Here is a 263,375-nt window from a genome sequence, read left to right as displayed (position 1 = left end):
TATAATGCAATGTAATTGTGCCAGTCAGAGGATAATGAGAATCTTCAAAAAAGATAAATAATACAAATGAACTTATTTACAAAACAGAAACAGACTCACAGACTTAGAGAACAAACTTATGGTTACCAGAGGGGAAGCGTTGTGGGGAGGGATAGTTAGGGAGTATGGGATTGACATGTACACACCTCTATATTTAAAACAGATAACCAAAAAGGACCTCCTGTATAGCACAGGGCACTCTGCTCAATATTCTGTAACAACTAATTGTGAAAAGAATTTGAAAAAAGAATAGATACATGTATATGTATAATTGAATCACTTCCTGGTACACCTAAAGCTAACACAACATTGTTAATCAACTGTATTCCAATATAAAATAAAGAGTTAGGGCTTCCCTGGTGGCGCAGCGGTTGAGAGTCCGCCTGCCGACGCAGGGTACACGGGTTCGTGCCCCGGTCCGGGAAGATCCCACATGCCGCGGAGCAGCTGGGCCCGTGAGCCATGGCCGCTGAGCCTGCGCGTCCGGAGCCTGTGCTCTGCAACGGGAGAGGCCACAGCAGTGAGAGGCCCACGTACCGGAAAAAAAATAAAATTAAATTAAAAAAGAGTTAAAAATGAAACAAAAAGAAGTTAATGAAAGGGTTTATGGAATATAATCATTCAGGCTGCCCTTCCAGCCCATCTCTCCGGGTCTGCCAGGGCTAAGGGGTTTCCCGGGAAGCAGGACTGTCAGTGGTACAATCAGGAAAGGCCTGGGCAAAGCAGGACACGCTGGTCACCGTAAGTATAAAACAGCGGTTGACAGGCGTATGATGGCCTTCTTCCTTCAGAACCGTCAGTGTATCTCTGTGGCTGTCTGCCTGATGTTAGCTTAAAGGCCACGTTGGAGGCCGTGGAGACTGGGAAGCCGAACCTCTCCGGCCCGGTGCTCCCTGCTGCTTGCCCTTCCTGCCGCTACCAACCGACGAGTTCCTGCTCATCCTTCTGGGCTCAGCTCGCCCCAGTGCTGGCCTGATGACTGCTCCCTCCCACGTTCCCTCAGCATCCCCAACACGCCTCCTAGCAGGCGGCACGCTGTGTTGTGGTTTTCTGTGAGCGTGTCAGTTTCCACCTTTAGGCGGTGAGCAAGTTCAGGGCTGGGCTGACCCACAGAAGACCCTCGGTGGGCGATGAACAAACAAGACTGTGCATGGCCCACCGAGCAATCCCATCTGACATGTCTGCTGGGCCCGGACAACTCACAGGTTTCCTGGGCACCTCCTGTGTGCCAGGCTCGAGCGCAGCCTCAGCCTCAAGGAGCTTAGAACCCCGTGTTCTAAAGGCACCCAGGAGAGCAGACAAAGGAAGCTAGCAGTGCTTGTTTCATGCCTGCATGATGATAAAACACCACCTAATTCCTATGGTAAGGTTGAAGTGCCCAGGAAGGGCTGCCTGGAATGTGTGTAGGTGGCAAAGAAGACACCTGTACCAGACATGAGTAGCAAGAAGGCAGATGCCTTGTTGTCTAAAAAAAAAATAAAAATGTAAAAGAAACAGAAATGCCAAGTTACAGGAGAGGTTGCTCCCAGCAGCAAGACATGGAAGCAAGTTCCGATGGCCCCTTCTCCAGAAGGAGGGCTGAGCAACGTGACCTCCACAGCTCCTTCCAGATTCTATTATTTAACCTTGGCATTGCCAGCAGGGAGCAAGCCACAGATGCAGGAATTGAGCAGGGGTATTCTGGGTACAGTGCTAGTACCGACCAAGTGGGTCAGAGCACATGGGAGAGGAGTCTGGACGCGTGGACGGAGCTTGAATTGGGACCCCAGACTCCCCTGGACGTGTTTGGTGAAAGAGTGAGGAGTTTGGGAGCCAGGGAGCAGCAACTATCTCAGGGGCAGGAACTACTGCAGGACGTGAATGTTTGCCTGTGTGCCACCTCTGCTTCCTTCTCTCCTCCTCACACATTTCTCACGATGGAATTTCAGGGCTTATCACTAACCACAAAGATGGAAATCAATCCAGCCCTTTCCCCCATGGGTCCCCAGCAGTATGACAAAGGAGGCTTCAGAGAGCCAGATCGATAGCTGGGAAAGCTCCCCTGGAAAAGCATCTTGACTCGGCAGCCACAGTCTGTTTTCCCAATACTTTCCTCTGAATTGGGCTTACCCACTTCAAACTACGGGCACATCCCAACCAGGGCAGAGCCCGCCATGCTCAGCAGCATGGAGGGGTGGACCAGGGGGGAAACAGGTGCTCGTGTGCAGGAGGGTCAAAGGGGAGGACGCTTGGGAGGGGCTGGCGGGCGTAATCTCAGGCTCTTTCTCCAATCTCATCAGGTGTATCAGACTCTCCCCTTTGCCCCAGGGAGGAAGAGTAAGAGACAGGCTGGGAAAGCCTTCAGGGAGCAAGGAGATCACAGCTCCCTGTCTCTGGAGGTAGCAGGTGCTGGGTCCCATGTGAGGTCCCCACAGACATCTTTATGGCTACTGGGGCTCCAGACTCCAGTCTGGTTCTGCCTGTTGGTCTTACCCTCCTACGTATGTGCAGGGTACAGGAGGGAGGCTTTGTTCCATCTGCACAGGCTCTACAGGAACCCAACAGCTGAGTAGGTACCAGTTATGGATCTAAACAGAACGTTACATTTAACTCCCACCTTCCCAGTGGCAGTGGTAATCAAAGGCTGTGACCCATTTCTCTCCAGAAAGCATAGAGGATGTCAGAGTCCAACTTGTGACAGGGGCCTTGCTGAGAAAGGCATGGGGATCATAGTAAACAGAGCTGGGTTTGAATCTTCGACAACTACCCACTTCGAGATGCTGCATAAGATGTCACTCTCCAAGGTACTGTTCCATCATCAGTACGACGATGATAGGATCACAAGATGCTGTGGGAATTACTGATAATGTGTGAGCCTGTCACGTAGAGGTGATCACTAAACAGCAGGCTCTTCCTCACCTGTGTAACAGCCTGTCACTCCAGGCAAACATCACCACCCCTAGCCCTGGACAGGACTTGACCCAAGTTCTCTGGCCAGATCTCTGCAGCTCCAGCATGGGTTCCAGCATCCAGGCTGCGCTGCCAGATGATGGGCTGCAAAGTTCCTGTGGCCTCGTACGTCTGCAGGATGGAGGCTGCTGCACTCCTTCTGTCTCCTTCCAAATTGGCTCTGGAATGGGGATGGGGTAAGATGTACAGATGGGATCCTCAGAGCCTCAGAGCCACATGAGGGCCTCAGGGGAGACAGAAGCAGATGCAAGCAAGCAGGACACTGTATAGCATCACCCTTTAAGCCTGTAACAAGGTAACGAAGCCTATGCCGTAGTGATGATCAGTTCATGCACATCCGGGGATTCCAGCTCCGGCTCTGCCGCCAACCACTGAGAAGGTCCCTGCACCTCCTAGAGCCTTAGTCTCCTCATCCACAAAATGGGATGACATGACCTTCCTTGAAGGCGGGTTTCTGTCACCCTGGGTGTGAGCACTTCTTTGTAAGGTGCCAAGATGTATGCAGTTGGAAGGGGTGGCGATTATGGAAGTGTCATCGGAGGCACATTTGTTGCTGTGGGAAATGCAGGCGCTGGACCATTTTCTCATCTTTCCACAGGTTGCTAGAATCACAACTTATAATTAACGCACAGTGATATGGCTTGACCCAGTTTCCCAAATTAGAATGTTTCAACTACAACTGATGAAAGATGTGAAATTCTTGTCTACCTAGCAGAACTAGCCGGATAAACCTCCTTTCCCTGGACTTCAAGTTTTCTTCAGAGCTAATGAATAAATACACACGTTAAGCAAATGTATAAATTCGCTTATTCAATAAATATCAATTGATCACCTACTCTGCACCATTTATTAAGCTTAACGCTTTACCTGACTTGTCCATTTAATCCCCACATGAATTCTGTGAGGTGGGCACCCTGATGTGAAAATTAGGAAACTAAGCCTCAGAGGGGTTAGGTTACTGGATCAAGGCCATGCACCTAGAAAGCGACAAAGCACAATTAAACCCAAGTTTTCTTGACCTCTCATGCACCTGCTCTTTCATGACACCACGTGGCTTCTCCAGGCCCCTAGGAAGGGGAGTTAAGGTTATGTCTGGTAGAAGGAAGGAGTAGGGATGGACCACAAATTACAGCTGTTGTGTGCCCCAGTGTCACCACATTAAACATCCCAACCTTTCCTGGGACCCAGCCATTCATCCTGCTTCCCAACTCCAGGCAGGTGGCCCCTGGAACGCACTTACTGCCCCTGTTCTCCTGGCCGAACTCATCAGCTCTGTACCACTGTGCAGCTGCCTTGTCCTCAACCTCGGTTCTGACTTGTTTCACTTTCTACCACCCCAGGTCCATCTAGGAATAGGCTGGCACTGAACTAGGCACCCCATCTCCCTTGGACCCCTTGGGCTGGTGGGCAGCGACTGGGCAGTACAGGGCATGGAGTCAGACAGAGTGAGGCGCTTCTGATTGCTCTCCATTTGAGAAAGTAACTGGTTTCTCTGTGCCTCAGTTTCCTTATCTGAAAGCTGAGGGTAATCCCTGTCTCACAGGGTTGCTGAGAGTCCTAATGGGATAAGGTAATACATGTGTGGCACACAGTAGGCACTCAGCAAGTGCTATTTCCTTCACCTCCCCGCCCCATACTTGCAAAGTACAGCAAATGGTACATTCTGATCATGCTACGTTTTCCTCTGTGATTTCTTAGTTTTAAATATTTGACTCTCATGTTGGTGAGTAGGGTAAGGTACAAATCTAATTCCTTTTTCAAACTCAATCTTCAGTCTTCCAACATGATTTATTAAGTGAGCTTTCCCTTCCATATTGCTTACTCATCATATAGGACAGTCTCTCATATAATTTGGTCTAATTCTTGGCCCTCTTCTGCATAACTTAGATATAGTTTTGTCTTTGTAGCTGCACTCCAGCTGTTTTTATTACTATTTGCTCTAAAATAGGTTCTTATAACCAGGCAGATAAATCTCCCCACCCCTGCTCTCCCACCCCCACCCGAATTATTTATTTTTCTTGGCCACTTATTCTTCCAGCCATACTCTTTTGTCAGGTTCCATGAGAAGTTCTGGAGCTTTAAACGAGGATTTGCTGGGTACACAGAGGATGTGAGGGCTAGCACTTTGGGGAATTCCACAAGCCTTGAAATCTCAAGTGGTCACACACATACACACACACATGCACATATGCACACACACATATATACACACACATATATGCACGTACACAGTACACATACATGCGCACACACATATACACACATACATGCACACACACACATACATGGACATGCACACGTACACATGTATACACAGCCAACCCTGTTCCCTGCTTGCCCCTCCAACCCTTCCCCACCGATAGGAAGAAGACAGTAAATGACAACCATCTGGTACCCAATTATGACCCCTTGCCAGGCCTGCCTCGCGTTAAAAGGCATAGGGATGAGGCTGGAAATTAGTCCAGTGATGGGCAAGTTCAAGGGAAATCCTAAGAACCTCGGAGTCTAGACCTGCTTTACTAGTTTCCCATTACATTGACCTCTAAGGCATTTGACTAACCCAGTGGATTTCCAGGTGCAAGGCTCCCTACCAGCAGCCCCTGGGAACTTGATAGAAATGTAAATTCTTGGGCCTCACCCCAAGAATTGAATCTGGGTGTGGAGCCCAGCAATCTGTTTTTTTAACAAGCCTCCCCATGACTGAATGCTTGAAATTGAGAGCCACTGGATTAAACAAGCATAGATTTACTCAAAGTCTACCTCAGCTTATTTCTGAGATCTCAGGCATGCTGGCAGCCTGGTCAGCTGCGCAGAAGAAACTTTGAAGGATGCCTGCAAATGTAGAAGAGCTGCAACAAAGCCAGATTCGTTGTATCAATAATTGGACCACACGTGACCTATACACGAGGAGGGTCGATATCTTCACAATATTACTCCTGCTTGCCAGGAAAATGCAATTCTCCTTCTGCTCTCCTGCAGGAATCACAAGTATTATGGTTTTCTCTACCCGGTCACAAACATCCTGCATTGAGTTTATTCCAAAGTACTTACTATATTTTGTCACTGTGAATGGGTTCTCCTTAGCTGTGGATTTTCTAACTGACGATGCCTGGTATTCATATAGCATCCTGTGCATTCATCGGTAATCACTCATTTTTCTGACCTCTTTACTTCTAGTCCTTTTTGACAGCTGGTTTGTTTGTCTTTCTCAAGGTGTCTTTTGAATAATAATACTGCCGACTTTGGGCCTAATGTTTATTATTTGCATTTCTGCTTCAGGGGCCCACCTGGATGAGTGGACAGATTTGACAAAAGACGGTGGAAGGAAGGGCATTTGGGGGGCCAGACTTGTCCTGGAACACACTTCCCACCTGGCCACCTACCTGAGCTTAACGTAGCCTTTGGGACTCACCTGGTAAATTCACCTTTGGGTTTTTGGAGTTTTTTTACCTTTGTTTTAATCCAAGTTTTAAAATTTGTTTGCATAGAGTTATACAGACAATTCTGTAATCATTCTCTTACTTTAGCTTTTATAGATCCATTTTTGTATATAACTCTTGGATCCATATGGAATTTCTTTGCATGTGAAGAATAAGGTGATGTTACAGGGGAGAACAAAATCTGGCTACATGTTAGATCTGTTTCTTTTACTCCCGTTGCTTTTGTTCACTAAAAGGATACTGTTTATACGTAATGGCCTGCCTTGGGGAGCCCTGCCCTTCTGCCTGAATGTTAAACCAAAGTGCCTTTGTTCAGGGGAACATCCGGACCCTGTCCACCTATGGATGGCTGCAAGAAAGAAGAAATTAACACATCCTCTCCCGGAGGCTGGCCATTCCAGGGGATACTTGTAAGACTTATGGTCTTTTTACTTTACTTCCTCACCTTCTCCCCGTCTCTGTTTTATAAGAGAAACTGACATCCAGGCCCTGATAAGATGGGTATTTAGAGACATTAGTCGGCCGTCTTCTCGGTCTTCCAGTTTTCCGAATAAAGTCGTATTCCTTTACCTCAACACCTTGTCTCCGATTCATTGGCCTGTCACACGGTGAGCAGAGCGAGCTTGGACTTGGTAACAGTAATAAATCATTTTTTTCCTTCAGGTAACTAACCAGTTTTCCCAATGCAGTTTATTGAATGCCCCATCCGCGCTGATAAATTTAATGATGCCATTTTAATCAAATATTCATTTCCCATACGTGCTTGAATTTATTTTTTGACGCTCTTACATTGATTTCTTGGTCTATTCCTACTCTGAAATGTCTGTGGCCTTAAACAATGGTTTAATATACCTGATAGTATCACAGTCATACTTGTTATTCTTTTTCAGATCTTTCTCTGCTTCCAATCATGTGTTTATTTTACGAGATGAAATTTAGCTTTAATAGCTCAAATTCCAAACAAAAATCTATTGGTAATTGGGCTGGGAACACACTTAATTTAGAGATTAAATTCAGGAATTAAAACTACCCTACTGAATAGTCTTCCAAAGAAAAACAAGGGAGGTTTTTCACTTACTAGAATAATTTGTGCAGCTTTTAATAGGAATTTTAAGTTTTTAGCATAGGGTTAGGTCTACACTGTACTGGACTATATAAGGTTAGGACTGTACTAACATTGATTAATACATTTGTTCTTAAGTATTTTTATGTTTCTATTGTAAATGGCATCTTTTCTTCCCTTAGATTTTCTAACTGGTTATTATTTGTAATATAGTAAAGGTTTGATTTTTGGCATAAACTTTACAACCAGGTGCCTCTTCCTTTCTAAGTTTTGTATATCTTATGTCTTTCTCATGTATGATAGTGGGAGTTCTTGTTTCTGACCTTAACGGGAATGTGTCTGGCTTTTCACATTAAGCTGTGCTAGCTTTTTGGATGGAAGATTATAATATTTTATAATGTTAAGGAAATATCCATTAGTATTTATTTTGTTAATTTAAAAAAAACTGAGGGACTTCCATGGTGGTCCAGTGTCTACGACTCCATGCTCCCAATGCAGGGGACCCAGGTTCGAACCCTGGTTGGGGAACTAGATCCCACATGCCACAACTAAGCGTTCACATGTCGCAACGAAAGATCCCACATGCTGCGACTAAGACCTGGCACAGTCAAATAAACAAAGTTTTTTAAAGTGGTCCTAATAACTTCTGCATAAAAATCAAAAAAGGTTAAGATTTTAAATAAGTAAATAAATAAATAAAATACAAACTGAAATGAAGGTTGCACGATAGCAAATGCATTCTTTAGCATAAAATTTTCTAATATTAAACCATCCTTACATTCTTCAGATTGATCTCTCTTCATGTATCTTTCTTTTAGTGTCTTCTGCTTCTCTTTGCTGATATTATATTAAGGATTTTTGCGTTGGTTGTCATAACTGAGTTTGATCTGTAGATGTCTTTCTTTTCTCTTTCGCCTTTTTCTTTCAGGCTTTGGTAAAGTTTTGGTGAGATTCTCCCGTCTCTGGGAACATTTAAGTAGCACTGTGGTTATCTGTTTCTCAAAGGTTTGGAAGAAGTTACCTGTGAAATCTAGGGACTTAGTACTTTTAAAGAGAGTAGCTTTATTATGATTTTATCAATTGAGTTCTGTACCTTAGAACCTTTATTATTTTTTTAACGTCTTTATTGGAGTATAATTGCTTTACAATGGTGTGTTAGTTTCTGCTGTATAACAAAGTGAATCAGCTATACATATACATACATCCCCACCTTCGAACCTTTAAACAGTCATCATAACTCCTTATATTTTCCGTACAGATGGAATTCACCTACGAAACCAGCCTCATCCTTGTGGAGGTGGGATGGTTGAAAGGGGTAGGTCTTAGGTCCCTTTCCCAATTTCTTCCATGGTCTGACTCCTCTTTATTAAATTTTGATGACATAATTTTTTTTAGAAAATTATGCATTTTATCTAGATTTTCTAATGTTTAACCACAGAGGTTGTGCAAATCACTCTATAATCATTTTTTTTAATTTAATTTCTGTTTTTTCTTAATTCAAAATTTGTTTGAGTTTTCTCCACTTAAAAAAATAGGTAAGGCAGTGGTTATTATATTTTATAATTTTTTCAGCAAATCTTCAATTTATGTTCTTGAATCTCTGTATCATTTTTGTTCTGTCTTCTAAATTGCTTGCTACTTTTCTCTTCATTAGTGTCTTCCCTCTACTTTCCTTAGGTTAGTTTAATTATGTTTTCTAAATTCTTATATTAATTGCTTAATTTTATTTCATTTCATTCTTTCTTACTTAGTAGCATAGATACGTAAGCTAGTAATTTTTTCCAAACACTGCTCTAGCCACATTCTATAGTGTTTAATATGTAGTGTTTATTGTGTCATCACATTTTATTTTTGTGGATATTCTAGAGCAGAACTACCAATAGAAATATAATGTGACATCATCTGTCATTTTACAGTGTACAGTATCCACATTTAAAAAGTAGAAAGAAGAAACAGGTGAAATTATTTTAATAATATTTATTATTTAACCCAGTATACCCCAAATGTTATCATCTAAACATGTAATCAATAAAAATATCAATACATTAATGAGATATTTTATATTCTTTTTTCATGTTAAGTCTTGGAAATCCAGTGTGTTCACGCCCACAGCGATTCAGACTAGCCACGTGTCAGGCGCCACGTTTCAATAGCTACGTGGGGCTAGTAGCTACCATATGGAGCTGCACTGCTTCAGAATTTCAGCTTTGGTCTCCTCTACGACAGAGGTGTTTAAGGAAGAGATTAAGACGTAAGCAGAGTTAGGCTTTTTGTTTATGTTTTGTCTTTATAGTTTGATTACACTGGGATCAGGGAATATGATCTATTTGATTGTTGATGGGAAAATATGATATTTTCCATTTTTTGAAACTGGCTGATGTATGTCATATTAATATTAATCATATTTTTAAATAAATGTTCCCTGGGTCCTTGCAAAAGAGATGAATTGTCTGTTTTTTGGGTGTAGTGTTCGTTTCATTGTTTATGTCTATTATGTGGGGGGGAGGTCTACCATGAACCAAGTGATATACATCTATCTACCATAAAACCACCATAAACTAATGTAACATCTCCTATTATTATTATTATTATTATTTGGCTGTGTTGGGTCTTCGTTTCTGCACATGGGCTTTCTCTAGTTGTGGCGAGAGGGCTTCTCATTGCAGTGGCTTCTCTTGTTGCGGAGCACGGGCTCTAGGTGCATGGGCTTCAGTAGTTGTGGCTCGCGGGCTCTAGAGCGCAGGCTCAGTAGTTGTGACATACGGGCTTAGTTGCTCCGCAGCATGTGGGATCTTCCCAGACCAGGGATTGAACCCATGTCGCCTGCATTGGCAGGCAGATTCTTATCCACTCTGCCACCAGGGAAGCCCTCTTATTATTTTGTATCTATTCATTTCCCTCTTTTTTTTGTAACTTCTAAAAAGTTTACATTGATGTTATTTTACTTAGTATTTAAGGATTTCATTGGAAACCGTCAATTTTATCTGTATGAAATTCCCCCATTTGTGTTTCTCCTTTTATCTTACATTTTTATTGATGTTAATATACTTCTGCTTTTGTTTGCCTTTTCCTGATACGCATTTGTATGCATTTTCCTTTTGTTTGCATTTTACTGATCCGAATTGCTCTTTTAGATGAGTTTTTTTGTAGACAGCATACAGCTGGGTTTTCACTGAGCTGATACATACCGTCCAAGTAACCAGTAAACACAGAGAATATGGTCAGAGAAAAACAAAATATTTCCTCCACTCCCAGTGAATACAATTTATCCCTAGACGGAAGATAAGAGCTCTTCCATCTATAGCAGGATCTCAACCTCGGCACTATTGACTTTTGGGGCTGGAATATTCCTTGCGGTGGGGCTGTCCTGTGGACTGTAGGATACTTCACAGCATCCCTGGCTTCTACCCACTAGGTACCAGTAGCACTCCCCCATCCCCACCCCTGGTTGTGACAACCAAGAATGTCTCCAAACATTGCCAAGCGTTTGTTGGAGGACAAAAATCTCCCCTGTTTAGGAAGGGCCCTTCCACACCTAGAAGGGCCGTTCCACACCTTTCTGTCAGGCTTCTCACCCACCTATCCGCACCTGTTCCCTCCAAATACAGGTTTCAGAGTGAGATGTATGGCAGACACGCTGCTTCTCAGCTGTGGAGAAAGCCACTGCTCGGAGTTCTAGAAACTTCCATCTCTGACGACACCTTTCACGTCTGTGGTCAGAGGTTTCAGTCCTTGCCTTACTTGAACATGACCCCTTGATCCTCTGCCGGTGTGCCTCCTGTCTGTTTCTTATTAAGTGTACGGAGAAGGAGGTTACATGTTCGTCTGTACTCCACCATCAATCCACAGCCATCTCCCCTCTAGTCCCCAATCTGAGCTCTTTTCCCTGCATGTCTGACAGAGAGATGTCAGGTTTCAGTAAAACAATAATTAAATCTATAGTCAACTCTGATCTGATGGCATTAAACAGAGGAACACGGAACAAGGAACAATGTTCTCTGAAGGGAGAAATATTTTTACATGAATATTTTGGTATTTGTTAATGTACTGGAATTAATAGAGAGGTGTAGGAGGCGCTGAATAACAATCCAATTTGTACTGATTATTCCCAAATTAAGATTAGCACAGAAACCTGTCTGGAGTGGGAGGCGAAGTCTGCTGTTCCAAAGAAGAGGTTTTAAAGGTGTAGGTGGGGTGAGTGAGAGAAACTGAACGTAAACGTTCTTGCAAAAAGAATGAGGAACGAGCCTGCGGATCTCCTGACAGCCAGGGGCGTCCCTTTGAGAAGGCCCAGCCCTCAGCCCAGAGAAGACCAGCAGGGGCTATTCCCTAATCCTGACCCTTCCAGCATCCCTTAAATTCAGTGGGTAGCTTATGGCTTACAAAGAACTTTTGTATATTTAGCATTTCAAATAAAATGGATAAATACACGTGATAGCCTAATAAAGGGATTTATTATGGGATTCCTAAATAGATGGAGAGATTTGAATAAGCTATATTAGTTGCATAGAACTATTACTTCATCCCATAGATGTTTGTAGAGTGCCTGTTGGGTTTCACATACCAGCTATGGTGTGGAGATGATTCTTCCACACCCTGCCATCAAAAGGTTGACAGTCTACTGTGGAGACAGAAGTGAAGTACCAATTACAAAGCAGCGTCATCAGCCCCATGATAGAGACCTGATGTCTGTCCAAAGGAAGGGCGCTTAATACCGTTTGGGAGGGAGAGAAGGGAGAGAGGTCAGGGAAGGCTTCCGGGAGGAATTAAGACAGAGCTGAGTGTGACTGGATGAGCAGAAGTTAGCCTAGTGAAGGTGGCAAAGGCATTCCTGGTAGAGCAGTCCACATGAGCAAAGGCACTGAGATCAGAAACAGCATAGCGTGTGCTGGAGGCAAAGCAGGTTCATATTATGGGCGCATCAAGTCCAGGGCAGGCAGTGGCCATGAAGCACCTTGGGTCCTCTCTTCCAAGTCTTGGTATTTCATCAGGTTAGTGATGGGGACCCGCTGACCAACCCGTCTTTGCTGAATCACTTTCTGCCCTTGGCTTCTGCACTGGACACTCCTGATTCTCCTCCTCAGTAGCTTCTCTGAGTGGTCTCCTTGTCGTGATCCTCCCCCTTTTCCACCCTCTAAGCACGAGCATGCCCCAAGGCTCAGTTTTTGGCCTGTTTCTCTTCTCCATACATACACACTCCCGTAGCTTTCAGTACCATCTCTCTGCTGATGAATCCCAAATTTACATCACTAGCTTCAATCCTTACCTCCCAGATCCAGATGCATATATTCAATCGCCTACACCCCATCTCTACTTGGGTCTCAATTAATGTTCAGTTGCATGTAGCAAAGACCCAAAATGTCGGTGAATTTAAAAGGATAAAAGCTCAGCTATAGGCCATTTGTGGCCAGCATGGTGGCTCCACAGACATCTAGGACCCAAACGTTACTAGATTTCTACTCCAACACACTTAGGGTGTGGCCTTCAACCTCGTGGCACAAGATGGAGCCCCATCCATCGTAACAGAGTTCCAAGCAGCATGATGAAGGAAGGGGTGATGAAGGAGCTGTTGCAGGTCAAATTCCGCGGGCGGCACACTCGGAGACGGTTGCTTGCATACAAGAATTTCATTGGGATGTACACCTAAGGTCAACCCCTGGGGGTGAGTAACAGAAGTTGGACTGGGCAGAAGGAGAAGTTGGGCTATAAGACCTCAGCCAATCCTACAGGAAATTCTGCAGATGGTCCTCAAGAGTTTTCCCAAATGGGGCAAGGGGACCAGATCATTTTATCCCCACTTCACCCAGTCACCAGATGCAGGTTGCACTAGGAAGGGGCATCACTTGGGGAGGGGTGGCTCTCATAGCTAAGGACAATCACTGGAGAAAGGGACTCAGCTGAAAACTGTCAGCACTTATCATTCTTTGTAGCTGGGAGAACAAGTGCTGCAGTACTGAACATGGGAGAAATCTGGGTGGGAAATGACAGAATCCACTACAGTCCATCCCTTGAGCTACTCAGATCCACTTGCTTTGTATACGTTTTGAGAGGAGCACTTTCAGGATTCCGGTGGGCCTCTTTTCCTGGGGGAAACTTACAAAGAGAAGGCTTTGCCGGTGCAGCTTGTCTCAGGGTCATAACTGGTACTCATCAGCTCCTTCCTCTACTACCCCTGTGAGATCCCCCCACTCTGAGGAAGCACCTCTTCTGATCTAGGTGGTTTCCTTTTGTGGGTTACCCTGTGGTCTGAGCTCCTGGTCATTACGCCCTTCTCAGGCTGTGGCTACAACACTTGACCATTTACCATCAAATTTGGACGGGGGAGACCTAAGAGACGCCCTTGTGGATCACTTTGGTGCCAGATGTATTCTTCTTTGCCCCCTTTGCATGACAGGAGCCCTATTTTCACCTGGTGATGAATCAGTTACCACTGCCAAGATGGTGACTCCCTTTTTGTCCCTGTCAGCACAAAGAGCCCAAAGGGAGCAGGCAGTAGCCATAATTTGAAATTTAGTGGAACTCATGTTATCTCCTTTGATGGAATCATTCCCCACCCCGCCTCGAGGGTCAAGACCTCCAAACCCACTGAGTCCAAAGTTGTGGAAACAGGATGCAGACATTCTGAAAGTGGGTCCTGGGAGCAGGCCCACCCTTCCTTCATCTCTTAGTTCCTAGACCTATATCTTAAGGAATCATTGAAGTGTTTTGAGTAGAGAAATAGCAATTCCAAATCAGCAGTGCTGAGGATAGACCATAAAGGAAAGTATTTAAAGCAGGAAGACCAGCGATGAGGCTGTTAGAATAGTCCAGGCAGGAAATTATGTGGGCCTAATAATGGAATATTATTAGAACCTGACATTTCCCTCAGCAGGAAAGCAAGCACTTAGTATCCAATTAGTGTCTCTGGGTACATCAGGAGGCATACTGTAGGTTAGGAGAGACATTTGTTAAGCTTGCCCTGCACTCATAGAAGCAAAACGATTACAGAATCATTCCAAAAATAACCCAGCCAAACTGGTGAACCGTAGCTTGGCTATATGTCAGCTCGATCAGCAGAGACACAGAAATAAGACAGCCAGGCAGGTAGACTGTTTCTCTCAGCCCCACCCAGAGTGGGGCCGGGGATTCTTCCCCTAGACCTTGATCTCTGCTTATTTCTCTGTTCCAGAACATTTACCATCATCTACCTGGAAGTCAAGATGTTTACCTATCTGCTTGCCCTGCTCTAGACTGTGATCTCATAGAACAGGAAGTTTTTCCTGCCCTCTTTTGTGCCTATCACAGTCACAAAGAGACAAAACTCAGTCACTTTGGAATGGAATTGAAGAAGAAAACAAGCTCAGAACGAGCTCAGTCACTTTTGAACGGAATTGAAAAAAAACCTTTGCAAGTGAGATCGCTGAACTGCTATCAGGGATCAACAATATTAACAATAATAACAATGACAGGTGGAGGCCCCTCCTATGGGCCAGGCACACTTCGAAAGGATTTACTTGCATTATCTTATTTAATCCTTCCCAGAATACGATCAAGTAGGTATTATTATCATCCCATTTTCCATAGAAAGAAACTTTGTCAAGAGAGGTGGCAAAGAGAACTCCAGAGAGTCTTGCACCGGCAACTTCCAGCTCCTGCCCGAAAATGGCACATGGCCCTCATTCATGATTCGTTGGCCAAAACAGATCACATGGTCCCACTGATTCGCAAGGGAACCCGGAAGTGCAGTCTCACAAACGGGGGTCCCAGAAACATCTGAAGACCAGCACTAGTGACAACGACACTATGGAAATGAGATTTCCAGGGACCCTAAGGGAAAGTTCTGTGAGGTAGGAGAGCAGTAGTTATTGATGCGATTCCCCGATACAAGTTAATCTGATTCCAGAGCCCGTGCACCTAACCGAAATCTAGAAGGCTACACCAAAATGTCCACAACAGTTATGCCTGGGATAGAACAAATAGGTTATTTTTATTTTCTTCTTTACACTGTCCTGTCTCTTCCAATATTTCTACAATGAATCTGTATTTACTTTGATAGATAATATGTATCATAGGGAAAATAATATCTGCATAATAATTATCTTCCCCGGACAAGGTATTCCACTCCCCATCAGCCCTCTTTATTTTTTATTTTTTTAAATAAATTTATTTATTTAATTTATTTACTTTTGGCTGCGTTGGGTCTTCGTTGCTGTTGCTGTGCGCGGGCTTTCTCTAGTTGTGGCGAGTGAGGGCTACTCTTCATTGCGGTGCACGGGCTTCTCATTGCGGTGGCTTCCCTTGTTGCGGAGCACAGGCTGTAGTGCGCAGGCTCAGTAGTTGTGGCTCGCGGGCTCTAGAGCACAGGCTCAGTAGTTGTGGCGCACGGGCTCAGTTGCTCTGAGGCATGTGGGATCTTCCCGGACCAGGGACTGAACCCGTGTCCCCTGCATTGGCAGTCGGATTCTTAACCACTGCACCACCAGGGAAACCCCCCATCAGCCCTCTTTAGATGCTGTCTCTTCCTTGCTCCGTTTCCTAAAACCCATCCTCAGAAAACATTCTGATTAAGTCCATGACACAAAAGAGGTCCTTATTGGTATTCAGGTTTTACCCATTCTGAGATGTTAGCCTTATGCCAAAAGACTTCCTAGATGGTAGCATTTCAGGTGCACAGTACCACCAGCCTGGATGGAGAGCTGCCTTTTCTAGTATGGAGAATGGAACCATCACAGCATCCCTGAAAACACCCTGCACCAACGGCCATGGATACCAGTTCCAGCCTCATGCCCCCAACCCTGCTACCCAACCTCCAGTCATATGCTCCTCTGAGAATTTCACAAGTCCCTCTTATGCAGGCATTTATTTTCAAGGAATCGAAGGTGTCATCCGTTTCTCTGTCATCCCTCCTCCACAGCTGCTGCCCTCTTCCCGCAAAGCTTCCAGCGTCTCAGCACGGGGTGAATGCACCTGCCCCTAGAAATACAAAACCCACTGCCTGAGCACAGGCACAGCGATTTCAACGGGAACCCAGGACCAGAACAGCGTCACCCCACCTGCTTCACCTTGTGACCACCCTCTGTGTTTCTCAGCTTGCCCACTACACAGATGGGTTGCTCACGCTGTCCTGGACTTTGATAAGAAGGAGCTAGGGCCCCGCCCCTTGCTGCTGGTCATGTGACACAGCCATCACCTCCTTCTCTCACTTCCTTCAGAGGCTGAAAGGATGCTTCAGGGAAGCAGCAGTAAAGTACAAGCATAAACGTAAGAAACTCCTACAACTCAACAGCAAAATAAATAAATAAATACACAACTAAAAAATGGGCAATGACTCAGATCGATAAGCATCTGGTGTTCAAGGCCAGCCCACTCAAGTCAACCAGCATCAATAGAGCACCTGCTGTATGCAGAGTCATGAAATGGAGCCAAGAGTAGCTGCTAGGAGAACTGAAGTGTTCCAGATTTCCCTCCCTCAAAGGAAAAAAATCCAGGCCCTCTGTCTAGACAGCTATCCTCAGAGGCTCTGAAGATACTTTTCCATTTGGAATCTCACCCAGAGAGGCTCTGTGATATTATAGGGCTCGCCTGAAGGTGCAGCTGGCAGACTCCAGCTCAAGTGGTTTCCAAGAGGAGCTTAACGAAGACACCACTTTACAGATTAAAATCATCTCTCATTGCCATGGCAATCCTGCGGGTCATTAAAGAGAAGCACTTAGGGCTGGCGGGGCTCCTGCAGGTCCTGGGACTGGCAGGAACCACAGGCCATGGAGGATGGTAAAGGGGGGCAGACAGAAGACCAGTCAGAAAGGCAGAGGCCGCCCAAATGCCTGTCCTTCTACCAGGAAACAGACTGGAAGTGACTGACATGCAGGACACTCACTGGAATCAATGAACTCTCCAGGATCGAGAATGTTGCAGGAGTCAAGAAAATACTCCTTATGAGGGGCTGACTCAAGGGCTCCTGTAGCTGACCCCTACATCTGGACACAGCAGAGCATCTGGAACTGCAACCGCAGAACAGGCAACGGGAAACCAGGAGGTGCGCCCTCTCGGGTAAGTGTATCATCCCAGAGGGGACTGAGGGCGGGGGGCTGGGGAGCGGTGTGGAGAAGAGGAGTGATAGAGACGAGGAAGGGGTGAGGGAGGACAGCCATCTCTGCCACGTAAATGCAGGGAATTCAGAGGCCGTCTGGCTCCCAGATCCATAAGACCTTCTCTACCTCCAATAGTCCCCAGCAACATGAGTAGAGACAGAGTGAGATTTTGAACTTAGCTCAGAGGCGGAGCTTTGCAGAGGTCTTTCTTTCAGCCTCACTCACCACCCCTTCCCAACTGAGGGCCTTTCCCATCACCATAACAGCTCACATCCCATAATAATCAGTGGAACACCTGATCGAGAAGGATAAGCAAAGTGATCTGCCCCAGTTCAGAAATCTTTGTCTTCTGGGATCTCCTAGATGATCAGGAGAGTTGCTGAGACTCCTAGTCCTGGGTAATCAGAACTAACAGCTCCTGAACTTGACACAAGGGCCTCTGCTAGGGTATAGATGCTCATCCAGCAGACATACCAATAGGTAAGGTGAACCCCAACATTCTGTCTCCCCTACATAGCACCAAATGCATAGGCTGCAGAATTCCAAGTGTCACTGTGGCTAATCCTGAAAAGGGTCTACAGAACATTCTGTGATAAGGGGCGCTGCACAGGAGGTCATGGAGAATGTGAGCTCAGACAGAATGGTGAGAGTACAATCCCGTGACATAGAAGGGCAGAGGGATACAGGCCGAGCTGGTAGACAGGTTCCAAATAGCGTTGAGTGGAAAACCCAAGAGAGCTCAGTCCAACTCTGTGCACGCCCCTGCCCCTAGGACGAGCTTCTGAAGCAACATAGACCTGCTACAGGGCTGGAGGCTGGGACCGCGGATGGTGGCCTGGAGGTTGGAAGGACAGGATTCTCCAGAGGACACCAGCTCTTGCTGTCACAATGAGTCAGGCTTGGACACAGAGCATATGGAGTCCTGTAAGCTTGGTCCCAGAGGACATCTGAGTAGCCCTAGCAGGGCTAAGGTATACTAGGGTATAGGCAGGAGGGAAGCCTGGCCACAGACACAGCTGGTTCTGTAGGTGAATGGCAGACCCCAGGGGAGGGCTCCCGGGGAGGCCACCAAGTTCTTAGGAATCCTCCACCTCCACAAAGTGCTCTCTAGATGGGAGAGGGGCCCCGAGCCCACCCTGAGATCCCCTCCCAGCACTCAAACAGCTTAAAAGGCCAAGATTTCAGATGGACAGGAGCCTTCAGAAGGTACATGCAGTCCTTGTGCTGGTTGGGATGGGGTACCTTGCCATCTTGTAGGGAGCAGTAGAATTGTACCCCAGCCCCTTCAAAGCCCTGGTAGTGTCCTGTAGCAATAGATGGCGCGCTCCGAGGACAGGGGTCCTTAGCTGCAAGGCTGTATTTTGCTCGTGGGGCATATACAGGTTTGAAGCCAGGGGAAAAAAGAGAGATGAGGCTGCACCCCCTGCCCATCCTCCTTCTCTGCCCCTCCCCCATTTGAACGCAGCCTCTCCCCAAATTACTTTTGAACCAGTTGTCTTAAGACCCGTGTTTTGTTTTTGTTTTTTGGGGTTTTTTTGTGGTACGCGGGCCTCTCACTGTTGTGGCCTCTCCCGTCACGGAGCACAGGCTCCGGACGCGCAGGCTCAGCGGCCATGGCTCACGGGCCCAGCCGCTCCGCGGAATGTGGGATTTTCCCGGACCGGGGCACGAACCCGTGTGCCCTGCATCGGCAGACGGACTCCCAACCACTGTGCCACCAGGGAAGCCCGAGACCCGTGTTTTAAAGGGGCCAAATTACTAGCATGCGGTGACACCCGCATGCACAGTCCACCCTGTTCACCCACCCTGTTCCAGCTGCCCTTGCGCCACTGCGGTGGGTGAGCTGCGGAGCTGAGGCCCAGAGAGATGGGGGGGGGGGGGATGGAGACACAGCAGCACGTCTGGACTCAGAAGGCCGGGATGGCTTCCCCACTCCTTTATAAATGGCCCCTGAGGACCCAGGCCAGTGTCCCAATGGTATACAGTGCCTAACCAGGATTTTCTTATTGCTCTGAAAGGGCCACTAAAGCCCACAGCCGAGAACAAGAGGTGGCAACTACCGCACATGTGAAGTCCAGGAACTCTCAGCGCTGGGTCGGTCACCTGGCAGCAGAGCCAACTTGGAGGTACCAGTTTGGCGACCCAGACTATTACCACCCCCAGTCCCTGGGACAGACGGGAGGACAGGAAACAAGGAAAGCAGCTGTTGAGGACATGCTGCATTTGTGAGGAGAAAGCATTCTGTCTCCCTCTTTCCTGTGAGAGTGGGAAACGGGGTGTGTTTCCTCCCCAAGGAAAAGGAGGGCAGTCCCAAGAAAACATGTAAATTGGGGAGCTGTTTTCAGAGTGAAAAGACTAGATTTGGGTCCCTGGTTAGATACCTGCTTGGTCCCCAGACTTCCTCCTCCCCGTGTGACCAGGGCCGGGAGGGACTCTCCGGAGGGACAGGGTGTAACGGGGCCACAGGCAGGAAGACAGGCCAGGGTCATCCCTTCTGACCGCCAAGAGGATGGAGAATGGATCCTGCCTAGTTGTTGCTGGTGGCCTGGCGGTGCTAGCCAGGCAAAGGGACAGCTGCTGTGGGTATGTGAAGCAAACCTCTGTCCTTCCCCATCCAGTCTGAGGGGATGTGCCAGGATGGTGGGGGCAGGGGCCCGAGGGAGCAGATCTCAGCCCGCCCCTCCCCCAAGCCAGCCTCCAGCCCTGATCCTAAACCTTTAGCGCTCTCAGTCTCACCAGCTCTGGGGGAAAAGAGAAAGAGCTTTAAATAGATGTGAGATCCACATTTTCAAGGGAACAGAGCTGAGTTCTTCCTAATTGCAAGTGACTGAACTTTCTGGAAGAAGGCTGAGCCTTCCCTGGTGGAGCCGCTACCCAGAGGGAAAGACCTTCACCATGACACAGCCAGGGCAGCTCCCAGAAAAAAATAGAGCAATGCATGTCACGTTCATACCCTGAGGAGTCGCAACTGCTCAATAAACCAGTTATGCTAATACAAACCGGTTGGCTCAGAAGCTCTCTAACACCTGGAGGCGGGAGAGTGAGGCACCAGGGACCACAAATGTGACCGGGCAGCCAAGCCAGGAGAGGTCTTGCTACCAAGGCCAGCTGGAGTCACTGACAAGGGACAGGAACGCCAGGCTGGGGCTGGATTGGAGTCGGTTCCCACTGAGGAGGGAGGCATAGGGGCCAGTGCGCACAGATTGGCGTGACGTTCTCCTGGTGGAAGTCATATTCCAGGAAGGCTATTGACCACTCTTATGCGCCCCGGTGACCAGTCCTCGCTGTGTAGAAGCCATGGGGAAAGGCCTGGAAGTAGGGGGACATCACACATCATGGTGCCTTTGGTCCAACCACAGTCATGGCCTGTGCCCTCCTCTGAGGTCACACAGTCCCAAGGCTGTAGGGTCATTGGCTGCTTGTGACACTCTCTGTCTCCCCGGACTGAGAAAGTCTTGGGCAGGCAGGGCTCTGATTCATTTCTCTCTCCCCAGCACCCAGCGAAGACCCAGCCCATAGTAGGAACTCAGTCAGTGCTTCTTGAGTGAATGGCTGGATGAGTAATAGAATGACTGACTGGATGGATGGATGGATGGATGGATGGACGGACAGAAGGATGGATGGATGGATGGACAGATGAATGCATGAATGAACCCATTGGAAAACCCAATGTTTTCCCCTATCATGTTCCCACTATTGGAAAACCCATTGTTTTCCCCTATCTGGGGCACCCAGGCCCCAGACTGAGGCCTCAGATAACAGGAGATGTCTCTGTTATGAAATGTCTGTGACCTTCAGTATGACAAACCTAATAACAGGGCTGACTAAAGCAAACTGTGCCCTCTACAATCATCACAAAAAGAGCTTCAAGTGTTCACCCTCTAGTGGCCGATTGCTAGACTGCTCTGCTGCTTAGTTTCTTTTACTGTGTTCAAGAACAGATTGGGGAGGGCTTTGTCAATTAGGGACATGAGGGGATCCATTTGGAGGCATTCCACGTTTTTGCTCCTGGAGGGAAAGATCTGGACTTTGCGCATCCTATGTCCCCATCAGGGAGCTTCTTGCCAGAACTCAAATTCACTTCCAGCAAGTGTGTATTGAGTAGCTGCTGGGGGTATAATTTATGCATTGGGTGGGGCCTTTGCGGCCTGAAATGTATTGGAAAGGCAGGGCTCAGGGGCTGGAGTCCCAGAGCAGTCTCCCCAGGCTGCAAGCCCTGAGTACTGCGGACAGGTGCCCTCCTACCTGGGCATCTACTGTGGTGCTGAGCCTGGCCTGCCTTTCACAGACCTGGTATGGTAGCTGTATGGTGGGAGCGGGGAGCAGGAAGCTCAAGGCAACCATCCTGAGTCTCTGCTCATCTGTGACATCTCCGGTATTTGTAGGTGACGACTCTATGTGTACACTTTTGCAAAATAGAGCTTCATTGATTTTTCAAAAATTTGATATAGAAAAGTTTGACTCAAAATCCCTTCATGTTAACCCCCCCAAAATTTCAGCAGCACAGGTGTCAAAGAAATAAAAGAAAGGACTGTTAGGTTATTTAAACATAATTTCAAATTGTGACAATCGCTCTTGATTTCGTCGTTGTTGTTGTTGTTCTTAATTGTTTATTATTTACCTGGGTGGGAAAATTGCTAATCAGTGTTTTGAGTTTAAACATCTTGATCAGAAGTTTCATATTGCCGTTTCAGAACCTGAATATTAAAAAAGAGATGCAAGCGCAAGTTTCTCATTAAGAAACTTGAGGGAATTCCCTGGTGGTCCAGTGGTTAGGACTCTGCCCTTCCACTGCGGGGAGCACGGGTTCTATCCCTGGTTGGGGAATTAAGATCCCACATGCCACGCGATGTGGGCAAAAAAGAAAAAGAAGAAAGGAAAATAAAGAAACTTGAAAATATTTTATTTATACAAATCCAATATTTAGTATTTTCTCTAATATTTTATCTTAACTATGTACTCTAAGGAAAATACAACGCTTTTTCACGTAGCCCTGCAGATGTCCTCAAATCCCCTCAGTTAACCCCCATGTGCGAGGCAAATGTTACTACGTGTGCCATGCCATGAAAGAATGTTGGAAACCACTGGGATAAAAGGCTGCCTATTCCACCTCAGAAGTACTAACATTCTTCAAATCCCTGTTAAAATTATGAAATTCTGGCATAGGCTTGGGTTTTAACAACTCAAAGCTCTTTTCACTGGAAAAATCATATCAGAGGTCAGCTGCCTGTTCCACCTCAAAGTGCTAACATTCTTCAAATCCCTGTTAAAAGTATGAAATTCTGGCATAGGCTTGGGTTTTAACAACTCAAAGCTCTTTTCGCTGGAAAATTCGTATCCGAGGTCAGGCTCTAGAAAAGTTGTAAAACTTGGCTGCCAGGATTAACATGTGGCAGATTATATTTTCCAAGGATGACTGCAACAATATCTTCCCTCCCACGTGATCCTACTCTATGACTTTGACGTTCCTCCTATAATGAAATGGGGTCTGTGTTTCCTCCTCTTAAATCTGGATTTGTGACTACAGTAGAAGCCATGTTGTATGACTTCCAAAGCTAGTTATAGAAAGTGATACACATTCTTCCTGGCAATTTCAATACACTGGTTCTTGGAACTCAGCCACCATGCTGTGAAGAAGCCCAAGCAGCCCCCATGAGGAGGTCACGTGTAAGTGTTCCAGGTCAGTTCACAGCTGATCACCAGCACCAACTTGCCAACCACGTGAGTGAGACATCTTGAAAGGGGATCCTTTGGTCCCGGGTGGAGTCACCCCAGCTGACACTGCATGGAGTAGAGAGAAGTTATATCCACCCAGCCCTGCCTCAATGGCAGCTGTGCACAAAATAAATGATTGCTGTCATTTAAGCCACCAAATTTTACAATCAGTTATACAGAAATAGATAGCTGGCACAATGGAGAAACAAAATAATCAGCTCAAATAGGTCAGAAGAGGATAAATTAGCAATACTTATAAAAAGCTTTCAAAAATACATGTACCCTTAAATCCAACCATTCCAATTTAGGGAATTTCATCCGAAGGAACAAATTTAAAATGTGTTCTAAGATTTAGCTCTAAAAATATTCTTCCTGAATAGAATCCTAAAACAGTAAAAGGACATAGATAAAATCTAAGAAAACCTCAATAACAATGGACTTCAATTAAAGGTAATATATTGATATTGGTTCATTACTTATAACAATGTGTCGTATAATGTAAGACATTAATAATAGGAGAAATTTTGTTTGGGGGGTATGGGAACTCTGTAAAATCCTTGAAATTTTTCTGTTAGTCTAAAACTGTTCTAAAATTAAAAGTTTATTAAAAAAAAAAAAAACAGTGAAAAGCTGGAAACAACCTAAATGTTCCTTAGAGAATTGGGTACCTCAGTTATGGTACATGTAATTCTGTTGGTCCAAACCTGATCAGTCAGAATCACCTGGAGATTTTAAAGAAAAAAAAAATGAGTAGTCCCTCCCCCCAGTTCCCTTGTTGGTGAATACTAAGATTGTTTCCAGTTTAGGGCTATACAAAGAGTGATGTAATATATTTCTTTAGTCATCAATTCTTAGGTATTATTGCTTTTGATCTCATAAGATCATTCCTAGAAGTAGGTTGTCCATATCAAAGGTATGCACAGTTTCAACTGCAATAATTGAATAATCATTGTGGATAATTTTCCACAAAACTTGTAGCAATTTACACACACCAGTAATGTATGACTTCCCATTTCTCCACACCCTTGGCAGCCCTGGGTGTTACTAATTTCTTAAGCTTTGTCAATGTGATGTGCAAACACTGATACCTCATTGTATCTCAATTTAACATTTCTCTGATGATTAGCGAACTTGAGCAAACGCCTATGTTCCGTTTACATTTCCTCTTTTAGGAATGTCTTCTCTATGTCCTTAATTTTTTCCCCTTCTGAATTATTTATCTTTTTCTTATTATTTGATAGGAGTTTGTTTTTTAGGGGTTTGTCTGTCATAAAAAGCTTTAGGCATTTTTTTCTCAGGCCTTCACTGGTCATCATGGCAGTCACCAACCACCTGTGGCTATATATATTTAAACCTTTTTTTTTTTTTTTTCCTTTGGCCGCTGCACACGGCATGTCGGATCTCAGTTCCCGCATCCCCTGCAGTGGAAGCATGGAGTCTCAACCACTGGACCGTCAGGGAAGTCCCTTAAAGCAATTTAAATTTAATTTCATTTAAAATTCATTTCCTGAGTCACACTAGCTTCATCGCAAGGGCCCGCTTGCTGTGTATGGCTAGTGAGTACGGTATTGGACAGGGCAGGATAGAACACTTCTGCCACCAGAGAACATTCGACCAGACAGCGGTGGCTCGGACTGCCATTTCTCTTTCATCTTTTCTAGGTGTCTTTGTCTTGGCCATCCCTAATTTGAAATATTTATAGAGTTAAATCTGACAACGTTTTCTTCATGGCTATTAGGTATATATTTCTTGCTTATGAGAACCAACCCTTTCCCAAGGTTATTTTTTTTTAATTTCCATTTTTTACTTCTCATAGTTTTATACTTTTTCTCATTTAGATCTTTAACACACAAAGAACTTATTTTCACATAGGGTGAGGTTGTACGTCTGGCTTTATTTTCTTCCAGATATGTAGCAGTATGATTTGTGAAGTAAGTATCAATGCAAGAGTTTGTTTTTAATGCTCAGTTGTAGAATGTCTGTGTCATCAGACTGTGATTGTTTTTATTTATTTATGGCCCCAGCGCGCAGCACGTGGGATCTTAGCTCCCCGACCAGGAATCGAACCTGTGCCCCCTGCATTGTAAACAAGGAGTCTTGACCACTGGACCACCAGAGAAGTCCCTCGTTTTTGTTTATGAATTGGGCTTTGCTCTCGTCCCTAGACAGCTCTGTCCCACTGTTGGATAGTGAACACCCAGCTGCCTTTTCATCTAGGTCTATATGGCCAATTAAAGATGGGGAAACTGAGTCCTAGGAATGGCAAGTAAGCAGCTTCAGGTGACAAGAGGAAAGATAAAGGGACAAGGATGTGGCGGTGAGATGCATTTTGAGTGCAGCCGTCTTGCAGGCTGGAGGATGTCACCGTTCCATCTCCATTTCCTGCACATCTGCCACGTGGCTCTTCCACCGCCGGTTCCCAGGCTCGGCTGCAGGGAGACAGAGATGACTTAGACCTGAAGCCCCAGTTCCCTCACCACGTTCCAGTCTCACGGGCTCCGAGACCTCCTCCCCGGCTGATACACAGGGCACTGTCAGCGACCACCCTCTGGGTGCCTGGCTGCAAAAACATGCTTGGTACCAGGAAACCGTGCATCAGATTCAAATAAAAGCGCCAGTAGGAGGCTCCCCTCGGAGGAAGAACTGGCTATGTAATTTGCAGGGCCCAGTGGAAAATGAAAGTGCAGTGTTCCTTGTTAAAAATTAAGAATTTCGGGCTTCCCTGGTGGCGCAGTGGTTGAGAGTCTGCCTGCCGATGCAGGGGACACGGGTTCGTGCCCCGGTCCGGGAAGATCCCACATTCCGCGGAGAGGCTGGGCCCGTGAGCCATGGCCACTGGGCCTGCGCGTCCGGAGCCTGTGCTCCGCAACGGGAGAGGCCACAACAGTGAGAGGCCCGCGTACCGCAAAAAAAAAAAAAAAAAAAATTAAGAATTTCAAGTTGGTGACAGCGGAGGGTCTAACCAAGCCTGAGGCCTTTTTCAGCTTGACACTGTGGAGCCAGCCCTGCTCCTAGGGCTTACAGGCCCAGGGAACTGGGCCCCCCACTCAAATGAGGCGCTCTCATCCGCCTGGCACCAGAGCCCTGACTGCAGAGGTTGGTGGCGCCCCACTCCAGCCACTCCCAAAGCCCCAGACTGTACCCCCCAATTAGGGGCTCTGCTTTAATCCTACTAATTTAGAAACTTCGGCCTCACAGTGAACCCCAGTCCCCGACCCCATCTTCACGACAGCACATCCGAGTCAAAGCCAAGGGTGTGACCCGTGGTTGTGGACACAGCCCCTTGGACCACAGCAAAATGATTGAGAAGCCAGCTCCAGCCCACAGGAAGCACAGACCCCGGGCTCTGGAATCAGGTAGACCCGGTCCAAATGCATCTGTATCACTTACCGTCTACGTAACTCTGAGACTCTGCTAGGGATGCCTAGATCTGCTCCAGGAGCTGCCACAAAGATTAAATGACGTGAGACCCAGTGCCTGGCACAGAGCAGAGGCTTATGAAGAGTCACTTTGAAGGAGAGGCCATGTAGCCAAGTGGTGAGAACTCGGCCCCTTACCAGCTGTATGACATTAAGTCACGTTCCTAAACATCTCTCTGCCTCAGTTTCCTCAGAAGTAAAATGGAGATGATTTTAATAGTACATTCCTCTTTGTGTTATTTTTAAGGATTAAACAAGGTAATTTTAGACGTAGAGAACAAATGTATGGACACCAAGGAGGAAGCGGGGGTGGGACGAATTGGGAGATTGGGACTGACACATATACACTATTGATACTATATATAAAATAGACAACTAATGAGGACCCGCTGTGTGGCACATGGAATTCTACTCAGTGCTCTGTGGTGACCTAAATGGGAAGGAACTCTAAAAAAGAAGGGATATATATATATATATATATATATATATATATATAACTGATTCACTTTGCTGTACAACAGAAACTAACACAACATTGTAAAGCAACTATACTCCAATAAAAATAAATCATTTTTTAAATTATATAAATAAATAGGTTAATGTTTGCCACTCAGGCTAGAACACTGCCTGGCACATAGCAAGAGGTATATGAGTATTTGTATTTATTAGTATTTAGTATTTATTGATGAGATAAAATAAAGAATTGTCTGCGGTCATGTAGGGTTTGGAATTGGCAGAGTTGAGGGGCAGGTCTGCTCCAGCTTTTTCACCGAGGAGCCTAAGCGGGCCCTGTGGGTTCCCTGATCCTGTGCTTGGGTCTTCTGGCCACTTAATGGACATAATTTATTTATTTATTTATTTGCGGTACGCGGGCCTCTTACCGCTGTGGCCTCTCCCGTTGCGGAGCACAGGCTCCGGACGCGCAGGCTCAGAGGCCATGGCTCACGGGCCCAGCCGCTCCGCGGCATGTGGGATCTCCCATACCTGGGCACGAACCCGCGTCCGTTGCATCGGCAGGTGGACTCTCAACCACTGCGCCACCAGGGAAGGCCTTAATGGACCTAATGATTGGGGCCTTTGGGCTGTTGCAAGAATCAGACTTGCCTCTGGCACCAAAATGCTGATAAGCAAAATGCAAATGTTGGCTGCTGTCATGGCGATTCTATTTCTGGTTGTCAGAATCCCTGACCTCGCGAGGCCACGTAAGGGGCACAGGATCCATTCAGTAACACGAACTGTTAGCCTGCCCTGTGGCTGGCATTGCGCTAAAAGCTAAATATATGGAGGTGGGCTGGAGGCCCTGCCCTCCAGAAGCTCACTTTCTCCTTTTTATGGCAGACAAACACCGGACTTATACTGGACGGAGGGGAGTGTTGCAGGAGATATAGTGGGCTGGGGGGTGGGCATGGGCCCGGCGGCAGGAAAGGCTTCCTAGCAGGGGCATATTTAACTGGAGGCCTGGCTGTGCCTCTCACTAGCTGTGTGATCTGAGCCAGAGACCTCTGTGAGCTTTAGTTTCGTCATCTGTAAAGGAGGTAAAGAGTGAATTAAGCAAGATACTGTGCACGCAATGCATGAGTGGTAAGTAATAGATGTTGCTTCCTGCTCTCTGCTCTCCCAGCCATGAATATCAGTGAAGACAGAAATGGGAGGGGCTCCTTCCCCCAGATTCAGACCGAGCAAGTTCACCTAGAGGTTGCCATGGGGTGAGGGCTGGAGGCCGGAGGGGCCTGGGATCCGAGCTGTTTAGATCTCCAACCGGGATGAAGGGAATTTCCTGAAGCTGGCTTTGCTGTCCCTCGTTCCTTTTATGAAACACTGGCCTCTTCCTGCATCCATAAAGATGAGGACATTCTTTTGCAGGGATTTAATTTCGGGACTGCATGCCTGGCCCCTGAGAAAGCCCAGGCTTCCTCCTCCTTTTAAATCTAACCCGGGCAGCTTTGTGCGCTCCAGACAAGACCGCATTCCCCTTAATGCTCCTGGAATCGCTTACTCACACCGAAATCCGCTGCCTCAGGGCTTTTTCCAGCCAGAAATAAGCCTCCTTTTCATGGGCAATCAGGCAGCAGCCTGGAGCAGAGAGGGGGAGGGGGGCCTGCATGCCCCGTTGGGTCTCTGTAGACAGTGCTGGGCACGGGGCCCTCCCCTCTCCCTGACCCCAGGCGATGAGCCCTGGGGAGGCTCCCAAGCCTGGGGAGAAGACGTGCAGTGACAGAAAAGTTATCTACATCTGCAAAGGGGAAGCTGAGGCTGGGCGTGACCCCGGCTATGCTTGGGTCAATACCTGGGTTTAAACCGGACAGATTTCCTGAATCACCACCTAGAGTCCCCACTCTCTTATGGCTGAGGTCGCCTTCGGCACTTGCCGGGAGCTGTGTATCGTGCTGTCCCTGACTCAGTATCTGGGTGCAGGAGGTGAATACACTCAGAAGAGTGGGTCCAAAGGTGGGACACGTCCACCAAAGGCCCTCTGTTCCTCTTCTTGGGGAGGTGACACCCACGCTTGAATCTCTAAAGTTTGCGTTTGGTGGAGGACGGGGGCGGGGGTGCGGGGATTCACGTTGCCTCTGTGCCCAGCAGGTCTGGGAGGCTTTTCGTCAGCAAATCTTTATTGTGAGCCCACCGTGTGCCACATATCATGCATGCCAGATGCCGGGATTCTGGGGGGAATAGGGTCGACAAAGCCCTCCAATCTCTGTAGCACGAGGGGTGGAAGGAGCATGGGCCGCGGATCTGGAAGAGGTGAACTCGGTCCCCACCCTTCTGCTTTCTGGCACTGTGTCCTCAGGCAGGTGATCTATTTGGATGGCAGTGTCCTCATCTGCAAAATGTGTGTGACCCAGAAACCTGCCTCTCAGGACTCTCTAGAGGGATCAACTGACGTTCTGTAAGTGAAAATGTCCATCCGCTCTCTCGCCTGTCGCCCCATCTGTGAACTGAGGTCTGACTTCTGCCGTACGTCCAGGGTCACTCCGGGTAGTACGTGCAGTGGTTACACACCCTGCCCTCATGATCTGACGGTCCTGGGTTCACATTCTGACTCTGCCACCTACTGTGTGACCTGCTCCATGGTACTTAGCCTCTTCGGACCCTTGTATTCCCAACTGTAAACTGGAGATGATAACAGTAGTACCTAGCTCAGACTGTGGGTATGATAATTAAAGGACGTAATTCAAAAGTAAATTTAAAAATTATTAAAATTTAAAAGTAAGGGGCTTTGCACAGAGATGTTCCCCATCAGCCCTAAAGAAATGTGAGCTATACTTTTCATCATTAATATTCTTATAATCCAAAGTCTATTCCAAGGTATTTTTCTATGTTCCCATATGTATGTCTTTGGACCGGTGCAAAAAAAAAAAAAAATTGGAAACACGCTGCACAGAGTTATGAGGAACTGTGGAAACAACCCAACACCTTTGGAGAATTGACTGCAAAGCTAGATGCTCTGTTTGTATTGTTCTGCACTCAACAGTGTCTTGCCAGGTGCCCATTAGGTGCTTCCAGCATCCCATGCCATGCAGGAGGATGGGAAGTTCTCAGCCCCCTTTCTACACAGCCCCTTCACTGTCTGGCCATCCCCTAGCTGGCCTCTTTCTGTCCAAATGAGGTACTGAGTCTCTGGGCTGTGCTGTCTGCTCCTTCCAGCAGCCTCTGCCCGTCCACCCCACGGCCTCTGGAGCCGTTCTCCATACTCCTGGACCCAGAGTGGAGACCTCCAGGTGCTGAGTCCCCTCTGGTAAAAGAAGAGGGGGCCTCAGCCACCCCTTAGAGCAGGAAGGGCCTGGAGGGGACATTCACTCCGACATTGGCCCCCAGTTTCTACTGAGCTTAAAAGGAAACTGAGACATGATAAAGGTTAAAGATTTCTCTCGAGTCATAACAGGAGTCAAGGTCTCAGCCAGGGCTAGAAGACGGGCCTTCGGACGACCAGATTATAGCTATAGATTGGGTCACCTGGGCACAGCTACAGTGCCGTGCCTGGACTGGTTAAATCAGAATCTCTGCAAGTGGGACCCAGGCATCGATGTCTAGCACCCAAGGCTGTACAGCACTGCGTTAGAGCAAAGAGACCCCCATGTGAACACTAAAGGCCTTGGTTCACATTCTACTCACGCCCAAACCATATGCCGGAGATTCTGATGTAATTGACAACGCATCAGGATCATTAAAGACTCCCAGATGATCCCAACGTGCAGCTACATTTGGGAACCACTGTTTTAATGTAGCATCTTAATGTAACTTTAAGACTCTACTCTTTAAGGAAGATCATAATACTTCATTGTAGCCAAAAAAACAAACAAACAAGCAAACAAAAAAACGTACCTGTTCAGTCGAGATGCGATCCACTGCCTGTTAATCTGTATTCACCTCCCAGGAAATAGAAGCACTTGTAGTTAAGGGAATATTAATCCCGATTTTGTCTTTCCAAGTAGGTGCAGTTAGACTCGCTTGCGTGTCACTCGATTAAATCATTCGCCAACTCAACAGAGATTTATTGTTTGTTTTAGTATAAGCAAAGTTTAAAGGATAATTCTGAATCAACAACATAATAAATAACCATCTTTAATATAACAGAAAGAAGATAAATTTAGTTAGTACCATGAAATGTCCTGTGTTAACATATGGTCCTTATAAGTTGAGTTTAGTGAGTGTTTGTCATTTGTTGAGGGAAATGTCTGGGATGGGACTTTCTCACGAATCAGATGGAAATTCCTGCTCTTTTTTTTTTTTTTTTCTAAAGTAAGATTGCCTAAAATTCCAAAGCCTTTTAGCCTCTTTATTACCTCCCAACTATGATGAGGAAGCCTCAGGAGTAAGCACCCCAAACACTCCACCACTCTTCTCACGGGGGAGACCCTAAATGCAGTCACAGAGAGCACGTTTTGAATAAGGCAAGTGAAGACCTCCCCGAGAACAAAACCCCAAGGCTGCTCCAGCATCCTCCGGCAGGGAGCACAGCCCAGGGCCCCCGATGCCGCATGGTCCTCCTTCCTCCTCCTAGGATCCCCTGCTGCCCTTGGGCATCCAAGCAGGAGCAGCAGGTCTCCCCAACACGCAGGTGACCCTCGGGGCTTCTGGAAGCTGTGAGTGTCAATCACCTACTCTTATCAGTTCTCCGTCCAACATTTAGAGTTACAAAGCTGGCTGGAAAAGTGATAAGGGGATGTGACTGGCTGGCAACGACATTCTGATGAAGTTTTGAGGGACGGGAAGAAAACTGACTTGATCTCCGTGCCCTGCTGCTTGGCTCCGGCCTCTCCCCAAGTCTCTCCTTTTGACATTTGGCAAGGCTTTTCTGTTTCTGCACACTCAAATGGAGACATGCAGCCCTGGATCTCTATAGAAAGTCATGGATTCTTTGCATTTTTCAAAAAAAAAAATTAAATGTTTAAAAGTTAAATTTTAAAATGAATAAATAAACCAAAGTTAGCAAAGTCTTTACCCAACAGCTCTTGCAGGTCTGAGGCAGGGCACCCGGCATGTTCTCCTCCTCCTGGTCTCTGGGTCTAAGCTCACACCCACATGCCATTCATAAAGTCCCTACTCTGAGTCTCCTCCTCCTGCCAGGATTGGTCCTCCAGAGGTGCTGGCCCCAGGCCAGGACCCATCAGCTGCAAATCTGCTCGAGCTGGATGTGTCCACTGTGCTGTGTGGCCTTGATGGGATGAGGCTAGGGTGGGGTTCGGGTCTAACGGTGAGCTCTGCTGCACCCACGCTCACTGGCCCATCGTGTCAGATTCTTCCCTCTTGACGGTTGACCATCCCCACTGATCCGTACACAGACTCTTTGGAAACCAAACACTACTGACATGGCTTCGATTGTGGAGAGGTTAACATGTTTCTCTATGTCAGGATGAAACCAAGAATAAGAGCCAGCTTTCAGGAATGGGTTTCTACAGAGCAGTGCATTGTGGGAAGTATTGCATTGTATAAAGATCGTCAACTTGGATCCCAACTGCCTGCCACCCACTTCCTGGTTGTGTGACCTTCAGCAAATGACTGAATCTCTGAGCCTTGGTACCTGATCTCTGAAACAGCTAGTACCACCTAACTCCCAGGATTGCTGTGAGAGTTCAATGAGAAGAGGGATGGAAAGTGTGTATGCTTAAATTTAGGTTCAAATCCCATGTCAGGCGCTTCCTGGTGACAGAGCCTTCAGCAGGTCTCTTAAACTCTCTAAATTTTAGCTTCTTCTTTTGCAAAGTGGGGATTCTAATAGCTCCCTCAAAGGGTTGTTCTGAGGATTAAAATAGATATATGGTACAAGGGTAAGAGCATGGCCCTTGTAGTTCATTGGCCTGGATTTCAATCCTGACTTTGTCAGTTACTGGCTCTGTGTAAGTCACCCAGCCTCTCAGAGCCTCACTTTGCACATCTGCAGAATGGCTGTGACTCTCCTGACAGTCCTACCTCAGGGCTGTAGTAAAGGTTAAAAAAACCCTAAGCACAGAGAATTCAACAGAAGTGCAGCTGATATCATTCACGAGATAACACAATCACCGACAGTGACCTTGACGCAGGAGATGCCCACCAGGCGGCAGCTATACCTTTCCATGGGATTCACTTGCATGGGGCTTTTTCATTACCATTCGATTCATCCCACAGGCATTGATGAGACCCTTTATTGCCAGGGATGGCTCGAGCCATTGGATGGAGGAGGAGATTCAGTCTCTGAGCTCAAGGAAATGAGAACCCAGGGCTGATACTGACCCACATGCTGAAGAGGGCCATTCGCTCTGTCTGGGGGAGACTGAGAAAAGTGACTTTTGACCTCTGCCTAGGAGCAGAGAAGCGGGAATGGATTGAAAGGTGAAGGGAGCAGCTTGTGAAGGTAGGAAGGTGTGAAGCAAGGACTTGGTTGGGGACCAGCAAAAAGCCCACTGTGAGGTGATGGTGTAAAATGAGGCTGGAGGTATAAGATTGGGGTCAATCACAACACCTTGAACATCCGGTTAATTAGTTTGAGTCCTACCTGGCAGGCAACAGGAAGCTCTGGAGTTCTGAGGAAAGTCACATCTGATTCAAGGAAATAAGGGCCAAAGGTTTGGAAAGAGAAGGGCTGCAGAGGGTGGGAAGAGTTGGAATTAACACAGTGGCAGTCGCAATGGTGTCCTTTAATTTTAAACTTAGCACGTTCTTTAAATAACTATATCGTGAAAGTAATGGTACTTAAATTTGGATAACGCCTACAGTAGGTAGGTGCTGCTGGATTCAGCTCATCTTCATATAGTATTTCATTTCATCCTCTCAACAACCCTGAGCAGTGTGTATCTGGGGTGGGCTCCGCCCTTCCTGGGGGCAGCAAGGGTCATGGGAAGCTATCAAGGCAACAGAATGTCAAACTCAGAAAACTCTCCCAGGAGAACGAACTCCATTCCAAGGACCCTTCCAGCTGGCAAAGCCACCAAGTGGAAAAGGGGTGACAGTCACAGGGCAACCCTTGTATTATTTACACAGGTCACGGCTATGCCAGAAGGAGAGACCCCAGGCATACGCCATGTGCAGGACAGGACACCCATGGGCTGCAGGCTCAGGACAGACCTTTGATTGTCCACCCAAGCTTTGCTCCATTGATCTTATCCCCTCAGCTCCCCAACTCACTCGAGTCGATCTTCCCTGGCTAAGTCATAAGACCGTGTACTGCCCTGTCTCAGTTAGGACTTTATCAGCACATGGTTTTTATTACTAAAATGCATCAACACGAGGAAGGGACCCCTAGCCAGAGAGTCTGGAGGGGGTGCCTGTACAACACAGGTTGCCCCCGGGCTCACTCACTCTGTGACCCCAGAACTGAAACACTCTCCAGCCTCCCTCTCCTCCTTTTGTTGTGTTTTTGTGACTTTTTACCAAAAGACATTCTAAAACCACTTATGGACATATCATGGGTGCTGTAAATATATACCCTCTAAAATATACTTTTATGGACGTATTTGACCTGAGTTTTCCCACTTCCAATACAATAAATTTTCTTAGGGACTAGTTCTACTCCAAGCATCACCATTTTCTTTTTATAGAATAAAAAACAGCTTCAGAGAGTTTAAGCGACTTGCCTAAGGCTTCACAGCTTGTCAGAATTGAAGCCAAGGTATTTCTGTCTCCAGAGGTTTCTCCCACATCACCCTCCCTTTCTAAGTGCACAAACAAGTGAATAGACATCACCTTCAACACTTCTCACAAACATTCCAAGTCACGCATGCCTTTTTTTTTTGAATTTTAGAATTTTATTTATTTTTTATACAGCAGGTTCTTATTAGTTATCCATTTTATACATATTAGTGTGTCTATGTCAATCCCAATCTCCCAATTCATCCCACCACCATCACACCCCCCCCCCACTACCACCACCACCACTTTCCCCCCTTGACACATGCCTTTTAAAACAGTTTACTGTTCATTAGCCCAGAAACCAAAGGACGGTCATGGTCAAGGAGGCAGGCTTGAGGATGGAGCGAAATAATTGCTGAGCTGCTGAACCACACCGTGCTCGTCTTTCATGGGCACCCCGTCCAAGAAGTTCCCCTGCGGATCCCACCTGGTGCTTTCTGTAGCTCCTTTGGCCTTGGTTGCCTCTCGTGGGTTATGAAATCCCCACCTCCCAGGTCTCCGGCTGGGCGGTCTGTCACAGTCACTTTGCATCTCACATAATCCTTTCCTGCCGTCTGACTGGCTCCACCACAGCCTGTCTGCCCGCCAGGGTTAGTAATTTCCTTATGGGTGGTGCTGATGGCGACCTGCAACCGGCCAACTCCTTCCCCCCAAAGCTGGAGGGATGTACTTGCCCCACGGTTGGGGGTATAACAGGCCGTGGAAGGAGCGGGCAGCATCAGGACAGGTGGAGGGAAGGAGAATGCTGAGTGCTGGGCCCCTTCCAGAGCAGGCTGCCCTGCCCGGCTGCATTCAGGGGCCACGACCTGTCTCCTCCCCGGTCTCCATCCGGTTGTGCTCACTTCACCCAGTTTAATGCGCTCAGGAATGTGCTCTGTTGAGACACCCAGTGTTTGCTTTGGCCCCTTTGAGCTGAAACGTGCCCCGGGCTCTGCTCATCCACCTGCAGGCTTGCTAGATTCAGTCCTCAGAGAACATCCAGGGGCAACAGGTGACCTACGCCCAGAACAGGGCTCAGCACCTGCATTTAATATATTGTGAAGCATGATAAACATCTACCAGGCCTGGCCTGCAGAGATGGCACGGACCCCGTCCTGGGAGCCAAGGAAGCCACATGGCTTTGAAGTTGGTTCCAGCTCGGTTCCTCCTGCCTCAGAGCTGGAGGTGGCAGGTCAAGAACCAGCTACTTCCTTCCCTGAATACTGCTCGGTTCTGAGGGACACGGGCAGCATCTGCTCCCTCTGAAGCCCACGTGGCCATCTGAACGCTGGTCTAGGAAGCGCTGTGTGCTGGCTCTGAGCTGGGGTCCTGGGACGCAGCCCAGAGCTCCTGGGCTGGGGAGCAGGGAATGTGGGCAGGCAAAGCAGCACGCTCGATGTGATAGAAGAGAGAAATAGGGGTGTGGAAAGCGGGCCAAATTCCCACATCAAACTTGGGATCTGGTTACAATTGCATCCTAACTCGGGGCCTCAGTATATAAGAAAAGACAAGAAAAAAATTGATTTTGGAATGGTTCCAGAAAACCTGGGTCGTCAGCTTGAAAGGGGAACAAAACTCAGAGCCAGACAAGGAAACTGTCCAAGCGCAGGCAACTGGACGGAGACTTTGAGCTGGATCTCAGAGGGAGGGTGGGCGGAAGTGGCTGGAGAAGTGGCCCGGCACAGACCGGGAAGTGTCTAGAAGGCCAAGCAGAGGAGAGTGCCCTCTGTCCTGGAAGGTGTGAGGAGCTGTGAAAGGATGTGAACTAGCATCTCACACACCTGTTTGTCCTTTGCTTAGTCTCTGTCTCCCCCACTTGAACGTAAACACCGGGAAGACAGGAACGTTTTCTGTTTTGTTCCTTTGCTGCTTCCAACGTGCCTAGAACAGAGACTGGCAGATAGTAGATACTCAATAAATATTGGGTGAATGAATGAATGAGCAGGGAAAGGATTTCTTGAGAGAGGGGCTATTGAGGAATTTAAGCTTTTGTTAATACTGGTTCTGGTGCCAACACCCTTCTAAAAAAAAAAAAGACTCAGATGTGTTGGAGGGAGGCAATTGCTGGGGGGTTAGAAGACCAGGGTTCAAGTCCCAGATCTGTCCCTTGCTCTCCAGGAGAAAGAAAGAAAGCCAAATGTACCAAATGTCTTGAGCCACATGCTCAAGACGCCATGTCACTGCCAGCCTACCAGCCACCCTTCGGCAAGCTTCTGCACACTTCTTTCTCAACGGGTTGCTTCTGAGTCATGGGGAACACTCATAAACGTGTTCTATAAAGACCTCACAGACACACCCCACCTTGTTCTGGGAGCCTCAGGGCTGCCATTGCCCTCACAACCCACTCCTGCCTCCTCTGCCCGCGTTCAGAGCTCTGTACACACGGGTCCCCACCCTGATATTTGTCCAAGATGTTCTTGCATAAAGCCTACGTCTCAGCCACATCAGAACAGCCAGTGAAACACAAACATGTTCTCAACGTGCCCTTTCCCATACCTCTGTCCAGCATGGTTTTCTTCATGCGCATTGCCTGTTCTATCCAAATTCAAAGCCGAGCTCAGATGCCTCTGAGATGCCTGTGTGATCCTGACGGTGGGAAGGAAAGCCCTCTGCTCTGTTCTGGCCCAGCCCTGCATTCACTCCTTCTCTCTTCTGGTCCTTATTTCCCTATGTCTCACTCCCCGTGGAGTTATTGTTCACTACGTCTTCTCTTGAGTTGCCCTGAATGTCGAGTGTTCTGTCTGCCATGGTGGATGCTTGCAAAAACTTATCAAAGTGGGTGGTGTTGCACCTTCTAAGATTTCCTTCCCTACAATGATGGTACAGACAGAATGAGGAAGAAAAGGTGAATTTATGAACCTTCAGCTAATTGGCATTGGCTGGGAGCATGTCCATGAGAAAACCATCAGGCCGTCCTCATTTACACGATACTCTTGGGCATCTAAGTTCCACACGTGTCCTTATTTCCACCCTTGAACTTCTCCCTCATGGGGTCTCAGTTATTGTTCTGTCCACAAACTCCTCCTACATTCCATAAGTTCCTCCAACATCATGTGATCTCAACATAGTCACACCCGCATGTGTCAAGCCCAGGTCTCCAGCCTCTTGCCGAAAGAGACATCTCCTGATTCAATACAATCTCTGTCTACCAAACACAGTGGAACATCAAAAGACTCCCAAACTTGCGTAAGTACATGTGGAATCTCTCTCAAGATATATTTCTTATGCACTCGAATACAACGAGCGGCCAAGTAGATCAGAAAAAATTCCATGCCGCCTCCGTAAGAGCAGATGTTGTCAACGCCCCACCCATATCCTCTTGGCGTCACCATTCCTGTACATGCCCCCTGGCTTGGAATTTATGGGCTGCAAACATCTGCAATGCTCTATCCGAGGGATTTTTCTTGGCTTGCGCCAGGGACCAGCTGGACACGCTGGGGAATTAACACCTCTGGGGGGAAAGTACCCCAGAGACCTCACCCTCTGGTGGGCAACTCTGAGATACGTTCTCCCAGAGGTCTCCAGCAAGACTGAGCCCCAGTTGCCCATGGTAGTAACTTGCTCATACCCTCTGTATTGGTCTCCTTCTCTTCCCTGTCTCACTTCCCCAGTCAGCCTCCTAACTAAACCAATTATACTCAAGTCTTTGTCTAAGAGTGTGCTTTGGAAGATTCCAGCCTAAGACAATCTCCCTGCCGTTTTAAACCCCTTTTGCCAAGAATATAATATGTGCTTCTCCTCCATGCCCAAGCCCTCATTTCTATCTGGAAGCAGGAGGAGAAAGATGGAAGAAATTCTAAAACAAAGTAAGACCCTCAGGGGTAGCAGTCACACATCATCAAATTTTAGAACTATGATGTCTACAGGGATTGGCCAAGTTCAGCTCTGTACTTCTCAAGTGGGGCATCTGAAGACATCCATGGAGAAGCAAATTGCCCAAAGTCACCCACCAGGTTAATGACAGAGCTGGAACTAAGACCTGAGTCTCTCCACTCTCAACTTCAGGGCTGGATCCTCTATGCCATGTTGCTGTGAAAGGGTTTAACCAAGTGGCAAGTCCCTCCCAAGGTCACTGGTTAAGTTCACAGCCAAAGAAAAACAAGCTCTAACATTCCAACTCTCCCCTATGAACCTTGCAAACACTTAAAAGAGAACGAACCTAGCCCTTTCCAAGCCCATGTGTCTAGATGGCAAAGAGAAGTCAATTCTAGGGGCAATGATCTACACAGTTTAGGCCCAGGGAGGGTTTGCTGTCATGGCAGTCATTCAAGTAATAGCCACCTCTCCACACTCTTCTTGGTCTTGTTCAAGGAGACCCAGGGCTTACTAGCAGAGAACAGAGCTTCTCACTTTCTAGTTGAACGGTCCAATCCGTAAGAAGGGAAAGATGGAGCTCAAAAAAAATTGTATTCAAATGCTTACATATTTTCCATAATACACGGCACAAAATAGGGCAGCTGCTGGGACAGCAGAGCCAGAGATCGCATAAGAAAGACTGGCATGGGGACATGGGCTTATGTTTCTAAAAGGCAGCGAAATGCTACTTAGATTGAGTGTGGGTCTGTGATTCCGGCGATCCTCTGCTCAGCTGGGTCCCCTCGTGTCCTGTCTGCTTTGTCCTGGCCCCACTGGCGAGGACACATTAGACTTTCACAAAGGGGCAGCTTTCTCCTGCAGCACATGAGAGCTGCTTTTAGAGCTGTGAACCTATATGCATCTCAGCAAAAGTATCTTGATTATGTATCATGAAGGTGGAGTGTAAGTGGGCCCAAAATACCCCCTGGCCCACGTACACAACAACCCAGGTGTGGAAAGTGGGAATCTTCTCATGTCTTCAAATAGCTTTAAAAACAACATATTCTATTAAAAACAACATACTTTGGTTTTCCTTGCTTCTCAGGATGTCTCCAAATACATTGAAGACAATCTATTGTCATTTTTATTACATTATTTCTACAAACAAGACATTTTAAAGTGAAACCTGAAAAGTGGATTAAAATGTCCCTACTCTTTGATCCTTCAAGCTCCCTTCTGGGCACCCCCCTCCCAGGCAAGCAACAGAAGATAGAGGACTCTACGCCCAGAGATGCTTTATTCGGCGTTGCAGATCACAGCCAAAAAAACCCCCAGAATAACCCAAGTGGCCACTAGGAAAAGTTCAGTGAAAGAAACTGAGGTGCGTCCGTTCTATGTGAAGTGGTACGGATAGTGTCATGGTCCTAAAACATGTCCTCAAGTTCTTTGACCCGCACTCCATCAAGAGGTGGAGTCCACAGCCTGCCCCTCCAGTCGGGGGATGGTGATCGTGGCTGCCTCGAGGAGGAACATGAGGAGGAAGGGGTGCTGCGTGGCTCCCGGGCTGGGTTAGCAAAGGCCACACAGGGACTTCCCTGGCGGTCCAGTGGTTAAGATTCCACGCTTCCACTGCAGGGGGCGTGCGTTCAGTCCCTGGTCAGGGAACTAAGATATTGCATGTGGCACAGCGTGGGCAAAAACCCCCAAAAAACAAAAACAAAATAAATAAATTAATTAAAGTCTTATTAAAAAAAAAAGAAAAAGAAAAGGCCACACAGCTTCTGCCTGTCTCACTTGGGACACTTGCTCTAGGACCCTTGAACCACTATGGACGGAGTCAGCTGCCCTGAGGCGGCCGTGGGGAGAACAGGATGCCCCAGAAACCCAGCTGTGTGAGTCTTCCCAGCCCAGGCGCCAGATGTGAGAGCAAAGAAGACTTCGTTCAAGGGAACCCTCCCCCCAACTGCCTGATTGACCGCACATGGGAAGACTGGCTGAGAAAAATCAACATGGTTATTGGTTGAAGACACTGGGGGATGGGTTGTTACATCACAACGAATAACGGAAACAGAGGTTCCAAGAAGTGTTGGATCTTACGCAAGGTCATCACATAACTAATAAGGAGGGAAGCCAGAGCTGGAATCTGAACGCTGGGTCTTCAGTGTGGGGACATTGACAAGCCTACAGTCTTTTCTGCTACAGCACGAAAGAGTTCATGTTGCTTGGTAAACAGAAGGAAGATGTCGATCTATGACAGAACCCTCCTTGGTTCCTACGTGACTTTTCCCAGTGCATCAGTATTTAGGGCCAGCAATTATGCAAAGTACAGAAGCACCGCTGAAGGTTGCAGGCTGCCAGGAAAACAGTGCTGGGATGGGATGCCCCTCGTGCCTCTCTTTGCCTCGGGGCTCAGTCCACCACGTGGGTTCCTTGGGCGATGTTTCCTGCCCAGGTCTCCCTGGTATTTGTGGATTTTGCTCTTGTCTCCTGACCTCAGAAGCCTCTACCCCTCCGTACATTAGGTCAGAAATGCCCGCTCTCCCACAACTGGCTCTATAAGCCAGTCTAAGCTCTATAGACAGAGTTTACATTTCCCGGAGTCCGGCAGTCCCCCGCCTGGTCCAAGACACTCATTTCCCTTACCTGCCTGGCCGTGCAGACGTTCGAGTTGGCAACCCTTGACTTAAGAGCCAAGATGTTCTTCAGTATGGAGACGTGTCTGTCTCTACCTAACCCAGGGCATCCTCTACTGGTTCAACCACAGAACTAACTCTCAACCCACCTCCTACGTACTGCCGACTGCAGTGTTCCTACGGAGGCACAAAACAGGAAAAGCTGCAGGTCTTCTTTTTTATTATTATTATTAATTTTTATTGGAATGTAGTTGCTTTACAATGCTGTGTTAGTTTCTGCTGTACAGCAAAGTGAATCAGCTCTATGTATACATATATCTGCTCTTTTTTGGATTTCTTTCCCATTTAGGTCACCACAGAGCACTGAGTAGAGTTCCCTGTGCTATACAGCAGGTTCTCATTAGTTATCTATTCATACATAGTAGTGTACGTATGTCAGTCCCAATCTCCCAGTTCATCCCACCCCCCTTCCCCCTTGATATCCATAAGTTTGTTCTCTACGTCTGTGTCTCTATTTCTGCTTTGCGAGTAAGGTCTTCTAATTCTACTTATCAGCACCCGGTTATTAACAGACTCCAGCCTTGGTGAGCTTACTTCCTTCTGTAGGTGCCTCAAGACATTTACAGACCATCTGGCCTTTCTCCTCCAGGTCCACCAGCTGCGTTTACAATGTTGAGATGAACAACCTCTGTCAGGGCCTCTGTGTCTCTTCCATGAGCTTCAGTTTACGACCTGTGCTACCTTCCTAACAGTCAGAGTACCACTCTCCACTCAGTTCATTCTGCAAGTAGCTCTGAGTTGCCCTTTTTGTTACTTTATTTTTAAAATTTAATTCTTTATTTCCTATTAGAGTAGAGTTGATTTACAATGTTGTGTTAGTTTCAGGTGTACAGCAAAGAGACTCAGTTATACATGTATGTATATCCATTCTTTTTTGGTTTCTTTTCCCATATAGGTTATTACAGAATTCTGAGTAGAGTTCCCTGTGCCGCACAGTAGGTCCTTGTTGGTTATCTATTTTATACATAGTAGTGTGTATATGGCAATCCCAACAAGTTGCCCTTTGAAAGTAACTATACGACAAGGATGGATATTCGACTTGTGTGCTCCATGTGGTCTATCTGTGGGGATCGAAGAGCAAGACCACACTTGCAGAAGGTCTAGAATTAATGGCCTTTCATCCTGGAAAGTGCCCATCCTGAAATGGGAAGTAAAGACTCCATAGTGGGTTAGGAACTGTGGCCTTAAAGAAAGATCTAACTCCTCACTCTTGGTACCTGTGAGTGCGACCTTATTTGGAAACAAGGTCTTTGCAGATGTGAATTTTTTAAAATTAATTAATTAATTTATTTTTGGCTGCGTTGGGTCTTCATTGCTGCGCACAGGCTTTCTCTAGTTGCGGCGAGTGGGGGCTACTCTTCATTGCGGTGCACGGGTTTCTCGTTGCGGTGGCTTCTCTTGTTGCGGAGCATGGGCTCTAGGCGCGTGGACTTCAGTAGTTGTGACTTGTGGGCTCTAGAGTGCAGGCTCAGTAGTTGTGGTGCATGGGCTCAGTTGCTCCGCGGCATGTGGGATCTTCCCAGACCAGGGCTCAAACCCGTGTCCCCTACGTTGGCAGGCAGATTCTTAACCGCTGCGCCACCAGGGAAGCCCCGCAGATGTGTTTAAGTTAAGGATCTTGAGATGAGGTCATTCTAGGTTAAGGGAAGGGGGCCCTAAGTCCAAGGAATGGAGGAATGAGAGGAAGGAGAGGGAGATTTGAGATGCAGAGATGCACGGGGTGGGGGGGCAGGGGAGCCTACATGAAGACAGAGGCAGAGCTTAGAGTGATGCATCTGCAAACCTGAGGCATGTCAAGGATTTCCAGCAGCCACCAGAAGCTAAGAGAGAAGCAAGGGACAGATTTTCTCTCAGAGCCTGCAGAAGGAACTAACCCTGCTGACCCCTTGAAGTTGAACCCCAGACCCGTGAGAGAATAAATGACTATGTTTCCTGCCACCCAGTTTGTGGTCCTTTGTTACAGCAGCCACAGGAGACTGATACAGACTCCAAAGGCAGGTGAGGGAGGAGGTACAATTGCCTCATCTCAGGGGCCACATGGCCACAGGGAATGGGGTAGGGTGGTGAGGGGACCCCGCAGAAAGCCTGCAGGATCGGAGCCAGGCTGCGAGGTCCCTCAAGAAGGGGGGATCCTAAAGAGAGGCATCTTTGCAAGCTCCCACCTGTCCGGGCTTCTCATTCACTCTCTCTCGACTCTCAATAAACCTTCATTAAAGATTAGAGCTCGGGCTTCCCTGGTGGCACAGTGGTTGAGAGTCCGCCTGCCGATGCAGGGGACATGGGTTCGTGCCCTGGTCCGGGAAGATCCCACATGCCGCTGAGGGGCTGGGCCCGTGAGCCATGGCCACTGAGCCTGTGCGTCTGGAGCCTGTTGCTCCGCAACGGGAGAGGCCACAACAGTGAGAGGCCCGCGTACCGCAAAACAAACAAACAAACAAACAAAGATTAGAGCTCAAGGTCCACTGGGTAGTAGAAAATTGAGGGAAGGGCCTGAGGAGTAAAGGGGAAACAGAGTCCCTCTCCCCTGAGAGCAGGGTGATGGGAGCAGGAGAATCACTGGAATGGCTGAGCCCTGAAAGATGGAGCCCATCACGGTCTTGGGCATCAGAGGCAGCAAAGGGCAGAGGAAAGAGGAGACCAGCGTGCCAGGCCTTGACCAATACCACCCTCTGCACAACCAGGAGACCGCGCCCTGAGAACCCTCAGAAACAGAGCCCTGGGACTCCTTCAGGGGTTTTTGTCCTAACACCAAAGGCAGTGGGTCTTTATCCTATTTTAATTTGAGTCGTTAAGAGACACGTGACCTTGCTCTGCAGTCACAGGCTGGTGAGGCCCGAGACATTCGAGACAGGTGAATATGCCTGCAAAGTTTCCCCAAAAAGCCAAGAAATTAGCACCCCCGACATAGCTGTGTGAGAGCGAGAGGGCGCAGCCTTGTCCTGGGCCGGCCACTGCTGCTTTACCTCCCCCTCTACTCCTCTCTCCATCCCTCCCTTCCTCCCCACTCTGCCACCTTCCTCCTTTTCTCTCCTTCCTCCATTCCTCCCTTTCGCCCTTTCTGTTCTCCTCCGTCCCTTCCGCCTGCCTTCCACACCCTCCATCTCCCCTTTGGCAGGAACCAAGCCCACGGTTTGCATTTACCAGTGACCCTAAGGCAGCCGGCTGTCTGCAGACGTCCCTGCCAGGGTCCGGTCCCCACCCCTCTGAGGGCATGTGGCTACTGGTGACCAAGCAGCATGGCCAGTGCCCATCAGAGAAGCCTCAGAGGGCGTACGCTCTGAGAAGGGAGATGCTCTTGAAAAATACCTCCTCTTATTTAAAAAAAAAAAAAATGAGGTCATGACATTCACTCATTCATTCATTCAGCCAACGTGGCTAATGTATCGAGCACCTAGGGGTGTCCGCCCAGAGCTGCTGGGGGAGCATACAGTGTAATAAATACCATAGTGAAACTCTGCACAGGAAGTATGGGAGCGCAGAAGGGAGAAATTCAAGTCTTTGGGGGGAGGGGGGTGGGATCAGGGACAATTTATCGAAGGAGAAGGTGACCGTAGAATTCATTGTCCAACCCAAGACACATTTGGACATGTGTCCAACCAGAACTGTCCCAAGCCAACTGGGACCCCTGCTCACCTTAGCCCTGAAGATTGTTTGGGGGTGTCGCCATTTGGAAGATAAGGGTACTGTGCAACAGACAAAGTGAACAACATGAGGGTTACAAACAGTGTGTGGGATTGGGGAAATGCTCATCATCAGGTGACCTGAAGTGAGGTGGGAGTGATGATGGAATGTGCCGATAAGACCGGAGAAGTCCATTGAGAGTCAGTCTTTGAAAGGTCGCAGATGCAAAGTCAAGGAGTTCTGCTGTTACTCCTCAGGGATTAAGTATAATGCTCGAAAAATATTATTATTATCACATCAACAGGACACACAAAGAGATAAAAAATCATATCATCATATTAATAGATGGTTAAAAAAAGGTATTTTATAAAGTCCACTATCTACTACTAACAAAAAAAAATACTCTGTGAACTGAGATTAGAATACTTTCATATAATAAAATATCTATCCCCAAATACCAGTCGATATTAACCTTATCAGAGAAATACTGCAGTTAGAAAATATGATGGGAAAAGTATCCTCTACACACTTTTAATATAAATATGTAACATGCACACATACATGCATGTACATGTATGGATATTTGAAAATACACTTAACAAGGAATACGTTAAGATGTAGGAGAAAAAATGCTGACATTCATTGGGAAACATTTAGAAGACTAACGATAGGGCATTTTCCTGAGACAGAGATAACAGTATCAAGACATCCATTCCCCCCAAAAATTATAACCAAATTTATAAGTTTTTTATTTAAAAATTTTCTGAAACAATAAATGCATGGGGGAAAAAATGAGATAACTCTGAAAAAGAAAAGCAGGGAGAGGGAATGGTTCCTACCAAATGTCAATATCCCCTGCAAAGCTGCAATACTTAATACAGTGCACTACACCTGCAAGAAACGACAAATCCATGGCAAGTCCCGAAAGGGCTGACTGTACATTAAGTGACCAGGGTGAAAATAGGATTTTCTGTTCAACTTTGGTGGGACTTGTGAAAGCTAGAAGATTCCTCAAATGGCATGCAGCTCTCTGCCTCCAAAGGATGGAGACTTGAACCTGACCACTATTTTAGGGCTGCCTGTTTGTTTCCTTCTGGTAAAACTTCCTGAATGATCCTTCAGTAAAGCAAGAACCAAGTCAGTGTTGGGAGATTGACTGTGAGAAAAAAACACCAACAAACTGCTCATCGAATACCCCCCAGCCCTGTGGCCCCTCCCCCAAGTTGCTCGCTGCTGGGTGGGATCATGTGACCAGCTCTGGCCAATGGGCTTCTAGAGAAAACGACATGTGCTATTTCCAGCCCCAGACAGAGAAGAGGCTGGCCTGACCTTCCAGCTGTCTTCTCCTGCCATAGCAACCAAGGAAACCAACTGTTTAAGATGGTGTCCTCACAAATAAGGATGCCTCCGTCAGAACGCTGCCTGCAGGGAGCAGAGTCTCCCACTAACCCTTACTGGACATGCAGTGTGATTGAAAAACCAAACTTTGTCATGAGAAGCCACTAAAATACTGGGATTCATTAGTTACTGTGGGATACCCCAGCCTCTCCTGACGAATAAGACCAGTCACCTCCATGTCAGCATTTCAAAGCAGTGGTTCTTAACTCAGGCTACACATTAGAATCATCTGGGAACTCTGGGGACAATGCCAGCTCCCAGACCCCCCTGAGAGCTTCTGACTTTATCGCTCCAGAGTGTGGCTCAGGCAGCAGTAGTTTTCAGAGTTTCCCAGACAAGTGTACTGTGCAGCTCCAGTGAAAAACCACTGCTTTCAGTTAAGATGCTAAGAATTCTGTAAGATAAGATCACATGTAGTTCACGGTCAGGTCAGCATCTGCTCTACAGACTCGGTTCTTCCCACGAGCCTGTTTTTCACTATGGATTTCTGCCGCCCTGAGCTTGCATACCGTTGCTGAATTTTTTTTTTTTTTTTTTTTTTTTTTTTGGCTGCGTTGGGTCTTCGTTGCTGCGTGCGGGCTTTCTCTAGTTGCGGCGAGCAGGGGCTACTCTTTGTTGTGGTGCGCGGGCTTCTCATTGCGGTGGCTTCTCTTGTTGCAGAGCACGGGCTCTAGGCGCGCAGGCTTCAGTAGCTGTGGTGTGCAGGGCTCGGTAGTTGTGGCGCATCGTCCTAGTTGTTCCGCAGCATGTGGGATCTTCCCAGACCAGGGCTCGAACCCATGTCCCCTGCATTGGCAGGCGGATTCCTAACCACTGAGCCACCAGGGAAGTCCCCCATTACTGATTCTTGAGAAGCGCATGTGTGCTTCTGTGAAGATTTGGTATCAGGCATTCTGAGGCTGAGATCCAGGGGGAAAACACCACCTTTGCCCCATGTTAGAGGCACCTCTATAAATAGGAAAGTAGGGCCTGATATGGGAAAATTCAACCTGGAGTGTCCAGTCACGTGTTCTGCACAGAAAGCTATTCAGAACTAAGACCCTCACGGCATTTGGAAGCGTGCAGATCCTGCACTGCTGTGTTCTGATGTCATCTGCCTGTTGGGGTCATGAGGGAAGCTGAGACTGGGTGGGGTTTCTGATGCAGGGAGTGAACATTTCTGCTGTCATCAGCCTGGGACCAGGTTTCTGGTAGCACAGGCAGGCTCACAACCCTCTCAGAGAGGTGTAAGTGGGCCCCACTGCATGAGGCAGGCTGAGAGATGGGCAGGGAGACTGTTCTATCAAATCATGACTCTCACAAATGTTTAGTAAAGTCTCATCAGAAGGCACAGACTGGTTTCTGCACCACTTGGGAAATTAGGGGTCCTGGTCCTAATAAACATGTCTCCTCTCCTGTTTCCCCACATTCCACAGCCTCGAAGCCTGTGTTCTTTGTAATCCCCCTCACTCTCCCCAACATGGGGCTGCCCCGCAGATCTGCAAATACCTAGCCTGCACCTGCTACCCTCCCTTCCTGGACAAGCGGCAGATACCACGACACAATCCCAGCATCCTTTGCCACCAAGCCTGCCCGAGGCCTTGACCTTCTGATCACAGGAACCCAGGCAGCATCCGCCTGCTGGTCACGGTTGGGAACGGCCACCCGACACGTGCTTTGATTTCAGGAACGTGGTGATGCCAGCTAGACGCAGCAGGCTCACCTGTGTAAACATCGTCTAGGGCCGCTTTCGTGTTGCAAAGGCAGAGTTCACAGTTGCAGTGGAGATTCTATGGCCCACAAAGCCTAAGATAGCTACCATCCAGCTCTTTGCAGAAAGAGTATGGCGACCCCAAGTAGGTAGAGGCAAGGCGTGTTCAAATTTTTTTCTCCCAGAATAATAAAGTTGTCAATAAACTTATAGAGTATATGTTTCTATTCACAAAAAAGAAGTGTAAATAGAGTCATCTGAAATTTAAAAATAAGGGACTAGAGATATCTAGTGATTGTGAGAGTCAAACAGGACTAACCTCAAGGGTTACTATACCTAGTTAACTCAACCTTGGTTGGAAAACTTACTTTAACTCTCTTCCTAGAGCCTCCTTGGGCTGTGTTTCTCTGGTGTCCGGTCTTCAAGGCTATAGGGAGTCCGTGCTGGGGATGCTAGCCCTCCGCAGGAGGATGCCAGCACAGGGTGTTGCTAACAGCCCTTCCAGATGGGCGCTGTGACATCACACCTCATCTTTCCCTCCCTGGGCTCAGGGTGGGAAAGATGGAGAAAGATCCAGCAGCTTTGCCTTCTCCATCTGCCCCCTGACTCCCACCTTCCCATTAGGATGTGGTTACCAGGGACGCTCAGTCCTCTCAGCTCCCAGCCCCTCTAGGTCGGGCCCCTGTCCTAATGAAGAGCTAAGTAACATCAAAAGCATTGGCTCAGCCCACCACTGCTTTTCATAATCACTGCCTGTCCCCAGCAGCAGCTTCAAAGCTGCCTCACCCTTCAGAACACATTACTCACATGAAGCTACACCCTCCCCGTGTTTTTCAACGGTGATCTGCAATGCAGATCGCCTACCTTGTCTGTCACCCACACAGGCACCCCCTCTCACTGCCTGCAAGGGGGAACTCTGATGCAGCTGGTAACTATTAGCCCTCACCTGTGTGATCAGGAGACTGGGTTAGGAATCAGGAACCCCATCCCGCTTCACAAACAAGTTGCAAGAACTGTTAGGAGACCAAGGCTGGTCCTCTTCTTATCAGACAAGTAGCTCAAAGTCTCGCCGTGGGAAGGGGAGGTCCCACCTTGAAGGTAGAGGCCTCCACCCCCAGCCCCACGGCCTGGCGAGCCTGGAGAACCTGCACAGATTTGAGTTCCTCATCCCAACTGATGACCATTCCTTCCGCTGATCGCCACGTGGGGTCAGACCCCAGACGACTCGAAAGCAAGACCGGCAGATTTGGGCTGTGTCTCGGCAGGGTCCTGGGGTGGAGGGGTGTTGCAGACTCTTCGTTTCTGCAAATTGATCTTTAACATCTGCAAAATGGCCACGAGCTGTCCCCAAGTAAATCCTGGCTCACCCCAAAACACCTGCAGACTTTAGATAGTCCCACACCCCGTGCTCTGATAGTCACAGCGAACATGAACTTCACGGGGTCGCCACTTTCAACCAGAGCCAATCGCAAGCTTGCTCACCCTGCCTGGCCTCTCACTCCTTCCCAAGGAAACCACCATAAAGGCACTTGCCCACAGCTCCGGTCTCTCCCTCTGCCTCATAACCAGCCCCGTGCTTCCTTTGGGCGGCCCTATGTGGCATGCAGTGTTCTCCCCAGGGAACTGGGTATAAAATTATAAAGCTGTACACCCCTTTCTGGTTTCTTTTGCTCTGCATCAGGCCTCACCATACCCCACCCAAATTCACATGGTTTGAGCAAGTGCAGACCAAGATTCTCAACCTGTGACAGCCAAGGGGTCATTAACAGAGGGACAGGAGTGGAGGAAGTGAATTGGAAGTCAGGAGAAAATTCCAAGAAAGAAAAGGATCTTACTGAAAAGAGATGATCACAGACTCAATTCCTTCCCTTGATTTAATAGATTAGTTGGGAATTGGCTGGAGATGCTTTTCATCCAGATTTCAGGGAGGCACATAATGTGACAAACTTATGAAGACGTTGGGGTGATGCACATCCTTCCAGGTGAACTGGAAACCAACTGACACTCTAATAACCAAAGACTATTGATGACAGGCAGTTGTCACCTGGAAGGCGGTCAGAGACACTCACCAGACTGCAGCCGCAACTTGGGGGAAGGGGTGGAAGGTAAGCTGACCTAATTTGCAAACGCCATGAAGTTGAGTACAGAACTCAACAAGCTGGACGACGAAGTCGGGATCCGTGAGCCTCTGACCTGGACAACAGCACAGCCTCGTGATGGAGCACAGATTCCCCGAACTGAGTCTCCCTGGGCTCAAATCCCAGCTCCGTCACTTACCAGCTAGCTATCTTTGGCAAATCGCTTGGGCGCCAACCATCACTAAGTGAGTATCTCCCTCATTAAATCAATGGGTGGGAGGGGAAGTGGGGGGCGCAGGGACGGGTAGTCTCTGTTGAAGTGGTGGAAAGCCGACACGGAGGCCCTGTTCTAGACAGGAAAGCAAGGCACCCACGTGACTCTGAGTCCCTCAGGCTTTGTCTATAAAGAGAAGCGTGACGTCTGAAAGTCTGATGGTTTTCCATGTTGGCCAGGAAGCCCCCAGGTGCAGAAGCCTGGCTTGGGGAGTGAGCCAGGTGAGGGGTGGCAGCTGTCACCGCTCGTGGGGCTGGGAGCACAGAGAGAGCCGGTGTCAGGCAGGTGTGGCCTGTTGCAGGGAGGGGCAGTCTGAAAGCCCCAGAGGGAGCGAAGAGGAGGTGTGGGCTTCTGCATGGGTGGACTCCCAAACCCAGCAATGGAGCAGAGCAGGGTGTGGTCTGGGGAATGTCTGGGTCAGATCCTCCGTCACCATCACAATCCCAGGAAATGAGACATCCCAGCAGAGTCAGTGGGCAATTCTAGGCTGACGGGTTGGCAGTTGGTCCTGGGAGCTGGGCCAGTGCTTAATCTCACTGCCGGGCAGCCCCACCAGCACCCTAGCTCTAAGTGAGGCATGAGTCACCTTCGGGAATGCCACTCCCCTTCAGTCCTAAAAGCCCAGCGTGTGCCAACCACAAGACGTGATTAAGACCCCAGCCCATCTACTAGTTGTATGATTTGGGACAAGTCACTTAATACCGGGCTGGCCAAAAAGTTTGTTCGGTTTTTTCCGTAACATCTTACGGAAAAACCTGAACGATCTCTTTGGCCAAGCTCAAAGTGTGCGACTGTGTAACGGGAATATCCTACTTCCCAGGGCCACTGTGAGGATCAGATGAACTCATTATAGTAAAATGCTTAGCACAGTGCCGGCCACAGAGCACACTCAACAGCAAATGCCTTCCACCTCCTACTTCATATTTTGCAGAAGGAGCCAGAGTGGGACACGTAGCAGAGAGTTATTGCTTGTACACAATTCATTCTTCACAGCTAATTAAGCTGAAGAAGCCTGGGAATAAAGTTTGAAACAAAGGTGAATAAAGTTCTTTGCCCAGTCATAAAAGGGGGCTTTGGGGGTGAAGGGAGTTGAGTGAAACCTGAGACAAGAAGCCCATCACCATGGCCTAGAAAGAGCTGGACCGTTAGGACTACAGTCCTCCAGTTGTACCAGTTGTCAATCCCTACCTTTGAAGTTGCCCAGGGACCACGGAGGTCCCATCAGGGGTGGGAAAGCCCAGACAGTGCCCCTAGCTAGCAGAGGTTTGCAGAGCTCCAAAGCTCAGCTCCCAACCTCAGGCCACTGGGGCCAGAGCTGCCTATCCTTGGTTGCTGGGACTTACCTAGGGGGCTTTTGCTTTCCATTTATCTTTGGCTTCCTTAGTATTTCTCCACATAAACTGGTAAACGGGATGCGTCTGCCGAATGTCAGCCATCTAAGTTGTTTGAACGTGTGTACCTTCCAAAGGGGGAGATCCCGGAATTCCTGAACCCTGGGTGCCCTTGGAGTTCATCTAGACCTAAGAGACTCCTTCAGAAAGCAGTTAAAGAACTAGACCCTCACTCACACATAACTGCCTATTCATACGAAATTTTCTTTACATTTTCACAAAATCCCCCACCACAGATCCATAGATCCCACATTAAGAACTTCATTCGAGCCCTTCGGGTTGCAGATTGGGCAGCCAAGGTCACACAGGGTATAGTGGCAGAACCAGGGAGCAGATTTCTCGCCGTGCCTCTTAATACTTGTATCCAGAGAGGTGCCATCCTGGCCAAAAGGTGGGGTCATCTGCATACAACCTCACCTATGCCTCCTACACCTGGGAAAATAGCTGGGCATCTCGCCAGCTGCCAGAGCCCTTCCTCACCACTAGGTGGCGCCTGTGCCATGTGTTAGACTGGAGTTACAAACACCCTGGAAAATCAGAGGTGCTCCACCTACCTACCCCTCCTGATTACAGATGGGTAAACTGAGGCCAAGAGAAAGCAAAGGACTCCTCGAGTTATTCTGAGACATTATCTTCCTCCTTTATGATATACAGTCTTTCCCTTCCAGTCCCAAAAGGCATTTCGACTAGAATCAGTTTCCACGATGGAACCTTGGGTTTCATGCGGAACAGGATTGGGGGAACAAGGCTGTCCCCAGACCTCCAGACTAAGCGAGCAGGGCACAGGCCTCTGAGCCCCTCGCCTTGTGCTGCCACCAGACCAGCCCCATTGTACCTGTTTCATATACTGAGCTACTACATAAAATTTCATGTGAACAAAGGGTTCTGTGGCTAAAACAGTTTGCAAAGCCCTGGTTTCGGTGGACGCTGAGGACGGCTACGGCCCAGGAATTCCACAACTTCACTCCAAGAATCTATGTGGCTTCAGACCTTTAATAGTTTCCAAACTGGCAAAGGCATGCGGCCCTCTGATAATCTGGAAAAATTCTGGGGAGGCACCCAGCCAGCCGGGGCAGAGCTGGGACTCAGAGCAGGCAGGTGTCCTGACCTGAGGCCAGTGCTGGGTCAACAGCATCCGCAATGCAGGTTACATGAGCACCTGCTACGCCCCAGGGCTTGTCACTGTGCTTACTCAGCGTCGTCCTGTCTCTTCTTTAATCCGCTTCTCCCAAGGTTCAGCACTGTAAGAATTACCTCCCCGTGTTACAGATGAGGAAACTGAGGCTCAAATGATCTGTTTAAGAGAGAAAAAATAAGTCACATATACTCAGGGATGGAATTGTTTTGGACTCCCAGTTTCTCCAGAGGAACTCGAGAAATGGAAGGCTTATACCTGTGGTCCAGTAACTGCCCTGCCCCGTGAGGATGTCTCTCCACCCCTCCGCACGTGCTCAGTTCTTCCTTCCCTCCCTCCCACCTGGCCATCCCCAGCCATACTCTTTTGTTTGTTTGTTTGTTTTTTGTTTTTTGGGCCATGCTGCACAGCATGCAGGATTTTAGTTCCCGGACCAGGGATTGAACCCGTGTCCCCTGCAATGGAAGCACAGAGTCCTAACCACTGGACCGCCAGGGAAGTCCCAGCCGTGCTCTTCTTGACATCAGTCAACCACTAACAGACATGGACTCCCGGAAGCTTGAGGCCTGAATCGGGCAGAAAGCTACCCAAGCCCCACACGCCTCCCCAACTCACCATGCCTGCAAGTCCACCACTAAGAGTGTCAGTACTTGGGGCTAAAGTCTCTGGAAAGGCACACGTTTTAATCTAAAGTCAGACATCAGTCAGATATTTGAATCCCAGAGTGAACGAGTATCCAATCTTTTCCAGAGAGCAAGGAGAGAAGAGAAAAACTATATGAAAGTTCCTGGAAAACCAGAGGGGGTCCCTCCTGAAGGAGGAAGTGTGCAGGGTGCAGATGCTCTGAGCACCAAGAACTATCCCCATTGACTCAGAGGGGCGCCCTCACCCCCCCCCCAACGCTTACATTTTTAAGTGTCTGTTCAGGGCCAGGCCCTGTGCTGGGTGCAGCTAGAAACACCTATAAGATGCAGCTCTTGCTCTTGGGGAAGGGAGAAGCACATAAATACTAAACTAGGTGAGGGGCAATAATAGAGGGTCCTCCGTGGTCCTGTGGAAACCCAGAGCAGAGGGCATTTCCTCTCCTGGGGACTCAGGGAAGGCCTAGAGACTGGCGTGGAATCAGGAAGGATAAGTTTAGGCACTTCCAGTTTTCATGGGACCTGAAGATCATACAGGTGTGTGTGTGTGTGTGTGTTTCTGGCAGGGGGAAGTGGGAAGCCTCTTAAGTAGAAGAATACAAAACCAAATTTGAGTAAAAAATCTAACATTGATTTAGAACGAGAAAAGTAATCACAACAAATTATGATTTTTTGAAGCTGGAATATATTACCAACTTCACAAAAATCAGAACATAGTATTTTTATTAACAGAATGTCTGACATCTTTAAAATACTTCTGCCTGCATAATCTTTGACAGCCTCTGCATAGGACAATAAGTTGATAAGATCAATTTTTTTGGTAGGGAGAATATAGAGATAAATCAGTCTTTCCTCCAGCATGGTGGATAAGAACAAAAGTTTTTTGTCGTTTGATAATGTCACAACTTATTATTTGCAAAGTCAAATAAAATTTTAGGATTGTTACCTATTTGGGAAAACTATCAAGGATAGCAGGGAAGTCCCTTAAATTCTCTTTATTATTTTATTTTATTTTTTTAACATCTTTATTGGAGTATAATTGCTTTACAGTGTTGTGTTAGTTTCTGTGAATCAAGTGAATCAGCTATATGCATACATATATCCCCATATCCCCTCCCTCTTGTGTCTCCCACCCCTCTAGGTGGTCACAAAGCACCGAGCTGATCTCCCTGTGCTATGCGGCTGCTTCCCACTAGCTATCAGTTTTACATTTGGTAGTGTATATATGTCCATATTATTCTCTCACTTCGTCCCATCTTACCCTTCCCCCTCCCCGTGTCCTCAAGTCCATTCTCTACGTCTGTGTCTTTATTCCTTGTCCTGCTCCTAGGTTCATCGGAACCTTTTTTCTTTTTAGATTCCATATATATGTGTTAGCATATGGTATTTGTTTTTCTCTTCTGACTTACTTCACTCTGTATGACAGATTCTAGGTCCATCCACCTCATTACAAATAATTCAGTTTCATTTCTTTTTATGGCTGAGTAATATTCCATTGTATATACGTGCCACATAATCTTTATCCATTCATCTGTCGACGGACACTTAGATTGCTTCCGTGTCCTGGCTATTGTAAATAGAGCTGCAATGAACATTGTGGTACATGTCTCTTTTTGAATTACGGTTTTCTCAGTGTATGTGCCCAGTAGTGGGATTGCTGGGTCATATGGTAGTTCTATGTGTAGTTTTTTAAGGAACCTCCATATTGTTCTCTATAGTGGCTGTATCAATTTACATTCCCACCAACAGTGCCAGAGGGTTCCCTTTTCTCCACACCCTCTCCAGCATTTATTGTTTGTAGATTTTTTTGATGATGGCCATTCTGACCGGTGTGAGGTGATATCTCATTGTAGTTTTGATTTGCACTTCTCTAATGATTAGTGATGTTGAGCACCTTTTCATGTGTTTGTTGGCAATCTGTATATCTTCTTTGGAGAAATGTCTGTTTAGGTCTTCTGCCCATTTTTGGATTGGGTTGTTTGTTTTTTTGATACTGAGCTGCATGAGCTGCTTGTATATTTTGGAGATTAATCCTTTGTCAGTTACTTTGTATGCAAATATTTTCTCCGATTCTGAGGGTTGTCTTTTTGTCTCTTTCATGGTTTCCTTTGCTGTGCAAAAGCTTTTCAGTTTCATTAGGTCCCATTTGTTTATTTTTGTTTTTATTTCCGTTTCTCTAGGAGGTGGGTCAAAAAGGATCTTGCTGTGATTTATGTCATAGAGTGTTCTGCCTATGTTTTCCTCTGAGAGTTTGATAGTGTCTGGCCTTACATTTAGATCTTTAATCCATTTTGAGCTTATTTTTGTATATGGTGTTAGGAAGTGTTCTAATTTCATTCTTTTACATGTAGCTGTCCAGTTTTCCCAGCACCACTTATTGAAGAGGTTGTCTTTTCTCCATTCTATACTCTTGCCTCCTTTATCAAATATGAGGTGACCATATGTGTGTGGGTTTATCTCTGGGCTTTCTATGCTGTTCCATTGATCTATATTTCTGTTTTCGTGCCAGTACAGTACTGTAGTATAGTCTGCACTCTGGGAGCCTGATTCCTCCAGCTCCGTTTTTCGTTCTCAAGATTGCTTTGGCTATTCGGGGTCTTTTGTGTTTCCATACAAATTGTGAAATTTTTTGTTCTAGTTCTGTGGAAAATGCCAGTGGTAGTTTGATAGGGATTGCATTGAATCTGTAGATTGTATTGGGTAGTAGGGTCATTTTCACAATGTTGATTCTTCCAAACCAAGAACATGGTATATCTCTCCATCTGTTTATATCATCTATAATTTCTTTCATCAGTGTCTTAGAGTTTTCCACAGGTCTTTTGTCTCCTTAGGTAGGTTTATTCCTAGGTACTTTATTCTTTTTGTTGCAATGATAAATGGGAGTGTTGCCTTAATTTCTCTTTCACATTTTTCATCATTAGTGTATAGGAATGCAAGAGATTTCTGTGCACTAATTTTGTATCCTGCTACTCTACCAAATTCATTGATTAGCTCTAGTAATTTTCTGGTAGCATCTTTAGGATTCTCTATGTATAGTATCATGTCATCTGCAAACAGTGACAGTTTTACTTCTTCTTTTCCGATTTAGATTCCTTTTATTTCTTTTTCTTCTCAGATTGCTGTGGCTAAAACTTCCAAAACTACGTTGAATAATAGTGGTGAGAGTGGGCAACCTTGTCTTGTTCCTGATCTTAGAGGATATGGTTTCAGGGTTTTTTTTGTTTTTTAAATTTATTTACTTATTTATTTATTTATTTATGGCCGTGTTGGGTCTTTGTTGCTGCGTGTGGGCTTTCTCTAGTTGTGGCGAGTGGGGGCCACTCTTTCATTGCAGAGCACGGACTTCTCATTGCAGTGGCTTCTCTTGTTGCAGAGCACGGGCTCTAGGCACGTGGGCTTCAGTAGTTGTGGCTTGCGGGCTCTAGAGCGCAGGCTCTGTATTTGTGGCTCACGGGCCTAGTTGCTCCACGGCATGTGGGATCTTCCCGGACCAGGGCTCGAACCCTTGTCCCCTGCATTGGCCGGTGGATTCTTAACCACTGCGCCACCAGGGAAGCCCAATAGTCTTTAAAGTCTATTTTGTTTGATATGAGAATTGCTACTCCAGCTTTCTTTTGATTTCCATTTGCATGGAATATCTTTTTCCATCCCCTCACTTTCAGTCTGTATGTGTCCCTACGTCTGAAGTGGGTCTCTTATAAACAGCATATGATACGTATGGGCCTTAAATTCTCTTTAAATTGATGGCTCCCATTAACAACTTTGTTACCGATAGATTTTGGTAACAGCATATTGTAAGGTTCACATTATCTTTGTCAATGTCACTGTTTATTCCAAATCAGAAAGAAATTTAAATCTTTCCCAAATATTTTCATAGGATTGCTCCTCTTCATTAATTGGATGATCAAAACGTCCAAGAACTAATTCATGGCCTGTGCTGAAAATTCATCTCTTCATCTTAATGAATTATATGGTTTAATTCACTCCCCAATGCCAGAATGATTTCTGTTCATTTTGTTGTTCATCTTTAAAGCTTTTGTTCCATATTCCATTTATTTTTATTTGAATATTCTCTCCGTTCTTTAATTAACTAATTGAATGATGTCAAAAGAAGGATACCTTCCTATATGTACAAATCAGGAGTCTGTGATTTCTCAGTTGTTTTATGGAAACATTCCAAAATGTCTTTTCCAACTACAGTTAAAATGGTGTATTTGAGTTTTATTAAATTGTTAAATAAAACTTTTGTATCTTGTATCCGTGTTTGAGTTCCTCTTCCAAATCTTAAAAAATATGTTTAGATTCCTCAAAACATCCCGAGCCCACCTTGCAAGGACTGAAGCGTACCTTTGGGGGTTCAGACCAAGGAGAACTTGAGTTGGGGGTACATTTAGTTTGTGCTAGTAAGGTTCACTATCAATCTGACGTAGAATTAAGTCACTGCAAGCTGTCTCCGTGTCGGGGGCCTTCCAGGAACATCCCCCCGGCAGCCGTGCCAGCGCTCTCGGCTTCCTGACCCCAGAGTACAGGGCCAGGGGGTGCATCACAATGGGAATGTGTCAGGTGGCTCCTCCGATGCCATGAGGACTGGAAAATAACCGCTCTTTGGCAGCAGAATTTGAGAAGTGTTCTGAATCCAACACCATCTCGAGTTATTTCTGCTCTCCCCCTCTTCAGGCATGGGAAGCGACCCCCACTTGGGCAGTGCCGCTCTCACGGGCAATGGCTCAGCCAACAGGAAGCAGAGAACCTGCTGGCGGCACGAAGCGACACCATGTTATGTGGGGAGGGTGCTTTGTGGTCCAGCAGACCCTTCGCCACCTTTGGCGCTTGGATTCAGCCCTCACATCCCTGGGAGGCAGTCAGATGACTCATGTAAACTGGTTAACAAGGCCCAGATGCCACGAGTCACTCTCCAGGGCCATAAGAGCTGGGCCCAGTGCCGTCTAGACGATCCTATCAGTTGTCATGGGACCCCTGCGTTGAGACAGTTTCAGAGGATCGGTACCACCCACCCTCGGGGGGCCCCCCTCAACTGTGGGGCCGCTGTCCTTCCCCCCCCAACCCCCCCCAGTGCTCTCCACCTTCAGGCCACAGGGCCCTTTCAGAACATTGTACAATCTCAGTCGACAAAAATATCTTGACTTCTGGTTCTCTGCTAAACCCAAGAGGACGTCACCTACTAGAAACCACTGGGGTCACACAATGAGTAAGTTATCAGCATTAAAGAAAATGGATGGTGAGGACTTCCCTGGTGGCGCAGTGGTTGAGAGTCCGCCTGCCGATGCAGGGCACACGGGTTCGTGCCCCGATCCGGGAAGATCCCACATGCCGCGGAGCGGCTGGGCCCGTGAGCCATGGCCGCTGAGCCTGCGCGTCCGGAGCCTGTGCTCCGCAACGGGAGAGGCCACAACGTGAGAGGCCCGCGTATCGCAAAAAAAAAAAAAAAAAGAGAAAAGAAAATGGATGGTGAAAAAGACTTCAATCATGTATACCTTGAGACCATTCGTCCCATGTATTCAAAATTATCTGAGGCTCAGGGGCACAGCAGCATAATTCATCTCTAGTGGGGTCCCCTTTGACATCTCCCAGCTTAAGAGACACCCCTTTCCACGTGCTGGGCTGCGTAGGGGAAGGGGAGAGGGCTAGTGTGTCCTTTGGGAAGCACGCATCTTCAGCTTTGTGAGCCATGAAATCAGACGTGCTCAGCTCTCTGGGGACCTCATCCCAGAAGCTTCTATCCCCGCCCCATGAGAAAGTATAGGAAGAGCATTACTGACAACTAATTTCCTGATAATTGACGCTTAATTTCCCTGGGTGGGGGTGGGAGGGGGAGTCACCATGTGGTGGTCAGTCAGGAGGGGTGTCTCCAGGTTGGGGGTCTGGGGTGGGGAATTGATTGGGTCAGATCACAGGACAGGTAGAGTCCATGATGGCCTTGAAGGAGCCCGTGTGATCAGGGGCCCTGTGTGAAGTTCCAGTTGCCATGATTTTTAACCCATCTGAAGCAAGAGAATGTGGAATTCACCCCAGGTTGAGGCTTCTCAGATGGTAACGTGCACACACATCCCTTGGAATTTTGTGAAGCAGATTCCGATTCGGTAGGTCTGGGGCAGCCTGAGATTCTGCATTTCTCTCCAGCCCTTAACAGCATCATCTAACAGGCGATGCTGACACTGTTCTGGTCCAAAGAACACACCCTGGATCTCGAGCCTTGGTGTCACCCTTAGCCCTCCTTCAGATTTCAGAAACGAAGACCCAACGCAGCAATACATAAATAAAGAAACAAACAAATAGATAAATAACATTACAAAATGGGGGTAATCACAGAGTTGTAGTAAAGAGTGAATGAGATATGTATAAAGCTGCAGTGAATAACAAGTACCCAACAAATGTTAGTTATCATAAATAGTATTATAATTTAGTATTAGAATCAGAAGCTATACTAAAATTCAATCTGCCATAAAACTGTTCTCCAGCTCCAGGAAGCTGTTTTGGACCCCAAGGTTCATTGCACTCCTGTATCCCTCTCCCCTTTGATATGGGTACTGTTATTATTATCCCCATTTTACAAATGAGACCACTGAGGCTCAGAGTGGTTGATGACTTGCCCCAAGGTCACACAGCTAGTAGATGATGGTACCAGAACTGAACTCAGGCAGGCTGGCCCCCAAGCCCATCCCTCTCTCACACTTATCACCTGTTGACTCTTCAGAAGCTCTGTCAACTGGGATTTGTTCTCCCCATTTTATAGGTGGAGAAACAGGCTCAGAGAAGTACAGCGAATTCCCCAAGATGGCACAGCAAGGGAGAGCAAGGGAGATGGGGCTCAGAATCAAGGCTGACTCCAAAGTCAGTGTTTTTCTACTCAAGGTGGGGCCTCAGACCCAGGGCGCTTTGCATCTTCACAAAGCTAGTGAAGGTTGTTTACAAAGAAATGGAGCCTTTTGGAGCGCAGCCCACAAAAGGAAATAAGGTTTGTGCCTTTGTCATCCAACCGTCGTTGCCATGGTCTCTGCGTGCTCTTAGCAATTAATTACCACTATTAATTTCCACCATTACCCGGCTTATTGGATTTCTTCTTTTATGTCTGTTGCTGGCTCTGTGGCCGGGCTATAGTTTAGAGAAAGGGCAGCTGACCCATTGCAGAGGTGAGTCCCAGCACAGTCACCTGCCTGCCCCACACAGTGCCAGAGGAAACAACCCAAGGCCGGGCACTAGGACAGCTCAGAGAATTGAAATCTCCCAGTAGCCACGCCTGGGGTGGACTTGATGAAGATTTGCCGGATACAGCCAGCTATCGGTCACTTCCAAACAGTGCTTGCGGTGCAGTGTGGGAGAGCCCTGGGCAGGGAGTCAGAAGACCTTGGGCGTCTCCACTGCTGATGAGCTGAGATTGTGTTCTCAGCGCAAACTCCCTGCCACGTCAGCTTCTGCCCCCACCCTCTGCTGCCCGGCCCGGGGATCTGACATCTGCTTACACACAACTTTGGGGGAAGGAGTGGGCAGTGAGGCTCACCTTGACCCCAGCCTTGCACGGCCTCCGGGCTGGGGGTTGCCGTCTGGGCTCAGCGGCTTCACTCGGCGCTGCAGAACCCGGGAGGACGTGTGGCCTCCATGTCACCCCCACCTTCCTGCCAACGCCCTGGTGTGGCGGGATGAGCTGGTACCACAGGTGCTGGTGGAAGTGCATTCCTGGGACCAGAGCTGGGCCTGGCTGGTGGCACCCAATCCTGAACAGCTAAAGGGAGGAGCGTGAAGGAGCAGAGGCTGCCTGGAGTGAAGGGAAAAGCCAAGGCCAAAGCCAGCCGCTGGGACGGGGGCTGGCGGCTTCCCCTGTCCCCAAGTCCGCCCTGTGGAGCCCTGTGGGCTCAGGGCCGGGGAGGGGCTCGGGGGAAAGGCATGCCAGGCCCATGGCAGCCCACAGCCGGAGACCAAGGAGGGAAAATGGGGGGCAGTGGAGATCGACCTTTGGCAAGGGAGCAGTGAACCCCTCCAAGGTGGTCCCAGGAGAGAGGGGTCACCTGCCAGCCCAGCACGGTGCCAGGGGAAGCAAAACCACGTCTTCCTAATTCCAGAAGAGGTGGTTCCTGTCCTCAGGAGCCCACGGGGCAGCCGGCTGGCAGAAGAGGGTGCGGTGCTAGGGGTCCAGAGCAAGGTGTAATCCCAGAGGAACCCAGAGGCAGAGTGAGGGACCCAAACTGAAACGGGGGATCCAAAAGTCGAACCTCAGGCCTGTGAGCTGGTCCATGTGGGGTCCGGGGCTCTGAGGTCAGTGTGATCCCAGGAACGACTCAAGTCTGGGGCACCCACAGCCAGGGCGGTGGGCTAAGGGGTGTCTGGTGCTGGGTTGGCTCAGAAATGCAGCAGGTCGGAGTGAAGAGGAGCTGGGGAGAGAGAAGGGTGGGCTGCCCCCTCCTTCCCCCCAGACACAATAGCCCTCCTACACAAGGAGAGAAGGGTCAGTAGCGATGGCCTGGAAAGAAACACCTCGGAACACAGTGGACGTGGGCACCTTCCATGGAGAGGCTCGGCTCTGGGGCCCAGAGAGGGCAAGGAACCCACCCAAGGTCACCCAGCAGGTAAGTGGCAGAGTTAAAGTCAGATCCCACAACACTTGGCCCCCTTCCCTGTAATAATCTGGGGTGGGGAGGGCTGCGCTTTCTCTCACACACAGGCAGCAGCGCTGATAAACCCTTACGTTTTAGCCTCACTGCCTTGCACAGAACCTCTCCCTATCACACTGCTCGTGATCTGTCTTCTGACCTTTATTATCAATATTCATTACCTGGAGCAGCCTCTAGCCTCGATCTCAGGTAATGGAGGCCTCTCTCAATTCTGTGAGGTATTTTGTATCCCTCTTTGGTAGATATGGAAACTGAGGCTCAGATATTTACGGTAACTTACTCAAGGTCCCAGAGCCAACAAGTAGCAGAGGCAAGCTTCAAACCCTCCGCTGAGACTCCGCCAAAGCAAGTCAGCATATCTACATACCTTCTGCCACCGAGGAGAGACCTGTGACTGCCCTGCTCTGGTCCCGTCCTGGCAGTGCACACAACCAGAACGCAGACTTTCAGTCTCTGCTTTTAAAAATTGCTAACCTCGGTGTGAAAAGGCAAACACTCTGACGCCGACCTGCGTGAATGCTGAAAATCCTGGGGATCGGGGACAGGCGTGGCCCCTCTGCTCTGGAGGTCCCCCCAAAACAGAACACTGGCTAGACCTCCCTCAGGTCCAAGGGGAGATAATCCCCCGAAACAGGAAGCGTCACCTCCCACCAGTCCACTCCTCAAATTTTCTCTGGAGTGGGGACGGGGTGGCCAGCCCAGGGGTCTGCACAGCAGAGGGTCTTTCCTCAGAAAGGCTGTGTGTATGGCAGGCATGTAAGGCTTCAGGAAGCCTGCGTTCAGTCTGCCTTCGTGAGGAGGCAGGGTGGCCAAGAGTCACGCTCTGAACCTGCCTTGCTTGCATGTCCGAGGGCAAGAGAAAGACCTGCCCCAGAGAACTGAAACAGGTGTGAGTCAGATGCTGCACGCAAAGGCCCCGGGACAGAGGCTGCACTGTCTCCTGTGTGAAATGAGAAGAGGCATGGGAAACGGCCTCAGGGCGAGGTTGCAGATGAGCCCAGTCGAAACCGTCAAAGATAATAGAGGTGTGCCTCCTCCTGAAAAGGGTTTTCAATATCTCTTCTTAAATTTTGAAAATTTATTTCCAATTCCAAAACAACCCATCTTTTTTTTTTTTTTTTTTTCTGTACGCGGGCCTCTCACTGCCGTGGCCCCTCCCGCTGCGGAGCACAGGCTCCGGACCCGCAGGCTCAGCGGCCATGGCTCACGGGCCCAGCCGCTCCGCGGCATGTGGGATCCTCCCGGACCGGGGCACGAACCCGTGTCCCCTGCATCGGCAGGCGGACTCTCAACCACTGCGCCACCAGGGAAGCCCCCTTTTTCTTTTTTTTAATTTTTAAACGTAAAGCATACAGAAGAACACTCACTCAAACGACGTTAGTAAACATCGTTGCTAACCCCGCCCCTTCCTTCTGTCTATGAAGCAGGAGGTGCTCCGTCCACCCCCACTCGCTGCCCCAGAGGTAACAACTCTTACACTCTGGGGGTTCTTTCCAGACCTTCTTCTGTGTTTAAATCAACATGTGATGACATGTGCAGTAGCTCAGTGATGGTCAGAGCATTCTAAGTACCTGCTGTCTCTTAGAATAACAACCAATACGCATGTTAAATAAAAAACAAATTCTAGGGATTCCTTGGTGGTGCAGTGGTTAAGAATCTGCCTGCCAATGCAGGGGACACGGGTTCGAGCCCTGGTCCGGGAAGATCCCAAGTGCCGCGGAGCAACTAAGCCCATGCACCACAACTACTGAGCCTGCGCTCTAGAGCCCACGAGCCACAACTACTGAGCCCGCGAGCCGCGACTACGAAGCCCACGCACCTAGAGCCCGTGCTCCGCAACAAGAGAAGCCACTGCAATGAGAAGCCTGCGCACCGCAGCCAAGAGTAGCCCCCGCTCACTGCAACTAAAGAAAGCCTGCGCACAGCAACGAAGCCTAAATAAATAAATAATTTTTTTTAAAACGTCTAAAGTTTTAGAATATAAATGTAGAGAAAGAGTTGCCTATCAGTGGGTTGACTCTGTCCAGCTTCCTCCTCCTCTGTGCCCCGGGGCAGTGGGCAGCCGGGACCTGCCGGGAGGGGCTGTGACTCAGTCTGACCACTGACCCAGGTGGGCGGGGGAAGGCTCTCCGGAAATGTCAGGAGTGCATCAGGGGAACGTGGCTCATCTATGTGGCATCTGCACCTGCCTCTGGGGAGCTCCAAGAAGTGCTCTGAACTGAGCTGACAGGTCCATTAGTTACCAGCTCTGTCCGCATCTTATGGGGCTGGCAACCCAGCCCACAGCCAGCAGGAAGACACACCCAGATCTGCAAGGATCCTGCGGGGTGAAACAGGATACTGTACCTATGCTGACGATCACGATAAATACCAATCGCTGAGGACTGATACCAGGCCAGGCATTTTTGGGCAGGATTTCTTTTAACCCCACAAGCTCCCTGTTAGACACCTATGATTGAGCCCATTTACAGCTAGGAAAATTGAGGCTCAGAGGAGTGAAGGCACCAGCCCAAGGTCACATGAATAGGGAGACAGCCCACATTCCCATCACACTCTGTGGTCGGAAGGCACAGTGTGCTGTCTTTTCATATCACCCCATAAGGAAGATACTTTTCTCCCCCACTTGACAGATGAGAAAACTGAGGCCCAGAGAGGTCAAAACCCACACCCTCCCATCCCGAAAAGCCCTATTCCTCCTTCCTGAACCCCAGAGTGGGGATGGTGCCGGGGAAGTTCAGAGACGGGCAGGTTGCATAACATCCCTCGTTCTCCGCCAAAAGCTACAAACACCCACTTTCCCCATTCACGAATCTGGGCAATGAGTGGTGGGAGCTGGGAAGGATATTTTAAAAAGTCGTCTTCAGTCAGGGAATCTCACAGGATAATTATATAGTGAGGACACCAAATTAGCAGAGACAGGGGACCACCAGCTGCGGCAACCACGCACCACTGCCTACGTCCCCACATTCGTAGCCAGCTCCCGGCTGGGCCAGGCAACTCTCCCTCTAGATCCTAAGTACACACAGGACACTCAGAGACCGCTGACCACGAAACTGAGGCCCCAGAGGAGGAGTTCCATCTAGAGGTCACACAAGGACAGGCACAGGACCGAGGGTGGGACCCCCAACCCCAGGCCTCCAGACCCACCCAGCCTCTCCGAAGCCAAGAGCCAGAAATAGACTCTGCTTGGGCTTCAACAGTCCAAAATAAATGTGTGTACAGCTCTTTGAGTTGTTACCATGGTTATAGATAACAAGGGCCAAGGCAAAGCACAGCAAATTAGTTAATGATGAGAGAGAAACTTCCAACAGTGGCACATTCTGCACAGATTGCTTTCCTATTTTGGTGGCGAGCCGGACCCCGGTGGCAGGGCAAGTGTTGGGAGTGAGCGGGAGAGTAATTATGGTGGGGGTGAGAGCGGGCCTAGCGAGTTATTCCCCGCTGTCCCCACCCCTCCCAGCTCCCTCCATCACCCAAACAGCATGTGAAAAACCGGAAGGCTCACATGATCTCTTTCAGCCCTGCTTCCCAGGCCAGCCGGAAAGGTGGTGGCTGTGTTCTCTCCAGGACCCACAGGGTGGCAGCAGCTGGCCCTTGGCAGGGTGGGTGGTCAGGTCTGAGTAAGAGGTAGGAAAGGTTAAAAGACTTAAGCCTCCCGGGAGGCCTGGGTTGATCACTGGGGGAATTTTCTCTGTGTCCTCAAGCTCCTGTATCACCTGCTTCCTGTCATTATTGTGGCAGTTGTCTGGAAAACCAGCTGCAGTGATTCCCCTCCTGCTACCCAGGCCTCTTTGCAACTGATTTTGCAGCTCCTCCCACTAGGAGGAGGAGTCCCTCTTCCCTCCCCTTGAATCTGGACTGTCCTATTGACTGGTTTTGACCAATGGAATGTGTTGCTGGTTCGTGAGTACTAAAGTCCTTTGTCTCTGACCCAGGAGTCTCGTGTCTTCTGCAGGCATTCCCTGAAATGATAACAGGTTAACTTATTAGCATGTGCATAGGGTCAAATCAAATCCTGCCTCAGGGCCACTGACAGCCTCCATTCCTTCAGCCTGGAACACTTTTCCCTCAGCCGTCACTTGGCTTTTACTCTCTAACTTCCTCCAAACTTGTGTGACTCCTGGTCTTCTAAGAAGTGAATGCTGAGATGGGGTTAATCATGCGAGGTTTTTATTGAGGGAAATGCCTTTATGATGGGAAATAAGGATGGAGCAGGGAAAGACTGGGGTTGTGGCCTGATGGTGACACAAGTCTGACCCCAAGGGAAGGACAGGAAAGAAGAAAGAAGGCAGAATGGAAGGGTCCTAGAGTTTGGCATACTCTCAGGAAGTTTCAGCAAAATCCCTGAGCCTAAGCCTGCGCGTCCGGAGCCTGTGCTCCGCAACGGGAGAGGCCGCAACAGTGAGAGGCCCGTGTACCGCAAAAAAAAAAAAAAAAAAAAAAAATCCCTGAGCCTAGGTTTGCTGACAGTGGGTCCCTGTCTCCCAGGAGAGGGCAGTGATTTCAGGAAGCAGCTGTGGGAGACGTAACCTTCACACAAATGCAGCAGTGGATTTCAAAGCTTAGTTAACTGTGGCCCTCAGGCAGGGATGCTCTCTGTAGTAGAAAGCCTGCAAGAGTCATTCTATAGCCGTTAAACCTGTTCCAATGCCCCTTTCCAACAGGCCTTCCTTGATCATTCCATAAAAAGAGCAAATCTCCCTCTACCATCCCTGTCCTTCTCCCCCGCCTTATGCTTTTCTGATTACACTTGTCACCCACCCACCCATCGCATAATCACTTGCTTACTTATTAACTTTCCCATCTCTTGCCACTAATAAGGTAAGCTTCATGGCACGGGAATTTTTGTCTGTTTTTTTCACTACTCTATCCCTAGGACATTGAATAGTGTCCGGCACTCAAAAAAAATTATTGAATGAATGAATGAAAAACATAAATGTTTCCTTTTAGGTATTGAAGGGTCACTTTCGATTTGTGTAACCCCACGTTACGGACTGAATGTTTGTATCTTCCCCAAATTCACCTGCGGTAGCTCCAAAGCCAAATGTAATAGTATTTGGAGCTGTGGTCACAGGGTTAGATGAGGTCATGAGGGTAGAACCCTCGTGGTGGGACTAGTGTCCTCAGAAGGAGATACACCAGAGAGCTCGCTCCTTCTCCCTTCACACACACCGAGGAAAGGCCGTGCGTGCACACTGCGAGGAGGTGGTCATCTGCAAGCCACGAGAAACTGAATCAGCCAGCACCTTGATCTTGGACTTCCCCGTCTCCAGAGAAATCAACGTTTATTTTTTTTTTATTTTAAAGCCACCCAGTCTGTGGTATTTTGTTATGGCAGCCTGAGATGACTAAGCCATTCCCAAGTCCAATGTTAGGTCACAGGGTGGAGCCTCGGTAAATTTTTCAGACCGCTCTGAATAATGTTCTGAAACAAACCTACTTTATTGTCCATAACTCTGTGTGTCAACAGGAAGTGGGGTTGCCTTTCTGGTGGCTGCAGCGAGTTGACGAGGAGACGCGAAACTGCATTTGTGGCTGGTCGTGGCAGGTATGTATGAGGAAGGGAATGGGGAAAATAGTTTTTGGTCAAATATCCCATCCACGTAACTTTCCTCTCAGAAAATTCCTGGGTCATCCTGGACACTTTCACACGACAGTGCCCCGGAAGACATGAGGATAGAGGGAAGTAGGCTGGCTCTGTGGTCTAATCAGCCCCTGAGCTCTGGGGCAGTTTTCCCTACTTAGTTGCTATGGCAACAGAATCCAGCTACAGGTGCCCCCCTGTCACCAACACTAGGGCTAGATTTCCACTGCATCTGAACACGCCTGTCAGAGTGGGGAAGGCGGAAACAAACATGGAAAGGCTTTGTGTGGTCTCAGGAAATTCCAGGTGGCGGTTAGGAAGCAAGTCCAGGCTGCAGACCTGTGGACTTTCCCTGTTGGATGCCCAGATCCCTGGGTGTGTGCACAAAACCGCAATGCTGCCCTCTCCTGGCGGCAGGCACTGCTGTGCATGCTAGAGGTACCATGACTCCCCTACTGGCAAGCACTGGTGGGTGCAAAATGCAGGCGAGACACTTCCTGCAGACCCCGCCCACCACTGCCACCACCACCCCTGCTTCCAGCAGAAACTCACCACTTGCCACAGACCCAAGGTCCATCTCCCGGATCTGTTACTTGTTCCCACGTCCACCTCCAAACCAAGGGCGGGAGTCAGGGCTCTGTCCTGCTGCCGGGTCTGCTGGCCCATGTGACACCTCCCACGACCCACTCTGGCCCCAGCAACGTGACGTCGCCAAGGAGCCAAAGGGCATGTCGGGATGTGTCACTCCCAGCTTGCCGAGTGCGGGATCCAGGCTCTGTGGTCACTCACCGCTGAGGCCCTTGGTGAGCTCTTCTCTCCTCCTCCCTTCCCACAGGAAGAGCCAGCCAGCCCCCTCCTTGCCCCCCAGCCACTGTCCTGGGCCAGGCCTCTTTCTGCTCCCCACCTGGACTCCTGCAGAGCCTCCTAACCCATCCCCCCTGCTACCACTTTTCCCTGCCTGCTGGGCCCTGAAGCAGCTTGCCCTCAGGGTTTCCCAACATCCTTCATGAACATGACTTCCAGCTCCTGGTCCCACACTCTCTCCAACAAGGCCCCCAGCAAACAGATCTTTGGAGAACAAGGTGTCCCCAGTGCCAGGGGTAGCCACGTGGCAGCTCTGCCCCAGCCAGGCCACCTGTTATATCAATAGATGTCATCGTGGTATTTTTTTTAGCAGTGAGACCACTTATGGCTACAAGTCACAGAAATCCAATGCAGAACATTCCACACGTTTACTCTCTCATGGAAGAAGCCCAGAGGCAGAGAAATTGAACTTGATTCGTTCAGCAGTTCAACATTATCATGCACCCAGATTCTTTCCCTTTTTCCTTTCTGCCATCAACAGCTTGAGGTGGCTTTTCTGTCTCCCATCCTGGTCTCAAAATGTCTGTCACAGCTCCAGGCATCACATGCAGACCAGCAGCAGAACAGCACTCCTTATCGCTCACCTTTCAGAGCAAGAAAATCTTTCCCAGAATTCCCCTGGTAGTCTTCTTGTCACATCTCATTAGCCAGAATTGTGTCCCACGCCCATTCCTAAGCCAATCACCAATGACAAGGGGTATGGAATTACCATCACCATGATTGGCTTAAAATAGTAAAGAGTCACGCCCCTGGGGTATAACCTGGCCCTGTCCACCTGCTACTGCACTAAACTGAGGTCAGTAAGCAGGGGAAAAGGGGGCGGCTGCTGGGAATGCAATCGCATGGTCTCCCTCCATATTCATATTAACTGGCTCCAAGCAGGTGTGGCCAGTGTCCTTCCACGGACAAGCCAAGGCCCAGGTCTGGGAGCAGAAGACTGGGGGGAGAAAAGGACCAGTGACAAGCAGACGCTGAGAACAACTATTTTGAGCCAAGAAATGGTGAATGCAGAACGATGGCAGTGATGGTTAAAGTAGAAAAGAGAAGACACATGCAAGAGAAATTTTAGAATTTAGAATTTAGAAATTTTAGAAATTAGAATCAAAGAGTCTTGGCAACTCCTTGGATGTCGACGAGGTGGGGAAAAGGGAGTGAAAGATGACTTGGAGTTTTCCAGCCAGGATACTTTTGAGGATGGTGGAGCCGTTGGTGTTGCTCCGGCTGGACATATTTTTCCTGGACAACTAAGGAGGGCAATGTGCCTGTATAACGGACTTGACAGCTTTGAGGGTCTTTTCATGCTCATCCGTCTTACTTGCTCTGCACAGCCACCCAGCAAGGCAGGCAAGGTGGGACAGGTAATGACGTTCCCATTTTACAGGTAAAGATGCTGACACTTGTTGGCAACATGGGCCTCAGGTCCTCAGTGTGAGGGAGCCTGGAACTGGGGCAAAATCTGGGCACCTGTACCGGGGGAGTCAGGCTAATCTTGGCTGGGATCTCTGGATTGCTGCGTACCGTCTTTGCCCAGACGGCACCCGCCTCCATGTTCTGGCTTTAAAAGTTGAAATTTCTCTTTTCTCTGTCATTCATACCAGAGGTCCTTTTGTTGGTCAATTTCAAAGAAACTGACTTCCTTGTGCCGTATTAACCTGACATTTCTGAAGCATAGTAATGGGGAATTTTTGTTATTATCTCAGAATGGGAAAGGACTTTCTAAGTATAACAAACTCAGAAGCTGGGAAGGAGGCGGGGAGGGAGAAAGGGGAAAACAAGGGAGGGAAAGTCTAATAAATTGGTAGTAAAAGTAACATTGCAAACACCACCATAAACAAAATCAAAATGCAATCTAGGAAAAATACAGTATTTGCAACACGTATTACAGACCAAGGGCTAATTATCCTAATGGATAAAGAGCTCTACAAATCAGTCTGGGATAAAAAAGACCAGCAAACAAATAAGAAAGTGGACAAAGGATATAAACAGATTTCAGAAAACACAAATGTTTCTTGAACCTATGAAAATATACTTAACCTCAAATTAAATGCACATGACAAACCATTTTTTTGCCAAGAAGCAAAGTGATTGATACTGTCTCGGTGAGGGTAAGAGAAACAGGAGTTCTCATAAATTGTTGACAGAAGAATGAATCTTAATGAATTCTGGAAGAGAGGCGATATCTATCAATAGGATAAAGATATACACACTTTCACCCTAAAATTCCACTTCTAGGACGTTCTCCCGCAGAAATACTTACACACGTGCCAAATTACAAAAGTACAAAGTCATGTTGTTGTTTGTAAGAACAAAAGATGGAACACTTCCTAGAAGTCCATCAATTGGAGACTGTTTTTTCTTTTTTTTTTTTTCTTAATTGGAGTAGAATTGATTTACAATGTTGTGTTAGTTTCAGGTGTACAGCAAAGTGAATCAGTTATACATATACATATATATACTCTTTTTAAGATTCTTTTCCCAAACAGGCCATTACAGGGTATTGAGTAGACTTTCCTGTGCTATACAGTAGATCCTTATTACTTATGTATTTTATATATAGTAGTGTGTATATGTCAATCCCAATCTCCCAATTTATCCCTCCCCCTCCTTCCCCCCCAGTAACCATAAGTTTGTTTTCTACATCTGTGACTCTATTTCTGTTTTGTAAAGACGTTATTAAATGATGATACATCCATCTAAAAAAGAAAGAGCTTTGACTGTGCTGATACAGAATAATCTCCCAGACACACTAACTGAAGAACAAGGTGCAAAACAGTGTATACGGTAGAATCCAGCCATGCAAAATAAGAATACATATGGAGTGGATTTGCACATAGATATGTACAACTTCCCTTGAAGGATAAACAAGAAACTGGTATCACAGGTTGTCCCTGGGGAAGGAAACAGAGTGATTGGGAACAGGGAAGCAAGAGGAGACTTTTTAGAAGAGTTTATAGTAAAAAGTGAGTTGCCCCCACTGCCCGTGGCACAGTGGGCTGTGAGGGTGCTACTCCATTTCTCCCCCTCCCTCGGCCTGGACTGTCCGGATGCCCAGAACTCCACTGCTGACTCGCCCAGGGCTGCCAGGTGGGCAGAACAGTGCCTTAAAGACCCTCCTCTGAAAGGCTGCTGTTCTTTTGGGGCAGGGATATGGGGCGGGGGGATAAAATCCTTCACGGAGCTCAGTTTCCAAGGCCTGCCAGGTGCCACTCCCCGCCCCCATAGCCCCATCACTGCCCTGACCCTGCAGTCCCCCTAACGCCCCCGACCCAGGGCCTGAGCTGAGCCCTAGGTAGGGTGGAGCCTCCACCCTGTTCCATCTCAATGCTCCGGCTGCGGGGAGGTCCAGAGGCTGGGCAAGGTTGACTCCTTCCCCACCATCCAGCCCAAAAGCTTCTCCTCCAAGGGTGAGTGCTGCAGGTGTGCACAGCTCTCGACTAGCAGACTGTAAACAGCCTCCCCGAGTCCTTGATCATCTCCCTTCATCCTCACAAAAACCCTGTGAGGTAGGTACTGTGTTGAACCCATTTTGCAGACTGCAGAGGTTAATTAACTTGCCCGACATTATACAGGCGGGTCAGCACAATACCAGACCCCCGCTCTGAAGGGCCGCACTCCACACCACGTATATCTGTGCACAGGGACTTCCCCTGAACCCCAGCTGCTGGAGCTGGAACTCTGCCCAGCTGTTTCTACCGCTGACTCCCCACAGCCTGCAAGCTAGAGCCTGGGTTAGGATGAGGCCCAACAGACACGATGTCACAGGGACCCTTGCTGGCCATGCGGGCCTGGGCGTGGACCACAGTTACCACATCCATGAAATGGGTTAGTCTTGCTAGAGGTCAAGGAACTGGTCTACGTGGCATCCTTGTCCCCTAATCCTCTAGATCTTTGTTTCAAAACAAACAAGAAAAGAAGAGGCAGCTACAGAGAAGGCCTTTTAAGAATTGAGGTATGATCCAGTCTACAGGGTCGGTGCTCCCTTTATGGGGTGCCCGGCGCTTGCCTTTCCAGGCACTGTCCTTTGGACAAGGTCAGTTGTGAGTCTGCCTACACCAGAAATACCTAGGAAAGCCCTTCGGAAGGCTGAAATGCTAGAGATGAATAGAAGCCATTAGAACTGCAAGGGAAGGTGTGTGCCCAGGACCTGCCTCGTCCCCTGGGAGAAGAAAGGATGAAAATGCCCATGATTCGTAGCCTCCCCATGTGCTGGGCCGAGCACCAAGGGCTTCACATGCACCGTGTCATTTTACCCAATAATGGAATAGTGCACAGTCACTAAAAATGAGACACATGTGTGAACTTGGAGAGATTGTGTGTTTCTTTACTGATTTGCATTTTCTAATTTTTTACAATATACAGCAAAAAAGTACTATAGAAACTTCAAAGTGGAAAATACATGATTGTCAAGGAAGCTAGATTTCTCTCGGTGGGAAGGGGCGACTATGCTCTGAATTCGGGGCTCAACCGAGCATAACCCTGAAGGGCCCTAAATTAATGCAAAGTTAGGCAGTTACTGCACCTGCTGTGTCACACAGGGACCGTGATCGCCCCTGTTGCCACGTGTTTGATTTCAACTTTGATTAACAGAAAACAGGCTTGGCTGGAGGCACAGAGACCAGTCCGGAGGCTACTGCAATGGGAAAAGAGTAAACGCGCTATTAGACCCTGTTGCCATAGCGACAGCACAGCAAAGCTATTTTGTTGTTAACTCCTGAGAGAAAAGGCAGGACAAAAATTAATGTGAAGTTATAGTACAATTGGGACTGTGGGTGTTTAACCTCTTTCCCCCTACTCCTATGAGTACAGTCAGCATGTCCCCAGCAGCTGTAGCTACGCCCTCTCTCTTCTAGTCCAGAAACCATATCTGAACGAGCCACAATGCAGTATTTGGGGATGATCCCTAGAACAGCGCTTTCAAACCATATTAAGAATGCCCTGGGGACTTTGTTAAAATCCTGACACAAAGGCAGGTCTGGGATGAGGTCCAAGATGCTGCATTTCTAACAGGCTCCCAGATGATGCTAATGCTTTTGGTCCACGGCCCACACTTTGAGTGGCAAAACCCTAGTTGAGAGGGTTAAATCTTTATAAAGGAAGAAACCAGAACATGCATGTCTTATTACCTCCGGGTCTAGCATGGTACCTGGTACAGAAGCACGGAGGAGAAGGATCAGAAGCTCAATACATGCTATATGAATGGACAGGTGGATGAATAGATGAATATTGGATTCATTCACAGGTTGATACTGCCCATCTTAATTGAAAAGTTAACACATACCCATGGCAAAACAGCAAACGTTATGAAAGAGCAAATCTTCCTCCATGGCGGAGCTTCTGGTCACCTGTTAATAGGGTTTTACTTATTTTATTTTATCCTTCCAGAATTTACTGTTAATATATCGTTTCTTTTCTTGGCACACATGGGAGCACACTACGGGCGTTGCTCAATCTCTCATGGGTTTTTTTCTCTTAAAATATATATTGGAGATTGTTCAAGATCTGTACCCACAGGTCTACTTTATTCTTTTCAACAGCCATATAGTATTCTATTCCAAATATATTTACTCACTGCCCCTTTGCTGGAAACTCCTGACCTTACAAATCTTTTGGCATCTCACACCTTGCTAAAATAAACACCCTTGTATATATGTATTTGTGCATATGTGTATATGAAAGTTATATGTTGGATAAATTCCTAGATGTGGAATAGTTGGGTCAAAGGGTGTGTATATTTTTATGATGCTAGATAACGTTTAATTGCCTACAAAAGAAGTTGCACCAATTTTACACTGTCACCAATATTGTATTAGAATGTCTAATTCCCTGCACTTTTAAATACTATCCATGTTTTAACCTTATCAACCTGATAAATGAAAAAAGTCCTTGTTTTCATTCGATTTCATTAAATATGAATGTGATTGTGCATATATTCATGTTTCTATGCCATTATATTAACTAGTAAAGTGTTATTTTATTTAAGAAAGTTACCAATTTTTGTATATTGAGTTGGGAACCAGCAGCCTTACTGAATTCTCATACTGTTTCTAGTAGTTTTTTTCAGTTGATTCCTTGGGTTTTCCAGTTACATAACCATAGCATTTGGAAATAATATCAATGTTGTCTCTTCCTTTACAATTTTTAAAATCATCTTTATTAGAGTATAATTGTTTTACAATGGTGTGTTAGCTTCTGCTGTATAACAAAGTGAATCAGTTATACGTATACATATATCCCCATATCTCCTCCCTCTTACGTCTCCCTCCCACCCTCCCTAGCCCACCCCTCTAGGTGGACACAAAGCACCAAGCTGATCTCCCTGTGCCACGCAGCTGCTTCCCACTAGCTATCTATTTTACATTTGGTAGTGTATATAAGTCCATGCCACTCTCTCACTTCGTCCCAGTTTATCCTTCCCCCTCCCCTACAATTTTTATACTCATTTCTTTTCTTAATGGTTCATACTCTGGAAAAACTATCAGATAACAGTGGTGACCGTGGACATCCTTATCTTGTTCCTGACTTTAATCATGTTAATGGGTTTCCATCAGGGACTTCCCTGGTGGTCCAGTGGTTAGGATTCGGTACTCTCACTGCCAGGACCTGGGTTCGATCCCTGCTTGGGGAACTAAGATCCCGCATGCTGTTCAGTGTGGCCAAATTAATAAAACAAAACAACAAAAAAAAATGGGTTTCCTTCATTAAGAATAATACTGACTTTGGCGTGAGATATATATTTGTTTTATTGAGGAAATACCTGTATTGTTAAGAGTTTTCCCAGTTCCCATTTCATAAATCTGTTTTAAAAATCAAAAATGATAATAAATGAAGTACAAGAAAACACTGCCTAATATTGAATTATCTTTAACTTTTGGAGTGAGCCCCTCTTGGTTATGGTTCTTTTTCTTTTTTTAAAGATTTTTTTGATGTGGACCTTTTTTCTTTTAAAGTCTTTATTGAATTTGTTACAATACTGCTTCTGTTTTATGTTTTGGTTTTTTGACTGCCAGGCATGAGGGATCTTAACTCCCCGACCGGGGATCGAACCCACACCCCCTGCATTGGAAAGCGAAGTCTTAACCATTGGACCGCCAGGGAAGTCCCCTTTCTTTTCATTGTTTCCATTTGCTATTATTTGATTAGGATTTTGTATTGCTCTTCATATGTGAAGTTCATCTCTATTGTTCTTTTTTACGCTTCTTTGGATTTGAAATCCATATCATGCTGGCTTAAAGCAAAAGCTGTAACGCTTCTTTTGAAGTCCTCAAACTCTGTATGAAAAACACTTGCAAAGTCATAAATGCCCAGCAATGGGGGGGTGATTAAATTTCTTTGACTAGAATGCTATGAGGCTGTTTAACTGTCTCAGCTGGGCAGACCGGGGAGGGGGCAGCTCTTTGGCAAATTTCTCACTTCACTCCTTGACAATCCATTGGTTGGCTTCAGTTCTATCTATAATACAACCAATTTTGGAAAGTTACGCTGTCCAAGAGAATAATCCAGTTTTTTCATATTTGTTTACATAAAGATAAGTAAAGCATTTTCTTAAAACTTATTTAATTTCCTCCGTATCTATGATTATTTTTCCATTCTTATTTCCAAATTTATATATTTGTGCTCTCTCCTCCTTCTTGTCTTGTGTAGGTTAGCTAGTGATTTACCAATTTCATTATGTGTATATTTTTATTTCAATTTATCTAGCTCTTGGATTTACGTTCTGGTGTCCTATTTTCTGAGCCAGTAATTGGTTTTCATTTTTATAAATCTTTCATTTCTTTTCCTTACATTTGTTTTTTCATTATTTTTCCAACTTCTTGGCTTGTCATAACTAATTCTCACCCCTTCGTGTTTAGGAATGTAGGACTCGGAGAAGAGCTTTAGCTGTGTCCTCAAGATCTATGCTGTCCAATACAGTACCTACTAGCTATTTAACTTTTAATTTATTAAACTGAAATAAAACGAAAACTTCAGTTCCCCAGGGCATTAGGCACATTTTAATGATTCAATAGCCTCACGTGGCTAGCGGCTCCTGTATCAGACATCCCAGACGCAGAACGGTTCCTTCTATGGGACACCGAGACTACAGAATACAATATATAGTTGTACAGGTTCAAACGCCTCCAGTTACAAGTGACATAAACCCAACTCAAACTCACTGAAAGCCCTAACGAGAAACATGCGCTCAGTACCTGCGAAGCCCTGAAGTACAGCTGGCTTCAACACTGGATTTACTGCTTCATTTCTCTCCATCTTCTGGCTCTCTTTGTCCTGGCTTCCTCAAATCATATCATCAGGGTTCTTTTGCCCTCTCCCTCTCCCAGTTCTTTCTCTCTGCTTGGCTTCTCTCTGCTTATCTTAGCCATGCAGTACAGCATAACAATGTAGCGTACAAGCTACAAAGTCAGACTTTCTGAATACGAACCCTTGTTCCATCATGAATGTAAGTGATACGTTACTTAACCCCTCTTTGTCTCAACGTTCTCAAAATGAGGACATAATAAAACCTATTTCATAGAGTTGTCGCGTAGATTAAATGAGAGAAAGTATATCTAGCACTTCGAGCAGCACCTGGTACATAGTAAGTACTCACCGAATACTAGCTGTTGTACGAGTGAGTCATGTTCTCTGCGTGTGGCAGGCTGTTTGGCCACTGGCATCTGCAGGCTCACATCATCCAAGCCTCGTAGAAAAGAGACAGTCTTCTCCATTAGCTGAAAAATCTCAGCTGGGGCTCTGGTAGCCCAATTTGGGGCAAATGCTCATCTTTAAAACAGTCACCGTGGTCCAGAACATGGTTACTCTTCATGGTAGAGGCCTGGCTCATGTGCCCCAACTCTGCAGCCAAAATAATATTAGTCACCTTGATTAACAATCCCATCAGGGATTTCCCTGGCGGTTCAGTGGTTAGGATCCCATGCTTTCACTGCCATGGCCTGGGTTCAATCCCTGGTCGGGGAACTAACATCCCGCAAGCCGTGTGGCACAGCCGAAAAAACAATCCCGTAAAAACAACAGAGTTTGAGGCAGAGAGAGTTTTCCAAAGAAAAAGTGAACTACTTTTATCAGAGAAAGGATGTGGAAAATTGTGCTGAGTAGTCAGAAACTCAAGCGGTCTCCTACCTACACCCCTTGAACACCCAACAGGTGTACACACACATACGTGCACATATACACGCATTTCTTCCTCTGCATATTGTCTTTAAATGCCCACCTAACACAATGCAACTATCCTACCTACATCAAATATATATAAACGCTTGTGCATTTCTCGCAGGCAGATCTGGATGTGGCTTCTAATGGTCACACAACCTATGATTAAATGATACATTTAACCATCCCTAAACACAGTATACAATGGTGGAGAAATAGTGGTACACACACACACACACACACATACACCTGTTGAGAAAAGGAAAAAGGGGAAACCAAGAAGCACAGTCCCCAAACACTAGTGTAGGCCACACCCTCTATACAAGGATTACAAGGGCTCCAATGTCTAGTCATGGGGTGAATTTCTTGGTCTATCACTATGGGTGCCCCCAGTTTTGCACACTGAGAAAATCTCTTGTCCATTATTCTCCATGACATCAGAGATTGGGGAGATATTTCCCTTCTGAAGAATATACTGCCCTAGAAGCCTATTTCCTGTTGGATGACTAAGGGGTCCTGGGAGTTTCCTTTGGGTTTAAGCCATCACAGACCCACTTTGCCAGTTTGTGGGTATTAAATCACACAAACTCGTTTAAAATTCTGATCTTCTGCCAGAAAAATTGTTTTCTAGTGTCTCCTTTGAGCTGGCATTCCCACAATAGAAATCCTGCCAAGTTATGGTCTTTGAATCTGAAGCCCTCTCTTGTCATTTCTGTCACTTAAAAATAATCCTTCCAGAAAACTTGGACTGAACTGACCTTTAGTAAATAGACTTCTGGTGCATTCTCATGTTGAATCTGAATTTCTTCTGAAATTTTTAAAGAACAACTTGATTTAAGTGCACTTGAAAATAATACAATGAAAACATTTTCTAAGATATCCAAACCTCAGTTCCTTCATAATCACATGGAAGCAGGAAAACCCACCCACACTCCAGAAGTTCAATGAGGAATAAAGATCTACTTTTTGCACAATATAAGATGACTGAGAGGCACAATCAATAATTATATTGTCAGCCATTCCTGCCATAATAAGTCAGAGTCAAAGTTAGTTAGCACTCTGTTTGAAAACCAAATAAAATGTCAGCGTATTAAACTTTGGGGCACTGTCTCTAAAACTGGAGTTCAAACTTCATTCATGTCCGTAAGAGACCAATTTCCCCACCCACCCTTAATCATACATGGGTGTCTGTACAGAACAAATACGTTCAAAAGTACGTAAATTAACCATACTTCTGTTGGATGGATATGCTCTCATTTGACAGAGCAGTCTGGCAGTTACCTGGTTCTTTTGATCAGCACGGACAACCGTAGTGATCAGGGTTCCTGGCTGCAAGCAACAGAGACTGTGTGTAGCTGATTGAATAGCAAAGGAGTTCATCAAAGGATGGTGCATTGCTCTCTGACCTGTTGGGAAAGCTGAGCCTGGAGCCTAAGATTTCCAGATCAATGAACAAAACCACACCACAAAGCTGTCTTGTGGATGAAGCCTCCCTCACTGCTGCCACCTCCACTGTCCCACTGTGGACACTCCACCCTGCAGTCACCCCACCTCCGAAAGTCAGGTGTCTCGCCAGCACCTGCATCGGCAAAATGGATACCCAGAGCCTCTTCCTCACCTTCCTCTCTTTCCAAATAGAGCCTCAAGTAGACGAGTCTGATTCATATATATGAGGTCATGTGTGTGTGTGTCAGACACCAAGCAAGCCGGGGAAATACGTTTTCAAGGTTCTCATTTAGGGAAGAAGATGGGACTTGTAAGGATGGAAATTCTCTGAATGTAGCAACGTGGCTCAAAAGGTTACAAGAATCCATAAAATGTGGTCAATGCCCACTACCATCATCAAACTGCATTTTTAGCCAAGAAATCCACATCTGGAAATTTAATCGGACAACTGTCAAAATCCTATATCTTTAGGAGTTATAGAGATCAACTCCCAGAAGCCTAGAGACTATTTAATGGATAAATGCAATCGAGACCAAGAAATCTCTCTTCCTTCTTCCCCCAAATCTCTATTTTTTTTTTTTTTCGTGGTACGCAGGCCTCTCGCTATTGTGGCCTCTCCCGTTGCGGAGCACAGGCTCCGGACGCACAGGCTCAGCGGCCATGGCTCCCGGGCCCAGCCACTCCGCGGCATGTGGGATCTTCCCGGACCGGGGCACGAACCCGTGTCCCCTGCATCGGCAGGCGGACTCTCAACCACTGCGCCACCAGGGAAGCCCCTTCCCCCAAATCTTAAGTTGGCTCTAAATAAACCACTATTGAATGAACTCCACGATGAACACGTTTGGTTTAGAGAGTCCCTGCTCTTTACAAAATGATAACGGGACATTTCTTCCAGTGAGAGAATTTGAGACTTTTTTGGCATTCAGGCCTCCATTTACATCTGGTACACCAGGTTGATTATTCTTAATGTGGTCGGTCACCTGACTTAGAATCGCCCTCTTTTGGTTAGAAGGGGTCCCTTAAAGCCTGCTTCCTTGGTGCCTTTCTTCCCCCTTCTGAGTATCAGAAGCTGCGGCTAAATCTCAGTTTTGATTCCAGTGCTCGATCTGATGGACTGGCTTTTCTTTAGCATCTGGATCGATCTTCCAATGCATTCACTAAGATGGTGGCAGGTGACAGATCAAGACTTTTCTCAGAGTCTCTCCTTGGGAGTCATGGTCACCACGGAAGCCACTGTAAGAGGGAACGCTGTCTTCTACCCCATTTCACCTCTGACTACTGGTACCTCCACAGCCCTCCACTGAAAGCAGATTAAGTTATGGTTGATAATAGAGAAGATTTGTCGGTCCTCCTACGGAGATAGGATTCAATATGGAAGAACAATGTTATGTGGAAAAGGGTGGGTTTTCACTTGCATACCATCATCAGTGAAGGCTCTTCTGGCGCACTGTGGTCCAAATTCGATATGTAGGTTGAAAGAGACCAGACCAGATTCTAATTTCTACCTCCCCTAACTCAATATCACAAACACAAGACAAGAATGAATGAGGTCGATTTGATCATGTATATTGGTGGCCTGGACCACACAAACCTATTTATTTCTTTTTCTTTTGTCCTTCAATTGATTTTAAAACACAGTTAATAGAGGCAGCGATCTCCTGCCTTTCCTCTTCCCATCTCTCTATTTTTAGCTGATCTGGCATTTAACTCCATTTCGCGATATAATCGGTTTCCACCACTATTTCTTGATTTATCAGTGGATTGCACGGTTGAGTTTTTGCTATATTAGATGAGGATGTGGCTGTCTAAAACCTCTCCCTTCCCTTCACCCTTCCCCAACGTCTCGATAGCCACAGCACTAGTTAGGGATCCTCTTTTGGTTACTTTTGTAAATGTGAGCGACAAAAGGATGCTGTATTTCCTTTTCCATCAGTTCCTTCCCCTTTCTAAGATGAGAAGCTCAGTAACCCTTGCTTCCCTTCAGCTACCGATATTTTCCCCTCCCTCTGCGTTTCTATTTTTGCCAGCTGTACTTTTACCTTTGCGTTTTAACACCAGTAGCAGGAGCATCCTGTTCTGAAACAAAAATTAAGTCGTCTTTACTTTGTCTACAGGATGTAACTAAGTGCTGAAATTCAATAAGCAGTGTTTGCCTACCAAATTAAAATAGCTAGTGGGAAGCAGCTGCGTAGCACAGGGAGATCAGCTCGGTGCTTTGTGACCACCTAGAGGGGTGGGATAGGGACGGTGGGAGGGAGACGCAAGAGGGAGGAGATATGGGGATGTATGTATATGTATAGCTGATTCACTTTGTTATAAAGCAGAAACTAACACACCATTGTAAAGCAATTATACTCCAATAAAGAGGTTAAAAAAAAAAAAGCAGTGTTTGCATTCTTGTGGTTCTAGGACAATCATTCACTGCTGAGTGACGATTACTGCTCACTCTTTCACACCTATTTGTCTCTCCTGAAGTTTATCAGTTTATATTATTCTCCATTTTCTATTATCAATATTTCCATTTTTTTCCACATGCTCCATAATATCACCTATCCTATCAAGTCACCCTTTTCCCCAAGGATCTGTCTCACAGAGCAGTCTGCACAACCTCCCTCTGACTTTCTCTTCACTGCTTTTCTGGGTTGATTTCCTAAGTTTCCTGAACCCCAGGTCTTTGCATTCTTTGGTTTACTCTTTGGCTTTGCTGAAGCACATTCTCAAATAGCTTCCCCCCCAAAAAATGGATGTAGGAAGTAACATTTCAGGGTCCCTGATTGTCTGAAAATATCTTAATATTACCTTCTAATTTCAGTTTGGCTGGGTATAGAACTCTAGGTTAAAATCGTTTCCCTCAACCAAAACAAGAAATCACACAGACTGACGGCAGAAGCAGATATGAGACTCCAGCTGTCTTCTACTAAACCAGACATTAAAAAGATTTCAAAAATGTTATTTTTAATTAAAATGTCATTTACGTTAACATATAATGGGTTTATTATTTTTAAATGGATTAATACATTTTAAAATGTTTAATAATAGTAATTTTCCCTCAAAACTTGGAAGGCATTGTTCTATTTGTCCAGAATCCAGTGCTGTAGATGAGAAAGCCACTGCTAATCTAACTCTTGTTCTTCTTGAGATAACATGCATTATTTCTGGAGTTTTTTAAGCTCTTCTTAGTGGCCTGACATGTCACAACAGTATGGCTAGGTAGTGGTCTTCTTTCCTTGTTCTTGTCACTTGGTGTGCCCTCAGCTCAGGGAAATAATCTTGCATTATTTTTTATTATTTCTGTCTCTCTGTTTTCTCTGTTCTAGGTTTCTGGAATTCCAATTATTCAGATATTGACCCTCCTCAATTGATTCTCTCATCTTTTCCTTCTATTTGTCTTTTTATTCAACCTCCTAAAGTATTTCTTCATGTTTATCTTCCATCTCTTCTTTTGAACTTTCTTTTGGTGATATCATTCTTAATTTCTAAGTGCTTTCTTTTTCCCTAACCATTACTTTTTCATGGGATTCTGTTCTTGGTTAATGAATATATCTTCTAGAGTCTCTATGGATACTAATTCAAGGCATGTTTTTTTTTTTAAGTTCCCTTTTGTTCCCCCAAATTAATCTATTTTTTTCTAGGGTCATTTTTTTCTGTTTCTTTGGTCTCTCTCTTTCATTCTGGAGGATTTCTTCAAATGCATGATGGTCCTTATTTTTCATATGCAAAGATGAAACAATAAGAAAGCTGAGAGAGAGTTCTGTGCATTCTGGTGGCCTTGTTAGCTTAGGGTAACAAGCAGGAAACCAGTTGGTGATCTACAAGGGTGACTCCTACACACACCAGATGGGATGTTCTTGGCTCAGGGCCACTCAATTTCTTTAGAGAGAGCCCTCCAGTGTATTTTTCTTTTTCTTTTTTCTTTTTTTTTTTTTGATGGTAGAAAGTGAGATTTATTGAGTACACCACAAGAGAGCAGCAGGCGAGATCAAAAGAGGGTTTGTGCCTGGGGGAGAGACACTGGGCTTCTTTTATGGTCCCTTCTGGTCACCCTTGCATTAATGTTCCACCCATATGGTAGTTAGGTCTGGGTGTGTCGTTGCTCAATCTTCCTGGCATGCTGACTGTTTGTAACTGCTGGTAATTTTCCATTAGGGGAGGGTGGGATTGTCTTATCTCGAAAGGACCTCCCCAGCCTAAGATGGCTGTTCTATTGTTAAGCTCCACATTTCTCCCCTGACAGATCAGCAAAGTCAAATCATTGACATCTAGGTGATGACATCATCTTGGGCTACTTCCTGCTGAGAAGCAGCGACATGGGGTCCCGGTTAGCTTTGCTGATTAGCCGTGGGGCTACGTGAGTGTGTGTGAATAGAAATTTTGGGAGCACTGTTCAAGAGTAGGCAGCTGTGTTGATGCTAGGGGTTGGAATCCTTATCTTGTCACCATTTGTAGCTTGATGGAATGAAGTCAGTTTTGTGGCAACTCATTTGAAGTATTAATATCTGGAGATGTTGGCGGATCAGGATGGATGGTCCTCAAGGGAGGGTGGAAAGAGAAAGGGGATCTCACAGTGTGACTGGATTCGCCCTGGACAGGCTGCCGCTGCCTACTGCGCCAGGTGTGGAAGTTAGGAGTCCCAAGGCCAGGGCCAAAGGACACTGCCACCCCATTAGGCAGGGACGGTTGGTCGGTATGGGACCAGGTTTCAGGTCTGCCAAAGAGTCGCCTAGTCCAGGACGCGCAATCCCTAGTCTCCAGGGACTTCAGGCCGTGGGCAGTGTTGAAGAGGAGAAAAGACCATTTCCAGAATGTACCCCTTAGGGAGTCGGAGTCCTATCCCGGAGGCCTTTGGGTCCCACCAAGGAGTACCTTCAATTGACTCGGGGACCTTCAATTGTCCTGAGTCAGCGGGCCGATCGCTACGTGTTAGAAGACGGATGAGAAAGGGCAGAGAGAGGAGAAAGAGGCCTCCCCGTATGGACCAGCAAATGCCACAGAGTTCGGCAACGGCGTCAGCAACGCGTGTGATAAAAGAACTTACCAAGCCAGAAGTGAGGGTAGAAAGCGAGGGTTATTGAGTCCACTGCAAGGGGGCAGCAAGGGAGACCAAGAGGGGTCTGCCCCTCCACTGTATTCCTTTTTCCCCTGAAGGACAGACTCCTGAATGTGTGTATACAGTCTGGGGTGATAGGAAAAGGGGGATCCCTTCTTATAAAGAAATATGTTCACCCACTGAAGCTTACCCCCCTCTGTCATGGCCCTCCCTGCCCCTGCCACTCTTCTGCCCCCCCATGAGCTTGGTGTTGACCCCTTAGCTCCAAAAGGGGATTGTACCAGGAGGTGGCACTCAACAGATGACCGTCTCTTCACGCAAACTGTGTCTGCTCCATGAAAAATCAAGTCTCCACTTAAAGTACCTTCTGTTGACAGTGTAATGACTTTTATCAAAAGAAAAAAATAGATTCTCTTCTGCCCCCTCTCCAAATTATTTTCTTCTCTTTATCCTGTTTCTCCTCCTCCTCGTCCTCCTCCTCATTCCCTCTTTCTTCTCTGAGCCGTAAGCTGGCCAAGAGCAACCGTTGGCACTTGCTTCATTCCTTCTCAGGCCTTCAGAGATTGTTAAAAATAATAAACTCCCAGCTATTGCTGATGGTGGCACTTGCGTGTTCACAATCCATCAGGTGGCATCATTTAACACTGCGACAGCTTCATCATAATTACCAAAACCAAGGATTTTATTATACGTTGAGTGTGCTCCTGCCATATGGTTTTGAAAGACAAGTCATTTCTCAGAAGAAAGACTAGTTTAGGAAATGTGAATGTTTAAAATTCCCCCACAGCGTTATAGCTTTTCGAAGTTCTTTTGCTTCCTAATATGAGTTTCTGGCATCTTACTTCTCTTGCCTGAGGATGTATTTGGAATGCAATCCTGTATGTTCAAAACCTCTCAACCCCGCTCTCTCCAGTCTTTGGGCAGGCCTGTAACTTGGGGTCTGGGCCAGGCTCTGACATCAGCCCAGGTGCATATCCCTGCTTCTGGACTCTCCTTGCCGCCCCTTCTCTGCTTTTTGTCTAAATGTCAACAGCTCAGGGCAGCTCAGTTCTCAATACGTCCCTTGGGAAAAGCCTCACTGGCTTAAGTTCCTGGTTCCATAATGTCACAGGTCCTCAAGTTTCCCAAAGCTTGAGAAAAGATGCTTCCACCAGGAGACATCTGAAAAGTGGGAAACGTGGGAAATCTGAAACATGAGATTACCTTAGATTAGATTTTTTTTTCAAAGATTTAATGTAATTCTATTCAGTGTTTATAAAAGTCAGAATGGACCAACAGCTCAATGTGAAAAGACTCCACCTGAAACATCTGAGGGGCTTGGAGGCCAGGCAGGAAGCTGAGCTCAGAAATACAAAAGTCTCTTTCAAAACTTTGAGAAGATAGTGCTAAATGGCAACGAAGGAAACAAGAAAACAAGCGTGCTGGTCTCGCCTGTTGAGGGTCTGTTGCATGCCAAGCACTGCTGCATGCTGGGGGCTCAGGAGTAAACAGGAAGAGGAAGCTGCTGCTCTTTAAGATCTTGTATTCTACCAGAGAGAGGTTAGGAAAAGAAAGGAAGGAAAGAAGAGAAGAAAAATGTCAGCTGGAGATAAAAGAAGCAGAATCAATTCTTGGGATGTTGGAGTTTTCTGTCTGGACTTCTCCCTGGATCCTTCTCAGGCAGTGGCAGTAGGCGGTTATAGATGAACTGAACCCAGGGTTTCTGAAATAAACTCTTTAAGGGACATGGCCACAATATAGAGAGGTGCAGGCTGGCACCGCAAGACCCCAGGGGTGTCATCCACGCAGGCGACAGTGGGAATGGCACCCCCTGGAGTTGTGACTGGTACCTAGGTGTTCCCTAACTTGTGAGATGGTTTGCAGACTTAGCATCTCAGGTCTCGGTGTTGATTCTTTGTTTTCCTAAAAAAGCAAAGGAAAAGACCCTCCACTATTATCTGGTCCGGAACTCCAGAATCTCCCAAGGCTGTTATCGGAGGACCGCTTCCAGGGCTGATTCTGAACGGAAGCCTCACCTTCCTTGGGGCAGAGTAAATGAAGGGAAAGCTGGATACAGTTTCCTTCTCCTCCTATAATTCCCTGGCAACTTCCTCCAGAGCTTTTAACAAAACCTCATAATGATATACTCCATGAGTGCTGTTTTAAATGTTTGGTTCTGGTGGGCGTTGGGGAAATAGAATTAAAAACAAATTCTCCTCCCAACCCAGGAAACCTCTCCATCGAGGTAGAAAAGAAAGAAAACAATTTTATTATTGAATAAGCATTAAACCAGAATGCGATGCGTCTCTCAGGCAATCCGCTAGGAGATAGCAAAGACAGAAAGGAATCTCGTCCTTTTATACGGCCGAGCAGATACAACCAATTACATACACGGTCTGAAGATAAACAATAACTAGCCCTCAAGTAAAAAAGACTTGACAGCATCATTGGTCACACATAATTCATCTTAAGATGAATTCACTTGGTAGTTGGGGTAACCCCCTGTGTTAGCTGGATTTATCCAAAGGAAAAATTAACTTCTCCTACCTTTATGACAGGAGGTAGTTTTGCAGCTCGGAGGCTTCTGTCCTCCCAGAGAAACAGGGAGATAAGGGCACCATCTTCCTCAAGCCTGGCATTTCAAAGAGATGGTTCCCAGGTCCTTGAGAAAGCCCTTCCTGCTCATAAACCTGGCAAGAGGTTTATTTAGCTTTTTAAAAAGATTTGCATACATTTCAAAGAGACAGAGGAACAATTACAAGTTTCCAAAGTAAATGCTCTAAGAAAAGGGAAGGGGAGAATTCTCCTCTTGCTTCGACAGGGAGGCGTAAGCCTCTTATTTTTAATTTGTATTTGTCTTTACAAGGGCATGAAGAAACTATTGGCAAAACTTTGGTTTAAAATGGTTCTTTTAAAACTAAATTATGAAATTCTTCTGAGGGGGAAAATTTTCAATTTCTTAAAGAAGACTCTCAAGGGGAAAGGAAAGCCACTACTCTTGGTGATGTAAATCCACTTTATGCAAAACAGTTTGAGCATTTTTAAGTAGCTTTGAAAAGTCGGCTGTTGCGCAACCAACAGCAGTTGCTATGGTAGCAAAAGTTAGTGTTATTCTAATCTACTTGGTGATGAAGTGTCTGGAGCTGCTGCTCAGTGCGGGAAGCCATGTTCTGTGTGTGGAGTTGTTCGATTTTGCACCATATTATGGGAGGAATAAGCTGAGGAGACTGTGGCAATCAGGGTGGAAAAGGAGGGCAGACACAACGTGAGGTCTGAGCAACCGTGAGTCAGAAATGAGAGAAACCCTGAAAATTAGAAGCGCTTGGGTTCCGTCTCTCTAACCAGTCCTTACTGAGGACTGGACTAGGGTTGGGATGGGGAGAACGACTGAAGGGTCCCCGTGTGTTGCACAGAAATGTGGTGATTGTACACACACGGCCTCCTCCAGCCCCTCCAGCCGCTCAGCAGGATACACCTCATTGCACCCATTAGGACCTCAGGACTTGTGAAAGCGAAAGGGACATGTCCGAGGTCACAGAGCTGGTGGCTGAGTAAGGAACAGAATCTAGGATCTCGCTCTCAGAATGGGAGGAGCTGGCATACTGATGTGAGAGTAAATTCGGAGAAGAAACCCGTTTCACTGGAGTGTCGTTGGTGAATTTAGGTTCACGTTATCTAGAGAGAGTCGGACAAAACAAAGAGAGAAAGCCAATAGCACAGATGAGGGCTTCACTGGAATGTAAGTCACAAGGGGGTGAGGATTTTGTCTGTTTCAGTTAGTCCTGGCCTTAGAAGAGCGCTGGGCGCACAGAAGGGCCTCAGTAAACAGTGGCTGAGTGACCGCTACAGGAATTCTTGCAGCAACAGAAGGCTGAGGGAAGAACACAGTGGGAGTTTAACTAGGTGGATTTAGGGTCTCGGTAAAGACTAAAACAGCACATATCAAGAGCCGTGAAGAACTGTCTAAGATTTTATCCTACTTGCAATCTACCAAGTTAGCCTGTCACGGTTCCATGGGTGCTGGCACAAGACACAGGTCTCCTGGGTCAGAGCAAAGGACTTTGGGACTCATAGTGACAGCAACAGCCAGAGAGACAGTGGGGGTTTTTGCTTGGTTGGATTTTTTGCTTCCACAGGATGACATAAAGAGGTCTAGGTGACAGAAAGAATGCCACGTGACACCTGCATTTGAGGACAGGAATCCTGAACTTAGGGAACCCGAATCTTTTTTAATTGGCAGTAAATATGCCTGCCCTTTGCTCCAGAGGCAAACACAACAGTCTTTATCTTCCAAGGCCATTCACTGTGTAGATATCATTGAAAAACAACAGCCTGGAGCAAACAGAGAAGCCTCGGCTGGTAAGACAGGCAGAAATGTCAAAGTCCCACAGAGAATTAACTGTGAACAATAAACTAGCACTATTTTCCCTCGCTGGAGGATCACCGCTCTAGGTAATGTTATTGAGAACACCCATGTGCAGAGGAATGTCAGGGTAAACAATGATGGAGCCGCAAAGTGGACAGCTTGCCTGAGGTCTGGGGAGGAGTTTGGGAAGATATTGAGTTTTGATGTTGTAACCATTCATCAATCAGATTCATATGGATAAAAGGAAGGAACACAGAAATGACTTGTAATGGAAGCTTAATTCCGTAAGTGCACGGGGCCTTAAGTATCTTAGCCTGGATTCCCCCCAAAGCTTCCATGAAGATAGTCTATTTGGGAATTAATCCCAAGAAACAGAAGTGAAGGACGGTGGAAGTAAAATGGGGGAGAGGGGAGAGCTGATCCAAGGATGTGTTATCAAGCTGGCCACCTATGTGGGCAACAGCGCTCAGTCCCATGGGGCCTTCTGAGGAGTCGATGAAATGCATCCAGAACGATCTTCCTCGGAGATCAGAGAAGCCTGTAGCCATTGGCTCTGTCCCCCACTGATCGTGAGAGACAACTTGCCTTGATCACCCAGGTTACACATGTATGAGTCCCGAGCAGGATCCTTGGGTTTCCTGGGCCTGAGGCAGGAAGCAAGAAGCAAGAAGCTTTACCTTCATGAAACTGGTCAAGCCAGTGTGGAACTGCCTGCCACAGCGGGGATGGAGTAGGAGACGAGGCTGGGGCTGAGAAGATCTGAAGTGATACACGATGGGCATAGCATCCAGGCTGCCCCCGTACTACTCAGATCTGCACAAATCCTCCCGCAAGGTCCCTTCCTCACAGAGACCCCTTCAAGGTGGTGGCCAACCATGGTCTCTCCCGAGATATAATGCAGCTGGTCCTGAAGCCATAATCTTCCTCCTCTACCGGTCAATCTAGATTTCCCTCGCCCTCAGCCAGCACGCTGGTCTATGCTGCCTACCTGTTGGGGAGACCCAGCTCTTCACTGAAGGGCCTGAGCCCTTAACTGCCTTGCCCTGGTGGGATGCTGGTCGCTGAAACTCCCCACTCACCGTTATCACCAGGCTTGGAAACACTACGAAACTCCAGTGAATTCTCTGGGCTCCAGACCTGCTCCCCACTGTCCCCACAGTAGAGCAGCAGCCCCAGTACCTCGTGGTCATTAGGGTCAATTACACACACCCCAAGTCAGACATGTCATATCACCTTAACAATCACTGTCCCGTGTACTTGGGCGGCTTCTAACCTCCAGCCCCAGAGACTCCCCGCCCAAAGGCTGGGGAAACACGTTCAGCTCACTCTCCAAGAAGGTCGGAGGCGCTGAGGAGTGGGCACCTCAGGGACAGTCTTGACTAGCGATGAATAGGAGCGGGTAGATAACTACCCCAGCCATGAGGCCCCCTCCAGTGAGACTGGAGCAATTCCAAGGCATGTTCCACATCATCTCCCACTGCCCGCAGTGGTGACCTGTGGTCATTAACACACACCGTATGGACTCCCTTCCCTTCCCTGTCTTACCTTCTCGCTCCCCTGCTGGTGTTTCCTGGAATCACTCCCAGATTCACTTCTCACTCTCACAGTCTAGTCTCAAGAGTCTGCTTGGTGGGGAACCCAAACTAGGATGTTCGGCACCAGAAGTAGCCCTAGGAAGCAGACCCTCGGGCTGGGATCCTGGAGTTGGATCTCTCACTGGGCGGGGGGCAACAAGGGTCTGAATTCTGGTGCTAAGCGTGGTGGTGAGACGCCCTGGCGAGCTGCAGCATCCCAGCGCTACATAGGAGGAAGGGGACGCACAGGCTGCGGTGCTGGCTCTGGCACTTGTGAAAACAAGGAATGACAGTCCTTATAAAGATAATGGCAATGACAGTGTCCACAGCCATGGAAGCCACAAAGAAAGAAAACAGCAGCCTCTCCTTTCCTGCCAGACCTGTGTATTCTAGCTACTGGCGACACAGCTCTGCAAACAGCTCATCGGTTCATGTTGCATCCTGGAGCTCGTCCTGCCAGCACTGCAGGGTGTTGTCCCAGAGCCAGCACTTTGGCTAAGACTTGGACAGAGCGCTCCATTGTTACATTAGGCTGGCTCCTTCCAGCTGATGGGGTGTGGAGGAAGACCAGTGGAAACCGTTGTGTGTGCCACTGTCAGCCCTCCTTTCTTCCGAAAAATGCGTCACTCATGCCGAGCCCATGTCATTCAGAATATCATGCCAGTTCTGCCAGTCCACAGACAGGAGTGCTGGCAGACATACTGTAGACAGGGCAGGCAAACCCTTATCCGCCGTAGGTAAAAATCTAAAAAGCACAAATTGCTGTCCCTTTAGGCGAAGAAGGGGTCTGATGTGATCAACATATTACCAGGCCGCTGGCAACTTTCCTCAAGCAACGGTGTCTTCTCTGGGGTTCATCATCCGTCTCATCTTTATTCCTATTGGTCTGTGACAATTCTTACTATACTGATATTAACAACTTGGCGTATATGCTATAAATATTTCCCCCAGTTCTATTTTGCCTTTAAGTTTTCTTTTTTTTTTTTTCCGGTACGCGGGCCTCTCACTGTTGTGGCCTCTCCCGTTGCAGAGCACAGGCTCCGGACGCACAGGCTCAGCGGCCATGGCTCACGGGCCCAGCCACTGCGCGGCATGTAGGATCTTCCTGGACCAGGGCACGAACCCGTGTCCCCTGCATCAGCAGGCGGACTCTCAACCACTGTGCCACCAGGGAAGCCCCTGCCTTTAAGTTTTGTTTTTGATGGGTTTATAGACAGAAAAGTGTCTCCTTTATGCTTTTGGTGAAATCTATCAATATTTCCTGTACGGTGTTTGCCTTTGTTGCTGTGCTTATAGAACTTTCCTTATTCTGGGGTTGTATAAATAGTCGCCAGTATTCTCTAATCTACTGATGACTTCTTTTTCCTACCCTCTTTCTTTTTTTAAAAAAAATAAATTTATTTATTTTATTTTATTATTTATTTTTGGCCACATTGGGTCTTCGTTGCTGCGCGCGGGCTTTCTCTAGTTGTGGTGAGCGGGGGCTACTCTTTGTTGCGGTGCACGGGCTTCTCATTGCAGTGGCTTCTCTTGTTGCAGAGCATGGGCTCTAGGCACGCGGGCTTCAGTAGTTGTGGCGCACGGGATTTGCTGCTCTGTGGCATGTGGGATCTTCCCGGACCAGGGCTCAAACCCGTGTCCCCTGTGTTGGCAGGTGGATTCTTATCCACTGCGCCATCAGGGAAGCCCCCTCTTTCTATTTTTTTAACATTTAGATGTTTCATCTTCTGGTGTGAGGTAGGGATCTAACTTTTTTTCCCCAAAAAATGATTAACCAGGACTCCTAACACTGTGTCTTGGATCACCCAATCTTTCATCACTGGTCTGACATGCTGTCATCTTCATATGCTAAGTTCCTCCAGGTTCTTGCTCTATGTCGAGACTTTCTCTTCCATTCTACTCATGTACCATTCTGTGTGCCAGGTCTAAACTGTTTCAGCTGTCACAACCTGATGCACTTTAGTATCTGGGTGGGAAAGCTTCCTTCTTTATTAACCATCCCTAAAGTTTCCTGACTATCCTTGCACATCTGTTTAAAAGAGGATTCGAGGGTCTTCACGTGCACTGAGAGGCAAGACGGGTGACCAAACCACAGCTTAGATTATTCACTCTCCCAGCAGTTATGGAGGGCTCAGGAACCTCCAAAAAGCTATTTTTGCCAAAGTCTGTAACTGCGGGAGTCACAAAGGCTCCATATCCAAAGGGGAGCTGGAGAAGGATTCATTCACAGAGAAGGATTCAAGATATGCAAGTCCCTTGCCCCACTGGACTCCTTTAAGAGAGCTGGAGCTGGGTCCCAGAACAAACAGAGACCCGCTAAACTTGAGGGAAAAAACTGTCCACCCATGGAGATGACCAGGAAATGGCCACCAACTCACAAGCAGGCAGGTCTCCAGCTTGGGCTGTGAACTGCCACTAAGTAGGGAGCTACCAGATCCGAAGGGGAATATGGACCAAAAATGTCAGGCCTGGACAAGATGGAAGAGTATGTTGAAAAATCCATCTTTTGAATCGGTTGGACATTTTGACATGTAAGAGATATTCACAGTGTAAGAGTTGTAACTTCGCAGAGGGACAGAGGGCAGGTTGAGACCCCTGCTGCATCTAGAGATGTGTCTGACTTTTTCCCTTTCAAGTAGGAGTTAAAATTGAAAAGAGGACAAGAATGCTGTTGTCACAGAAGCAGGCTGTGCGGAAACAGAGACCACATGCACCTGTCTCATCCATTTGCTTGTGAGTTAGCAGCACTTCCGAAAAACTGTAATACGGCTCAACTGGAAAAAAGTGGACTCACTGTACAAATCTTGGGAGATTTTACTGTGAGCGTGTGTTTGCTTTAAATGAATACAACAGATCTGATTTTTTTAACGTGCTTTGTTTTTCTTCACAGGCTATTACTGATTAGGAAATAATTTGTTTCTAAAGAGATTCTTTGTGGGACTTCCCAGGCGGTCCAATGGTTAGGACTCCACGCTTCCACTGCAGGAGGCCCGGGTTCAGTCCCTGGTCGGGGAACTGTAAGCCGTCGATGTGGCCAAAAAAATAAAAAATAAATTTAAGAACAAGCGATTCTTTATGTTTTCAAAGTCATAATGTTAACAGCTTTTTGAACATTTTCATTATGAAAATAAAGAAAGAATTGAGGAAATCTAAATTCAGCTTTATAAATCTGGATGTTTACTGGATTCTTTTTGCACCTCATTTAAAGGCATGTGGACACACACGGCGATTTGTGAATAAGATGCGTGAACATTTGTTTTATAAAGTCTGTAAAGGGACATGAACAAGGATGCTTAGTATAGTGTTGTTTAAAGTGGCCAGGGGTTGGAGGCCAACAAGGTGTCCATCCCTGGCAGAATGAAAAGGTGGAATGTGGCGGATGCACATCATGGAATGTTCTACAGCAGTTAAAATCGAAAGGTCAGTTGTTCATATAACTACATAGATAGATCTTAGAAACACAGAGCGAATGAAAATAAGAAAGAAACAAACACCGGTAACAACAATTAAAAATACACATGTAGGGCTTCCCTGGTGGCGCAGTGGTTGGGAGTCCGCCTGCCGATGCAGGGGACGCGGGTTCGTGCCCCAGTCCGGGAGGATCCCACATGCCGCGGAGCGGCTGGGCCCGTGAGCCATGGCCGCTGGGCCTGCGCGTCCGGAGCCTGCGCTCCGCGGCGGGAGAGGCCACAACAGTGAGAGGCCCGCGTACCGCAAAAAACAAACAACAAAAAACAAAAAAAACATATGTACCCAACGACATTTACAAGATACATACATAAAAAGCAATGCACATTAAATATACTAGAATGGTCTCCTGTGGGGAAGAAGGTAATGAGAGTGGGGAATGGGGATAAAAAGGGAATAAAAGAAAAAAAGACTATTTTATAATAATTTTCCCATTTCTTTTTCCTTTATGTATACTTCATATTTAAATTGTGGTTTTTTTTCCCCTTCTAAATCAGGAAGAAAGCTTCCCACCCACAAGATTCTAGGGAGAGAGATGAATATTCACCATCTAACTTTTGAAATTGACATTTATTTTGTGATTCAAGAAGAAAAGGTGGTGGGAATAAATAACATAACTGGGGAATTTAATCCATAAAATTGGGAAAACAAATTAGGTTTTATTAATAAAATTTGAACTGGGTACATTCATCAGTTGGGGGGATTTATTTCGTTGATGATTTTAATTTGGATAGGGAGAGATTTTCATTAGTGACTTTGCTCATTTTTATGGGAATTAAGTTTTTTTCCCTTGTACTTTGGGTATGCCTTCACCACTGGATGCAAAACCCGTCACTCAGACATGACATTTCCATTTGGTGATGACTTTTGCACACCAATAACAAAGGAACTCACTGAGAAATCCCACAGGATGATTAGTCTCTAATACTGCATTCTGCTTCTGTTGTGGTGCAGCCGTGGGATTTCAGCGGTGTCTGTGTCTTTTCTGAGCTGGCTCTGAGACAAGATTGTTAGCAGCACCTGGGTCCAGCCGAGCCTCCTGAAGAGGTGGGGTTTCCAGCTCAGACAGGTTGGGGGAGGGATCTTGAGCTGGCCTATGACTCAGGGCTCCCTGTGCCCTGGCCTGGGCCAGGCTCACAGAGTTGGGCATCCCATTCTCGTTCTTGGGTGAGAAGTCAGCACTCCAGAGCGAGGCAGGGAACTCACCTCACTGCTTGCTGAGACACTCGGTGGCATTTGTGGGCGGCACTGCAGGGCAGCACCATCAGACATGCTGCTACAAGGCTTGCCGGGGCCTTTCAGCAGGGGAATGCCCTCCCAGGGGAGAGGCACTTACCTCTCTGCCACCCCTACCAAGCCCCGAAACAGGCGGTGTTGGTTGCCCTCATTCCCCAATTCCTCGAGCTGAGTGTTGAGTGTCTTTGGGTAAGTATCCCCTCGACTTACAGAGGAAGGGGGGACAGAGTCAGTAAATTTCAGAAGCCATAAAGATGCTTATGGTATGCGGTACGGTACGCCACTAAGTTTTATGCCAAAACTTGGTGGCGTAAAACAAAAACATCCTTGTTTGCTTGAGATTCTGAGGGTCAGGGATTCAGATACAGCATAGATGGGTGGTTCTTCTGCTCATGTACTATCCTTGCATTGGTGACTAGGCTGACTAGGAAAGTACAAAAAGGCCTCACTCACCTGTCCAATGGCCCGGTGCTACTCCGGGTGGCTTTTTTCTCTCTCCATGTGTTGGTTTCTTCATATGATCTCTCTCTCCAGCAGGATGGCTTGGACTTCCTTACAGCATTGCAGCTGGGCTGCAAGAAGAAAAGCACTTACTTATCAAGCCTCTGTGTGCACCACGGTTGCTGATGTCCCACTGGCTAAAGCAAGTGACACAACCAAGCTCAGAATCGATGTGGGAAGGGACCACACCAGGATATGAGTACAGTAAGTCTCCTACGTATGAACCTTCAAGCTGCAAACTTTCAAAGACGCGAATGTGCCCAGAGAAAGGACAAAGAGAGACAAGAGGAAGAAGTAACTGAAGAACCGAAGAGATTCACAACACAGGAAATGGCAAGGGGATTTTCTGTATTTGAGGAGGCATAATTAATTTTTGAGGCACAGGACCTGAACGCAGAATGGTATACAAAGGTTGCAGCAGCCATTCAGAATGCAATCCAGTGCTACCGCGTCATCTATGATGAGAAAAAAAGAGCTGCTATCCAGACATCACTGGATCGTTTGTTTTCAAGAGGGTAGATAGAACTGAATCCAGCGAGGAACCAGAACCTGTGCCATCCACGTCAGGCGTAAGTGACGTTGCAGCTCGCCCTCCGTCTCCTGTTGCTGACGATCCTTCAGCTCTACCATCTCCCACCTCCTCTCCCTCCTCCAGTCAGTAACTCTTCTTGCCTGTTCACTCGATGCCAGCCCCTGGATGCCAGCTGTTGTACTCTACTACTGTACTTTTCAAGGTACTGTACTGTAAGGGTCAAATTGTTTATTTTTTGTGTGTGTTTCTTTGTGTTTTATGTAGTATTTGTGTGAAAAATATTTTAAACCTATTACGGTACGGTACTATAGAGCCGATTGTGTTAGTTGGGGACCTAAGCTAACTTTGTTGGACTTACAAACAAATTGGACTTACAAATGTGCTTTCGGAATGGAACTCATTCGTATGTAGGGGACTTTCTGTACTGGGAGGCATAGTTCTTTGGCAGCCACCAAAGTACCAGTCTACCACAAGTTCTAATTATAGATCTTACAGCCAGGCAAGGACAGCCCAGGGATACAAGCAGAAGGAACTACTTGTTATCCTGGAAAAGTCTGGAGTTTTATCATCTGCTAAAGAGCTCAGCCAGCTTGTGGCATGTGGCTCCAGGGTAAGCACCAGTATGGCCTCTCTAGCCAATAAGAAGCCTCTAGAACTGGGAGTGAATGAAGGTGTCCTGAACCAGCCCCAAAGCACCAGTTCCACGAGTCTGGGGTGAGATCTAGGCACCAGAGTAGGCAATGGGAGGATGAGTACCCCAGCTTCCTGCCCCTTAGGGGCGCTCCACACCACCTCCCAGAAGTCCCCCGGGAAGATTGAGCTCTAGATGCAACAATGTCATCTGTTTATTTAAAATGGTTCCCATCCTTTCCCCGTCTTACTCCTCCACTTACCTATCAGGGCTTCTTCCCAAATAAGCCACTGATACTCAAATTGGGCCTCAGGGTATGCTTCTGAGGAACCCCAGGTTAAGACATTGAGGGCTGTGGGCCACTGCATGATCTCAAGAGTCATTCCCAGCTGGAAAAGTCCATGATCTGATCAGGGATGTGGAGAGGTGGACCTGGCATTATACAGGCATAGGCTTGAGCCCCTGCTCTCCGGCTCACCAATTCTGTATAAAGAGCTTTTGTTTTCCAGGATGGTCACCAACAATCTATCTCATCCTGGTGTGCACACGCCATTCCTCCCATCAAGAGATGAAGTCTATTTCTCCTCTCCTTTGATTCTGGGCTGGCCTTATGCCTTGCTTTGACCGGGAGCGGGGCGGGGGAGGGATATTCCAGAACTTCTGCACCCAGACTTTAAAGAGCTTGTACCTTCTACTCTTTTGTCCTCTTGGAAGCTAGCCGTCATGTAAAAAGCCCTGCCACACTGCTGGAAAGACCAGCATGGAGAAACAGGGGCCCAGTCAGTCCCCAGCTATTCCAGCGGCTGGGCACTGGGGGATTTTGAGACGTCCAGTGAAGATGTAAAAAGGGTAGTAAGATACAGTTAACTCCTCTGTATTCCTCTGAATAAGAACCAGGCCTTTCCTTCGTTGCTCGGGCAAAGAGGAGGAGTTTACGATTGTAAACGGCAAGGCCGTGTGCGTGTATGCGTACGCGCATGTGTGGTGTGTGGGCTGAGTGAAACAGGCCGTGCAGTTTCCCGCGCCCTCACAGCCTCCCTCCTACAGACCAGGCCTCAGCCACACCTGCCCCCTCGATGCCCAGACTGCTAAGTCATCAAGCCTCCAGCACGGCCAGGACCTCACTGTGCCAGCGGCTAATGTAGCACTGGAGCCCAGCAGGGGAAGCCTTTCTTCCCTCTGGAACCATCCTAGGATGCTACCCGCTCCTCTAATGCAGTTAAGGTTCTCCTGGAAGATGCCCTTCCCTGAACCCCCTGGAGGCGTCACTGCTTAACCTTGCACACACACACACACACACACACACACACACACACACACACACACCCCCACCTTAAGGTCTGGAAGTTGGGTCCCTGTCCTCCGTGACTGGTTATCCACTGCTCCACCGCACCACCCGCTGCAGGGCCGGTAAACTGGAGTGGTGAGTCTAAGCCAATCACAGAGCTCCCAGTCTCTTGCTCGTGATTGGTGTAGGAGTGAGCATGTGAGCCAATTCTGGCCAATGAGATGTGAGGGAAGGTCTGCTCAGGGAGTTCTGGGAAAGGAGTCTTTGCTCCTGCGAAGGAGACTCCCAGAAGGCGTGGCTCTTCTCTACCAATGAGCACTGATGGGCCTGGGTGATTCCTGGAGCTGCTGCCGCCGTCTTGGAATCATAAGGGTCAACAATGATTGGAGGAGGCTGAGGCAGAGAGATGGGAGGAACCTCAATAATATGATTATATTTTTGAGTCGTATTAACCTGAAAGCTCTCTTACTTAGGGACGTTTTATCAACCGAGATAATACAAGGCAGTATTGTTTGTTATCTAGACTCAAAGACACCCTAGTGAGGCAGCCCTGGGCTTCTCCCACCTCCAGGGGGCGCTTCCCTGGGACCCTCCCCTGTGCACTCAGGCACCTATGTAGATCCAGAGGGTCAGAGGTCCCCTGTGTGTCCTGCTGCCAAAATCTGCCTGCCAGATTGAATACCCACTGCAGAACAGGTGTGACTCTGACCCTGAGGTCGTCCTCCAGCCAAAATGGGTGAGGGCTGCTGATGCCTGTCTTCCAGACCCCCTTGCGTGGCACTACAAGCCCTGGCATTTCTCTTCAGCCTCATTTTCAAACCCGCTTCACCGCACTGTCTCTGCTTCAGGCACACGGTTCATTCATTCACTTAACAAAACCTTTCTCCAACCCTTGACCTGTGCCTGGCATTGTGTGAGAAGAGAGGACACATAGGAGAAGCAGGAGTTGCCCCAGCGCCCAGGGAGCTCAGGCTCTAGTGAGAGAGCAGGGGTGTACATGACTGCAGTACGAGATGCCAGGTGCTACAAGACACGAGCGTGTGCACGTCAGAAACGTAAGGGAAGAGTCTCAGGGAAGCAAAGGAAGGTATCACAGAAAAGGTGACATTGAGATGGGTGAGTTGGGTGGGTGGGAGAAGGACATTTACTGCATCCTTAGCAGCCTCTGTTCCTCAGCCCCGTCATGCAGACTCAGGGCACTGTGCCTTTGCACTGGCTCTTCCCCTACCTGGAATGCCTCTCCCTTGCTTCACTGGCCTGGAAACTCCTCCAAGGCCCAAGTCATAGAGTATGTTCTGTGAGAAGCTGTTCATGACTCCTCTGGGAGTGTCATGTGCTCCCCTCTGCTCCCACATCTTTGCACTCATTTCATTGTGAGAATTTGTTCCTGTTTTATGTGCTTGTCTGTTCCTTTCATCAGACTGTGAGGAAGGAACCAGTTTGTACTCACCTTTATATACCCAGCACCTGGCCCAGTGGCTGGCGCATACTAGACATCTGAAAAACAGTTGCTTTCTGCCTATGCCCTTTGTCCTCTCCCAGCCATGTTTTCCAAAGGGCTGAGCAGGCTCTAATATGATTGAGAGAAGCAATGACAGACTATAGGAAGTCCTGTCTGTTGGGCAGGCCCTAAAGGAAGCGGTCCAACTACCAAGGCAAGAGGAACAGCCTTCAAGACCTTTCCATTCAGGGCCACCATGTACAGTGGTTCAGGTTGTTTACTGCACAAAGACATTGAACCAAGGGGTTGGGGTGGGGGTGGGGGGATGAAATACAGCCAACTCTCCATTTACCAACCTTTTTGCCTTTGCACAGTGTTGCATCCACCCAAAGGGGCACCTTTTCTTAATATCCACAAAAGTCCTATGCAGAATAGCCATAGCCCTTGTCCACCTGTGGCAGAACCCTCACTTGTCACAGGGCTCCCCTGCCAGCCCCGAGCCTCTAGGGTATCAGGGCCTAACCTGAGAGTTCTTGCTGAAGGACAGTTCCGATGAAGAGAAAACACCATTTGCCATAGCGCTATTGCTCTTGTTTACACTGTTCTGTTTTCTGGAAATTATACAAAGATAATGTTGCCTAGCCTACAATGTACATCGTGTTTGCTTTCAATCATGAGGGAAAGTGTGATTCTTACCATAAATGATAAGCATCAGTTACATGGGTCAATACAAAAAAGATCCACTGAGGGAGGTGAAGTCAGATACAAAAAAAATAAGCACACAGAAATGCTCATCTTAAGGACCCAGACAGTTACTAAAGCTGCATTACAAATTTAGCTCTGAATTTCCTGGAAGCCAAAGTTCAAGGGCAATCTTGATCAGTTACATAATCTTTCATTCAATCAACCAAACATCGTACCAATACTGATGGCTATCTACTTTTTGCCAGGCACTGGGGTGGGTGGAGGAGGAAAGGCAATGGTGACAAGACAAGCATGAGTCTTGTCCTCATGGAGCTTACAATCTACTGGGGAAAATAAATTTTTGAAAATACAAGTAAACAGACAAATAAGTAAAATGATTACAAATTCTAATACATATAATGAAAGCAACAAATAAGGGTCTGAGAAAGAGAATAAGGGATATGGGGACTTCTATTTCTAATAGAGTGGTCACAGAAAGCCCCTCTAAGGAAAGACAAATAAGCTGAGGCCAATTGGACAAAAAAGGAGCCAATCATCAGAAAAAAGGAAAGCGGGGGGGGGGGGGGCAGAGATGGGAAGAGCATGTGCAAAGGTCCTGTGACAGGAAAGGAATTGGAGAAAAACCTACCATTTACTCTAGGTCACACATTTGATAGCACTGACCCACTTCATCATTCTCCTTACCATCAGTAAGAGTCTGATTCCCTGGCTGCTCACAGTTTAAGGCATCCTGCCCTAACAGGATATATTCAGGAAGCCTCAGGTCAGTGTAATCACCCCATATCCCCTTCTGCAGATTCAGCCAAGCCATGCCCCAGGCACTGGCCCAATTCAGATTGGAGGCAAGGGAGTCTCAAATAGCTCGGATCCCCACGGGGTGAGGTTACATATGCAATCACCATTCCCATCAGTCTAAGCCAGTGTCCAATCTTTTTTCTAAATTATTTTTATTGGAGTATGGTTGCTTTACAGTGTTGTGTTAGCCTCCACTGCACAACAAAATGAATCAGCCGTACAGGTACAGATATCCCCTCCCTTTTGGACTTCCCTCACTTTTAGGTTACCACAGTGCATTAGGTAGAGTTCCCTGTGCGATACAGTATGTTCCCATCAGTTGTCTATTCTATATAGTATCAATCATGTATATGTCAGTCCCAGTCTCCCAGTTCCTCCCACCCCACCCCTAAGCCAGCGTCCAATCTTTGACCCCTGGGATCCCAAGTGACCCAGGTCCAGAGCCCAGGAGTTCTCCTAATTAGGATAACAGAATATTTATAAATAATACATGGGGGTTTCCCTGGTGGCGCAGTGGTTAAGAATCTGCCTGCCAATGCAGGGGACACAGATTCGAGCCCTGGTCTGGGAAGATCCCACATGCCGCAGAGCAACTAAGCCTGTGAGCCACAACTACGGACCCTGCGCTCTAGAGCCCGCAAGTCACAACTACTGAGCGCACGTGCCATAACTACTGAAGCCTGCGCACCTAGAGCCCGTGCTCCACAACAAGAGAAGCCACTGCAATGAGAAGCCCGCGCACCACAACAAAGAGTAGCCCCCGCTCCCTGCAACTAGAGAAAGCCCACACACAGCAACCAAGACCCGACGCGGCCAAAAATAAATAAATGAATTAAAAATAAATAAATAATACATAATGCCTGGGGGCCCCTTGTACGTTCTCTGCATTCTTGCCCCTCAAACCATGTAGGCTTGAGCCAATAACACCCACACCAGCCATGCAAAGAAACTAATTGGAACAGAGAACCCTGAACAGAGTTTGCTGTGACTTTCCTTCCTTCCTTTCTTCCCTCCTTCCTTCCATCAATCATTATATGCTACCTACTCTGTGTAAGGTCCTGTGCTTTCCATACTGAGAGGGTGTGGATAGGGTGAACACTCAGCCCGGACCTTTCTCCCACCCAGGCTCGCCTCTCCATCTGGAGTGGCTGCCACCCATCTCCTCTGGACCAAATTCCATTCCTCTTCCAAATGGAAGCTGTCGTCTTTGGCTCAGCGACCTCTATGTGCCAGCCATCACTCCAAGCACTGGGGTAAATCAGAGAGACATGGTCTGCCTTCAGGGAGCTTAAAGTCCAGTGAGGAAGGCGTTACACTCATCACTCCACGAAGCATGAAGTCACTCCACCCGTGGTGCGGGCTGCGCAAGGACACCACAGGGGCCTCTGAGAGTTAGTGAGGCGTCTCAGCCCCTCTGGGGGGTGCAGGGAAGGCTGTGCAGAGTCTTCAGTAGGTACCAGCACATGGGGGTTTAATGTTCCCATACTGGGTCAAAAAATAGAAAATATAACAAATAGAAACAAAAACAGAGGGGACAAACCCAGACCTGCCTCGTTAGCTTTGTTCCCCCACAGCTGAAACTTTGCAAGACGCAGACCCCAGGGCTTCACAATGTGCCTCTGTAGAAACGATCCCACCATTAGCAGCAGGTTCCTGGGTTCGGGTCCTGGTGTCATCCCCTTCCTCACTGTACTGCCCTGACTTGTCTGTTATCATCCTCTCTGAGCCTCAGTTTCTCTGTCTACAGAATGGGGGCAACATCTCCCCCACGGGGTTGGCAGGAGAATCAAATGAGAGAGGCTTTCTACACGGTACAGGGTGCGGGACTGGGCTTCACTCCTCCCAAGGTTCTGATCACTGTGACAGCCACGTGTTCTCTCTTGTCATTAAAGGCACTCTCTTTCGGAAAGTCCCAGAGTGTCGGTTTTGTCGACCCCCAGACGTGCTGGTGCACAGCAGTGTTCTGAATGTGCCCCTCACAAAGCTACGAGATTCCTGCCTCAGTACGAATCTCCTGTCCTCTCTGTCCAATTCTGATTTGACAGCCTGCTCCAAGTATCTATTTGATACTGTTGACAACCAAAATAGAAATCCCATCTCCAGCTACCCTGGATACAGCTCGTCACAGTCTTTAGAAGACAAACTTGGTGATGGGCTCGCTTAGAATTCTTTCTAGTAAAGGAAGGAGTCACAGAAGCTAGACGTTGTGTCCCTTCATCCAGGTGTGCGGCAGAGGGAAGCGTGTTAATAGACTGGGGGACAGGTGGAATGTTCCCTTTTGCCGGGCAGAAAGCTGTTCGCTAGTCATGCCTGTACTGCGCTCCGGCATAATTTTGCTCAGATGAATAGAAGCCGTCATTTAAGACAAATCTACTCCGAGCCAGGCCCTGTGCTAGGTCTCCGTGTCCAACACCGCTCGTGTTCACAGCCACCCTGCAAAGCCAAGACTGTCGTGTTCATTCTATGGATGAGGAAACCGAAGCTTCAGAGAGGGTTAATAATTTGTCCAGGGACTTCTCTGGTGGTCCAGTGGGTAAGACTCTGCGCTCCCAACACAGGGGGCCCAGATTTGACCCCCGGTCAGGGAACTAGACCCCCACATGCTGCAACTAAGAGTCCACATGCTGCAACTAAAGATCCTGCGTGCCACAACTAAGACCCAGCGCAGCCAAAATAAATAAATATTTTTTAAAAATACTAATTTGTCCAAAAAGTCACCCAACTGCAGAGTGCTAGGGCTGGGGTTTGAGCTCAGGTGTCTGGCTGTCCCTGCCCCAAGTTCTGCTCGCAACACCACTCTCTCTCTGCCTCAGTCATGGGCATTTCCCATCCCTCCCTTCTGTCCTTGGCCTCTTTGGGTCCTGGCAGGCGCAGCTGGTACCCGACCCCTGTGAGACGCATCGTTGTTAGACAGACTCAGGGAACGCTGGGCTGAATGTCCCCAGGGCCCCTGTGTCCGTGCTGACCCAGTCCCTACTTTGATGCCGACTTCTTAGTCTGACCTTTGCCCTGCTGAAAAAATCAGGAAGCCTCTGGAACCCCCAAGCTGGAGTCTGCCCCAGACCACCTGCTGATCTCCTTCTGCCAGTCACCACCCCTCAAGCCCTCTAACTGGCCTACACTTCCAGTCGCCCTGCCACCAGGATGGCCTCCAGCATCGGGGCATGAGCTAGTCCACCCTTTGGACCCTGGAGCTCAGGCAGCCCTTCTGTCTTGTTTCAAGTCCCAGACTCGTGTTAGCAGAGGTCCCCCTTTAGAATACCCTGCCTTTACTGACATTTCTCTCTGCCTATATCCAGCCCCCAGGTGTAAAGGCAGGAACCATCGCCTGGCAGGTGCTCTGCAAGGAACGGTACTCAACTAGACTGCTGATGCAAGAAGGGTCTTTACACCCATCCTGTCCACCCCTACACTGCAGAGAGGAGACTGAGGTCCAGGGAGGGGAAGAAGCACAGGGACAGGGTGAAATATAGACAGAGTAAAATCTAGAACCCAGATCAGGTGGTTGCTGTTGATTATCAGGACATCTAGTTACGATTAGCATCTGGAATGGTTTATAGAAGATAATGCTATAAAAATGTGGGGCTAGGGTCCTGTGGCCAGACCAGGGCTTACCTATATATGTTTTTCACCACTAGAAAAATGTACCCCTTCTTCAGTCAGACCCAGCTCCTCACGAGGACAAAGGCCCAGCAAGCAGACCGAGGACTAGATTTCAGGTCCTACTTGCCCCTTCAGCTGAGCACGTTTGTGCAGTGAAGCACCTGAACAACCGTACATGGCGGCCTTGCACATATAACACTGAAATAATTTGCTTAACTGCTTCTTCTACCAGAATAAGGGCTCTTTGATAGTGGAGTCCTGTTTCATTAACTGTTGTATCAGTCTCCATCTTGGTAAAAAGCCTGGCACATAGGTGCTCATGGAAGCCTGCTGAATAAATGAACGGATGAATAAATGATTCACTACTTCCCTTTGTAAATATTCACTTAAGCGACTCTCATTTATATATTACTTAATTTTCTTTAAGTTTTAATAATGTCCTCCATCTCAGGGTACCCATGCAACATGAAAGCACTCCTCCATCACAGGAGTGCTGAGAAGGTAGTTGGAAGCAACAATAGTTTTCTTATCTCCTTGGAGAAGGATACCAGCTATTACTGGGGTTTTATAGATGAGATCCCCACTGTTCTCCATAAATTCATGTGTCTGAGCTTCTGTCTCCCTGGTTATGCATTGCTGGCTGGCTGAAGTTATTCTGGGCATTTCTTCAAGTGTCACTGGTAACTTAGAACTCACCAGTGACAAGCTGGCAGATTCACTTACAGAATGCAGCTCTTGAAAACTACTAATGATGCCGTGAAGAGACAGGAGACAGGAACCAGCAATATTTGGTCTTCGGTTTAAAGCATAAATATCTGAAAATGAGAAATTCCTTGGAGCCAGCCTCCCAGATGGAACATTTAGTACTTGCTTACATAAAGAGCTACAGAAGCCAAGAGGTCAGGGCCGAGCTGCAGCAAGGGGGGTGCCTAGGACCCAGGGGGAATGTGCACTGCGGGGGTGGGGAGGTGTCAAGAGCATTGCCCAGCTGACCGTGAGCGATGAAGGTTGAACTTCCCTCCATCCACTATCCATTCACTCTGCTCAGATCAGAGCACAGTGCCAGGCACTGTGGGGAGGACTTCGAATGTGGCGGGATTTTTAAAATGAGCAAATTGGTGGTGTTTTATGAGATTGCAGACACATCTGAAAGAGGAAGCTGCAGAAAACAAAATGAGAGGAATCTCCCCTTTCTTCTCTCAAGAGAGCCCGCAGAGCTCTCCATGAGGTCTGCCTCAGGGGAACGAAGAGAGGCTTTTAATTTGTCAAGACTAGGCTCTGGGCACAAAGAGCTGGCTTGTCTGGCATGGGCAGGGGGTCTGGGATGGACAGGAAGAGGCTCAACCCTCTGAGAGACCCAGGTCTCCCTGAGATAGGGAGCCAAGTGGTGTTGGGAGGGGTAGTGCTATGCTGGTGAAGCTAACGACCGGCCTTAAGGCAGTGGGGATGGGTCTTGATTTGCACTGTTGACCGATTTCTGTGGTGTAAATATTTCCACCATGACTGACGTCAGGCCACCAGCTTCATGTCACTGCATAGGAAGCTGGGAAGAGGGGAGCAAACAGTCGGCTCTCACAAGCCAGTACAAGCCTTCCACAGCACACCAATGACACGGCAACATGTGCCCACCTCCACGCAGATCCCCAGGAGGGGGCGAGACCCTTTACAGGGTGGCCCATGGGTGCCAGGGACTGAAACCCAAGCTCTGAAGACCTCGTGAACTATTGCAAAAGATCTCAGAGCCTGGCTCGGCCTGAAGGAAGAGGAGCCACCCTTCCTTGGAATGAAACATTTGGACTTGAACTTGAGACTCCAACAGTGACCATATGGGACTGAAGAACACAAGCTTTGCTGAAGTTTCTGGTTTGTGTAAACCGTCCTTGCTCACCCTAAGGAGGGGGTGCTCCAGGCAATGACTCAACCATGGTGACTGGGAGCTCACAGCCATATTTAATTTGATTTACAAAAATAAAATAGCGGGATGGTTCTTGCATATGACCGTGGGGATACAAATTCATACAGCAACAAAGAGATGGCTGAGTCCTTCTGACTCTCAAGGGCTTATACCTTCACGTTTCTCAGCTTACGAGAGAAAATGAAACAAGTATTCAAATACGCCCAATAGAATGTGGTGTGGACCACAGGAAGGATACCAATATAGTAAAGAAGACTGTCACACATTTCTATATGACTGCATTGGCAAAGAGCTTTACACACAAGATCTCCTTTCATCCTTCTCAGGACCTTCAAGATTCTGCAAGAAAATCATTTTCAATCTAAAAGTCTATTCCCAGCCAAACGATCAGTCGAGGGATAGCAGATTAAAGACACTTTGAGACACCCAATACCTCACATGTTATACCTCCCACACACCTTTTGTTTAGGTAGCAAATGTAAAACAAGAAAGAGGAACACACAGGATCCAGAAAGCAAGGGATTCAATCCAGAAGAGCAATAAGGAGAAGTCCCAGGAAACTGTATCCAGTTGTCCTAAAGAGCAACCAGGAGAGAGAGCGTATGAGAAACCTGTAGACATTGGTAGGGAGAAAAGCAGGCAAATGAAAAACAAGGCAATTGTTAACTCCAGGACAAACAATGGGAGGGTTGTAGGAGAGCTCAGTACACATCTACCACAACAAAACATGAACCAATGTCTATAACTGATAAATGAGATAATATCCATGTAAACGTATTATTTAGAGACATGGTAAATGTAGGGGAAAGAAGTCAGAGGATTTGAGGGTAGTTGCCTCGGGGGAATGGAACTAAGAACATGGAGAGAGGTGGGATACTACTAACTTTTTAAACTGTGTACATTCATTATATCATTAAACAGAAATAACAGCTTTGAAAAACCTATAGTAAAAAAGTATCATGCAACTTGTAATATGTTACACAACAAATTTTAACACACTAGAGAGAAGCAATATAACCTCTGTATCTGTAATCCGTAATAAGAAAATGTTATAAATTTGAATTTATAAAATAAAATTTGAATCAATTTTTTAAAGCCAAGGCCCTAAAGGCATAAACAACAGACTTAGAAACATTTATGGTGGGTCAGAGACTGTTTTTCTCTTGTACGTAAATATTTTACATTTTTTATTTCAAAATAATTATAGACTCACAGGAAGTTGAAAAATATTAATAGTATGAAGAGGTTGGTATAGCCTTCACCCCGTTTCCCCCAATGGTTATATCTTGCATAACTATCTTACGATATCAAAACCAGGAAACTGACATTGGTATAGTGTGTGTATAGTTCTGTGCCATTTTAGCACGTGTGTAGATTTGTGTCACCACCACTATAATCAAGACATAGAACTATTTCACCACCACAAAGACTTCTCTCCTGCTACCTCTTATTCATAAAACAAGGCAAACCCTAATCTGATTCCTATCTCTATAGTTTTGTTACTTTGAGAGCATTATATAATGAAATCATATAGCATGCGACTTTTGAGATTGGCTTTTTCCATTCAGCATAGTGTCCTTGAAGTTCATTTGGGTTGTTGGCCACATCCATAGTTTATTGCTTTTCTTTCTGAGTAATACTCCATGGTACGAATTTATCACAGCTAGTTATTCACCTATTGAAGAACGTTCCACGTGTTTCCTGTTTTTGGCTATTGCAATAAAGCTACCATAAGCATCTCTGTACAGTTTATGTGGACATACGTTTTCATTTCTGGGGTTAAGTGTCCAGGAGTGTGGTTTCTGGGTTGTCGGGTGAGCACATGTATAGTTTTGTAAGAAACCGGCAAATTCTTTTCCGGAGTAGCTGTAACATTGTACGTTCCCACCAGCAATGTATGAAAGATCCAGTTTCTCCACATCCTTGCGGGCATTTGGTATCGTTCCTCTTTTTTCTTTTACCTCTTCTAATGGATGTGTTGTGATAGCTCATCAAGGTTTTAATTTGCACTTCCCTAATGGCTAGTGACTTTAAACATCTTTTCATGTGCTTATTTGTCATCCGTATGCCCTCCTCCGTCTTCAGTGAACTATCTCTTCATGGTTTTTGTCTATTTTCTAATTGTATTGTTTGTTGTTTTACTACTGAGTTTTGAGAGGTTTTTTGAAATACATATTCTAGATATGAATCATCTGTCAGATATGTGGTTTGCAAATATTTTCTCCCCGTCTGGCATTTATCTTTTATTTTCTTGACAGAGCCATTTTCAATTTTGATGCAGTCCAATTTATTGACTTTTTTTTCTTTAATAGATCATTCTTTTCTTGTCATAGGTAAGAACTCTCTACCAAGCCCTATACCTTATTTTATCCTATGTTTTCTTTTAAAAGTTTCATAGGTTTATATTTTACAATTATCTATGATCCATGTTGAGTTAAACTTTTGTACACAGTGTGAGGTTTCAATTGAGGTGTATATTTTTGCCTATGGATATACAATTGCCCCAGCACCTTTGTTGAAAAGACGATTCTTCTTCCATTGAATTGCTTTGACATCTTCCTCAAAAATCAGTTGATTGTACTTGTTTGGGTCTGTTTCTGGATTCTTCTGTTCCACTAGTCTATGTGACTATCTCAGCACCAATATCACTCAGTTATATAATGTCTTGAAATTGGGTGGACTGATTCCTCTCACTCTCTTCCCCTTCATCCTCCTCTTCTCCCCCTCCCCCTCCCCCTCCTTCTTCTTTTGAATTGTTTTAGCTATTCTAGATCCTTTGTCTTTCTGTATAAATTTTAGAATGATCTTGTCTCTACTACAAAAAAGTCTTGCTGGAGCTTTGATAGGAATTGTGTTAAACCTGTATATCAATCTGGGGAGAAGTGACAGCTTAATAATGCTAAAACTTCCAACCCAGGAATATAGCATGTCTTCATTTATTGATATTTAGATATTCTTTGATTTCTTTCATCAGCTTCTGCTGTTTTAAGTATACAAGTCCTGTACATATTTTGTTAGACTTATACCTAAGTGTGATGTGTCAACTTGACTGGGCTAAGGGATGCCCAGATAGCCGGGGAAACATTGTTTCTGGCTGTGTCTGTGAGAGCGTTTCTGGAAGAGCTTAGCATTTTGAACCAGTAGACTGAGTGAAGAAGATAGACTGCCCTCACCAGTGCTGGCGGGTGTCATCCAATCTGTTGAGGGCCTGAATAGAACAAAAAGGTAGAGGAAAGGCAAATTTGATCTCTGCCTGAGCTTGGACATCCGTCTTCTCCTGCCCTTGGACATTGGCTCCCCTGGTTCTCAGGCCTTTGAATTCGGACTGAATTATACCACCAGCTTTCCTGGTTCTCCAGACTAATACACTAAGCATCTCTCTTTTTTGGAGCAATTGTAAATGACACTGTATTTTTAATTTTGTTTTTCATGTATTTATTGCTATTTTACAGAAATACAGTTGATTTTTTTAAGTTGCTCTTGTATCCTGTGACCTTGATGTCCTCACTTATTAGTTCTGAGATTTTTTTTCTTTGTAGATTCCTTGGGACAGTCCATGTAGACCATCATGTCATCTGCAAATAGGTATAGTTTTAGTTTTTCCTTTCTGATCTGTATGCCTTTTATTTCCTTTTCTTGCCTTTGGGCGATCTAGGACTTCCAGTACTATGTTGAATTGTTCAAATAAGAATTAACACCAGTTCTATACAATCTCTTCTAAAAAACAGAACACTTCCCAATTCATTTTCTAAGACCAAAATTACCCTTATACCAAAGTCAGACAAATACAATTCAGAGAATGAAAACTACAGATCTCCTTCATGAATAGAGATACAAAAATTCTTAAAATATTAACAACGAAAATTCAGCAGTATATAACAATAATTACATGCCAGGACTAAAAAGGGTTTCTTCCAATGACGCAAGGTAGGTTCAATACTTGAAAGTCAACCAACCATATTAATAATCTAGCCTATCAATAATCTATCATATTAACATGCTAAGGAGAAAAATCCCATTTTAATATCAACTGATAGCAAAAAAGCACTTATTTGAATGTATATTTGCCTTTTTCACTTGCCAAACTATTCGAAAGGGTGGGGACATCCTGAAAAGTTATCAAATGATTATCCAATTTGGTTGCCTCAGTTATAACAAGGAATTCCCTTCTTCGTTTTTCTTTCTTTAATTAAAATACGAAAAGAGCCTAATGACACTGGATTGATTTTTAAACCACTCTGAATTCCATTTCTTAAAATCCTTTCCTACTTTGGACTCTGCACAAAGCTACCCCAAAGAATCAATAATGGAAGCTTGGAACAATTTCTCATCTAATAACTCAGTAAAATCTCTCTTCCAGAACAATCTAGAACATTCTAGAACTGTAGCACATGGAAAGATACACTCTCTAAATAGCAGAAGATGTGCCTACTCTTTTAAGTACCAGTTTTTAACCGAAGGCATTTCTCAAACCTCTTTTCCTGTCCCTTTCTTATTTCTTTACTATAGAAACTTTTTTATTACAAAAAGTAGAAAATTAAGATTTTTTAAAAAAGACTATTGAAAGAAAATTGGATCAAAATGAGAAGCAGAGCACATATGCCTCCTCCCCTCCCACTCCTCCAAAATGATTCAATCAAAAGATCAGATTAGCTGGGCCTGATTCCAGTGCAGGGGGTGGTAAATCCTTGACTTATTGTTCATACTCCTCCATGGTTATAAGTCAGCCCTAGCCCTCTGTATGTCACAAAATTTGATCCAAAGAAAGAATACTGGAGAGGCGAGAATGGTAAACTAAGATCCCAGAGACCTGGATTCTGGTTCTAGCCAGCCATGGACTATCTGTGTGATCTTGAGCATGTCACTCTCCCAATCAAAAGATGAGGCAGGGCTTCCCTGGTGGTGCGGTGGTTGAGAGTCCACCTGCCGATGCATGGGACGTGGGTTCGTGCCCCGGTCCAGGAAGATCCCACATGCCGTGGAGCGGCTGGGCCCATAGGCCATGGCCGCTGAGCCTGCGCATCCGGAGCCTGTGCTCCGCAACGGGAGAGGCCACAACGGTGAGAGGCCCGCGTACCGCAAAAAAAAAAAAAAAAAGATGAGGAGGTTGGATTGAATTCTTCTTAGGTTTCCTATCAGCTCTGAATCAGTTAGGGTCCAGCAGGAAACAGAGAGAACATTCAAACTGGGTAATTTGAGAGAGGATATAAAAGGGACTCTTTTATATAAAAGGGACTCTGTCCAAAGGTTTGGGCTGGGAGGAGGGAAACCAGAGAGAAAGCTCCACCCTGGAGTAAGTACCACCCCAGGTCCTGAGCAGCTGGGAGGGGAGAGAGCTGTCACTGGAACCCAGAGGCAGGGCTGAGTGGAGAGCACCACTGACAGCAGGGCTGCTACACCAACCTCACTCCCCACTGCAACCAAACCAGAAGCCCTTGACGGGATTGAGACCAAAGACTGATGCCAGCCTCCCGGGGCACAGAGCAGGCCGAGGAAGAGTGGAGAGCAGGTGTGAAGTGGCAAATGGGAGATGCCCGGCACGAGCTTCTTACACTGGTGGTCGGACTGCCGCACTGTACTCTGTGCTCGTGGAGGGCTGAGATCTGCTTTACTTAATGGATGGACAACCATATGCTCAGCTCACACACAGGCCAAATTTTTGCTCCTGATTCTCGACGGGCTAAGAAGCCTAACAGCCAAGTTCACCAGAAGGCAGTATACAGCGTATATGCAGAGGTGATGGACGATGGCCCAGGGGGCTTGTCTCTGGTTAAATCAGAGTCTTGGAGCTGTGGTTTTCCCTTTGGCTACTCAGAGGCCCTTTATGTTTGCTTCCTGGTCTGCTACTGAGCTCTGGATGTTAGCAAGTCCCTGAGCCACAGGGACACTGGACTGAGTTAGAAAGGAATATTGGCTTTTTCAGCCCTGGTGCTCACAACCGTGCCAACAGCTGTAACTTCTGTGCACAGCTGCCAGCTGCCCTGAACAGAGACCAGAATTAGAGATTTGTCCTGAAATATAACTTATTAAATTAAGCTGCTAGATATTTGTCAAACTCCATACTCTGTGAACAGAATATGTATCTTCTTTCCCAGGGGCCATAGAACAATCACTAAATTGACCATATACAGGGCACAATAAAAACAGTGAGAAACTTCAAAATGTAGAAATAATACTGACCACGTTCTCTAAGTACGATATAATAGAACCAGAAATATGCCAAAGCAAGCAAAACATCTACTTGGAAGTTCAGAGAGTCTTCAATTAAACTTTGAAAAGTATCTGCCTAAAAAATAAACTAACTTCAGAATATTTTAATGGAGTGATAATCAGGAATTTATATAGCAATCCTAGTGGATCCAGAAAAAGTCTGCACTTGAAAGAAAAGGTGTGGGCTTCCCTGGTGGTGCAGTGGTTAAGAATCCGCCTGCCAACGCAGGGGACACAGGCTCAAGCCCTGGTCCAGGAAGATCCCACATGCCACGGAGCAACAAAGCCCGTGCGCCACAACTACCGAGCCTGTGCTCTAGAGCCCGCGAGCCACAACTATTGAGCTCACGTGCTGCAACTACTGAAGCCCACGTGCCTAAAGCCTGTGCTCCACAACAAGAGAAGCCCGCGCACCACAACGAAGAGTAGCTCCTGCTCGCCGCAACTAGAGAAAAGCCCGCACACAGCAACGAAGACCCAACGCAGCCAAAAATAAATAAAATAAAATAAAATAAATTTAAATATATATATATATAAAGAAAAGGCGTAATCTTAAATAGCTACTAAGCAAGAAATAATAAAAATAAATAAATTAAGCATTCAAGAAGTTAGGAGAAAACAACAAATCTAAAGAAAGTGGGAGGATAAATTTAATAAAGATATAAGTGTATATTAATGAGCCAGAAAAGGATAGAATTAACAAATAAATGTAAAGTCTTAATAATAATATAGTTAAAACATTTGCAAGAAAAATCAGATAACATACAAACACAAAATCAGCACCTATAATAGAGAAGTAACATAGATGGAGAAAATTAGCAAACTTGTAAGCAAATGTTTGGTTCAGATCTATGTAATAAATTGGAAAATATAAACAAATGGTCTTGGAAGCTTAAATTACCAAGATTAACTCAGGAGAGATAAACAAGCCAAGTAAACCAGTGATAATGTAAAAATCCACCATGGCCAAATAGGTTTTATCTAAGAAATACAAGAATGCCTAAATATTGGGAAATCTATTCCAATTGTCTTCTAGTTTAAAAATTAAATTTTTGAAAACTAGAAGAATTCAGGACAGCAGCCTACAAAATAAATAAATAGCAATAGCTTTCTTATATACCAACAATGTCTTTTTTAAAAATAGGAAAAAAGTTCATATTTTCATTAGCAACCAAAAAATATAAAATACCCACAAATAAATTAAACAAGAAATGTGCAAGATATATACATAAAAAAGAAACACATAAAATTCTATCTGAAGATTTTGAAGGACAAAAAATTGGAGTGATGTACTTTTTTCTTGAATAAGAAGACAAAACATTGTAAAAGTATTTATTCTTCCTAAATGAATAGATATTTTCAATGTCATTCCAGTCAAAATCTCAAAGAGACTTTTCTGGAACTTGACAAAATGAGTAGTAAATTAATCTTGAAGAATAAATACAAAAGAATATTTAGGAACACTGTAAAAAAGAAACATGAGGAGGGTGTTTCTCTATGGCCAGATTTCAAAATGGTTGGTAAAGCAGTAACAAATAAAAATCACTGGTATTAAGAACAGACAGACACAACAATGGGACAAAAAGCAGCATCTTGAAATGGTCCCAAGTATTGACAAGAATTTGGTATATGATAAAGATGCTACTTCATATCAGTGGTAGAGTTTGGATTATCCAATCAAGGGTATTAGATCAACTTGCCAGATATTTGGGAAAAATTAATAATAAGCCGATCCCAACCTCACTCAAACACCAAATGAGTTCAAAGTATAAATGGAAAAAAATAAAATTATAAAATTGAAGAAGAAAATATGGGCAAATATGTTTCAATCTTGAAGGAACTGGCACAGAGGGCAGGGAATCTAAAATCAGAAACCATAAAGAAAAAGATGTTTACACCCAAGTTTTAAAATTTCTTACAATCCATATAAAGACATATACAATATATAGATATAGAGCGTTAAAGACAAGCAACAGACTGTGAAAATTATTTGCAACACATAAAAACTGCTGGTTAATATCCCTCATACATAAAGCACTGTGATAAATGTACATGAAAAATATAAACGCAACTGAAAAAAATATATATTAAGAAGAAATTCCCAAAAGGAATGTAAATAATTATAAACATTAAAAAAGTCTAACCTCACAGCAATTTAAAAAATGAAAATCAATACAAGAAAGGAATATCATTTCTGTTCTTTCAAAACAGGCAAATATTTAGGAGATGGATAATATCAATATCCAAGATTGACAAAGAAATGGAGAAATGGACAGTCTCATCCCTAGGGACAGCCATGTAAAGAATAAAATCTCTCTTTGGAAATCTACTAATAGGTACTAATGTTTCAAACATATGTCCTTTTAACCTAGAAATGTCACTTTCAGGAATTTAGCCTAAGGGAGGGAAATGTATATACAAAGATATTAATTGCAGCATTATTCCAAAAACTATGACTTGAAAACAACCTAAATGCCCAATCATAAAGACTCTGTTGATTACAATTTGTAGTAATATGAGAAGATGTCCTCACATACTGTTAAGTAAATAGAGAGTAAGAGAGAGATTGAGATTATAAAATAGCGTGTGTTATAGAAGCCTATTGTGGTAAATATATTAGCAAAGAGAAAAGTCAAGGACATTAAATAGCAAAAAAGAAAAATCAATGGAGGAGTTCTCTCTTTATTTTCTATAATGCCTTAATACTTTACAAAAAGCCTGCATTACACTTATAATCCGACGGTATAATATGGCTATTTTCACTGGCCAGAAGGTAAAGGTATAAACCTCTGACATCTGCATGTGGATCCTGGGGCAAAGCTAACCAATTAAGCCCAAAGTTGGAGTAGTGAGCCCCTACCGACAAAGCTTCCATTTCCAAAAGTCCTCTGACTCCACAAACTTAATGCTTCATTGTTTTAAGTGATGCGAAAGCTACATTTTTCTTTCAGAGTATGTTGTCAAAAAATCAAAGGTCCTCTAAATGTTACACACACACCATACATACACCTCTCACGTGCACATCACACCACTCAGATATTTCCACACACACAACAGGCACACACGCACACACCGCCCGGAGATCCTCTCTTCCCAGGGCCTAAAGGCAGGTCAGACCCACACAACACCCATGTCAACAAATGCCCAAGCTGACCTCTAGTCTGAAGGCTGGCGGAAATCCCCCCATGAAGACTTCTTAGGATTTCCTAACCATTTAAGTCACCACAGAGCACTGAGTAGAGTTCCCTGGGTTATACAGTAGGTTCTCATTAGTTATCTATTTTATACATAGTAGTGTATATATGTCGATCCCAATCTCCCAATTCATCCATAGCTGATTCAATTTGCAGTGCGGCAGAAACTAACACAACACTGTAAAGCAACTATACTCCAAAAAAAGTTAAAAAAAGAAAAAAGACTTAATAGGAATTTGGACTAAGTGATGTCCTTGTCATTAGCTGGCCATTTCTAAATGCAGATATCAAACCCACCAAAATACTCCTTAATCCTCCTTCTTGTTTCCTTATCTGCAGAGACCTCAGCCCAGAGAGCTGGAAGTTGGGAGACCCAGAGAGGAAAGTCCTCTGGTCGAGCAGTCAGGACACCCCATCACAGCTCCTCCCTGTAAGACTCTGCGAACGTTGCTTCCACTCTTTTTTTTTAAGCATTTACAAATATTTACTACATACTGGGCCATAAGACAAGTCTCGAGAAATATCCAGGAAATGATATTACATCCACATTTATAGATTTGTACAAAGCTATGATTCAGGGGAAAAACAAGCTAACCCTATCAGTAACAGGTAGCACTTGGCCTATGATGATCAGTTTTTTTCATTTTTAAATTAATTTTTGTTGGTGTATAGTTTCTTTACAATGTTGTGTTAGTTTCTGCTGTACAGCAAAGTGAATCAGCTATACGTGTACATATATCCCCTCTTTTTTAGATTTCCTTCCCATTTAAGTCGCCACAGAGCACTGAGTAGAGTTCGCTGTACTATACAGTAGGTTCTCATTAGTTATCTATTTTACACATAGTATCAATAGTGTATATATGTCAATCCCAATCTCTCAGTTCCTCCCACTCCCCCCTCCCCCCTTGGTAACCATAGGTTTGTTCTCTACGTCTGTGTCTCTACATCTGTTTTGCAAATAGGTTCATCTGTACCATTTTTCTAGATTCCACACACATACGTTAATATAAGGTATTTGTTTTTCTCTTTCTGACTTACTTCACTCTGTATGACAGACTCTAGGTCCATCCACGTCTCTACAAATGACCCAATTTCGTTCCTTTCTACGGCTGGGTAATATTCCATTGTATATAGGTACCACATCTTTATCCATTCCTCTGTTGATGGACATTTAGGTTGCTTCCATGTCCTGGCTATTGTAAATAGTGCTGCAATGAACATTGGGGTGCATGTGTCTTTTTTTAAAATTTTATTTTATTTTATTTTATTTTTATTTTTGGCTGCATTGGGTCTTCATTGCTGCGTGCGGGCTTTTTTCTGGTTGCAGCGAGTGGGGGCTACTCTTCATTGCTGTGCACGGGCTTCTCATTGTAGTGGCTTCTCTTGTTGTGGAGCACAGGCTCTAGGCACACGGGCTTCAGTAGTTGTGGCTCACGGGCTCAGTATCTGTGGCACATGGGCTTAGTTGCTCCGCAGCATGTGGGATCTTCCCGGACCAGAGCTTGAACCCGTGTCCCCTACATTGGCTGGCGGATTCTTAACCACTGCGCCACCAGGGAAGCCCCACATGTGTCTTTTTGAATTATGGTTTTCTCTGGGTATATGCCCAGCAATGGGATTGCTGGATCATATGGTAGTTCTATTTTTAGTTTTCTAAGGAACCTCCATACTATTCTCCATATTGGCTATATCAATTTACGTTCCCACCAACAGTGCAGGAGGGTTCCCTTTTCTCCACACCCTCTCTAGCATTTATTGTTTGTAGAGTTTTTTGATGATGGCCATTCTGACCGGTATGAGGTGATACCTCATTGTAGTTTTGATTTGCATTTCTTTAATAATTAGTGATGTTAAGCATCTTTCCATGTGTTGTCCAGGACCAGATGGCTTCCACTCTCCAGCCTCAGTTTCTCCATCTGTGAAATGGGGTTATTAACCCTTGTCCAAAAGCCTTATTGGGAGGATGCAGTGAACAAGGCAAAGCCCAGATGCACTTTGTGATGCTCACATGGACCTCTTCTCCACCTTCGGGGAAGAGTTGGTCTCTGGCCTGGTAGACAACACACATGATAGCTAGACGTGCCCACCTCTGCCTGCTATGGCAAGACATGCCTACCTGCTTCCTGGCACCCCCACTCCAACACAAGCTGGAGCCAGCCTGGTAAATGATGTCTCCTTAACCAACTCCCCTGAGGGCCTTCCAAGGGCCCTCTGGCTGGAGACCAGGGCAATGACCAGAGGGCCCATTCACAGGCTTCTGCTGACAGAGATTGGAGAGAAAGCAATATGAATGGAGCTCAGATGGACATAATCAAAGTGCCAGGGCTGCTGTCCCCTCCTCTCTCTGACCTGGATACTTTGAGCCAAGCCCAACCACCCAGCATGGTCCGACCCACCAGGAATTCCTGGAGTTCCCACCAGGAACTCCAAAACCAGCAAGAGGGGGCCATTTGGCCGACTCAGTGCCAGCCGTGGGGAGGGAGGAGGGGTTGAGAGGGGATTTTCTTCATCCAAGCTTCAGATCCGTGGTTCTCAGCCTTGGCTGTGCGTTCGAATCACCTGGGGAGCCTTCTAAGTACTGATGCCCATGTCCCACCCTCAGAGGTTCTGACTTACCCATCTGGGGTGCAGCCTGAACAAAGATATTTAACAAACCTTTCCAGGGGCTCTAAGTGCACCAAGGTTGAGGCCCACGGAAGTGGATTCAGTTCTTTTCCTGATTTACACCTCTTCCCCAAACCCAGAGGAAAATGGTTTCCCTCCTGCCAAGGGCCCTATACAGAAGGAACCCTTGGGCTGGTCTAAGCTCCAGAAAGCAGGGACTGTGTTTTGTTTATCACCATGTCCCCAGTGGCCCAGCCTAAGCCCTGGCACAGACTAGGGGCTCAGTGAACACTGGTGGGATGAGGTGTATGTAACTGAATGAGTGAAGTAATGAATGAATTCCAGTGGGGACAGGCTACCAAGTTCAAATCCCGCCCCTGCCACTTTCCAGCTGAGTGACTCTGCACGAGTCACTCAACCCCTCCACACCTCCGTTTCCCGTTTCTGTACAATGGAGCTGATGAGGGGTCGGGGGGGAGGGGTGGACACTACTCCATAGAATTGTGTGAGGATTAAACAACTTAGCGGATCTGAAGCATTTAGAACAGTGTCCCTTCCCTGACGCTTCCTTGGCCTCTGTATCAGGCTTCCTAATAGAAAAGTTTACACGAAGAGAGCCTGGATTAGGAACCTCACTTCTGGAAACTCTGCTTCCATAAAGAGGGCAAAAGAGAAGTAAAGGTGGTCACAGTATAGGGACCTTCTTGGGAAAATCGAGACTAAATAAAGAAGCTTAGCCATCTCCCTTCTTTGCTTTCATTATTCGCGAAGAAAAATCAGCCTCACCGCGTCCTTAGACAGTTCCCAAGCCCGGAGCGTGGGAACCGAGAGGGAAGAGTAAGGTTAACACTGTCAATCTCTCCCTCGGTACTGTCCCCACCTAAAAAAGGCAGGCTTGCACCGTCGTGCCCAGGACCGGGGCAGCTCCAGTTCAGCCACAGCCGGGTGTCTCTCCGTGGACTTCCCTGGGCCTTCCCAGGGCTACCTGATTCCCAGGCCCTTCCCTCGCTCCAGACCAGGGTGTGTGCATGTTGCCCGTGGGGGAGGAGGGGGCCCCGCAGGTTCTGAAAAATGGTGTCCTTTCTTCCTTCCTCTTGAGGGCTACGCGGCCGCCTATCCTCGCTGCAAACAGGCCAGGCCGGGCTGGGCGCCGCTCCCGGCCCGGGCGAGGCCGCTGCCCTCTGCGGCAGACGGCGGTGCGCGCTCCCCGCTCCAGCGCCCCGGCTGCCCGGCGGCCCGCGCGCCCTCCCGGTGCAGCAGGCGGGCGCTGTGACGTTCTCGGATAAATGCCGTGTAACTGTGTAGGCGAATGGGAGCTAAAAATAAGAACGGAAAATCTATCATTAAGGTATCATTGCGCCAGCGCAGCTATTTGAAGGCTCCCATGGTCCCTGGCGCCTGCGTTTGAAGCCCGCCTTCAGGCTTTGGAGGGTATTTGCAGAAAACTCCCAGCAGCGGCTCGCCGGCCAGACCTCAGGGCGCAGGGGGTGGCGCCCGTAATTATGGCAACACTCAAAATAAAATAAAATAAACGCTCACCTCCCCCTCCACATCTCCGTCTGTATTGTCCTTAGGTCGCTGGGGAAGCCACCAGAAGTGGGGCTGGATGCTGAAATGAATGTGACCTGGCCGATTACGCAAATATTAGAATTGAAAGCTCTTTCAGCTCTGTTTCGCCATCCACCTTCCTCCATCTACCACGGATTAGAAAAATAAAGTACCAGGAGGAAGCCTTTGGAGGAGAAAATGACAAATGGGACTTAACCCCAGGTCTACAGTGCGCCGCGGCGGGGCGCAAAGACGCAAAGTCCCGGGATGGCGAGCCTCTGGTGTTCCACTGGGTTAAACGAAAATTGATCCGATTTGCTTTTTAACACCCGAAGGGGAGAAGAGGATATCAGGGGAGGGAGGACAGGATTTGTTTATGCGTGTGCGTCTGTGTGTCCGGGGAGGGGGAGGAGGCGCCAAGGTGCAGCCTGCGCGCGGCTCTGCGCCTCGGCGGGCTGCGTGCGTGTGTCCCTGTCCGCGCTGCTAAAGCGGGCTCTTCGAGGGATCGGCGTCACATGACTCCGCCTGCCCCTCGCCAGCGCGCAGCTCGCCAGTCCCTCAGTTTGCCCGGCGCCAGGGGAGGGTCGGGAAGCATCTCCAGGGCCCGGGGGCTCTGCGAAGCGGGGAAGAGGTTCTGGAGGGGAATGGTACATCTGGATTCCAGCAGCCGCGGCTCGGCGCCAGATCCCGGACTGTAGAAATTTGGGGGGAGGGGAGAGCGAGAAGGAGCGAGCGAGCGCCTGAGAGAGGCAGCGCGCCGCACGGACAGGGGCTGCCGGGTGCCGCGCGGAGAAAATGTAAGCGCGTGGAGTCTAGCTGGCCTCCGAGCACCATGCAGAAGGGGATCCGGCTGAACGATGGCCACGTCGCGTCCCTGGGACTGCTGGCGCGCAAGGACGGCACGCGCAAGGGCTACCTGAGCAAGCGGAGTTCGGACAACACAAAATGGCAAACCAAGTGGTTCGCGCTGCTGCAGAACCTGCTCTTCTACTTCGAGAGCGACTCGAGCTCGCGGCCCTCGGGGCTCTACCTGCTGGAGGGCTGCGTCTGCGACCGCGCGCCCTCCCCCAAGCCTACGCTCTCGGCCAAGGAGCCTCTGGAGAAACAGGTGAGGCCAGCGCCGCGTCTGACCTCCCAGCGCCCGGGCCGCGGCCCTCGGGGCGCAGGCCCTTCCGCCGGCCGAAGGCGCCCGAACTTTAGTCCTTCTACTCGGCGCCCTCGGCGAGAAGGGAGGGTTGGCCTAAGCGGGCAGTGACCCCGCGGTGGCCAGAGGGGGCAGGGACTGCGGACAGGGAGCGAGTGTGGGCTGCGGCTGCCCTTCACCCGGCGAGCTCGGTGGGAGGCGGGCGCAGAGCGGCCGAGACGCGGAGACGCGGAGGGGGATGAGGCGCGGAGAGAGATGGGCTCCCGCGGGAGACGTAAGCAATGAATGTAGACCCACATCCAGCCAGAAATGGTGCTCCCACCTCCACTCCCACCCGGGAGAGCCCCGGACCGGGCAGGTGTAATTCCCCGCGCTTAGGCACGGGAAGGGCGAGACGGAGGCGTGCGAGCGCCGCGGCCCCTACCTCACCGCGGCTGGGAGCGAAGAGGAGCCTGCGCGCTCTCTGCCAAGTTGGGAGGCTGCGAGGCCGCAGGGGTCGGTTAGGTGCCATCGACCGGTGGCGCACTCCCAGCCGGCCCCGGGCGCAAGCGACAAACCGAAGGGTTCCAGGGACCTTTCTGATGCGCCGGGGCTGGCGCCAGGGCCGCTGCGGAGGCCGCGGGACAAGTGGGCGCATCTCTCCTCCTCCGCCCCCTGCGCCTCCGCCACCGCCGCAGTCGCGGCTCTAGCGCTGCTCTAGCGTTTCCGGAGTTGCGAGGCTAAAAGGCCAGGCTCGGATCTACCGGGGGGCCTGGGCGGGGCGCGGGTGTGCCTTTGGTGTGGAGGGACGGATTAGCACCTGCGGGTGCCGAGCGAGAGCACCAGACAGCGGGAGTGCAATTTTTAAGCTTGATGCGCTCTCCAAAGGCATCTAGTCTGTCCCCCTCCTCTGGGAAGGTAAAGTCAAAGATAGTGGATGCTAACATGTCACCGCTGGGAGGACCTGCGATCCATGGGGACCCAACCAGCTGGTTATTGCCTACATGAGGTCACTGAGGCCAAAAGAGAGAAATTTACTTGCCCAGTGTCATGCCAGGAGTTGAGGCCACCTTAAGGTTCTGAGAAGATAACCGGGGGCTCAAAAGCCATTACTGCAGGCAGACTGGTGGTGATTGAATTGGCTGAAATAAAAGCATCCTTGAAGTCGCCCTCCTAATGGTCGAGACAGATCTGAGCTCAATCCCCGCAGCACATCTCTTCCTTCCCTGCCCTCAGCCCAGAGGTACTGTGAGATGATTTCGAAGGCTGAGAAAGGTGGACAGGAATATGTGAGGGTGGGTCTCTGGGGATGGCAAGCCATGTGGCAGGTAGGGGCTCCCAGATGGCAAAGCAAAGCAAAGAGTAGGCAGCTTCTTAAGTTAAAGGCACAAATGGGGCCTGGAAGACACCTGGGAGACCCAGACCCAGGCTAGGCCAGAGATGCCCTCTCAGCCCTTGATAACCTGCCCTTTGCCAGCCTTCCAGAACATTATCAACACCTGTTGGCCAAAGTCCACCTGTACTACCAGTGGCCTATAGCCCCAACTGGCGCCCATCCTCGGCCCCCTACCCCAGAGCACAGAGCTGAGCTCCCGGGCAGGCGGGGAGAGAGGGCTGAAGGAAGCTGAGCTGTTGGGCACACAGTGTGTGCTCTCAGCCCCTTGGATGCAAAGCCAGAAACAGGCCTGAGACTGAATCACAGCTCTGCAACTTCCTGTCTGTGTGACCTCAGTTAACACACTAAACTTCTCTGAGCCGCTGTTTTGTAAGCGAAATGGAGGTAATAACACCTATATTTCTGGGGTTTTGAGAACACAAATAATATGTATGGAAGTGTGCTCACAGTCCATTTTAGTTTGACATGATAAATGTTAATTGAATCTGAATTATACCCACCTGGACAAGGAATAGAGGTCTGACATAAAATGTTGAAGCTGAAAGGAACCTCAGAGAGATTGTACAGCCCACTCCCATTTTACAGATAGGGAAACTGAAGAGCAGGTTGGGAAGAAACTACCTACCTGTTTCTGATTCAGTGGCAGAGTCAGACCTAGAATTCACCCAATGTCTAAGAACTCCTGAAAATGAGATCTTAGCGTTGATTCCAGATCATTCACCTCTTGGCTTGGGTGTTGAATCTTGCTAGCAGTGGATTATGGGAGGGACAGGAGTGCAAAACCACTTGACCATGTGCACGTGTGGTCTGAGCCGTTTCCCCAGAACACCAACAGTCAGAGATCCTCAAATGTGGTCCCAAGAGTAGCCCTCCTGGCACAAGAGAACAGCAGAGGGTTGGGAATAATAGGGGATGGTCTGGTGCTGCCCAGCTCAGGTGCAAATTTCTGTTAAAGACGTGTGCTTTGTTCCGTACACTTATAGAGATGTTCCATTTGACTCCAGACCGAGAGTTTGGCTCGTATGGAAAAGTAGATCCCGTTCCTTTGGTCTGCACGTGTCTATAAAAACTTCTATCTTTTTCTTTTCTAAACCTTTGAGTAAAATTGACGGCCTCTGCAGCTGCTCCATGTTTCTCCTTGAGGGGGAGCCCCTGTAGCACCCACAGAGCACCCTCATGAGAGGCCCAGCTCCAAGCCATTCTGTGACTGGGTTTGCCTTGTAAACCACAGGAAACCTTGATTCAAAACCTGCTGGGCATGTGGCAGAGAACCCATGTTAGGAGGCCTCAAAGAGGCTATCAGTTTGGACTGGCCAACATCTAGTGAAGACTTGGCTTTAGCAGGATGTCATTTTTATCCAGGCCTGAGCAGGCAGCTTCCATCTGGAGGGGCCAGAGATGGTTTCTCAAGAAATAGAAACCAGGTTTTGGCTGGGAACCACCCGAATGACAGGGATGAGTCAGGGACAAAGCACACAGTATGTGCTCAGGAGACTAATTGAGCTGAACTTACTGGTGTCGCTTGTCAATTCCACATTTCATGTCCTGAGGACTGACTGTGTACCAGTCCAGGCCCAGCGTGGGGTCATAGGCCCAGGAAGCTGGATGTCACAGTCCCCGGCCCCCAGGGAAGATGAACACAGATAAAGATGGTACCTTACACCGTGAAGAGGCTCTAGTAGGATAGGATGGTCACCTTACACTGTGAAGATGCTGTAATAGGAAGGGCTCTCAGGGTGCTCTGGGAGCCCAGGCCCATCCTAACGTGATGTGCTATCCTCTGGCTGCTTCTACACTGCTCTGACGGCGTCTGTGGTGGCTCTGGCCTGGAATCCCGAGGCCTCCTGAGATCGGAGGGGCACAGCCGCGCTCCTGTGCTGACTGACAGTTGCAAGCACCCCTCCACACGCTGGCCTGAGCCCTGCTTGCTCAGCCCTGACCTCCTCACCTCTGACCCTACAGCCCACACACTGAAGGCCCAGAGGCCCTGGACTTCGAATTTGGGTTCGGAGATTGACCCTTGGGGTTCTTGCCCTGCTCAGGCATGGAGTCACCCCACACTGGCTTTTCCCACCCTCACTCCCAGCCCCCCGAAACAGAGCTTCCAGACCCAGCTTCTCAGTGGTGGACTTGACCAAACCAACCCCAGCACTCCCCTTACCGCCCCCCCCCACCCCGCCTAGACTCTTCCTGATTCCTGTAAAACAGAAGGGACACAGATCCCTTCAGCCGGAACCTCAGCACTGATGTGGGCAGAGGTTCCGGAAGCTGGCGGTGCCCATTAGCACCTGTTATCCACCCAGTGGGTGGCTTTCCCTGGAGACAAGAGGAAGTCCCTCTCCTGGTCCTCATTCACAGGACACATTTCTGGTTGGCCTGGTGGATACCTGTTCACAACAGCCCTAAAGCCATGAGTGTGCCCGGTTTACAGATGAGGAAACAATCTCACCAGCGCCACCCAGCAAGGCAGCCACTGAAAGGCTCTCTGGCTTTCTGTGCAGCTGCGCCGTCTTCACCACAAAGCCTGCCTGCCTGTTGCTGTAGCACGTTCAGCCCTCTGGGCCAATCAGAAAAACACAAACGTGAATGTAGGGGAGTAAGTGTACTCGAAAAGCAACCCCCGCCCCAGACACAGGGACACAGGGACGTCATGCACACACGTGGTACCAGCAACTCAGCCCACGATCCTTGCACCTATGGAAGGGCCAGCAGGGCTGCCCCACGGTTCCAGACCAGGCCCAGCCCGGCAGGTGTGGGACCCCAGGGGTAAGTGTGTGGGGTGCCCATCTCCCCACCCCAGCCCCCAGATATTTCTAGCACTGAAATGAGGTTGAAGCAGCTCAGTAAGGACACCTTAATTGGGACAAGGAAGTACCAGGTCCCTGCCCCTCTGCTTGGCGACAGTGGGATGAAGGTCAGAAGCAGACGGTACACACACAAGCCTACCCTAAAATCTCACTGCCATTTGTGCCTGCCGTAAACATTTTGGCTCTCGGTGTGAAGCCCATGCTGGGTCTTGTGGATACAGAGAAAAATCAAACTTAATCCTTGTCTTCAAAGGGCTCACGGTGGAGTAGGGCACTCTCCCTAGACTCACTCCTGCAGTAAACACCAAGTGCGAGGAATTCTCCATCCTAAGGAGTCCGGACTCTCTCCCTGCCCCTGCCTTGGTTCAGGAGCTCACAGCGTCAGGGTTGATGTGCTGAACTCGCTCACATGGTCCCATCTCGCCCCACGCCAGTCCCCTGCCACACAGCAAGCCACCAGAGTGAGCTTCTAAAGGGCACACCTGACCATGTGCTAAGCCACTGAAAGTGTCACTGGCTCTCACTGCCTTTAGGAAAAAATGCAGATTCTCCAACATGACCTGGAGGAGCCAGCGGGCTCCGGCCTCTGCCTGCCTTGCTAACTCTGCCCCATCCTCCCATCCCCCTCCTTCCTCACCCTACACCTGCCTCCTCTTTCCCACCTCAAGGCTTCTGCAGCAGCTGCTCCCTGTGCCTGGAATGATCCCCAACTCCCCCCAGCCTTCAGTGACCAACTTCTCCTCCTCCTAAGACCTCCCTTTAGCTCTTAGCCTAAAAGTCACCTCCTGAGGGCCTCCCCTCACCGCAGGAGCTAGAGGAGCCCCAGGTCCCCCATCACAGGCAGGGACAACCCTCTCTCCTTCATCCACATCGCTCATCAGGTTGGGATTAATTGATGTATTTGGCTGGTGGTTTGTGAAGGGTCTTCCTTCCCCTTAGAAGTAAGGGTCAGAGTGCATGTTTTACGTACAATACCTCCCCTAATCGTCCCAACAGCCCTGTGAGGTTATACCTGGTAACCCATTTTTGAGATGACCAAACTGAGGCTCAGAGATGGTAAGCAACTTGTTCAAGGTTACGGAGAGCATATGGGGCAAAGCTGGCCTGTGAACCCAGGTCTACCTGACTCTAAAACCTGAGCTCTCCAGGCACAAGCACAGCATAAAGACTTGGGCTGAGGGACTGTGTGAGTTTACCATCCTCTGCAGAGATAAATGAAAAATGAGGGAGAGAGAGAATTAGCAGCAAGCGGAATGATGCCACTGCCTCTCTGGTGACATCTGTGAAGCAGCTTTTGTTTCTGCTTGGGTTGGAACCTTGCACCTCGAATCCCAGGAGTCAAGGATAAACACCCCAAGGCAGGCATCCACACCCTACAGTCCCGTTTCCCTGGAATCCGTGGGAGCCTGGAGCCGGCGCCCATGTGTACAGAGCCAAGAACAGGACTCAGCCCCCGATGTTTATGCAGGAGAGTTGGTGACGCGTGCACTTGAGGGGGGCCCAGAACACTGCCAACGCCCAAACACCTCCGTAAAGGCGGCTGTCGTGCAGGGAGCAGCTGGGAGCCTCGGACTCCCCCACTGCCCATCATCCGCTGCTCGGGGAGGAGGGCGCAGCCTCGACTCCCGGCTCATTCGCTGAGGGGTTTCTCTGTCTCTGGCAATGACGCAGCCTTAGGTAAACGTTGTGGGTTTCGAGCCACACAGACTGGCTTGGGATCCTGGCTCTGTCACCTCCTACCTAGGGAAGGTCTTATTGCTCTCTGAGCGTCAGTTTCCCCATCTGTGAGATGGAAACCGTAACACAGCCTCCCCGGCAGCCCCGTTCTGAGTGTGGTACTTGATGCTATTGGTAAAGCCCTAGCGTAGCACCGTGGGTCCGATCAATTCACGGTAGCTATTGTGGCTTCAGCTTTCACCTTTAGGACAAGGCTGCTTCTGCATGAAGCAATTACCCAGATCACCTGGCTCTCTGGCAGGTTTGAAGTGAGTCAACACGGAGCCCTGACCCTGGATCTAAAAGTAGGATGGTAAATCTTATCTCAAATAACCTATGGGTTTCTGAGAATGTCTGAGCAAGCATGCCCCTGAAAGAGAAAAAATGGCTGCAGGAGCTTCCTTCAACCCTGGCAGCCACACCTTCACCCAGCCCCATGGATTTCACCTCCTAAATCTCTCTCAGACCATCCACTCTTGTCCCTCTCTTCCTCCAAGGCTCTAGTCCAGACAGCCATCATCTCTTGTCTGGACTTAGGTGGGGGCCTCCTAACAGGTATACTGGTCAGCATGAGTGGCGTCATGCTGCAGTAACAACCAGGCCCCAGATCTCCATGAACATGACAGAGGCTTATTTCTTGCTCATGCTTTAGGTCCCATGCGGTTGGCAGGAGGGCACTGCTCATTGTGATCGCTCAGGGACCCAGCCTGATGGAGATTCATCCTGACACTTGCCTCCACAGTCACCACAGCCAAGGGCAGAGAATGCGGCAGATCTCTCCCTGGCTCTTAAAGCGCCCCCCAGAAGTGACCCACGCTGACCACATGACCACAAGGCAGGTCATGTGGCTTCAGTTCAGCGGTGGTGGGGACGTGCAGACCCACCACGTGCCTGAAAGCAGGGCTCTAGAGATGCTGGGAGAACCGTCTCCCTACATCCGCTGCGTCCCGCCATCCCCATGCCTCTCCGCAGCCAGACCACTTTCCAAAATGCAGATCTGATCACTCACTCACACACACACACACACACACACACACACACACACACACACACACACACACACACACTCGAGTAGCTGAGGAGAAAGGCAAAGGCGCCGTCTTGATGGGTTTAATGACAGAAAGCAGAATCTGTGCTCAGGCTTACAGGGGCATCTCCTTCCAGCCTGGGGGCATCAGGGAGACTCCGCCAAGAAGGGGACAAGTAGGACAGGAAATGTAGGTTGCAGGGTAGGCAGAGCTGGCCCCTAAAGCCTGTGTGCAGGCTACAGAGCGCAGTGGGGAGCCAGCACAGGTCTCTCCGCTAGAGATGAACTGCTGTGATCTCTGTGCTGGAGAGATCACGGCAGGGTGAGAAGAGACAGAAGGACGACCCATCTGGAGGCGGGAGGTCAGGTCAGAGGAGGCTGTGGAACCGAGCAGTAAAAGAGGGCTGAATCTGGGGAGTGCCGAGCACTGAAGGTCCCCCCTCCACTCCCATCCCAGCCGGTCACTGCGTCACCGTGTCACTGAAACCTGGGCTTGCGCTGTGCTACAAAAACCATCCCAGGATGCACCGCACAGCCTCTGGGGCTTCCCACCTCCCGGGCTCGGTGGGCAACGGCAGGGAGTGTCAAGTTCTCATCCCGTGAAAGCACCAGGTGCTGTCCTACCATACCTTCTCCTCCAGCCACCGCTCAGATAGAGCACCTTTGCGGCTTACAAAGTCCTTTTCAGGCTTAGCATTTCCGGTAACCACCAAAGTAACGCTGCTGTTCCTGCAGTTCTACACAGGGGAGAGAGAATCCCCCTTTGGCAGATGAAGCTCAGATAGAGGGAGCTCATCTCCCAACAGATACCTGAGTGTCTGTTGTGCCAGACCCCGAGCTGTCACTGCTAATAAATGTCAGCCCTCCTTGTTCTAGATTGTTCAGGTCAGTGGACATCCAGGCCGACTGTTAAATTCAGCAATTTATACTTAAAGACCAGATCTTACTAATCCAGCAAGGCTAATGCAACTTCTTTGCCCTGAAAAAAACAGAGAATTATTTTCAAGAAGATACTTCCTAGTTGAATTTTGATTTTTTTTTCAACTTGGAAAATCTAACTCAGACCTTAAAATAAAATTCATTTTAGAAGAGTGAATGAATGAATTTTTAGCAAGCTTAGCCAGTATTCCAGAAACCCATCTAGAAATTCAGACAAGCTTGATCTAGGTTGACTTTTCCTCTGTCAGACTATATGAATAAAATATAACCAACTTTATTTAATTCTCTTAGACTCTTAGCCACACTCAAGAAATGAGTGAAATCGTTTGGAAGCACCTAGGCAATCATGCAGCATTCTCTGCGTGCCCACTCACCTTGCCCCGAGCCTGCCGCTGCCCTTCTACCCTCTTTCTCCCGCAAGGGACCTTACCTGCCCTCCGGCCACACTGGTTGTCACCTGGGCTCCCCTCACCTCTGGTCAGATCCACAGGCTTTGGGGACCTGGGGGAAGGGCTGGTGTTCCAAAAGGAGAGCCCGTACGGTGTGGGCACAGGTGAGGAGAGGCAAGTAAGTAATTACATCTGAGAACTTCCTGGTAGCCTGGACAGAAAAGGGAAACAAGCTGGTTATGGGACACCCATTGCCTCCTGGAAAGACATGGTACAGTTCCTCAAGCATGAGCACTTGTATATCCAGGGGCTTTCATAAGGGGGACCAGTGGGGAAGTGATGACGATCTCCAGGGCAGAATCACTGCAAGAACAGGGGCCCACCCCATCAGTGGCTCCCGTGGGCTCTCAGGGCAGGCTAAGCATGTTTGGTGGAGATCACTCTCCAGTACGCTGGACCGCTGGGGTCCGAAAGAGGAGTGTCCTGGTGACCAGGAGTGCAGGGTGCAGGTTGGAGAACCTGGGGAGTGGATGGCCGGCTGGGCCTCTCAAACAGCCACTGCCTTTTATTTTAAAATTTTAGAATTGGGACTTCCTTGGAGATCCAGTGTTTAAAACTCCATGCTGTCAATGCCAGGGGCACAGGTTTGATCCCTGGTCAGGGAACTAAGATCCCCACATGCCACGTGGCATGGCCAAAAATAAATAAGTAGGTAGATAAAATTTTAGAATTGGTAATATATTACCATGGTTCGACATTCAGAAGTTACAAAGAAGTGTACGTTGACAATGCTCGTTTCTGCTGCTGACCCCGGCAATCCAGTTCTCCTCTCCAAAGGATTTTGATGTTACCAGTTGCTTATGCATTCTTCCAGAGACATTATATATGCAAATATATGCATTATATATGCAAATATATGCAAAGATGTATCGCTCTATGGCCATATATATGCGCATCTGTATAATTATACAAGTGGTAGCATACTACAAACACTATTCTACACCTGTTTTTCTCACTATGTTGTGGAGATCGTTCTCTATAAGTATATGGATCGTCCTCGTCCTTTTTTACAGCTGCATAGTATTCCACTGTGTGGATGTGCTGTAGTTTATTTAGCTAATCTCTCGAGGGACATTTGGGTAATATATAGTCTTTTGTTAATTACAAACAGAGCTGCAATTAATAAACACCTTTGTGCATAGGTCATTTCTAACAGAAGGTGAAAGGCAGACATGTCCAGACTGGAATTCATTCCTTCTTTCAGCAAACGTCTAGAGAGGCTGTTGGTGGGAGGGGGAAGGGCAGGCTTGTTGACTTGTGATGACAGATTGAAAGGTGTTCGTGCAGGACCAGCCAAGCATGACATCTGTGGCTGTGGCTCATGGGGTCTGGAGTAATGTACATGGAAACACAGACCATTCAGCAGCAGAAGCTTGGAGGATGACACAGTCCCCCAGGCCACTGGTCAAGCACTGCCTAGTTCAAGGCTGACTCTGGGAGGGAGGGACTTTCACTGGGCTCTTCAGCTCTGACATTCCTGTCTCTCCTCCCACCTCTGTTCCTGTCCCCAGGGGGCAGGCAGGGAGTAGAAGCAAGCGAGTGATAAGGTGTCTAGGAGGTCGGTCCCCGGCAGCAGCTCTCAGCCCTGGGACTCTCAGGAGCCCATAGGAGATGGGGGTCTGAGACAGGCGCTCATCCCCGGGTCAGAGCAGAGGTCACGGTGCAGTAACCAGGCCCTGGGAAGGCCAAGACTTGAGAACCCAGAGGCAGAGGTCGGTGAAGCGAGGCCACTCAGAGCAGGGGGCAAGAATGTCATGAAGTGGGGTGTCCAGACCCTGTGCGGAGCCATACCAGCTGAGCCACAGCCATAGGACAGGATAGGTGGGGCCACAGCCATAGGGCAGGATAGGTGGGTCTTTTCTGGATTGGTGTGGGAGCACCAGTGGGGCTGCTCGAAGCCAACACTTCTGTTGAGCAGGGCCATTTGGGACATACTGTGCCCAGTGAAGCCCCGCTGTGTGGCCAGCATGAGGCTGGTGCAGCCAGAGCGGGGAGGGAGCAACGCTGAGAACCGTGCACGGTGCTGCAGAAGCCCTGAGAGAGGGCAGAACACACTCCCAGGGTGGCCTGGCCCAGGTAAGAGCGGGATCTCTCCTGCGAGAGCCAGAGAGCAGACAGGCTTCCCCTGGGATCTCAGCGGTGAGAGGTGGACAGGGACCTCAGGTGACGGGGAGCCTGGATGGATAGCCCCTTATAGAGGGAGAGATGGACTCCAGCCAGAGCATACACACACACACACACACACACACACACACACACACACACACACACACACACACACACACACACACACACCGCTGAGACCCCTTCAGGTTCCCTCTGGCACCGTCCCCTCTGCACTGGGACTTCGGGAGCGTCGAGCAGAGAGGACTGCCAGGCCAGGACCAGCTGGGACTGTGGTCCCAAAGATGGACCAGGAGGAAGGAGCCAGGACCCAGTGGGGGAGAAGCTGACCCTGCCTGACCAGGCCGCCAGAGTGGACCTACTAAGTGGAAGGGGTGGGGTTGACTGAGAGTGATGGCATCCATCCTGCAGCTGACCCCAGCCCACCTCCCTCTTGGAGGAGACAGCAAGCAGGGGCCCAGACAGGACAGTGGGTCTGGATTCTGGTCAAACAGGATGAATCAGAAGGGGGCAAGACCAGGGGCAGGGAGACCACAGGGGACAGTGGCCCGGGTGGGAGATGAGGGAGCCTGGAAGCAAGCAGTGAGTTTGGCAGAAGGCAGAGTTCCAGAGATATCCAGAGCAGAGACCCTGGTGACCAACTGAATATCAGAAATGGGAAAGAAATGGGAGCCGAAGGTGATGGAAGGAATGCCGCGAATTGCTGATTTGCCGTCATCCTTTGATCTTGGCACAGCTTTGACTCCAGTTCCTAAGCCTCTCCCATGCCTCCTGGGTGTGTGCACGTGCATATGGATTGGTTTGGTTTTGTTTTTTTGAGGGGGGTTAGTTTAAAACAACAGGAATTTATTCTCTCACAGCTCCAGAGGCTAGAAGTCTGAAACCAAGATGCCTACAGGGCCATGGTCCCTCTGAAGTCTGGAGGGAAGAACCTTTCCTTGCCTCTTGTAGCTCCTGATGGCTGCCAGCAGTCCTCGGTGTTCCTTGCCTTGTAGACACATCTCTCCAGTCTCTGCCTCCCTCTTCACATGGCTTTCTCCCCTGTGTGCCTGTGTCCACATTTCCCTCTTTTTATATATTAAGGCCTCTTCTTATGAATCTGGTATGACTTCATCTTACCTTGATTACATCTGTAAAGACCCTATTTTCAAAGAAGGTCTTTTTCTTAAATTTGTGTTCGAGTAGAATTCATTTACAATGTTGTGTTAGTTTCAGGTGTACAGCAAAGTGAGTCAGTTACACATATACATATATCCACTCTTTTTTAGATTCTTTTTCCTTATAGGTCATTACAGAGTATTGGGTAGAGTTCCCTGTGCTATACAGTAGGTCCTTGTTGGTTATCTGTCTTATACATAGTAGTGTGTATATGTCAATCCCAGTCTCCCAATTTATCCCCCCCCAACCTGTCCCCCCTTGTAACCGTAAGTTTGTTTCCTACATCTGTGACTCTGTTTCTGTTTTGTAAATAGGTTCATTTATACCATTTTTTTTAGATTCCACATATTTTCACATAAGGTCTTCTTGACAGATTCCGACGAACATGAATGTTCGGGGGAACGCTGTTTGTACACGGGCATGTGAATGCACATGTATGTGGTTTTCCTAGTAATTGCCCACGGATAGGTTGATTAGACCCATCTCTTGGACTTTGCAAATGATTCAGTTACTTTAAAAACCATCATGAGCCCTTTTATGAACCAGGAGCTTTGACAACATCATCTGTTTTACAGAACCCTGTGAGATGGGTAAGAGCCTCCCCTTTGTGTGAAAGAGAAAACAAGTCCACAGAAGTGAAGAGACACGCTGGAGACACCGAAGCTAAATAATAAATAATAAATTTAAACCCAGGCGACTCCAAAGCCTGGTATGTGCCACAACTCCAGGGTCCCAAAGTCCCCGGAACACTGGTTTTCTGGAATGTTGGTAGATCTTCCCAAAAATGAAAACAAAAGTGTTCCGTGGTGGGATAAGTTCTGGAAGAAGGTCCTACATTGCAGGACTGTTCAGTGCCTTTATGAGGTGAGTGGGCCTCCTCTCCCTGAAGAGATATAAGCCTCGTTCATGAAAAGCCAGTGCCCACACCCTTCCAGCCAGCTCACTGCCCAGGCCTGAGAAGCAGATTCAGTGCCACCTGCTTTACGGCTTTTGCTGTTAATCAATTAATGAATAAGCCGGGCTCCCATGCCATGCTGACAAATGCATTCGGTCACCCATTCAAGAAATGAAGGCTATTCCATGCCCAGGCCGAGGAACAGTGCCAGGCTCTGGGGATATTCCTGGTCAGGAATCATTTATTTGAAAGGAACAGGAGCCCATTCAAAGCAGCTTAAGGTTTTTGCTTAAGGAGGACTCTTGGAATAGTTACGGTGATAATTAACGGAACCCAAGGAGAAACCATGTGTCTGGGTCTCCAAGGCCTGGACCAGGAACCATGTCTCTCCGCTCCACCTTCCCCAACTCCCACTCTAGTTACCAGGTCTCCCATCTCCGCTTTTCTCTGAGACACTTCCACTTCCTCCTTTGTCATTTGTGCTTAGAGTTCAGCACACACAGCTCATTCATGTGGTCTGTCTGTGTCACTTCCAAATAACTGGGAACTCCTGGCTGCATAGTGTCTATGGCTACTCCAGGTATCGGCTCCAGGACCGTGCATCTCTAGGAGAACATGGGGCGATGGGGGGAGGGGAAGAGGTGCTTCTGCTGCAGACATTGCTCCCTCTTAGGGGTTCCCAGGTATCCCTAATGTGCACCCCAGATTGAGACTCTCTGCTGTGGTAGGAAAGACAGTAGAAAGGCATTACAGGACTTCCTTGACGGTCCAGTGGTTAAGACTGTGAGCTTCCATTGCAGGGGGCGCAGGTTCCATCCCTGGTCGGGGCATGAAGATCCCGCATGCCACATGACGTCCCAAAAGCGGGAAAAAAAAATCACTACAAGCTGATAATGGCTTTGATGGGGAAGGACGGGGGCAGCACATTTGACAGTCTAGAAGGAGCAGGAAAGAGATACACTAAGACCCGATGGTGTGGAGTGCCCGTGCCTTGCAGAAAGCATTCAGCATCGTGGGCTTTCGTGTGTGTCATTGATTACCATGAGGTGGACAGTGTCTGGGTTACGGTGGGGACTGAAAAATATGGGTTGAATTCACGAATGAGATATCATTCAGGTAGAGAGTTAAAGGTGGAGAGAACTTGATTTTTCATGATTGAGGCCACTTGTGTGTAGCAGACCAAGGCAAGTGTTAGTGTCATGCCCATTGGCCAGAGGGAGATGCAGAGGTTGCCCAGAATCCCTGGCTCTGAGCAACAGAGCCAGACCCAGACCCAGCTGCTGGGACTTCCACCTCCTCCACCTTTTGTAGGGTGACCAAGCACCCCGGTTTGCTCGGGACTGTCTTGGTCTTAGCGCTGAAAGTCCTGTACCCGCGGAAACACCTCAGTCCCAGGCAAACTGGGATGGTTGGTCACCGTACCTGTCAGTGGTTTCCCAATGTTCTCTGTCCTGTGGAGGTGCCGCAGCCCGGCCAGCCGGCTGGGACAGGCAGGAGGCAAGGAGAAGGCCAAGCAGGCAGGGTTCCAAGCCTACCTCCCCAGCCCGCAGAGGCTCAGGTCTGCTTTAGCTGTGCTAGATAGAAGTTTATTACCGTACAGGCACTTGGGACTTTGGAAACAAAGGCCCACCTGAGGCAGGAGGGGGCGTAGATCAGCCCACACAGGCATGGGGCAGCAGCATTCAGTTAGTGGTCAGGTGATACAGGGCAGAGAGAGGGCATCCTGGGGACCAGGCATGAGCTGAAGTCCAGGATCGCAGCCTGGTGAGGCCCCAGTTCTAAGTCTAGTACCTCGAACCCAGATGAGGCCACAGGTGTGCTTCTAGAAGGTTTCCTCCAGCCAAGATAAGGACCCGGACATGACTCTGGTCTCGGCACAACCCCAGGTGTGATTTCTGAGTCCCTTCCTAGGAGTTTGGTAGTCCCAGGTGTAGTTTCTGGATCAATCCCTCTTAACCTGCTGAGGCCTCAGGTGAAGGTCTAGACCAGCGAGTGGCTCTCCACCTTGACCACACATTAGGATCACCAAGGGGCGCACAGGCCACACCCAGACTAGTGACAGCGGAGCCCAATGTACAGTCAGGGTTGAGACCCGCTGGTGGAGATGCTTAGCAGCCCAGGTGAAGCCCCAGGCTCTGCCCTGAACCTGGTACGGCTCCTGGAGTCGTTTGAGATCGTTCTAGGAGTCTGATGTTGATGCTTAGAGGGTTTCGGGATCCATCTTGGGACTCCTGGTGGAGCCCCAAGTCAAGGTATCCATCTCTCACTTCAGGTCCAGGGAAGCTCTGTGGAGGCCCCAGGTGGAGCTCTGGGCCCATCCCTGCAGCCCTGGTGAGGCTCCAGGAGTAATTTCACCAAGTCTTGCTTCTTCTTTAATGAAGCCAGGGATGGTCCATTGGTGGTTTCTGCTTCTGTTGGATTTCCAGATATGTTCCAACAACTCTAGTTGGGCCTGTCAGGATTCCACATTTGAAATGTGGGTTCCTGGAGGAGGCCCCTGGGTTTATTTCTGAATTTATCCCACATCCTTGATCACATATAGTGTGTGAGTCCTGATCAATGTCCCAGGGAGGCCTCAGATGTGGCTCTGTCTTGACTGGAGAGTTCTAGAGTGCCCCAGGGCTGACTCCAGAACAATGCTTCTGTTCTGCAGAGGGGTCCAGCCAGCACCCACATGAACCCATATGGTCACATCGTTTTGGCAAACATGGCTAAGCTCTTGTCCCATGGTCATGCTGAGGCCCACGTATTGTTCTCAGTGAGTCTGCCAGACTCCGAGAAGCTTTGAGGGAGTTCTGGTTGGGCAGAATGCCCAAGGTGTGGTCCTGGTCTCATCACAGCCGCTCTAGTGGCCCCAGTTTGAGCCCGGTGTCCACTCTGCCGCTCTGCAATGGTTCACCTCTGGCCTCGACACATCCTTGTAACTCTGGGAAAGCCCAGGGGTGGTTCAGCTTTCAAGGGTGACCTGGGGTCTGTCAGAGCTCTGATCCAACACCAGCTGAGGTGATGGGGCTGTCTCAAGAGCGCTGATGGTACCCAGGGTCACTGTTCATCCCTAGAAATGATGGCTATTGATAGCATTTCCCCAGAACCCCCAGAAACACCCCATTCACCTGCTAGACCACCAGCCTTGTGAGATCCTCAGGCAGTTGCTGGCAGTGGAGCTCCAAGATCTGAGTGGACAGTAGGTACCCAGGGAAGGTGTGTTATTCCGGCTTCTCTTCTTTCCAGCCATGTGGGCTCAGGCAAGCGGCTTCACTTTTCTGCACCTCAGGTTTCTCTGCAGTAAACAGGTAATAAGACCTGTTCCACCTGGTGAATATGGGAATAAAAGAGATCATGGGAAACAAGCATCTGCGTGTTCACCACCTCTCGAGAGATGGGGAAAGTGCATAGGTGGCCACCGCAGCTCGGGCTTTCACCTGCTCCCTCGCAGGGGGAGGACAGCCAGTTATCTGCTTCCTAGGAAAGAAGTGAGAGACCTTGACTCTGCAAAACACACACACACACACACACACACACTTCTGGCTGCCACCAAGAACGACAATTAACAGAAAGACAGTCATGTCAGCGGAAGCTAAAAACAAGTTTACGTGCTCCATCCTGCTGTTCCCTGCTGCCTGGGCCCCGAGGGACGGAGGGACAAGGGACAGCGCCCACTGACACAAGACCGCACCGCGGCCTGCGGTGCATCTTCTGAATGGGCAGGCCTCGGGGGCCCTCTCTGCACCTCACTGCCTGCCTCTCTCCTCCTAGTTTCACCAGGACCAGACCCAGGAGGCCTCCGCAGGTGGGGCCCCCAGCACTTTGCCTGTGCACCCTTCTCTCTGGCTGAGCCAGCTTTCCTCTCCGCCCCGAGGCTGACACCCCCGACCCCTGTCTGCAGCCCGCAGAGACGTGGCCTACAGGCACACAGAGGGTCTGCATGTCCACCCCCCACCCCTGACCCCCGACACCTGCCCTTTATCCTGCCCATGCCTCCCCCAGTCTATGGCATCCCCACCCACCTAGTTGCTCCAGCCGGAAACCTGGGCTTTCTACTCTCCTCCACCCCATCCCGCCACTCAGCTCCACCACCCAGGCCCCGCCCCCTGCCCAGCCTCCTCCCTGGCATCCTTAACCCCACCGCACGGCTCCTCCTACCCGCAAGCACGCCATACGCTCTCGATTCCATCAACTGAAATAAAACCTGGACCAACCAACGCCTCATCCTCTGGGAAGGCCTTCTGCTTTCCCTGGGCTGAATCAGTGGCTGGCTTTCTCTGGGCCCTTTTTTCTTACCTCCATGACAGTAATGATCGTTGCACTGTGTTCATTATAGCAAACACTTGTACTTACTAGATTTCAGGCATTGTTCTAAGAGCTTTACACATATTCATTCATAGAACGATATTACAGATGTGTGTCTCTCGTTGGCTCCTCTGCTTCCCTGGGAGCTCGGGCAGCAGACCCCACGTTTGAGCAGCTCTAAGTCGGTCACTGCACCCAACACGAGCTGGCTTCCAGTGGGCTCTGCTCGGGTCTATCTGTTCATTGCTCTAACTCCAGGACCTAGAAGAGTGTGTTGAAACATTTGTGTGGAGTGAATTAAATGCATGCTGCCCTGAATTGATACCAGGTCCCCAAAGGGGATGTTCTCTTGGTGTGTTTTCTCTGCCTTTCTCCCAGCATACCTGATGGTTTAAAAGTGGCTTTTTTGCAGTTTGTTGGTAAATAGGACTTTGTGGGGTTTGCTTCCTTCTTACAATAGCCTAAGCGTAGGTTCTGTTACATGGTACAAAGCCTGCCTTAATAGAGAGCTTGAAACCGCTAAACAGAATGGCGTTCCGATGATCACGAGTAATGAATCCTTGCCTAGCAGATGTGGCAATGAGCACTTTGCAGAATGGCCAGATCGTTAACGGGAGACGCTGCCGGTTCCGTGCCGATCGCCCTGGTAATCGGAGCTGTCTTCTTCTTGGTGCAGCACTATTTCACGGTTAACTTCAGCCACGAGAACCAGAAAGCCTTGGAGCTGAGGACAGAGGACGCCAGGGATTGTGACGAGTGGGTGGCAGCCATCGCTCACGCCAGGTATGTCTCGCCCACCCGAAGGCCCCGTCCTGAGCAGACTCAAACCCCAGGAGGGGAAGGCATGGAGGAGGAGGAGATGGGGGGAGGATGGAAGCTGTAAGAAGGGCATCTTGACAGGCCCGCCCTTAGAGCCCCGGAGCTCTGGGACGTGCCTCCCTGGGGTGCACAGGGAACCAAGGGCCCTGAGGTGCAGCGTTACAGCCTCCTGCCCCCTTCAACCAGATGAGCTCCTTTTTTTCATACTAGGAGAACTGAGTACAATTTGGTTGGATTACAGGGCTTTATAGCCACCAAAGGCTAAGACCACCAGGGTTCTAACCCGGATGCGGCAGGAATGGACTAGTCCTGTCTTTTCTCCGGGCCTTGGTTTTCTCATCTGTAAACTGAAATTCTGTAAACCTCTCTGAGCTCAGATGTTCAGGGATTCTAGACCTGCTCGTCCCTTCATTCCCAACAATGTGTACCCCTTTCTGGAGGGATTCACTGGGCCAGGTGGGGAGAAAAGCAAAAGGAGAGTGTATGCTGCAGAGAAAATGGGGGCTGCAAGCTGCGTTGAGTCTTCCTGGGTCTTGGGGAAATGATGGGCTTGTGGGCTAGGGTGTGGCCCCCAAGCTAACAATCCCCTGGCAAAGCTAAGTACTGTCAGGTGGGATGGACACCCAGACTCACCCCTTTGAGCAGTAGATCTTTCTGGCTGACTGGATAATGGTGTGTTCCTGTGTCTACTCTCCAGTAAAGTGTAAGCTCCTCGGGGCAGGGACTAAGTAGGATTCTTTGCATCCCCAGGGCCTTATAAAGGTATAGACAAGTTCTCAGCAGTGTAGATGGGAAGAATGCAAAGATGAATGAATGGATAGAGGTTGGATGTTGAGTTTATATGTGGAAGGTGAATGATGGATCAATAGAGGGTAAATGAATGATAAATGGATGAGTGTTGAAAGTATATGTGAAGGACGGATGGATGGATGGATGATAAATCAATGATGGGTAGATGAATGTTGATGGGTAGATGATGGATCCATCAGGTGAAGATGGATATAGATAGATGGATACCAGAGCCCTTCCTTGAGCCTTGGATCAAGCCAGCTGACCAGAAACCATTTATTATGGCTATAGCACTGACCTTGACCCTGAGGTCAAGCCACCTCCATCCCTATCCTCAAGGAGTGTCCAGTCTAGCTAATGGAGACTAGGTTCTCACCTATGAATCAACAGAGTCAGGCTCTGAGTGTGGTACTGGGCAGACAGGGATGGATGCAACACAGGTATTCCCCCAGGGCTACCCCAGCCTAGTCAGGAAGACACTAAACAGATGTACAAACAGCTCCGGTGCATGAAGGCCGTGTTAAGTACAAGGCACCACAGGAGACATCTTCAGGGAAATGGGGGAATCTGGGGGATCTGGAAATAGGGCATGTCATGCTATGGGCACGTCAGCCCCTCCACCAGCCCCCAAAAAGCCTTAAATAAAGGCAGTGATCTAGGAAAGACAATTCCAAGAAAAATGAAGAGACAAAGTTTGGATGTCAGAAGGCTGGTGATGTTGGATATTGGACTGGAACCAGATCAGAACGATCTTGAATACCCAGCTGAGATGTTTGAGCTCTCCTCTGTGAACAGTGGGAAACCATCAAAGGTTTTATACCAGGATGATCAGAGCTATGGTTTGGAGTGGAAATTGCTGGCATTGTGGAGAATGGAATCAAGCAGGAAGAACCCAGATTCAGGAAAAGCAGTTGGACCTCAGGCTCCCCGCACTAAACTAGAACCAATAGCAGGGCTGTTTTGAGAAGCAAATGAAATGATTTATGTGGCGGGGCTTTGTAAGTGTTGAGGTATTATAGAATTCTACTTTGGTGTATATTCTGGATAACCAGGACTACCTTGACTTCGAAAATCAATTCACACCAAAATTTTCTAGAGACAATGAGATACCACTACCTGTAGAATCTACAAGGGCTGAATTGAAAAAAAATGACAGTAGCAAAATTGGAGAGGGGGTGGAGTAACCATAAATCACATGATGCTAGTGGGAGCATAAAGTGGTTCAACCACTTTGAAAAATTGTTAGGCATTTCCTTTAAAAGTGAAACATACACCTACTCTGTGACCCAGCAGTTACACTTCTTAGTATTCATCTAAGAGAAACGAAAAACATCTACAAAAAATCGTGTATGCAAATGTCCTTAGCAGCTTTTTGCACAATAGTCCCAAAACTAGAAATAACCAAGGTGTCTATCAACAGACAGATGTAGAAAGGAATCTTAATACATCCATGCGATGGAATGCCGCTCAGTAATAAAAAGGAACCCAATGGGAGGGAGGCTCAAGAGGGAGGGGATATGGGGACATATGTATGCATATGGCTGGTTCACTTTGCTGTACAACAGAAACTAACACAGTATTGTGAAGCAATTATACTCCAATAAAGATCTATTAAATATATATATTATATATATATATACATAAATATGTAACAAAACAGATGAATTTCAAAGTCGATAGGCTGCGTAAAAAGAGCCAGACACAAAATAGCACATGCTGCCTGATTCCTGTTATATGAAAGTCTAAAACAGGCAGAACTCAACTGTGGTGATAGAAATCCAAACAGTAGTTGCTTGTGGGATGGGGATTGACAGGGAAGGGGCACGAGGGAACTCCCTGGGTTGATGGGAATTTCCTTTATCTCGATTAGGGTGTATGCATTTATCTACATGGATCAAACTGTTTATTTAAGGTCTGTGCTTTCCATTATATGGGCATTAATCCTCAAATTTTTAAAATAAATTCTATCTATTAGAGTGTTTTAGTTCTCTACTGCTACAGAACAAATGATGACAAACTTAGCAGCTTAAGGGACTTCCCTGGAGGTCCAGGGGTTAAGACTCCATGCTCCCACTGCAGGGGGCGTGGGTTCAGTCCCTGGTCAGGGAACTAAAATCCCACACGCCATTGTGGTGCGGCCGAAAAAAAAACCCCACAAACTTAGCAGCTTAAAACCACACCCATTGCTCAGTTTTGTAGGTCGGAAGTCTGGGCTCGGCTGTGGTCTCTGCACAGAGACCCATGGGCTGAAATCAAGGAGTCAGTCAAGCGGGACTCTTACCTCGAGGTTCTGGAGAAATCTCTGCTTCCAAGCTCACTCCTGTCGTTGGCAAAAGTCAGTTCCTTGTAGGACTGGTGTCCCTGTTTCCCTGCTAGCCATCAGCTAGGGATGGCTCTCAGCTCCACGAGGTCCTGCCTTCCTTGCCCTGTGGTCCCCGCCATCCTTAAGCCAACAACGGCTCACCAAACCCTTCTCCAGCCCCAAATCTCTGACCTCCCCTTCTGTAACCAGCCAGAGAAAACTCTCCATTTTCAAAGGCTCATGTGATTGGGTCAGGCCCACCTAGAGAATCTCCCTGTGTTAAGGTCAGCTATGCTGCATAGTATAGCCTAGTAAGAGGAATAAAACGCATCATAGTCATCATCCCAGAGATTATGCAGGGCTTCGAAACCAGGGCAGGAAACTTGGGGCTATCTTAGAATTCTGTCTGCCACAGAGAGGGGACAATGATTCTTTAAGCAACTCACTAAACTGGAAATTGGTTCCAAGTAGCCCATAAAATCCTAATCATATGGGGTTTTTTGGGTTTTTTTTTTTTTTTTTTGTGGTACGTGGGCCTCTCACTGTTGTGGCCTCTCCCGCTGCGGAGCACAGGCTCCAGACGGGCAGGCTCAGTAGTTGTGGCTCACGGGCCCAGCCGCTCCGCGGCATGTGGGATCTTCCCGGACCGGGGCACGAACCCGTGTCCCCTGCATCGGCAGGCGGACTCTCAACCACTGTGCCACCAGGGAAGCCCGACACCACCTACCTTTGAACAAAAACCTCTCGGAACTCACCATCCTTTAGGAAGCCAGGGGGACGTGCCAGTTGGACATGGTTTGTCTTCCCTGGTCAAGCCCAGGGGTCTGAGTCAACCCACTGGCCTCAGAGGAATGTCCTCCTTTGGGCCTATAGGGCTGGGACGGGGGTCACAGTGATGGTCACCAGTAAGGGAAACAGAGTCCCCTTCCCTAGAAGAGTTGTCACCAGCCAGTCTGGCTCAGGTGCAGCTTGTCAGGCACCTCCTGGGCCAACAGAAGCCACAGGCTCTTCCCTAGGCAGCCGGCTGTGTGACCAAAGGACAGACGATAGGCTCTGAGCGTTATTTAACCTCAGATCGTGTGCACCATGAGAGTACGTGCACGTGTGTGTGTCAAGGGAGAGACCGGCTCTCTTCCACAGCAATATTGAGTAGTAGGTAGGCTTGCATGTACCTAATTTAGTTTTTATTTCCATATACATAGTAGATACATGGTATATACAAAAATAAGCACTGTAGTGTATGAATAGGTATAGAGACACAATGTACTCTCCCACCATATGCATAATAGTCTAGTATTCTGGGATGCCCCTGTGGTATGCGTATGTACAGCAATGTATAAAATGTAACAGCGAGTGTGGCTTGTGGCCTGCATCTCAGCGAGGAGAACTAGATGCAAACCAGACAGCCACGTGGGAGTCCTCTTCAGGGACTGGAGCCTGATTCCGACTCCACCTTTGACGCTCCTTGACTGTTATTTGGGGGCAACTCACTTCCCCTCTCTGGGCCTCAGTTTCTTCATTTATAAAATGAGGCAGTTGGCCTTTCGTGATTCCCGAGTATCCTTGCAGCCCTGCGAATCTGTGCATCTATAAAGACAGTGTTGCACAGAGATGTGGATGGACCTAGAGACTGTCATACAGAGTGAAGTAAGTCAGACAGAGAAAAACAGATATCTTATATGAACGCATATATGTGGAATCTAGAAAAATGGTACAGATGAACCTATTTGCAGGCAGAAATAGAGACACAGACGTAGAGAACGAATGTATGGATACCAAGGGGAGAAGGGGGGTAGGAAGAACCGGGAGATTGGGATTGACGCATATACACTATTGATACTACGTATAAAATAGATAACTAACGAGGACCTGCTGTAGAGCACAGGGAGCTCTACTCAATTCTCTGTGGCGACCTACATGGGAAGGAAGTCTAAAAAAGTGGGGATCTATGTATACGTATAGCTGATTCACTTTGCTGTTGAGCAAGAAACTAACACAACATTGTAAAGCAACTGTACTCAATAAAAATTTAAAAAAGAGACAGTGCTGCACAAAGAGGTGTATTGATGAGAGGGGGGAGGGGAAGGAGAATAAGGAAGAACAGGGGGAGCCGGAGTGGGGAGGGAGGGAGGCAGGCAGAGAGGGCCGGTGAAGGGAAGAAAGGGAGGTGCAAACAGACCTAATTGTCCTGCAGATGAGACTCTGGCTCCCCATTTTGAAGCACCAGGGCGAGTGCCATCGCTGAAAACAAGCTACTGAAGGCTCTGCATTTTCATACCCCCTGGAGCGAGGAGAGATGAGGTGGTGTGAAAATGGATTCCTTCATGCTCTCGGTTGAAGTTCCTTTGCAAGTAAAGACAATTAAGCCTCTTGGGAAGTTGGGAAAACATTAAAACCTGATCATTCTGGTTTAAATTCATTATAATAAGAGATACACAAAAATCCTCATTTTAACCAAGTAGTACTGCAGACCGAAGAATTCTCTCCCTGCCCTGCCGCACCCTCCCACCTTCGGGGCACAGCTGGGCAGCCTCCTTCTCTGACACCATCAAGGGACCACTGCCTGCCACTTTGCTACACAGCCCCTTTCATAGAGCAAAGCTGTTTCCCACCCTCTGCCTCCTGACCTCTTCACCTCAAACCTGGGGGTTTGTAGGGAAGCTATCCTTGTCCCATTTTGCCATGAGGGTCACAGGGACTTAAAGAACTTGTGTAACACAGCTTCTGAGTCTGTGACGAGAGCCAGTGTCCCTAAACTGGCACCCCCCTGACTAGCCACATCCAGGGTACCTGGAAGGTCATGTCAGTAGATTCCAGACTGAAAAGTGTCCCCTCCATGTAAGTGGGAGATGGTTGGTGACCCCAGAGAGGGACCCAGTTCCTGTGGGTGCTGGGGCCGAATGCCAGCCCGCAGAGGGCTGAGGGGTGAATGGGGAAGAGGGAACATGGGGATGATGGGTGCGGTTGCTCTTCCAGCAAGCCTCACCTTGAAGGTGGAAGAGAGGGGCAGGAGTTCAGGGGAGGGTGGAGGAGGGCGAGGGCGCATCCTCATCCTAAGTGGGGAGTGACTTGAGGCTTCGCATATGCTGAGGAGAAAAAGCCAGTGGAGCTGTTAGGCAGAATCTGATGCACAGAAATCCTGAGGAGGGGTCGGGGGCTAGGGATGTGGCGGGGAGGGAGACGGTAGTTACCACGGCACTGGCATACCGCACAGAGCTTCATGTGTGTCCACAGATTTCATCCTCACGGCAACTCTGCAGGGTGTGGACTGCCATCATCCCCATTGTATGGAGGAGCAAACTGAGGCACAGAGAGGCTGAGTGACCTCTCCAAGGTCCCTCAGCTAGTGGGTGTGGGAGCTGGGGCTGAGCCGGGCAGATTAGGTCCGAGCAGGGATGCTGCCCTTGAGACAGGATGAGGGTGGGCGTGCCGTGGGGCTGGCGGGAAGTGACGAAACAGCACTGCACATCATGCAGGCTGTGATGTCAGAGCAGGACCGCCTGCAGAGGACTGGGGGTGGGAGTGGGGGTGGTGAGGAATGAGGTTGAAGGGGGCCGAAGCTCTGGGGTGGGTGGGGAGCTGGCAGGGACACCAGAAATGTTTCAAGGCCCCACTTAGGTTGCAAGGTGGGAAACGGGGGGCTGCCCACTGCCGAGAGGGGGACACAGGAAGGAAGACGAGGGTGAGCGCGAGGAGGAGCCCAGGATGCGGGCAGAGGGGAATCTTATGAGATCCTATCTGGTGGTCCTGGGCTGAAGCAAAAAGGGAGAGGAAAGATGGGGGCCAGGGAGAGGGGGGACTGGAGACCTCGGCCCCCAGACTTCGTTGCAGACGCTCCCAGAGACCAATAAACCTGCCCTCCGAATCTGTGCCTTGCAAGTCTCCTGCCCCTGCCCCGGTGGGCACCCCTCCCTGGAATGGTGAGATCCCCTTTCACAGCCTCTCTGCCCTCTGAGACTGGACCCCATTTATAGAATCGGGTTTCTCCCCAGCTCTGACACCTTCAAATGCAGGTGTTGTGGGTATCAGGGAGAAGCCAGGCCTGTGACCTTGGGCAGCCCCCGGCCCAGCTCATCTTCCAAGTCCCACCTGCCTGCCCTCCCCCTTGTCGTGATGCTCTGCAAATCTGAGACGTGTTCATTTACACAAAGGCTGGGACCACTTCTTCTACCCTCTGATCCTTTGGGGTACTCTCTGATCTGGCCCCACCTAAACACCCAGCCCCATTGCTAATTACCCCCAGCACAGGCCTTCCACCTGAGGCTGCCCTTGGATGGGCATGTGCCCAGAGCACTGGGTTTGGAATCCAAAGACCTAGATTCCGATTCTGGTGGGAGAGAGTGCTCCGCCTCCAGGAAGTCTTCCCTGATTACAGGTCCTTGTTGCTGGCCTGGCCCCTCTTCTGATTCCTACAGCACTAACAGCCTTTGGTGCATGAGTTGGCACCCAGGTATACTGCACAGGTTCTTCAGATGTCTCCCAGCCAGTGCAATGTCTGTGCCTGACTCGCCTCTGTGTGTCGTCCATTCACTCAGTTGCATCCATGCAATAAATGTTCACTGGGCTAGGCCCTGGGCAGACAGGAGTAAGCAGCACAGGCATAGTCCCTGCCATCAGAGAAGGCAGGGTCTCCTGAGGAAACAAAAGTAACCGGACACCCCCAATCAGTCTGGCCAGCGCTATGGTAATAGCACCCCGGGAGTACTGCAGGAACACCCTACACATTATGGCGGGAGGGGGGAGGGAAGACTTCTGGGAAATGACATTTCAACTAGGACCTACTCTGGGAAAGAGGATGGAGCTAGCCCAGGGAGAGGAGGGAGGAGGCATGTTTCAGACAGAAGATCTGCCTGCGCAAAGGCCCCGAGGGTGAGGGCAGTCGGGCAAGGTGAGAACAAGACCAGGTGGAGGAACCAGATGTCAGAGTGTGAGCCGGGAGCTGGGGAAGGGGCCAGAGCCATCGGTAGCAGCACAGCAGCCAGGTTAAGGCCTCGGGCACTGTGTCTGGCAGTCAGGACCTTCTCCTAGGTGCAGTCTGTGGGGAGCCCCACTTCTGGTTGGATCTCCAGGGGGCCAGGAGGCCGTGGCTTACCTGTGGTGTTCCTCTGTCACAGCTACCGGACCCTGGCCACGGAGCACGAGGCATTGATGCAGAAGTACTTGCACCTGCTGCAGATCGTGGAGACCGAGAAGACAGTGGCCAAGCAGCTGCGGCAGCAGATCGAGGATGGGGAGATTGAGATTGAACGGCTGAAGGCAGAGGTGACCGACCACCTGGGGAGCGGAGGAGGCTGGCGGGGGGCCCGAGCCTCAGACCTCAAACTCGGGCTCCCGCGGGGTCAGGGAAGCACATGATGGGCAAGAGGGACCCGCTCCAGCCACGGCTGTGCCAGCTTCCAAACTTAAAGTCAGTGATGCTGGCAGAGTGGGAAGGTCCTGGGGTCAGATCTGGGGTCAAAGCCCACCTCTGCCACTTACCAACTGCAACCTGGAGCAAGTCCTCCAGCCTCTCTGCACCTCCATCCTTAAAACAGGCTGTTTCTCCCTAGCTGACAAGGTTGTGAGGATCAAGTGAGATCATTTATGGGCGAGTTCCTGGTTACTCTGCTGACAGCCACACGGGCGGAGGGGGTGAGGGCAGGGCCAGAGGGTGGCTGGTAGGTCCTTAGACTGTGGCTCGGGCTCAGCTCCTAGGCGGTCCCTTCCCTCTGCCTCTCACAACTGTCCGGAGGCTGAGCCGTTGCTAGGTTAAGCCTTCTAGAACTTCACCACTCAACGTGTGGTCCATGAAACAGCAGCCCATGAGAAATGCAGAACCTAGGGCCCCACCCAGATCTCCCAAATCAGAACCTGCACTTTAACCACATCCCGGGAGATTCTCATTTATGGGTTGGCCAAAGAGTTCGTACAGGTTTTTCCGTAACATCGGCAGAAAATCCCGAACAAACTCTTCGGCCAACCCAATACATTAAAGCTTGGGAAGCGCTGGCTTTCAGCCCTTAGACACCCCTTCCCAGCTGTGCACGCCGCCACGCAGTGATCTGATCGCCTCTCACCCCCTCACTTCACCAGCGCGCTCAGAACCATCTGGCTCCCTCACACAAGGTCTGCGACTCTGAGCCGGGGAGGGGCATATGAAAACACAGATCCCTGCAATCGGAGTTAGCTGCATAATTTGCAGGGCCCGATGCAAGGTGAAAATGCAAGGCCCCGGCCAGCGTGGGGGAAGTCAGTCTCCCCTTCCCACTCGCCACGGCCTCCGCCCATCGTGGGCAGGCCACCGACGACTTCAACCGCCAACTCCCCTAACCTCTGCACCACGATGCACTCAGTATCTAGATTCAGGTGGGCAAGGGACCCTTGCCAAGTCATCCACTTAATGCACCAGGCAGTATCAGCCCGGGCAGGACAGTTGTCTCCTCGCCCTGCCCTGTGACACCACAGGTATGCACAAGACCCACCTTCGCTGTACCTACACCAGGCCCTGCAGAGGGTGGAGGCGGACAGTGAGATGTGTCTGCTGGGCTGACTTGACCCGTTGTCACCCAGACAGAGGGTTGCAGAGGCCTGGGTCCCAGGATGCCGGGGTATAAGGAATAGGCAGGGAGACAGGAACACGCATGAGCTGAGGCTCCAAGCCCCTGGGGTGTGCCCCATGGTCCCATCAGACTCACTCACAAAACGCAAATTCAAAGAGAAGATTCTTAAGAATTTCAAGACAGCAACAGCTGTCTATCACCTTTGCAAGAACCAATTGTTACGTTTTCAAGAATTTTGCAAGCTAGTTATTCAACCTTTGGTAGCTTCAAATGGGCTGAGGTAGGAATGCCCACACCATGGAAACTGGCAGGTGCTACCAGTCAGAGGTTTTCTTTCAGAGAGCTGGTCATGAAGCATTTACCGATATCCCATTGTCTACATCTTTTTTCCTAATGTGCAGGACCTGGTGCAAAATAAAACTGCAGGGCCCTTAAGAATCTCAAAGCAGCAGCAGCAGAGCTTTAAAGCAAGCGTTGGTCCCTTCTAAGCCTGGAGCCCTGCACGGGTCACACATCCAGGAATCCAGCCCTGTTTCTACTCCCAACCCTGTAGCCCCCACCCCTAGCCCTGGAAGTGACAGGAGATCACATCCAAACAAAAGCCTGCAGAAAGCTTTACCAGGCGTAACTATCCACCTCTGTCTTAGTCTCTTTTCTCCCATCTAAACAGCCCTGTTAGGCTTCATCTTTCATAACCCAAAGACCCTACGGACCATCTAAAACAAAGGGAATGTCTACCTCTGAGAAGAATCGCCCCCCCCCCCCAGAATGCTCAGTTTGGCCCATTTCATTGTTTTGTTGGTTGGTTGGTTGGGGGTTTTTTGGCCGCTTTATGCGGCTTGCAGGGTCTTAGTTCCCCGGCCAGGGATGGAACCAGCGACCCCTGCAGTGGAAACGCGGAGTCCTAACCGCTGGACCGCCAGGGAATTCCCCCATTTCATTGTTTTAATAGCTGTTTTCCTCCCATTTATGATGGGAAGTAAATTTGGAGAGTGAAGACAGGCCCTAAAGGACAAAATAGGAGTTTAGAGGTAGTCGTAATATTTTATTGGCTTGGAAGCACTCAGGATCCTGGGCGGCTGACACTGGAAGAAATGGAAAAGATCTTTAGTTCAGGGTTTAAATAAAAATTTAGGGCTTCCCTGGTGGCGCAGGGGTTAAGAATCCGCCTGCCGATGCAGGGGACACGGGTTCGAGCCCTGGTCTGGGAAAATCCCACATGTCGTGGAGCAGCTAAGTCTGTGTGCCACAACTACTGAACCTGCGCTCTAGAGCCTGTGCTCCGCAATTAGAGAAGCCACCGCGATGAGAAGCCTGCGCACTGCAACGAAGAGTAGCCCCCGCTAGCCACAACTAGAGAAAGCCCACGTGCAGCAACAAAGACCCAACACAGCCAAAAAGAAATTAATTAAATAAATAAATAAAGAACTAAAAAGAACTAAAAACATTGAAAAAAAAATTTAGCCATGGGATCGGTTCTGCAAACAAACTTCAACATGGTACCCCACTTCATAAACTAGGTCAGTGAGGGGACTACTCTGGGAGAAGTAAGAAAGGACGGCCGTGACCCCTCCCATGCAGCCCCTCCCCAGGCCCCCTCTCCAGGGCCCACCCTGCATGCCTTGAGTCCCGCTTCCCATCTCCCCCTTGTCATCCTCGCCCCCGCCTCCCTGGCACACAACACCCTGTCATACCTGTGCCTTTGTTCACACACCCCCTCTCAAATTCCCTCCATCCTGTAGCCCACCTGTTGGGCTCTTTGTCCTTCAAAACTCCTTCCAGGTAGCCCTTGCCGCTTTCATGGTGAGACCTTCCCATTGCAGTAGGTACATACCTCGCTTCTGGCCTCTCCTTGTCCGATTATAAATTGCCTCTCTGGGGGTCTGACCCCCTTCTCAGGCTGAAAGGTCCTCCCGGGAAGGGATCTGACTCATCCACCTTACCCAGTGGCGAGCTGTGTCTCACCAGTACCCAACCCAAAGACTGCATCAGGATCCGCTGACAGTGTTGGCACAAAGGCAGACAGAGATGGGCACCCACTGGGCTTGGAGGAGACCAGAAGAGATCAAGAAGGAGGGAGAAAGAACTGAGCTGCATGGCAAGAGCTACAGAGACCTGCAGGAAAAGCAAGAGCTACAGAGATCGTTAGTAAAACCTTGGAGGCTAATAAAAAGGAAGGAACCTGGATTAATTCCACTATCAATGACTGCACTGCCGAAATGCATTCTGGATGAAAGACACTGTCTCCAGAGGGGGGAGCAGGATGGGGCAGAAGCCCATGCGCTATGCCTCAAAGGGGTGTGGCAAGCAGGGTTTTCCTCTGATGGGTCAAGGGGGCCAGACCATGGGTGGCCAGTGGGCGGGGGCCAGCGGAGACACCAGGCTTTGAGCCAGCTCAGACAGCTGGAGCTGGACTCTAGCTGGCAAGTTGGGTGTGAGCCAAAGTCCCCACTCTGTATGGCCTTCATTGACAGGGGTCAGCTGAGCAGACCCTGAACATCCAGCAAGCAAACCAGGGTCCAAGGGAAATCCATCTCCAGAAGAGACCTGCCAGGGTAAGAGAAAGGCTGCCTCCGTGAGCTCACCGGACACTGGCTCCTGGCAGGGATGGGCTGTAGCCCAAGACTTCTGCAGGGTCCCCAGGCTCACAACCCTCTAGAGCTTTGCCCACCAAGCCTGATCCTTAAACAAAGACTCCAAGGCTGCTGGCACTGCCTGTGCACGTAGCATAGTACCTGACCTAATTGCATCTATTTTTTGCCCTGGTCCCTGCTGAGTAGATGTCCTGGAATGCCCCTCTCTGAGACAAGCGCCAGTTTTAAATACAGACCACACACACACACACACACACACACACACACACACACACACTGCCATCCAAAAGAAAAAGAAGGTTTCCGTGTGCAAATCTCAAAACTGGCAAAGAAAGCAGACTGGCAAGGAGGTGACAACATCAGACCAAAGGTGGGCATTGACTGGGCATCCTTGCATCTCTGAGCTCTCCAGTAGCCTGCCTCTGTGTGTGTGTGTGTGTGTGTGTGTGTGTGTGTGTGTGCTCGCACGTTCCTTAGGCCTTTAGAATACAGATCAAAGAATCAGCCTTTATTTTAATGTGCAGATGTTCCCAGAAAATGGAGAGAGAAAAGGTGGGGGGGAGAGAAAAAAGAAAAGCCCATGTCGGTGCTGAATATTTCTCAGATATTTTCAGCCGCTCTCCAAGCACAGGCCAGGGTAATTTTAGCAACCCGCAAGTGGAGAGCGGGTAACTCTTCCATCTTGCTTTCAAAGTGCTCAATTCGCTCAATCGTGAGAGCCCATTCATTCTGCACTTCAGCAAGTGGCCTTGAGGGGACAAAGCCACGTGCTCTGAAGAGGATCGAGGGGCTCTGGCTTTGTGGCAGTGTTTTGTGGATTCCCCTGAGCTGCTATCTTTAGACGTGTGGGGCTTGATGACTGCAGTGTTTTCCTGTGGTTGAGGTTTTTGTTGCTGCTGCTTTTCTGATCCTTTTGAAAAAAAATTTTTTTAATGAAACCTCTTTTATTATTTTTTATTTATTTATTTTTTTGCCGAGCTATGCGGCACGTGGGATCTTAGTTCCCTGACCAGGGAGGGAACTCGTGCCCCCTGAAATGGAAGCGTGGAGTCCCAACCACTGGACTCCCAGCCAGGGAGGTCCCTGCTCTGATCCTTCTTTAACTTACTTACTTATGTAGCCAACAAATATATGTTGAGTGCCAGCCAAATGGTAAGCACTGGGAGCCCAGGAATGAATGAAACGGGGTGGTCCTTCGCCCACAGAGCTCACAGCCGCGATGGAATACATAGGCATTGCCTGCATTTTCCCGGGAAAGTCCGCAGGCCGTGGGAGCCTTGTGGAGGACCCCCAGCAGAGACTTGCGGACTCGGGGGTGGCAGGAAGGAACCCACCCAGGGGCTACACCACAGGCCCATCCACCTGAGCAGTGCCAGAGGCTCCAGCCACAGTATGGCTAAAGGCACCCCTTCTCCTGGTCACCAGGCAGCTGGGCCGACCTCTCTGATCCCGAGATCTGGCAAACGGAGATTCTTAGATCAGCTCAAACGTTCGTTTCCAGGGCTCTTCCATTTTTCTAGGCCAGCAGTTTCCAGGTTGTGCTCCAAAGAGGGCTCCAAGTCAGAGAAGTGCTTCCGGGTTGTCCCAGGACGGGACAGCCAAGCCAGCAGCGCTTTCATCTGAAGTCCTGCTGGGGCTCCAGGACGGTTTTGTTTGAAAAAAATAGTGGGACTACCCAAGTGCCCACCGATGGATGAATGGACGGCAACATGGGGTCTGTACATACGACGGATGTTACTCAGCCTTAAAAAAGAAGGAAAGTCTGACACATGCTGTGACATGGGTGAACCTTGAGGATGTTATGCTGGTGAAATAAGCCAGCCACAGAAAGACAAATACTGTCTGATTCCACTTAGGCGAGGTCCCTAGAGGAGTCAAATTCATAGAGACAGAAAGTAGAAGGGCGGGTGCCAGGGGCTGAGGGAGGAGGGATGGGGAGTCAGTGTGTTTTGTTTTGTTTAGGCTGCACCGTGTGGCATGCGGGATCTTAGTTCCCTGACCAGGGATCAGACCCACACCCCCTGCAGTGGAAACGCAGAGCCTTAACCGCCGGACCGCCAGAGAAGTCATTAAACTCATTATTAAACTCATTAAACTCATTATGGTTTAATGAGTACAGAGCTCGGGGAGTTGAGAAAGTTCTGGAGACGGATGGTGACGGTTGCACAACAGTGTGAATGTACTTGACGCCACTGAACTATGCACTTAAAATTGGTTAAAATGGTAAATTTTATGTTATATATATTTTACCACAGTAAAAAATTCGAAAGTAAAGGGACTGATGGTTTAGGGAATAAGGAAGAGAATCACAGATTTGGACCAAAGCTCCCAGATTACAGATGGGTTGCCTGCAGCCCAGAGAGTGCCTCGCCCAGGGTCACTCGGAGTCAGAGCCCAGCTGCCCTGGACCCAGGTGGACAGGGTCCCGGTCCGGTGCTCACTCACCGACTTCTGGCTCGAAACCTCCCACAGAGCAAAGGACATGAGCTGCAGTACCACTGGTCCTTGGGGAGCACGTGGCAGGGCGCTCACTCACCACACCACGCCTGGTGGCAGCCAGAGGGGTGGGGCTTCCACCAGCTGGTGCCGCGCGGCCCCTGCAGCTGACCTGTGTTTCCATTGCAGATCGCATCCCTGCTCAAGGACAATGAGCGCATCCAGTCCACCCAGACTGTCACACCCAACGACGAAGACAGTGACATCAAGAAAATCAAGAAGGTCTGTACCATCTCTCGGGGCTGGCAAATCTGCCCTGGCCCTCTTTAGAGAGCCCCCTGGCACAGCCCAGGGTCTGCAGTGTCCACCTACTGTCCCACTGCTCCCGGGCGTGCCACTCCCACCTCCGCTCCAAAGGCAGAATCAACAGCCCCTCACCCCAGACCAGCACCTCGTCGGGCCATGTTTTCTGGTTGTCTCTGTGAGGTAGGGTGGTTCAGCCCATTTGACAGATAGGAGCACTAAGGCTCAAGAGATGAAAGAGTAGATAGAGCCAGGGCAGGAACCCAGGCTGTGAGACTCACAGCCGAGAGCTTTCCTCACAACCCTGGGCAGCCTCAATGAGACCCCAGGCCACACGTCCACTGTCACAGCCCTGCATGCCCGCCTTCCCCCCAGCTACTGTCCTGCAAACACCTCCTCCTTTCATCCCCGGCAGACGTCAACATGGGAGCCGGCCTCTGTGACACCCCTTAGCTGGCCCCACTGGTTTTACACTATTAGAGGCTAGGAGGAACATCTCAGAAGGTATGAGAAAGCTGCCCGGTGGCAGAGAGAATGACCAGCACCATAGGCCACCCCATGGAGGGGCATGTGGAGAGGAAGAGTATGGTCTGTGTGTGCAGCTTGCCAGACTTGAAGCAGGGGAGCCTGACTCACCGTAAGAAAAACACACGAAACCAGAAAATCCTCCTTGTTGAGAGCGTAAAAGGACACCAGCGCCATCCAGACCAGAAAACTGCTAACTGGCATCCCACAGGCCAAGTTCAGCCTACCAGCATGTTTGGGGTTCTTAGCCCACACGGTGTTTCTTTTTTCCCTTTTTAATTTGTTGCCAGTGCTTTAAAAGCTAAACATTTCACATAAAAATATGTATTTCTGGTTTCTCAAAAATAGGAAGAGCTAACATTCATTACGCACTTTCCATGTGCCAGACACTATTCTAGGAGATTTATGCAGATTAATCTGTTCCTAACTAAAAGCCCTCTGAGGTTTTATTATTATCTGCGTTTCACATGTGGGGTTGCTGAGGCACAGAAAGGCAAAGTGACTTCCCCAGGTCACACAGCTAAGTATTTGCAGAGTGACATTTAAACCTTGGCCACCAAGCTCCAGAGCCCACATCCTTGGTCACTGGGACACACGATCTCTTGGAAAAGCAGAAGGTCTCACAGCCCGAGCCCACCTCCTGCACGTGGTGACTGCTGGCCCTAGGCCAGGTGCTCTCCCATTAGTGCCCACCCAGCCGGCTTCAGGATCTATAGGACCTGCCAGGCCCCCATGGACATTGGGATTTGCCACCAGTGCCACCTGGGGTCTGAGCCAAGCCCCGCCCAGGCAGGGATGCACTGGCCTTCCTTCTCTGCCATGGCCCCACTGGGCTTCCCGGCCCGTTTTGCAAAGCCATTCTGGTTGGAACATTTTTTTAAGTACCACCTGAAATGCACCTCCCTCCTTTTGTTTTCACCCTCCTGGGGCCTCAGAGCAAGGCCCTCCTTTATCCAGAAAAGCTTTCTCTCTTCAAGGAGATCTGTCGTGCTGAGGCCAGGCCTCTCCTCCCCAGGGCAGACGTCCTTGGCCAAAGGTCTGCACCCGGATCGTTGCATCTGCTGTGCATGGCCAGTGCCCTTTGCAGCTGATAATATTTTGATGAGTGCCTTGGCAGGTGGCCCCTGGATCTCCAGGTGCCCCCACCCCAGCACCGCCCAGCACCCTTGCTCCTGGGGCCCTGGGGCCCTCCCTGTGCAGCCCCTGAGCTTGCACACAGCTCAGCAGCAGGGATGGTGGGGAGCTACATGGTGCCTTGGTTGGAAGCGTGCATATCTTAAAACAGTTCTCTGTGTCTGTGAATTGAGGCCCTTCCCAAGTTCTTGCCAGAACGAGGCCAGGCCAAGCAGCCCGACTCCAAGTTGGGCAAGTCAAGTGTCTGTGTTCATTTCCCCACGGAGGTAGAGGAGAGGCTCCAGGCGGGCGCCGATGAGGCCCAAGCATGAGATTAACTAATTTGCCGCACTGAATTTGATAATCGCCCTCTATCCAGACGAGCTTTCATTGAAACTTCGGGGCTTTCAGGCCAGTCATTAGGCAAGAAGAGGTGTGAGCCATGCCCAGCACAGCCTGGCAACCCTCTATGCTCAAGCCCCCTCCCGTGATGGGGACTCAGGGCCACACTTTTCCTCCTTCGGAGGATGTTGCCAAAGCAACCTGGGGGATGTGGTTTAAATGCAGAGGGCCGGGGCAGGGCCTGGGGGTTTGCATTTCGAACAAGTTCTGGGGAGATGCTGATGCTCCCGTGCAGGGACCTCACTTTGAGTCCAGCCGTCATCTCATTAGCCCCGTGGCACAGATGGGAAACAGGCTTAGAGGAACCAGAGGGCTTGCCCGGCACCACGCAGGCAGAAGCACCAGGCCTGATCTTTTGCCTCAGCTCTTTTCCCTACGTGCCCGGCGTGGGGGACAGCAGGGCCTTGGCCCCTGCCCTCGGGGCGCTCACAGCCTGGAAGGACCAGAGCAGCTGAGGCTAACGGGAGACCCTCCCGCTGGTCTCGGCGCCCAGGTGCAGAGCTTCCTGCGGGGCTGGCTGTGCCGGCGCAAGTGGAAGACCATCATCCAGGACTACATCCGGTCGCCGCACGCCGACAGCATGCGGAAGAGGAACCAGGTGGTGTTCAGCATGCTGGAGGCCGAGGCCGAGTACGTGCAGCAGCTGCACATCCTTGTCAACAACTTCCTGCGCCCCCTGCGGATGGCCGCCAGCTCCAAGAAGCCTCCCATCACGCACGACGACGTCAGCAGCATCTTCCTGAACAGGTGAGCACCCTGAAGCTCAGCGCCCCCTCCCGGAGCCCTTGGCTGGGGCGGGAAGAGGCAGCCTAGCCGGCACTGAACTTGGACACGAGCCCTTGACTAGTCCCCGCCAAATGCATAGGAGGAAACTGAGACCCAGAGAGGAAGGAAGCTGCCCGAGGTCCCATGACGAGAAGCCAGTGCCCCAGCTACTGCAGGCGGGAATACAGACAGAGGCCCACGTAGTATATGTCTAAACTAGTGGTTCAACTGGGGCAATGCTGGGAGACATGTTTTTTTTTTAATTTATTTTTTGCTTCAGAAGGATCAAGGAGGATCCATGGCTGGCAATCCCTGGGAGGCAAATTTTTTTTTGAATTTTATTTTGTTTACTTTTTTATACAGCAGGTTTTTATTAGTTATCCATTTTATACATATTAGTGTATATACGGGAGACATTTTTGATTGTCACAACTTGGCGGGGCTGCAGGGGAGGGTTTGCAACTGGCATCTGGTGGGTAGAAGTCAGGGAAGCTGCTGAACATCCTACCGTGCGCAGAGCAGTCTCCCACAGCAGAGAATTCTTCCACCAAAAATAATCGTGCCAAGGTTGAGAAACCCTGGTTTAAATGTTTACAAGTTATAAATCAAGCTACAGAAAACCACATGGGTTCCATTCTTCTACCTTCATATCACCGTCGTAACGATCTAGAAGCCAGGGCTAAATTTTTAGAATCCTGAGTCCCCTTAGCGTGGGGCTGTGTATCACACTACCCACATATCTTACGAAAGCAAGGCTGAGCTGATGGCTGCCCTTCTGCTGTCAACCTCTTTTTAAAAGTCTTAGGAAATGGTTTAAATGAGCTTTTTGGTAGGCATGAAAATTGGGTAAACTAGGTAAAAGCAACAAATATGAAAACCTATCAACAGAGTGCTATCTACAAATGATTCTCGATCAGGAATTAAAGGAAATCACTGTGTGCTCCAGGTTGTTCATTCAGCGGCATTTCTTTTAAAGTATCCATCATTCCAGTCATTTCACTAGTTGCAGCTGGCCCTCATCCACGCCCTCTGCAGAGGTGTTTGGGACCCAGGGTCACCTCCCCTGTGCCCTGCTCTTCCCCTTTACCTGCCAGTGTGCTGTGACGAGTTTAGGGACCTGTGGGACACCCGGAAGGAGATGGGGTAGAGGCAGTGGACGTGGGTCTGATTCTGAGAGGTTGAGCCGGAGATGCTGAAAGTCACTGGGAGAAGGACAAGGACAGGGACATTGGAATGCTGACACCATGGATGTGGATGAGGTGTCGGAGTATGGGGACATGGTGGGGGTGAGGAGCAGGGGGAGGGGAGTGGCTTTCAGCCTCATTAGACCTTCTAGAAACTGAATCACTGGGCCTTACAAGGTTGCTTTTTTTTTTTTTTTTTTTGCGGTACGCGGGCCTCTCACTGTTGTGGCCTCTCCCGTTGCGGAGCACAGGCTCCAGACGCGCAGGCTCAGCGGCCATGGCCCACGGGCCCAGCCGCTCCGCGGCATGTGGGATCTTCCCGGACCGGGGCACGAACCCGTGTCCCCTGCATCGGCAGGCGGACTCTCAACCACTGCGCCAGCAGGGAAGCCCAAGGTTGCTTTTTAATATACATTTCAAACACAGTTTTTAGAGAGTAAATAAATGCTTTGATTTCTTTATTAAAACAAAGAAAATAGGTATTATTGTTTTGTGAAGTCAGGTAAGATTTTCTCCAGAAACTACAGTTGGGTCTTTTAAACTCAATGACCTGGAATTTGGCTGAAAAGTGTGAAGAACTTGTTTCTTCCTGAATAAACTCCGGACAGCTCAGCTGGAGTCACAGCTTCTCGAGCGTGAACGCTGGGCCTCACCCCGAGCTTCTCAGTCTGTAGGTCTGGAGTAGAGCATAGGGATTGCATTTCCAGCAAGTCTGTAGGGGCAGCTGCTGCTGCAGGTCCCAGAGCACACGGAAATGAGAGGCTTGAGGTAACCGCAGGGGACTGCCTGTATTGGAGGCTCGGCCACGGACCTGCCTGAGAAATACTTCAGGAAGCATTGTAATAGTTCTAGGTTGTTGGTGCTTTCCTTGCATTTTAGGCCACAGTTGCAAACTTTTGGTGACCGTGTATCATAAGCACTAAGAGATAAAGGTGCCCTTTTGTATTTATTTAATCTTTGCATCATTTTGTTACACTGCATTCAATGGAATTCTTTTCGCCTGTAATCTTTGGTTAAGAGTATTCAGACCAACTCACAGAATGTGTTCAAAAGTTGTTTGAAGAAAATCACAACGTGGTTTTATATTTTTGTCTGTTAGTCACTGCATGGATCAGATCAGATGCCTTTAACAGAATAAACAGGAGGGAAGAAAGTCCCCTCTTTTGCTGGTGTCCTTCTAAGCCCCTGCAAGGCCTGTTTCTCCTGTTCCACAATGTGCCCAAGGTTGACTGTTTCCCATCTTAGCAGTCTCATTGATCCTGGTCAAAATAGCCCCAGCCTGATCAATCTTTAAGGCCTCCAGAATATGGACTCTAGCGGTCCTCGGAAACACTGACCAGGGAATGGGACCTGCCTCTTGTAGGTGTTGGAGAATCAGATGAGAGCTCACGTAAAGCATCTAGTACAGAGCCCAGCATAGCCCAAGGGCTCATAAGAGCTAGACATTAGTACAACAAGAAAGCTTCACTATGATGCACCCTGTGAGAAACTGAATTCAAATCTAATGTGGAGGGAGCACTTCTCAACTCATTCTGTGAGGCCAGCATGACTCTAATACCGAAATCAGAAAAAGACATTATGGGGAAAGAACACTGCCGACCCCTATTGCTCGTGATCATAGATGCAAAATATTATAAAATCGAATCCAGAAATATATGAAAAGGATAATACATCATGACCAAGTGGAATTTATCCCAGGAATGCAAGGTTGGTTCAACATTGAAAATTAATCAAATATGTTTTACTGTATTTTCTTACAATATTAAGTAAGAAGAACCAATGATCCTATCAATGGATGCCAATCTGAGGTGACTGGCTTCTCTCCACCCCCTGGCCCCTGTTCTCAATCGGGAGCAGGTCAGAATTCTTTCCTTCCCCCGGGGCCCAGGGTGGGGCAGGAAGAGCTAGAAAATTACTGCCTTCTAATCATTCAGCCCTCACTATATGATCCACTGGGTACATAAGAGCATAAGCTTCACTGTCTTAACCTCTGTGCTTTTTGTGAGCGCAAAGAACGGCTGAAATTTTTTTTTCATTAACTGTATAGCAACCCTGCACAGCACTTTGCGTGACTGAATGTTTCGGACTATACTCACCACGTTAAGATGGTGTTTTGTGGGGCCTGCTTGATGCCAGGCTCTCTGTAAGCACTTGGCCTACGTAATTTCCAATCCTCAGAGATGCCCCATGAGGCTGGTACCAGAGATCAGAGAGGTGACGGGGTGTGCTCAGGGTTCGGGTGGGCTGTGATTTTAACCCAGTTCTGTTTTATGTGAAGGCCTGTGCTTCCCCCCTGCTGCCCTGTTAAATAACGGGCTGGAATCTTCACCGACCCCCATCCTCCTAACCCCCATGCCTGCCCATCACGGCCCAGGTCTCAGCACGTACTCCTGCCCACGCCTGCGCTGTCGAGAACTTTCGATTGTACGTGAGCCCAGCCTTCCCTCTTACCGTGTAGGTGCTGTGGAGGCCGGATCCGGGACATGAACCGTCCAGGTCTCCCTGCCTCGGACCACAGCACAGAGTCTGTATGTGTCACAGGTCAAGGGCGGAGGCTGCCAGCCCACTCACTAGAAGGCATTTCTGCACATAGCTTTCCCTTGGATTTGCATTTAGGCTGAAATGTACAGCCACATTAGACACCTGATGCCAATTTGGTGACTTCATTTGCTGGAGTTCTTTAAAAGAAGTCCTTGAGAAGAGAGAGGCCTCTCTCCAGGTTGGCAGATTCACGGAGGACGCTGCCGAGCTGGGGAGGGGGTTAATTGTATGCTTCCTGAATGCTGCGGGGGGAATCTTTGAAGGAAACGTGTGCACCAGGTTATGTTTAACTGAAACAATGAGCATATACTCTTGGGCTATTTCCCTTTAATAAAAACCATGCCCAGCAACGTGTGCTGGGAACCACAGGCACTGCCCCGTGATGAGCGGCATCCCGCCTGGGGGACAGATGGTTCCTATCTTGATGCCCGCTCTGACTGATTGGCAGAGGTTGCCTGGAGTCCTGGGTGGAGAAGAATGATGAGGCTCAGTGGGGGCGTGTGCTGCCGTCCATTCGTCTTGTCTGCATGGCCCGGGGAGTGAGGAGGGACAGGCACAGGGTGAGGCTGGAGTGAAGAGGCCTGGTTCTGCCCTCCACGGGCCAAGCCCTGTGTACCTAGGACCAGCCTTGGGCAAGTCACACTCCTTTCTGGGCTCAAGAAGGGAACCAGGCAAAATGAGCACTTCCCGAAGCAGACAAGTCACTTCCTCTCCCTAGAATTCTTCCCACCCTACTGTCGTTCCTATTTTCCTTATGACAGCTGTCTCCGACTCTTTTTTCATGTCTTTCCTTGGATGTCCCTGACCACCCCCATGCCCCTTGTCACCGCTGGCTTATGTTCCCTTGTTGTGTGCTTCCAGGGCCCCCATGCTGCCCCTTTTGTAGCATTCATTGTACTTAAATAATGATTTCTTCTGTGCATAGATTCCCTGCTGGACTATAAGCGTGCGGGGCCATAGAATATAGTTGCCCCGGCTGTGCACTGCACAACTCAGGGACAACATTCACATAGACTAGGGATCAGCAAACTTCTTCTGTCAAGGGTCAGATAGTAAATATTTTAGGCCTTGTGGGCCAGAGGGTCTCTGTCCAAACTACGTGGTCTTAGGCAATCCTAAATGAATGGGTGTTGCTGTGTTCCAATAAACCTTGACTTATGGACACTAAAGTGTGAATTTCATCTAATTTTTCCTTATCATAAAATATTCTTTGGATTTTTTTTCAACCGTTTAAAATTATACAAAGTCCTTCTAAGCTTACAGGCTGTACAGAAACAGAAAGTGGGCCAGTATTCTATATGGCAAGATTCCATGTCGTAAAGACGTCATTTCAGCCGAATCATGCTATACACTCAATATAATTCCAATCGAAGTGCAGCCTAGCAGAGTGATTTTAATGTTCAACTGAAGGAGTAAAATGCATGTAAATAGATAATAATGTTCTGAAAAAAACAATGAAAGAAACATTTCCTACATTGATTAAAATGTATTATAGGCCCATAAATATATGAAAAGTAACGAAAACAGCGTGAGACTATTGCCAGAACAGGCCAGTAGTCCATCAAAATAAAATACAAAGTCCAGAAACAGACTTAGGCATGTATGAGAATTTAGTAACAAAAAAGGCAGCTTAGCAAAGCAGTGAGAGCAGCTGCAGTATCTGATAAATAAAATGGGGCAATTGGCTACAAACTGAAAGAAAGATTAACGTTTATATCCCTGACTCACATCCTACACCAAAGTAAACTCTAGGTAAGTACTTATGTGTAAAAATGAAAGAGTAAAATAAAATATAGGTGAGTGTGCATGCAGTCTAAGAGTGGGAAAAGACATGATGCCTGAAGCAAAAACACAGAAAGAAAAGCTCACAGGGCAAAATGGAAAACCTTCCAAAAACACCAAACACAAATCGTTGGGCAAATAGCTGAGCAAAAAAATATCTGCAATGTATGTGTTAAGATTATACGCTTAATATGGAGAGTTATTTTAAATTAATAAAAGTGAAACTAGTAAATGGACATGACTTGGCAGTTCCCCAAAGAAGCAATTCAAATGGTCAATACAAAGGAGAAATGTTCAACCAACCCACTCACAATGATTTTGTAAAGCAAATCGAATCAGAATGAGATTATTTTTTTCTTATCAGATAGGTAACAGTGGTAGTTTCTGCGTAGTAGGAGGACAAGTGAAATCCTCACAGTTTATAGTACTTTAAAAACGGAGGCTTCAGGCTTCCCTGGTGGTGTAGTGGTTGAGAGTCCGCCTGCTGATGCAGGGGACACGGGTTCGTGCCCCGGTCCAGGAAGATCCCACATGCCGCGGAGCGGCTGGGCCCATGAGCCATGGCCGCTGGGCCTGCACGTCCAGAGCCTGTGCTCCACAACTGGAGAGGCCACAACAGTGAGAGGCCCGCGTACCGCAAAAAAAAAAAAAACAAAAAAAAACCGGAGGCTTCATCTATTATATTTTTATAGTCCCAGCTTATGATGTTCCTAACGTGCTACCCTACAAGTCCATGCCGTGAACCCTGCACAGTGCATCCTGCAGCCGTCTGTGGGAGCTGCCCGGGAACGGGGCCCTGAGTCTTGCTGTGGCCGGTGCTCGGGGGCATCCAGAGCCTCTCAGCTCCCCAGGAGCCCCTGAAAGTCCTCCTACCTCCACCCTGCCCCACATCAGGGCCCACGTTCTCCCTTCTGTGCACTTTCACGCACCCCTGGACGGGTCTCTTTTGAAGTTTTCTAAGGGTCTTCCCAAGTGGACGACTAAAGTGCTTCACATTGGTACAGTACATGTTTATCTATTCAGTAACTAGTTCAGGGGCCACAGACAGGAAGAAACCAGCCCTGTCAAGGGTGAATCTGTCACAGACTTGTTACCTGAAAACTGCAAATGACTTCAGCCATCAGGCAGGGCCCCTAGTCCAGAAATCACGGTGTCACCACACCTGGGGGGGCCTGTTCTTTTGGGACTTTAGGGAGATGACAGTTAATTCACGGTAATGAGAGGAGCCACTCTCAGGAATGAGAACTCGGGAGTGTTTCTGCTACTTAGATACTTGTTAAAGGCCCTACCGGTTCCAGCCCTTCTGCACATCCTGTGGGTGTGATGGGGTTATAGGCTCTGCTCTTCAGCCGTAGGTGCCGTGTTCTGTTCTCTCTCCCCACCACCACCTCTCACCTCCCTCACCCCTTTCTCTCTTGCAGCCCTCCCTTCTTTTCTTTTTCACACCCTTTTTCTCCCCACCCACCCTGTTTTCTCTGCAGAGTGGGGTGCTCAGGGCGTTTCAAACTCCTCTGGGGTCAGGGAGCCCCGTGCCTCCCAGGCCCACCGTGAACATGAGGTCCCAGGCCCCCATTGGCTTCCTGTGTCTCACAGCTCAGGGGCGTCTCTGCGCCCACCCAGCGCCTTCCACTCCCTGCCCTTGTCCTGAGAGTGTGAGACCCCAGGATGGGGGTTTGCCTTCAGGACACAAACTCCTGGGAGAGGGGACAGCACCCAATGACAGAGCCAGTGGGGACTTGAGGGGGCCAGGGAAGCCAGCAGCCGGAGTGCCCCCTCCTCGGCCGGCTTCACGGGCATTTGACTGCATGCTTAGAAAAACCGTGCTTAATTTGAGGCTCTGCTGTCACCATCCTGAAATTCCTCATCATTGGTTAACCAGGGGCCGGCGTGTTTGTTTTGCGTTAGGCCCCGTAGACTGTAGGGTCCATCCCACTGATGGGGTTTCTCGTGGGGTCTCACCTGAGAAGGTTTGCTGCTATAGTCCCACAGGCAGTGACAGCCCCTGCCCTCTCCCCTGGGGCCCCTCAGCTCTACTGAACTTTGGGGGAGGGGACACCTGGAAGGAGAGGAACTCCTGGCCGGAGCTTACCCTGTGCTTTCTCTTCCAGTGAGACCATCATGTTTTTGCACCAGATCTTTTACCAAGGCCTGAAGGCCCGCATCTCCAGCTGGCCCACTCTGGTCCTCGGTGAGTAGCAGCCCTGGCAGAGGTCTCCTGCCCCTCCGCCCCCATCCCCACCTGAGAAGTCCCTGTGCAGGGGCCACACCTCCTGGCTGCTGGTACTTTTGTCCTTCCCGAATGTAACAGAGCGGCCCCTTAAAAACTCACAGAATCCCTCAGAGGGAGCAGAAGAGGAAAGAGAAGTTGGCAAAAGCTACATTTCTAGGAGGAAGTGATATATTTTTAGTTTCTTATCTGCTTTTCCCTTTTAAAAATAATATATAGGTACCCATCTGAGAAAATCTGAGAATCCAGAAAAGTAGGAAACATTTAAAAATATCAACGTTTCTGCTTCCCAAAGATAACTACTGTAAACACTCCGGTGTGTTTCCTTCCAATTTTTTTTCCTATGCATAGATCTTGGGGTTGTTTTTTTTTTTTCCATTTTACATAATTGCAAACATACTGAATATAGAATTTGAATCTTGCTGTGGGTTTTTCTTTTTTTTTACTTAACATAATTGCATTAAGTGTTTTCTCAAGCTGAAAGTATGCTTTTTGATGGCTGTATAATGTTCCAGTGCCCCGTGAGTCTGCCACCATCTGTGTAGCCATCTCCCTTCGTCGACTCTTAAAGTTGTTCTACCTTTTTGCTACTAAAAATAATCATCCCTGCGTGTGAAGTTGTCTCCATGTTAGAGAGCATTCCCCTGAGACAGGTGCCCAGAAGTAGAATTACTGAAACAATGGGGATGGACTCCCCGCCGTGTACACGTCGTCACCTTGCTCTCCAAGCCCTCACTCCTGGGAGTGATGTACAGGAGTGCGTCCCACATCCCGCCCCTCCCACACTGGGTACCATCTTCCTTTCACTTAATTCAATAGGAAAAGGTGAGTGTTGGTGTCACTTCCACTCTGGGGTCGAGGGAACAGGCTCAGGGAGGTGAAAGGACAGCTGAGGCTGAAAAGGCTCCTCTGCCCACGGGCCAGGAGACTTCCAGGGGCAGTGGCACCATTTTGTTTTTCTCCAAGGTCAAAATAAGAAGCAGCCCTAGAAAGACACAGGCTGCACTTTCTGTAGTCATACAGCTAAAGAGGTTGTCCACTGGGTAGTTGGATGCCCTACATAAGAGCTCCCACTTAGAGTTTGTTCCAAGGAAAGCTTGTCTTTCTTTTTTTTTAATTTAATTTTATTGAAGTATGGTTGATTTACAATGTTGTGTTAATTTCTGCTGTATAGCAAAGTGATTCAGTTATACATATATATACATTCTTTTTTTTAATATTCTTTTCCATTACGGTTTATCATAGGATACTGAATATAGTTCTCTGTGCTATACAGTAGGACCTTGTTGTTTATCCGTTCTATATACAAAAGCTTACATCTGCTGACCCCAACCTCCCCTTCATCCCTCCCCCACCTCCCCTCCCCCTCGGCAACCAGAATTCTGTTCTCTATGTCTGTGAGTCTGTTTCTGTTTCGTAGATAAGTTCCTTTGTGTCGTGTTTTAGATTCCACATATAAGTGATATCATATGGTATTTGTCTCCTCTTTCTGACTTACTTCACTTTGTATGATCATTTCTAGTTGCATTGTCTTTCTTTTTAATGGGGTTACTAAGCAGAGGTTTTAGAGGGTCCATCCCATCCCATCAAGTGTTGAAAGGCAGGTTTGGGCTTTGGGGAGCTAGAAGGACAGGATGTTAGATACCCAGGAGGTTGAGACAGACGGAGGGTTGAGCAGGGGGTCCACCTCACTGAGCCAGGGGCTGCAGAGCTGGGGAGGTCTGGAAAGACAGGGACAGAGGGACAAAGGGGACAACAGGTGAAGGGACAGAGACTCAGGAAAGCATATCATGGGGTGGAAAGCGCTGGAATGGGGGAGTTGGAAAGCCTGGTTCCAGGCCAGCTCCTGACTCTGACAGGTCACAGTCACAGGTGGGACACTCTGGGAGGGGGGCCCCTGGGGACCCCTCAGCATAACAGCCTGGCAGAGCCAGGGCACTGGGGGGAGCGGACTACAAAGCATTTGCAACAGGGGTCTCAGCCACCCCCAGGGAAGCTCGGGAACTGAGGTGGCCCTTCAGGGACGTCCCCCATCGAGGCAGGGGCCGGCCTTCACCCCCCGACCTGGACCTGTCATTGGGCTCCAGCTTGTGCAAGGCAGCTTCCTTCAGCTGAGAGCAGTTCCCAGCAAGGGCGAACCCAGCTGAGAGCCACCCGCACTGGTGGCAGCTGGGGAGCAAGTGCCTGGGTCCACCAGGGGTTCCGGGGGACACACCACAGCACCCTCTATACCTCCTTTCTCTGACCTCCGGTACACAGGTGTCAGACTAGACAGAAAAACCTCAAAAACCTGTGAATCTGCTGTGGTCTCAATGCCTGGGGCCACCCTGTCTGGCCTAGGAGAGGGCAGTGGTGCCAGAGTCATCTCCGACGACTCCGGTGGGGCTTTGAGCCGCGCCCCGACCTCCCCGGGTGGGGCTGGGGGAGCCGAGGGCGCCCCCGCTGCCCGCTGAGTCCCGCCTCCTTCCAGCCGACCTGTTCGACATCCTGCTGCCCATGCTCAACATCTACCAGGAGTTCGTCCGCAACCACCAGTACAGCCTGCAGATCCTGGCGCACTGCAAGCAGAACCGCGACTTCGACAAGCTGCTGAAGCACTACGAGGCCAAGCCCGACTGCGAGGAGAGGACGCTGGAGACCTTCCTCACCTACCCCATGTTCCAGGTGTGCCCGCCCCGTCTGCCAGGGCGCATGCGCGGGAGAGCTGCGGCCGACTGGGGGCCGGGGCGCGGAGTGCCGAGGGCCACGGCCGTGCAAACCCCCGGCGGCCTGGAGAACGAACGGGGTTAGGACCCTCCGCCGACCCTGGCTGGGGGAGGCCGTGCAGGAAGTGAGGGGCAGCTCCTGGTCCTGAGTCCATCTCCAGGTCCTGCCTTCTGCGGGGCAGAACCTCAAGCTCTGGGCTCTCGTCCCAGACAAGACCCTGGAAGAGCCTCCAAGTTGAGAGAGTCTGGGATCAGAAGTGCAGTGGGTGTCCTTCCTCAGCCCCGCTCATGGGGGTCCTCGGAGCTGAGAGCCCCCTTCTCTGCCCACCCTGCCCCCCCCATCTGTCTACCCTGCTCTCTCCGTCTCTCTCTTGCTTCATCGCTGTCTCTCTCTCCCTGCCTCTGTCTCTCTGGCCCTCTGGCCCTGTCCCCGCCTCTCCCCACTGCAGATCCCCAGGTACATCCTGACGCTGCACGAGCTCCTGGCCCACACCCCTCACGAGCACGTGGAGCGCAACAGCCTGGACTACGCCAAGTCCAAACTGGAGGAGCTGTCCAGGTGAGCCCCGCGGGGGTCCCAGCCGGTGGGCAGGCCCAGGCTGAGGGTGCCCCCACCCGGGGTTTGCCGAGCCCCAGATGGGAAAAGCTCGTGCTCCGGTTAGGATTCCGAGGTGGGGGCACCCACAGCTTGTCCCACCTGGAAGCCGGGTCCCCAGGAGCAGTCTGAGGGGTGTACAGCTCCAGCCCAGGTGGGCACCCAGTGAGATAGGATGCGGTGTACGCTGTCCCTCGTACAGATGGGGTCCAAGGAAGGGCCCTGGGCACTTAGTGGGCCCATCTCCCAGGTCAGGGATCTGCCCAGGACTCGCAGGCACTCTCTGCCCATTTCCTCGGTTCTCCAGTGTCCGTGTGTCAAAACCGGTGGCTTTAGGAGCCCCAGGGGTCCTGGGTGTCGGGCTTTCATGTGCCCCAGGCTCCGTTCAGCAGCAGGCAGTGTCCGTCGGGGGACAGGCCATGGTTGGGCCACCGTCAGAGGCCGCAGCCCCCCCTAGTCAAGGCCCTCCCCTGTCCTCCCTCACTCCCCGAAGCCCAAGGAATTCCTCGCTGCACGGGCAGGAGCTAAAGGACTGGAGGGAGGCACTGCCACAGCCCAGGCAACAGGGGACACGGCCACACCAGGGGGTGGCCGTGGAGGTGAGGACTCTGGAGTTTTCTGAAGGTGGAACCTCCAAGAGTTTCTGATGGATGAGAGGTGAGGAGAGAGAGAGAAAATGAGAGTCGAGGGTGATTCCAGAGTTTTCTGCCGAGCAGCCAGAAGGATGCATTGCCGTTGTGCAAGATGGAGAAGGAACCATAGGGGCAGGTTTGGAGGCGGGCGTCTTCCTCGCCGCGTTGGAGTTTTACTTGGGGGTGTGTTGGACCTGAGATGGCCAACAGCGGTGGAAATGACAAAAAGGGAGTCGGTGTTTGAGTCTGGAGTTCAGGGAGCCAAGATATACCCGATCGTCAGCTCGGAGATGGTATTTAGAGTCACAAGGCTGGTGAGATCACCAAGGGAGTGAGTTTAGGTGGGAATGAGGTATGAACCAAGGGCTGAGCCTGGGGCCTCCACCGGTGCAGGCCAAGAGGTAAGGAGGGGCCTTGTGGTCAGAGAGAGGAGGCCAGAAGCTGCAAAGGAGGATGGGTCTGCAGGGTGTGGGGTTCAGCCCTCAGCCCTGCCCGGGGCCCTGCCGGCCATTCAGAGCCCTAAAAGGCTGCCCAGGTCCAACGAGTGGCAGCCGGTGAGGCCATGGCTCCCGGCTGGACAGAGGGAGGACCAGGGCAGGACACAGGCCCCAGAGCGCAGGATTAGGGAGGAGATGTAATCAGGGCGTGACTGCAGACAGACAAAACCATCACAGGGCGTAGACCCCAGTTCCCTCATGCCCCAGGGAGCCAGATCCTGCGTACTCTTCCCCAAGCAGAAGACTTGGGACCCCCATGAGGCTGTGAGTTCCTCGACACCGCGGGGTGCCCTGTCCCAGTGCAGGCAGCACCCCAATCCCCTCCCCTCCCCCACCCCGGGTCCTGGGTGTACAGCCTGCTTTTCTTTTGTCCCCCTGATCACCTGCACCTGGCCCTGAACCCAGCCCGAGCGGCACAGAAAAGGGTTTTCCCATCACGTGACAAGGGCCCTTTCTTCCTCCTGGCGCCCTCCCCTGGGCCCTGAGGAAAACTCCAGCCCTGACAGGAAGTCAGCAACCAAGCCCTCCCTGGCAGTGCTCAGAACCCTGCACCCCTCTCCCCTCGGGACTGGCTGTCTCCTACCTCTGGCCTTTGTCCCACTTTGTCTCCGGAGCCCCTAACTCCTGGGCTCACTGATAACCCAGGTCCTCACTTCCGGTTCCCCCAGGAGCCTCAGGCCCCGGAACCCCGGGCTGCCTTCCTGGAGCCCCGCCCAGCACCCCCAGCCGCGTGTGCAGTGGCGGCCCCTCCAGCACAAATCCCAGCCTGGGGCCACTGACCCTGAGCAGCTGAAGTTTATCCATGTCTAACAGCAAAACTAGTTTTGCTACTTTGGAATCACCCCCTTCTATTTTAGCAAATCTAGCCTCAGCAAAGTCCCCACCCTCGTCAAGAGAGAGGGTCCTGATTGCCTTGGACTACTTGCAAAAATGAATCCCTATCCATGGAACTGCAGATGCCCTGAAAGGTGCCTCCCTGTCCCATGTCTTTTCCAGAAGAAGGCTAAGGCCTGGGCTTCTGAGAAGAGCATCGCTGGGGCCCGGGTGGGAGGAGGGGCATGTGGGTGGAGAGCCGTGGCTCCCAGGGCAGAGACCGCATCTCGATGCCCCAGTCTGATACCCAGAAGAAATAACGAGTTACAGTACACCACCTATGTTTTTTTTACAATACCATTTTTGCAGCCCTGATAATGGCAATGATCACCACCCTTTATTCCAGCACCTGTCATGTGCCAGGCATGAGGTCAGCCCATGAAATGCATTATTTTCCATCCTCACCCCAACAGTCTACAGATGGGGAAAGTAAGGATTAGAAGGGTTGAGTAATTTGTTCAGCATCGTGTTGATTCCAGTAATCACAGCTCCAGCTCCACCAGTGTCATCTCTCATTGTTGGAGGGTTTAAACTGGATAATGACTGTGAGAGAACTCTGTAAGCCACACACACATTAATCAGCTCTCTTAGTGGTCTTAATTGTGGAATTTCATGCATCAGCAGACAAACAGGAGGCTTTGTGCTTTCCTTAGAGTAGGTGGGGTGCTTTTTCCAGACACCCTCCAAAAAAAAAAAAAAAGATTCACTACTTTCCTAAGACTCCTGGAGACCCATCCAGGGTCTTAGCAAAGTTGGCAGTTCACACCTACCTTTTCCCACCAACGCTCTTTAAAACAAAAACAAAAACAAAAACAGTTAAACAGTGCCACCTCCTGGAGAGGAGAGGTGTTGCAGCAGTCAGAACAAGGACAAAAAGTTGTCTGTATTCTCAGATGAAGGGGCAAGCTGTGTCCTGCTTACTTCCCGGTCGTGCCAGAGCCTATAGAAGTAAACTGAAGTCAGTCTTCCCCTGAGCCAGCTGGATTGCCAGGTGCTCCGAAAATAAGCCATTCCAGAACCCAAACATTAAGGAAACAACCCTTTAAAGAGTGTGTAGGCGGAAGAAACAGCAAGTACTAATTGCCCCAAGGCAGGAATGAGCTTGGTTTGTACTTTGGATGGAAATAAGGCCAATAGTGGGATGAGGGGCAGGGTAATGAACAAAGGTTGTCCCCTCTACTCCCATCTTCCTCCAGTTCTGCTGTCTCTCTTCCATGTGGTTCAGACTTTTTTTTTTTTTTTTGCGGTACGCGGGCCTCTCACTGTTGTGGCCTCTCCCGTTGTGGAGCACAGGCTCCGGATGCACAGGCTCAACGGCCATGGCTCACGGGCCCAGCCATTCCACGGCGTGTGGGATCTTCCCGGACCGGGGCACGAACCCGTGTCCCCCTGCATTGGCAGGCGGACCCTCAACCACTGCGCCACCAGGGAAGCCCCAGACTTTTTTTTTAAGTTTATTTCAGCTTCACAATCATTATTGGTAATCACGTACCAATTTTTTAAAAGTTTTTATTTTATTTATTTATTTATTTGGTTGGGTCTTAGCTGCAGCACGCATGTGGGATCTAGTTTCCCAACTAGGGATCGAACCCGGGACCCTCTGCCTTGGGAGCGTGGAGCCTTAACCACTGCGCCACCAGGGAAGTCCCCGGTTCAGCCTTTTTAAAATCAGACAGACCTGCTTCTCAGCCTCCTTGGGCTGTCAGAGCATAAAATGAGATCACGCCTGTGAAGTGCACACACACAGCGGGCACTCAAGAGATGCGCGCTCTCTCCCCTTTCATGACAACAGGTTCCACCTGAGAATCCAGGCTCTCTTCCGAGGTCTAGCCAGAGACACAGCATTCCCTGCACCCTGGGAGGTGAGGGTAGCCTGTCTCTGATTGTCGTTTCCTGTCCCCACAGGATAATGCACGACGAAGTGAGTGAAACAGAGAACATCCGGAAAAACCTGGCCATTGAGCGCATGATCATTGAAGGCTGTGAAATCCTCCTGGACACCAGCCAGACCTTTGTGAGACAAGGTATGGCCCGTGCGCCCCGCCTCTCCCACCCACCACCAGGCTGGCCCCAGCAGCGAGAGGCACGCGGCACTCAGGACGCCACCAGTGGGTTGGGCTGCTGCGTGCCAAAACCTGCAAGCGTGATTGCAGAGTATTCCGGGCCTGCGGGGGGAATGCGACAGCTACATGTGCATGTCGGTATCTATAGATATCGATGCTGGTATTATTGGTTTTCACAGTTTCCTTCTCTCCAGATGTAAACATAATTCTTCCCAGATGGTCTTGGTTTGTCTATTGTACATCATAGTAAAACATTGACATGTCCTTTTGGGGAGAGAGTAGGGGGCGGAGGATGAGGACAGATTCCAATTGGCCCCATGAATCACAAGCATTTTCAGGGTCCGAGATGGAGCTGGCGTGGGTCAGTCCCTCTGTCCTTTGCTTGGCATCCTTCGCCTCTTGGGGGAGGCCGTGGTCCCAGTGGTCCTGGGTAGGGTTCCCTTCACCCTTGGGCCTCGGCTGACCTTGGGGACAGTTTTGAGGGTCACAGCCCTATTGAGAGGGGCAGGAGAGGCTCTCTGTGGCCCAGGGGACTGACTTCCAACTCGGGGATGTCAGAGCTGCGATGCCTTGAAGGTTCAGATTCCATGTCCTATGGGAAACTCAGCTTGTGCTCGCGTGCCCTAGAGGTGACTCCACCTCGGGATGGACCTCCCGCCTTCCTTCCGTCGAGTTGGGGTTCTCTGACTAGATGAAGAGCTTCCCAGCACCTCCTGCTGGCCTGTGCTGCTGCCTCTGGCCCCCGCTGCCCTTGGCCTGAGTATCCTCAATGTGGAGGTTGTTCTGAGCCCCTGTGTCCTTCCCACAGGCCCACCCTGGGACCTGCTGAGCCCAGAGCCAGCCTAGCCTGACTCCCAGCTCCCCCTGAGCTGTGCTGTGCCCAAGCTGGAGGTGGCCGGAAGAATGACCTATCTTGGGGTCAGCAGTGTCCCCAGAGACCAGAAATCTGCTCCATCACCCTGAGCCAAAGCAGTTCTTCCCCTCCTGAGGGTGGGGAAGATCAGACAGGGGAACCCAGCGAGCCCTTTCTCATTTAGTCAGTCGTGCTGCCACCACCAAGGACACCTGCCCTATTCATGCCAGACCAACTCAGGTCTCCAGGGACGCCCAGAGAATAGACCCTGCCCCGCCCTCCAGAACTGACTGTGCAGGGGAGAGGGAGTCAGGATACAGGAAAGGGTTCTGTGCAGTGATGAACGTGGGCAGGAGGCAGATGGCTGCCCAGAGCAGGGCTGGGGAGAGTCAGGGAGGGCTTCCCGAAGAGGCGGCACTGGGCTCTGCAGCAGAGCGTGCTGTGACCAGTCGGTCACGTCTGCGGTGGCTGCATGTGACAGCAGGTGCCCAGTGGATCTTGTTCATCCCTCTGGGCCAGAGCCAGCTCCCCGCTTGTTCAACCTCCTGCCACCCCCAGACCTCAGCCCAGCCCTGCATTCTCACCTCACGGGCCATGTCCTTTGGGGTTCCTTTGCTCTCCAAGGCTCTGGCCCTGGCTGGGAGGTCAAAGGTCCTGCATGGAGCTTCTCTCACCATTCTCCACCCCCCAAACCCCACCACCCGGCCCTGAGGAGGGGCTGGAGGGAGGGTCCAAGGTGCGTGTTTGCTACCAAGAACTAGGATTGCCTTGTCCCACTGCCCTGGCTGCTGGCATCGCACCTCCACCTGCAGCCTCAAAGCCAGGTCAGAGGCGGAGGGTCATTCCGGTAGATGCACTCAGGCTCTCTCTCCTCCCTCCGCAGGCTCCCTCATCCAGGTGCCCATGTCTGAAAAGGGCAAGATCACCAGGGGGCGCCTGGGGTCTCTGTCCCTAAAGAAAGAGGGCGAGCGACAGTGCTTCCTGTTTTCTAAGCATCTGATCATCTGTACCAGAGGCTCTGGTGGGAAGCTTCACCTGACCAAGGTAGGGACGGCGGGAGCGAAGCTGCTGGGGCTGGAGGTCAGACACCGCCTTTACCCTAGGGGTCCCGACTGACCCTGATCGCGGGGCCCAGGGTGGACCAGGGTGTCAGAGACGCGTGAGTGTGCACGCACGCGCCCCGGTCTGACTGGCGGCTTGGCATGAGAAGGCCACTGACGGATTTTCTACTGGAGAAATCGTGGGAAATGGGAAAGCGAGCACGAAGACCCCTCAAGGAGCCCCCAGAGTTGGGGGCTGGGGCAGAGGAGCCAGAGGGTCCAGACAAGACCTTCAAAGGCCTGTGTACGTGTATCTAAGGGGCCGGGGAGGATGGTGGCACCTGGCTGAGGGCAGAGCAGCAGCCAGAGCCTTTGTCTCATTTCCAACCAAAAAGAGGTCAGAGGGCTTCCCTCGTGGCGCAGTGGTTGGGAGTCCGCCTGCCGATGCAGGGGACACGGGTTCGTGCCCCAGTCTGGGAAGATCCCACATGCCGCAGAGCGACTGGGCCCGTGAGCCACGGCCACTGAGCCTGCGCGTCCGGAGCCTGTGCTCCGCAACGGGAGAGGCCCGCGTACCGCAAAAAAAAAAAAAAAAAAAAAGTCAGAGCTCAGACAGCGCCTCTTCGTGACGCCCTTGGGGACTCACTCTGCCAGCACAAGACTCTGCACCCGCGGCAGAATCTCCTGCTCCCCGGCACAGCACACGGCTTATCCCGCTGCTGTGAGCTCACGATCCGGTCCCACCTCTGTCTGCTACATATGTGTGACCCTGGAAACGTCCCGCGCCTGTTCACACCTCAGTTCCTCATCTGCAAAACAGGGATGACTGTCCTCAGCAGAGGCGTGCGCAGATGCAGGCAGGTGCCCGTAAATCTGCTCTGGGAAGCATGAAGCCCTTGCCTCTGTAAGCGACAGTCTCCCCGGCACTGCGTCCATCCCGTGGAAGCTCGCTTCACGAGATTTTAAATCTGAACGCGCTGTGGCCTGGAAAGGGCCAGAAGGTGCCCTTAATTAAGCCAGAGCATCAGGGAAACCATTCTTCCAGACCCTGGATGCCTGGCCCGGAACCTCCTGCAGAGCTAATTGATCAAGCACTGGCTTCAGGGAATATACTGCTTATGTTAACATGTCAACGCATTAGTTGGTCGGCTGCACAAGGGGCAATTAATTTACAAACACTGAAGACTCCAGTTTCAACCAAATTATGTATCAAGGAAAGCCTTCATTATTTACTAGCGCTGGAGTTTCTCCTGGGAAGATCTCTGTCCAGGCTGGGGGGACGGTTCCCCCAGCAGGTGGGGGTCAGTAGGGGCAGGTTGAACTGGAGACTTCAAGACGGCGTTTTAGTCTGAAAGCACGTGCTTTTATGTTTGTTAGTTTTATCTTCTTTTGGTTTGGGGGGTTGTTTATTTGTTTGTTGGAGTTTTCAAAGTCTCTTAGCATATTGGTAAAGAGCATGGAATCTGAGAGCTACTCAAATTCTAGCCCTGCCACTTACCAGTGGGTGACCTCACCAAGCCTCAGTTTACTTACCTGCAAAATGGGAGTGAACGGCTTCCCTGGTGGCGCAGTGCTTAAGAATCTGCCTGCCAATGCAGGGGACACGGGTTCGAGCCCTGGTCCGGGAAGATCCCACGTGCCACGGAGCAACTAAGCCCGTGCGCCGCAACAACTGAGCCTGCACTCTAGAGCCCGCGAGCCACAAGTCCTGAGCCTGCATGCCACAACTACTGAAGCCCACGTGTCTAGAGCCCGTGCTCCACAACACGAGAAGCCACTGCAATGAGAAGCCTGCACACCGCAACGAAGAGTAGCCCCCGCTCGCCGCAACTAGAGAAAGCCCACACGCAGCAACGAAGACCCAACATAGCCAAAAATAAAATAAATAAGATAAATAAATAAATTTTTTTTTTTTAAATGGGAGTGAAAATACCTACTTCATGGGAGTGCTATGAGACTCAAGTGAGGAAGTGGGTGCAAAACACATGGCCCCATGCCTGGTACATTACATAGTAAGTGCTCAACAGGTAATAGTCGTTGTCACTCTTAATTATGTAGTATGAACTTGTAATAATAATAATAATAGCAAGCCTTTGCATGATGATTACTATGAGCCAGGCACTAGCCCAAATACATCATGTATATTTAATTCACAGAACAACCCACGGAGGCAGATGACTGTTACTTTCCCTATTGTATAAATAAGGGAACTGAGACTTCTAGAAACAGCCAGCAAGTGGCAGAGCAGGGATTTGAACCCAGGCAGTCTGGCTCCAGAGTCTGTGTTCTGAAACCAAAGCTAAAATTCAAACCACTTCTTGTTAAATACTGCCACTGGAAATCGAATGCCTTCAGTCCTCCTAAAAGGGACCTGCTACAACTCCCCAAGATCTAAAACTACCGTAAGAATTTTTTGGGACTTAAAGTAAGAGAAGGTTAGAGTTAGATGGGCTTTGGAGATTACCCAGCCCAGTGACATCAGTGGTCAGGTTAAGGCCCAACAAGGCCTGGGGGGCTCCCCCAGGGCCACCAAAGAACCAAACAAGAAGCAGAATGCAGGATTCGGGGGCCCACTCTTGATACTTTCTCCAGGTCCCCCTTTGCCTTCCAGGTGGCAGCCTGCCCTGCAGACATTTTCATGTATAGATTAGCCACCTGGCCAGGTTTCTGTTATTGTCAGTTATTATGTTATTTATCTGTTGCTGTCCCCCAAATGGAGTGCCTTTTTTTTTTTTTTTGGCCATACCACATACAGCATGTGGGATCTTAGTTCCCGGACCAGGGATTGAACCCACGCCCCCTGCAGTGGAAGTGTGGAGTCTTAACCACTGGACCACCAGGGAAGTCCCCTGGAGTGGCTTAAAACAAACATTTGTTGTCTCAAACAGTTTCTGCACGTTAGGAAGTCAGGACAACGTAGCTGGGTGGACATATGTGGCCCAGGGTTTCTTATGAGGTTGCAGTCAAGGTGGCAGCTGGGGCTGCAGTCATCGGAGGCTCGACTGGGGCCGGGATCCTTTTCCAGCGTGGCTCCCACACATGGCTGTTGGCAGGAGGCCTCGTCCCTCATCTGTAGCCCTCTCCTCATGACACGGCAGCTGGCTTCCCCCAGAACGAGTGGTCCAAGAAACAACAAGAGAGCAAGCAGGAGGCTGCAGACCCCAAAGCGGAACACCATCACTCCTGCTTTATTCTCTTAATGAGGAGCACGTCACTAAGTCCAGTTAACACTCAAGGGGAAGGGGAGTAGCCTTCACCTTTTGAAGGATGGGGTATCGGAGAATTCGTGGACGTGCTTTGCAACCAGCACGGTGGTGGTAACTTTCATTTCTCACTACAGGATCAAGGGATCTCACACCTAAAAGATGCTCAGACACTCAAGGCTAAGAGGCGTTTTTCCAGACATTCCTAATAATTAAAAGCCAGCCACTGACCTTGAGCTGGGAACAGGCCCATGAGGCTCTTTCCAGACTCTGCCACTTACCTACCAGGTGACCTTGGGCAAGACGCTTAACTCCCCGATTTCATTTCTTCATCTGTAAAATCGGAATAATACCTGAGACAGGTCTGTAAATTGGTCCTGTTTCCCTATCGGTAACATGCAGGGTTTAGCCTAGAATGAGGGAGTTCAAACTTCAGACTTAGGGCTACCAGGTGATGCCTCAGAGCCGCTGTAGGGCAGGAAAAGGCCGTGCAAGCCAGGTTCTAGCCCCTCCACCCCCAGCCCGACCTTGGCCCTCCTTTGGGGATGGCGTCTCTGAGCAATCCCATTTGAGCCACTTCCCTGGGCTTCCTATATGGAGATAAAGTTCTTCAACTTGAAAACCAAAATACCCACTTGGCACGTAATGTCCACACACACATGTGCGTCTAGGTGGGTGCTCACTCCTCACCCCGATATTCTGGAACTCCGAAACTAGCACCTCTCTCGCTTTGATTCAAGGTGGCCCCTGCTCTTTTTCAGAATGGAGTCATATCCCTCATTGACTGCACTTTATTGGAGGAGCCAGAAAGCACGGAGGAAGAAGGTAAGTGTGCAAGTCACGTGCAAGCCTGCGTGTGCTCACACAGATGCACACACACTCCGCCTGAAAGGTTGGACCCGGGCATTGGTTTTTTTTCTTGGGAGAGAGGGAGGATGCTGGACCTGGAGAGGCTGGTCCTGGGTCTTTAGAGAAGGAGCTCTCTGGCCCTGCAGGTGACAGCCTCCTCCCCCTTCCTGGTTCCTTCCAAGCTCCTTGGGTCCCTGGACTCGGTGCCGTTAGGTTTGGGGGTCACACTTCTCAGTGAGCACCCCTCCTTCACGCATCAATTTGCTACATGCACAGTGGCTCACTGGGCCACGAGGAAGAGGCCGGGGAGGCACCGGGCCTGTCTCTGTCCTCCAGTGGAAACGGGTGGGGTGTGCAGGGACACACGTGCCACCACCAGAGGGAGTGCAGGGGAACGGTCCCCCGCAGTGGTGTTGGAGTGACCAGGACGGGAGGCAAGACTTGGGGAGAAGGGAGCATGTGAGTGGGGCCCCAGCAAACCAGAAGGGGCTGGGCAGGGAGCTGGGGGAAGGTGGTGCCCAGGTGCTCGGAAAGCCGCCGTGTAGGGGTGTCCATGGGATCTCTCTCCCCGGGGAATCAAAATTGGGGGATGGGCTTATTATTTTAGGTGAAGGGGTAGGGTCACTACTGTCTCTTGATTGGACCAAAGTTCGTCCTCGTCTCCCTCCTTCACTGGCCCCCCAGCAAGGCTCTGGAGGCCCTCCCCTGGGGGTGCACCAGCTGGACTCTCTGTCTTTGCCTTTCCCCAGGGTGGGGCTCCTCGAAGCAGGGCTGTGTCTGAAGGACCCCAGATCCCAGTCCCGGCATGGCTTGGGCTCGGGCTCAGGGTTTGCTGGGGGCTGGGGGCATAGTCCACACACACACACACACACACACACACACACACACACACGTGCACGCACGCGTGCCCTGGTCAGCCGCAGCGGGAGCTGGGCTCTGCACCCTTCGTGACCCTCCACTGGGGACGGAGCCAAGCGCCCCCCCACCTCCCCCACCAAGGCAAAAATACATGTGCAGCAATTTACCTGGAGCTCTTACCAGCATGATCTTCAGTCTTGGCCACAGCTGGTCCCGATTCAAGTGGAACTGTCAGTCCCCAAAGCCCTTTTCCCTCCAGGGCCACGAAAGGGAGAGAGGCGTGGCCCCGTGCATCCCCCACTCAACACACAGACACCCCACTTATGAGGAGCCAGCGTCATCCCATCCTCGAGTCACCACACGGAGCGGGCTCTCCAGTGCCCTCACATTCTCACGTGTCAGCACTGGAAGGGTCAGGGACCTCAGAGCCGTCACGCCCCACTCTGCTTGTACAGGAGGACGTCTGAAGCCCAGAGCGGGAAGGGTATCACCCCAAGGTCACACAGCCAGCAAGCAGAGACCAGAGCTGTAGCAGGCCTTCCACAACATTCCACCCCATTCAGGGGACCCCTGATGAATGTGGCCGTGTTGCAAGGAATCTCTGAACTGTGATCTTAGTCTTTCCAAATAAAGAGTTCAAGGAACCCTTCGGGTTAAGAGCAGTAATAAAAATACCTAGAATTTACTTTGGCTTTGGGGAGCTCTCAACTGAGCTAAATGTCCAGCTGGGTCCATAAAAGCTTAGGATCTAAAGTTCTCCTCCTGGCCCCTGTATCACCTTGGCGTAGCTGGAGGGCCCAGCTGTGAGGCCAGTTCTAGACCTTGCTTAGCCGCTGCCCGGCTGGGGGTCTTATAAAGTCCTCCCCGGAGACCTCAGCTCCCCGTTGGCCTAATGAGGGTAGAGCCGACTGGTGATTCCGAAAGGCTCTTCCAACGCGGCATTGGAGCTGTCCCTGTGGGGTTGTAAGCTACTCTGCGCTCTAGGTCTTAGTTTCTCCGTCTTTGAAGTGGGGATTCCTCACCTTAAGAAAAAAAAAAAGATGTTCTGAAACTAGCAAGTGGCCTGGTGCCCTACTGCTGCCTTCACCAGTGGGGCGAGGCAGATATCGTGCAGTCGTTTTCCAACTCAGAAAGGCCCACACTCACGCGGCTAACTCCGTGTTTTGCACCTGGAAGCCAAAGGATCCGGCCAAGACATAGACCACTTGGATTTTAAGATCGGGGTGGAACCAAAGGATTCCCCGCCCTTCACAGTCATCCTCGTGGCCTCATCCAGACAGGAGAAGGCGGCGTGGACCAGTGACATCAGCCAGGTGAGCGACATCACTTGTCCTTGAAAGCAGGTGGTCCCTTCATGCCTAAGCTGGTGGGGGGCGGGAGGCAGCTACAGGGTTCTAATGGAAAAGACGTGAGTATCTCTGCCAACCAAGGCTGAGCCCAGCTAGCTGTCCAGCTCGCAGAGTCCCCTGGGCCCCCCGTAGAGTGTGGTCTGGGAGCCCCTTGCATCTGGATCATCCCTAGGGCAGTTTTTAAAACTCCAGATTCCTGGGCTCCCCTCTGGTCCCCTGCAGATTTACTACATCCAAGCCTCTGGCACGAGGCCTGGGAACCTACGTTTCGGCACACGCCCCAGGCCATTGGTACCACAGAAAAGTCTGAGCACCGTGACCCAAGGGTGCTGGATGTAGCAGAGCCAGGAGAGAAAGCAAAGGGCCCGCAAAGCCCGGAGTCCGCTCTGCAGGAGGGAAGGTTTGCCTGCACCAGCGTTAGGGCCCCACTGGGAGAGTCACAGGAAGCACAGACCTCCCAGGGACCAGAGAGCAGACCCAGAGGACTGCGGTCACTTGCAGGACCAGGGCAGAGGTCTGAGTCTGGAAAGAGGCTGTCGGCAGCACCGGGCTGCTGGCCCAGGACAGGCCTCTCCTTGGGCCCATCCAGGGCCTGCAGTGGGTCAGCCCAGCCCCGTCCCAGGAGCACAGGAACCTCTCTGGACCACCTGCTCTCTGCACAGTGGAGGAGAGTATTAGGAGAGCAGCTGATGGTGGGAGGAAGGGGGCAGCGAGGCTGGAGATGTCCCCCTTTCGGGGGAGGGGGCCTGGGAGCTGTGTTTATGGAGAACTGGGGGGCAGAGCCTTTACTGTATTTCAGGGCAGTCCCCCCACTCACTCCCTGCCCCTCATTTTTAGGCCTCACACCTGGGCTGCCCTGCCTGCCCAGCGCGCCGCCCCGCAGTGTGGCAGGGTGAGGACAACTAGTAGCAGACGTCTGCTCTTTCTCAGTCTTGCCCTCCCAGCTTCAAACAACCAGCGTGAGGGCTTCCCTGGTGGCGCAGTGGTTGGGAGTCCGCCTGCCGATGCAGGGAACGCGGGTTCGTGCCCCAGTTCCTGGGGGATCCCACATGCTGCGGAGCAGCTGGGCCCGTGAGCCATGGCCGCTGAGCCTGCGCATCCGAAGCCTGTGCTCCGCAATGGGAGAGGCCACAACAGTGAGAGGCCCGCGTACCACAAAAAAAAAACAAAAAACAAAATAAAAACAAACAACCAGCGTGCCCCGGAGAAAACCGAAAAACTGGAAGGCTCGAGCATGGCCTTTTCTAGTCCTCAGGGAGCCATCAGAGGCTCAGGGCTGCTCGCCTGGAGGGTACCCCCCGGGCCTGTGTCCTCTTGAGGGCTGCATTGCTGATACCACCAGGCGTCAGGGCCCCCCAGGCCCACTGATGCCTCCAGGCAGCTCTGATCGGTGGCCAGGCACCCTGCGTTGCAGGGTTGCCAATGGAACCAGAGCTAAAGAGAGTCTCAGGTGTGCAGCTGGAGAAAGTGGGCTGGGAAGGGCCACTGACACAAGCCTTCCTCTGGGGCCCGCGAAAAACTAGGGGTCCTGGCCCTGACCCACTGTGCCCGCCTCTCTGCTCTCACTTCCCGGTGACCTTGGCCCCTACCCGCACGTACACATCCTCAAAACCAGAAGATACTGTGATGTGACCCTGTAGCCCGGGCCAAGGAGAGACCCTCACTTGGCAGAAATGTGAGAGCTTGGAGCAGGGGGCAATGAGAAGGAAAAAGTGATGTATCTCTGAGTCTTTTCTTTTTGTTTGGGTGTATACTGTTTATTCAAAGAAAGATTTGGATTTTGAATTTTTTTCAGAGGCTGAGTAAAATGTACAATCTCCTGCCTTAGTGCTGGCAGCCTTGCCACCCCCAGGCAGGATTTTTACTATGGAAAACCGTCTGTGGCTTCAGGATGTGGGCACTGTGGTGAGCAGAGGACGGGGGTGGGCAGGACGGCACCCGCTGAGCCGGCCTCCCAGGACAGAGGCCCCAGGTCACTGTGGATCTGATCTTGTCCTCGCTGCTGGACCTCAGAGGTCAGCCACAGAGTGGCCAGGGTCAGACACTTCCATTTTTGCAAACAGCCCGAGGAGGTAGGAACCATTATCCCCATTTTGCAGGTAGGGAAACTAAGGCCCAGGGAAGTCGAGTACATCCCCAAAAGGTCACCGAGCTGGGGACTTGACTTCGCATCAGAACCCAAGGGATGCTGTGCGTTGACCCTGCCCTTGCCTGGACGACGCCCTTTGACCTTGCATCAGGCCGGGGCCTGCGCAGCCTCGCTCGGCAGAACCGCCGCTGGGCCTGGGTCTCGGAACGGAGACGGAGGCTCTGACCCGGGGGTCCTCTCTCTGATTCCAGTGTGTGGATAACATCCGGTGCAATGGCCTCATGATGAACGCATTTGAGGAAAATTCCAAGGTCACTGTGCCGCAGATGATCAAGTAAGTGCCCTGAGCCCCCTCTTGTCCGGGCTGAGCTCCAGAGGGCCACACAGTGACCACGAGGGGCTCGGAAGATGCCGGGGTTCATCTCTGGGGTGTGTTAGGTGTTTGATTTCAGTTAACTTCTATTTGGTTGATGGCTTTGGTTTAGTTTTTGTAGTTGTTTGTCTTGAAAATGTGGATTTTCGTATTAGGCTGTTTAAAGTGGAACATCAGGAATGACATTTCATGCACTCTGTTTTTTTTAATAACAATTTTTCTTTTGTTTGGGCAATGCCAGGGAGGAAGGGCGAGGGGGCTGCCATCCTGCTGAGCTCAGCTCTCTGAGCCCCGCCGGGCAGCGCAGCCTCCTGGCCTGCACCAGCCCTGCTTCTCCTCCAGCATCTGCTCGCCTGACCCCCTCACGGTGCCCCCCAGGTGGCCCACTGGTTCCCTGGCCTCCATCTGAACCGCTGAATTCCCAGCTGCTCTGCCCACCTGGCATACGCCAGGACCCAGCTAACCGACCCCAGGCGTGTTGTCCTGCCCAAAGCAAACCTTGGGGACCCACTGCCTCTTTGCTACTTGAAGTGCACACTCAGGGGAACTGCAGGCCGTTATGTAGTGAGGGTGTGAAAGGTCCCACCCACCCCGTTTCGACAGCAGGCCTGATGAAGCGAGCACGCCAGCAGCTAGGAGCTAGCCCAGGCAGGGTCGTGTACGCCAGAGCTTTCAAGCATCCGGCTGAGTTTATGAGGAGTAGCCCCACCCCACCCCATGGCTACATTGTTTAACAGCCGAAGGTGCTGGAGCCCAGAAGGAAGGTCTGGACTTGAAGGCACGAGCCCTGGCCCACAGCTTCTGCTCTGTGTATGATTATGGACAAGTCACTTAACATGTCTGAGCTCGGGTCTCTCACCTGTTAGTGGGAGATGATAACACCCACCTGCCTACCTCCTGGATTTGTTTCAACGATGAATTTAAAAAACCACATGTAGAATGATGGTTAAATGTATAGTGGGTACCTACTTATCTTCTGCAAAGAGTGCGTATTGAGGCAGTAAAAGTGAGCAGATGAAACCAAAATAAACTCACCCGTGAAAGAAAAAATAACAGCATTTTAAACTATGATGGTGATAAAGGGAATGGAATATCCAGGTCAAAGTGACAACTCCAAGGACCTGTCGGCTCCCAGACTTAAGCGTGGCCTCCTTGGCAGGAGTAGCCCATGGGCAGCGTCCCACTGCGAGGGCGCCAGGGAGCAGAGATGAGCAGACGTGGCATCCGTCCTCAGGGAGTTCTCCATTTAGTGAGAGAAAGAGACACATAGAACTCGTAAAACGCTAGCGGGTGCTACAGAATAGAATTGTATGATGCTACGAACGAGGGTTCAGAGAATGAGTGACTCGTTCACCTGGCACAGCTGGGGAAGACTTTCCCAAGAAGAGGACATCAGAACTGACCTCAAAGGATAAGTTAGGGTTTGCTAAATGGTGGAGGGGGAAGGGCATCCTGGGAAGAGGGAACAGCATGTGCAAAGACGCAGAGGCAGCGAAGCACATGGTGTGTTTGGGGAATGATAAAACGTTCCATGGGGCTGCAGTGTTGGGAGAGTGGTATGTCCTGGGGGAAATAACCTTAATGCAATTGTGGCCTCCAAGTTCACTACCAGATAAACTCTCCCAGAGGTCTTGGAACAGAAAGGCTCGCAGACCCAATTAAGATGCTTAACCACACAGTCTAGTGAATCAATTTTAAACACTTAGTGAGAAACCAGGGGAAAGAGAAAGGATAGTAAGTTAGTGCCTGTTACACGTAGTTGCATGAGCTAGTTACACCGTGGCCATGGTCCAGCCTCTCTCCCTGCCCCATCTACCTTCCTTGCTGGTGGAGCAGCTACAAGGACCAGAGTTGAAGCTTGATCAGTGGATCCAAGGGCACACGCTTGCTCTGTCTGAGAAGTCGGGGCAAGTATGTCTGGCCACAGTGGCAGCTCACCAGTTAGACTGAAGAAGACCTACAGGTTTATCTATAGTTCTGGGACGGAGGGTAGAGGGTCAGAATGGATGTCGCCAGTGGGTGGCTGACTTAAGACATGAATATTGAGTGTACGCTATGCCTCATGAATATCAAGTGTAGCTGGAATATTTGGTGCACGCTTGGTCCTTCCACCCCTCCTATTTACATCGGGCACATGAATGCTTTACTTAGTGTATATATATGCCTGCCATGGCTCACAAGCTGTTTGCTCCTTCGTCTGTCCTCCTTTTTTGTTTCTCTTATTTTTTATAGCACAACTGTATTTTCTTAAACAATACAGCGGGCTGAAGAGGTGGGCAGGAGTCAGATAATAGTAACGTGACAGGTGAGGAGTTGGGTTTTCTTCTGTAGGTGTTAGCGTTGCACCCAAGGCGGTGACGGGCGCCCCCTGGTGGCCAGGGATAGAGTGGCAACAGAGAGCCTGCCTGGAAAAAGGCATCAGTGGTATAGCTGGAGGGTCCGTGGCTGGGGGGACATTCCCTAGATGTGTTCCCCGTAAGCCTCTGAGTTTCTGGCATGGTTCCCATTTCAGATACCCCACCCTGTTGTCAGACTGAATTAAGAGCGTCCTGATTTTTGGTTTGCAATACAAAGAAACATTTAGTCCCATGCACCCTGAGTATTCCTGCTACCCTCCCGACACACTGCATCCTGGCCCTCTGGTGGGTAGATGCTAGTGGCAGCGTTTGAGAGGAAGGTCCCAGAGAATGAAGGTCATCAACCACCAGCAGCCCAAAGATCCAAGAAGTCTCATTCCATCTGCCCTGGGTCCTGAGGCTCTGCCCCAACATGTGACCTCAAGGACAGGTAGACCGAAGGCGGGGCACTCCCCCTGCAGAAGGAAGAAGAGGGAAGCCCTTTCCAATCAAGCCCAGGCCTCTCGATGCCTGGGAGACAGGAATGCCACTTGGAGTTTCATCAAGAAGTATTGGGGGGCTTCCCTGGAGGTCCAGTGGTTAAGACTTCGCCTTCCAGTGCAGCGGATATGGGTTCGATCCCTGGTCAGGGAGCTAAGATCCCACATGCCTCACAGCCAAAAAACCAAAGCGTAAAACAGAAGCAATATTGTAACAAATTTTAATAAAGACTTTAAAAATGGTCCACGTCAAAAAAAAAAAAATCTCAAAAAAAAAAAAAAGTATTGGGAGAGCAAAGAGAGAGGCAGGCCTGAATTTACAGTCAAGAGATGCTTGTGTTGTGAGGGACCGAAAACCCCTTCTAGCAGGGCTGGTAAATATCTAACACACGAGCCAGCCATTTGGATCAGAATCCGGAATCCGTGGCAGACATTACTAATGGGTCACGGCAGTCTTTAAGGCTGAGCCTGTAATGGTCAACACAGCCCCAGGCAGTTACTCCCAGTCTGGCAGAACTGGTGTCCAGGATAAAAGCTGTTTTTATCACTGCTTTATTGTGCCGTCCCATTTTACAGATAGGGCAACTAAAGTCCAGAATATGTTTACGTAACATTGGAGTTGCCAGAGGCACCATCACCAGCAATGATTGTGAGGCTTGCGACAGAGAAGAAGGGGGCAAGGGAGGTTGATAGAAAAGGGAGGGCATGGGACTTCCCTGGTGGTCCAGTGGTTAAGACTCCCCACTCCCAATGCAAGGGGGCTCGGGTTCGATCCCCGGTCGGAAAACTAAGATCCCGCATGCTGCATGGTACTGAAAAAAGCAACAAAAACAATAAATAAATAAATAAAATAAAAATAAATCTTTTAAAAAATTCCATTAACCCTTGGGAAAAAAAGGAAAGGGAGGGCTTTTCTCACTTTCTCTACCCCCCTCCAGTGGCAGAAGGAGCCCAAAAAGAAGGTGCTAGAAGCAAACCCTTGCCAGAGGGGTCCAATAATCACCACTGAGGATGTCAGGTCTAGGCTGGACGCTTCGGGATCCATGGTGTGTGAGGAGTTGCACTGTCCTTCTAGAAGGTGCAGTCCCGTGGTGGGGAACTGGCTTGAGTTAAGGGAGTCCTTTCACCCAAGGGCCGAGGGCAGCTGTCCAGGGATGGTGCCACTGCGTCCCTCCCATCTGCAAGTACTTTCTCCTGCCCACTGTCTTTCAGTTTTGCTTCTCTGCAACTTTTCTTCTTCCTTTAGAGGTTTGTAGTCAGCTGGCTGGATCCCTGTCTGTCTATTCCATGCCGCTTACATTCTCTCTCCTCACTTGAACCTCTCCACCTTCTCTGCATTCTGGGAAAATTTCTCAAGTTGGCTTCTTGTGTCACTCATTTGATTTTCTGAGTCTCTCATCTGCTGTTACTTGCATTCATGTCCTCTGATTCAACACTCTTGTCTTTCGTTTCCAAGAAATCTTTCCGGTCTCAGATGATTTCCTCTTCCTGGTTGTTTCTTGTGGTTCGGTCAATGCAATATATATTCTCCTGAATCTTGGTGAAAAATAAAACAGGTGTTTTCTAAAATGTTCTGTGTCTTGCAGCAAAGCTACCTTAGAAGGAATCATTCCTGTTTCTTCAGGATTGTCTCTTTTCAAACTGAAAGAAGAGAGACCTGTGGATGTTCAGACCCAGCTCAGCCCTCAGGTCCTCAGCCCACGATGGTCTGGTTGACCACCAGACGCCTGTCCTCACGTGTTGGCAGCCTGAGAGGAATGGGACTTGCTGCCACCAGATCCAATTTGGAAGGTCCCAGAAAAGGACTTGGATTGCTCTGGCTTGGGTTATACCCTCACCCGATGCAAAAATCACTTTGGCCAGAGATGAAGGACTTTGATAGATCTAATCCAGGATGACTGCTCAGCCCTGAGGGTTTCCCTTTTAGTCCAGCTGATGTGACGCAGGCTATGTTAATTGACCTAATACTTTAAGAAGCAGCCGAGGTGAGGTCAAGGAGGAGATGACCTCCCTCTACAAAGACTGAGAAGGTTGAATAAACTGCTAAGGATTCTGCCCTGCCTTGGCACAGGGGCCGGAGGTGTAGCTCTTCATAACTAAGGGACGAGAGATGTCAGCAGATTGCTGGCAGCAGGAGCCACTAGTAACAAAAATGTGTAAGACTTTTAGACTTAGAAAAAAAATTAGACCTTTGGGGATTGAATTAAGCTATTCATCATATCTGCTGACACTTGCTCATGTAGTTTTTAATTTTGGATTGTGAGCTTATTTTCAGTGGGGGGTTTATCTTTGAATGTCTTGTAGAGCCTGGTTGACAGATGCTCTTCCTGAAAGGTCTTGCATTTTTTCCACCAGTTGCCCCAGGAGCATTACATCCTGTGACTACACTACTACTCTTTGGGCTTCCCAGACCACAAAGATAGTAGGTATTTGTCTTCCAAAACCACTGGAAGGGCAAATAATACACTTTCAAGGGAGCTTGACACTCTCCCCATGCTTCCCCCCTCACAGCCTGGGCTAAAACAGAAAACTTGCAATCTTCCTTTCCTGGTGGGTAGATTTTTCTAGGCCCCCTTTCACTGAGCCTATAACCCTTCAAGGGTCCCAGCTTTCCATGGGGGTCTCACTCCAACTCCCTCCACCCGCAGGCCCAGGCCTGGTCTACTTCTCTGTTGAAACCAAGGCACTTGGTTTCCAAGAGCAACAGATGCCCTAAAGGCAGCGAAAGCATCAACCGGTTTCCAAATTTCTCTTCATTTTTGGCCCCTGGAAATGTCCTGTATATTTTTTGCCCCTCGTTGTTTTTTTTCTATTGAGATATAATTCATATAACATAAAAGTCACCATTTGAAAGTGTACAATTCAGTGGATTTTACTCTATTCACTGTGTTGTGCAACCATCACCACTGTCTAATTCCAGAATATTTCCATCACCCCAAAAAGAAACCCATGCATATTAGCAGTCACTTCCAGTTCCCCCCTATTTCTACCCCCTGGCACCCACCACTCTACTTTCTGTGTCTATAGATTTGGCTCTTCCGGATATATCATATAAATGAAATCCTACAATGTGTGGACTTTTGTGACTAGGTTCTTTCACCTAGCATGTTCTCAGGAGTCATCCATGTTGTAGCATATATCAGTATTTCATCCCTTTTTATGGCTGAATAGTATTCCATTGTATGGGTAGATCACATTCTGTTTATCCTTTCATCAGTTCATAGACATTTGGGTTGTTTCCACTTCGGGGCAATTATGAATAACGCTGCTCTGAATATGTGTCCATGCTTTTGTGTGAACGGACTTTCTTCATAGCTTGTGAACGTGACAGCACATTATTTTTAAGTTTGTTATATTTCATCCAGCATTTCTAAGAGTTTTATAATGTCAGGTCTTCAGGTATTACTGGGAAAAAGAAGTTGCAGCCCATTTTTCCTCAACGTCAGTCTTCCAGAGCTTTCCTTGTTCCCGTCACAAGCCACTCCGTCCTTCATCCGTCCCTCCATCCTTGGCTGTTGGTGCGCTGGGGAGACAGTGATGGGTGTGCCGTGGTCCAGCCCTCGGGGAGCTCGCAGCCCGGTCGGGGAGACAGCCACGGACTCAGACACCTTCAGACCCAAGTGCCTTCTCGGTCCCTCCTCCCTCCTCAGGTCCGACGCCTCCTTATATTGTGATGACGTGGACATTCGCTTCAGCAAAACCATGAACTCCTGCAAAGTGCTGCAGATCCGCTATGCCAGCGTGGAGCGGCTGTTGGAGAGGCTGACGGACCTGCGCTTCCTGAGCATCGACTTCCTCAACACCTTCCTGCACTCCTATCGCGTCTTCACCACCGCCGTCGTGGTCCTGGACAAGCTCATCACCATCTACAGGAAACCCATCAGTGCCATCCCCGCCAGGTGGGCAGGCCTCCTCCTCCCGGGCCGACCCGCACAGCTTCTGGGCCCAGGAGGGAGACCAAGCTCGGCAGCGGGCTGGAACCTGAGCTGGGGGGATGAGGCCCCCCACGCCCTGGGAACCAAGCCCGCCCTTTGCAAAGAGGTCGGGGAGGGCTGACCTGCCTGACGCTGCTTCTCGAACCCAGCTTTCTCCATCTCCCACCCCGGGCTCCTGGGGTGGGGTAGAGTTTGGGGGGGGGGTCGTCTCCTCCACAGGACAGGGTTTCCCCACCTTCCCCATTTAAGAAAGGAAAAAAAGAGGGGGGCGGAGTCAAGGGAAGAAGGGAGGGAGAGAAAGAGACAGAGAATCTTATCCCCTCTCTGCTGCGACCACGTCCTGCTCTGAAGAAGAGAGTCACTTTTTGCAGACTTGGGGTGGTTTTCCACCTGTGGAGGGCTGGCCACCTGAGCCTTGGCTTCAAGACCATCTTTTCCATCTGTGTTGTCACAGCTCAGCCCTGTGGGGGGCCAACTGGGACCAGAAAGGTCAAGAGGCTTGCCCCAGGGCTCCTGGAAGTCTGTGGCAAAGTGGGGACTTGAACCCAGGGCCCTGGTCTCGTTGAGCCCACACGGCCACCCCTGTCTGAGTCTGGGTGACAGGCAGGGCGGAGGTGCCCCCCTTGCATTCCTTTCCCACCTGTCCTCCTCACATCCCAGCTTTAACCAGCCTTCAGCTGCCCACCCCCAGCCCGGCCAAGCTTTGAGGGGCCAGGTGGGGTCACTGTGAACCCAGGGTCCCTTCCAGGTTAGAATTCTAAGGGCAGGCACATCCCACACGGCAGGGTCAGGCGCTAGACTGGCCGAGACCCGGGGCCAGCCCAAAGAGCCAGCCTCAGAACGTCAACATTTACCAGTCCAACTGCTGGGGACCCAGCTTAGTGAACAAAGACCTTTACCCCCATCTCGCTAGATGATTACCCAGCCAAGGGTAGTACCAGCGAGGCACCACGGGGGCAGGTCAAACCCAGCAAGACCCTACCCGCAGCCCAGTTTGAGATGGGTGAGGAAGGTAGCTTTCAATTCTCACCCAGCAGAGGGGAAAGTGAGGCACAGAGGAATGAAGGACCTGTCTGAGGCTACCCAGCAGTTGGTCAAGTTCAGGGACCCTGATCAACCTCACCGCTCCAGGAGGGGCCTGCCAGGAAAGGAGGAAGGCCAACTGGTGCTTTCCTTTTCTGCCTGGATGCCGCTAAGTCCTCCCCCACCCCCCACCCACCCACCCCCGCGGGTGAGACTGGGGCTGGGGCCTCGTCTCTACAACACCAACTCCCAGGGCCGCCTGGGGGCCGGGCAACCATCCCCCCGCCCCGCCCTGCCCCACGCTTCTGCTGCCCGCGCAGGCCAGCTGCCCAGAGTACACCTCCGTCCCCTCCCCCAGCCCCTCCGTGTCCCCCTCCCCCCCAGTGCTGCAGTTCACCTGCTAAACCTGAGCAGCCGTCTTCCCAGGGCTCTGAGAGAGCAGGAAGAACTGCCCCATCCGGGATGGAGTCACGCCTGAAAAGCAATCGAGGTCATTCCTGAGGGATCCAGCAGGTCACCCGCCCCGCCCCCCCCCCCCCCCCCCCGCCGGAACCTGGGAACCCCCTGGGATTCCACCCAGCAGGCAGAGCCTGTAGTGGGAAGAGGCAGGTTCAGCCGTACCGCCTTGACCAAACCCCTTCACCTCTCTGAGCCTGTTTCCTGTCTGTGAAATGGGAACACCAGCACCTTCCCCCTGGGGCAACCGTGAGGATTAAGAGATGAGGTCTGTCCCATGCTGAATGCATTCCATGCACACGAGCTGCTGTTTGTGTTATCATGTATGCATCTCCTGTTCCCAACCCGGCCCTGAGCTGTGGGCCCTGCCTGCAGGCGGTAGGAGCGTGGCCAGGGCTGCTGGGAGCCTCCCGCCCCCCAAGTTTACACCTGAGGCTGACCAAGCGCCCAGGTGGGCTGGAAAGGACACTGGGTTTAGCGTCAGGAGGCATCAAATGAGTCATTTCCCATCTCTGAGTCTCAGCTTCATCCATAAACTCTCTGGACCTGGGTGAGGAGGACGTCAGAGGTGCTGGTGACACCGAGCCCGTGCGGGGGACAGAGAGAGGTTTCTCAGAAGCCTGCAGGTCAGGAAGACCCGCAGCGTCACGGGTCAGCTGCTGCTGCTGGCCAGAGGGATGCAAAGAGGGAGCATCAGGCAGGCCTACGCGCCACCACAGTCCCTGCCCCCCTCCCGGAACAGGACACTTGGGCCTATAGACACCTGGCCACAGACCATTGAACCACCCGGCCCCTTTGGCGTGGCCTCCTCTCAAACCTGCCCACTCAGAGGACCAGCCCGGCGGTCAGGGAGCATGAGGATGAGGGAGCCGTTGCTGCCCCGCTGAGCCCCCCAGGAGACGGGGGACCCCCAGGCCTGGGCCGGCAGCCAGGCCTACACTGACCGTTTGTTTTCATCCCTTCCCTGGCCCTCCCCCCAGGTCATTGGAGCTCTTGTTCGCCAGTGGCCAGAACAACAAGCTCCTGTACGGCGACCCCCCCAAGTCGCCACGCGCCACCCGCAAGTTCTCCTCACCCCCACCCCTGTCCATCACCAAGACATCATCCCCGAGCCGCCGGCGGAAGCTCTCCCTAAACATCCCCATCATCACGGGCGGCAAGGCCCTGGACCTGGCCGCCCTCAGCTGCAACTCCAACGGCTACACCAGCATGTACTCGGCCATGTCGCCCTTCAGCAAGGCCACGCTGGACACCAGCAAGCTGTACGTGTCCAGCAGCTTCGCCAGCAAGATTCCAGATGAGGGCGATATGAGCGCTGAGAAGCCCGAGGAATCCTCAGCTCCCAGCAAACAGAGTGAGTGGATGCGAGGGCCAAGCCGCCCCTTGCTCACGGGCCCACTGAGCCGGCCCAGCCCCACCGGGAGGCTGGGGGGTCCTGGCCAGATGGTGGTGGCAGTGCAGAGCCTGGGTGGGGGAGGGACAGGCAGAGATGCCCAGGAAGTGGGATGAGTGTCCCTCCCGCTGCCCTGATGACAGCTTCCTCTTGCATCCTTGTATCTGTCCGTCTCTGCAGCGGACGTGTCCTGGGCCAGGCCCCAGTCAGGGCCTAGGAGAGAAGAGGGCATCAGATGGGGCTCCTGCAGGCCGGGGTTCACAGTGTGGCTGAGGAACGGGACCAGACACGGAAACATGGGCGCCTGATGCATGTGGTGTTAGAGGGGCGCTTGAGGGACCCCGAGCACGGAGTGGGGACGCCGTCGGGAGAGCCTGAGAAGGCTTCCTGGAGGACCTATTAGATCTAGATTTGTCACCAGGAGGAAGGGAGAACATTCTAGACAAAGGGAATGGAGTGGGCAAGACTGAGAAGCAAGGAAAAGCGTTGTGTGTTCAGGCAACACCGTGAAACTCAGCACACCTGGAACACCGGGTGTGGGGCAGTGGCCGGAGGTGGTGCCGGGCAGGCTCGGCCCTCCCTGCTCTCAGAAGCCCAACCATTCTAGAATGGCATTTGTTGGGAGGATTGTCTGACTGTGTCTTAGGCTGGGTCAGCCCACATCCTGGGTGACACCAGCCTTGTCTTGGTTAGCACACATGTGCATACGTACATACACACAGGCGTGTACACACACGAACACACACCCCTGGGCTGGATGGAAGCCCCAGCCTTCGAGGAGGAGGCCTTTGAAAAACATTTTAAGATGGTCGGAAGTTCTGTCCTCTGAGTTGAGAAGAGGGAAGTCAGCAGGACGACCAGCAGACGGCAAAGCCGGGGAGGGGTCAAGCCCCCAGGAGCTTCCGGTACCAAGTGACATTTACTGTGGCGCATACAGTAAATAGGGGACAGGCGCAGCCGAAAGTCAGTAACCAGTGTAACAGCCGAGCAGAGAGCCCCAGATGCCGTCCCGCAGGAGCGGAGGACGGAGTCCCTGGCAGGGCAACGTCAAGGGGCCAGAACTCCATCTGCCACAGCCTGCAGTGAGTCCAGGCCTGATGCGTGACAAGATGTGATGCGAGACGGTCCTGAGAAGTCATCTCATCTCATCTCACACTTTTTTCTTTTTTTAAAAAAAATTTATTTATTTTATTTATTGATTTTTTGGCTGTACTGAGTCTTCGTTGCTGCACTTGGGCTTTCTCCAGTTGCGGCGAGCAGGGGCTACTCTTCGTTGCGGTGCACGGGCTTCTCATTGTCATGGCTTCTCTTGTTGCGGAGCACAGGCTCTAGGCGTGCGGGCTTCAGTGGTTGTGGCACGCGGGCTCAGTAGTTGTGGCTCGTGGGCTCTAGGGCACAGGCTCAGTAGTTGTGGCTTGCGGGCTCTAGAGCGCAGACTCAGTAGTTGTGCACAGGCTTAGTTGCTCCGCGGCATGTAGGATCTTCCCGGACCAGGGATTGAACCCGTGTCCCTTGCATTGGCAGGTGGATTTTTAACCACTGTGCCACCAGGGAAGCCCCTCGTACCGGGCTTCTTGACCAGTGATCCAGGTGACCCTGAACCTGTCTAACTGTGCACCAGAGTGCATGTGTGTGTGTGTGTGTGTGTGTGTGTGTGTGTGTGTGTGTGTGCACGCACACATATGGACATTCTTTTCTAAAGAGGAGACCTATAGCTTTCTTTGGCTTCTCACAAAGGTCAGGTGTAACTCCACTTACTTTCTAGTTGGGGAAACTGAGGACCAGAGAGGTGAAGAGTTTTCGACCAAGATCTCACCACGCCAGAGCTGGACTTTTGATATAATTCATCTGCTTTCCCCGAAGTGTATAAACCATGAGTCGCCCAAGATTCAGGGGGACTGTCCAAACCAGGACACTTTTGATAGTGACCGGGTGCATGGGACAAGAGGTATAAAGCAGGATTTTATATCCTAGACGGTCACCCTAACTAAGATGCTTCACACGCACACCAAAAAAGCGGGGAGTGGGGTAGTACCTTGCTACTCAAAGTGTGGTCCGTGGACCGGCCTTGCGGGCATCACCCCGCCCGGGCCCCACCCCAGACCTCTGAACCAGAATCTGTATTCTAACAAGATCCCCAGGTGTGCCCATTAAGGTTTGAGGAGCCCTGGCAGAGCAAAAGCCACCTTGGAGATTGACAGGTCCATCAGCAAGTAAAAGGTCTGATGGGGCCCCGTGGCAAATGAAGATGTTAAACTGTCCTCAACAGATATATGCCAAACCTACTCCGTTTGCTTCATTAAATTCTAGACCGGCATGTAAGAGTCATGGACGATTTGAGAAACATCAAATTGTTTCCTTCTTTTCTCCCAGGCTCAGAAGTCTCCATGAGGGAAGAGTCAGATAACGATCAAAACCAGAGTGACGAAGGTGACACTGAGACATCACCAACCAAATCGCCAACAACACCAAAATCGGTCAAAAGCAAAAATTCCTCAGGTACAATCCACCGACCCGAAACCACAGGTCAATTCCAGAGGACATGTACCATCCAGGCGGGGAGAAGGTGGCGGGTCAGGCTGAGGAAAGGCCAGTGGGGGTCACGCCTTCTGTTTTATGAGTGACTCCTAAGTGCAGGAACCCAGCTGCACTTCACGACCCCGGGGGGCTGCAACACCGGCTGGTAAATCCTGCTTTTCAACTCAGCAGAATCACTCCCCTGACCTCAGACGAGACTACCTAACCCACCCAACGCAGATGGGCAGGAAGGCCCAGCATTTGGCCTCATTCATGGAAAGATCCAGGTTCAGAAGGTGTTTCCTGAGCTGCTGCTACATGTCAGGCTCTGGGCCAGACTCTTTAATAACATCCGACACCTTGCAGCGGGGCCGGGACATTCCTGTTTTTTCATCTAAGGGGAAAGTCTCCGAGAGGTTGTGGTGATGCCCACCCAAGTCTCAGACTCATGACCCTGGAGGGTTCTCGGGTAGCCGCTGGGTCTCTGGTTCCCGTTAAGCACTTCCCCACATACAGGGGGGCTCTGAGGTACCCAAAGGTGAGGCATAAGCTTATGGAAGCCCCTGGTCCCACATACAAGGTGCAGCCTGAACCCCGAACTCCCCCAACCCCCCAGGCCCTCTGAGGAGACCCAGTAAGTCACAGGGTCACCCACCTGCAGAGAGAAACTGCCCAGACACACTGCAGGCCTACCACAGCCCCTCAGGTACATGGAAGCAGATCTCACAGACAGCCAGATTCCAGAAATCAGCTTTGAGTTTTAAAGTCAGTCATTTGCGCCTCACTGCATAAGTGCTGTTACTTTCTCCTAAGGATGGATTGCTCTCCAGAGACTTACAAGCTGAAGCTTAAGGTTTCTGGAGTGAGATTCTGCTACTATTACTGCTAAAAAAATAATGATTATTATTAATTGCATTGATATTCCATGGCATATATATTGGGTCGGCCAAAAGATTCATTTGGGTTTTTCCATAAGATACAGCTTTTCACACAATACTAAGTACTTTCATCTGTGTTAACTCCTTTCATCTTTACATCCATCTTTTGAAGCAGGTGTTAATATCCCTATTATCCAGAGATTATTTTGACTCAGAGAGGTTAGGTAATTTACCCAAGGCCACACAGCTAGTACAGGGGGCGAAGACTCAGAGTGCGGTGCTCTTTCCACCCCACCGTGCCAGGGAGACCGTCAGTATGAGTTATCCATGTCAGACACTGGACAGGTTATGTGTTCATTCCAAATAGACTGAAAGGGAAGAAAACTCACAATGCTGTCCTCAAGCAGGGCTGTGCCCAGCTGGGCCTAAGAGGTAAAGGGTTTGGAGCTGCAGAGGGATGGAAGGGGTGGACGGTTGGTGGGACCTTCTCAACTCAGCAGGAGAAACAGAGGGGGGCAGGGGCTTTCCCTACTCTGAGGCAGCCCTGGGGTGACATGGCATGGCATGAGCGTGTCCCTTCCCGGGGACCCCAGCAGGGGAACAGACCCCGCTGCCACCACCTGACAAGCCGTGGGTGCGGTGAGCACAGCCAGCCCGTCTTGGGCCCCTTCTAGCCTCAGGACCCCTGGTTTCCTGAGCCGAGGGCTGGACCAGGAAGAACTGACGAGTGGTTCCGTGCTCTCCACAGAGTTCCCACTCTTCTCTTATAATAATGGAGTTGTCATGACCTCCTGTCGCGAGCTGGACAGTAACCGCAGCGCCCTGTCCGCAGCCTCCGCCTTTGCCATAGCAACTGCAGGCGCCAACGAGGGCGCCCCAAACAAGGAGAAGTACCGGAGGATGTCCCTGGCTAGCGCAGGTACGGGGGATCGCTCACGGCTGGTGACGACAGCCGTGGCCCCAGGGGCTTGTCCCCCTTCGAATGTGGAGCGACTGCTGCCCCAGGCTTGTTGTGTGCCGAGCCTCCTGTCTGGAGGCCCCTTCCTCCCCACCCACCCACTCTGCTACTCCAAACCTCTGCTCGGAGTCAAGCCCACTGCCCACGGGAAGCTCGGACGTCCCCACCACCTCCCACTGCCACGACATTGGTCCTGCAGAGAAGGGGTCCCGGAGGGCTCTGATCCAGTGTGGCCTTGTCTGGGGAGGCTGCCAGACGCCTCCAGCAGCCCCTGAAAGGTGCCAAGGTCCGGGAGAGGCGGGTGTGTACGGACTGTGTCCACAGAGAAGTCGTGACATCCAGTCTCACCGGTCAGAACCTGGGATGGTTGTCGCATATTTTCATATCCCCTGCCCATAGCCCACCCGCCAGCAGCCATGCGGGGCAGCCCGACTTCCCCAGATCTGGGGTCTGAGTCTGGACTAGAGGCCAGTGCTGTTTCTTATCCTCGCGTCCCCACTCTTGCCTCTGCCACATGTGCCGCCAGGCTTTCCCCCCGACCAGAGGAACGGAGACAAGGAGTTTGTGATCCGCAGAGCGGCCACCAATCGCGTCCTGAATGTGCTCCGCCACTGGGTCTCCAAGCACTCTCAGGTGGGTGGGACTAACCCCAGGGCGGGCTGCTGGGAACCCGAGGCCACTGACCCCAGGAGCCAGCCACCCTGATGTTCTCGGGAGGGCCTGCTCAGATCCCCTACAGGGGGACCTAGGACATTCCAGGGGACGAGGGGCCTCTGCTCTCCACCTCTGTCTACAGCAGGGATACCTCCCAGAGCCTGGCCCAGGGGTGTAGCGGTCAAGATCAAGGGATGGTCCTTGATCTTGCCCAGTGCCTTCTACCTCTGGGTCTGGAGGTTCCACTGACGCCCGGCCAGGCAGCTAGGGAAGAGGGGGGTGAGGCGGCAGCCTGCCGTGGGCAGGAGCCGAACCCTCAGCCTCCTCCTGTGGCCGGGCCGGGACCACCCCAGGGCAGCTGGAACAGTAGCCACAGCCGCCCTCCCTTCTTCCCCCCAGGACTTTGAGACCAACGACGAGCTCAAATGCAAGGTGATCAGCTTCCTGGAGGAGGTCATGCACGACCCGGAGCTCCTGACCCAGGAGCGGAAGGCTGCAGCCAACATCATCAGGTAAGGGCTGAGGTTGGCCTGCTGGGATGGGGCCCAGCGCTCGGCCTCCGGACGGCTGGCCAGAGGCAGGGAGGCGAGGAGGGACGGTCCCAGGCCGAAGGACTGCCTCAGGCAGGTGTGCTGGGAGGATCTCGGGGCAGCCAGGCTCTCGAGTGGGCTATCCATGTGCAGTTCTCCCCTCTGCCTGCCCCCGTCAGGCCTTGAGCCCCTTGAGGCAAGAAGGGTGTCTGCTTCTCCATCCACACCCACTGCGAACACCTGTCTAGCCCATTGCCGTCCTGCGTGGTAGCCACTAGCGACATATAGGTGTGAAATCTCAATTAATTAAAATTAAATAAAATTTAACATTCAGTTCTGGGACTTTCTGGCGGTCCAGTGGTTAGGACTCCAAACTTTCACTGCAGGGGACTTGGGTTCCAACCCTTGTCAGGGAAGATCCCACATGCCACCCAGACCAAAAAAAAAAAAAAAAAAAGAATATCATTAAAAAAAAATAAATTAATAAAATTCAGCTCCTTGGTCACACGAGCCACAGGTGGCTGGAACCTCCGTACTGGGCAGCATAAAGAACATTCCCATCGTTGAGGAGGGTTCTGTTGAACAGCACCGGCAAGCCCCTGTTTCTAGGTGCTCAGGGAATGTCTGTTGAATTGAGTTAAATTGTCCCCAAACCTGTCCTTTTTCCTCCTGCCCCAGACTGCCTCTCCTGACGGAGGTCAGAGGTCAGGTGGCCCCACGTCCAAGCCCTGCTGGCTCAGACAGTGACTCGCTGTGTGACCTTGGGCAAGCCCCTTCTCTGAACCTCGTTTTTCTCCTCTGTAAAATGGGCGAACAGGGCTTCCCTGGTGGCACAGTAGTTGAGAGTCCGCCTGCCGATGCAGGGGACACGGGTTCGTGCCCCGGTCCGGGAAGATCCCACATGCCGTGGAGCGGCTGGGCCCGTGAGCCATGGCCACTGAGCCTGCGCGTCCGGAGCCTGTGCTCCACAACGGGAGAGGCCACAACAGTGAGAGGCCCACGTACTGCAAAAAAATAAAATAAAATGGGCGAACAACACCCACTTCCAGGGCTGTGGTGAGGCTGTGGTGAGATCATACGGATGCCTCTGCAGGTCTTTCAGGGGTGTCGGGTGCAGGCCCCAGTCCACCCTCCGCTCCCATCCTGCTGACTCAGGCTGCCCTCCGGCCCTGCCCAGGTGCACGGGCTCGCGGTCAGGCCTCACCTCCTCACCTCTTGCCTGGCTCCGGCTGCCCCTCTCTGTCCCGCGGTCACGGTCTCTGACCCAGACTTGCAGCCACTTTCCTGCCGACAACCCAGTCTGCAGTCTTCCTCCAGCCCGACCATCCGCTTTGCTTTCCCAAGGCCCGTGCTGCAGGCCCCGTCGTTCCTGCAGGCTCAGCGTCCTAGAATCTCTTCCACACCTCCCTGCCTTCAGTACCTGCCCCCTAGACACACACGCACACACACATGTATGCATACGCGCACACACACATGCACAGAGTCAGCCACCAGGTCCCCCAGGCACCTCTTCCTGGTTCCCGGGAGGCTTGCAGGGCTGTGCCAGGACCCTGAGCCTATCGGCCAAAGTCCCCCTCGGTCAGGGAGCTTGTGTGGGATGCTGCCGGGGTGCAGGGGAACGAGCCGGCTGTGCTGTTGGGCAGCCCTGGTGTGGACGGTGGACCCACCGAGCCCCAGCTGCGGGTCTGCAGGTGAGATTCCGCTGAGCCACTGCTTCCTCGGAGGGAGAGCGCCAGTGACTCAACCAGGCCCCGCAGCCTCCTGAGCGTCCCCCCAGCCCCAGCTTGGCTCTCAGGCCCATCCCTGGGATTCACGATTGCTGTCGGAACGAGGGCGCAGCACTTTGGCCTGACTCCGAGGGTCCACCCTCATTCCCCACCACTGCTTGGGACCCGCTCGACTGTACTCAGCAGCCCATCAGTGGCGTCCCACCTCCGGGCCTTTGGCCCCCACACTGCTGTCTCCCACCATCCTCCGTCTCTCCCGTTTGGACGGCTTCCCAGCCCCTCCTGGCCTCTCTGATCCTCCAGTCCTGAAGCTCCTTCCCCTCCTTTCCCCCATCATCCCACAGGCACGCAGGAGCACGGACCACATGCCCAGCCCCGTGCCGGGTACCAGAGCTACAGGGACAAATCAGACATCACTCTGCCCTCAGGGGCTCCTGGCGGGTCTAGAGGTGGTGGTGGCGAGGGGGGGGGGACAGGCACATACACAGCCGTTTCAACATGGGGAGCCTGAGGCTGAGATCACAGGAAGCCCCGGGGCTGAGGGAGCCCTAGGTGGGGACCTTGCCCAGCCAGGGAGCTGAATCCTGAAGACAGCCCATCAAGAAGTCAGTGACGGGCTTCCCTGGTGGCGCAGTGGTTGGGAGTCCGCCTGCCGATGCGGGGGACGTGGGTTTGTGCCCCCGTCCGGGAGGATACTGCATGCCGCGGAGCGGCTGGGCCTGTGAGCCATGGCCGCTGAGCCTGCGCGTCCAGAGCCTGTGCTCCGTAACGGGAGGGGCCACAACAGTGAGAGGCCACAACAGTGAGAGGCCCGCGTACAGCAAAAAAAAAAAAGAAGTCAGTGACAAGAAAGGGGAAAGGGGGCTCCTGGCGCACGAAATGGCAGAGCACAGACAGAGAGATGGGGGGGCCGAGACCGTGGGGCCTTGCGCGATAGGGTGGGGGTGGTGCTGCCCCAAAGGCTGGGGGGGCTGAGCACATGGGGCTCATTGTGCTTTCTCGTCCCATAGGACTCTGACCCAGGATGACCCGGGGGACAGCCAGATCACGCTGGAGGAGCTCACACAGACGGTGAGCCAGGCCTGCCCCCTTGCTCGCTGGCCAAGTCTGTCCTTCCCTGGCCTCCTGGCTCCCAGGATCCCCACCCAACGACCCCTTGTTGGAGTTCAGTCACCCCCTGTATTGGTTTCCTAGAGCTGCCCTAACAAATACCCCAGACTGGTGACTTAAAATAACAGAATTTTATTCTCTCATAGTTCTGGAGGCCCGAAGTCTGAAATTAAGGTGTCGCTGGGGCCGTGCTCCATCCAAAGGTTCTAGGGAAGGACCCTTCTGGGCCTCTTCCGGCATCTGGTAGCCCTGGGCATTGCTTGGCTTGTGGCAGTGAATCTCCCATCTCTGTCTCCATCATCACATGACCATCTTCTCCCTGGGTGTCCCTGCATCCTCTTCCCTCCGTGTACGTCTGTCCCTGTGTCCAAACTTCCCCGTCTTATAAAGACACCAGTCATACTGGATTAGGCCCACTCTTAATGACCTCATCTTACCTGAGCACATCTATAAAGACCTTATTTCCAAATAAGGTCACAGTCACAGGTACCAGGGTTTAGGACTTCAGCATATCTTTTTTTGGGTGGTGGGGAATTCAACCCATAACACCACCACCTCCATTTTCTTCCTCCTCTGTCTCCCATCCCTCCCCTGACCCCTCAACTCTCTCTGGTCGCATTGTCCCTGGAAGGAGGAGGGTAGGAAGTCAAGCCTTCAGTGTATGAGCTGCCCCTCTGCGCTGGAGCTGTGCTAGTGCTTTAAACACGCTTATCAATAGTGCTGCAAGTTTATATCATTATCCCCACCTTCCGGAGGAGGCAGCTGAGGCAGGGGTAGGGGGAGCGACCCAGCCCAGGTTATGCTAAGTGACGGAGCTGGTGTTCGCACTCAGAACTCACTGCACACGCCACACTGCCTCACCTGGAGGGGACAGGATGCAGTTGGCCACCTGCGTAGAAATGAGGGGACTCCGGGCAGAGTTCACGGTAGCATTCCATGCGGTGGAAGGGGACGATGGTCTGTGGGCTTCCAGGGCCTGGCTGGGCCCACTTTTATTTCCAGGTTGATGACGTGCCACCACGAGCCACCCCAGAGCCCCAGGCCCCTGCCATCCACCACTGCCGCCAAGGAAGCTCAAAGCCAACTCCGACCTCCCCGGAGGTGGAGCCCGTGTGGGCCCCTCGGCCCCCGCTGGCTCGCTCTTCAAGCTGGACGAGTGACGTCCATTCTGTCCCAAGTAGCCAGTGTGAGGACTTGGGCCTCTGGGTTCTGAGCCCGCTGCTCCCCTCTTGTCCCTGCTCCTGACTCCTGGAGCTCGTTCTCCCTGCTCGGGGTCGGGTGAGGCCATCCATGGAACACTGGCACCCTGCCTGCCCCTGGCCCCTGAGAGCAGCACTGCAGGACTGGCACCCCAGGAAGCCACATGTGCCCCCCGCAGGGAAGCTCAGGGGAGCAGCTACACTCTGCTCTTGTTTCCCAGTAGGGGCCCGACTGGAATGTTTACCCCTCAAGAGCCTGAGGGCCTCTTGTTCCTTCACGAAGAGCTGAGGCTCTTCCAGAACAAAGCACTGCCCGCCGAACAGCCCCCGGCCCTGACCTGGTTCGCAGAGGCCAGAGGGCCTGCAAGGGGCACGTCCAGTGTGGAGGAGGCCCCACGGCCTCACCAGAGAGCAGAGGGCTTCCTGCTGTGACGGCTTTCCAAGCCTCTGCTGCCAGGCTCAGCCCTCACCTGGCCACGCCAGGAGGAAGCAGGGGGAGCCGCCCCTCCTCCTTGCCCAGCGCTCCTCCTCTGTGCCTCTCCACAGCGCTCAGTGCCCCCGGCCACTGGGCCACCCCACCCTGGCTCGCAGGCCACTCCCCAGGCCCAGCCTGGCCCTTGGTCCTGACAGTTCAGCCATCCTGGGCCTTCAGGAGCGGGCTGAGCTCCCCGCCTGCCGCCCCTGCTTCAGAGGCTGGGGGCTCCTCCCCATGAGCCTCCTGACCCTGCAACACGGTGTCCCAGGAGGCACCTGCTGCTCTCGTCCCCACGTCCCCGCTACCTTCCTGAGAACTTGTCCTCCCCTGTTGGCATCGTGTCCCTCACACCCGGGCTCCTGCATCTGGGCTTCTGCACAGAGCATTCCTGGCCCAGGGTGACTGCGCCAGAGGATGCATGGACCCTCACCACACACACACACATGCACACACACCACACACACACACCACACACACCACACACCACCACACACCACCACACACACACACCACACACCACCACACACCACCACACACACACACCACACACACACACCACACACACCACACACACACACCACACACACACCACACCCACACATGCCACACACACACACCACACACACACACCACACACACACCACACACACACACACCACACACACATACCACACACACACACCACACACACCACACACACTACACTACACGCACACACACACCACACACACTACACTACACGCACACACACACCACACACCACACACACACACCACACACGCGCACACACATGCACACACACACCACCACACACACCACACACACCACACACCACCACACACACTACACACACACACACCACACACACACCACACATACACCACACACCACACACACCACACACACACCACACCACACACACACCACACACACACTACACACACACACCACACACACTACACACACACACCACACACACTACACTACACGCGCACACACACCACACACACTACACTACACGCACACACACACCACACACACTACACTACACGCACACACACACCACACACACACACCACACACACGCACACACATGCACACACACACCACCACACACACCACACACACCACACACCACCACACACACTACACACACACACACCACACACACACCACACATACACCACACACACACACCATGCACACACACACCACACACACACCACACACACTACACACACACCACACCACACACACACCACACACACACACACCACACACGCACACACACACCACCACACACACACCACACACACCACACACCACACACACACCACACACACACACCACACACACGCATACACACACCACACACACACACCACACACACACATACACGCACACCACACACACACACACACCACACACACACATACACGCACAACACACACACACACACCACACACACACATACACACACACCACCACACACACACACCACACACCACCACACACACACACACCACACACACATACCACGCAGAGGCTGGAGTAGGAGCCCTTTCCTCGGCTTTCCCACACTCTGTCCTTGCTCTGGTCCTGTGACTGGAGCTCCTGAAGCCAGGGACGTGTTTTCTGGTCTTTCTGTCTCTGGTGTCTCGCGGGGACCTGGCAGGGCAGTCCTGGATGACTGTTTGCCGAGAAGTGGGAGGGAGAGACTCCGTCCAGGAGGGGGGGCTTGTTCCCTTGATTCGGGGTCGCCCCACTTTCCTTGTGATCAGTGCAGCTTCCAGGGGCTCCGCTGGCTGGCCGGGCGCTCTGGGCAGGGTAGCTGGCCCCTCTCCTCCCTCGCAGCCCTGTTGGCCCCAAGGGGGAGAACAGGGGCGTGCTTGGTCCTGACTCTCTTCCCAAGACTGCACAGTTGTCCCCTCCCCCTATTTTCTCTAGCTCCCTCCAGCCTCTCCCAGATCCAGCAGACTTTCCAGAGGCCTTTGTGCCCTGGGCCTCCTCTTGTCTAATCGCTGCCGTGGGGACACCGGCCCCCTCGCCAGTGCTTGCTGAGGATTTCCCCTGATTGGGGGGCTCAGGTAGTGGTCACCTTTAAAGGTGGTGTCCATGGTGGCCCTGGGGGCGGGGGCCTGGTACCCAGGGCTAAGGCAGACAGTTGTCTTCTGGGCGCAGGACGGGGGCACTGTCCCAGGAGGCACTCACACCGGTGAGTTCTTCTCTGCTAATGAAGGTTAAAAGGAAATTTTATGGGGAATTCCCTGGCGGTCCAGTGGTTAGGGCTACACGCTCTCACTGCCGAGGGCCCAGGTTCAATCCCACTTGGGGAACTAAGATCCCACAAATCCTACAAGCTTCACACCATGCAGCATAGCCAAAAAAAAAAAAAAAAAAAGAAATTTTACGGAGCCAGTTGTGGACCCAGACAGGACCTGAAGGGAGAGACGGATCACAGCCTGGAGTCGGACGGCCTGGGTTCGGGTCTCAGTCGGCCTGTTTCCGGCTGATTGCCGTGGGCTAGTTATTAGTCTCTGGGTGCCTCTGTCGTCTCGTCCATGCTCTGGGGGCAAGTGATGACCAAACGAGTGACCCTGAAGCACAGCACAGGCCTGCGCGTGCACGTATACACACACACACACGGGGCACCACAGACAGTGACTCCCAGCCCCCCCCATCCCGTCCTCATCTCCCCTCGGCAGGTCTGCCGGCGGGGGGCCTCCCCAGTCACGCCCCGCCCACCCACTCACCAGAATCGAGGTGGAGATGCCCTCCAAGAAGTGGCCAAAAAGCCAGAAGGTGTCCCTCATGGGCCTAACTGGGACCTTGCTCCTCTCAGGCTGAAGGCGTGAAGGCCGAGCCCTTTGAAAACCACTCAGCCCTGGAGATCGCGGAGCAGCTGACCCTGTTGGACCACCTGGTCTTCAAGAAGATCCCTTATGAGTGAGTGGGTGCAGGTTCAGACACCCCACCCTTCCTCCTCGGGCACCGTCTTTGGCTGAATCCCCATCCCTGAAGCATGCGCAGTAGATTTCCAGAGCTGCACGGATTGATCCTCCACAGCTTGCAACAAAAATGCATGTGCCGGCAGGGATGAGAGAGGATCCCATCCCCTTTCCTGTCCCCAAGTTCCGTCCTTACCTACCAGTACACGCGCGTGCCCGCGCGCACGCGCACACACACACACACTTTTCCAGAAGCATCTCTAATTCGGTGCTCCTTTCCTGGAGGTCTAGAAAAGGAGTGTGTGTTCACGTATGTGCACACATGTACATGTGAGCAAATGTGCACACACGCATGAGTGTGTGTCGGTGTGTATGCATGTGCAGGAGCAGACTCTGGGGGGACTCTCTGGACTTTGAAGCAGCCCCAAGGCCCGGTTGTTACCTGCTCTGGCCTGTAGTCAATCACCCCCAGCTGTTCGTTGTAACTATACCACCTACATAATTTTGTACCACCCTTTATTCGCCTAACGGTACACCAAAATGGTATCTGTAAAGACACCGTTTTTAATAAGTGCACAGTATTCCCCAGCCGTGCACTAAGCCGTGGGCTTGTTCCCAGTTTTCACTTTTATGTTTAAAGCTGGGGTAAACCTCCTTGTAACTAAATATGTCTCTGAATTTCTGACAATTGTCCTAGAATAGTTTCCTGAAATTGGAATCACCGCTTCTGAGGTTATGAATCATTGTAGGACTTTTGATCTCTGCTTTCCAGAAAGGTAGCCCCACCTGGCACACACAGAGGCCCCCACCGACTGGGGCACTACCTCACCTAGACAGAGAGTGTCGACAGTTTAGAAACCTGCCGCATCTCCTGCATGTAGAGACAGCAGTTATTTCTGACAGTAGTTATTGCTCCCTCCTGCCCATGCAACTGTCCAGGTCACTCTCACAGTCACTATCAAATAAGGAGCTTCTCCTGGAGGCCTGGATGGTCTATGGTCCCATGAGGTCACCATTACCAGAGCACGCTGCTGGCTTGGCTTGCAAGCTCCTTTGTACTTCCATCTGGCCCTTTTTTGTGGGCTTCTGTCCTCCCTGTTCTACAGACCAGCTTCTGCAAGGTGACTTTAAAACGGGAGCTCTCCCATTCAGAAACAAGATCCAAAACAAGATCTGATGTGCCCATCGCACCATATCTCATTTCAGCCTCACAATAACCCTGTAAGAAAAGTATTGTCACTATTCCCGTTTCACAGATGAGGACACTGAGGCCCTGAGATATCAAGGGCTTACCCAAAGCCACACAGCTGGTACGAGGCAGAGCTAGACCTGACCCCAGGGTCCCTTCCTCTCGAGGGCTCTGCAGAAAGTTACTCCCCAGAAATGACAACTTCAAAAAGCAGAGAACTCAAAGCAAAGAAATCAGCAAGGCAAACCTAACCTCATCCACCCTGGGTTTCTCCCTTTCTTCCTACAGGGAGTTCTTCGGACAAGGATGGATGAAACTGGAAAAGAATGAAAGGACCCCTTATATCATGAAAACCACTAAGCATTTCAATGATGTGAGTATGGGGGTAGGGGAGCGGGTGCAGTGCCTTTCTCTGCAGGTTTCTCTTCGGTGAGACCCTCTGAATGGGCTGTACACCTGGCTAGAACCAGACCACCTGGGTCCTCTCCAGCTCTGTGATTCATGGGCATGATAATTTCATTTAAAGCTCACGCCCATCCTAAAAGATGGGGGCTGTTATCACAGTTTAGATACAAAGAAACCGAGCCTCTGCAGGGCAGACACCTGAGGTCTCCTGACCAGTGTCTGGTAGCTCGTGGCCTTCCTCTGCGCTACAGCCCCAGCCAGAAGGAAGAAATCTCTCCCGGCAACTTCCCCGCATTTGCCCAAGCTCCAACCCCTGCAGCCGCAGGGACCCGTCTACCCCCAGCCTTGTGACAGCCTTGAGGGCATTTGCACTCAGCATCTTCATTCCTCTGTTGATGAATTTAACCATCAACACAAAAGCTTTTGACGGCCGGAAGTGGAGGCATATGAGTCCACTTGTCCTGACCGCCTGGTCAAGGCCGCATCATGTCACGCACAGCCGGGGGTGGACCTTCATCCTGGGAAGGTCCTCGGCAGCCTGGAGGAAACAAGGAGGACCCAGGTATTGCAGCTCAGGGGAGGAGCCCGACAGGGAACACAGCCGTAGAATGGAGAGCAGGATGTATAGCAGGAGAGAGGAAGCGATGGATGTGGGCGAGGCCCCAGGAAACACACACAAGGCCTGAGTCGGACGACGCCTGACCCAAAAGTCCAACCACAGCACCAGGCAGCAAAAACAGTCCCTCTCCGGGGACTTCCCTGGTGGTCCAGTGGTTAGGACTCCACACTTCCAATGCAGGGGACGTGGGTTCCATCCCCGGTCGGGGAGCTAAGATCCCACATGCTGCACCGCGCGGCCAAAAATAAAAAGTCCCTCCCTCTCCCCCCCACCCCCTCCCCCAGTGTGTGCCCAGGAATCACGTAAGTAAAAGGTGAGAATATGAAGTGAGCATTTATTGAATGTTGACCATGTGCCAAGCACTACGCCAAGGGTTTCATAAGCATCATCTCATTTAATCCTGTTATTCTCATTTTTGTTTAATTCTCTGTTATGGATGAAGAAACCGAGGCTCAAGGAAGTTAAAGTTCACCCCCAGTCATCAGCAGGAGAGCCTGCTTTGAACCCCCACAACCCACCTCCAGAGGGCTACCCTCATCGCTACCTTCTATTTGGCCATCTCTGTTAAAATCCACCTTCCTTTGTTTTCAGGTACACAGCATGTGTACCTCTTTGAAAGTGATATTCACAGCCTGAAACTCTGTTTCTTAATCTCTCCCTGACACAGGGTTTGGTTTGCTTTTGTTTTTGCTGTTTCCCAGTCCTGTTGTCTTTAATTCTTTATCTTATTGATTGGTACCGGTAGGATCTCCAGTATCAGTGCTAGAACTAGGGTAAGTTGAACGAGGTGCTCAGGGGGCAAAATTTAAGGGACTGTTCACCCTTGAGTGCATGCACTTGCATCCTGGGTGCCTCCAGACCTGGCCCTTTATGACAGTGTTCAACAGAAATGGTGATAGTGAATCTTGTTCTTGGTTTTAAAGAGAATGCTTCTAATATTTCCCTGCTTAGGATAATGTTTGTTTCTTTATCAAGTTAAAGAAATTCTTTTTCTTATTCCTTGTTTGCTCATAGTGGTTTTTACTATAAATGAATACTGCATTTTATCAAAAATTTTTCTGCATCTATTGAGATGGTCGTATGATTTTTCTCCTTTAAATCTGTTGATGTGATGAATGACAGTTACAGAGTTTTCTCTAATATTCAACCATCCTTGTGTTCCATGGACAAATCTAAAATACTCATGTTATGTTAAACAAATGGATGTGTAATTTTTCCTTCTTGTATTTTCTGTATCTGGATTTGGTATCAAGATTGTACTGGCTTCATAGAATAAGTTGACAGGTATTCCTTTTTTCTCTCTTCTCTGGAAGATTTGACTACTCTATTCCTTTAAAAAAGTTATATAACATATGTAAAACTGTTTTGAATTCAGTGTTTTCTTTATGGAAAAAAAAATACTACTTCAATTTAATTAAGGTTTATAATATGTGTGCTATTTTGTACTACCATTCCTCCCGGATTCTCTTCAGTAATTTTCCCTTCTTAAATAGTTTTATAATTCATTCTTCTTTATATGCATCCCTTAGAAATTTTTCTAAAGAAGAATATTTCTGGGTGGTAAAGCCCTACAATTTATATTCATCAGTAACTGTCCTTTAATCACCTTTATTTTTTTTAATAACAAGTCATGTTTTTTGTACTTTTTATTTTTAAATAATTATTGATTCATAGGAAATTGCAAAGAAATGTACAGGGAGGTCCAGTATTTCCTGCTGCCCCAGTTCCTTGTGGTTGTAGCTCCCTGATGTTTTGGCCCCAGCTTCCTACCCCCTGGCTGCTCCAGGTCCAGTCCACATTTAGTTTGTTTGTGTGTATGTGATGGTTTGCTGTGCAGGGGTAGAGTAGTCCTTGGATATGTGAGACCAGGGATGCCCCAAAGTGTGTGTCCTATCCAAGCTTTAGTTGTATGGTGGGAATTTCCCTCAGAGCTTGGCTCTTCTTAACTCTCTGTTCTTCTGGATAAACTTCAGAATTACTTTGTCAAGTTTTCAAGATAACTCCCATTGCGTGTTTTATTGGATTGCATTAAACTTGTACATTAGTTTTGAAAAAAGACATATTTACCTTTCCATTTTGGAATCTAATCTTTTCCTTCATTAATCAATTCTTTTATTACCTTTGGTAATAAAAGGTATTTTTATTTATTTTTCATGTAGCATCCTACATAGTTCTCATTACAGGTCCCAGGTAATTTCCAGATTCCCACTGGTATTTTGAAGATGGTATCTTTTTTCATTGTATTTTCTAATTGGTATTGCTAATATATAAAAAAAAAATTATTTTTGTCTATTGAGTCTTTAACCAGCTACCCTAATGAGCTCCGTTGGTTGTTCTGGCAGTTTTCCAATTCATTCTTCCAGGAATTTTCAAACAGACAATCATTTAATCTGCAAATAATGGTGATTTATCATCTTTACAATACTTACTCCTTTTACTTTTTTCTTATCTTATTGCATGGGCTTAAAGATCAGTAACTTGATTGCTTCAGAAATCATCCGCAATGAGGACATCAATGCGAGGGTGAGCGCCATCGAGAAGTGGGTGGCCGTGGCTGACATATGCCGATGCTTACACAACTACAATGCTGTTCTGGAGATCACCTCATCCATGAACCGGAGCGCAATCTTCCGGCTGAAAAAGACATGGCTCAAAGTCTCTAAGCAGGTGCGGGCAGGAAGCCAGCTTGGCCTGATGATCTGGGCTGGGGCTGGGGCGGAGAGACCAGAGGGCCACCATCCATAGGTGGATGAAGGACAGGGTGAGGGCCAGTACTCCCAGGTAAAACAGAGAACCTCTTCTCCTATTTCACCTGGGACCAGATGTCAGGGCAACGGATGTGGCACTAGGACCTTGTGGGACTTTAATTCCCACTTGAATAATCAATATGCCAAAGTGGGATATAGGACAGTGATTATTGGCCCCAACGCTCTTTTCCTTGAGTTGGGACAAAAGAGTGGTGACTTCTTGGGGATCTCAGTCCAGATCTGCAGGTTACCGAGATGGTGGCCAGATGATCCTGCAAGTCCTTTCCTCGGATGTTGATTTCACCAGCCCTTCTGGCCCCCAGAGGGTTAACTTGTCCCTGTTACCCATTAGATAGTGTGTGATCTTAAATATGGGCTTGATCTTTATTCACTCAGAACCTGATTCTGAAAAACCATAAGGTGGAATCTTCCTCAGGAATAAAGCTCCTTGCCCTGGGGTCACGAGGAGGCAGATCTCCTGAAAGGAGAGCACAACGGGACACTTAGGCCACCTCCTTTCTGGGTACACTGGATGTCCCAGCCTGCATGTTGGCAGAAAGCTGGACAGTGACCACCAAGGGACAGGGTAAACCTCCAAAGGCACCAGTAACTTGGTTATAGTGTCTCTGGTCCTACAGCCAGGTGGGCTGTGTGGGGCCCAGGGTCTCCAAGGGGCCTGTCCCATCTGGACCGTTCTGGACTTACCCCCCTCATAGTTCTGTTTCTCCCCTGCCCCTCACTACTCTCCTCGTGCCAATGGCAGGGCATGATTCTACTCCCCAGGCAGGCAGCAGGTCCATAAGTCCCTCTTACTTAGATAAGCAGCCAATCTCAGGACAGCCCTGGGACATCTCTGCTGCCCTTCCTCTGCCAGCCAATCACTGCAGCTCCAGATTCCAGCAGGACTGCAAAGTACCCCTTCCATCCAATGAGGCTGGGCCTCTTGCTTAGCACACAGAGATGCCAGGGTCAGGACGAAAACCAGAAGATGTCTCTCTTATGAGTGGGCTTCTAGAAAGAACAGAGGCTGGAAGTGCGGGAGCTCAGGTGAGCAGGCACATCTGGCCACACGTGGCACACAGTGTCATAAACTCCTGAAGTCGGGTTGAGCAAGGCTGCCACAGAACCTCTAAGTCATCTAGGCTGGTCGGCCTGTCGAGGTTCAGACGTGGCTATGGGCAGAGTCTGAGGGACCCATTTCAGGTCAGCATCTTTCTTCTCCTGCCCTATTCCATCAGAATGATGTCATCTTTTCTAGAAGCCCACAGACCAGGCTCCATTTTCCTACCCCATTTCTGGGGGTGTGGGAATTTCTTGGCTTCATTCCCCAGCGTCACCCTTGTCATAGAGTTGGCAGGGAACTGCCTTGACCATCCTGAAGTCTTCCATTCTCTGAGGAGAGTACAAATGGAGAGCAGTTAGAGGTCAAGGTGTGTGATCTGTCCTGCCTTCCGGGATGTCATTCAAGACCTAGGGCCAGCCAGCCTGGTCCAAAAATCAAAGATGCCTCTGAAAACACATCTAGGCCTGCACCCTCTATGGCAGACTGGACCACACTGGCTTCCCCCAGCCCTTCAGTTTGCGCTATAGTTGTCCGTGTGCATAGTGCCCGGCTCCAAGAGCTTCTGGATAGCCATGGCCGTGGCCTGGTCAACACCAACCAGGAACAGTTCACTGTCCCTCTGCAGGTATCTCATAGGCCAAGATGGCCACATTTCTGCAGCTAGTTTTTTTTTTATCATTCCCTTCCATGTGCCAGCCCAAAGCAGAAAAGCCTGTGTCCAAGTCCAGTCTAGCCTCGGCAAGAGGCAGAATTAGTTTGGGATGTCCGGTGCCTCCCCTTTCTTCTTCCAACCTCTCTTCCCATCCTCTTTGAAAATAAAAACTTTCCCTCGGGAAAGGATCAGATGATGCATCTCTATAGGATGATGCAGATGACTAATGCAGTTACATGTGCTTCCTCTCCCTGGAATGGTTGGATTTCAGTAGAGACATAAGCCTCTCTTTGACTAACTATACTTTTTGGCTTCTTTGGAAGGAGCAGCCTTGGCCATCCAGAAGTCTTGTTTGGTGAACAGGAAAGGATGGTATTTAAGAGGCCATATATAATCATCTTTCGTCCTGACACTATTTCCAAGGCAGGCTCCTTGCTTGGTCTCTGGTTTCAGAGACGTGTTCCAAGTGCTCCCATATTTCGGCTCCCTGGTGTCCATACTCCAGCAGAGATGCCCAAGGCCCCAGGGGGCCTGCTAGCCCAGTGAGCCTCAAAGGATGGAAGCTCCTGGCATGGCCAGAAGGTGCTTGAGCTGCTTCAAGTCAGAACACACTTTCTAAGCAGCAGCTGGGAAAATCCAGTGGCCTCCCAGGATACACATCTCCTTCCTGGACAGAGAGCAATAACCGGAAGAGGAGCAGACACACACCTCAAGTAAGCACGCAGGTGCGGAAGAAATCAAAGTGTGCCCACCTCAGAGCCACGAATTGGCCCCAAGTGTATGCAAAAACCCCACCCACCAGAATATCCTTTGTACCTTTTCATGGTCTCTAAGCGTGGTGATGCTACGTGGCTGTGTAGCTTTTATGTCACCCACAATTCTGGACTGTCTGAACGAGTATTGCCCTTAAGGAACACCTGGACCTACCCTCCCGTTTTCCAGATACGAAGGTCAAAACCTAGCAAAGTGAGTGGAGCGCTACCTTGCCCACGGGCGTGCTGAGGGTGGGCGACAGAGTCCACTGAGGGCTCTGGACACTCAGACCCCACATCTGGCCTCAAGCTGCAGCATCTCATGTCTCTGCAGGTGGAGGGGAAAGAAGAGGAGGCAAGAGCACAGCTCTGGAAAGAGATTAAGTGCAGGAGGGCCGTTGAGAGCCTGCGGTGGAGGTTGGCCTGGGCGTCTGAGAAGGGTCATCGCAGGTGAAAGCAGAATCACCTGCCCTTGGCTTGGTGGGGCTCGTTCCATCCTGGCCTGTGGCTCTTTCACCAGATCCAGAATAAATGTTTGCTTTGAGCGGGGTCGGTCCAAACCAGGCGGCAAGACTTCGGATTGATAGGAGGGACCGAGCAGATGGGTGTGCTTTGCCATCCTTTCTCCTTGAAGAGTGCACACCAACCTCTTCTTCCATCAGAAGGAAGATTTAGCTTGTCGTCTTCCGCAGGCAGGTTTCTCAGATAAAAATTAGACCCGACGATCAGGGGTGTACTTGGCCTCTGTGGCCAGTGTCCCCTCCAGGCTGACTAGCCCCTCTGGTAATAAGATGCACGGCTGGTCTCCGGCCCGGTTTCTCAACCACATTCTGGATTCTGAGGATTAGAGCTGGAAAGGTGGTCACTAGTCATCTCCCCGTTTTATGAATGAGGGCGCTGAGGACCTCAGAGGTGAAGGGGTTTCCGCAGGTCATGCAGGAGAAGCACAGAGCCAGGCTCCACCCAGGACATGCTCTGTGGCACACAGCTGGTCCCTTAAGACAAACTCCAGCCACCCAAGTTGCTCCGGCCTGACACGTCGGCAGGGCCTGGCAGGTCATTTGGCAGATGGGACCCTTTGCTGCAGGGTTTCCTCTTCTCCATCAAAGTCTTTTCTCCTTTGATGATCAGTTCACCTGCCATCTTTTTTTCTTGCTTCTTAAATCTGGGTGGTGCTCCTGATATAGCAAAGTGAAGGTATGAGAAGATGGTCACATCTTTTGGGTACAGTCATTAGAAAGATCGTGATGATGACGCATCGGCCATGCCCTGTATCGGGTCCAGGTCCCTGGAGTTACCCCCGCCAAGTCCTTCCCAACCACCCAGCTCTCAGGACCCTGACACTGGGACCCTCCTGACCCTACTCCCATGTTTCTGAAAGATGTATGAGCACGGACACGCAAAACAAAGATCCGTGTCTGCCTCCTCAGGAGCCCAGGGTCAAGTCCCCAGACCCAGGAAGTCCCCAGATCCCCGTGCCCTATCTCGAGGAGGCAAAGCGAAGCCCCGGAGTGTGGGCCAGAGTCGCGGGCCTTGCTGTGTGCTGTAAATACTTCTGATTCCTTCTAGACAAAAACTTTGATTGATAAGCTCCAAAAGCTTGTGTCGTCAGAGGGCAGATTTAAGAATCTGAGAGAAGCTCTGAAAAAGTAAGTGTGTGTCATTTTGTCACCGTTATTTTTTAAATTGGAGAACCACACTGCAGAGGCATTCACGTGCCACCCCTGGCTGGAGCAGGAGGTCTGTCTGTCTGTCCATCTGTCTACCCACAAGACCGACCCCTACACATCCCAGACCCCCAGGGCAGGTCAGCTTTGTCCTCCATCTTCTACCAGAGAAATTCCAAGGTGTCAGGGCATTTCCCGGGAGAGGCACAGCAATAGCCTTGAGACGTGCAGTAGCTGTGATGATGATAATAGCGGTGCCGGATTCCTTGATTCCAAAATGCACGTTTTATTTTACATTTTACCATTTCTGACATCAGGATGCATCTCACAGTCAGTGTATTTGTTTCGTATGATTGTGTTTCCTTTTTGTACTGGATAATTAGCCATCAAGACAAGAGTGCATTTTACACACAATGGCATCTTGGAATCGAAGAAATACGGTTTTACCAGTAATTTACACCTTATAGTTTGCAAAGTTTGTGCCCTGCCTGGCCATGGTGTGTGCAGCCCCATTAACGCTGCCTGGGAGGTGGGCCTTCTCAACCTCGGCCTTCTTGTCCTTTAGACCAGGATTTTGTTGTTTTTTTTTTGCCACACCACGCGGAATGTGGGATCTTAGTTCCCCAGCTAGGGTTCAAGCCTGCGCCCGCTGCAGTGGAAGTGCAGAGTCTTAACCACTGGACCACCAGGGAGGTCCCTAGACCAGGACAGTTTTTGTCGTGGGGACTGTCCTGTGCATAGAAAGATGTTTCTCAGCATCCCTGGCCTCTACCCATGAAATGCCAGTGTCCACCCCGCCCCCGCCGTTATGACAACCGAGAAGGTCTCCAGACATGGCCAGCTATCCTCAGGGAGGCAAAATCGCCCCCGTTGAGAACCACTGTTGTGAGACAGATTCTCCCATGATGTTTCTCCAGACAAGGACACAGGAACTAGTGGCTGGCCCAAGGATTTGGGGCCATGGTGACAGAGCCGGGCCTCGGCCCAGGCTGGCCTCCCAGGCCAGTGCTCCATGGTTTGCCCGAGGTTACCTCCCATGAGGGTCCAGGCCAGCTCTCCCAGGGCAGCGGTGACTCGACCCGTTGGTACATGCTGTGGCCACGTACGCACGTGAAATGTGGGTTTGCTCACTCTGGTTAGACACGCACTTGGGGTTTCTCCACTAGTCTCTGCCACTGTGTTCCCCTCGGGCACTTGAACGTGTGCCCCGTTGGGCTGGCCCTCACCCTCTCTCTCCCTGCCTGGCTGGCTACTTGCTGGACTTTGGAGAGACCCTGGGAGACCTCTAGGGTCCCGGCTCCTTATAGAGCCCGGGAATGCCTTTCCTCCCTTCCGCGAGGGATCACGTGCTCACTGCCAGTACAAGGCCACTGAAGTCCGCGACCACCCAGCACGTCCAGCCTCGCCGGTGGCTCTGACACACCACACACCCGCCCTGCCAGCCCCCGTCTGCCTTTCTCGTTTTCTTCCTGCCGTACCTGGTCTGTCCCTTGTGCTGGCTCCGTGTGCCATTGCCTTGACCATCTCCACTTTATTTGTGTCCTCAGACAGATGTTCCACCCATCTGTGCTGTCCGGCCGTCTCTCCTCCGCCTGGGCTCTGCAGAGCCCCCGTGGACTGTGCTTGCGGGGAGCTGCCCCCCCCGTGCATTCACCAACCTGTCCGTCCGCCCGCAGGGTGCTCTGCTCCATCAGCCTCCTTCACATGGCTTCCTCGTCCACCGCCGCCGCTGCCTCCACCGCGTCCGTGGTCCCCCATTCTGTCCGAGTCCCCATGCTGACTGTCTTCCCTCTTTCAGGTTACCCGTGGGCCTATGTAAGTGCCTCTCCCAGACACCTCTGCTCCCTGCCACACGGGGCGGAGGTGGCCTTCGGGCATCTGGGCGCTAAGACCTTTATGCAAACCGGGTTCCTGCCTTATAGAGATATAGGCCAAGCCAGGCAGGGGAAGGACAGATTGGGGCAAACGTGTCTGCGCTCTTTCTTCGGAGGCACTGAGGTTTATACTTAGAGCGGTGTTGTGTCAGGGTCTGGGGGTCGTCTCACCAGGCAGGGGACGGGCCGGAGGGAGTGCAGTGAGGTGGTGGGCACAGCTGGTGACCCCCCCAGACAAGGAGCCCGTGACGGACCCCACCGCGTAAGTCCTCAGACCCATTCTGAGGTCTTGGGCATCCTTTTTCTTCTGTCATTATATCATTCAGCCTTGTGCCAGCAGCCGGGCTAGCACGTGACCTTTTCCCTTTACCGCCAAATCCTGCCTCCCGTCCCCGGCCACTCCCTTAAATATCCCCTGGCCCACCTATGGTGCTTCCGTCCCCTGCCCGGGCGCCCCCAGATGAATGTTATCTACCCTTCTCATTCCCCAAACCACACCCTGGTCCAACCCCTGAGACTGTCCCCTCCTCTCAGCCACCCAGGGACCAGAACCTTCCCACAGCTCCAGCCAACAACATGTGGCTGAGGGCTAACTACGTTCGGCAGTAAAATGCGGTCGCCAGCTCTTTGGGGGCCAGTCCCAGTTTTGCCCGTCCGTCTCTGACGGGCTCATCTGCACTTTTGTCTTTAGCTTGACTAGGATGCCCACGGAAGGAACGCAGGGGCCGGGCTCTCACTGCTAGCTGCTGCCATGAAAGCCCTTCCCGTCTGTTCCCGTCAGTGGAGGGTGGGAACAGCTCTGGAGGGGCGAGTCTGCCAGCGGACCAGCAGGTCACCACGCAGCCACCTCCAAACGGGGGGAGCATCCGTCTATCTACGTGGATATGATGGATCCAGAGTCCTAGAGTTCCAGAGTCTCAGGGGCTCCATCTTTATTTTCTGTCTGTGGCCCCAGAGCAAAGCCCAGTCTCTTGCTAATGAGACAACAGAGCAGGGAGTATCCAGGAGGCAGAAAGCAAGACTGGACCCCGAGTCCCACCCACACTGCCCACACATTGCCAAAAAAAAAAAAGAAAAAAAAATTTTTTTTTTCCATAACCTGAGTACCTGATTTCCCTGCACCCCATGCCAGCACCGAGACCTATAAGAGAGAGCAGCCCATCCCACGGCTGCGACGGGGTGAAGGAGAGGGCTGACCCGTGCCGTCACCGCCCGTTTCCTGGGGTCAGGTGGAGCGCCCCTCGGGCAGCTGCATCTCGCTTTGTCGCCGGTACCAGTTAATTTCTTTCATCCCCCTTGACATCAGCAGGAATTTCTTGGTAGAAACATCAAGTGCGGGGGCCCCAAACAACCACAGACGAGATCCAGCTGTCAGGTGTCACCCCGTCTAGGCCTGCCCGAACGCCAGGAGCAACTTTTAGAATGGGGGACGGGGCACTTTTCTTTCTCTCCCTGAAACGTCAGACACAGGCATGGCGGGGCTCTGCCGAAAGAGGAAGCGCCCCCCCACACACAATTTCAGCCTTGTTGGCCCCGCCCTGATCCAGGGCAAGGCTGGATCCCTCCTGACAGGGGCCAGATGCCCACATGGAAAGTTCAGAGCTAGCCATAGGTTGGGTGTTTTGTCTACACGAAGCCCCTACCGTGCTCCCCTGCTCGCTCAGATGCTCAGCACGGTCTGTCTCCATGCAGTGGGGCCCTTTGGGGGCCCTCCACCAGCCCCGTGTGCCCCACACCTGTCCCCACCACCCCCTACACTGGCCACTCCAGCAGCCCCATATATTTACCTACGTGGCTCTGGATTTGGGTTGGTTGGGTGTGCGTGTGTGTGCGTGTGTGTGTGTACGTGGTTGAATTAAGAGTGGTGTTCCCTGGACCCCTCACCGTGAAGGTAGTAAACAGGAACAGAGTTTGGTGCTGGGGCTGGCAGTGCCACTTGCCGTGACTAAATTGCCCGTCCATCACCTTTCCACTACTGGATCAGAAACCCCAGTAAACACCTCAGGGAGATCCACCTCCCTGGGACACCAGAGGACTCCCAGACTTTTTTCACTGGTCTGGGTGGTCAGAGCCCCTGTGAGGCATTCGGAAACACCCTGCGTTCTTCAGTCATTCACAGGCAGCGAGCAGCACCCAGCCTCCCCTTCTGCCTCTATCTGAGATAAGAGGTCCTTTGAGCTCTGCGGGCTACCTGGTTCCCATTAAGGGCAGGGGGAGTGCGGCGCCCCCCAGAACCTGCCGGTCAGCACAGTGCCTCAGCCGTCCAGCTCCAGAGCGGCTGCTCAGACCTTTGAACTCTTTCTCCATCAGATCCACCAGCCTGTGCTCCAGACTTGGAGTTTGACGGAAAGGAAGTGAAAAGCCAGGCATGTAGAAGTCATGGACTATAATGGCCAGAAGGACCCAGAGAGGTCTGCCAGTGACCAGTATGATTCTTGCTTTTTTTTCTTTTTCACAACTCACAGTAAAAAAAAAAAAAAAAAATTGCATTTGACAGTGTGACCCTATATACAAATGTATATATGCATAACAGCAACAAAAATTTCACAAAGCAGTTTTAGTCCATGCAATGAACCCAGATATCATCTATTCTCTCTTTTTTTAATTTAAAAAAAATCTGGTCAACACTCACCAAATTGGTTTTAACACCCATGAAAGGGTGAAGACCGACAGTTCAAAAAACATTTCTCCTGCTCACTGTTTCCCAAACTCCAAGCATCCACTTCCTTCAAGACTTTGCCGTATCCGTGTGTCAGCTATATTTGCATTTACTTAATGGTCTCCTTTAAATTAACTCACTATTTCCCAGAAATACATTTAAATGAGAAGGAAAACTCTATACAGCAAATGGGAAACCAGCGTATTTGCCATAAATACACAGGTTACCATAAAAAATAAATACAGTGAAATCAAAATAATATTATTAAATTCTGGCCAGATCCTGGTGTTTCCTGAGTGAGACCTGTTACTATTTGTTCAAAAAGAAAAATAGAGGAAAACGGCACGTGTTAGAAAGAGTCAAAGCTATGCTGTCACCAAATGAGCTCTCTCCTTGAGCAGTGGGGCGGGGGGGGGGGGGGGGGGGGTGAAAATCTAATGTTTCTTATCATATGAATCAATTTATTTAAACAGTGTCTGGGCATCACCTAAAATCAACTCTCAAATCACTTAAACTTGTCTTAGCTAACATTAGTTCTCTGGTACGAGGGGAACCTGAGGACCAGAGAGGGAAAGAACTGGCCTAGGGTCACACAGCAAGCAGGCAAGGGACAGAGGCCAGGTTTCTGTTCTTGCTCTACCATCCTCCCTGCCTCCCCTTCCTCTGGAGTGGCAGGACTGTCACAAGGAGACAAAGGTGAGATGGGCTAGAAAGGCGGGTCCCTGTACCTGTGTGCTGAGCTGAGAGAAGGCTCCGGAACACTGTTTGAGGAGTCCCCTGGGTGAACTATCTGGAGCTCTGCCAGAGGAGAGTGACCACTGGACCCATCACAGAGTCACCCCCTTAACCTAGCACCCCACCCAGAGGCACCAGAACAAGTTGTGCAGGAACAGTAACAGGAGCCCCTGCTTCAGAGCCACAGATCAGAGAGGTCCGGCCCATACTGCAGAGTACCATCCCCACGAAAGCCATCCCCCAGGAGCCACCGGTCCTGGGAGCCGTCTCACCCAGCGCCCCCGCCCAGAAGCCGAATCCAGGATGGTGATCTCAGAGGGCAAGGGTTCCCTGAGCTGGCAGCCCAGTGCTTGGGTGGGCAGAGATCCCAGTGGGGAAGAAGTAAAGGGAGAGAAGTCTTGGGGAAAGAAAGAGACAAGGGGCTCGGTGGGGTGGCTGGTGGTGACTGGCAGGAAAGGGCACGGTGCTGTGAAGCCCCCCAGGATGTGATTCTAGGGCGGGATCGGGATGGAGAGTTTCAGGGGAGAGACAGAAAGGAAAGGCGAGCTGGGAGGGGGCTGGCGGCCAAGCCCCAGGGCTCCATCTGGGAGGGAGAGCGGAGAGGTAGAGGAGGGCCTTCTGGCTTGGGGTGGGAGGGGTGATTGATTGAGACGCCCCAGGCCCCAGCAGGCACCATGTCACCCCCACCACCCCGGAGGACTGACCCTCACACCCAGCTGGCAGTCCGAGCCCCAAGAGCTGCTATGACTCTCGGCGAATAGAAATCCCTTTCCCTCCAGCAAAGCGAGAGATGCATGCGGGGTGTTCTGTTCTTGGTAGAGGCTCGAGTTTTTAAGTGAAAAACTTCTGTTAACGCCATTTGCTTCAAAGTTGTGACCCACCCTGTGTCCCTTACCTGGGGATGTACCTCACTGACCTGGCCTTCATCGAAGAGGGGACGCCCAACTACACGGAGGACGGCCTGGTCAACTTCTCCAAGATGAGAATGGTGCGTTCCCCACAGCAGAGCGGGGCAGGGGTGGGGGGAACATCAAAACCCAGACCCAAGCCCCGGGCTCACCGAGCTGTGCCCGACAGTCCTGGCCGACTGGACACGGCACACGCACTGGGGAGCCTGAACCCGGCTTCTCCAGTAAGAACAGTCACTTCCTCAAACGAGCAGCTAGCATCTGGCGGGTCCGGAGCCAGCTCTACCTGCATCTCCTCCTTTAATGCCCACAGTCTGAGGGGTGGGTGCTCTTATTATTCTCCACCTTACAGGTGAGCAGGCTGAGGCTTGGAGTCATCAATGACCAGCCCAAGGTCACCCCTAAGGAAAAGGCAGAGCCGGGTCTGGGGCCCAAGCCTGTCAGACTCCAAAGCCTGCCCCTTTATTCGCACCCCATCCATTACTGTTCAGATAAGCACTTGCGTTATGTGGCCGCAGCAAAGTCATTTCTGCAGCACCTCCTAAGCAAGTAGGTTTCCAGTTTCCCCAGAGGAGTCTAGACCCTGAGAGGGGAAATGAGGATCCTTCCAGCAGGGAGCCTGCTTTCCAGCCAACCTTCTCGTCTTCTCACTCCAACTAGAGAGCCTCTATTTGTATCGGTTCTGTGTCATGGGGTTCCTCCCGAGATTTTGTTCAATAGGTAAGGTTTCTCTGTCAAAGGCAAGTTGGCAGCACTGACCTGGGAACAGGATGGGGGAGCCCCTTGGTGTGGTCTTGCACGTGGTGGGCACGTAGAAAGTGGCAGAGGCCTTTAGCTGTTGCTGGAATTGAGGGGGGCTGTTTTAGGATGTTGGATAAGCCAGCACCACTGATCAAATGATATGTTTTTCTCTTAATCACATAGTATAATTAACCTATAGATTCTTTTTTTTTTCAGCAACAAAAATCACTCATTTATTTTCATTACTCAGAGAAAATGATTGGTAATTTTCTTTTACTGTATTATCTCTGAGTCTTTAAAACAATTCTTTCTTCATCATCTATCATGTGACCCTACTAAATACACTTTTTACCTTTCAGAATATGCATCTTTTTTATTGAAGTATAGTTCATTTACAATATTGTGATAGTTTCAGGTATATGACATAGTAATGCAGTATTTTTATAGATTATGTGACTGGATAAAGAAGATGTGGTGTATACACACACACACACACACACACACACACACACACACACACACACACACACACGGAGAAAGAGGAATGTTATTCAGCCATAAAAAAGAAGGAAATTCTAAGAGGTACAAACTATTGCTTTGGCCAAAAAGTTCGTTCGGTTACTGAATACGTTGTTCAGTAAAGTTCTTGGTAAAAATGAAAAATGTGTCTTTACTTGAAACCTAACGAACTTTTTCGCCAACCCAATATTATGTATAAAATAAGCTACAAGGTTATGTTGTACAACACGGGGCATATAGCCAATATTTTATAACAGCTATAAGTGGAGTATAACCTTCAAAAATTGTGAATCACTATATTGTGCACCTGGTAACATATAATATTGTACATCAACTATAGTTCAATAAATAAATCAATTGCATGAAATTCTGCCATTTGCAACAATGTGGATGGACCTAGAGGGTATTATACTTAGTGAAATAAGTCAGAGAAGGACAAATACTCTATGTCATAACTTATAACCTGTAGACGTATAGATTCTTACCAAGTGTCAGCCTTTGAGGCAGGTGGCTGGTTTAAAGAAACTCTCGCTGCCTCAGTGGGGTCTCCCAGGAGGTGAATTAAGAGGCTGACTGCAGACATGTCTGTGGATGTCCCTTCTGTTGTGTGGCATGGGTTGGGGGGAGGGGGTTTGGGGGAGGGGGTACTAAGAGAAAACTGTCTTCCAAACCGCTCCTTCCTTCCCGCAGATATCCCATATCATCCGAGAGATTCGCCAGTTTCAACAAACTGCGTACAAGATAGAGCACCAGGCAAAGGTAAGCCGGCAGCTTTTTCGGTCACTTCCGCTTTTTCACAAGGGCTCTGGCTGCACTGCCTTCCTCCCTGCCTTTTCCGCTCCACACCCAACCACTTTCTGCCCCGGAGTTCCCTGGGCCCTCTCTTTTCGGAAACCCTTCTTGTCCCCTGTCCCCTGACCCGCCCTGAGTTCCCCCGCCTTTGGACTGCGCTTGTGCTAATCTTTCAGCTCCTGTCTGATTTTTACCTGCCATGGGATGGTTTATAATCATGTCTGACCCCCCCTGAGGCAGGAGAGGCAGTGTTTATCATATCTTTTCGAACTGCTCACCAGTTTCAAAACTCACAGCTAGAAAGGGCACACAGCAAAAAGTCCCCCAGCCTCCAAGTTCCCCTCCCAAAGCCAACCGTATCATCCATTTTTTGTGTGTGTATGCAAACACACCCCAACTTTTTTTTTACTATAATGTCTACTGTAGCACACTATACATTGCTCCAGCATCATTCCTTCTTCCCTTAATAACATATCTTGGAGATATTTCCCGTTGAGGCAGAGGCATTCTCCTTCTTCCTTACGGCTGCAGAGAAATTCAGGTATTTATTCGATCCTCTATCCTGATGGACATTTAGGTTGTTTCAGTCTTTTGCTGCTATAGGCAAGGTGGGGGAGAAAACACCTTGTACATTCGGGAATCAGAGGGTGCTGTGAGAGTGTGAATCCAGGGGCCTGTACTGGGGTTGGGGGACAGGGCCCATCTGAGAAGCACAGAGACCGCAGACGGCAGCTATGAGTAGCCTCAGACAAGCCTGAACCAGGTGGGACTGTGGGCTTCTAGAAGGATCTGGAGCCGTGTCCTAAGGAAGCCCTTAAAGGAGCTTACAGGACTGGATTAATACGCATTTTTTAAAAGGTGGTGGGGCTGTATGGAGAGAGGTTGGCATGTTAGTCTCATTTCACTACTCAAACCCTGTGCTGTTAGCCCCGTTTTACAGTTAAAATAACTGGGACTTGCTAATCCAGACTCTGGCTCCGAATCCTATGACTTTTTTACGCTGCCCAGAGATGTACTTGCTTTCCATCCAGCTTCTTAACCTCCTAGTTTGAAGTTCACAAAAGATATCCAGCTCCAGACACACTCCTGAACATACCAGAAAATCAAGCTCTTAGTATTTTTCCCTTCTACCTTCCTTTGTGATAGACTTGCCCTGTTTCCTGCCATGTTCCGTGAACTCACTATCTGTCTTATAGCTGACAGCCACAAAGAGAAGAAAAATCAGTGGGTGAACCAATTGTGCCACTTTTTCCTTGTTCGCTCATTCGCTCAAGTATTTACTGAGCATGTACTGTGTGCCAGGCACTGTATTAGGCCTTGGCCCCTTCTTAAACTAGCCCTCGAGCTCCAGAGGCAATACAAATACATGTTGCTGCCCTTTAGACTCTTTTCCTTAACAGCTTTGCAGTGGTGGTGTTTGCTGCCAGTCTCCTGCTAAAGCAAAATTTTTAGGGAAACAAATGCTCATGACGGAGGAAACTAACTAACCAGTCTGCTGATTCCCAGAGTGTTTGGGAGGGTTGAGATTTTGTGCTCTAGAAAGGACTGTTCACAGGAAGCTGCTAGCTATTTATAAAAGTCTGGTCTATTTCACATGGCTATAAAATCACCACATCTTTATCAGGGGCTATGAGTTAATCTAGACCGTGGTAGCTGAGATTGTCTTCCTCGAGGTGCTGGGTGAGAGCCACTCATCAGACACAATAATCATTTCATCTGTGACTGGTGATCAGCGTCGCAGGAAGCCGGTTCCGTCCCTCACAGTAGCAGAGGGTCCATTAGCAAAGACGCTCGCAACAAAGACTTGATTTTTCTCAAGCAGCTCAGATGATTCCCAATTACGTGCTAAGAAATATAATGTGTTTTCTTCTTTCTGCTCTGAGTTTCTGTGGAAAAACATGAACCTCCGGCTCCAAACAACTGACAAGTCAATGAGCCTGGGAAGATGCTTTTCGAAGGGCGGGTGGGGTTTGCCTGTGAGATCTGGGCTCTGATCTCTCATCGTACACTGAACACACAGGAATCCAGCAAAACACTTGAGAGCAGTGTGACGTGGGGAGGGAGGAGGAAGGAGAGTGATTGAGTCCACGAGGTGACTCTTCCTGATTTTCCACTCTGAGATTTTGCCCTGGAGTGAGCCCCATGAGACGAAAGCCTCCTTAGACGGCCTCAGTTTCCACTGTCTTCTCTTGGGTGAATCTCTCTCGGTGTCACAAAACCTGGTGTTTAACTACGTTTTTCCAACATACAGAAACATTGAAAGAATTGTGAACACCCGTACATCCACTACCTAGATGCTACAATTAACGTTTTAGATATGTAGATAGAGATGTTTTTTTAATATGAGCCCCAAATATTTCACCTAATGTTCAACCAAAGAAACGGTGGTCAAGAGTAATTTTGACTATATGTGATTTTATATTACTGTGAAGACAAAAAAGGCAAAAAATAATACTAAGAAACAGCACTGCTTAATGCACCTTTGCCTCATGTGCAAGCCTGGCACCCCTCCCCGCCTCCACCCTAGTGCCTGATTCCCGGGAGACACCCGACGTCCACGTAGTATTATGGAGGTCCCATCGCCCTGCCATTCCTTTTTCTCTTTTCCTTTTCTCAGGTAACCCAATATTTACTGGACCAATCTTTTGTAATGGACGAAGAAAGTCTCTACAAGTGTTCTCTCCGAATAGAACCAAAACTCCCCACCTGAAGCTGTACCCAGCCCACCGCCATGGACACATGCTATATGATATTGTACATAGTCGTTTGGTTTCTCTGGGTTTTCTTCTTTAGTATGTGCTTCTCCAAGAATACAAATCCGTTCTTGTTCTTAGATTCCTGTAGAACCAAAATATGAATCTCTGCACCGGTTAGGACTTGGTCCACGCACCCCATCCCTCGTTTCCTGCAGTGCCTGTTTCTCTGAAACAATTGTACTCTTAGTCTGTTCTTCCCAGCCCCTCACTCTCCCCCAAAGGGAAAACAGAATCCGTGCATACACGAATCTTTGGCACCAGTCCTGCTTCTGTCCGTCCCCAGCCCAGGCCCCTGGGTTGAGCTGGCCACACAGCATCCTCTGGCATGTTCCATGTAGCTGTTATAACAGGGTGGGGGGTAGGGGGGAGGCGGGAGGGGGAACCGTACCCTGAAGTCCAGTCATCGACGAATCTTCCCGCTGACGGTGATGCCAATTTCCAAAGCAGCTTTTTCAGCCAAAATCGCAGGTCTCAAAACTCCGTGTCTCCCAGTGACCTGGAGGGAAAGGAGTCCTGTCCGCTGAGAACCACACCCTGCGACACTGAGGCCACCACCTCGTTCAGGCACTACGTCGCTCCTGGCTCTGAGAATAAACCCAGGTAGCGTGACTAGCAGTCTCGATAACCCTGGACAAGGCCCTGGAACTTCCTGAGGAAAACAGAATCACAACACAAAGTCATGTCGACTTCTGCCGACGGCTGCCCAGCATTCACTGCGAGTCGGGAACACACAAGAATGTCACTTTTCCTCTATGAGCTGCCTAACGGTCACTACAAGCTTACGTTGAGTTGCTCCAAGTCTGTATGCCTTGTGAAAAAAATAGTACCACACTGTAGAATTAGGAAATCAATAACCAAGTGTTTTTATTGCATATACTGTAGTCCTGTCTAAATGCCTTCTAGCAGGAATATAGTACCGTAGTGCTTATTCTGTGAATATTACCATCTATTTTTTACATTGTACAGTATAGAAAACACAGGTTAACTCTGAAGTGGCAGGCATGCTCCACTCTGACAAACAGACAACTTTTGCTGTAAGCAATACCTAGTGGTATGAGAATTCTCTTTCAAGTCCTACAATATTTCAACTTACAGCTTGTTTGGAAAAAAAAAGAAATTTCCATTTTTGTAAAAATATATGTTTCCTGATTACCTCTTGCTAATAAATCTATTCTATCTCAGGGTGAACAGCGGAATTTTGACGGGTTTCATTGATTCACGCAAGGGATATTTGCTGAGCACTTGGTCCTTATCAGGCCCTGGGCTCAGACCAGAGATCTGGAGCGATAAGGGCAGAATCCCTGCTTTTGGGGGGTACTCAGAGTCTGATGAGGGAGACTGTTGATGTTCTCTATTGCAGCAGGAACAAATACCTCCAAAACTTAATGTGATGGCTGAAAACAATCTTTCACGGTTCTGTGAGTTGACTGGGTCCAGCTGGTGGTTCTTGCTTGGAGTCCCTTGTGAGGTGCCGGTCACAGAGCAGCTGAGGCTGGAGTCATCTGAAGGCTCGACTGGACGGGGTGTCCAAGATGGTGCTCTCCCATAGCTGGGGGCTGAGCTGGGCTGTCAACCGGAGCGTCCACACGTGGCCTCTCCACGTGGCTTGGGCTTCTCACAGTATGGCAGCTGGGTCCGAAGAGCAGCCTTCCTAGAGACTCAGGCAGAAGCTGCAAGGCTTCTTCTGACCTAGGCTCAGAATTCCCAGAACACCACACCCACAGTGTTCTATTGGTCAAGCACGTCACCAAGGCCAGCCTGGTCACAAGGGGAAGAGAATCAAGCACCTCCTCTTGATGGGAAGAGCCACAAAGAATGTGCAGCCACCTTTAAGCTACTAGAGAGACAGACCGTTTGAGCCACGCTGTCACAGGATGGTGCAGGAAGTGCCTTGGGGACACCACGGAGGAAAGGACAGTGGTGGGGGACTGGAAAAAGCTCTACAGAGGTGTAAGGATGGTGTGGGATAAGTAGGGATGATTTTCCAGAAGAAGGTGGCGGGGAGGACATGCCGGGCAGGGGGACCAGCGAAATCCCAGAAGCATGAAAGAATACACTTGTTTGGGGAAGAGCTAGTATGGGCGTGGCCCCAGGGAAGGCACTGGTCCTCCCCAGACCCCTCCTCACAGCCACCCATGAAGGGTGGGCCCAGAACACGACCCTCAGTGACAGGCATGAGGCCCGCTGGGAGGCAAGACCCTTTTCCCTGGGAGCTGCAGCCAACAGGCTCCATGACTGCTTGTTTTCTTCAGACACAGAAAAGCAGTTAAGGTTGCTGGGAGGATTCAGCGTGCTGCTACAAGCTGCTACCCTGAGGTGATGAGCACGGGACAAGCACTTGCTAACCATGAGCTATCTGTAGAGCCCTGACTGTTTCAGGTCATCTTAGGCACTGTGGACTTAGCCATGAACAATGCAGTCAAGGTCCCTGCCTTGGGACTTCCCTGGTGGTTAAGACTCTGTGCTCCCAATGCAGGGGGCCCGGGTTCTATCCCTGGTCAGGGAACTAGATCCCACATGCCACAACTAAAAGATCCCACGTACCAGCAACTAAAGATCTGGCGTGGGGCTTCCCTGGTGGCGCAGTGGTTGAGAGTCCGCCTGCCAATACAGGGGACGCGGGTTCGTGCCCTGGTCCAGAAGGATCCCACATGCCGCGGAGCGGCTGGGCCCGTGAGCCATGGCCGCTGAGCCTGCGCGTCCAGAGCCTGTGCTCCGCAACGGGAGAGGCCACAACAGTGAGAGGCCCGCGTACCGCAAAAAAAAAAAAAAAAAAAGTTTTGAAACTAGAGAGAGGTACTGCACAATGTTGCACAGTGTTCTGTAGGCATTAAATGTCTCTGAATTCTACACTTTAAAATGGTTAATTCATGGGACTTCCCTGGTGGTCCAGTGGTTAAGACTCCACGCTTCCACTGCAGGGGCCACGGGTTCCATCCCTGGTTGGGGAACTAAGATCCTGCATTCCACGTGGTGTGGCCAAAAATTAAAAAATAAAAATAAATAAAATAGTTAATTCATGTTATGTGAATTTCACCTCAAAAGAAAAAAAAAAAGACAGAAAGAACTGAATGTAACCGTCTGCTCATTAAAAAGTGCTCCAGATGTGATCAGAAATTATATCAGTTAATGGGATAACTCTGAATTATATGTTTTAAAATGGTTAGTTGTATACTATATTGATTTCACTTCATTTGAAATTAAAAAAAAAAAACAGTAGAAAAAGAAACGGGGGCAGGGGGTTGTTCAGAGAGAGCTTCTTAGAGGCACTGTCCCAAACTGGGCCTTGAAGGGCTAGAAACCCAAGGTTTCTAGCTGAGCAAAGAGTGGGGGGCCTGAGTGTCTCAGATGAGAGACAGTCCGAGCGATGGCTGAGCAAGTCTGGTGAGGCGTCCAGGGAGAGAGGGGACCAGGCAGGTGGCAGGTGGGAGGGGCCTGCCGGGGTCCCTGAGTGGCTGGCCGGGGAGTCACCCAGAGGTACCACAGCAGGGCTTGATGGTGAAATCAGGCAGACTCCCTCTGGCCCAACCTGACTCTATTTTCATTCAGACAGCCCCTTATCAGCACTGATCACAGCATACGCCATAATGTATGTTCAGTGTGCAATTACTACCCACACTCAGATCAAGTGACTCGTGGCCCAGAGACAGTCAAGGCCCATTTCTTATTGCCGGCAAGGGAAGTCAGGTATGTCCTGCTCACACAGGACAGGGTCCTGGCAAACCGGCTGCTCGCCTTCCAGGTCTGGAGCCTCCCCACGGCCCCAACTACTGTGCTTTCTCTTTGGTTCCCGCCAAGCCTCGTGTCCACCCACAAACCCGTACACCCATTCTTGCTTCTCTCCAGCCCTCTCACGGCACCCGGAAACCTCATCAGGAGGGGAGTACAACACCTGCAAACCTCTCTCAGCCAGGATCCGCAGCCCCTCACATATCACCTTTAAAGCCACCAGCGTTTTATCGTCTGACTCAATAAATAACAACAGCGACCGCTACTGCTACCGTTTCTGTCCAACTTGCAGCGTGTCAGGCTCTGTGTCTGAGCTCGAGCTCCTGGGTATTTTTACCTCCATTTCACAGAGGAGGGCAAGATACAGGAAACCTGATTTTCAAAATATTTAACCACCAGTATGGCATGAGTACTGACCACTCAGACTAACGGCCAAAAGGGTGCAAACTTGCTGAAAATCAACGAGCTCTGCAGGACACTCTCCAAAATAGTAGAGGATGAAGCATAACAGTGTGTGATGCAGATGATTAATTCAGGAGATCAGGAAGAGGAAGTTTCTGTGGAGGCAAGAGGACAAGGCAGGAGGAGGGGGGTGGAGGTAGGGCTGTGCCCAGAACAGGGAGCTCACCTGTGGACTGGTGAGGAGTGCAGTGGCAGTGGATGCTGCAAACAGAGTAGGGATATATCATAGAAGGTCTTAAGTGAAAACAAAGGAGTGTAGATGGGGAGAATGTGTGAACAACAAGTGACTGAAGGAGGCCCTGGAGGCAGACACGCTCTGGGCTCCAGCCCCTGAGTTCCTGCCGCCTGCAGATGCAAGAGTGAAGCAAACCGAACAGGGATAAGTTTCCCCTGCACAGGAGTACAGGGGCTTACAGAAAAGTCCAGAAACTGGTGCTCCGTCATAGGGCCAGGACGAGGGTGAAAGAAATGAAACATACCCTCTCAGGTGTAACATTTAAGGGAGGGCCAAAAAACTCAGTCATGATATTTTTATTGCATAATATTTTAATGCAGTATTTTAAAATAACAAAAATTAATGCAAATCCCTATGATGAACAAAATATCACACATGAAGAAACAAAACAATGACAGGATAAAACCCTATACTTGCTCAACATAACCTTACTGGCTTCACCCCAGTCCTGGCCATAATGAAACACAGCTTCTGGACTTTTCTGCAAGCCTTCACACTTTCTTGGATGTGAATACAGCATCTTCAGGGCTTAAAACAAAACCAGTGGTGGTTCCCATGTTCCCTGACTTCTTAGGGGACAAACAACGCCTTCTCATACAGTTGGAGGACATTGTCAGGCTGACTTCTCTGACTCAGGGCAAGGGAAATAATCAAGATAACTAAACAGGATGTCTCCTCATCAACAATGGAGCTAGCAAGAGGTCCAACTTCATATTACGATCCAACCGAAGTTGCTCTTTGATGCAGACTTATACACCTCATGCATTCGTTACCTTTCCCACTCTACAAACTCTCTGGTCACTCATCTTTATATCCACTGATTCATCCTTCCACCCATCCCCATCTATCCATCCAATCCATCCATCCACCCATCCATCCGTCAATGAGGCTTCTTCTGACCCTGCCTCCATTTATTTTTTTTTAATTATTATGATTATTTTTATTTATTTATTTTTTTGCAGTACGTGGGCCTCTCACTGTTGTGGCCTCTCCTGTTGCGGAGCACAGGCTCCGGACACGCAGGCCCAGCAGCCACGGCTCACGGGCCCAGCCGCTCCGCGGCATGTGGGATCCTCCCGGACCGGGACGCGAACCCGTGTCCCCTGCATCGGCAGGTGGACTCTCAACCACTGCGCCACCAGGGAAGCCCCCACCCATCCATCCCATCCATCCATCCATCCATCCATCCTTCCTTCTTTCCAACCAAGCATCCATTTAGTCTTTCAACCATAAAGCCATTTTCCCGTATATCCATCCATCCCTACTTCCATCCATTCATCCACTTCTGCATCTTACAGACCGTCATCCACCCAAACCACTTAACCAGACCTCTGCTTACCTACTATGTAAAATCAGCATGTGGGTGTGAAAAGAGCTCCATCACCTACCAGCAGACCTACTTAACTTCTCCAAATCTAATTTCTTTATCAAGAACGTGGCTGTGTGCATTCTCAAAGAACCTTCACGGGGCTGTTATGAGCATTAAAGAACAAAATCCCTGTAAATGGTAGTTATTGTAAATATTACATTATTATGGCAATTATTATTATTATTACAAGATGCTAGAGGTAGAGGGCAGAAATATAATAAGTCTGGTGAGGGGCCCAGTTTTCCTGCCGGGATGCTGACTCTGACAAGTGATCTGGGAAACCAGTTAAAGCCGTAGGTAATAGCTGGGGAGGGGATAACGTTCTGAGGGGAAGAGGGGAATGACCAGCAGATTTGGCCTAAAGAAAAAGGATCAGTGGAGGTGGGGTGGGCAATAATTCCTAGAACAGTAAGAAGGAGGCACTGACTGAGGATTCCAGGAGCTGCGGTTGGGGTTGGTTGGATGCCTGAGCTCTGCTGATGCGTCAGGGAACTCTAGGCCTGGACAATCAGGAAGGCAGGCAGGCCTCCAGGCTCAGTTTCATTCACCTGCTTCCGTGGAGCAGCTGCCCACTCCTGTGGAGAACTCTGGACTCAGTTAGCCAGGGGTTCAAACCCCAGCTCTCTTACTGATTAGTTGTGGGACCACAGATGAGTTACTTAAGTGTCTCAGTCACCTCATCTATGTCATGGGGGAAAACATCAATAGAATTAAGAAAGTTCATTCATGTAAAGCGCTCGGCACTGAGTCTAACACATCCCTAGAGGAGATAATGACTCCTGGGTGTGGAGGATAAGACCTGCTCTCCCCTCTTGCCCTCCCCAGACTCCAGAAGTGCAAAAATGGGGCACAGGAGCCCGAGATCAGGCCCGGCCCTCTATCACCAGAGACACCAGTCAGCTCGAGCATTTCACCTGATGTACTGGTTTGCTATTGCTGCGGACCAGATTACTACAAACTTAAGAGGCTTAAAACAATGCAAATTTATTACCTCACAGGTAGAGAGGTCGGAAGTCCACGTGGAGGGACTTCCCCGGCAGTCCAGCCGTTAAGACCCCCATGCTTCCACTGCAGGGGGCACAGGTTCGTCCCCTGGTCGGGGAGCTAAGATCCTGTTTGCCACGTGGTGTGCCCGAAAAAAAAAAAAAGTCCACGTGGATTTGGCTGGTTCCTCTGCTCCAGGTCTCACACAGCTGAAAGCAAGGGGTCAGCAAGGCTGCCTTCCTTTCCGGCGGATGCCGCAGGACGAATCTGCTTCCAAGCTGATTGAGGTCGTTGGCAGAATTCAGCTCCATGTGGTTGTGGGGCTGAGGTCTCCGTTTCCTTACTGGCTGTGGGCTGGGGTCATTCTCAGCTTCCAGAGGCCACTCAAAGTCCTTGGCTCAGGGTCCCCGTCAAAGCCAGCCATGGTGGGTAGAGTCCTTCTCGTGGTTCAAAGAGCTCTGACCTCCCTCTGCCTCATCTCTCTGAGCCTCCCGCTTTCCTCTTCTGCTCTGAATGGCCACTGTGATTACATCAGGACCTCTCAGCTAATACAGGATAATCCCCCCAAATCAGCTGATTTGAAGCCTAATTCCACCTGCAAAGTCCCTGCCCAGCAGCCTGTAGATTGTGTTCGATCAAATAACTGAGCGATGGAAACTAGAATTCTGCCCACCATTCCTGGCTCGGCACTCTGTGTCCAGCACCAGTCCTCAACCTCCCCTCTGTGGGAATACAGAGGACCAAGACCGCAAAGAAACCCTCACAGAGGTGACGCCCGGCTGGAGCCATAGGAGTAGATGAACTCACCAAGAAAGTGGCTGCAGGGAGCAAACGATGGAGAGAGAGCCCAAGACTGAGCCCGTATTTGGGGTGAGTCACTATTATGGTGCCGTGCTTGGGTCCAGTGTTTTACCTATAACTAAACTGTAAAACTATATTTAACCACTCTGGGAGGCAGGGCACCTACTCCCATTTTACAGATGAGGAAACTGAGGTCCTGTGGGGGCGAACCACTGGCTTAGGTCACATGGTGAATCTGTAGTAGGACTAGAACCAAACATTAGTCTATAACTGACCAGGCCAGTGCCTTTCATATCTCAGGCCTTCTGGAATGAACCACAAAGGAGGGTCACTGAAGACCCAGCACAGGGAACGAGTTTGGGGTCTGAGGTCTAATACTAGGGCCTTCGGTCCTGCCACTCTCCAGGTGGCTCAGATGGGGAGAAAGATGAGGTGGTTCCTGCACACCTGAAGGATAGGCCATCCCAGAGGCTGGACACCTTTATCCCAAAGCCAGGGGCTTAACTTTCCAAATAGCAACCATGCAGGGTCTTTTCTCAGACATTTGCCTCAAAGCACACCCAAGGGGCATCCAGACAGGGGCTGATTTATAAACTGACAAAGATCTGCTTTATCTGAAAAGACAGTGTCTGCTGGCACTGCTAACCTTCATGCAGATTCAGGGCCCACCCTGAGCGGTCACCCTGAAGCCCTGTAAGTGCCGATTCCAGAGCCATACCCAGACCTGCTAGTCAAATCCCAAGACAGAACTCCAGGAATCTGCTTCCCCAGGAGCCTCACAGGCAGAGTCTGGGTGAGAACTAGGTTTCCTCCTGTCTGAGGGAGGGAGACATAAGACAGCTCAGATCTGACAGGCCAGCCCTAACAGGCTCTGACCACACCGAAATGCCTCGGGCTGCAAAGGAGCAGGGTGAGCAAGTGCAGTAGGTCAAACCTGGGTTCAGACTCCCTCTGCACGCTTACTGGGAACGTTACCATCAACTCTCGGAGCCTCAGTTTCCCCATTTGTAAAATGGCAGGTCCACAACCTGCCACTTGGCAGGGTGATGACCTAAGTGAAGAACCTGGTCCCACTGGGTGCTGCAGGCAGGTCTGATCATCCTCTCCTCTCCCTTGAAGCAACCCCTGTGCATGTTTCCTTCATTGAAGATGTTCATTGTTTTATTTATCTCACACCCAGACTCTTATAAATCATATTCTTCCTTTTTCAGATTTGCAAAAAAGAAAAAATGGCTCTACAGCTGCTAATAGGACTTTCTCAGCAGAAAGACTTTAGACTTTCTGGGGGGGCGGGCGGGGCTAGGGGTGGAACAAGCTCATAAAAACTGCTATCTACTTCCTCTAGTTTAAGTTCATCCCAAGGCTCAAGGGACAACCAGGGGAATGTGATTAATGAGGATGGGAGATGGGGGCTCTGGGGTGGGGACAGGCACCACCCTCGCCCATAGTGCCTGCCAGTCCTGACAGACCAGAAGATCTAGGACCCCGCCGCACGGAGCGGTCCAACTCTCCTCTGCCCTTCATTGCAGAGAAGGAGAAAGGGGAGTTGATGTGGCCAGGACGGGAGGTCGAAGGTGCTCCACTCCCACGAGCCTGGCGCTCCGGGCAGTCCTACAGGGTCCCGCCTCCTCCCCCCGCCTCCCGCCTCCTCCCCCCGCCTCCCGCCTCCTCCCCCCGCCTCCCACCTCCTCCCCCCGCCCCCCGACTCCCGCCCGGCCCCGCCCCTCGCGCCCTCCCGCCCCGCCGAGGCGGCTTTTGGCTGCCTGCCCCGCGGCCTCCGGAGCCAGTGCGCCGGCCGAGTCGCAGCCACCGCCACGATGTGGGCCATCCTGCCGCTGCTCTGCGGCGGAGCCTGGCTCCTGGGTCCCACCTCCTGCGGCGCCGCCGACCTGGCAGTGAGCTCCCTAGGTACGGGGACGAGCGCCCCCGGAAAGGGGCCCGGCAGGTCGGAGAATCTGGGGACCTTGGGTGGGTGGGGACTCTGGGCTCGGGAGCAGCCGGGCAGCGCATTTCCCAGGCCCGAGGCTCAAGGGCTCTGCGGGTCGGTAACAGGGATCCAGCCAGGGTGACCTGTGTGACGGGGAGGGGGGCGGGAGGAGGGAGAGGGAGAGGTTTGGAGGGCGGGCGTCTCGCGTGAGCAGAGGAGCGGGTGGCTAGGTGCCCAGGGTCCCCTTTGCTCGGGGCGCTGCAGAGACTAGTACGCCACAGTAGTCTGCGGCCTCTTCTGCCCTCCACCCCCCATCTGGAGACTTAGAGGACGTTGATCTGCCCGTGCCGGAGGCAAGCAGGGACTTTCCAGCCTTTCCTCGTAGCTTCCAGGGACTTGCACATAGGGGATCCCCAGAGGTGCCTTGAGAGCCTGTCTGTACAATGGGCTGGACGAGCTGTTTGGAGGAGTGACTTGCACTTAGAGCAATAGCAGTTTTAGCCCCTGAAGACTGAGGGTGTTTGTTCCAAGGGCTCAGGGTGGTAAGGCCCAGCCCCAGGGCTCCCCCTTATGGCCAGGTGGGCTGTGAGTGGCCCAGCTTCATGCTGTTCTTACACCCCTTCTATTGCTGGGGGTCCAGCCACCTCCCCCGGCTGAAGGCTCGCCCCTGCAGCCTCCCTCCTGCCCTGCCACTCCCCACCCTCAGCCTCTGCCCACTGCCCACAGGCTCTGACCTCAGCAGACCACCAGCCCCCTCACCCTGAGGACAAAGAATTGTAGCCAAAGAGCAGCCTGGGGATGGGACAGAGATCACTGGGGCTGAATCTTTTCGACCAGAATCTTGCCTTATTCCTCCCGACCCATTTGTCCAAGGAAGTCCCCCAGTCTTGCAGACCTGGGAGGACACCCAGCTCCAGCTCAGTACCAACCTAAGGAAAACCCAGCTGCCCCCAAGCCAGGGCTTTGCTTTACCCTGGCTGTGTCCTGCGTGGAGGAGGAGGGCTGGTGCTGGAAGCCGTCTTAACACCAAAGCAGGGCTTGGCAAACTTTTCCTTATGTAAAGGGCCAGATAGTAAATATTTCAGGCTTTGTGAACCACACAGGCTCTGTAGCAGCTACCTGTGTTGAAAGCAGCCCTAGGCAGTGTGCAAATGAATAAGCAGGTTGTATTCCCGGAAACTTTTACTTATAGACACTGAAATTTGAATTCAAATGATTTTAAGGTGCTACAAAATGTCATTTTTAAAAAACCATCCAAAAGTGTGAACACTGTTAGCTCGTGGGCCATACAAAAACAGGCTAATCCCTGTTCTAGACACTCCCACGTGGTCCCCTGAGACAGGGCAGTACATAAAGGATGTGTGCTTTCTTCCAAAAGTCACAATGGATTGAAATGGATCTATCTGAGGTTGGGGTGAAGGGTCACCAGAGATCTTTCTCGCCCAAGGTCATCTCTGGCTTTTTCTTTTGCTAAATACTGGGTTTTCACACCTGCTTGTTGCTTTTGAAACCTCTGGAGGCACACACTGGTCAGTTGTCCTAAACTCCATCTGCCTTAAATCTGTCTTCCTCTGAAGCCATCCGCTGTAGCAGGGCCTTAACTAGGATTTGCAATCCTCTGAAACCCCACGCAGGGCATATATTGGGGAAATGTGCATTTCTTCCCCTGGGAAAATGGCTATCACTTGCTTTCCGGAACAGATCTGTGACCCACAAGGGGCGATCCTAAATTCCATACAACAGTGATCTTCAAACTGTGGGGTGTGGATCAGTGGGGAAACACAAAAAAGTTCCAAGTGATACCGGCACAGACAGGGAATCTATTTCCAAACCCTTTACTTCCAAGAGAAGAGAGGACCTCACCAAAGTATCAGCTGCTGGGGTCCTAGAAATAATGTTGCGTAATAGAGCACCATGTGATTTGGGGCGTAGGAAGGAGTGCAAGGAATTGAGTGACATTGCTCTAAAAATTGCCTTCTGTTCCCAGAAGCAATAAGCAATGAACAATCCTGTTTATTTGAGCAGAATTTCTCAAGCCTTTTAAAGGGCTGAGGCAAAGACCAGAATTAATGCTAACCCATTCAAGAAACTCGGTAATAGTCACCCATGAATATATAAATCCATGGGGAGGGGGGTTGTTAGTAAAGTTTAATTTACCTCATTAAGAGATGCCTTTCCGATACAAGTTTACTTTTTATGTTTAACAAATACTTTTCATAAGGTATATTTGACATGTTTTAATCAGTGTTAATAATGATGGTGATGATGATGACTTAATCCAGAATAAATTTTTATAATAGTCAGAGGCATATGGGTCACAGGGAGTAACAGTAATTTAAATTTATACTTTCTGTTCTTGTTGTTGCATAAAAGGATGCTAGAGCGACCAAGTATAAACAGATACTCCCTTAGGGTAAAATTCTGTGAGATGTGGGTGGAGATGGGAGTTCAAGGAGAAAAAGAAACTATCTGAAATATCCAGCTCTTATAGAAGGGCTTGTTCATGTTACTGATGGTGGATATCAAATCATGATGGTATCATGGATCTTTTTGGCTAGCTTTAAAAGAATGATGTAACATTCTTATTTTTATATGTCATTCTTTACAATAAGCTGGAATACATCCTTTGCATCTATGAACATTTGAAGTGCAGTTTTTAGATAGCTTAAAAATGTACAAGGGTGGATATAGCAGGGGTCTACAAATGACTGGCCAGCCCGTTTTTTGTAAATAAAGTTTTATTGAAACAGTCACACCCCTTCGTTTTCACACACAAGGGCAGAGTTGAGTAGTTATAACAGACTGTAGAGACAGCGAAGTCTAAGATATTTACCATCTGTCCCTTTAACAAAATTTTGCCCACACTTGGGATATATAGGTTTTGAAATTAACTTCTTCCTGAAGTATAGCGCAGAAAAAGGCACAAATCATTAAATATGCATTTTAATGAATTTTCATAATCTAAATATACTCGTGAAACCAGCACCCAGATGAAGACATAGAACATCACCAGCACCCCAGAAGCCCCCTCTGTACCCCCACTAAGGACCACCACTATCCTGACTTTTAATACCATAGGTTAATGGCATGTCGTTTTTCAAAATTAATTTGGAGTACAAAAGCGGTAAGAGTTTGACTTCCTCTTCACGTTCAGCGTTAGATAACACCATTTTGGGTGCTTAAATTTAGCCCAGTTCCCTAAAATGCAAATCAGTTCTGATGTGCCCTACTTGGCTATAGACGTTACTGCGAGACACCCAGGCCTAATTTTTTTTTTTTCTTTTTTCTTTTTGCAGAGAAGTTTCACTTTAAGTCATGGATGTTGCAGGTCAGTGTCCAACTTCTTTCTGAAGTTCTTCACTTCACTAAGTTTCCTGTTATCAAACGAAACTGTGCTGGATTTGAGATAATGAAGAGGGATTTTCCAACCCCATCTCCCTGGGTCTTTCCCAACCGGGAATCGGTCAAACGCTGGGAACGATTCAGTTAAGTGAATTCCTTCCAAACAGTGGTCCCCAGTGATGAAGTTGGCTAGCAGCCTTTCAAGCCTTGAGATTCATTTCTGTATTTTGTATTCACGTCACATTGTGTGTTTGCTGCAAAATCAGTTGGAAAACGCTAGTGTGCGTATTTTTGAAACATGGTGATGTCTGCCATTAACTTGACCTAGTACCAGTTGCGGCGTCCAGAGGTGACCTGCACTTGGCAGGTCCTTCACCAGGGCCTCTTGGTCTCTTGGCTGACTCTCTGGCAGCTGCATGGGCTTCATTCTGGCCACAGGTCCCCAGAGGCAGCGGGGCGGGGGCGGGGGGGGTTGCTTTGTAACTTCCTGACTTTCACCACAGAGACCCAGGGCAGTGTCCTGCCTGTGTTACAGATTTGGCCTGAGAATCGTGGCAGAAAGAAAACCTGCCATCCTCCTCTTAGAAAACAAAACTGTCTCCCTCTGGTGAGCTGCATCCTGTTTCTGTGACTTATTGCTCATGTGTTTTGTTTCAGTACCAAAAGAAATACAGCTCGGAGGAGTACCACCACAGGCTGCAGGCGTTTGTCAGCAACTGGAGGAAGATCAATGCCCACAACGCCGGGAACCACACATTCAAAAGTACCGTGGGGCACCTTTCCTGCGGGCTTCTCGCCCATGGCAGGAGGGAGCATCTCAGACGGGGAAGGAAATCAATGAGCGGCGCCACTGATTAAAGGGCCCACTAGGGGCTTGGGGTGGACGGAGCAGCAAGCCAGGCTCTGAAGCTGGGCTTGGCTGACCTCAGATTCTGGCTCCGCCATTATTTTCTGAGATTCAAGGGGTTGTAGCTTTAGGACGATGCTGGTACCCCTGGATGGTTGTGAAGTTTACGGGAGGTGTACAGAAGCCCTGCCCTGTTCCTGCCATCTGTGGGTCCAGCCCAGATGCTAAGCCCCTGGATTGCTGTCGGGGCAGCCTCTTTAGAGATGTGCCCTGGACTCGAGCAGCCTCTTAGGACATCTGCCTTCCCTCCGGGTCAGTTTCACTAGAAACACACACACACTGCGTGTATACTGAGGGCTCAGAAATGACGGCAGTGTCAGCCACGTTGGTGTTGTGGGCAAAAGCATGAGGTGGAAGGAAACCAGAGCTTGAATCTCACTTCTGCCCAGTATTGACATGTGACCCCGCTCTGAAGTTTTACTTGACTGTAAAGTAGAGAGGATAACGCTCCCCTCGCGGGTTAGGAAGACTGAAGGAGGTGGCAGGTGGGCAGGCAGTTGGCGCAGGTGTGCTGGTTCTGTACCCTGCCGTTCACCAGACTCACTGATGGGGTATCTAAAAATATGGGTGCCCAGGCCCCACCCCAGACCCATTACATCTGCATCTCCAGGGTGCAGCCCAGACATTTGTACTGTGGAAAAACTCCCCCATGGGACTTCCCTGGTGGTCCAGTGGGTAAGACTCTGCGCTCCCAATGCAGGGGACCCGGGTTCAATCCCTAGTCAGGGAACTAGATCCCGCATGCATGCCACAGCTAAGAGTCCTCATGCTGCAACTAAAAGATCCCACATGCCGCAGCAATGATCCCGTATGCCACAGCTAAAACCTGGCGCAGCCAAAATAAATAAACAAATATTACAAAAAAAAAAGGAAAGAAAAAGAAAGAGAAGGCAAGCTCCCCAGGGAATTCTGAAGCAAGTGAAGTTGACCTTGATATATTGAATTACAGTTGAACAATGCGGGGTTAGAGGCACTGACCCTCTGCACCGCTGAGAATCTGAGTATAATTTACAGTCTGCCCTCCATATACACGGTTTCTCTGTATACCCAGTTCCTCTGTCTCCACGGTTCTGCATCCAAGGATCCAACCAACCTGGGATCATGTTGCACTGCAGTATTTGCTACTGAAAAAAATCTGTGTGTAAGTGCATCTGCCCAGTTCAAACCATGCGGTTCAGGGGTCAACTGTAAAATCAACTATACTTCACTAAAAAATAAATTAAAAAAAAATTTTTTTTGAAAGGGTCAACTGTACATGACATTTAAAAATTTAAAGGAGCCAAGTTGCAGGGGGCTATAAATCGGACACATGTGAATGTGGGGTTTCATTATTTTTTCTCTTTATTAGTGACTTACTGAGCTCCTCTTTTTTGTTGTGTTTTTTTGTTCGTTTTTTTTCCTTCTCTTTTTCAGTGGGACTGAACCAGTTTTCAGACATGAGCTTTGCTGAATTAAAACGCAAGTATCTTTGGTCAGAACCTCAGGTGGGTGTTATTCATTGTGACCAAGTCTGAGTCTTTTCGCTCAAACCTTTGGAATCAGCTCATAGCCCGCTCTGCTTCCAGAGCGGTTCGGCCCCTCCCCAGCTGCAGCTGGGGGCCCCCAGGTTCTTGGGGGATCCAGACGTGTCAGCTCCCAGCAGTTCGTCAGTCCATGCTCATGGCCTCATGCAGACCCCAAACTTAGAGTTGCTGGAGAAAATACAGTTGCCCCTTAAAACTGAATTTCAGATAAACAACAAATAATATTTTAGCATAAGTATATCCTAAATATTGCACAGGACAGACACTACAGACTTATTCATCATTTATCTGAAATTCAAATTTAACTGAGTGAACTGTATTTGTATTTGCTAAATCCGCCTACCCCGTCCTAACTACCCCCAATCTGGGCTCCCAGAAGGACCTGTCATTTAGCATTTGGAACCAATGGGTGGAGGTGGGATGGTTCTGACAGCTACAGTCTTTCTTATTCTCTCTTGGTGATTCCACTTTAATTACATACTTTTCCATCAAAACGGCTTCTCTTCTTCCCCCTGAAAAAAATGTAATTCGTTGTTTCAGAATTGCTCAGCCACCAAAGGTAACTACCTTCGGGGTACTGGTCCCTACCCACCCTCCATGGACTGGCGGAAAAAAGGAAATTTTGTCTCACCAGTGAAAAATCAGGTATGCATGACAATCCCACCTTTCCCCCCACACACGCCAAATGGCCACATTCTCAGGCAGTATGCCAGGAAGAAAAACTCAAAAGAATCCCAAAACACAGAGAGTATATCCCCAACTCTATTTTTTTTCTCATCATCTCTCTAGCTGCCTTCCTCTGAAAGGCTGGGAGGTCATTGTTTTTATGGCTGGCTCTGGGGGATAAAAGTGTATTTCTTCACTGGGCTGAAGTTTACGCATCCCCCTTGTTCCACCCCGCTGTGTAAAGTTCCCCATTGGCCCTAGGTCTCTTCTACAGTCACCCAAAACATCACGTTCTCTGTGCCCTTCAGTAACTGCACACCGGGACCCCGTTCCTATTGCCCACACATCTTTTCTTCCCCGTCCTCCATACGCTGCACGAGGCACCAGGGCCCAGCCCCTCCCTGGCTGGCTGCTTTCCCACAAGGGAGCTGCAGGTGGTTAGTGAACAGAATGGAACCCAGCGTTTCAGACCTGTTCTCAGGAGCACCCCCACAGGGCACAGCATGCCTGGCAAGGGGAGTGGCGGCGTCTTCCCCGCACTCACAGAGGTGAGGACCCAGCCGCTGGCTGGAGGGTCCCAGCACATTGCTCTGTCCTGGAGAGACTGGACCCACCCCTTGCTGTCCCCTGGAAGTAACAGTGCAGTGGCCTTCTTCAGGAAGATGCCGACCTCTCGATCCCAGGAAATACAGGTGAAGGTTTCCCTCCTGGAAGCACTTTGCTTTCCACTGAAACTCTCCATGAGAAACATTTTCTCCCTTTCCTTAAAGCCACATGGCATAGCTCCAAATCCTCCCAGGCTCACTGGGTTCCCAGAACCTGCCTAGTGATCTAGACGTTTAAACCAGCATCTGGAAGCCAAGACAAGTCTCCCCTCCCAGCAGTCGGAGGGGTAGAATGAAGTCAGCCCTCTGCCCCAAGCCCCAAAGGCAGCTTTTAGACCATCTGAGAATTCCACGACCGTTCAAAGCAACAAGCGTTAAATGTGGAAGCCCGAAACCTGCTCACCCTGTGGGCAGGTGAGAAGGGGAAGTCTGCCAAGAACGTTCCGGGTCCTTGTGTTAACTGACCCTCGGGCAGGACGGAGCCCCGGGGTGGAGGGGCCAGAACAAGGCGATTACCCTTATGGGTGTGTGTGGTCTCTCACTGTAGACACCATGCGGTTACAGATACGGCGACCGGATCTGACATTAGCTCAGCAGCCTTGAGGGTTTCTCACTTTACAGAGGAGGAAGCGCTGAAGGTACAAGGCAAGCAGATGACAGAGGGCCCTTCCATCCAGGTCTCTGCTCAAGGCCAGTGCTGGCCACTCGGCCCTGCCCTGCCTCCTGCAGTGGCGGCCAAGCCCAGCCTCTGACCAGCCAGAGACGCTCTGACCAGGCCCTCCCTCCCTGCCGAGGGAAGGCTTTGAGAGGAAGAACTGGAGCCCGGGGTAGGGTGAAGGCTCTTTCCAGGGAGACAGCAGTGAGGACTCAACAAGGACAGCGAGGACGGGAATCTTAGGAGAAGTTTCAGAAGTAAAATATGGAAGACTGAACCAGCAAGGGGCAGAACAGAGACCAAGATGCGGCTGAGAGAAAAACACAAACAACAGCTAATATTACGGAGCCCGTGGGGTAACTGCACGACGGGCAGGATCTCATCTACCCCTCTGACAAACAGCCCTGTGAGGCAAGCACGGCTGTTCCCATGTTACAAATGATGAGACCGAGGGTCAGAGTGGGCAGCAGCTCGCCCAGGTCGCACGGTGGGTGTGGGGCAGAGCTATGATTTGAACCAGGCTGGCAGGTTCCAGCGCCCGACTCTGAGCCCTCGGGAGGCGCCGGGAGGAAGGTGGCTGGGCAGCGGCAGTGACCGTGGCAGAGGACGGGGAGATGGACGGGTGGGTCAGGACACGCAGAGTCTGAGGGGTTTGGGGCGTATACGGGTGGGATCATCTGGGAGACAGGGTGTCTGGGCCTGGGTGGAGGTGAGGGCTGAGCGTTTGGGGAGTTGTCAGTTTAACAGTTGGGACTGTGGGTGAGATTGGAGGTGGAAAGGTGATAGAGAAGCTTCTAGAAACAGGACTCTGGCGAGGCCTTCTGTTGGAAGACAGTGGGAAGAAGAGGAATCAGCATAAGATTCAGAAGTAGAGGGACTTCCCTGGCGGTCGAGTGGTTAAGACCCTGCGCTTCCACTGCCGGGGCGTGGGTTCCATCCCTGGTCGAGGAACTAAGATCCCGCATGCCAAAAAAAGATTCCGAGGAACAGAAGAGCACAGAATGGGGTCGGGAGGGAGGGCTCTGGCGTGTAGGCCGGTGGGGGTTGGTAGCGGGGGGCCAGGACTGGGAGTGCACGGGCACTCATCAGTGGTGGCGGCTGCTGCTTCCCCTGTGCGAGCCTCGGCCTCCTCGTCTGCAACACGGGGAGAAGGATGCCGGCCTCGCGGGCCTCGTGAGGGTCAGCGTGGACAGTGTGGGCCAGGGCTTTGTCAGCTGAAGTCACGGGAGCCCGCGGGGTCCTGGCCCCTGACCTCCCTCCCCCTCCCCTTGGCCTCTAGGGCAGCTGTGGCAGTTGCTGGACCTTCTCCACCACCGGGGCCCTGGAGTCTGCTGTCGCCATAGCAACTGGGAGGCTGCCCTCTTTGGTGAGCAATCAGCCATGGTGCTGGGGGAGGGATGCGGGAGAGGGGTCACAGCTTCGCTCCAAGGCCTGATTCGGAGGACCAGACCTGGGCCGTCAGGCTTCTTTGTGGCTTTTGCTGACAGTGCCATTTCAGTTGGACTTCAGGTGTCCCAGCCTCACGGACATGCAGCGTGCAGACCTCAGCTGACACTTCAGAAGGAATGAGGCTTGTTGAGGAGATGGCCCAAGGGCTCATCCCTGGGTGGGTCGGGGTGTTCCTCGGTGTGGCCACCTGGGGCCTTCCGAGAGCAGAGCCTGCCTGGGAGGCAGCCCTGTAGGAGCTGTGGCCCCTCTCAAGCTGGTCACCTTCAGGCAGGGAAGAGCGAGCAGGGACCCCTGAGCCCCTGGAGTGAGGGGTGACTGCCCAGCCGCTGCCTCCTGTGTGGGGAAGAGGGGCCGGCAAGGCTGGTGAGGGCCGCCAGGAACCGGCTTGAGGGAAGGCCTGTCCCCTCCCCCTCCCATCTGCCACCACGGGACCCCAGGAGCCACACGTACGTGCACACCTCCAGGGCCCCCCGTGTCCTCTCACCTGCCCGCTTGGCTGCCAGGCCATCGCTGAGCTTCTCCCCGACAGGGGCCGGCTGCTGGGGAGACAGCCCTTGCTCTCCGGGAGCTTAGCATCTGGTGCCCTTGGGCCCCGGGCGGGCGGGGCCGCAGGCGTGGGTCCACTCGGGAGGCAGGGCGCTGGAGGCGCCCAGCTCACCGGGCGTGCGTTCCTCCCTCCAGGCCGAGCAGCAGCTGGTGGACTGCGCCCAGAACTTCAACAATCACGGCTGCCAAGGGTACGGCCCTGACCGGGGTGGGGGGCGGGGAGTGGGGGGTGGGGGTGGGGGTTGGGGGGGCAAAGCCCCTGCTCATTTCCTGGGGTCACTTCTGTCGGGCCTCGTACGGGCCGGGCACTGCCACAGCCTCTGCCCTCGGTGGGAGCAAAATCGGCCCCGCTTGTGGAGGGGGAAGGTCACCTAACACGCCCAAGGTCCCTCAGCTGGAACGGGCAGAGCTGTAATGCAAGCCCAGGCCTGGCTGGTTCCAAGATCCACCCTCGTTCCCTGGTGTCACCCGGATTTCACCCCATAGCACACTTGGCCTCGCTGGCCACCAAGGCCTCTGGCGAGTGGCCGAAAGAATTAATAGAATGAGAAGCACATCATCCTCCAAAACCAAGATCCACACACAGGTGTCTGGTTGGCCTTTCCACAGGTTCTCTAAAGCTCTAGCCACCCCAGCTTGGCAGGTCGCGTCGAGGAGCTTTCCTGTAGATGTGGTGCAGGGTTCAGGCATAAAGGCTGCGTCTCTGCTGGGCCTGCTTTCCTGGCCCTTTTTTTTTTATTATTTATTTTTTTGGCCATACCACATGGCTTGCAGGATCTTAGTGCCCCGACCAGGGATCAAACCCGAGTCCAGTGAAAGCACTGAGTCTTAACCACTGGACCGCCAGGGAATTCCCCCGACCCACGGGTTCTTAGGGATTTACCCACGTTTCTCTGTGTCTCCAGCCCTCATCTCCTCCTCACGTGCTCTGAGACCTTTCCTCGGGATGAGCGGCTTTCCCAGAACATACGTGTGTAAAGCCAGGCCCTCGTGCTCCCCTAGGGCACGCTCCCAGCCTCGCCTCCGCTCGCCTACCTGCGGCCCATCCCTCTCTCGGGCGAGTCCTGGGAAGGCCCGGTGCTCCACCTGCTCTGACAGAGCCAGCACGAGGGCCTCCACGCTCGGGCTGCGTCTGGGAGTCGGGGGTGAAGCCACGGCCTAGTTGCTGGTCCACCATCATATCATGGTTAGCCTCATGGCTTTTTGGTCTCTTTCCTCTTTGCAACTTATAAACACCACCCGTCACAGGTCTGAAAGGGCATCCTGGGGCCCCACCATTTTTCCGAGGGATGTTTGCTTTGGTTTACTTCATTTTTTCGTTCATGCAGCAAGTACGACAGCACCTGCCCTGTATGTAGGCACGAGGGATACAGCAGCTGATGGTCTAGCTGTGCCGCAGGTGGGGTGGTGACAGATGCTCTGGACAAAACCCAGAAGGGACAGGCGATTGATGGGGAGTCGTGGCTGGATAGCTGTTGAGTCTTCTTTACTCCAGGAGGCAACACGAGGTGGAAGATCCACCTTTGGAAGCAGATCCTGGCTGTAGCTCTGGGGCCCTGGGCAAGTTGTTCAGCCTGTCTGAGCTTCAAGAAGTAACAGCAGCTACCTCCCGGGGTTCTGAGGGGTTGGAAAGTCACGTTTGCAGAGCACCTGCCCAGGCGGGGCCCAGTGGGCACGGTGGTGGCAACGACAGTCAGCTGGGCAGATCCTGTCGGGTCCTTTTCCTGACAGAGCGAGGGGCCTGGCTTCCAGAGGTCTCTGTCCCACGGAAGCACGTGTGGCTGGACCTTGGACCCTCCTTGATAGCCTCTTCTGAGTCTGTTGAGCTGTATCCTGAGGCCGGGCAAACAGGGTGGCATTGCTAGCCCCTCGGAGACTTCTCTGCCCCTGGGACATGCCCCAACCACGGCCTCCCAGCCCTGCCAGGGCAAACGTCTCCAAGCTCCAGCCCCTGCAGGCCCCGCCTCCATCGGGGCCAGTCTCAGGTAGGCACAGCTGTGTATGCTTCTTGCAGGGGTCTCCCCAGCCAGGCCTTCGAGTACATCCGGTACAACAAGGGCATCATGGGTGAAGACACCTACCCCTACAAGGGCCAGGTAACTCTGGGCAGCCTGGGCTCCGTCTTCTTGATCTGCAATGCTCCCCATCTCCGTTCTTGTCCCAGCCTCAGAACACATCTCTTCCCCTGCATCCCCCTGGAGGACTCCCCACTTCCACCCGGATTCTGAGAATTGTCTCTTGCAGCTCACTTTTTCCCCTCCTCTACTTGCCCAAGGCCAGCTGTCAGCCAGCCGGGGGGGGGGGGGGCCTCTTACCGCCCTGTGGGTGGCAGCACCGTCAGGCTGCCCCGCCCTGCCGTGAGTGCACCGGGACGCCGTCTGTTGGCTTCTTCCCTCCCCGTTCGTGCGGACAGCACTCCTGGGCCCACACCCACTTTGTCCAGGGCCTCCCCTGCCATCACCTCAACCCCGCCTTTGCACGGCTGGGCACCTCGACTGTCCCACAAACCCGGGATTCCTCCTGTATCTCCCCTCTCGGCGATGGGAGGACCACCCTTCCCTAAAATGTCTTGGCGGCCAGTGGTCCGTTCTTGGGGCGGCTCCCTGACCCAGACCTCACCTCAGTCAGCCTTCTGACCATCTTAGACCTTCTCGCATCTGCTCCTTTGGTCCATTCTGTGTCCCTGCCTGCACTCGGACCTTGGCTTCCCTTCACCCTAGATCACTGTGGGTGCCCTCTCCTTGGCCCCCCACCCACCCACCCAGGGGCCGCCAGAGTGGCCTCTGAGACTCAGCTCTGACCACACCCTGCCTTGTTCAGAACTCTTCAAAGGCTCCCCAGGGCCTGCAAGAGAAACTCCAGACTCTTCGGCCTGCCTTTCGAGGCCTGCCCTCCCCCCACGTCGCACAGATCTGTCTTCCCAGTCTTGGCTTTTACTTCACTCTCCCCTTCATAAGCCTTATGCTCCCACCCACCCCCAGCTTGCTGGTTCCTAAACGTCAGGTCCTGCCTTCTTGTCATCCTGACCGTCTCTCCTGCCTCAGAAGGGTTTGATCTTCCCTCCGTGTGTCCTCTGCGCCTGCCTCTTGCAGGTGAAGTTCCTTGGGCTGAGACTGGCCCCTTCCTTGTGCTCCCAGCAGGTGCCATGCGAGCCCACCTCTGCCAAAGCCAGCACAGGACCCTTTCCTCCCACTAGACTGTGAGGTCCTTGAGGGCAAGGAGGCCTCTAGTTCCCTCACAAGTGACCTCATCACCCAGGCCCTGGGACCTGTAGCTTTCGCTTTATAAATGTTATCAAATTGCATAGGGGAGGCCTGAAGTCTCAGCCCGGGGCCGAGCATCCCTAACCTGTATCCCATGACCTTTGCCACCCTGAACAGGATGGTGAGTGCAAGTTCCAGCCCAGTAAGGCCATTGCTTTTGTCAAGGATGTAGCCAACATCACAATGGTGAGTACCGATCCTTCTCTCGGATAGGGAATGTGTTCTATCAGGAGGCCAGTCTCCACTGCCGTCAGATGGCCAATGGGCACTGCAGGGCAGCCTTTCTGAGCAGCACATCACTTTGATTCAAGAGTTTTGATTATCCTTGAATCTCAATCACCATGACAGGGGCAGGATGGAAGACAGGAGGGAAAGAGCAAGAGACTAGCATTCGGGTGCTCTGGTTCTGACCTGGGTCTGTACAACTCTTCCATCTTGTGTTTCAGTTTTCTTGTCTGTAAAATGCAAAACTTAATCCCCATCCTACCAAAGAGGATGTGAGGATGTGTGTGATGTCGGGTATGTGTGTGAGAGATGGAATGTGAATGCACGGAGTATGAATGTGTGTCAGTCAGGATAAACCAGGTTATGCTGCAGGAACAGCTCCAGACTCTGGATGGCTTAAAACAATCAGATTTTATGTCTCATTCGTGTGACGTGTCCCTTGGTTTAAGCAGGGCTGTTCTCTGTGTTATTGGCTTCACTCCAGGACCCAGGCAGACGGAAAGAGTGGTAAATTATGCATTGGCTCTTAAAGCCAAAACAAGTTACACAGCCACACCTAACCTCAAGTAGACGGGGAAGTCCATAACTTCAGTACAGTACAAACCGTACTCTGTCCGAGAGGGAGCTGGAATAAGTGTGAACAGCCCTCGTGACTCCACTGTTTGCATGTTTGCAAGCACGGGCGAACATGCATAAAGAGTGAAAGAATATTTCCACGGGTGTGTGTAGGTGTGACGTGTGCTGATGAGAGCAGTAGGCTGAGGGTGTGTGCCCACAAATGTGTGCGTAAATCACAAACATGATGACTGTGTAATGACAGTAGCTACCATTTAATTAAAGCAGGCGCCATGCAGTCAGCAACAGTAATGAAATTTATGGAGTGCTGACAGGAGCTATACCAACCACTTAGCATGTATTACCAAGACAGCCCTAGGAGATAAATGTCATTATCACCTTCATTTTATAGGTGAAGAAAGGTTCAGAGTGGTTAAGTAACATGCCCAAGGCCACAAAGCTAGAAGTGGAAGCTGGATTTGAACGGAAACCATGTCATTCCAAAATCTACACCCTGTATTTGGGATATTTCTGACTATGGTAGATTTATCTTCAAACAAGAGCCAGTGGGCTTCCCTGGTGGTGCAGTGGTTGAGAGTCCGCCTGCCGATGCAGGGGATGCGAGTTCGTGCACCGGTCCGGGAAGATCCCACATGCCGCAGAGCGGCTGGGCCCGTGGGCCATGGCCACTGAGCCTGCGCGTCCGGAGCCTGTGCTCCGCAACGGGAGAGGCCACAACAGTGAGAGGGCGCGTACCACCAAAAAAAAAAAAAACAAGAGCCAGTTTCTCTTAGATACACTCACCAAGGGCTGACCGACTCTGGCCCATTCGTATCCCATTAGGCAGTGAACCGGGAGCTCAAAGGTATCCCTTTTGCCTGGTGCCCAGGAGAGCCTTGCCCATGGCACCTGCAGGGCCCTAAGAGCAGGCCAGCACTGGCGTCTGGCCCTCCTTGGCAGGGCCGAGGGATGGCCACAGGAACGACAACTCCATGACATGCTCCCCCTCTAGGCGAGCAGGCCTCCGTGCCTTCCTGGTCTCATCTGCCCTGACCTGTCTGTGCTCACGAGGCCTTTTCTGAGCACAGGGAAGGGAGCGGCTTGCTTATCAGGCAGCCGTTTGCTCTTTGCAGCCGTGTCACTGCCTGCCCCTCCAGGGAGGCAGGACGGAGGAAGAGCTGGTGCCCCAGCCCCTCCAGCCTGACCCTCCCTCAGCAGAGCCCTGGCCTCAGCTCACCCTCATTTCAACTCCCTAAGTCTCCAGCCAGGGGAATGGCCTCCTTAGCTCACGCTAACCCAGTGGGTCCCAGCAGGGATGCTTTAAGAAATCCTGCTGCATGGGACCCACCCTGGAGATGCTGATGTAATCGTCTGGGGCGCAGCCTGGGCACTGGGATTTTGTAAAGCTCCCCCGGTGATTGCAACTGCTGCTCTCGCCCAGTCTCTGCAGCTCTGTTCCAAAGCCGCAGCCTCCAGGAAGCCTCTGACTTCCTCATGCCACCTTCCCCACTGGATGGGGATGCATCCTCCTCGGGCACACACACACATTTCTACCACCGTCTGGGCCTTATCTGCTCATGGACTTCTAACCCCTGAGTTCTACCAAAAAAAGCTCCTTAGACTGGCGTTGTGGGTGCAGGGGTTCCTGCGGGTGGGAGTGGGGGAGTCACACCCATCTCTGTACCCCCTGGTCCATGGGAGGGCCTTGGTATGTGGCTGTGAGTGAGCGAGTGAATGAGTCCACGCTGTACCCTGGGCCTGACCCGGAAGGGTGCAGCATTCCCTCGGAGCAGAGCAGGGAGGGGGAGAGAGAGGAGCACACGGTCCAGCCCAGCAAAGCCGAGGGAGGTCACAGGGGAGCCAGGATTTGGGAGGAGGGGCCCACAAGCCAAATAAAAAACCCCAAGGATCCCGGCCATTCAGGCACAAGAGGGCAGGGGCCCCCATACCAGCCCCCAATACCCAGGGCTTGGCTCTGCTGTAAGGAAGGGCAGCTCCCCCTTGGCGGCAGCTTTTTGGCCAAAAACAGACTTCTCTTCCCTCCTCAGAATCATCGCTTTGAGCCTCTGTCCCCTACTTTGGGGCAAAGGGCCATATTTCACAAGTGGGGTGGGGAGGTGGCAGAGGCCACGTGTGTCCACCTGTCGGCCCCTCTGTCCACAGAACGACGAGGAGGCGATGGTGGAGGCGGTGGCCCTGTACAACCCTGTGAGCTTTGCCTTCGAGGTGATTGATGACTTTCTGATGTACAAAAAGGGTGTCTACTCCAGGTGAGCCGGGGAGGGGCTGGGTGGGCATTTCGCCCCTTCCGCCAGTGCATCAGCCTGCAGCCCTGAAGGTCGGGATCCACGGTCCCCAAGTGGGAGGAGGAGAGGCGGTCACATGGCTGGTCAGGGCTGGGGTCCCGGCCCTCATCTGAGCCCAGAGCTCACCCTTCCTCAGCAGAAGAGCTGCCTCTCGTGATGAAAACCTGTGTTCAGAAATTTGAAGATGTGAAATAGGAAATGGCTGCTCTCAGACACCAGAATCCCGTGCTGAAGCCTCCACCGCAGGGTTTTTCAGGAAGCCCGAGTTCTCTAACACTGGTGTCGTCTCACCCAGGCCTCTTCCCTGTTTTGCAATATGAGTTCGGCCACTTCCGGTAGCATCTCCTTCATGGCCCCTTGTCATCTGGCCATTCCGAAGTGCAGGTGTCCTCCAGGGCTTTCTCCTCAGCGCTCTGCCCTCTTCTCACACACTCCTTGAACTCCACGGCCAGCTGTTTGCTGAGAAATTCCAAGTCTCCATCCGCCAGCCTGGTCTCTGCCGGGTGTTAAGACCCACAGATCTAAGGGCCTCGCCGCAGCATCAAGCTGGATGGCCCGTGGAAACCTGAGATCCTGCATGTTTCCGTCCCTCACCAGACGCTGCCCCATTAACACTGCTCAGAAGCGTGCCCTCCGCTCCCTCCCCGTGTCTGTGCCCACCGTTGCTTCCTTCCTGCTCTGTCCTTGTGCCCTCACCGCTGGTCCGTCCTCCACTCGGAGCCAGAGTCAGCCTTCGGGAACACCCTTCTCACCACTCCAACTTCTCCATCCTCCAGCATCTCCCCATCTCGTGTCTTAGCTCGGCCAGGGAAACCCTCGTGATCTGGTCCTTCTTTCTCCAAGCTCATCTCCCGTCAAAGCCACCCGCGTCCTCCCTGTTCCACCCCGTGCCCCTGCCCCACTGAAGAGCTCATAGTTTTATGCGAGTCCCCTGCCTCCCCAGGGAAGCCTTGCCCCTGCCCCACCCCGTTCCCACCTGGTTGGATCCCCTTCCTCGGGCTCCTGTCAGCCCCCCAGCCGTCACAGCCCTCGGTCCACTGTATGGAAGTAGCCTCTCTGCCATCCTCCCTGTCGAAGGAGGCGTCCTAAATCCAGGAGCAGAGTTTTGCACGCTGCTGGTGTCTCGCACCTCGTCCCTGGGCCTGGCACGTACCAACAACTCAGTTACACGTCGGCTCAGTGATCACACGACCACTGCAGTTTGTCCTCTTGAAATTTTCAGAATTTCCTCATGAGAACCAGTTCACTAGCTAAAATGAGAAACCTGTGTAATTGTCCCAAATACAAGGTAATCTTAAAATTACATACAGTGGCAACAAAGCAATGCCATGTGAAACTCCAGCCGGACACTGTTGCCCTCAGAAGGTGCAGCAGGAGGGCTGCTCTCTCCTTGTTATGAAAGAGGCATCGGAAAGCGTCAGGTGTCAGAGCTGGGCCAGCACCACGCTAAATCTCGCTCCTTTGGGTGAGAAGAACCCAAGGGGCTGAAGAGAATACTTCTCTTTCCCTGTGACTAAACGAGAGTTAATTCACCACCTTAACTGCCTCCCAGTCCCCGCTTTGGGAAACCTTGCTCTAATTCACTTCTTGGATGTGATCGACTCACCTTTTTTTTTTTTTCCTTTGGCTGTGCTGCACGGCAGGCCGGATCTTAGTTCCCCTACCAGGGATCCAACCCACGTCCCCTGCAGTGGAAGCAGAGTCCTAACCCCTGGACCGCCACAGAAGTCCCACATATTTTCCATATTTCAAGCCTCTTTCATTTTCACTTTCCAGTACTTCCTGTCATAAAACTCCAGATAAAGTAAACCACGCAGTCCTGGCTGTTGGGTATGGAGAAGAAAATGGGATACCCTATTGGATCGTGAAGAACTCTTGGGGTCCCCAGTGGGGAATGAAGGGGTAAGCAGCTTCCAGGTCCCGTGTGCTGGGACGGGGCGTGACTGCTCGGGTCTGGGGGCCCTCGGAGTGTGCAGGGGGTCTCCTCCACCTCAAATGTGGCTTCCAAGAAGGGGCTGCTAAACAGAGCCTTTAGCCCAGGCCAGGAAGAGGGGAGCGTGAGGATGTAACCCTCACACCCCGAAGAAGCCTCCAGCAGCCCCTCTCCCATCCTGGACCCCAGACTTTGATGACTCTGTGTCCGGAACAGGAGTCCATTTGGCTCAGGAGGTTCTATGACCACCACTAGGAAACAGTTCACAACACAGGACGCTGCTGGGACTAAGCCAGCACCTGGGAGGGCCTGTGGGTGAGAAATCCAAGCACCAAGTTTACCTGATGGCTGACAGCCCCTCCTTCTAGAATGGGGCTGGAATCAGGTGGCCTGGGTACATACCTTGATGGGACTTTGTCCCTGTCTCTTCTCTAAGACTCCGTGTCCTCGCCTGAAAAGGGGGTTTTCATCTGTTACCCGAGGGGTCCCAGTGGTGATTAAATAACTACATGAGGGCCTAGGCAGAGCTAAGAACGGGGCCCTCAGCAAACTCTGGGACAGTTAGATATGGACAGAATAAGGAAGAGAGTTCAGGGGGCAGCCAGGTGGAGGGAAGGAGAAGTTACTCACAGGTCAGAGATTTCCTGGTGGTCAGATAAACCCAGTACTGCTGTTTTGTGAGCAAGTTCAGAGGGCCTAATCCCTGGAGTCAGACCTTGGTTCCAGAAGGGCCTGTGGAGAGGAAGCCGCCAGCCACGCCTCAGCCCCTCCCTCTGTGCAGGTACTTCCTCTTGGAGCGCGGGAAGAACATGTGCGGCCTGGCAGCCTGCGCCTCCTACCCCATCCCCCTGGTGTGAGCCGGGGCTGCAGCAGCAGCAGCGACTGGTTGGTGGATGGAGGGAGGACCCGGCAGCCTGGGGCCTAAAACCCTGCCCTGGAGGAAGTGAGCGGTGGGAGACCCCCCACCAGGGCCCTGAGCCTGGAAACCCAAAGAAAACGACGAGGAAGAATTCCATGGAGCAACAAGCCCACGCACGTCTTCTGACACAGAGGTCACCACCAGCCATGTGCCTTAAGCATGATTTTTAACTGACTCAGCGCCACATGGACCAAGAATGTTTTCTTCCCAGAAGGGCTGCTTTTCCCATTTGGAGGAAGCTCCACTGACAGTCTTTTCTGTGGTCTTTATTGAATAAACCTTCAGTGAGCACCTCCCCGAGTCAGGCTGTGTGCTGGGGCCTGGGCCTGCCTCCGGGCCCTGGCCTCCTAAGAGGGAGGCACCAAGGGGTGGCCGGCTCTCTGGCTGGGAGGACGGCGTGGGTGCTGGTGCCACTGTCTCCCAGAGGCGGGACCCGGGAGGAAGAACAGGTTTCATTTGAGATCTTGACTCTTCGTCCCCACATGGGGAAAGAGGAGCTAGTGTGCCAGGCCCCGGCAGAGCCAGGATTCAAACCCACGACACCGGCCAGGAAGCCTGTACTTCTCCACGGGGCCTCCCCCGTCCCAGCTTCCTGCTCCTACTGCCCTGCCCCTCCGCCCGGGACTGCCCCCATCTCTTCCTCCCCTGATGCTCCCGCCACCTCCACCATTCCTTCTCTTGAGAAAATGGGGTCTCCATCCAGAGGGTGGCCGTGGAGTCTCTGCTGCTTCCCGATGCCTCTGGGCTCCAGGGAGTAGGGTCTGTGGCACGAGTTGGTGCTGTTGGTCCTACAGTTCACAGATGTACCTAATAAGAAAATCTTTCATGTCATTTGGGCCTCCTGGAGAGCTAACAGCTTGAGACTTGTTATTTTCATGACAAGCCCTATTTAGACAATGCAAGTGTGGTTTAATCTGTTACAAAAGTCTAGTAACATAAGACACCACAACAGTAAGTCAAGACAAAAGCCAATCACCTTAATAAACAGTAATTGGATGAAATTCAATCTATTTTATTCTAGTTAATCTACTCTAGATTTTTAAAAAACACTAAATGAAATAAAAGCATAATTCCTTAATACAATAAAGATCCCCAAACCCGGGGGCAGTGGTATAAAAGGAGTTCCATTAAAGGCAGACAGGGAACAAATAGGCCCAAGATCAGTACAGTTGTTTAACATTAATCTGGAAGGTCTGGCTGCTGTGGTGAGGAATAAACCACATTAATATGTGCGGACGGTATACTAATGTGGCTGAAAACATTCAAGAGGATATACGTCAAAACTCAGAACTAATGAAAAGAGTTCAGAGAGTGGCTGCTTACCAGACACAAAACAATCAAAATCCTTCAACAAAACTCAGAAGAAAAGTATTTTACACTGTAGCAACAAAACTAGTAGCCAGGAATAACCACACACACACACACACACACACACACACACACACACACACGTCCTACATGAATAAAATGATTAAATTACTAAAAACTGTAAAGGAAGACTTGAATAAATTGAGAAGCATACCATATTCTTGAATTTGAACGATTAACATAAATAAATTGATTCTAGCCCAAAATAAAAATACAGGTTTGGTACATTTCCATCTAAAATCCCAATATAATTTTTTGATACTTTCTATTTACCTGGGGGAGAAAAAGCCCAAGATGGATTTTATAACTGAGTAATGAAAATGGATTTTTTCACATATCAAAATGTATAAAATGTCAACACTTAAAAGAGTGTATCAGTTAAGAGTAGACTAACACCCAGATTATGAGAATTCTATACATAAGTAGCAGACACAAATCAATTTCTACTATTCAATAAAAGGAGCTAGGAAATTGGACAGTATTTGGAAAAACAGCTTAACCTGAATCTTCACTCAGCATTATATCATTTAAGTAAAGTTTAAAAATTTTTTAAGTTTTAGATTTACAGAATTATTGTGAAGATAATACAAAGAGTTTCCATATATCCCACACCCGGTTTTCTCTATTATTACTATCTTGCAATAGTACGTAATATTTGTTGAAATTAATGAACCAATATAACCGTGTTATTAATAATCATATTTTTATTAAGTCATTCATTTTAGAGAAAGATTCTGGATGAGGTTTCAGAGAAATTCAAATTACCATTTTCAAAATTAACCTCATCTGGGGGGTTTCCTAGCTCATTACAGATTATGGGCTTGGACCTGGATGCAGGCTTTCTCTCCACAAGCTCCCAGGATGTCTGCAGCCCTCAAACCCACAAGGTGATCATGGATCTCCTACAAAGGGGGCTTGCAAAGGCCAATTCCCACCCTCTCCTTCAGTTACCAAACAACTACTGAGTGTCAGCTGTTTGCAACTCCCCTCTTACACCAGGCTCCTGGGAGAATACAAAGATGCTCCTGGCATCCCCGTGGGCATGACTGTTGTGAAACAGGAAAAATGACCCATGCCTTGGTGCTGTTTGGATTTAAGGTTCTATCCAGGCAAGGTTCTATCCAACTGGGATGAAAACATTCCAAATGCACTTGAACTCCAAGGATCCAGAAGACAGTCTGGTACAGGGCAGAAGCTGCCTCATTTGTCTCAGTCACCATCTCTTGACCCCTCCACATAGGCCCTGTGCTGAGGTCTAGAGATCTGAGGTTTACGGTACTCATCTTTGGCCCTAAGGAGCTCCCATGCTGGGGGAAAAAACAACAAAGTAAAAAATAAAACAACAACAACAAAATATAAGGTCCAAAGATGAAAAAGAAATGTATCACAGGAAAACCACAGATCAATGTTCCTTATCAATATAGATGCAGAAATCCTCAATACAATGCTGCAGGCAAACCAAATCCAGCAACATATAACAAAGACTACACACCGTGGGTTTATCCCAGGAATAAAAATTTGGTTCCACATAAGAAAATCAATGTAATATACCATATTAATAGAATATGGTATATTAATAAAGAACAAAAACTGTATCTCAATAGACACAGAAAAAGCATTTGGAAAAAGAAACACCACTACCCCTTCATGACAAAACAGTCAACAAACTAGGAATAGAAGGGAACAACTTCAACCTGATAAAGGGCAGCTATGAAAAACCCACAGCATCACTCCTATGCACGGTTGTATCAGAAGTCCTACCTGGGGCATTTAGGCAAAAAAAGAAATCAAAGCATCCAGAATGGAAAGGAAGAAGTAAAACCATCTCTGTTTGCAGATGACATGATCTTGTATCTAGAAAATCCTGCTCTTGGAGGAAGATGCAGACACAGCCGCAGCCCCAGTGGAGCCCTGGACTGCCCACTTCTGCTCCTGATTCACAGCTGTGCTGTTCCATCTCCCTGAGGAACAGTCTTTCAGGAAGCCGTGACGCAGCCACGGCTTTTAAAGATACCGGAAAGACACCCACGGAACCAGAGGTGGCAATTCACCGCATTAGCATTACCCTGACCAGCCACAGTGTAAAATCTTTGGAGAAGGTGTGTGCTGTCTTCATCAGTGGTGCAAAGGCAAAGAATCTCAAAGTGAAAGGACCAGTTCAGATGCCTACCAAGACTCTAAGCATCACTACAAGAAAAACTCCTTGTGGTGAAGTTTCTAAGATATGGGACTGTTTTCAGATGAGGATCCACAAGCAGCTCACTGACTTGGCACAGTCCTTCTGAGATGGTTAAGCTGATTACTTTCACCAGTACTGAGCCAGGAGTCAAGGGTTGAACTCACCACTGCATATGCTTAAATCAATTATTTTGAGAAATTATGTTGTTTAAAAAAAGAAGAAAAAAAAATCCTATGGAATTCACATACACAACACAGAAACTACTGAAGTTAATAAACAACTTCAGCAATGTTGAAGGATATAAGATGAACACACAAAGCCAACTGCATTTCTATACACTAGCAATGAACAATCCAATTTACAACAGAATCAACAAGAATAAAAAACTTAGGAAAGGATTTAACAAAAGATGTGTAAGACTTGTACAATGAAAACTATAAAACATTATTGAAAGAAATTAAAAATGATCTAAATAAATTGAAAAACATCCTATGTTCGTGGATTTAAAGACTTAATATTGTTCAGATGGCAATACTCCCAAAACTGATCTACAGATTCAACACAATCCCTATTAAAATCCCACCTGGCTTCTTTGCAGAAATTGACAAGCTAAAATTCCCATGGAAATGCTAGAGACCCAGAATAGCCAAAACAATCTCAAAAAGGAGAAGCAAATTTGGAGGACTCACTTATCCCAATTTTGAAACTTACTACAAAGCTACAATAAAATAAAGACATTGTCGTACTGACATAAGGATAGGCACAGATCAATGGGACAGAATTGAGAGTCCAGAAAGAGACCTATACATTTGTGGTTAATTTTCAACAAGGGTGCCAAGACAATTCAATGGGAAAAAAGTAATCTTTTTAACAAATGGTGCTGGGACAACTGGATATCCTCAGGCAAAAGAATGAAGCTGGACCCTTACCTAACACCACATATAAAAATGAACTGAAAATGGTTCATAGACCTAAATGTAGGAGCTAAACTATAAAACTCTTACAAGGGGCAAATCTCCATGATCTTGGACTTGGCAATGGTTTCTTAAATATGATACTAAAAGCACAGGCAACAGAAGGAAAAACAGATAAACTGGACTTTTATTAAAGACTTTTGTGCTTCAAAGGACACCATGAAGAAAATGAAAAGACAGCCCACAGAATAGGAGAGAATACTTGCAAATCAAGTATCTGGTAGGGATTGAGTATTAAGACTAAAAAACTACGTCTCAACAATAAGAACACAAATAACCCATTTTTAAAATGGTTAAAAGATTTGAATAGACATTTCTCCAAAGGAGATGTACAAATCACCAGTAAGTACATGAAAAGACATTCAACGTCATTACTCAATAGGGAAATGCAAATCAAAACCACACTGAGATACCACTTCACAGCCACTAGGATGGCTATAATCAAAGAGATGGACAATATTAAGTGTTGGAGGATGTGGAGAAACTGGAGCCCTCATACACTAGTGACAAGAATGTAAAATGTTGCAGTCACTTTGGAATAGTTTGGCGGTTCCTCAAAAGTTAAAAACAGTATTACCATCATGTCCCAGCAATTCCACTCCCAAGAGAATTGAAAATATATGTCCACACAGAAACGTGTACATTAATGTTTATAGCAGCATTATGCATAATTACCCAAGTGTGGAAATAACCACATGTTCATCATCTGACAAAAAGATAATGTGGTATACTCATACAGTGGAATATTGTTCAGACATATCAATAAAAAGGTGAGATACGACGTGTATAAACTTCGGAAACACTATTACATTGTGCAAGTGAAAGAAGCTGGACATGAAAGATCACGTATTGTGTAATTCCATCTACACAAAATGTCCCAAACTGGTAAATCAACAGAAACAGAAGGTAGATTGGTGACTGCCACTGGCTGAGGAAGGGGAGGATGGAGAGTGACTGCTTATGGGTCTCGGCTTTCTTTTGGGGGGTCTTAAAAATGTTCTGGAATTAGATTGTGGTGATATTTGCACAACCTGGTGAATATACTGAAATTCATTCAGTTGTATACTTTTAAAGGGTAAGTTTTATGGTATGTAAATTATATCCTTTTTAAAAGTCTAGGTGTGTGTGTTGTGAGGGATTGGTATGGGATGCTACCCATACAGTTAGGCACTGGCTCTGCCCCCAGGAAACCAGGGGCTTCACAGATGAGACTTTTGAGCCAAGTTTCACGGGATGAATGGGCTTAATGAGGAACAAGGAAGGCAATCCACGTAGGGCAAAAGCATGTTCAAAAGCTCAGGAATGGCAAAGAGCACTGCAGGACAGCTCTGTATAGGGGCCTCTGTATGACAGGAAGTTGGGGCTGGGAGGTAAGAGGAGGCAAATGCCACACCAGTGAGTCTGGGAAACCCAGAGAGTGACAGGCTCCTGTGTGTTTTGCTTAAATCAAACAGAAACATTTGTAGAAATTCCAAAGAGAAAATTTCAGTTTAGTAAGCTCTAACTCTCCATCATGTTTTATTTGGGTAAAGCATTGGGTTTTTCTTTGGGAAGCCATGCCTTGCCCCCGTTAATCCCAAAGGTTTTACTAGAGGGACTCTATACCCTCACCCCCACCCCCAGGACCATGTGACCTAGGCCTTGTCAGTGACACCACCTCATCCTCCCAGCCACAGTGATTGGTCCAGGGAACAGCACATAGCTCAAGATGGGCCACTCAGAGGCAATGAACAAGGGATTTTGTGGAAAGCATCAAAAGACTCTTCTGGTGATCATTTTGTAATGTATAGAAATATCGAATCAATATGTTGTACACTGGGAACATGGTGTTAGAACATAGGTCAATTATACTTCAATTTTTTTAAAAAAGGGTGTGGACATAGATTCTCCCCTGGGGCTCCAGAATGAATGCAGCCTGCTGACAAGTGATTTTATCAATAGTTTCAGTGAGAGTGACTTCTGACCTCCAAAACTGTCAATAATAAATGTATGGTGTTTTAAGCTAAAAAAAAAAAGAGAAAAGAAAAAAAAAAGGGACTCTCTTTCCCTGGGTGGCTAAGTTAGTAAGACATAACCAGTAGCCTTCTGTTTGGCCACTCTGCTGAAATGTGGAAATGCCAAAAATGAAATGAAGCTAAAATGGAGGAAAGTAGGGTCAAGAGATGAGCTATTCCAGAGAATACTGCTTGAGCATCTGGACCAATGCCTAAAGCTTTGAAGCACCACAAAGCACCTTAATGCCTGAAGCTTTTCCACAAAGTTTTTAGTTACATGAGCCAATGAATTCCCTTTTTAATTTGAGCCAGTTTGAGTTGCAACTAAAACAATCCTGATGAATGCAGTAGGCTATGTTTAGACAAACAAGTCTGTACGCAAGACCTAAAAATATCAAGGCACATTAATTGTGGAAGATCAGGGCCTATCCTTGCCACCATCAATATTACTGTAGGTGAACTAGGCATCTCCTCCCAAGAACGTGTCTGCTCGTGACAGTGACATAACTTACATGGCATTTGTATGAGCCAGTGCCACATCTGGCCTTTAGAAAGTGCTCAGGAAAAGAGGGTTATCTTCTACCATTTGTCCAGAACCAATTGTGTATTAAGCCCACAACATGTGGGACTTCCCCGGCGGTCCAGTGGTTAAGACTACGCACTCCCAATGCAGGTGGCACGGGTTTGATCCCTGATCAGGGAAGTTCCCGCATGCTGCTCAGCACGCCTTAAAAAAAAAAAAAAAAAGCCCCCAACATCTGCCCCGTCCTGCCCCAGGAGGCAGGGAAGGCACATGGCAGGGGGGCAAGTCAGGTCTAGGAGCTGCATTCACAAACTCACAGGCTTCCAACTGAGTTTTCTTTCTGCCTTCTCTGAAGACAGCACAGGGAACTATATTCAATAGCTTGTAATAAACTATAATGGAAAAGAATCAGAAAAAAAGAATAAAGACATGTATGTATATATATATATATGCATAGCCAAATCACTTTGCTATACACCTGAAACTAACAAAGTGTTGTAAATCAACTATACTTCAATTAATTTTTTAATCTAAAAATTAAAAAAAAATGCCAAGCTGGTATTAAAAATTAAGCAGAATGGAAAGTATACCTGATTCCCACCAGCAGTTACTTCAGTGAAGTTTTCTGACTCAGAATGAAGTTTAAACTTTTAATAATTGTTTTTAGCATTCAAACAGCATTCAGAAAGGCAAATGAACTGGCAACAGAACAAGTAAGCACATGAGTTTAGCTGAAGGCTGTGTCTGCAGGGACTGACTAGGAAACAGCCACCCTGGAGGGCAGAGAGGGAGGGATTCTGCTGGCTCGTTACCAATGAGTCAGGGCTGCAGGCCAAGTCCCCTAAGGGGATGCCCAGCAAGGGCGCCCTGGCCTGCCAAGTCCAAGGCACCTGCGCCTGGCACCAAGGGAGCAGAGGTGGTAAGAAAGGAATTCTTTCCCTACAGTCCTGTGGGGCTTGAGAGTCCAAGGACAATACTGGTCTGCTGCCTGCAACAAAGAGCAAGGTAAAAGGCCCACCCGTCTTGGGAGTCAGCACGTTACATCAGCTTGTTGCATATACAGTGACATTTTTTTATTGGTTTTATTTCACAAGCTCCATTTGCCAGGCAATGCACCTGGGTCATGTACAGCATTCACTCCTCACAGCACCCCTATGAAGTAGACACTACTATAACCCCCACATGCAGGTGAGGACACTGAGGCACAAGACGGGTTAAGCAACGTGCCGCACATCACAAAATCAGTAAGTGGCCAGGTCAGCATTCGCACGCAAGTCTGTGCTCTCAGCCCCTCCACTCTGCCGCCTCTTCAAAGAGGATTTAGAATCCTTGGGATTCTTAAAACCTTTGAAAGTAATTTGAATATGCGCTTAGGAGACCTGGCCTTGCCCCTGCGGGCCCATGGGTGGTAGCTGGGCACTATCCATGTCTGCCTGGGGTTTCCCTCCTCCTTGGCAGATAAGCCCTTTCTTAAACTCTCCTCAAACTACCCCACTGAGGTGTCCTTTCTCTTGCACCCTGGCTGATACAAGGGGGTATCTGAAGGGTAATATTTACTTTCTTTTTATAGTTCTTGGTATATATATTTTTAAACATTTTAAACTAAGTATTCTAATGCAGAGTGATAGAGAATTTGAGTCTTAAGCTAGAAACAGAGAATGGATGTTTATTATGGGAAAAATCCTTTGACTAGGCTTCCATGGTTATGTGAATCTAGAAGCAGCAAGTTGTTCTGGGGAAAGATGATAAACATAAACAAGCCGCCTGGTTTGCTGTGTGTGGTTCAGCAGATTGCCTCTCCCTGGATTCCACAGTTCAGGGCGGACGTTTGCACAGGAACCCAGAGGATGAAGTTGGGGCAGCCATCGGGGTAGTCTGGGGTGGCCCTGAAGCAGGCACCTGGCAGGAAAGGCCCTTAAGGTGACTCCCCCTGGAGAAGGGCAGATGCCCTGGAGGCTGACCCAAATTCAGAATCAACAGGTTCATGCAACAGCTGAGGGAAGCCACTGAGGACTTAGGGACCCTGGCAGATGTCCTGCTCTGAGGAAGGAAGGCTGAACATGTGACAGCCAAGAGAAGTTGTTCTAGGGCACCAGAGTGGGCTCTCACAACCCTGTGCATGTGTCCCCAGAGAGTGGGCAGGCCCATGGACCATGAGGAAACCTTCACTTACACCAGCGACACCTGTGGTCACCACGGTCAATTAGTGTGCACATCTAATTTTCTGGTGTCCCAGTCCAGCTTGGGAAGGACTGACCCCTGGATTTCTTTGACATCCAGGGGAAGGGTGATCTAGAGGGAGGTATAAGAATTGTTGCTTATGGACATAAAGCTTTGAGCATCACCTGGAAAAGTAAAGTGAAGGAGTGTGCCCCAAGTTGGTGACACAGGTCATACCAGGAACCTCCAGGGTCCCAGACCAACCCGCCCATGGGGGCATCTTTGTGTCTCCAGCTCTGGGACCAGGAAAGGTAGGATGATGTCATCCTTGAATAAAAACACAGAGCTATCACCTATGCCATGAACATCGTGGAGAGTATGTTGTCTTTCCTGTGCATGCTCACCAAGGCGGGTAGGGTGGGGTAAGGGCGTCAATGCTGGTACCACTGCTAGACTCACAGGATGATGAACTCAGATCAGAGCCACAGCTCTGCCCATGGATAACTTCATGCCAGAGAACATCAGATAAAGGAGCACCAAACCCTCAAGAGGTCTGTCTAACCTTGATCACTCCCAGGCACAACACCCATGAATCCCATCCCCCAGTCCCTCCCAAGGGCAGGAGACATCCTCGCAGGCTCAGCTGCCCTCCAGTCTCTCCCAAGGCTGCATCACAAAACACATCCATCTGTTCTTCTGAAACCACCCACTTCATCTCTCATTTCTTCCTCATTTTCAATTCCTGCTTTTCTAATTATTCTCAGTATCTAAATGTTACAATATAAAGAAGCAATACTTATAGAGACTATTTTACTTCGGTTTCGTTTTTGCAGCTTTCCCCAATCTGATTCTCCCCAAAGGCTGCTGGGACCAACCAGCCCAGCCTGGCTACCCCACTGCACGGCAATCTGACAATTGGCTTATCAAGACAGCAGGACGGTTGAAGGTGCTGTCCTCCTTCCCCTGGGTCCCCACGGGGCTGAGTTTCTGTTTCCTCTGTCCTGGCCCCAGTGGAACTCAGACGTGTCCAT

General features: G+C 49.9%; 2 protein-coding genes, 1 long non-coding RNA gene and 1 pseudogene across 6 annotated transcripts; 3 read left to right on the top strand and 1 right to left on the bottom strand.

Moving 5' to 3' along the window:
* Nucleotides 1–94,227: 94,227 nt before the first annotated feature.
* Nucleotides 94,228–97,900, bottom strand: LOC307182878. The gene is made up of 3 exons (XR_013827283.1): nt 97,834–97,900; nt 95,291–95,409; nt 94,228–94,597 (listed from the first exon to the last, which is right to left on the bottom strand). It is a non-coding gene; the product is annotated as an uncharacterized lncRNA (long non-coding RNA).
* Nucleotides 97,901–120,493: 22,593 nt separating this feature from the next.
* Nucleotides 120,494–224,999, top strand: RASGRF1 (Ras protein specific guanine nucleotide releasing factor 1). Of its 2 annotated transcripts, none has more exons than XM_079914530.1 (27): nt 120,494–120,912; nt 138,405–138,511; nt 146,753–146,900; nt 153,397–153,489; nt 156,044–156,297; nt 163,931–164,010; nt 166,520–166,713; nt 167,204–167,313; nt 171,257–171,375; nt 173,151–173,311; nt 177,272–177,335; nt 179,394–179,530; nt 181,907–181,989; nt 188,515–188,763; nt 191,259–191,632; nt 193,982–194,170; nt 195,815–195,985; nt 196,551–196,657; nt 197,078–197,190; nt 199,946–200,006; nt 204,562–204,665; nt 206,145–206,229; nt 209,350–209,547; nt 213,664–213,743; nt 219,900–220,017; nt 221,888–221,956; nt 224,607–224,999. In XM_079914530.1, the coding sequence occupies exons 1-27, from the start codon at nt 120,637–120,639 to the stop codon at nt 224,697–224,699; spliced, it is 3,837 nt and encodes a 1,278-aa protein (XP_079770656.1). In that variant the 5' UTR covers nt 120,494–120,636; the 3' UTR covers nt 224,700–224,999. The 2 variants fall into 2 exon arrangements, with proteins under 2 accessions (XP_079770656.1, XP_079770655.1); XM_079914529.1 differs by having other exon boundaries at nt 120,589–120,912; nt 194,045–194,170.
* A 9,109-nt stretch (nt 225,000–234,108) lies between these two features.
* Nucleotides 234,109–253,749, top strand: CTSH (cathepsin H). 2 transcript variants are annotated; one of them, XM_079907162.1, is made up of 12 exons: nt 234,109–234,233; nt 237,549–237,580; nt 238,252–238,357; nt 239,915–239,985; nt 240,565–240,669; nt 243,230–243,316; nt 244,081–244,136; nt 245,960–246,041; nt 247,326–247,394; nt 250,152–250,258; nt 252,071–252,196; nt 253,009–253,749. In XM_079907162.1, the coding sequence occupies exons 1-12, from the start codon at nt 234,143–234,145 to the stop codon at nt 253,082–253,084; spliced, it is 1,008 nt and encodes a 335-aa protein (XP_079763288.1). In that variant the 5' UTR covers nt 234,109–234,142; the 3' UTR covers nt 253,085–253,749. The 2 variants fall into 2 exon arrangements, with proteins under 2 accessions (XP_079763288.1, XP_079763289.1); XM_079907163.1 differs by having other exon boundaries at nt 234,219–234,270; nt 253,009–253,747.
* A 182-nt stretch (nt 253,750–253,931) lies between these two features.
* On the top strand, nt 253,932–259,627 carry LOC307178721 (small ribosomal subunit protein uS10-like; annotated as a pseudogene). The gene has a single exon. The product of its transcript is annotated as a small ribosomal subunit protein uS10-like (transcript).
* Nucleotides 259,628–263,375: the final 3,748 nt, after the last annotated feature.

Source organism: Stenella coeruleoalba, assembly GCF_951394435.1.
Source record: "Stenella coeruleoalba genome assembly, chromosome: 2".
NCBI lineage: Eukaryota > Metazoa > Chordata > Mammalia > Artiodactyla > Delphinidae > Stenella > Stenella coeruleoalba.
The sequence above is the reverse complement of the archived record's forward strand: the minus strand, read 5'-3'. Positions and strand labels throughout refer to the sequence as shown.

Excerpts from the sequence above, each read along its gene's own strand:
- CTSH (XM_079907162.1), top strand. The coding sequence starts at position 234,143 with ATGTGGGCCATCCTGCCGCTGCTCTGCGGCGGAGCCTGGCTCCTGGGT. Across the intron at positions 240,670-243,229 it reads TCTCACCAGTGAAAAATCAG|GGCAGCTGTGGCAGTTGCTG; the intron begins GTATGCATGACA and ends CTTGGCCTCTAG. Across the intron at positions 250,259-252,070 it reads AAAAAGGGTGTCTACTCCAG|TACTTCCTGTCATAAAACTC; the intron begins GTGAGCCGGGGA and ends TTCACTTTCCAG.
- RASGRF1 (XM_079914530.1), top strand. The coding sequence starts at position 120,637 with ATGCAGAAGGGGATCCGGCTGAACGATGGCCACGTCGCGTCCCTGGGA. Across the intron at positions 196,658-197,077 it reads GGGTCTCCAAGCACTCTCAG|GACTTTGAGACCAACGACGA; the intron begins GTGGGTGGGACT and ends TCTTCCCCCCAG. Across the intron at positions 209,548-213,663 it reads GGCTCAAAGTCTCTAAGCAG|ACAAAAACTTTGATTGATAA; the intron begins GTGCGGGCAGGA and ends GATTCCTTCTAG.